Source organism: Nelumbo lutea, chromosome 1, assembly GCF_056320005.1.
Source record: "Nelumbo lutea isolate HS-2025 chromosome 1, American lotus-T2T, whole genome shotgun sequence".
In the NCBI taxonomy this organism is placed as follows: Eukaryota; Viridiplantae; Streptophyta; class Magnoliopsida; order Proteales; family Nelumbonaceae; genus Nelumbo; species Nelumbo lutea.
Window position 1 is genome coordinate 66,743,994 of NC_142684.1, and position 257,368 is coordinate 67,001,361.

General features: G+C 38.9%; 2 protein-coding genes across 5 annotated transcripts; one reads left to right on the plus strand and one right to left on the minus strand.

Annotated features, from left to right (window-relative positions):
- Nucleotides 1–10,043: 10,043 nt before the first annotated feature.
- LOC148875042 (sister chromatid cohesion protein PDS5 homolog A-like) lies at nucleotides 10,044–197,042 on the minus strand. Of its 3 annotated transcripts, XM_088966386.1 has the most exons (34): nucleotides 196,634–197,042; nucleotides 180,549–180,752; nucleotides 180,177–180,358; nucleotides 157,016–157,142; nucleotides 156,628–156,846; nucleotides 155,635–155,851; nucleotides 155,399–155,544; nucleotides 155,155–155,300; nucleotides 151,823–151,972; nucleotides 151,655–151,703; nucleotides 151,383–151,574; nucleotides 150,973–151,155; nucleotides 141,461–141,615; nucleotides 141,221–141,347; nucleotides 140,949–141,098; nucleotides 140,794–140,853; nucleotides 140,473–140,609; nucleotides 140,193–140,310; nucleotides 139,901–140,035; nucleotides 139,546–139,745; nucleotides 70,944–71,100; nucleotides 70,692–70,838; nucleotides 67,515–67,595; nucleotides 66,709–67,395; nucleotides 66,522–66,629; nucleotides 30,057–30,136; nucleotides 22,769–22,834; nucleotides 22,547–22,598; nucleotides 22,348–22,434; nucleotides 22,189–22,226; nucleotides 21,905–21,970; nucleotides 21,696–21,799; nucleotides 10,627–11,051; nucleotides 10,044–10,539 (listed from the first exon to the last, which is right to left on the minus strand). In XM_088966386.1, exons 1-34 carry the CDS (start codon nucleotides 196,724–196,726, stop codon nucleotides 10,504–10,506), a joined length of 5,124 nt encoding a protein of 1,707 aa, XP_088822512.1. In that variant the 5' UTR covers nucleotides 196,727–197,042; the 3' UTR covers nucleotides 10,044–10,503. The 3 variants fall into 3 exon arrangements, with proteins under 3 accessions (XP_088822512.1, XP_088822513.1, XP_088822515.1); XM_088966387.1 differs by lacking the exon at nucleotides 22,769–22,834; XM_088966389.1 differs by lacking the exons at nucleotides 10,044–10,539; nucleotides 10,627–11,051; nucleotides 21,696–21,799; ... (3 more) ...; nucleotides 22,547–22,598; nucleotides 22,769–22,834 and adding an exon at nucleotides 23,086–23,179.
- Nucleotides 197,043–231,924: 34,882 nt separating this feature from the next.
- TRM10 (tRNA (guanine(9)-N1)-methyltransferase-like protein) lies at nucleotides 231,925–243,880 on the plus strand. Of its 2 annotated transcripts, XR_016105032.1 has the most exons (4): nucleotides 231,941–232,468; nucleotides 242,303–242,662; nucleotides 243,035–243,203; nucleotides 243,422–243,880. XR_016105032.1 is itself a non-coding variant. In XM_088964747.1 (3 exons), the coding sequence occupies exons 1-3, from the start codon at nucleotides 232,046–232,048 to the stop codon at nucleotides 243,629–243,631; spliced, it is 993 nt and encodes a 330-aa protein (XP_088820873.1). In that variant the 5' UTR covers nucleotides 231,925–232,045; the 3' UTR covers nucleotides 243,632–243,880. The 2 variants fall into 2 exon arrangements, 1 of the variants encoding a protein (XP_088820873.1); XM_088964747.1 differs by lacking the exon at nucleotides 243,035–243,203 and having other exon boundaries at nucleotides 231,925–232,468.
- The last annotated feature ends 13,488 nt before the right edge of the window (nucleotides 243,881–257,368 follow it).

The window sequence follows — 257,368 nt, forward strand, 5'->3', positions numbered from 1 at the left end:
GGTTTTCTCATTTTCTAGAGAGCTAAATACATGGCAATTTTCGATAAATTCCAATTAGACATGTGAACTTCTCATTTTTCTGGAAAGCTAGATACATGACATTTTCTGATAAGTTGTTGCTAAAGCCCATACCCCACTACCACCATTCAGCATGTGGCATCCTATTAATTCAAGAAATATGATTAAAAAAGTGGGTAGTTTCACTCCTAAACATTCTCAATAGGCAATTATTTATTAGCTTAACACATGTTTATCCATAGTATATTAAATACAAATGGTGGGACCCATTAAAAGATTACCATAAACCCATGTTTGTTTTTAAATGATTTTTTTTTCAAAAAGAAAATGCTTTATTAATAACAAACTTGATTTAACTTTTAGGAAGCAACCTAATTTAACTTTTAAAAATAAATAACTCAAAATAGATTTATTAGATAAATAGTAAATACCAAATAAAGTGGGTTATTGTTTATGAATAAGATCTCATTTAATATCTTAAATCAAATTAAAAAAAAACATAAATTAATAATGATTTTCAAATAAAATAGGTCAAAATAGATTGTCAATTACAAAGATACAAGACCTTGATGAACTTACAATTTATCTATATTTTATGAGGTTTTTGCATGAAATTTTATAATGGTTTAATTAAATTTTTGCCGTATTTTAGCTTGATTGCAAGAAAGATTTCAGGGGGAGCCAAATCAACAAAAAGAAGGCAAAAGCAAGAAAAAAAAACCCAAAAATTTATCAAGTTCAGCCCGGCCCAGCCATGAGAGCAAGAGAATTTCATTCGGCCCAAGAAGAGCAAGTGAAACTCTTTGGAAAATCCAAGGGAAGAAGCCTAGCTATGAGGAGAATTCGGCCCAGCAAGGAAGGCCCATTTTTAGCCCAAATAACAGCCTAGAGTGTAGCCCACATGAGCTCAAAAGCAAGCTAAGTTGTAGCCCAAATAGCAGCCCAAAGGGAGCTAGGGGCGGCAACTTCTAAGAGTTTCTTGAAGAGAAGGAGGGAGCACTCTAGAAGGTTCATGAGGGGTGTAATACACCCCATTCTAGAGGCTTCAAGAAGGGGCAAGAGCCCCCTTGAAAAACTATATAAGGAGGCCTCTAGGAGGGGAGAAAGTTGTTCAATTGCTTGAGAGAAAGGCTCTCCCACTCTTAGAGGTTCAGCCACCTTGAGAGAAGAGAAGAGAAGAAGGCTAGGCGCAAGGAAGAAGAAGAAGAAGGGCTGAAGGAAGTTCAAGACAAGCAAGCTAGAAGAAGAAGGTGAGTTCGAATTGAGGGATTGTGATTCAAAGATTTTTTGTAATAAATCATTTGTAGTTTCATTCTCTTTTGATTTGAATTCAGTTTCTTAGTTATATGTTCTTTCTTCTTTCTCCTTGTTTCCATTCTTCCTTGATGTATTTCAGCTTGTAAAATTTCAGTTCAGCAATCTAATTCTTTTTGATTCATTCAAATGATCATGCATTGTACTTGAAGTTTCTTGAATAAGGGTGTGATTGCAGATCAATTCGGCCAACTAACCTTCAAAACTCAGATCTGAATTCTCAGATCTGAGATTGCAAGATCTGAATTGCTTGAAAGAGAATTCAGATCTGCAAATTTCAGATTGGCCGAATTAATCTACAGCTTGGAATTCCTAGAGTGCTTGAGAGAGACTCTAGGAATTCAGATCTACTATTCAAGAACTGAATTGAGTGCAAGGTTAGAGATAACTTGCACAATTCAGTTGGTGATCAATTCAGATTTGAATTGATGCCTTAGAAGTGTTTGAAGAAATGCATGCATGGGGATTAGATTCTTGCTAGAGATAGAAGAACCGTCACTCATGCATAGGATGAACATGCGCTTGAGAGAGGCTGTTCATGACCTTGGGGTTTCACCAAACCAAGGCTCAATCATGATTCATTCGAATGATCCAAATTGATAGATTGCTGAATTCTGAGATTGACATTTACTGCTTACTCTTCTAACCTGAATTGAAGGCAATTGGACCAATGATTTAGATAGATTTTAATTTAGGATTTCTTAGCTTTCATTAGAGTTTTGATTTATTTGTTGATCAGATAAGAAATGTTCAATTTAGTATTGGTAATTGTTTCCTAAATCCTCGTGGGAACGATACTTCACTCACTACTTTATTACTTGAACGGCTAGTGCACTTGCTAGTGTCACAATGAGCCACACATCAAGTTTTTGGCGCCGTTGCCGGGGATTTAGAGAAGCAATATTAGGAAACATTGAGCATTCTTAATCTGATCTCATTCAGCATTGCATTCGTAGTTGGGTTAATTTGCTAACTTTTTCATTTCAGCTTGGACTGCAACAGCTGTACTATTGTAGTTATGTTTCTTCTTTCTTAAGTAGATTACTTTCTTTTTTTTTGTTTCAGTTTCATTTTAATAAAGGCATATTTGATTTCTATTCAATCTTGATGTTGTTCCCTTCAAAAAAAAAAAAAAAAAAAAAATTTTACATAAACATGAGTGTTGCAGATCTGAGTTGCATTCGGCACTCAGATCAGCAGATTCAGATCTGCAGCACTCAGCCGAAAAGAGTTGCTTGTGTTTCAGACTTTATTTTTTTTTCTTTCTTTCATTACAAAAAGAAAAGAAAAATGAAAAAAAAAAGGGGGGAGATCTTTTGAACAACAAGAGGAGCAATTGAGAATTCGGATCAGAATTCAGATTTGAATTCAGATCTGAATTCTGCTATTGCAGATCTGCAACAGTTCAGATCTGAGTTCCTCTGAACTCATACCTGAACTGATGCAATTTTGAGGGGAATTGGGTGTCATCACCACCCCAATTCACCCTAGGGCACTTCTTCTATTCCCCAAAAACAATTTGGTAGCAACAACTGAAGGTAAGGCAATTGAGAATTCAGATCCAAACTCAGACTTGAGTTCAGATCTGAATTCTGCTGTTACAGATCTACTCAGTTCAGACCTGAATTCCTCTGAACTCAGATCTGAACCGATGCAAGTTTGAGGTGAATTGGGTGCCATCACTACCCCAATCCACCCTATGATACATCCAACCTGCCTCAAGGGTGAATGGATAGCAAAGAATGAGAGAAATTCAAATCTGAAATGCAGTTGATATGATGTGAGGACTGAACTGATACAGAGCATACTATGAATTCTGGGTGGACTGAATTCTTGGCTTTACCCACTTGTACCCAATCTAAATTTGCTGAGGATGTGTGTTTGGATTGAATAATTGTGATGCCTCACATATTCAATAAAAGCAGCAGTGCATTCCACTAGCATTCAGAGCTGTAGCAGGGCTACTACAGTACAACAATTAGCATGAAACTCCACTGCTGATCTAGTTAGCTCTCTTTCCCATTGATGATCTACTTCATATTTGATTGCTGATTTAGTGTAGCTGGTAGATGTAGTTCTTCAGATGTAGTTCTTCAGCATTGCATTCATAGTTGGTTTAATTTCCTTAATCTTTCATTTTTGCTTTGAATGCAACTGCTGTATTACTGTAGTTATGCTTCTTTTCTCTTTAGTAGATTACTTTATTTTCCTTGTTTCAGTTTGATTTTAATAAAAGGAGACCTGTTTTGCTTTCTATCTTGAAGTTATTACCCTCTAAAAGAAAAAAATCACAAAATCATGAGTGTTGCAGATCTGAGTTGCATTCGGCACTCAGATCTGCTATAGCAGAATTGCAGCACTCAACCGAAAAAAAAAAAAAAAATTTAAAATGAGTTCAGATCTGAATTGCATTCATCAATCAGACCTGCACTCATCCAAAAAGATTTTGGTTGCATTGCTGTATTTTGTTTTAGATTTATAAAAAAAAAAAAAGGAAAAAAAAAGATAAAGAAAATAAAAAGAAAACAATGAAAAAATTGCATGTGAGTTTTCAAATCTGAAACTCAGATTTGAAGTTTAGATCTGAGTTCAGCCAGTTGCAGGACTGCATTCTGCTAGGTTCAGATTTGAGTTCATCTGAACTCAGACCTGAACCCACTCTATTTTGATGTGAATTCGGGTAGTGACAGCACCCAATTCACAATTTGATGCATCAGACTTGCCTCATTGATGAAAATTTAAGCCATGAATGGTAAAATCAGTTATGAAGTGCATGAGAATCAGAGGCTGTATGAGTACATGATCTGAAATTTCTTTGAACTTGATGTTTTGTTATCTTTTAAATCACTTGCACCCAATCTGAATTGGTTGTATTGGATTAGGACTAATGTTTGTGAGGTCCAAAAAGAGCTTCATATTTTTGATGTAATGGTATTCAGATCTGAATCAAGGCTGCTTTCAATATAAAATTGCAGATCTGATTTCAGGTCTGAGGCATACAAGACATTTAAGTTGGGACTTGAAAGAGAAGTCTTAAGCTCTTGGGATCAAACTTATTTCAGACCTAACTGCAACAGATTTTAGACCTACTTATTAATATTAGGTTTGGAGTTTTTGTAAGTGACTGTTCTCAAAAGTCAAGTTCTAACCAAAAAAAAAAAAAAAATCAAATAACTTTGGTAGTGTGCTGATTTCAAGAACTCTTAGACTTTTAGGCTAGTTTCAATCTTGTAAATCACTTGTTTATCACTTGCATATCAGATTCCAAGAGATATTTATATTGGCTTTTGATCTTGTTTTTTAAATTTATTTATTTATTTATTTATTTTGTTAGATAGAATTCAAACTTCTTGGCCTTGTAAGTTTCTGTTGTGTATTACAAACTGGTTAAATTATTTACATTGTTTGGAATTGTGTATAGTAGTCTTTTTATTATTTGGTTTAAATTATTTTTAGTTAGAACAAAGCTACTGATCTCCTCTTCTAGTTTGCAAGTGATTTCTAGCAGAAGAAGTTTTCCACCGACAACATATTGCAGAATTTAAGAATGATCTTCAGGGAAGTCCTCTAAATACCTCCTATTACTTGATGATGCGCTTGCTAGTTTTATTGTTACTGCCTAACACTACGAACATTGAGGACAATGTTCATCTTAAGTGTGGGGGAGTGAGCCCGAGGCTAGGGTATGGGGGTTGAAACCATGCACCTCATTCACCCCAAACACACATATGCAGGCAATGACATAACCAAAAAAAAAAAAAGACTGGAACCCCTCAAGTTCATTACTATTTATTTGATGATTATTTTTAGGAAGGAATTCAATGAGTTGAGGGAGACTGATGTACTTGTTAAGTTTTTATTCTTGTGAATGACCCAATTTGATTTATGCATGAGAAAAGGGGAGATGAATATGCTTTTCAGCATGACTAGCCCTAACTATCTTCATGTGTATGGAAGCCCTTGATTTCATGGTTAATGGTCAAGAAAGCTGGTGCACATCTGAAGTGTTGATTCTTGAGGTTCAATAATTGCAAAGATGGTTCAAAAGCCCAAATTGACTCCGCTATTCTGAGCTGAATAGTAAAACTAGCAGCTTAGAACATGAGTCCTATTTACCTACCTCAAGCAAGTGACCAGTGTGAGATGGAGCATAAGATGCACTCACACCAAAAAAAAAAAAAAAAAACAAAAAAAAAAGAGAGAGAAAAGTGTGTGAGATGGAGCATAAAATGCACTCACACCCAACAAAAAAAAAAAAAAAAAAAAGAAAAGAAAAGAAAAGAGAGAGAAAAGTGTGTGAGATGGAGCATAAAATGCACTCACACCGAAAAAAAAAAAAAAAAAAAGAAAAGGGTGAGATGGAGCATAAGATGCACTCACCCATAGAAATAAGTAATTGTGGTGACAACCGAGGTTCAAAGGGGCACTCTAAAGTTGAACTCTCATTGAGATTTAGTTACAGATGTGAAACTTAGTGAAATTTGATTATTAACCTTGACAATTAAGGAGCTGATTTATATATGAATTAGGAGTGAAGGCTAGACTATGACGAAATTCATATTCTCCTTTCCTCGGATCTGATACATATCTTAAATGGTAATTTACAAGAATAAGAGTTGAGCACTTACAAAAGTTCCCCGACTACTCAATGCATTTCTATCTTAAAAAGTTCACCAGGTAAATGGTGAGAACAGAAGTGGGGAATGTTAAGTTTATGGCTGATGTCTTTGCTTGAGGACAAGCAAAAGCTTAAGTGTGGGGGTATTTGATGAACTTACAATTTATCTATATTTTATGAGGTTTTTGCATGAAATTTTATAATGGTTTAATTAAATTTTTGCCGTATTTTAGCTTGATTGCAAGAAAGATTTCAGGGGGAGCCAAATCAACAAAAAGAAGGCAAAAGCAAGAAAAAAAAACCCAAAAATTTATCAAGTTCAGCCCGGCCCAGCCATGAGAGCAAGAGAATTTCATTCGGCCCAAGAAGAGCAAGTGAAACTCTTTGGAAAATCCAAGGGAAGAAGCCTAGCTATGAGGAGAATTCGGCCCAGCAAGGAAGGCCCATTTTTAGCCCAAATAACAGCCTAGAGTGTAGCCCACATGAGCTCAAAAGCAAGCTAAGTTGTAGCCCAAATAGCAGCCCAAAGGGAGCTAGGGGCGGCAACTTCTAAGAGTTTCTTGAAGAGAAGGAGGGAGCACTCTAGAAGGTTCATGAGGGGTGTAATACACCCCATTCTAGAGGCTTCAAGAAGGGGCAAGAGCCCCCTTGAAAAACTATATAAGGAGGCCTCTAGGAGGGGAGAAAGTTGTTCAATTGCTTGAGAGAAAGGCTCTCCCACTCTTAGAGGTTCAGCCACCTTGAGAGAAGAGAAGAGAAGAAGGCTAGGCGCAAGGAAGAAGAAGAAGAAGGGCTGAAGGAAGTTCAAGACAAGCAAGCTAGAAGAAGAAGGTGAGTTCGAATTGAGGGATTGTGATTCAAAGATTTTTTGTAATAAATCATTTGTAGTTTCATTCTCTTTTGATTTGAATTCAGTTTCTTAGTTATATGTTCTTTCTTCTTTCTCCTTGTTTCCATTCTTCCTTGATGTATTTCAGCTTGTAAAATTTCAGTTCAGCAATCTAATTCTTTTTGATTCATTCAAATGATCATGCATTGTACTTGAAGTTTCTTGAATAAGGGTGTGATTGCAGATCAATTCGGCCAACTAACCTTCAAAACTCAGATCTGAATTCTCAGATCTGAGATTGCAAGATCTGAATTGCTTGAAAGAGAATTCAGATCTGCAAATTTCAGATTGGCCGAATTAATCTACAGCTTGGAATTCCTAGAGTGCTTGAGAGAGACTCTAGGAATTCAGATCTACTATTCAAGAACTGAATTGAGTGCAAGGTTAGAGATAACTTGCACAATTCAGTTGGTGATCAATTCAGATTTGAATTGATGCCTTAGAAGTGTTTGAAGAAATGCATGCATGGGGATTAGATTCTTGCTAGAGATAGAAGAACCGTCACTCATGCATAGGATGAACATGCGCTTGAGAGAGGCTGTTCATGACCTTGGGGTTTCACCAAACCAAGGCTCAATCATGATTCATTCGAATGATCCAAATTGATAGATTGCTGAATTCTGAGATTGACATTTACTGCTTACTCTTCTAACCTGAATTGAAGGCAATTGGACCAATGATTTAGATAGATTTTAATTTAGGATTTCTTAGCTTTCATTAGAGTTTTGATTTATTTGTTGATCAGATAAGAAATGTTCAATTTAGTATTGGTAATTGTTTCCTAAATCCTCGTGGGAACGATACTTCACTCACTACTTTATTACTTGAACGGCTAGTGCACTTGCTAGTGTCACAATGAGCCACACATCAGACCTATATTAGTTTTTTTTTTAATTTAACTTTCGATAAATAAATAGTAAACTTCAAACTAAATTATACACACATTTATGTTATGGTCAAACCATCCGGCAACGCACTGTGCGCAGTCATAGGCAGCAGCACACACAACAGGCCGTAACAATTTAGTTATCTCGTACTTAGTACAGAGTCATCCTCTAATTTGATTAAAACAACAAAACTTTAATTACAAAACAGAGGGGAGGTAACCTGTCTTTAACTCTCCCAACATTATAAAAAAGAAACAAATTTAGAAATGAGCCCCAAAAAAGGAACCCCTATTCACTCCTTGCTTGGGTAGCCCATTGGCAAGTGAATTTGCAGTTCTCTTTACCCAACTGTATTTAACCTCAAAGTTCTAAATATCGATACATGGCGTATCAACTTGTATCAGTGCCTTTTTCTATATTTTATTTATTTATTTTTCAAAACTGGTTTGAGGGATTGGTTTAAGTCCTGGATACCCTTTGAACCATGGCCTGACCCGATACACCCCAATATGATATGTATCGGTCAATACGGGTCAATACATAACGATATATTGAACCTTGTATAACCTTAACAGTCCCCAGTCAGCCATTTAAGTTTTTTTTTTTTAATTTTTTAATTTTTATTGCTCTCTCACCACCACCTCCGGATCACCCTCAATAATTAGTCTTCTGATGTTCAACTCATTGCTCTATGGGCACCTTCTGGGGCTGCAAGGATCTCAGTCCTAAGAGAGATTATTGACAAGATCAATTTGCATTTCTCCTTTCAGCTTGAATAAATGCCTTCTTCGTGTTCATCAAAAGTTCTCATTTGAAACCGTCCTACACGGCTACACGTATAGTTGCGGTTGAAAACATACAAGGAAGCGAGCTTTGAGTTCATATTTTCTTTGGGCTGGTCTATTTTGTTAACCTTGAATCCGTGCTGGTGCTTCACTCCATTTTTTGCTGGTGGCTGTTAAAAACTATTTCCTGATTTCTCCTGCAAAATTATTCTCACTTTTATTTTTGCAAACATGATGCTCCCTCAAATTTGGTTACGTTGCACAGTGAGAAGAGAAGCTTGACGAAGACGAACAGTGTTTTCACTTCTATTCTTTTCTAATACAGGGGTAATGTGGTCCAAAAAAACTTTTTCTCTTCCCGCCCACTATTTATGTTATTAATTTCTAAACATAACTGAATTTTCCATTACAGCAAACTTAGTCATTTTATTTGTAAAAAGCCCAAAATAAAAATGCAAGGTTCAAAACATTGATGTGCATTTTAAGGCTGCTATACTTTTTATTTTTTTTATATTTTTAACATGGCATTTCAGGATCAAGTAAAATAGGAGAGGTTCTAAACTTCTAATAATGCACCTATAAACCTCCCCTAAATCCTTATAAATGGTGTATTGCATATTGGTGGGTTTAAAATGTACCAATATGCAAAATTTTGAACCTTGTAAAAGGTAGTTATTTTTTGACAACATAAATTGATTCTATTAATACAAAATAAGTTGATTCAAATTTCAATATTCAAAGTATTGCAATGTATAGGCATTCTCCCTCTGAACTGGATTTGAAAAAAATAAATTAAAAAAGAAACTACCGATACTGCCTAATACGTCTCTATTGGCATATCGGACATATCAATATTTTAAACCTTCACTTCATCTATCAAATGGCATTTCTCTAACAAGGGAGCATCTACTAAATGGAAAATGTCTACCACGGGGGCCTCGTGAGGTTTTGAAAAGTTAGTATATGCTTATGAAGGTAGCCCAGTGTATGAGACTCCCACTCCACCAATGTGATGTTTGGGGTGGGATAGATGTATGCAGTCTTACCCCTCTGCAGTTACGTATAGAGAAGCTGTTTCCAATAATAGGGTATGCTCAAAAAGATTGGGAAAAAACGGAGAGGAGTAATAGATAATAACCCTAAAACAAAATCGTTGAAAACATACTCTTGATTATGTGTTTTTTATTTCCAAATCTGAAAAAAAAGTGTTCTAGAATGTGTAGTGTAAAAATGTTTTCATCTGATTATTTAATATACCATAAAATTTATTTATTATGTAAAAACCATTACTTCGATGTTTTCAAGAATGTATTTTTCATTTTTTTTGCTGATGTAACAATTTCAAAACAATTAACATTTTATCTTACTTTTTGCTGATAAGGTAAATTCAAAAACAAATGAAAACAAAAATGTTCATGTTGTAGAACACCCCCTTAGTCTATCAACGCCATGTTTACAAAAGAGATGTGAGGGGAAGCACAGTTCAGCTGATTTTAACATAGAAAATGAGAAAAGTAGATCAGACATGAACATGTTCGAGAAAAAACAAGGATAAATTTGTATAAATTAACAACAAAAGGTTTATTAATGTTCTGAATTTTAACTATTAGAGATCAAATGCCGTATGTGCATGTACTCAAATGCGCAAGATAATACAGATTACAGAATACAAGTCCCACCAATATTATATATAGTCCACCTATTATAACTGTACATTAGTCCGTAGTGGACTGGTTCTTTGATGTGCCTCCATAACTAGTTCGTACAAATCACATAATCCCAACACGGAGAACACAATAATGTTACAAAAAAGTGGGACATTAACAACTATGATACATGATACACAGGCCTAAAATGTGGGAGAATTTAAGTGGTGTTTATCAGTTAGATAGTATTCATCCCTCAGATCCAGCAACAATTGTCTTGACGCTAATCATAAGAGTGCTGCCATGGCGTCATGTCTATCTTGAAATGGAACGTCTGTTCACTGCTTTAGGTTGCTTTCCTTGCCCGATGCTTCCACATGCTCTGTACATGATTAATGTTAAATAAGAATTCAGATTAAAGAAGTATCTTCTAAAACATAAACACATGGTAAAGACTGAAGATATGTACGAGAGGCTCATTATCAGAATCTTCAATGTTCTCAGAACTGGATGCATCTGATTTCTCCTCATCGTTAGATTCATTTCGGTTTGTTGAGTTCACTCTCTCTTCTTCCTGTTTCCCTTCAGAATCTGATTGCACTTCTTTGCTAGATTCCTCTGCATCAGTTTGGCTCCTCTCTGTTTCTTCTATCTGTTTCCTTTCAGAATCTAACGTTTCTTCTTTGTTGGATTCCTCTGCATCCATTCGACTCTTCTCTGTGGTACCTTCAGAATTTGACTCTTCTTCCTTGGCAGATTCTTCTGTATCCATTCCACATTTCTCTGCATCTTCTACCAGTTTTCCTTCAGAAACTGACTTATCTTCTTTGTCAGATTCCTCTGTGTCTGTCTGGCTGTTCTCTAATCTTTTCATTTTTTTGTCCTTAGAATCACCTTAGAATAGCAAAGAAAAAAAATCAAGTCAATAAAATCTCTATATCATGACTTACACATACTAGAACGAGTTCAAGTGCTCAAAAAATGCAATTAGATGGTGACAAGCAACACCTATGTGGTGAGATAGACAACAAAATTCAATTGAATGCTCGAGTGGTCGGTGCTTGTGTCACACTATCTCCTCAATCTGATAACTAAATCCATCAGTCCTTCAATATGATATCTTCACTTTGGGGATAGTGATTGTTATTAGAAAATATTGACATTTACAAATAAGAGAGAAAGATGGAGCAGAAGTAAAGAGAGATAACCCTGCTATAAGATACCTAAATAAGTCATCTTCACTTTGATACTTAGTATTAGGGATCAACTGGAGACTCTAATGGTTTTGCCCACCCCCAAAAGACCCATTTCTTCTTCTTTTTTTTTTTTTGGTAATAAGACCCATTTCTTCAAGCATATCAATAATGTACTTCCTTTCAAACAAATTGATGACACTTCTTGACCTAGCCACTTCAATACCCAAGAAGCACCTTAGCTTGACCAAGATTTTTAATCTATAAATATTGCTGGAGAAATTGCTTCAGTTCCTCCATGCATTGAATGTTATTCTCTATTGACAATATCATTAACATAAACTACTAGTACAATCTTCTCCGAGACAATATTACAAGTCCAAACTAAAAATACAATGGTCAACAAATTCAAAATTAGGTAGAACACGCAAACATTTCCACAACTCAGGGCTACAACACTTATAACCCCTTTGAGTATTAGAGTACTTGAGAAAAATACATTTAATAACTTGAGCACCGAATTTATTAAACCTAGGACCTAGGTGTTCAATGAAATGAAGACATCCAAAAGCATATGGAGGTAGGAAAAAAGGCATTAAGTAGGAACTTGTATAAAGAATCAAGATTTACCATTTAAGGCATGAAAAGTATAAGATAAATCTCTAAGTATCGCATCAATACAAAACCTTTTTGGAACTGCCAATTTTTTGCTTAGCTACCCCGTCTTTTTTATGGAGTATATGAATGAGCAAGAAATTTGGTGATTCACCTTTGGCTAACATAACTTTGAAATAGGGCAAAAAAAAAAATTTCTTGGCCTTGTCAAATAACAAAATTTTTATATAAAAAAATTCAAACTGATTTTTTACTTAAGCATGAAATGATTAGAAGACAATTTAGAGCTTTCATTTATTAAATAAAGACATACCATTCTTGAATAGTCATCAACAAAAAATACAGAATATCCAAAACCATTATAAGTTTCAATTAAATGGGACCCTAGACTGCCAATTTTCAACCCTAGGACTAAAGAAAACTTTGTGATGCTTACTTAACTGACATGACTTACAATCTAGAACAACAAATCACCCAAATAAAGAGCTAACAACTTTAACATCTAAAGAGGCGGATGACTAAGTCTGCAATGTCATTGATGATGCATAAGAGAAAACTAAAGTGTTGCTTGTGCTCCATTACTACTGAGGTAGCATAATCTTCCAGCTTCATTCTCACCACCAATCTTTTTTTTTTTTTTAATACCAAAACACACAACGTTATGGAGAAAGGTGATGGAACAGTTAAAGGATTTAGATATTTTGCTAACAAACATCAAATTAAATAGAAACTTAAAGATATATATGGTACAAAGGACAAAGACGAAGAAGAATCAACAGTATCATTGCTTAGAATAGATACTATTTATGTAGTGCTATCAGCTAAAGTAATAAATTGAGAAAAAGGAGACTGTAAAGGATAAGTAGATAGACTTTAAGACCTAGCCATATGATTTGAAACATTGGAGCCAATAATCCAAGTGAGTGATTAAGGTGGCCTAGATGCAAGATGAGAAATACCTGATTTAGCAAGGATAACTATGTTGTTAATTAAGCTAGAAGACAAAATAAGGAAGTGCTCATACTTCATACGTGGGTATACACTATCTTCCTTCTTGTAAAATGTTGAAACTGAAGAGAGGAGAGGAGACTTGCGTGTTTCGGCAATGAGGGTTCTGAGAAGAGTTTTCGAACAGTCTCTATCTCAGCCCTCTAACACTGTTTTATTAGATATATTTGAGTAATTACAAGGAGACCCTTAGTTGGGCAAGAATTTACAAAGAACTTAAAAAATAACTTAATAATATTGATAGGATGGGCTCAAAATAACAAGAAGAATAAACAACCTATGGGCCATTCGGCCCATCTTCTCTACACTCCCCCTCAAGTTGAGCATAGATGTCAATCATGCCAAGCTTGTTGGTATCATGCTGAAGTTTTTGCCTTGGGAATGCCTTTGGTAAGAAAATCTGCCAACTGTCCTTCAAATGTGATGAAAGGAAGACACACTTCACCCGAAGAGACCCTTTCCCTAATGAAGTGTCGATCAACTTCAATATGCTTGGTTCTATCATGTTGCACTGGGTTGTGAGCAATGTTGATGGCAGCCTGATTATCACAGTACAACATCATTGGCTTGTCATATTCAACTCCAAGTTCTTCCATCAAAGATTTTAGCCATAATAATTTAGAAACCCCATGTGCCATGGCCCTGTATTCTGCTTAAGCAGAAGACCGAGCAACAACCGATTGTTTCTTGCTTCTCCAAGAAACAACATTACCAGCTACCAAGCTGCAATACCCAGAGGTAGATCTTCTGTCATCAATGTTCCCGGCCCAGTCAGCATTGGTGTAAGCTTCAAGTTTCATATGACTATGCTTGGCAAACAGAATACCCTTTCCTGGGGAGCCCTTCAAATAACTTAGGATTCTCTCTGCAGCTGCCAAATGAGTGTCTCGAGGAGCATGCATGAATTGGCTAATGCAACTGACTGCATATGCAATATCTGGCCGAGTCATGCATAGATACAAAAGTTTCCCAAGAAGTCTTTGAAAGATTCCTTTGTCTTCTAACAATGTCCCTTCTGAGGCTGAGAGTTTATGACTCATATCAATAGGAGTAGCAGCTGGTCTAGCACCCATCTTTCCAGTTTCAGAGAGCAAGTCAAGAACATACTTTCTTTGGGAGATAAGAATCCCATCCTTGGATCGAGCCACTTCTATGCCAAGAAAGTATCTCAATTCCCCCAAATCTTTAATCTCAAACTCTGTATGGAGAAAAGATTTTAGATCTTGAATTCCTGAGGCATCATTACCCGTCACTACAATATCATCTACATACACAATGAGGTATACTGCCAGAGGTCCACTCCTCTTCACAAAAAGAGTATGATCGGACTGTGTCTGCACATAACCAAAGTTAACAAGTGTTGTTCTAAATCTCTCAAACCATGCTCTAGGGGACTGTTTTAGTCCATAAAGAGATTTCTTCAGCTTGCATACCTTCCCTTTTATATCAGTTCCATACATCCCTGGAGGAAGAGACATGTAAACCTCCTCATGTAATTCACCATTCAGAAATGCATTCTTCACATCCAATTGATAAAGGGGCCAGTCAAAGTGAGCAGCTAAAGATAGAAGAACCCTCACAGATGTCATCTTGGCAACAGGTGCAAACGTCTCTAAATAATCAATCCCATATGTCTGTGTATAGCCTTTTGCAACCAGCCTAGCCTTGTACCTTTAAATGGTGCCATCAACTCTATATTTGATAGTAAAGACCCACTTGCAACCAACAGGATCCTTCCCTTTAGGCAAATCCACCACTTCCCATGTGTCATTCTTGTGTAGGGCATCTATTTCAGATTTCATAGCATCCCTCCATTCTGGAATCTTAAGAGCTTCTGACACAGACCTGGGAATAGGATGAGAAGCAACAGAAGAGAGATAGACAAAATATGAAGGTGAAAGCAAACTGTAAGAAAGGTGCTTGAAAATGCAGTGTGCAGTGCACTTCCGTTTTCCTTTTCCAACAGCAATGGGAATATCAAGGTCAGGGAAGGATGAATCCAAAGGTGCTGAACCAGTACCTGTTGTCTCTTCTGTGACTGGAAGTGTAGGAGGCTCATGTGTTGTAGGAGAAACAACCTGCACATTTCTGGATCTTTGCCTTTGATACACCTTAGGATTGAGGACAGGACGAGGAGGTAGGGTACCGGGACAAGGAGAATGGAACGACTGATCCAACCTTGATTCATTTGAGGGAGAGACATACACATCAAGGGACTCAACAGGGATAGGAAGAGGAAGAGCAAACACCTGTGTCAAATTCTCCCCCTGTGGACAATGTCCTTCTGGAGAGGAACCATAAAAAGGGGAAGACTCATCAAAGGTGACATCCATTGAGACATACCGATTGCCAGACTTTGGATCAAAACAACAATAACCCTTCTGTTTGGGGGAATAACCAAGGAAGATACACTTTTGGGCTTTGGGTTCAAACTTATGCCTTTGAACACTTGGAACATGTACATAACAGGTGTAGCCAAAGACACGAATAGGAACAGGAAAAAGGTCTTTGTCCGGATGAAGAAGAGTGAAGGGAGATTTAAACCCCAAAACCCTGGATGGCATGCAGTTTATAAGATAGGTAGCAGTAAGTACAACACCACCCCAAAACCAGGTAGGAACATGTGAGGCAAATAAGATACTTCTTGCAACCTCAACAATATGCCTGTTTTTCCTCTCAGCAACCCCATTCTGTTCTGGGGTCCTAGCACATGAGCTTTGATGAATAACCCCCATGTCAGAAAGATAGCAAGATAGGTTTTTCTCAAGGTATTCTTTTGCATTGTCTGATCTGAAGATTTTAATCCTAGTATCAAATTGGGTTAGAACAAATTCATGGAATTGTTTTACAAGTCTTGGAAGTTCATCATGGGATTTCATCAAGAATATCCAAGTGAATCATGAAAAGCCATCAATAAACAGGATAAAATATTTATAGCCACCCATGGAGGGTAAGTGGTAAGGCCCCCCCCCATGTCAGAAAGATAGCAAGATAGGTTTTTCTCAAGGTATTCTTTTGCATTGTCTGATCTGAAGATTTTAATCCTAGTATCAAATTGGGTTAGAACAAATTCATGGAATTGTTTTACAAGTCTTGGAAGTTCATCATGGGATTTCATCAAGAATATCCAAGTGAATCATGAAAAGCCATCAATAAACAGGATAAAATATTTATAGCCACCCATGGAGGGTAAGTGGTAAGGCCCCCACACATCAGAATGCACAATATTAAAAGGAATAGAAGATCTTTTATTTCTCAAAGGATACTTGCTTCTACAATGCTTTGACAATTCACAGGACTCACAATGAAGACTGGACAAACTAATTCCCTTAAGCAGTTCAAGGAATAGATGACTCAAAGCCGAAAAAGACAAATGACCAAAACGACAATGACACAACATAATCCGACTAACAGACTCTGAAGAGACAGATCCAAGAGCAACATTCCCAAGATGATCAGTGCATTGTCCCGGAGTATCAAGCAGGTATATTCCGTTCGCCTCATGGCCACTCCTAATCACCTTCTGAGACTCCAGATCCTGAAAAACATAGTAGGAGGAAAAAAGGTTACACAACAGTTTAGTGACTTGGTTAAACTGCTCACAGACAACAAATTTGTATTTAGTTTAGGTACATGAAGGGCAGAAGGGAAGTACAAGGAATCCGTAGCCTTAATGGTTCCCTTACCAGAGATAGGGGCAAGTGAACCATCAGCTAAAGTGATTTTATCACGTCCAGGAAGTAAGTCATATGAAACAAACAAGGTAGACATATTGGTCATATGGTCAGAAGCACCTGAGTTAATAATCCAAGGGATCTTGAGATTACCTGAAGAGGTAGCATGATTAGTAGAAGCCCTTATGCCTGAATGAGCAAATGCGTAAGTAGTAGAATTTCCTGAAGGGTCGGTAGCAGAGGTCACATCACTCAGCTAATTGATCATCTTCCCAAACTTTTCATATTCCGCTCTCATGGCTGCCAACTGTGCAGAAGCAGACATCTTTTCACTATCTGGCCCGGCAGCTACATTTGCACTTCCTGATCTTTTACTATCATATTTTTTTTGAAACCTGATGGGAACAAGACTAGGTTGTAACTTCCAACACTTGTTTTTGGTGTGCTTCAGCCTCTTGCAGTACTCAAATACAACTTCTTTCTTTCCTGTGCCACTAGAAGTTCCAACATTCCCTTTAGGTTTAATCCCCATATTGGCAAAGTGATAATTAATATCAGCCCCTTGAACCTGAACAGCCCTTCTGCTCTCTTCACTACTCACCAATGCATAAGCTTGTGACAAAGATACACACTCCTTGGAAAGAATATTCTGTTTTGTGATATCATATTCCGGGTTTAGTCCAGTTAAGAACTCAAAAACCCTGTTCCTTTCAACCAAATTTCTGTAGGTCTCTGCATCATTAGTGGTGTCCCAAGTTACAGCTTCTATTAGGTTTGCCATAAGGATTTTAGGGTTGAGAAATATACAGCAATAGGTTTCTCTCCTTGCCTTAAATTCTTTACATCACTTCTCAATTTATATGCCCGGGCCACATTGAATTTTTGGGAATAGGTTTCTGCAACACTGTCCCAAATTTCTTTTGCTGAATTCATCCATAGGTAGTGTTGACTAATTTGTGGCTGCGTTGAGTTCACAAGCCACCCAATGGTAGTATAATTTTTTTGCATCCACTTCTCGTAGGATGGATCATCTTCTAGGGGAGCCTTCTTACTCCCGGAAATGAACCCCCACTTTCCTCTACTACAAACATGAATCTTTACTGATTGTGACCATGCCAGATAATTAGTTCCATCTAGTTTAACTGTGGTCACAGTCAATAAGGAATCACTTGGAGTCCCCTGACCCAGTCCATATTCAGCACCACTTTTGTTTTCAAACTCTGAGGAGTACATCATGTAAACACTCCAAATATGATTTCAGATGACTTCTACAAGTATGCTGGATAAGAACAAGCAATAACTGAGTTCAGCTGACCACAAGGAGACAACACACTGAGTTCAACCGACCACAAGGAGGCAACACACTGAGTTCAGGCTTCAAGAAGTAATCAGAAACTCCTAGGCACTGTGCAATCAGCCGAAGTACCTTTTCAAGGTTGTACACTCAGCCAAGAAGAGTAAATACCAATCGGTATTGCTGATACCAAATAGGCCTTTTCACAAACACAGTGTGGGCAATAGAGACAACCCCACTGTCAAGGAAGAGAAAAGACCCCAAAAACTGTTCGTACAACCCTCTAAAATAGCCGAACAAGAGTAACAATACACAACCTTGTTACAAGGATGTTTCGGCAGGTTTTAACAGTCCAAGAAGAAGAGAAAAAAACAACCCAGAAATTTCTGGGTTAAACCAGATTTAATGCAGTTGAAGGTAGTACAGAACAACTAGGATTTTCGGACACTTCAACAGTCCAAACACAGTCGAAGGTAATGCAAAACAGAACCAGAAAACTGAGCACAACTTACAGTTCGAGCTTCAACAGTCCAAACACAGTCTAGCTTGAAAAACAGAACTGAGCTGTTCCCCTTCCCCTGTTTTTCTTCTTCTCTGATTCTTCCTGGTCATCGAACCCCTTCTCCAAGAGATTCTAGTCTTGGGCTCGTCCAATGACCTCCAAGAATCAGGCAGTACGTGACTAAGCCTCCAACCCTAGGACGTTCAAGTTTAGATATGCTCTGATACCATGTTGAAACTGAAGAGAGGAGAGGAGACGTGTGTTTCGGCAATGAGGGTTCTGAGAAGAGTTTTCGAACAGTCTCTATCTCAGCCCTCTAACACTGTTTTATTAGATATATTTGAGTAATTACAAGGAGGCCCTTAGTTGGGCAAGAATTTACAAAGAACTTAAAAAATAACTTAATAATATTGACAGGATGGGCCCAAAATAACAAGAAGAATAAACAACCTATGGGCCATTCGTCCCATCTTCTCTACATAAAACCTATTTGTGTCGATGTTGACAAGCGAACTGGTTAATAGCTCTTTCCATTGTCTTTAGTAGTTACTGCATGCTTAACCTAGTTGGAATGTAGACCATGAAGATTGTAAAAAAATGTTACTTTTGTGCCAATCAAGTCCACAACTTGTCCTCTTCTATCACATTCTCCCCTAGCTCTTAACCATCACTATGACCTGTGGCTAATGCATGGACCCATCTCGTCACCCCTTTAATACCATGACCAACACCTCTATTGCTGTGTATTGCTCCTTTAGATACTACCAATTTTGATCTGTCAAATGTAGTAGTTGTCTCATTGGATACCTAGGAAACTCTTCAAAGATGACAAAACACCTCACCACTACCAATGATGAAAAGGCACTACTCACTAAAATTTGTGCATGAACTAGCTTGTAATTTGGACTTAAACAAGGAAGAAAGTGTGCAACATCAATATTCTCTCTTTGTTGTTGTATTGCCTTCAATCAGCATTGAGTCATTTCTATATGTTCAACTTATTATGAAGGCCCTTGAGAGTTGCATTCTTCAATGCTTTTATCACCTTGATGCAAATGGAAATAGTCTTGAAACAAATGGTATACTTTTCTAATATTATATTGACCTATGGACATTGAGTCATTTCTATATGTTCAACTTATTATGAAGGCCCTTGAGAGTTGCATTCTTCAATGCTTTTATCACCTTGATGCAAATGGAAATAGTCTTGAAACAAATGGTATACTTTTCTAATATTATATTGACCTATGGACATTGAACATGCTCCCATATTTCTTTCATAGTAACTAAAAACATGAGGTTAACACTAATTTCAGGATCCATGTCATTCCACAACTATGTCAATTTCTGAGCATTTTCTTGTGCACACTCCTTGTACCTACTAGTTCCAACATTGTGCCTAGCATTTGTTAAATGCAAGAATAAATCTTCTCTACACACTTGGCTGGTTGGCGGTTGGCTATTGGCCCAAGGTACACAATCCTCTCCATTTAATTTTATGGACATCATCTATCATAAAATAATCTATTGTAGTAACCAAACAAAGTTTTGACTCATCACCTCAATTCCCAAAAAAAACATCATTTTTATTCACACTCATCAATTATCAAACGCCTTAGAGTTATTCCAAACTACTAAACAGCACCCCAAACAAAACGTGAGTGGAGAGGCAACATACCAGAGATGAGGATATACCACATACTTCAATAGAAAACTACAAATTTAATCACCAACATATCTTCCATTACTTATTTCGACAACCCTTCACTGGCAAATGAAATCCCATCATACCTTTTTTACAAGTAACAACATACTTTTATTAATTTAATAAAAATAAGCTATATACAAGAGGCTACATACCAGAGATTGAGATGGCTTAAATATAAACACATCAAAGATTAATTCCACTTCCCCATAAAAGATTTTCTCTACCCACTTCCTATTTAGCCAAAGCATCTGCTAATTGCTATCCCATTAGCTGACCTGTGAACACATGTAATAAGAACATTTATTTTTCTTTATTTTTTGGGTTATTTTTTGAACGCTCCGACTTAGAAATATTTGTTTTTTGTTTTTTTTTTTCTGTTAATTCCTTTCTGTAATGTGGATTGTACAATTCCTCACTGTACAATCAGTATACCAGGGGGTACTTCATCCTCCTTTTAATTTAAAATTACACATCATTGTTTTCTTTTCAAAAAATAAAAATTAAAAAGAAATGGATAACGGGATATGCACCACCCACAAATTTCACACTCGATAATGAAATAGTATTATTCTAGACTAAATCTTAATAATGTAACAAGTGCCTTGGAATGAACTCAACCTTCCATTATACATCAACCTCCTAGGTTCCATGTCCTAACAAATAATACAAACTGATAACAACATAAAAATTTCATTCTCTTAACAACATATGTAGTGTAGGAGGATGGATCAGGCTTGGTCGGTTGAGTTTGAAAGGTTGGAGACAGAAACCGAGAAAACCACAAGCATTTCCTTCTGTACTTGGCTGTAATGGTGGAGATCCCGAGCTGAAATGGGTTCTACCTCCTAAAAGGAAGGTGTGATGTCCTTTCTCTTTCTGGAATATCTCTGTCTTTGTCTCTTTTCTGTTTGGCTATTTATAGTGATTCTTGAACTTTCTAGCCCTTCAGAAGGGCTTCATTTATTAATTTTATTCTTTTGTTTATTCTTTTTATTTTCTTTTCTATTGTTATCTTGGGCACACTTAGGATCACACGCCTGTTCAGGTTGTGCCACGTATCACTCTGAGGTTAATCAAATGGGGTTGCAAACCATGTGGACTGCTCAGTACAAAAGATATCTCATCTCTTTCTGAGGTTACACGTGTCCTCATTCTTTAGTTTATTCTCTTTCTTAGTTGTCTGATATAACTGCTATAGACACCCCCAAGGCAGTTAACACCCATACTAAAAGTATATATTTCACACCTCTTTCCTTAACTGTCGTACTGTTTTCACACAAGTCCCTTCACACTATGGAGTGATGCAAGTCTATGCCCTTACATATAAAAATATTCCTTTTGCAATATTATAAAATCATTGTCCCACAGACAACTGGTAACAACATGAAAATTATTAAATCAAGCCCTTGAACCTTCCAGAATTCATGCTATGATAACCTTCAGACAAAGCAAGCTCCTAGATTCATCCTATGTCAGAAAACACAAGCAACCACATGGAGAAGATGAGAAACAATGCTTGAGATTGGAGATCCCTTTAAACTCACCTTCACTAAAGTCAGCATCAAAGTTATTTTCTAGCATAGCATTCTTTTCTTGTTCCACATTTTTTCTGGCAGTTATTTTCCTTCTGTTTCTAGAAGATGAAGATCTGTGATACAAATTCAAGGTTCAAAAAGCAATTAGCCAGAAATTCTACACACAAACATACACAAAGTGAACAAGAGAGAAAGAGAGAGCAAACAAGACTGCTCACTTATTAGAGGATTTCTTATTCTGCATTGAATCACCCAAAGTCCTATTTCTTTTCTTCACAGATGAACTGAAAGACAAATAATAGAAGTAATGAAAATAATGCATTTCCGACAACTTAATTAAACCCAATGAATGAAAGAAACTTAATAATAAAGGATGAGTATGATTGAGATTGCAGCAAGCCCATAGGAAAAAAACCAATCCCCACTTTGTGAAATAAATTTTCAATAGTTACAGATAGAGAAATAAGCAACACAATTTAATCAAATAATCAGTAATACTTACATTTCATTAGAAGAAGAAACTTTGGGTGATTTTAGATGCTGTAAAAATTGTTACAGACAAATATACCTCAGAAACATTACAAATGCAAAAGCTTCAAAAAGAAAGTATGGGTAAAATAGTCCATAAGGTACAAATATCAATAATCAAAAGTTTTCATACCTTTCTAGGCTGATGGTCATTACCAATAAGCTCCCAGCGCTCCTTCTTTAACAGGAGAACTTCCACATCTCCATCATCATACAATATCTTAAAATGCATAAAATTCAATTAGAAAATTGCCAAAAATTGTAGTCAAGCAGGAGTCTTCTATCAGATATGTAAGAATTTTAATAAAGAAATTAAGAATGTTGCAATTTACCACATGCTTCCTCTTTCCTTGGTCATAAGATTGCACCACACCTTCATAACACCTGTGCACATTAGCAGTAGAGCTTATGATAAATATAAAATTGAAATAATTTCACTGAAGAATAGATAAGGTAGTAACTTCCATGAAAAAGACATGATTAAATCATCAAAGATCTGGTTACATGCATAGTGAGAATGGTATAATATGAGTAATTTTATCTGGGAAACTTGCATTGTTGGTGTAAGGGCACCATAGACATTGTAGAAGTAGTTGTTTTGATTGACACAGCCTGAGATCCTACATCATTGACAGATGTTAAGTTCTTGCCAAGTCCCATGAGAGAGAGAGAGAGAGAGAGAGAGAGAGGAGGGAGGAGAGATCCTGAGATTGTAGTAGTTGTTTTGATTGACACAGCCTGAGATCCTACATCATCGACATTGTAGAATGGTATAATATGAGTAATTTTGCAAATCCAACTCAAATTATTTACCCATTCACAAGATTAAATCATCAAAGATCTGGTTACATGCATAGTGAGAATCGTATAATATGAGTAATTTTATTTAGGAAACTTGCATTGTTGGTGTAAGGGCATCATAGACATTGTAGAAGTAGTTGTTTTGATTGACACAGCCTGAGATCCTACATCATTGACAGATGTTAAGTTCTTGCCAAGTCCCATGAGAGAGAGAGAGAGAGAGAGAGAGGAGGGAAGAGAGATCACCCTATTATTGTCCCTAGATACCTCCCCAACACCAGAGGATCCTGGGTTACCACAGAACAACCATTGAATGGAATTTTGATCAATGGCGTTCCCACCAAGGGCAGTCACCTATATGCTCTGTCATGGTTTGAAATTTGATATCAGTAGAAATTTCACCATACAGAGATGGGGAAATTTTGGGGATATTTCACTAATTTTTCTAAAATATTTTGAAAATTTAAAAATCAGGGAAATTTTCTAGAACATGGAATTAGTTAATAAACTTTCAAGGAATCGTAAGAAGTATAATTGCACATCTAAGGCTTAAAAAACTATAGCAAATAACTGTATAAATCAAATAAAAGAATATTATGAGACTTAAATAGGTATCTTTCTCTCTGTCACCCTTTTAGTCTTTTATCCATCTTCTCTTCATTATGTATGTCATATTGTCATTTACTTGCCAGTTTATCTTTTGCCTTTTTTGTTACTATACATTTTCATTAGATTAAGGATACTCTTTTGTAGTTTCTCTTTTTCCTTTTCTTTTTCTTTTTCTTTTGAACTACAATAACTTATTAATTGAATAGTATCAAAAATAGTAAGCCAATAATTCAATCACTGAATTCCTATTTGTTCTTTTAAGATTTAAAAAATTATGATTTTATTGAAATATTAGAAAGTTTCTAATAATATTTTGAAAATTTAAGTCTATCAATGAAATCTGAATTATTGCTGAAATATAGGAGATAATAAGAAAAAATCTTGAAAATTTTCATATCATCACCTGGTAAAATGGGGAAATTTTGGAGATTTTGCTGATACTGTGAACTATGGCCTTGAAAGTTGATGATCCAGAGATTAGGGTCAACCCTCTCAAGATTACTTGCACTGTGATCCCTCTAGATAACTCATTAACTGCAAGGTTTGTTTCCAATGCAAAGCTTTGGTTGTGATTAGCTCAATTAAAGCCTGAAAGGTATTCTCCATGTTCTTTTGAAGAATAGAATCCCTTTAAGTACCCAGTATATGCTTGGAACAAGTTCACCGCAAAAAACTGTATGCAAGATTGTAGTCCCATCGTTTTTATGCACAGAGGCAAATTAAAACTGGCTTATTTTAACACTACACAGAAATACAATTTAGTGTTGAGTTGTTGGGCCGGCCACTATGCCACCATTTGTTCTCTTTTTTTATTTTATTTTATGCTGATAGGCCTTGCTCATAATGGGCCTAACAGCTCTTTTATATTCTTTCTTTATGCAGCCGCCCTATTAAAAGCATTTATGTAATTTGCCCCATACTGTTATTTTTTTTTTGATAGTTATTTGCCCCTTGTTGTTATTATAATTAATAAAACGCGATTAGGGCTGGGGTGAATAACAATTCTTTCACTCCCAAAACCCTTCTTCATCTTTCTCTTCCTCTCTTGTTCTGAATCTCTCTTCTTCACTTCCAATCACAAACTTTTTTTGATTGAACTATGAGATTTATTGCTTTTTTTATTTTCTTCTTTTAGCAAGGAGAAGCTTACCAATGCTCGGTAAATGACTTTGGAAATTCCCCTTGGAAGTTGATAATTTGTAATGCAGGAGAACAGGTCTAGCAGATCTGTTCTAGTGATTTTTACAGAAAAAATCACCCAAACTGCTTGAGAAACTCAAGAGAAAGAAGAAATAGAGAGAAGAAAGAAAAAACAGCTTTCTTAAGCTTGAAGTAATTGAATATCCTCCTTTTTCTCCTTTGAACAGCAGATAATAATGTTCTTATATAGGGGTTCTATTTAGGTTGGCAGCCAATAAAACCCTGAAATTACAAAAAGCACTCCTGTCCCAAAATAGTAAGGAAAACCCAAAAATAACCTTATGTAACAGCTGTATACCCTGTAAGACTCTTCGGCTCAGTTTGGAAAGAGTACAAATACAAATATGTACAGTGCAAATATATAGAAAATAATATAAAATACAAGGTTTTGTACTCTACAAATTTGTATTTGTGCTCCAACTGAGCCTTCCTAACAATAATAATCCACTAGAAATCATTAATTGACCGAGAAACAACCTAGGAAATCATCAAAACAAAATTAAACAAGAAATAGCTAAATTAAGCACAAGAATTCTTCACTTTCTTGTTCCTTCTAGATTTTCCATGTGTTTCTTCATAATTAAGTGATGGAGCCTCTATATCAATTTGTGGCTTTGTATGATTTGTAGCATGCATGACAGGATGCCTAATGTGTGGGATGATGCTAGATTGGACAAGAGAGCCACCCATGCATCCCCTTGGAAAGCCATCTTGGATTTACTTCCTACTTCCATTAAATCTATCAGGTACAACACTTATAATGGCAATAGAATCAAGTTTTGGGTAGATCTCGGTTGGGGGAACAGTCCTTAAAAAATTACTTCTCCACCATCTACTCCATATCCATTTTCAAGCACAAAATATTTCTTTCTTTGCCGATATTTTGGATCCGGGTATAAGTATCTCTCCAAGAGTAGAGGGATTGCAAGGTTAACAGGTTTTGCAAAATATCTTGCTTGCACATCATCTTGAGCAGATAAGGTAAAACTTCGGATGTAGATCTATTATAAATATTTTTGATAAATAATAAAGTTCTATTAATAGATCTCTTATAATAATGAGTATGCCCTTATCTGAAGTTAACATGAGGATTTATTAAGTATAAATATATACAAGAAGGCAGCATCCAACTGTTTCTTTGAAATTTACCACCCCACCTACATCCATAACATAATTGAAACTAAACAGAGAATCCCTTCTTTTAATAGAGCTTAAGTCCTTATTTAACCTCTAAGACCAACTCATGAGGAGGATACAAGAATGAAGAATCCATGCAAAAAACAAGTTTTTTTTTTCCCTTCTTTCGATATTTTATGATTACCTTCTTTCCAACTACATCAACAGATAATACAAGGGACCATGGCTCAAATAGCAGTACTACCAGAATCCAATGCTGTAGGGTGATAGAAGCAAAAGCTTCATGGACCAACGAAGGGAAAACCTGACAACTTCACAAACAATGAAAAAACTCCCAGAAAAGGAGATTTTTTATCAGCAGGAAATATATTTTATTTTATTATTATGTTTGAATAACAGAAAATTAGTACAACTTGGTGGTGGGAATGTCATTCCCAACTTCTATTCCTAACAAATCCAGGTCTCCAAGGAAGCTCACACCAAAGTTCAGTTTGATTTTGTTTCCTTCTGGAAGTTTCCAGTCCACCCTTACTTTGTCTTTTACTCTCAAAGACTGCTACTCCAGTCCAGGCTCTTAGGATGTCAGTGACCGAGAAATCTTGGAAGCTGACCAATGTTTTTACCCAATGCCTTCAACTTTATGTCATCTATTTGTAGAGAGACTGGGCCGAATGGGCCCTAGTGCACTATTGTCTTGTTATTAGTGTCCCATAGTTGTTTTATTTGATAAAGGGCCTTCTCTTATGAGCATGTTAATCTTTTTATTATGTCTTTTAAGTATGTTGATGAACTGGACACCCACTTAAGGACAAATTTGTAATTTTTTCAGTTTTAGTAAGATTAATAAAAGATAAGAGAGGTAGGAGAGAAGTAATCAAACTCTCTCTCTCTCTCTCTTCTTCTTCTTCCTCTTCTTCTCCATCTTCTTGTTCTTCTTTTCTGCTGTTTTCTTCTTCCTTTCTCTTTTTGCTATAATCTGAGGTTATTTTATAGAATTTTTATTGGACTAAATCACATCTTGGTATCAGAGTAAGTCTTCCTTTTTTTGTGGACCAGCTCTGACCAGGCCGAGCTTCAGTCTAGAGAAAACTCTTGTAACATGAACAATATGCGTCTTGCTCAAGACCCAAGACTTCGTTGGAACTAATCCACCTTCCTTAGCTTCACCTCTGTCCTCAAACTTTATCTTGTGACCCAGATCGACACCTAGCTTACCAACCACAACCTCCTGAAAGCTAACTGGAAAAACAGGTGAAGGCTCGACCATAGAGATAATCTTGTCCCTCTTTTCTCCAACAGTGCCACCCTCATCAGCACCAACATTTTCTCTCATCTTTAAACTAAAATCCATTTGCTTTTTGCTGTCCCCCATACCTCCCCCAACTGTGACTCCACCCCTTCTACTTCTCTAAAACTCTCAAATGCGACTCCATCGAAGGAAATCCACTTTCTTTAGCTGGCCTGATAGCACTGCCCTGACCAGCTTGATCACTGCACACCACTGTAGACCCATTGTAACACAGATGATGTGTCCCCATAGACAGAGCAGACTCTCCATTGATATGAACACCATTGGAACCAGCAAAACTCTTCCCTTTGTCCTTGTTGATCTGACCTTTGCTTTCTTTATCACCTTTCGAAGTTACCTAATCTCAACTTTTCAATTAGTATTCACAGACTCCTTGTCTCTTATCAACCGCTAACTTGGACAGCCTGTTCCAGTCTCCTCTTATTAAAATCAGACCCCATGTGTCATCCCATCTGGGCCACCATTCAGTTTCACGACCCAAGATGGCTCTTCCATTCCCTTGATTAGGCTTTTCTCCAACTTTCTCCCTGGGCCCACATCTTTAATCTTTTAACCCTCCACGTGTCCTATCAACCCTTTTTGCATATTGTCCCCTTTGTTATCCAAAGGCGGCAGACCAATATCAAAATTCAAAACAACCTTAGGTTAGGACACCCTTGACTCTTTGAATCCCAGCTGCCACCACACAAATCGAGACCCAGTTCACCATTCTCCTAAGGAGAAATAGTACCCAAAATTCCGAGACTGCCCTCGTCTTCAACCTCTGAAACCTCCACATCGAACAGACTTTGGATTTCCAATCTGAAATGACACGATTCTGCAGGATTTTGCTCTTCCCCCACAAATCCATATTCTCCACCCATCTGTTCGGATATGAGCCCTCAACCACAAGTCTCAAATCGTCAGACTCTCCTACAAATCTCGGAGGAAGCAAAGAAGGCACTAGATGGATATCATCTACTTTGACTAGGATACATGTGAAAACTAGATTTCTCCATGTGCTTGTTCTTGGATCAGCAAATCTGAATCTACCATAGGCTTCATCCACAGCTTCAAAAGTTTGGAAAGATCAAGCATGGAGAGGAATGTTGTACACGTTAATCCACACAAAACTTGTTGCTCCAACATCTTTAATAGTGCCAACCAGCGGATTCCATCTTCCGATCCTCATGTCAGGAGACCAAAGCTGAATACTTAGTACTATTATATTGAAATTTTAACAAGTGTCACTTAATACTATAATATAAATTACATTTACACTTTCTCAAATACAAACAGCTTCTAGGGCATCAAATTACAAGTTAAAAATTGAAACAAACAACAATAATGTATGAAATGTTAAATGAATATACACATGCATACATGTGTTTAAACATATGTATTATATATATTATATACATTAACAAATATATTATTAATAATTCGGTTTAATATGGTTTATGGTTTGGTCAAGTTTCTAAAATTTAGAAAACCAAACCAAACCATTTTAAGGCCAAAGCAGACCAATCTACCAATTCTGGTTTGGTATGGTGCAGTTTGACGGTCTAGACCATATAATGATTAATGAGCACCCTTAGGTGTGAGAACCCAAGTTACTGTTTTTTTGCTTCAAATTCACAAACTATTCTCCTTCTTTCTCCCTTATTCTTCATTGTTTCTTATACTCCTAATATTACAAGTTGGTATCAGATCACTAGTTATTCTCTTCCACTTGTATTGATCAAACAAAACACATAGAAGTTGATTGACACTTCATCAGAGAGAAAGTAGCTTCTTAAGAGTTGTGCTTGCCAATCTGCCATATGTAAAGATTCGTAACCAATTGGCTGATTTTCTACCAAGGGAGCTTTTCATGCTAAGGTGGATAGTATTTTGAGCAACTTGAGCATGATTGAAATATATGCTTCACTTGAGGGGGAGTATAGTAATGCAGAAGTTTAGTGTAAAGGGTGCAAAGGGTATTTCAGTCTTTTATCTTTAATAACTGCCAGTGTAGTTATATTTTTTCTCTTTATTTTATGATAATATAAATATTGAGATGAAAGTCACGAACTCTTCTTCTTTCTCCCTTTTTTGTTTTTTACAGGGGGTCAGTCATTCCTCCTGGACTAGTTATGAGTTTTGGGCTTTTGGTTAGCTGGCGACTATCTGTCTTTGTTTTCTGTTTGATTTGAGGTATTGGTTGTCTGCCTTTTTTCTGTTGAGGACATCATATAATGCATTCTTGTGCTTCATTTTTCATAAAGTTGGTACAGTTCCAGTTAAAAACTGAATTGTGAATACCATTGTATGGAGATCAACAATGCTAATATATTTTCCATACATTTTTCACATCAACAAAATGTTTTGTTGTTCATATAAAAAGAGTGTAGGTAACCTTGTAGAGATGAATGACAACAGCAAGACATTAACAAAAAAGGTATAGGTAAGTCACTCCAATAAGTTTAGAAATAAAGGCAATTGTTTAGAATGGTCTGTCCATATGCAATAAAGATCTATAAGACACCATGTAGAATGCTCTAGTGCAGGAAAAAAAGGCCTAAAGAGACAAACAAAGGGACAAAGAGGCAGTGATTAAGGTCATGATGAAAATTTAAAGAAATACATGCCAAAAGAGGAAAAGATACTATGTAGAAAGAAATGTAATAAGTGAAGTAGCCAAAGATAATAATTTCATTCCAAGTTCCTACTAAGGGCAAAAGATCAATAAAATGAATACCCAAATTAAACATATTTAAATACATGAAACCCAGAAGACAAAAATGAAATGTTGGAAAAGAACTTACTGCTTATCCATTGGCCACCAAACTTTTATTCTTCTCCCAATCAAGTTTGTACCATAAACCCCAGTTTCCTTCAATGAACACTGCATAGAACAACAAAGAAACAGTTGAAAGATTATGGCACTTTCCTTTTTGCAGTAGCCAGACTTCAATTAGTGCTTCATGGTTGTGATGCAGTAAGTCAATAGTTTGAATGAGTGCTCATACGAAAATATGGCATATTTTATTACAAGAACATAAATTATAGTGAAGATTTCCATACTTATAATTTGATCTAGAAAATTCCTAGCACAAATCAAGAGCAAAATAATTATAAGGGGCTATGTAGAAAGAACAAAAGGAACTTAGGACTTTTTAGTCTAGGTGATAAACTTTATGAAATGTAGAGAGAAAGTAAAAGGGAAAAAGGATGGCTGAAGAGTAATAAACACCATTTGCTGTTTTGGGGGCTTGTTGGAAGAGAAAATTAGGGGACTATTTGAAGAGAAGTCAGGGCCAACCTACAGAATTTTCCATGGAATATTCTCATTCATCTTGGACTTAAAGACGTGCAAGGAATTGATACTAGAAGGCAATGGGATGAGATTGCAAGGCACTAACATCTCTATTTTCTGTGTTTTATTTTCCTTATTGCTTTGACGAGAGGGTTTGAGCTAGATTGTACTTTTATATCGACTTGTCTTGAAATAATCAGAAAAAAGTAATAAATTATTATGATTTCAGTGTTTTAAAAGTGCAAACAGATTTTTGTGCAAGGCACAATTTTTTTCAATAAATAGCAAAAAGTTAAAAAACTAAAATATTAAAAATAGTGTTAATTAAAAAAATCTACACTTTAATTTTAAGTTAAATGTTTTAAAAAGCCTATTACTTCAAATTAAAATACATAAACATAACATATAAAACATGTTCAAGAAATCAACAATTTAAGCATGTCAAACTTTCAATCTCTATTTCTTTCCCAAATCCCAATCTCATTATTTGAAATAGCTAATGTGAGTTAAACATCTTGCATTCCTAATTCTACAAGCTGCCTTTGTACCAAGCCTCTTGAGGCAAACCCAAACAAATCCATGCTAAGGTCTTCTATTCTTAATCCATATATAAAAAATAGGTTTCATAATTTTAATTATTTTTTTGAAAGAAGGTAAAGTATAGTGTATTAATTTCAAAAGTATGGTCCTCTGTGCAACACCTTGTTGCACAAGGATATGCCAATTAAGGACCTCCCTATTGAAGATTAATTAGTTTTATGATGCTTTTCTGAGTAGATGTTTTATGTTAGTTGTTAGATAGGATGTGGGGACCACAGTAGTTATGTGAGTCCAAATTTTATTATGTTCTTGAGTGTTATATATGCTGTTTTATGTTTTGCCGTCCTATAAGGGCATAGTTGTCTTTGTACTGTTCTATTATTTTAGTATAACTAATAAGTGAAGGGGGCGGCCAGATTATTGCTCTCTTTTCTTTTCAACTACTCTTCTTCTCTTCTTCTCCTCTCTTCCTACTCTCTTCAAGAAACTACTTTCTTTCATATATTTTAATTCAGCGGATTCCTACTTGGTATCAGAGCATTGGCTAGGGTTTCTTTAAGCATTCTCATGCAACCCTAGATCAGCCGACTGCATGAAGTAGTAAAGGGCTGATCGATCTGCTATAGATTGCCCAATTCTTGGAGTTTTTGGTGGGATCTAGACATCAGGAAGGTGATCTACTGTTCGGCATCAAAATCAGGAAGAACTAGAGTACGAGGAAGAGTCCTAGAAAAGTTGAACTCTTTGTTTTTTATCTGATCTTGGACGCCTAGGTATTGCTAGTTTTCTTTTGATTTTCTAAAGAGGGCGGTTTGGTTTCTGGAATTTTCTAGGCCTCCCGGAGTGATCGATTCACTTTTCTCTCTATTGGGAGGCGTGGGGAGGAGAAATATTTCCCTCCAGCTAGGGTTTTTTTCTTCCAGAAGGGTTGGTTTCTGTGTGTGATATTAAATTATTTTTTGAAGGTCTCCAACCCATTTTGAAATAAAATGGAGAGTTGGAATACTGAGATGAAATCTACCGGTACTGTGGGGCTGGGTGTTGGAGGTAGTAGTGATATTTTTGGGTCTAAGATCATTACTATAGTAAAACTTGATGGTACAAATTATTTGGAGTGGGTACAATCAGCTAAGATGGCTATTGGAGCCCATGGAAAATTAGGGTATCTCACTGGGGAGGAGAAGAAATCTGATAAAACTCTTCCCGATGGGTGCAAGAGAATTACATGGTAATGTCCTGGCTGTGTAATTCTATGTTACCTCATATTGCAAAAAATTTCCTATGGGCTAATACTGCTAAGGAGATTTGGGATGGAGTGGCTGAAACCTACTCTCAGAAGCAAAATGAAGCTATAGTCTATCAGTTGAGAAATCAGGTGATAAGTATGAAACAGGGAGAAAAACCTCTTGCTGTGTATTTCTCCATGCTGAAAACCCTATGGTAGGAAATAGATCACTTAGAAACTATGGTATGGGAAAGTGTAAATGATGCAGCAACTTATCACAGACTGGTAGAGAGGAATAGGGTTTTTGAGTTCTTGGCAGGGCTGAACCCTGAATTTGACATTGCTGGGCAGCATATTCTTTCTAGGGAGGGTGTAACACTCTCTCAGGCCTATGCTTTTGTCTCTAGAGAGGAGAGTAGGAGGAATGTAATGCTGAGACAGCTTGAGATTGACCAGTTGGCTATGGTTGGTACAACAAAACCTAAGCCGAATGGAGACAGGGGGAGTAGTGAGACTAGAAGGGAAGATAAAAAGGACTTGGTGTGTGATTATTGCAAGAAGCCTAAGCATACCAGGGACACTTGTTGGAAGCTTCATCCAAATCTTATGCCTACTCGGATAAGAAACAAGAAGGGAAATGCAAATGTAGCCACTACAGGAGACTCTTCAGCCCCTCTCTCCCAAACTGATTGGGAATCCATTGCAGTAGCAGTAGTGAGAACAGAATTGGAGAGGTTTGGACAACTTATGAGTAAGAAAGGTTCACCCAGCTCTAGCCTTCCAGATGGACAGCAGAATGCAGGAGCCAACTACACCACTTCCTTTGCACATACAGGTAGTTCATATGCAACTGCAAATCTTGCATCCACTTCAGGTAAGGAGGGACCTCGCTGGATTATAGACTCAAGAGCATTTGAGCATATGACTAATGCCCCTACCATTTTCAGTTCCTATCAGTTGTGCTCTGGTAGGGACAGAGTCTCTACAGTAGATGGTTCACATATAGACCTGTTCATGGGCCAGGCCGGGCCGGGCTTTCACTTGTCATTAAGGGAAATATGCTAGGCCCGAGCCTGAGCCCGGCCCTGATAAAAAGCCTGAAGCCCGATCTAATAAAATAAAAAAACAATTTTCCCTATTTAAATTAGAATTAAAAATTCAGATAGTTTTTTTTTCCTATTTAAATGAATAATGGGCCTACAAAATGGTTTTTTTACCCTTTTATATTTTAAAACACAGTTTTACATTCTTAAATCAAAAAATTTATTCAAATGGACATAATCACATTACTCACTTTAAGTCTAATATTAGGTCGGGTCGGGCTAGGCTCGGGCCGGGCTATTTTGACAAAACCCGAGCCCGGCTCGAATTTATTGCGAGTTGGGCTTTTTGGCCAGAATTTAAGCCCGCGGGCCTATAACCACATTCAAGCCCATCCGGGCCGGACAGTTAGAGTGACCAATGATATAACTCTGTCTTTTGTTTTACATGTCCCTAGACTTCATACCAACCTACTATCTGTTAGTTCTTTGATAAAAAAAATTGAATTGTTCTGTGACCTTTCTTCCTGGTAATTGTGTTTTGCAGGATCTGGAGTCAAAGAAGATGATTGAGAGTAGTCGTGAGGTGAATGGAGTCTACCTTCTGGATGAGATTCCGAGACATCAGGGCCATCATGTTAGCAGTAGCAGTAGTAGTGGGTCAGAGTCAGTGAACCAGATTATGCTTTGGCACAATCTCTTGGGACATCTTTCTTTTATTTCTATGAAATGTCTTTTCCCAAAGTTGTTTTGAGTCTGTTCAATTATCTACTTTGGAGTGTGAGATTTGTCAGTTAGGAAAGCATTGTAGATAGTCTTTTAAACCAAGTAATAAAAGAAGTACTTCTGCTTTTAATATTGTTCACACTGATGTATGGGGGCTATATCAAATCCCTTCCATGGGAGGTTTCGTTACTCTCTTGTTTGTGGATGATTATACATGATATTCTTGGATATATTTGATGAGATCACGTGATGAGGTTCCTAACTTAGTACGATAATTCCACCAAATGGTTCTCACACAATTTGGAGTGAGAACTAAGGCTTTTAGATTAGATAATGCCAGAGAGTACTTTAAGAAGAACCTGACCACATATCTCTTAGAACATGGTGTAGTTCATCAGAGCAATTGTGCATATACACCGCAACAGAATGGAGTTGCTGAGAGGAAAAACATACACATTGTGGAGGTGGCAAGGAGTCTTATGGTGTGTGCTTCAGTTCTTGTGTAGTTCTGGGGAGATGCAATTCTTATAGCCGTGCATTTGATTAACCGTGTTCCTTCACGGACTTTGGGGTTTAAGGTGCCATTTAGTCTTCTTTTTCCAGATGGAGAGATATTTCATATACCTCTGAGGGTTTTTGGTTGTGTTTCTTTTGTTCACATTCTTGGCCCTCATCGTAAGAAATTGGATCCCAAGGCCAAGAAATGTGTTTTTCTTGGGTATGCTCAGAACCAAAAGGGGTATTGCTGTTATGACCCAGTGTTGAAGAGCAGATTTGTCACTATGGATGTTACCTTTTTTGAATCCACATTCTTCTTCTCGAATGGTTCTCCTCAGGGGGAGAGTTTTGGGGAGAACTCACAATCTGTTCCTCTTCCTGTTTCTTTGGTGCCTCCATCAGTTCAACCAACATCTACATCAGTTCAGCCAACACCTGCACCATTAGTTCAGCTAGCACCTGCACCTCCAATTTCATTACTTGAGCCACTACGGGCTACCTCACAGCAATATCAGCGCCAACAGATGATGGTTGACTCCACACATCCTCAACCCACACCACTCTTTGTTAGTCCTTCTGAAACTCCAGATTCGGCAGATACAGTTCTGGGTATTCCTCTTGAGCCTGAGCCTGTTATGTTTTCTGATGATAATGTTTTTGTCACTGACACCATTATTGCAGCTAATCCCACTGACCTTAATCTTCTCATTGCACTTCGTAAGGGGAAGAGAAAGTGTACAACCCATTGCATTTCACACCATCTTTCCTACTGTGCCTTATCACCCTCCTACCGTGCTTTTCTTTCTTCCCTGGATTTTATGTCTATACCCAGGAATGTTACTGAGGCTCTCTCCAAACATGAGTGGAAAACAACCATGCAAGATGAGATGGATGCTTTGGTCAAAAACCAAACTTGGGAAATAGTTGATCTCCCCCCAGACAAGGAGACAATCAGATGTCAATAGGTATTCACAGTGAAGTATAAGGCCGATGGAAAGATAGAGAGGTACAAGGCAAGGTTGGTAGCAAAAGGGTATACTCAGACCTATGGTGTTGATTATCTGGAAACCTTTGCACCAATAGCTAAGATAAGTCCAGTTCGTATCCTTTTATCTCTAGCAGCCACCTATTCATGGCCCTTGTTCCAGCTTGATGTAAAAATTGCTTTCCTCAATGGTGACTTACAGGAGGAGGTATATATGGACATTCCACCAGGCTTTTATGAAAATGTTGGTAAAGGAAAGGTGTGCAGACTTAGAAAATCTCTGTATGGATTGAAACAGTCACCTAGGGCTTGGTTTGACAAGTTCAGAGGGGCACTATCCGTTTTGGATACACACAGACACAGTCTGATCACACCCTCTTTGTGAAGAGGAGAGATGCTCTGGTGTCAATTCTGATTGTGTATGTGGATGATATAGTGGTGACAGGAAATGATCTGGAAAAGATTGATGATCTCAAAAATCATTGCAGCAAGAATTTGAGATCAAAGATCTTGGTGAGCTCAAATACTTCTTAGGGATTGAAGTTGCAAGATCCAAGCATGGGATCTTCATTTCACAGAGAAAGTATGTACTTGACCTACTGCGAGAGACTGGTAAGCTGGGGACCAAACCAACATAAACTCCTATTGATCCAAATCACAGAATTAATGGTGTGGATGGTGAATTGGTAAAGGATGTGAGGAGATACCAAAGAATGGTGGGTGGACTGCTGTATTTGTGTATGACACGACTAGATATTTCTTATGCTATCAGTGTTGTGAGTTAGTACATGCATGCACCTTGGGTTCAACACTGGGAAGCTATTGAGAGAATACTTGCATATCTGAAAAAGCACCCTGGCAGAGGCATTCTTTTCTCAAATCATGAGAATTTGAAGCTAGAATCCTATACAGATGCATACTGGGTAGGATGCTTAGATGACAGGAGGTCTACATCAGGAGTGTGTACCTTTATAGGTGGAAACTTGATCTCCTAGAAGAGTAAGAAGCAAGCAGTTGTGGCAAGGTCAAGTGCAGAGGTTGAGTATAGATCCATGGCTCATGGTGTCTCAGAACTTCTTTGATTAGATCTCTTTTGAGTGAGATTGGGGTGAAAGCAGAGAAACCTATGATGTTATATTGTGTGTGACAATCAGGCTGCAATCAATATTGCCCACAATCCAATTCAGCATGATAGGACTGTTAGACAGTTTTTGTATGCCCTTAGCTTCAATCTGATTTGATGTACTTTTGTTATTTAGTGGAAATAAATAAAGTGCATGTTTGATTCATGTTGTCTGGTTTAATTCTGTGTAAAACCCTAAAACTGGACATTTATAGAGACTCGTGTTAGTTTTAAATGTTCACAGCCGTTGGATAAGTCTGGGGAGATTTATCCTGCCAAGGCTGATGCTGGTGTGCCACCAAGTGTTGGGATGGCCTGTCTCAGCCATCGGGGTAAGACCCGAGGCACATGCAGTATGGGATTACTTGAATCCTTGAACCGGACCAGATTTCCAGTATTGCCCTGAACCTTGGAGATAGATGGGCAAAACTGGAAAGTTACACCTGACCCCTAGACTCGATTATGACACTTCACTAGGTGTTGGATCAAGCTGCCTTTGATATGCCAATCAGTGAGATCCTTAGCGGGGATCAAAACCTGGGTATGTTGGGGCAGTTTGAGAATTCATCTGAGTGGGTGATCATAGTAACAAAATCAGCCACTTTGTCGGACAAAGGGTAATGATCGGGAATGCACTCTCTGATGGAAACCAAACTGCCGGTAGTTGATTTCAATCATTGGAATTTTGTTTTGCAAAATTAATATATTTATATATATATGTATGGTTTCAAATTGTTTGCGAATGGTTTTAATTCCCGGGATCCATGTGAGAGGAGAGTGCGGCACTGTTCCTTGCAGCCGAGGGAGAGGTCCTCTCTTGTCGGGCAGTGCTTGATCATTAAGGGCTGAGAGGTTAAGTGTAAGACCATTGAGGATAATACCTGATGGGCTAATCTTGCACTTGCCCACAGTCCCTGGGTTTTTATAAGATGGCTTGGCCCAGGGACCACTTAATGTAAGTGTTGGGCCCATAGGGTCCATATGATGGACTCAAGGGGTTCATTGAGTTTTTCAATGAATTCGGATGGGCCTTGTATTAAAGGCTGGGCCGAACCCATGTGGCTGGTGTGTAGATCAATGCTTGGGTCCCACGCCATACAAAGAAGCCCAACTGGGCAGCAAATTGGAAAGTAATTAGACACTGAACACTTAATGGGTCAGAAGCCCATTTCGAGGTGGGCTGATATGATCAGCCATCCTTGGGGCGAATCTGAGATTAATGTTAGTAAAAGGATTGGGCCTTTAGCCTTATCCACTTTTGGAGACCAAATTCAAATTAGATTTGAATCTGGTAACCTCCTGATAAGATCAGGAGTAAGCTAACTTTATCTGCAGATAGGATTAAGATTATCCCCTATCCAAATACTGATTTGGATTGGGATAACTCCTAATTAGGAGGTTTCTTAATCAAGAAGAAAGGAGGAGAAACCTTAACCAAGAAGGAGAGAAATACAACAGATTTCGAATCAAGAGAAATCGCAAGAAAGGTTCCTGCGAATTGAGATCAGATCTCATACTCCAGAAAAAGAAAGAAGAAGCAGTTCAGCTTTTTCGCCTTTGGAGTTCTCCTCCTGCCGCCGCCATCTGTTTTTGCAAGATTAGATCTTTGCAGAAAAAGAAAGTCAAGAAATCTGTTCTTGACATTAGTCTTGCAAGAAAGACTGAAAAAGATTCAGTGTTTAGTACATCCAGAGGATTCTTGTGAAGGATCCAGTGTGTAGGACGCACCCTGCTGGTTCTGTTCCATCCACAACTGTGTCATCTTCAGCAGGAACGGATCTTGGAGCATTCTTTGGGCGTGAACACCAACTTTGGGAGATAGTGCTTCTCCGGATCAGGTATATTCCTCCCATTTGTCTTTTGGTACAGATCTGGTTTGATTATGGTTTAAGTAGGATCCTTGAATATTGTATTCTAAATTTAGGGAATATGATTCCCAGTTGGGAGAAGGTAGGAAAATTTTTGAAATTCGCCCACCCATTCCGCAACCTTTATGGCGTCCATTTGATGGATCCTACCATTCTTTCAAGGACAAAACACATTGAAGTTAATAGACACTTTATAAGAGAAAGGGTAACAACCGGAGAAGTTTGTTTGCCTTATGTCTCTTCAGAGTTGTATCTGGCATATGTTCTCACTAAAGGGGTGGCAAAGAACAAGCTTGAACATGATCTACGCAAGTTGGGAATGTGTGACATTTACTCCCAACTTGAGGAGGAGTGTTGAAGATTAATTAGTTTTATGATGTTTTTTTGAGTAGATGTTTTATGTTAGTTGTTAGATAGGAGGTGGAGACCACGATAATGTGAGTCCAAATTTTATTATGTTTTTGAGTGTTATATATGCTGTTTTATGTTTTGCCGCCCTATAAGGGCATAGTTGTCTTTGTATTGTTCTATTATTTTAGTATAAATAATAAGTGAAGGGGGCGGCCAGATTATTGGATCGTAGAAAAAATTTGGACAGGCTGATGTGGCTTCCTTTGATAGAAAAAATTTATGGGATGAGGAATTTGGCACATGGACTGTGCTGATGTCTGACCTCCTTGGGCCTGGTTCACCTGGGCTTGGGCTCGACTTTGCCATGCAACTGGTGGAGTCCCAACACCTCCCTCCTCGAAATCAACCTTGTCCTCAAGGTTGAAGTGAGGAAATTGTTTCTGCAGTTGTTCATAATGCTCCGAAGTGGCATCCTCAACAGGGAGTTTGGACCGTAGAACTAAGGTTCCCCTTGTCACCAGTGAGCCCTTCTTGAATTGCCTAAAGTTGATAATCTTGTAAGGCTTGGTATGAAGGCTTCCTTCATCTGTGAATTCTTGTAGGGTGGTTCCCACAATGGTAGTGAGGCTTAAACATTTCTTGAGCAAAGACACATGAAACACCAAGTGCAATTTGGATGTAGGTGGAAAGTCTAACTTGTAACCAACTTCCCCAATTCTTTCCAACATCTTTAAGGAACCAAAATAACAAGGAGAGAGCTCTGACCAGCCCCCTTTTTCCACTGTAACTTGTCGGTAAGGTTGCAGCTTCTAGTATGCCATCTTCCTACATCAAACACAATCAGCCTGTGCTTCTTGTCATAATATAATTTCATCTGCTACTGGGCCAAGTGCAAGTTGTACTTACAAGTTACAGGGATCTTATCTTGATCCAGGAGATGCCACAACTGTATATCCCCTTTCATATGGCAAAGTAGCAGGAGTGGTCTCGGTTGAAGCATGATGTGAGGTGGTGTACCAGTATTCTGTATAGGAAAGCCACTGAACCCATTGCTCAGGTCAGTCATTAGAGAAACAGTAAAGATAAGTTTCAAGGCACTTGTTAGTGATTCCATCTGACTGTCCATTTGTGCATGGTAACCGGAGTTGTGCAGCTGAGTATGATCTTGAAAGAATTGAATCCAAACTTATTCATAAATGTGGTGTCCCTGTCAGTGACGGATGATGATTGCAGATGGCATACCATGTAACTAGGCCACTTCTTGCACATTAACTCAGGCAACGAGAGAGATGCTGTGTAAGGGTGGGAAAGATTGAAAAATGGACATATTTTGTTAGCCAGCCACTACTAACATGATCACAAATTTACTTAAGGATGTGGGAAGGCCAATAATGAAGTCCGTGGTTATTTCTTCCCAAACCTAATTAGAGATGGGTAGTGGCTACAAGAGGCCTGTTGGAGCCACAGCATCGTAGTTATATTGTTGACAAGTAGGGCATGCAGCTACAAAGTCTCTAACCTGATTCTTTAGTCCTGGCCAGTAATAATGAGCAAAGATTCTTTTATTGGTTCATAAAATGCCCAAGTATATCCCTAGATCAAACTTGTGAAAGAGTCACAGTAGTTCTGGTATAAATTAGGAGTCCTTAGCCACTAACAACTGCACCTGTAGTAGAGTGTTGATCTTACTTGATAGCCAAGAGTGTCTGCTGGGTTGGGCTTGATTTTTTTAAGCTAAGGGTCCTTATAAGCTTCGTCTTTGATCTGGTTCAACTAGGGAAAAGTAGGCCTAGACACCACTAATTGTCTCAGCTCATGTCTTCTGAACAAGTTTTTTTTTTTTTTTATAAATATAAAATTTTCATTAAAAGAAAAACGTACAATCTGTTTAGGTGTTGTTAGAGTCGGCAGAATAAGGGGTAGTTTGGTCATTTTGTCATATAATTAGAAGTGAGTTGTCTATTTTACCTATGTTGAAGTTCTGTGTCCCATACTTAAATGAGGGACATAGTTGTCTTTTATATCCTAATGCATAAGTTATAAATACAAGGTGGACCAGCTGAGAGAGATTTTTATCACTGGCCAAACCCTTTCTTTCCTCTCCTATCTTGTTTTTCTTCTCTTATTCTTTCTAATTTCTGAACTAGGACTCCTCTCTTCTTCTTCTCTTATTCTTTCTTATTTCTGAACTAGGACTGAACTAGTGTCGATTGATCCACAAACATGGTATCAAAGCACTAGAAATCAGTTTGCTTCCTTCCTTTCTTTTCTCCTTGGATCGCCATATCAGATTTGAACTTTTTTATTTGAAAGTTCTCATCAATCAGTTGGAGGATCGATAAGGGGCCAAAAAGGAGTGATCGTTTTTCCTTCTAGGAGGTAATTATGCCTCCAGTTGTTGTGGTGTTGTATTAGAAACCCTTTGACAACTTGAAGAGGGCTGGTTTGTGGACAGGTGTGAACAGAAGTCTATGGTCAGGTGATAGCATGTGGTTTTCTCTCTTTTTTGGACTGGGTTTGAACTTTGCAGCAGTGCTGATTGATAGGTATGTGTAGGGATTGTATTTGTTTCCTATTTATATCTGAATGTGTGTGATAGCAGTACGGTTTTTAGTGCTGAACCCTAGACTGTGAATGTTTTAGCAACAATTGCTTAATTGTGATGTGGTGTGTGGTGTCGTGAGTGCTGAATAGTGAAGGGTGATTTCTTGTGATTGCTTTTTTATAATGGCCACAATTGGAGAGGGCAGTGATAATAAAACTCGTGTAATGATTTCCCCTGATCACCTAAATGTACAGTAGAAATCACTGATTGCAGATCTAGTCGAATTTCTTGTGAAGGGAAAGAGGAGGAAGATGAAGATTTCAGCAGTAGAGAAGAAAAGAGGAGAAAAAAGTAGAAGTCAACCAGGATTCTTAGATAAACCCTAACCGCCAACCACTCATTATATTTATACTTAACTTAAAAGATGAGATATTACAAGGATGCCCTTAGTACGGCGGCTACTAATGTAGCTGAACAGTCACAACTTAAAAACATAAACTAATGGGCCTAAAGCCCAACAACTTCCTAACTAAATAACTTCGTAAAATAAGAGTAAACAGAGGAAGAAGAAGAATTTGTTGTATTATTCATCAATCTCGTACGTATATATACAAGTTACAAATTCTATGTTAGGAAAGAATATATTAGGAAAGAAGACTAATCAAATTCCTACAAATCTGTCCTACAATCAAGGTAAATCATATCTCCCTAGTATTTACTTCCTATTTTAGTTATACAGTCTGTAACATCATATCTCCCTAGTATTTACTTCCTATTTTAATTATACAGTCTGTAACACTCCCCTTCAAGCTGGAGCATAGATATTAATCATGCCTAGCTTGTTACAAAGATAATCAACCCTAATCCCATTAAGAGCCTTCGTGAAGATATCTCCCAGTTGTTCTCCTGTTTTCACATAACCTGTGGAAATCAAACCTTGCTGAATCTTTTCACGAACGAAATGGCAATCAATCTCGATATGCTTAGTTCGTTCATGAAAAACAGGATCGGATGCAATGTGAAGAGCAGCTTGGTTATCACACCACAACTTGGCTAGTACTGGAGTTTTAAGACCTACTTCAGTCAGAAGCTGATATATCTACATTATTTCACACACAGACTTGGCCATAGCTCTATATTCCGATTCTACACTCGAACGTGAGACAACATTCTACTTCTTGCTTTTCCATGAAACTAGATTCCCTCCAACAAATACACAATAGCCTGAAGTAGACCTTCGATCTTCGTTGGATCCTGCCTAGTCAACATCTGAAAAACATTCAATTCTAGTATGACCATGATTGCCATACAAAATTCCTCGCCCAGGTGCTCCTTTTAAGTAGTACAAAATTTGTTCTACAGCTGTCCAGTGATTAATTGTTGGAGAGGACATGTACTGACTCACCACACTAAGATAATTCAACTTTCCAACCAATCTTCTATATCTCTCAGGATCTTCAAATAATTCACCATCTTTTGTGCGCTGCAAGTTAGGAATCACTGGAGTGCTACATGGCTTAGCTCCCAACTTTTCCGTCTCAGACAACAAGTCAAATACATATTTCCTTTAAGATAAGAATATTCCCTTCTTGCTTCTTGTTACCTCAACACCCAAGAAGTATTTCAACATTTGGCATGAAACTGAGTGTGGAGAAAGGATTTAAGGGATGAAATCCCTGTAGTGTCACTCCCTGTAATGACAATATCATCCACATACACAACTAACAAAATGATGCCAGCAGTAGAGTGCTTGAAGAAAACAGAATGATCAGACTTACTTTTCTTCATACCAAAATTCACGACTGCCTGACTAAACTTTCCAAACCAGGCGCGAGGACTCTGCTTCAACCCGTACAGAGACTTATGAAGATAGCAAACTTTTCCATACTCCCCCTGAACAACAAAGCCAGGCGGTTGCTCCATATAAACTTCTTCTTGAAGATCCCCATGAAGAAAAGCATTCTTGATGTCTAACTGATGAAGGGGCCAATTATAAGTAACTGCCATAGAAATAAACAACCTGACAGAAGTAAGTTTAGCAACAGGAGAAAAGGTATTAGAATAATCCACTCCATAAGTCTACGCATATCCTTTAGCAACAAGACGGGCTTTCAATCGGGCAATGGACCCATCATGATTGACTTTCACTGTAAACACCCATTTACACCCAATAACCTTCTTATTTGTAGGTAAATTTACCAAGGTCCAAGTACCATTGTCCTCTAAAGCATTCATCTCCTCAATCATAGCATTACGCCATCCAGGGTGAGAAAGGGCTTCTTTCACAGTCGGAACAAAGATAGAATCAAGAGATGCAATAAAAAAACAAGAAGAGGACGACAAGTGATTATAAGACACAAATGAAGATACTGGATAAGTACACTTACGCTTACCTTTACGAAGAGCAATAGGAAGATCATCATTAGAGACTGGTTTTGATGGCAAAGGAACAAGATCGGTTGAGACTGGATCTGCCGACGAAGGAGCTGGTGTAGGACATGGATCCGGAGAGGTTGGTCACCGAGAATAAACCTGTACTGTAGGTGGCTTAGGCCTGGCAGGAGCAGATTCAATAGGATGTGAACCAGATGATGTGACAGTATAGATTAACAAATCATCATCCTCCCCCTGACTTGAATGAGGAGTAGATGGAAAGAAAGGTGTATCTTCTAGGAAATTAACATCACCTGACACAAGATATCTGTGAAGAGAAGGACAATAACATCTATACCCGAGAATACCCAAGAAAAACACATTTCAAAGATTTTGGATCTAGTTTGGTAACCTGAGGACGAACATCCTGAACAAAGCATGTACACCCAAATACCCTAGGCTCAATAGGAAACAGTGTTTTATTTGGAAACAGAACATGATAAGGAGTCTTACCCTGAAGGACAGATGAAGACATACGGTTAATCAAAAAACATGTTGTGGAAACCGCATCACCCCAGAAAGGTTTAGGAACCTTCATTTGAAATAACAAAGCTCTTGCAGTTTCAAGAAGGTGTCTATTTTTCCGTTTAGCAACCCCATTTTGAGATGGTGTATCTACACAAGAAGTTTGATGAAGAATGTCATGCTGAAGCATGTAAGTTTGAAAGGATTCTGACAAGTACTCAGCATTATCACTTCTCAATATTTGTACAGAAACATTAAATTGAGTTTTAACTTCAGCACAGAAAGCAGAAAAATGAGAAAACACCTCAGAACGATTTTTCATTAAATATAACCTTGTCATACGAGAGTAATCATCAACAAAAGTAACAAAATACTTAAACCCAATTTTGGACTCAACTGGACACGGACCCCAAACATCTGAATGGACTAATTCAAAATGAGCATTAGCTCGCTTATTGACTCTAGGACTCGAACTAATACGATGGTGTTTAGCAAACTGACAAGATTCACAATTTAATGACGACAAATTCTGAAATTGAGGACAAATTTGCTTTAACACATGGAGAGAGGGGTGGCCCAACCGACAATGTGCTTCACAAGGGGTTACAACTCCAGAACAGGCTATGGATCTTGGAACTTGTGTATCAAGGATGTAGAGACCTCCAGACTCATGTCCCTTACCAATAATCTTCTTCGTCGTAAGATCCTGAAATAAACAATAATCAGGAAAAAATGAGACACATCAATTAAGGGTACGAGTGAGTTTGCTAACAGAAATTAAATTAAATGATAACTGAGGTAAACTAAGAACATATGACAAATGAAGTGATGGTGTTAGACTAATTGTGCCAGACCCAATAACACAAGATGTTGACCCATTTGCTAAAGTAACAGGAGAGGTAGATTTATGTGACTGAAAGGTAGAAAACAGACTTGAATTACCTATCATGTGATCTGTAGCTCCAGAATCAACGACCCATTCTGAAGAGGAAACAAGACATGTATTGGGTTTACCTGACTCGACGATGGCAGTAACAGGAGTAGATTGAGGTTTCAATGATTCTTGGTATTGAGCAAATTTGGCATATTCATCTGCAGATATCATAACAGACTTCTCAGAAGTATCTGTGGTGGATGCAATATGGGCTGACTGAGTTTTCTTATTCTGCAACTTCCTGCAATCCCGCTTCATATGTCCTGGCTTATGATAGTAATGACACACTATCTCTCCTAACTCTTGTCCACGAGTATTAGTATTCCTGTAATAGTTACTTGACCTACCACTACCACTCCTATATTGTTGTCTCCCTGATTCAGATGTATTATTGTGGCTGACAAGGGCACTACTAGGCTGAACAGGTGGAGAACATTCTGTACAAAGGACCCTACTGAAAGCATCTTGTAGAGAAGAGATATTTGAACTGGAAAGAATCTGAGATTTAGCAGTCTCAAATTCAGAAGGTAGGCTAGCTAAAAAACTCATAATAGCCATCTTTTCTCGCTAAGCTTGTTGAACAGTCACATCGGTACTAAACGGAAGCAACATATTAAGTTCTTCATATGTTTTCTTGAAATCCATGAAATAGCTTGTAAGAGATCTATCGCCTTTGTATGCCCTATAAAAGGCTTTGCACACATCATAAATGCGGGAAATATTCCCCTTTCCGGAGTACAAGAACTCTAGATAGTTCATTAATTCCTTAATAAATCCACAGTGAGTGACTAAACCAACCACCTCACTTTCAATGGAGTTGCGTATCTGCAAGAACAAACGGGCATCCTCCCTCAACCAAGACTTTCTCATGTCATCATTAGGAGGGTCATTAGTCAAATGGTTATCCATAGCAATACTCAGCAAATATAGTTGAACAGTTTTACTCCAATCTAGATAATTAAAGCCATTAAGCTTATGCTCAGTTATTTTTGACATCACTGGAATAACATCTGACATAACTACTGATTTCTTGTCTGCCATAATCTCAAAATTCAAATAAACAAAATATTTTGAACACCGAAAATCAACAGAGCACACCTGTTGAAAACACCGGAATGGATATGCACGTAACAAAGCACAAATATGTGCTATGCAGGACGAGGCGAGCCAAAAGACAACAACCGGAAAAAAATTTTCCGACGACAGATGTGCCTCCACGTGCCGACGCGTGTGATTGTGGTAGAATCTTCAGGCGGTGCGTGAGACCCACGCGCAGGGCTGCTGACTGCTGGACTTTGCAGAGACTAGATGCTCTGACTGCTCCAAGAGGTGACTCGAAACACCCAAAAATTTTCCTCTACCTACTGTTTACTTAAAACAAAAGGGAAAGCAGAGACTAGACGCTCTGATACCATGTAAAATAAGAGTAAACAGAGGAAGAAGAAGAATTTGTTGTATTATTCATCAATCTCATATGTATATATACAATTTACAAATTCTATGTTAGGAAAGAATATATTAGGAAAGAAGACTAATCAAATTCCTACAAATCTGTCCTACAATCAAGGTAAATCATATCTCCCTAGTATTTACTTCCTATTTTAGTTATACAGTCTGTAACATCATATCTCCCTAGTATTTACTTCCTATTTTAATTATATACTCTATAACATCTTCCTATTTTAATTATACAGTCTGTAATAAACTTAAAACAAGAATAAAAACAACTAGGCTCACATGTACAAATTACCTCCATCAAATTAAATGGTGAGAACTATGTGTCATGGGATAAGTCGGTAGAAGTGTTTTTGAGAGCCAAGAAGAAGGTGACACATGTTAAGGAGGAGAAACCCTCATTTGACTCTCATGGGTATAGTGAGTGGGAACAGGAGGATGCACAAATTATGACCTGGTTGTGGAATAACAAAAAAATGAGAAAAACCTGTAGAGTCTGAGCCGAATGGGCCCTAGCCCATTAGTATCTTTCTTGTTAGTTCTTTCCTGTTATGTTTTCTTATTGGGCTTTTTCTTTATGGGCCTTTAGTTCTTGTTTGTGTTTTCTAAGTATAGTGCTGATGTGGACACCTACTTAAGGGCAATCTTATAAATTATGTAACTTAAGTAAGTTTATTAAAAGATTAGTGGGGAAAGAGGAGATAATTGAACTCCTACTTTCTTTCTCCTTTCTTCTCCAATCTTCCTTCTTCTTGCTGTCTCCTTCTTCTTCCTTACTTTATTTTGCTTTAATCTAAAATATTCTACTAATTTTATTGGTTTGAATCATATATTGGTATCAGAGCGGGTCTCCCTTCCGTTTTTCCCTTTTTTTCCTTTTTTTCCCATACACTTTTTTTTTCTAGTCGAAAGGTGTATGGAGAGATAAATTGCTAATTAATCAGAGATCTTGTTTGCCTAGTTGGTAGAGGGTTTGGAGAGTCAGAATCTGGCCGAAGATTGCCAAGAAAGAGGGGCTGCAGATTTTTTCCCAAAACCCTATCCAACTAGAGAATTTCCAGTTATGGGTTGAAGAGGCTGTTTGGGTGTGGCGCTCAAGGCTTGGAGGGTTCCTTTTTATATCCAAAAGTGGGCAGCTGCAGTTGGAAGTAGTTTGGATAACTCTGGTTTGAGCAGTTACCTATTCTCTTTCTCCCCAGAGGCCCGGTACGGTGAAACCGATGTGTGGGGCCACTTTGTCCGTAGGGTAGAATATACCTAGTCTATCTGTTATGTTATTCTGTTATTCTAGTTCTGTTATTTACTTTTTAGTTTTTTATATTGTTAAGTGTTATGATGTAAACACTAAGGGCAAATATGTCCTTTCATGAAACTAGCATAACATATAAATATTAAATTGAAGTGGCGGCGGCAGATTCATTCAGAATTTGTCATTCCTTTCAAACTTGTGTTCTACTGCTCTCTCACTAATCTTTCTCTTCTTCACTTTCTCTTCTGTTCGAACCTGAAATTCCTTAGTGTCCAAGACTGATAGCAGTCTTGATCATCTTCATGGTATCAGAGCCAAGTTAGGGTTTCTTATGTGAGTCTAATACCAGTCGACCACATGAGAATCTCCTAGGACTAGAAGCTGAAAAGGTGGAGTTCGCAGACTGATTCTTGGAGATCTCCAGAAGTGCTAGCAGCTATTGGAAGTTTTGTTATGGTTGCAGAGTATTGGTGGTCAGGAAGGATCAGAGAAGACTAGGGTTCGGGTAACCCTAGAAGGCAGCGAACAATTCTTTTCTTGTAAGTCATCTACTTTTCTAAGAAAAGATAGGTTGGACCTATCAGGAGAGGAAGGCTGAACTGTTCTAGGTTTTCATCTCTTTGATTCACTAGGGTTTTACAGCAAACCTTACTGTTCTGCTGTGATTAAAACCCTACTATTTTACACTTTGATTCACTAGGGTTTTACCGCAAACCCTACTGTTTTACACCGAACTGTCTCAGCCTTGTTTCTTTCTGCACTAGAATTTGAAAGTGATCTTGCGGCAAAGCCCTAGTGCTGGACTGAATCTTGTGATCTATCTAAAGCTGTCCTCAAGTTTATCGTTAGCATTGATCAGATTCTAGGGTTTCATATTAACCCTACTGCAAGTCTATCTATACAGTACTGATTAGATTGTGCAACTGAATTGATCACTTTAAGGACTGATTAAAACCCTAATTCTGCAAAGCCAAATCAGACCTCCTTCTAAGCTATTTTTTAGAGTTTTTGGGGTTTTCGAACTCTCTTAAAGGGGTTAGAGCTCTACGGACAGCCACTGTTGTGTTTGTTAGTTGATTTCAGATCAGAGTTATCCTAGTTTTGTGCACATACACTGTGAATACAAATCAAGCCTATACTGTTTTTCATTGTGATTGGTAGTCCAAGTGCTGTTTTAAGACTTGATCGAGATGGAGTTTAAAAATCAGGCAGAAGGCAACTTTGGAGGCATTGGCAGTGTTTCTGAGATGGGTGGTCAGATTACAATCATAAATTTAGGTACTCTAGCTTCAGCCTACCATGCCTCAGCTCCAGGTACTACTGAACCTTGTTGGTAATAGATTCAGGTGCATCTGACCACATGACTAGCTTGCCTTCACTGTTTACCTCTTACCATTTGTCATCTGGTAGGGATAAAGTATCTATTGTTAGACAATCTTGTATGCCCTTAGCTTCAATCGGATTTGATGTACTTTTGTTATTAAGTGGAAATAAATTAAAGTGCATGTTTGATTCATGTTGTTTGGTGTAATTCTGTGTAAGACCCTAAAACTGGACACTTATAGAAACTTGTGTTAGTTTTAAATGTTCACAGCCATTGGATAAGTCTGGGGAGATTTATCCTGCCAAGGCTGATACTGATGTGCCACCAAGTGTTGGAATGGCTTGTTTTGGTCATCAGGGTAAGACCCAAGGCACATGCAGTATGGGATTGCTTGAACCCTTGAACCGGACCAGATTTCCAGTATTGCCCTAGACCTTGGAGACAGATGGGCAAAACTGGAAAGTTACACCTGACCCCTAGACTCGATTATGACAAATCACTAGGTGTCGGATCGGGCTGTCTTTGATGTGTCAATCAGTGAGATCCTTAGTGGGGGTCGAAACCTGGACATATTGGGGCAGTCTGAGAATTCATCTGAGTGAGTGGTCATAGTGACAGGATCAGCCCCTTTGTCGGACAATGGTAATGATCGGGAATGCACTCTCTCTGATGGAAACCAAACTACCGGCAGTTGATTTCAATCGTTGGAATTTTGTTTTGCAAAAATAAGATATATATATATATATATATGTATATGTACGGTTTCAAAAGATTTGCAAAAGGTTTTAATTCCCGGGATCCATGTGAGTAGAGAGTGCGGCATTGTTCCTTGTAGCCGAGAGAGAGGTCTTCTCTTGTCGGGCAGTGCTTGATCATTAAGGGCTGAGAGGTTAAGTGCAAGACCATTTAGGATAATACCTGATGGGCTAATCTTGCACCTGCCCACAGTCCCTGGGTTTTTATAAGATGGCTTGGCCCAGGGACCACTTAATGTAAGTGTTGGGCCCATAGGGTCCATGTGATGGGCTCAAGGGGGTCACTGAGTCTTTTAGTGAATTCGGCTGGGCCTTGTGATAAAGGCTGGGCCGAACCCATGTGGCTGGTGTGTAGATCAAGGTCCCATGCCATACAAAGAAGCCCAATTGGGCAGCAGGTTGGAAACTAATTAAACACTGAACACTTAATGGGCCAAAAGCCCATTTCGAACTGGGCTGATATGATCACCAGTTCATGGGGCGAATCTAAGATTAATGTTAGTAAAAGGATTGGGCCTTTAACCTTATCCACTCTAAGAGACCAAATTCAAATTAGATTTGAATCTGGTAACCTCCTGATAAGATCAGGAGTAAGCTAACTTAATCTGCAGATAGGATTAAGATTAACCTCTATCCAAATACTGATTTGGATTGGGATAACTCCCAAGATATTGGGAGGTTTCTTAATCAAGAAGAAAGAGGAGAAAACCCTAGCAGAAATATCAGATTTCGAACTAGGGGTTTTGAGTAAGCAAGAAACACATCATGCAATCTGAAATTTGATCTCTCACAGACTCCAGAGAGAAGAGACAGTTCTGCCCTCTTCGTCCCTGGACTTCTCCTCCTTCAGCCGCCGCCACTCCCTATTGGAAGATAGGATCTTTGCAGCAACAGGAAGTCAAGAAAACAATTCTTGACAACAATCTTGCAAGAAAGACAAAAGGATTCGGTGTTCAAGGTTTCCAGAGGGTTCTTGTGAAGAATCCAGTGTGTAGGACGCACCCTACTGGTTCCGTTCCATCCACAGCTGTGTCATCTTCAGCAGGAGCGGATCTTGGTTTGTTCTTTGGGCGTGAACACCAACTTTGGGAGATATTAATTCACCGGATCAGGTATAATCCTTCCTGTTTCCTTTTGGTTCAGATCTGGTTTGTTTATGGTTCAAGTAGGATCCTTGAATAAAGTATTCTAAATTTAGAGAATATGATTCCCAGTTGGAAGAAGGTAGGAAATTTTTTTGAAATTCGCCCCCCATTCTGCACCTTTCCTGGCGTCCATTAGATGGATCCTACCATTCTTTCATCTATTGTTGATGGCTCCCTGGTTCCTATTTCTGGGAAGGGGGACATTAAGTTATCAGATACAATCTCTTTGTCTTCTGTCTTACATGTTCCTAAGCTTGATACTAACATCCTTTCAGTTAGTAGTATTACCAAACACATGAACTGCTCAGTAGCTTTCTTCCCTGACCGGTGTGTTTTTCAGGACCTGGAGACGAAGAAGGTGATTGGGACTGGCCGTGAGACGAATGGGATCTATCTACTCGGGGAGAGTTCTCATCGGGAAGAGTCAGTGGGTAAGAGGTCACTTGTTTCCCAGAGTGTGAGTTCGGTTATGCTTTGGCATAACCGATTGGGTCATCTGTCTTTTCGGTCCTTAAAGAGTCTGTTTCTTACTTTGTTTGAGTCTGTTGAGTTGTCCCAGTTGCAATGTGAAAGCTGTGAGTTTGCTAAACATTGTAGAAACTCTTATTCATTGAGTAATAAAAGGAGTAATCGTCCTTTTGATCTTGTGCATACGGATGTTTGGGGGCCATATCACATTCCCTCTATGGGTGGGTACAGATATTTTTTGTTATTTGTTGATGACCATACCCGGTTTTCTTGGGTTTATCTTATGCGTTCACGAGATGAGGTTCCCGCCCTGACCCAAAACTTTCACCAAATGATCCTGACCCAATTTGATGTCAAGATTAAAGTTCTTAGAACTGATAATGCAAAGGAATATTTTGCTAAGTCATTGGCATCTTACCTTCTTACTCATGGGGTTATCCATCAGAGCTCTTGCCCTCATACACCTCAACAGAATGGGGTTGCAGAAAGGAAAAATGGGCACATCTTGGAGGTGGCTAGAAGTCTTATGTTTACCTCCAATGTCCCTATTCGCTTCTGGGGTGATGCTATCCTCACGGCGATATATCTTATTAATCGGATTCCTTCCCAAGTTCTTGATTTGTGATCTCCTTTTTCCCTTCTATACCCACATGAGGAGTTGTTTTCTATTCCCCTTAAAACATTCGGTTGTACCTGCTTTGTTCAGCTTCTCGGACCCCATCACTCCAAGTTTGAACCCAAGGCCACTAAATGCATTTTCCTTGGTTATGCACAAACTCAAAAGGGGTATTGCTGCTATTATCCTGTCACAGGGAGGAAGTTCGTCTCCATGGATGTCACTTTCTTTGAGGAGACACCCTATTATCCTTGGGTTTCTCCTCAGGGGGAGAGCAGTGAGAGTAGGGGTTTAAGTCCTTGTCTTCAGGGGGAGAGCAGTGAGAGTGGGGTAGTTACTTTACCTATTCCATTGGGTGATGGGAGCTGCAATGGTGAGGGTGGCCAGAGGGATCAGGAGTTGAGGGGGAGCTGCAATGGTGAAGGTGGTCAGAGGGATCAGGAGTTGAGGGTCTATCACAGGCGGTGCAGGCAGGTTGATCCCGATCTTCAGCAGTCCAGGCCAGCTCCAATCTCATCTACGACTCTAGGTCCAGACATCACAGTCCCAGGACCCACAGAGACTTCTTCTATTGTTGCCATTTCACCTCCTACAGATGACCTTGATCTTCCGATTGCAGTCCGTAAAGGGAAACGACATTGTACCACATCTACAGCCCACTGCATTTCCCATTTTTTATCCTATGGTCGCCTATGTCCTACCTACAGGTCCTACCTTAGTTCCATTTCCAATGTCCCTATTCCAAGAACAGTACAAGAGGCCCTATCAGTCCCGGAGTGGAGAGGTGCAATGCAAGTTGAAATGGATGCCCTGTTGAAAAATAATACCTGAGAGCTAGTTGACTTGCCCAAAGGAAAGAAACCAGTTGGATGCAGATGGGTATTTACTGTGAAGCACAATGCGGATGGATCCATTGAGAGGTACAAAGCTCGGCTAGTTGCAAAAGGGTTCACTCAGACTTATGGTATAGATTACTTGGAAAGATTTGCCCCGATAGCCAAGATGACCACTATTCGGGTTCTATTATCTCTTGTAGCAAGCCACACTTGGCCTTTGTACCAAATGGATGTTAAAAATGCCTTCCTGAATGGGGACTTACAGGAAGAGGTTTACATGCAGTTGCCTCCTGGATACTATGATACAGAGACAGGTAAGAAGGTCTGCCGGCTCAATAAGGCATTGTATGGTTTGAAGCAGTCACCTAGAGCTTGGTTCGACAGATTCAGACTAGCTCTTGGAAAGTTCGGTTATGTACAGGCCCAGTCAGATCATACATTGTTCATCAAGAGGGTGGAGTCTTCACTGACACTACTTGCAGTATATGTTGATGATATTGTGGTGACAGGAAATGACAGCCATGAGATTGAGTTCCTCAAACAGCTCCTTCATCAAGAGTTTGAGGTGAAAGATCTGGGTACACTACGGTGTTTTTTGGGCATTGAGGTTGCTAGATCTAAACAGGGGATCTTTGTCTCTCAGTGGAAATATGTTTTAGATCTGTTGGTTGAAACTAGAAAGCTGGGTGTCAAACCTGCAGATACACCCATTGAACAGAACCACATGATTAGTGCAGAGAGTGGGGAGTTGCTTGAAGACAAAGTTATGTTTTAGCAGTTGGTAGGAAATCTCCTGTATCTCTGCCTCGCTCGGCCAAATATTACTTATGCTGTTAGTGTTGTCAGCCAGTACATGCATTCTCCTAAAACCACACATCTTCTTGCGGCAGAAAGAATTTTAGCCTACTTGAAGAGATGCCCGGGTAGGGGTATACTGTTCAAGAACAATAACCACATGAAGGTGGAGGTCTATAAAGATGCCGATTGGGCTGGGAGTGTTGATGACAAACGGTCTACCTCAAGATATTGTGCCCTTGTGGGAGGAAACATTGTCTCCTGGAGAAGTAAGAAACAAAGTGTTGTCTCCCGGTCTAGTGCTGAAGCAGAATACAGGTCCATGGCCAACGGAGTGGCTGAAATCCTATGGCTAAGATCTCTACTTGAGGAGTTGGGTATTGAGTATGAGAAGCCTTTGATGCTGTATTGTGATAATCAAGCAGCCATTAATATAGCACATAATCCAGTGCAGCATGACAGAACCAAACACATTGAAGTTGACCGACATTTTGTACGAGAGAGGGTCTCATCTAAAGAAGTATGCCTCCCTTACATCATATCCAGTATGCAACTAGCAGATATCCTCACTAAAGCTGTATCAAGAAAGAAGCTAGAAGCGGATCTATCCAAGTTGGGAATGATAAACATTTACTCCCAACTTGAGGGGGAGTGTAGAGAAACCGATGTTTAGTTGTGGGGCCACTCTGTCTGTAGGGTAGAATATACCTAGTCTATCTGTTATGTTATTCTGTTATTCTAGTTCTGTTATTTACTTTTCAGTTTTTTATATTGTTAAGTGTTATGATGTAAAAACCAAGGGCAAATATGTCCTTTCATGTAACTAGCATAACATATAAATATTAAATTGAAGTGGCGGCAGCAGATTCATTCCGAATCTGCCCTTCCTTTCAAACCTGTGTTCTACTGCTCTCTCACTAATCTTTTTCCTCTTTCTTCTTCACTTTCTCTTCTGTTCGAACCTGAAATTCCTTAGTGTCCAAGACTGATAGCAGTCTTGATCATCTTCATCTATAAAGGTTGAAAACATTGTTTTTTGATTTTCATTTGATTGATGGAGCAATCTGGAAGTGAGGTGAAGCAGATCCTGATGTCAGGGGTTGGTCCCGTAGATTCCATTTTGACAGGAGTGACTACAATTAAACTTGACAGAACAAATTACCTTGCTTGGGCACAATCTATTAAGATCCATGTTTGTAGTAGAGGTAAACTAGGGTTTCTAACGAGTAGTAAGGTGGTGTTGGATGAGACTGATCCTACATATGAGAAGTGGACGCAGGATAACTACACAGTTATTGGGCAGTTGGTAAATTCTATGCAGCCCCACATATGTCAACACTATCTGTGGATGACTTCAGCCAAGGAGATTTGGGATAGTGTGACAGAGACATACTCTCAGAAATTAAATGTTGCAAGGGCCTACAAACTAAAGAATGATGTGAAAAATTTAAAACAGGGGGAGAAGAGTGTGGTTGTCTACTATTCGATGTTGAAGTCACTATGGCAGGAGATAGATGTTATGGAAGCATTTGTATGAGAAAGCACCAAAGATGCAGAAACTTTCAAGAAATTTGTGGAAAGAAACAAGGTGTTTGAGTTCCTTACAGGACTCAATCCTGAATTTGATATTACAAGGTAGAATATCCTGGCCAAGGATGAAGTGTCACTTGCTTAGGCATACTCTATGGTGAGCAGTGACGAGAGTAGGTGACAGGTACAACTACAGACCCCACCTCCTCCAGAACATTTTGCACATGGTGGAATAAAACCAAAGGGGCTAAATGAAAAAAAGAAGGTGATATGTGAATACTATAAGAAGTCGAAACATACTAAGGATTCTTGTTGGAAGCTTCATCCAGATCTTCTTCCTGAGAGGTTTCGGAACAACAACTTTAAGAAGGGTGGTCAGTCTAGAAAGCCCAAGAATGCAAATGTTGCTATAGTATCTGAATGTGAAGAAAATCTGTTGTGGAATAGCTGGTAACAGTGAAGGCAAAATTTGAGAGATATGGGAAGTTGATAAATCACTTGGAGTCTACGGTTGCATCTTCCTCCTTAGGCACCCCCTCTACATCCGCTTTTGCCCATTTAGGTATTCGTGCTTCTGCAAATCATGCTACAGCCTCAGGTAATCGTAGAATTCCTTAGATCATAGATTCTGATGCATCGGACCATATGACTAGCATACCCAACCTTTTTTGTTCATACCAGCTCCTCTTGGGTAAAGAGAAGATTTCTCTTGCCGATGGGTCTCTTGCTCCCATCTCTGGCAAGGGGAATATTAAAGCCTCTAACTCACTTGTATTATCCTCTGTCCTTCATGATCACAAACTTAGCACTAACCTTTTGTCTGTTAGTAGTTTAACAAAATCAATGAACTGCAACATAACCTTCTTTCCTACTTATTGTGTTTTAGGACCTGAAGTCTTAGAGGACGATTGGGAGTGACCATGAGGCGAATGGGATATACTTGCTAGATGTCTTGGATTACCTAGTGGAGAGTAGCTTTGGAGTCTGTTTTATCAGAGTTAGTTAATAGAGTCATGATATGTCATTTCAGATTTGGTCATTTGTCTTTTTCAGCTTTGATTCATTTGTTTCTAGAAATGTTTAAGGGAATATCCTTATCGAGTCTTCATTGTGAGTCATATGAATTTGCACATTGTAGACAATCTTTTTTAGTGAGTAATAAAAGATCTGTTTCTCCTTTCCATATTGTGCACTCTGATGTGTAGGGGCCATATCATTTACCTGCTATGGGGGGTTACAAATATTTCATTCTTTTCATTGATGATTTCTCTCGTTACACCTGGATTTATCTTATGAAATTCCGGGATGAAGTACCAAATGTTGTACAAAAATTTCATGAACTTATACTTACCCAGTTTAACACTCGAATCAAAATATTCCAATATGATAATGCAAAGGAATATTTTGATAAGAGTCTTTCCTCCTACTTTGATACCTTTAGAGTTATTCATCAGAGTTCTTGTTCCTACACTCCTCAACAAAATGGAGTGGCGGAAAGGAAGAACAGACATGTGGTTGAGGTTGCGAGGAGCCTCCTTTTTGCTTCCCATGTTCCTGTTAAGTTTTGGGGTGATGTTGTCCTTATAGCTACATACTTGATAAACCAAATGCCTTCTCAGGTTCTGGGATTTAAAACTCCCTTTAGCTTTTTTTTCCCAAATGAGGATCTCTTCTCTCTTCCTCTTAGGGTGTTTGGGTGCACCTGCTATGTTCATGTTCATAGTCATCAAAAACATAAGTTTGAGCCTAAAGCACACAAGTGTGTCTTTTTGGGATATGCCTCCACATAGAAGGGGTACTATTGTTTTGATCCGGTTCGTGGCACTCGCTTTTCTAGAGATGTCACATTTGTAGAATATGTTCCTTTCTTTGGTACTTCTCTTGAGGGGGAGAATTTAGAGGAGTTGTTTGCATTGTCACTATCTGTTCCTCTTCCAATTCCCATTGAATCTTCTATAGGGTTTCCTCCAATCGAGTCATCTATCCCTACTCCCCCTCCTCCTCCTGCTCATCCCCTTACTTTTCCTTCCCATCCTATTATCCAGAGGTGGTACCAGAGACAAAGACTCAGAAGTATGCAAGTTGTTCCCACGCCTTCAGATGTGCCTCTTACTCCTCCCATCACTACTGAGGCAACAGGTCAGCCCTCTTCTACCACTTCAGATACCTTCCCTGACCTTGATCTCCCTATTGCCCTTTGCAAAGGCAAACGGAAATGTACAACTCATTGCATTTCCAAACACCTGTCCTACAGCATTTTTTCCCCTTCCTACTATTCCTCCCTTGCCTCTGTTTCCACACATGTGAAATCAAAACAGATCATCCAATAGCTACCACAATCCCCGAAGACTGTCCCCTAGGTCCTCTTAATTTACTTGATCAAATTCTGGTAAGACCAGGGCTCAATCTGGCACAGATTTGCCAATAGCTGCCACAATCCTTTTCACGTTCCAGGCTTTATCCTCAAACAATCTTCTATTTTTTTTTCTTTCCAAGATGAGAAGATTTATTAAGGACACCTTGGCTGAAAACATCTGACCCTAAACAAGGCTGTGAACAAACTCCATATGAACCCAGAAATTTTGTAAGAAATAAATAAGTGGCCGACTGTCTCTTCATGTTCTCTGCACAAGTAACACATACTGGCCATACTGAATCATCTGTTCTTTAAATGATTCACTATGAAGACACTGTCCACTGCAACCATCCATGCAAAGGCTTCACAGAAAAGCTAGGATGGGCCAATTGGCTTTCTGGACAAGGTATCGGCTGCTACATTGGATGGGCCAGGCTTGTATTCAATGCAGTAGCCAATGGACTCCAAAAGTCTGATATGATTCAACTTTGAATCCAATTATCCTGGATTTGGAATGTTAGAACTTGCATCCGATTAATCATTGGATCGGATGTAAATTTAACCCCAGCCAGTCCAATTTAAAATCCAAGTATGATAAAAACTATTATTTTATGTATATATGTAGTATAATATGTCTACATATAGATATTATGTATAGTGATATAAAATTTGTAATCAATAAATCTAATGTATCATATTTATATACATTTAGTTAAAAATAATTAGTTTTTGATAAACATTTTGAATTTTTTGGTTATTTTAAACACAATAAGATGGTTGTGGATTAAATCCGAATCCAATTGAAATCCAACATGATAATTGGATGTGGATGTGGATCTACATGTTTCATAATCGGATGTGGAAGCAAACACAGCTGGATCTGATCCGAATTTGATCTGTTTACAGCACTAGGAAAATCCCAATAACTTGTAGAGCCACCTTTGCTTCTCGATATTTAGGGCGTGCTGATCCAACAAGTACTTTAAACTCTACTAATCAGTCCTCATAATGAATGGATGGCCCAATAAGTAGGCACGCCATTTCTAAACTCCAAACATGACCACTGTTAGCTCCTTCTCATAGGTGGACTTGGACTGTGCCTGACTAGATAACACCTTGCTCATGTAGATGATGGGCCAACCTTCTTGGGTAGTACTGCCCCCACCCACTGCTCGAAGATAGCGGAGCCTTGAGTGACTCAAATGCCCATTGAGCTTGCTTATCCCAGTGGAAGTTATCCTTCTTGAGCAGTTAAGGGAGCAGATGCCAATCCATAATCTTTAACAAATCATCTGTAATAACCTGTCAAGTCTGGGAAGCCCCCAAGGACCTTGATTGATGTGGATTTGGGCCAAGAGAGCATGCACTTGACCTTGTCCATTTCTGCCATAACCTGCGCAACTCTAACCACATAGCCCAAGTAGTGGATTTGGTCTTGGCCAAAGGCACACTTGGATCTCTTTGCAAATAGTTTGTAGTCCCACAAGGTGTCTAGAGTCAACTCAAGGTGCTTTAAGTGGGTTTCCTAATCACCACTATAAATCAATATGTCATCAAAGAACACCAAATTGTTGGGATACTGCACAACATAGAGATCACTTCAAGGGCAACCTAACCTCCTTTAGAAGAGAATGAAAGAAGACAAAAATGAATGGGGTAATTATTTGATTTTTTTCTTCTTCACACCAAATTATATAACTTCTTACATTGTGCAGATTCCCTTGTAACAAACTGGGGATTCCCCTTAACCGTACAACTGATGTGACTTCCTTTGATAGACAAATGTTATGGAATGAGGTCTCTGCCACATAGGCTAGATGATGTCTGACCTCCTTAGGCATGGGCCCTACTCTGTTGTGCAAATGGCAGTCCCAACTCAGCTCCTTAAAAGTTTTACTACCAAATTGATCACCTTGATTCTGTAGTTGATTTCTGTTGTTCCTTTCATACCAGATAGCCCACATAACTGCTGCTGGAACAGCTGATCAGCAGACCTTCCCTTTCCTAGTCAGCCCACATAACTGCCCACATAAAAAACTTAATTTTCCAGTATATAGAGTCATGGGCTTAGAAGTTTATATGCAGATTTTGGAGCATAGCAAGAAGCTCAGCCACTAAATCCAGTTCCCAATCATTGAAAATCCTTCTAAAAGAGAGGATCCATGCGGTCATGTTATCATCAACTACATAGGATTCAGCAACCCACACCATTTTGTTCTTTGCTACATTAAATAGAGCCAGGTACAAGTATTTCAAAGCTCTGTCCAAACACCATATCCGTAAGATGTTAGACTGTTGTATGCCCTTAGCTTCAATCAGAAATATGTACATTATGAATTTATTGTAAATGAATAAAGTACACATTTGATTCATGTTCCTGTGGTGTGTTTCTGTGTAATACCCTTAAACTGGACACTTAATGAGACTTGTGTTAGTTTAGAATGTTCACAGCCATTGGGTAAGTCTGGGGAGATTTATCCTACCACGGCTGACACTGGTGTGCTGCCAACTGTTGGGGTGGCTTGTCTCAGCTACCAGGGTGAGACCCGAAGCACATGCGGTATATGATTAATAGAACCTTTGAACTGGACCAGATTTTTAGATTTGCCCTGGACCTTGGAGATAGATGGGCAAAACTGAAAAGTTACACCTGACCCCTAGACTCGATTATGATACTACACTAGGTGTCGGATTGGGCTATCTTTGATGTACCAATCAATGAGATCCTTAGTGGGGATCAAAACCTGGGTATGTTGGGACAGCCCGAGAATTCATCTGAGTGGGTAATCATAGTGACAAGATCAGCCCCTTTGTCCGACAAAGGTAATGATCGGGGATGCACTCTCTCTGATGGAAACCAAGACTGCCGGCAGCCGATTTCAATTGTTGAGATTTTGTTTTGCAAAATATATTTATAAAGATAATATATATATATATATATATATGTTATGGTTTTGAAATGATTTGCAAAAGGTTTTAATTCCTGGGATCCATGTCAGCAGAGAGTGTAACACTGTTCCTTGCAGTCGAGGGAGATGTCCTCCCTTGTCGGGCAGTGTTTGATCATCATGGGCTGAGAGGTTAAGTGTAAGACCATTGAGGATAATACCTGATGGGCGAATCTTGCATCTGCCCACAGTCCCAGGGTGTTACAAGGTGACTTGGAACATCCGATTTGACTCCACGGTCAAAAAGTTTGATTTTGAGCAGAATCCGGATGAACCCTGTGTTTACAGGAAGACCAATGGTGACAAAGTTACGTTTCTGGTTCTGTATGTAGATGACATTCTACTCATTGGGAAAGATATAGGAATGTTAACTACGATAAAAGTATGGCTATCACAACAATTCTCCATGAAAGACCTTGGAAAAGCCTCCTATATACTGGGTCTTCGACTCTGTAGAGATAGATCAAAGCCGATAATAGGATTATCCCAATCTGCTTATATTGACAAAATAGTCAAGAGATACATCATGGAAAACTCCAAAAAAAGAAAATGTTCCTTTCAGGCATGCAGTCAATCTCTCCAAGAAGATGTCTCCAAAGACCTCTAAGGAGATCGAGAGCATGAAAGACGTTCACTATGCCTCAGCCGTAGGGAGCATCATGTATGCCATGCTGTGCACTCGTCCTGACATCGCCCAGGCAGTGTGTAGTAAGCAGATTCCAAGCCAACCTAGGGCAGGAGCATTGGACTGCTGTGAAATGCATACTTAAGTACCTTCGAAGGACAAGAGTTTTGTCTGGTATTCGATGGTAATTCACTACAGATCCAAGGGTATACAGATGCGGATTTCCAGTTGGATCCGAATGATAGAAAGTCTACATCTGGATATGTTTTCACGATAGGATCGTGTGCTGCTTGCTGGAAAAGCAGCAAACAGGGGTCCACAGCAGACTCCACAATCGAGGCTGAATACATTACTGCAAGTGAAGCTGCCAAGGAAGCCGTGTGGATGAAGAAGTTCGTTCACGAATTGGGAGTAGTTCCGTCTAGCACATCACCCATCCCATTGTTGTGTGACAACAATGGAGCGATTGCTCAGGCTAAGGAGCCACGAGCCCACTCGAAGTTGAAGCACATCGAGAGGAAGTACCACGTACTCCGGGAGATTGTTGGTAGAGGGGACATCTTGATTCAGAAGGTAGCATCAGCGGAGAATGTAGCAGACCCATTGACTAAGCCACTGACACAGAAAGTGTTCGAAAAACACATGGAAAGTATGAGACTCCGGCTTATACCAGATTGGACCTAAGTGCAAGTGGGAGCTGTTAGACAATTGTATGCCCTTAGCTTCAATCAGAAATATGTACATTATGAATTTATTGTAAATGAATAAAGTACACATTTGATTCATGTTCCTGTGGAGTGTTTCTGTGTAATACCCTTAAACTAGACACTTAATGAGACTTGTGTTAGTTTAGAATGTTCACAGCCATTGGGTAAGTCTGGGGAGATTTATCCTGCCACGGCCGTGTGTTGCCAACTGTTGGGGTGGCTTGTCTCAGCTACCAGGGAGAGACCCGAAGCACATGCGGTGTAGGATTAATAGAACCTTTGAACCGGACCAGATTTCCAATATTGCCATGGACCTTGGAGATAGATGGGCAAAACTGGAAAGTTACACCTGACCCCTAGACTCAATTATGATACTACACTAGGTGTCGGATTGGGCTGTCTTTGATGTACCAATCAGTGAGATCCTTAGCGGGGGTCAAAACCTGGGTATGTTGGGACAGTCCGAGAATTCATCTGAGTGGGTGATCATAGTGACAGGATCAGCCCCTTTGTCAGACAAAGGTAATGATCAGGGATGCACTCTCTCTGATGGAAACCAAGACTGCCGGCAGCCGATTTCAATTGTTGAGATTTTGTTTTGCAAAATATATTTATAAAGATAAATACATATATATATATATATATATATATATATATATGTTATGGTTTCGAAATGATTTGCAAAAGGTTTTAATTTCCGGGATCCATGTAAGCAGAGAGTGCAACACTGTTCCTTGCAGTCGAGGGAGAGGTCCTCCCTTGTCGGCCAGTGTTTGATCATTATGGGCTGAGAGGTTAAGTGTAAGACCATTGAGGATAATACCTGATGGGCGAATCTTGCATTTGCCCACAGTCCCTGGATGTTTCAAGGTGGCTTGGCCCAGGGACCATTTAGGGTAAGTGTTGGGCCCATAGAGCCCATAAGATGGGTTTCAGGGGGTGCAATGTCCATAAACAATGTATTCGGCCAGGCCTTGTAACAAAGGCTGGGCTGAACCCATGTGGCTGATGTGTAGATCAATGTTAGGGTCCCGCGCCATACAAGGAAGCCCAACTGGGCAGTAGTTTGGAAGGCTAAGTGAGTACAAAACATTAAATGGGCCTTAAGCCCATTTCGAACAGGGCTGATTTGATCAGTCAATTAAAGGGGGCGAATTTTGAGATGGATCAACTGATAGGATTGGGCCTAGACCCTGTCCACTTAGAGAGTCCAAGATCTAAATAAGATTTAGATCTGGAAGCCTCCTAATTAGATTAGGAGTAGCTCCTAATAGGATTAGGAGCTGATCCCTTTAAATCTATAAAAGGAGGAGGGGGCGACAGCCTTTAGATATGCAACCTAAGACTCTTGTCTTCAGAGCTTAAATCACAAAAGAGAGATTTCTGCAACCTCTGCAAAATCTCTCTTGCCGCCTCCTTCCTGCTGCCGCCATTACCTTCAGTTTGATCTCCAATTCTTGGGAGAAATCAAGATCTGATCTTGATACCAATCTTTTGGGAAAAGATTGATTGGAGCTGTACTCACAAGCCATCCAGTGGATTTTTGCGAAGGGTCAAGTTCCTTTTGAAGAACATTGCTGATTCTGCTCCATCCTGCATTGCACCATCTTCAGTGGGAGCAGTCTTTGGATCATTCCTTGGGCGTGAACACCTCCATTGGGAGATACTAATTCTCCGTATCAGGTACATCCTCCCTCCTACTCCTTTTGGTTCAGATCTGGTTTGGTTCATGGTTCAAGATTGATCCTTGAAAAATATGTTTTTCTAAAATAGGGAATTCGATTACCTGCAAAGTTGGGAGAAATTTTTTGAAATTTGCCCAGTCCATTCTGCAAGACTTGGGCGTCCATGTGATGGATATCCCATCTCTTCAATCCGTAAGATATGTGAGGATTCTCAGCATCCCAGCCATTACTATGCAATCCATATTTCTCCATTATGATCTTTCACCATAGATTATTTGGTTCTATGGAGAATCACCAAAACCACCTATCCAAAAAGGCTGTGTTAAAATGCTTAACCTTCCTGATTTCCAAATCACCATTCCAATCGTTCCATAAAAAATTCCTTGATTTCTCCTCAATTTTACCTGCCACTTCAGAGGGGATTGAGAAAGTAGACATGTAATATTCCAGGAGACTAGCTAAGACACTCTTAATTAGAACCATTTTGCCTCCTTTAGAAAGGTAACGAGCTTTCCAAGCTGCGAACTTCGAATTCATTCATTCTAGGATTGGATTCCAAATGGATTTTTAAGTGCTCTTTAGTCTTTTCCCCGAGTGGAAAGCCCAAGTATTTAGTGGGAAGGCTACCCAACTTTCATAATTTTAATTATAGTTCTTTATGTTTTAAAACTGACTGGTATTAAGAAGAACGAATGGACAGCATTAGCAAAAATGGAGGTTCTCACTCACTGAAGCTCCAAGAACAACATATTTGCTAATGTTGTTAATTTATTCTTTTTGCTAATGTTGTTCCTTATCTTTCATATACAGATTAAGAATTTAAGATCCTAGCATAGACTTGTCTGGGCTTACCTCTAGGGGCTTGGTATAAAGGCAGCTTGTAGAAGTACAAATACAAGAAGTTTAACATCACATTAGCCATTTGAAATAATGTGATTCAGAAAAAAGAAAAAAAGAGTGAAAGTTTCACATGCTTAAATTGTTCAGTGCTCAAATGTTTGATTTTTTTTTCTCATCTTCGCTTTGAATATGTTTTGTATGTTATGTTTATGTATTTTAATTTGAAGTAACAGACTTTTTAAAACTTTTAGCTTAAAATTAAAGTGTACATTTTTTAACTAATACTATATTTAATATTTTTATTTATTTATTTATTTTCATTTTCTTCTTTGTTTGCATTTTAAATTTTTTCAGAAAATTTGCCCCCTGATTCATAAAGGCATTCATCTTGCCTTATGCCTTGCACCTAAGTCACAAAAAGCCCTTTGCACTTTTCAAATAGTGGAGACCAGAATAGTAATGGACCTTAGACTAACTTAACCATCACCACGAGTAGTAAGTCCTAATAATAGGTGGCCTGTGAGGCTGTGACATCAAGTATTAGTCATTTCCTGTACAGCATTAAACATGCATGCACACTGATTACTGACAAAAATAGCTCAATTGTAATATATACAATATAGAAGTGGATTGCCTCTACAAGCATCTTCTGCAGATTGGAAACTCATATGTGCCAAGAAGCCTACTAGTGGACATTGGGGATGTGTAGGATGGTTTTTGGCATTTGACCAGGCAATAGTAGGGGTGCACAATCGGTCGGTTCAGTTTGGTTTGGTTCAAACTGAGGACCTAACCGACTATTAGTTTTACCATTTCCTCTAACCAAACTGAACTGAATTATATTTTAGAACCGAACTGACCCTAACCGAATTCAGTTCGGTTTGGTTCAGTTTTCGATTCGGTTATATCCTGGTTCCACATAAATGACAAGCATTTAAAAAGTGTTATTAATGAAAAGTTAAAATGGCCCCCAAAACCCAATGGTTTTAATTAATTAACTATTAACTATTATTAATTAAAAGTCCGAATGACCCCAAAGCCCAATGGTTTTAATTAATTAGCTATTATTAATTAAAAGCTAAAATAGGCCCAAAGCCCTATGCCGATGGGGAATTGGCCATTTTCAAAAATAATTAATGATTAATAAACAATTAATGACTAATAAACAATTAATAATGAGTGTAGGTTTTAATTAACTATTATTAATTGTTCATTGGGAAATATAATAATTAATTAGCACAAAGTATTAAATAAAACATTAATGTCTAATATACTTAACTAAATAACAGCATTAATTCGGTTTTCGGTTCGGTTCGGTTGAAAATTTCAGTCAAACCGAACCAAACCAAAAACCAATTTTTTAAAAAAATAAAAACCGAGCCGAACCGAATTAGCTTTTTCGGTTTGGTTCGGTTCGGTTTTCAGTTTATCAACCGAATTTGAACACCCCTAGGCAATAGACATCAAAATAAATCCAATCATCTATTATTTTGAAACCAAGCACAACTGAGCCCTTTCTCTCTCTTTCAAACTAATAGGGCAATCCAAACCCAACCAAAAGTCAGTACATGGTCTAGTAAACCAAAGATTCTTTCATAAATTAGAATTCATTATTCTCTAGTTCAGAACACCAGGTTGATTCATAGAGTGGTTCAGTGTACAGGTTACCTTGATCTCTAGTTTGCCTCATCTCCTACGGGTTAATTGTTCTCTTCTTATTATCTTATAGTTGAGCTCAATTTAACATTATAACCTTATTTTAAGCAGTTACTTCCTTAAAAATTTTGTAAATCACAACCACAAGTTTCCAAGTTTCACTGATATTCTATGAACAGTGAAGAGTCTAAAAGCAAAACAATATGTTATGGAGGGTAATAATGCAAAAGACATTGAAAGTAGGGAATGACCTTTGCTAATCCCGCAATACTTCTTCTTTTCCGCTTCCTAACATTTCCTCTCGAGGCTTTAGTAGTATCAATTGAATTATTATCATCAGTCTGAAGCACACTTGGCTTCTGCAAAAATAGGCAGAAGAACTTCAAAATAAAGATAAGTAAGAAGCTAATTAAATAGTCTGATAAGTGAAAGTCTCACCTTAACCACATGGCTGTCAGTTCTCCCATTTTTATGTGATGTTTCATTCAAATCCTGACCAGTCCGTTTGCCCCTACGTTTTGATGAGAAGCTTTTATTTGTTGGCAAGCATGAACCCAGCAAACTAGATTTGGTAGGTTCAACCATTTCTTTCTTTGGTGACATATCATCTTCTGAACCAGTGTGGGCTTCCACATCAAATTTGATAGATCGCATAGATATGTGATTTGAATTGTCCTCTAAAGTTTTCTTCAGACCCTTGGAAGAGCTCAAGTGAGATGAATTGTGAACATCCTGAGAAGATAATGACCTCTTCCGTTTTGGTATTGCCATAGTTATTGAATCATTAGTTTTCCTTCTTTTCCTTCTCTGTGTTTTGGGAATTTCCTCATTCATTGTTTGATCATTTTCTGTTTCTCCACTTGCAAAATATTCAAGACCACTGCCTGATTCCAAGTTATTGGATATTTCCAAATTATCAAAATTTATTTCCCTCACCATTCCCAAAATATCAACATCATTTTTTGATTTTTTTCTTCCATCTGGTAAAGTCTTCTTCTTCACTACTTTTCTAGTTTTGGCTCGCTGAGATTTTAAACGTTTTATCATCTTCCCAAGGGTTATTTCATTCTCATCTCTATCACTAGCCTTCAGAACGTTTTCATCCTCAGGAATTTCTGAAAGAACCTGACAGCATTGCAGGAGAGACACTTAAGAAGTTAATAACATAGATAAGAATAGTTGTCTAAAACATCCACAATTTCTCAAGGAATTGATGATAAAGAATACTAAGATGTTGAAAATACCATTCCATTGGTTTCCAAATCCATTGATTCAAGATGGTCCAAGACACTGTCACCAGCCAACCATGTTGGCCTCTCAGTGGTCTGAAAGGAAAAGGCAACAGAAACTAAGACGTAAGATATAATACAAATCAAAACATAAACAGAGATATGTTGGAAATAACACTGTAAAATTCCCTTGATTTTAATATATCAGAACAATGGTTTTCCACGATTGTAGGACAAACGGAGAAAATTCCATTCCAGATCAACTAACTTTTTCATGCTGGCGACAAGCAGTCCTGTAATGCTTGTTCAAAAGTCTTTATGGATATACAAGAAATTTACATGCAAAGAGACCCAAAGAAACTAGTCTGTAAGGTGGTAAAGAAAATTATATGCAAACAAGCCACTCAAGTGGGTTGAATAAAGTGACAGACAACTGTAATTTGAATTAGCACAATAGGCATTGAAGCACACTACATATTGGATGATAATATTCTCATTTCATTAGTCACTAGCAATGCCATGCAATTTGCATGTCTATCTTAATGTTCATTTGCACTAGCATAACTGAATTCATGGTTGTAAGTTTCCCTTATATCCCAACCATATGTAGGGGTGTTCATTATATGGTCTAGACCACCAAACCAAACCAAATTTGGTGGTTAAACTGTAAACCGAATTAAACCGAATTATTAATAATAAATTTACTGATGTATATAATATATATATATAACACATATGTTTAAACATATGTATGTATGTGCGTATCCATTTAACATTTCATATATTGTTGTTTGTTTCAACTTTTAACTTGTACTTTGATGCCCAAGGAGATGTTTATGTTTGAGATAGTATGAATGTGATTTACTCATAAAAAAAAAAGTATGAATGTAATTTATATAACAGTAATAGGTGGCACTTGTTAGCATTTCAATTTGATATTTGAATTATATTTGTTATTTATGTAGGTATGCATGTTATTTGGGCTTTCTAATTGGGTTAAGCCCAATAGAATGGCCCAAACATAATAGAAACTAGACCAAACTGTAAAAGAACGGATTGATCTGGTTTGGTTTCTGTACTAAAATAGTTTGGCTTGGTCTAAGAATTTATCAAACTGTAATTTACTGGTTTAATCTGAGATTTTCTTCAAACCAGACCTTAAACACCCCTAACCATATGAGGTTGGGCTACATGAATCCAGTTATGCAATTCTGTCCTGTTTAATGCCATATCCATTGTTAAATACGAGGACTTAAATCATTTCTCACTACTTCGGCCCATGTCCTTTTTGGTCTGCCCCTAGCCCTTTTAGCCCCTTCAAATTGTAATAGATTGCTTCTTCTTACAGGTGCTGTCGATGGCCTTTTATGCACATGACCAAACCATCTTAGTCTACACTCTCGTTTTACTACCTATTAGAGCTACTCTTAGGTTCCTTCAAATGACTTCAGTTCTAACCCTATCCTTTCTAGTTTATACGCATTTCTACCATACTCATTTTTTGGTCATGTTTTTTGACTGTCCAACACTCTGCTCATAAAATATAGATAGCTTCACAATTGTTTTGTGGAATTTTCCTTTTAATCTAAGTAATTCACCTATCACATAAAACTCCGATGCACCCTTCTATTTTGCCCATCTTGCTCTAACTCTATAGGTGACATCCTCCTCTATCTCCCCCTTGTTATGAATTATTGAACCAAAGTATTGGGAAAGGTAACATTGAGTTGTCTCTTGCCATCAATCCTAAGTGTACCCTGATTTACACTCCTATTATTATTGGAAATATCTCTTGTAAGTTTCTATCATGACATGGAAAAATATTAAGAAAGTCTGGTCCCTATTGGAAGAGACATGCTTGGTTGGACTCAAGCCCATATACCTAATAGTTAAGGGTGTCAATGGACCGGTTTTGGATTGGACCCCGTCCAGTCCAAAATCAATTTGGACGGATTGGATGGACCAACAAGACATATTGAATTGAACCAATCCGGTCCAAAATATATATTAGATTGGATTGGACCTGGTCCGTCCGTAACAAATTTATATTGGATTGGGTTGGATTAAGCCAATATCTGGTCCATTGATATAAGATAAGAATATATATGTCAATAGACCAGGTTTGGGTTGAAACCAATTTAAATAAAAATGAATTTGAACAGATTGGACGGTCCAGACATTGAATTGGACCAGTCCAAATTGGTCCACAACATTCATTGGATTGAATTGGACCTGGTCCATTTATAATGGACTCACATTGGACTGGATCGGATTGGACCAAATCCAGTCCAATTGACACCCCAACTAATAGTTGGCTTGCTGCATGATAACCTTTCTGACCCAACTTACAACAAAAAGAGAGTAAAAGATATCTCCAAGCAATTGATAAAAACACCTCAGTCCGTGCATTGCAACCAACCATAATACCATACGTTGTGTGTTGTGGTGTAGCTTTTTTTTTTATAATTAAAAAAAAAAAACAATTCTATTAAAGCTTAAAATGTGAAAAAAAAAATGCAGCAGAAATCAGAAACCACAAACTCAACTATTGGTCATGCAAAGAAGTCCTTGGCTCCCAGCTTCCAACAACCCAAATACACATAATTACCTACCGAGACTTCAGGCCCCCAATATACATCCACCCCTTGTACCCCTTATCTAGCTAATTCACCAGCAATTTATATTGTTATGACTTCCAAGAATTAATCCTTGGAGCCCTGTTCTCTTTTCAACCAAATGAAACAAACTAAAAATATAGAAGTAAACTCTTGCACTGAAGATTTTCCTTGATTAATGTGCGTATACATCATCAAGGAAATTCATTTAATTATCAGCATAAATCTGATCAGAAAATCAGAATCAACTGACTGATTACAACTATAAAAAGGACTATCATATGCAAGCAAAGGTAGCACAAATAATCTTCCTGTCTTTTGATAAGCCAATTAAAACTGCTAAGATATAAAAAAAAAGACAGGAAAAAAAAAACTAGATCAAAAATAGATTTTAAATTGACAGAAATCGTGACACTACAAGACTTGGATTGTCCTAAAAAACCTATGGCAGATAATCAATAACTTGACATATCCATCAAAATCTATGCCAAACAATGAGCAATATCTACCTTTCAGGTATTCAATGCATTTAAAGAAGACTACATATCAAATAAAATTTAATAAAAAAAATACTCACCAAAGAGTCAATCCCTTCTTTATTCTCAACTGGTTTATACAGTGCCGGAGGTAGTGGAACTGAGGTTGTCAGTCCTTTCAAATCTTCCTGCTTTTGAGTTAGGCGCTTTGTGATTGACATCCCAATATCACAGATTGCATGTGAGTTCTGTAAATTTCAACGAACATATTATACAAAGCTTACTGATAAGATTTCAAAATCAACTAATCTCAGATAACCAATAGGAGGGACTAAAGGAAATGGTTTTCCTACCTTTGACTTCATCACATCAACCATATCTTCTGATAATTTGATAGCATGAAAAATAGAGATAATTGTAGAAACAGTCTCCTTTTCTTTGCTGGCACTAACTTCTGGCTTTCCAGCTTTATCTCCACGTATCAACACAGAAAGAAAAAAATGCAACTGCCTAGAAAAGTACGGAGAAAATGAATAAACAAAAGTAAATGCTTTTGATCTTTTTGTTGTTTTTCTATTCATGCATACTACCTGGTTATATTATTCTAAAGTCCAAATGATATATGTATACATACTTGATCACTAACTGATCAGACTATTGCAGAAAATGAGAAGAGTGACCATGTACAGGAAAGGATATCCTTTCTAAGGTAATAACAAAAAAGACCTATATGTTGCTCACACACAAGCATCATATAAGACCCAACCCAACAGATTCTCTACTAACCCAGGACAGCTTTATTTGCCATGAATCACATTCTGAACAATAAACAAGCAACCAATGTAACCTTATCTCATATTTGGGATATGAATTCTATTTTCTCCCTCTTTAGTGCCTAGTTTATGATAAAGTTTATCGTGTGCCTTAAATTTAGCTTCACTCACTTTTTTTACACTTGAAGTTACTGCAGTTAGCAGAACTTCTGGGTAGAAGAGAAAACAGAAATCAATAGGAAGAAGAAGAGAGAAGAGAAGAGAAAAGGAGGTGGAAGAAGAGAAAAGAGAATAGAGGAAGAGCCAGAGAGGAATGGGCGAAAATCACTTACTGACACCCAAGGCAGTGTTATTTATATGTTTAGCATAACATTAGGTAAAAGGACAAAAATTCCCTACTACCTATAACAGTATAAGAAAGCAAGCATTAAGACAAAAATAAGAAATAAAAAGACTGAACTTATAGGACCACACATAAAGAATATCAGGTCTGGTCCACTATATCACTACATTTACTTCCTTTTATGTATTTTTTTATATTTTTCCAAGTTTTCTACATTATTAGCCTTTTGTGTATCTTTATAACATGTCCAGTTTGCTTTGGTAATGTCTTTAACCTCTTAGTTCCACCATCAAGTCTCTTAAGCAATTTGCCATTTTCCTTTAGATTCTCTCAACACCTATTTTTGATACTTCTAAATACAGTTAACCACTTCAAGCAACATATAATTAGTCACTTTATCTAGATTCCATTTTCCTTCTACTATTCACTTGTCTTTAAATTATAATAGTTTTTCTCCTTTTACATTTGTATGCCTAGTTTTCAGTTTCCTATTTTCTTCTCTCTTTTTCTTCCATCTTTTAATGCACAAATCTACCACCATTAATTTACGTTGTGGGGTTAAGTTTTTACCACCATTAATCCATGCTGTGTGGTTAAGCTTTCCCCTGGAATGCATCTTTTAATTTGTTTCCAATTATATGTATGCAATCTTCAACATAGTAAGTGAAAAAAAATGACTATTTGTTTAAGATGGATGATGGGTAAGACTAAAAAAGACAAAAATAAAAGTAAGCACATTTGATAGAATTAAGGAAATGTAGAAATGTAATAAGATAAAGCAGTGAGTTAAGATGGGCCAGCTAAAGAAAAGAGAAGGGATAATGTGGAAAGCAGTTAGAGCAGCAGTGATTTGGACATATTCAATGAGAAGAAAAGGTCCAAGTAGGAAATTGTAGATGCCAAAAAGATAAAAGTTGCACATTGGGTAAAGATAATGTCAGTCTTTCAAATTTTCTAAGTGAATAATATTGTAACATCTTGGAAGGAAGTGGCACAATCTGCTAAAGAAAAGGATAGAGTAATCATGGAATGGAAACCTGAAGCAATCAATTTTGTAAAACCAAATTTTGATGGAAGCTCATTAGGTATTCAAGGGGTGGATGGTATAGGGGGAGTGTTTTGGGATTTATTAACAGCATAATAGAGAAGAAAGGAAGAAGAAGAGAAGGGAGTAGAGAGGAGAGAAGGGTGAAGAGAAGAGAATGTTTTTTGGAGTCAACTTAATTGGCTGGCGGCGCCAGCTTATATTAATATATATATAGGGCGACCATAATTAAAAGGGAAAGGACCCTAAACAAAGAAAAAAAAGCTACAATACATAAACAAAGAAAAAAAAAGCTACTTTAACTAGTCAAAACGGAACCTAACTCAGCAGAATACAAACATAAGAAATAAAGTGAACATTCCAACACTCCCCCTCAAGTTGGGACACGGATGTCAATCATGCCCAACTTGTCACACAACTTATTATGCCGCACATGATGAAGGCCCTTGGTGAAGATGCCTAAAAGTTGTTCCTCTGAACTGACATATGAAGTGTGCACTTCTCTGCTCACAAACTTTTCTCTAATAAAATGCTTGTCCACTTCAATATTTTTTGTTCTATCATGAAAGACTGGGTTAGCAGCAATATTGATAGCAGCTTTGTTGTCACAGTAGAGTGACATAGGTTCGCTAACTGCAAAACCCAGCTTTCCTAACAAGTTTCAACTCCATGAGACATAGCTCTATATTCTGCTTCAGCACTGGATCTAGCCACCACACTTTGCTTCTTACTTCTCTAGGTGACTAGGTTTCTCCTCACAAAGGTACAATACCCACTAGTAGATTTTCTGTCATCGATTGCCCCTGCCCAATCAGCATCTGTATACACCTCCACTTTCAAATGCCCATGTATCTGGAATAGCAAATCAGCTCCTGGGAACTTTTTGAGGTATCTAAGGATTCTTTTCGCAGCTTCGAAGTGAGTTGTCTGAGGGTTATGCATGAACTGACTAAGGACACCCACTGCATAGGCAAATATCAGGTCTGGTCATAACTTCAATCCCAAGGAAATAACGTAAGGGACCTAGATCTTTCACCTCAAATTGAGTGGCTAGGAATTTCTTCAGCTTCTATATTCAGTCTTCTAATCTCCGGTAACTACTATGTCATCAACATACACAATTAAAGTTGCAATTTTCCCTCACCTTTCTTCACAAACAGAGTATGATCTGACTGGCATTGTTTGAATCCCATCTGTTGTACAGCTAAATGAAACCTACTAAACCAAGCCGAGGTGATTGCTTCAACCCATATAATGATCTTTTTAACCTGAATACCTTCTACTCACTACCTTTGGCACAAAAACCTGGAAGTTAAGTCATGTAAACCTTCTCCTCTAGGTCACCATTCAAGAATGCATTTTTAACATCCAACTAGTAAAGTTCCCAGTCAAGATTAGCTACCACTGAAAGGAGGATTCTGATCGAATTCATATTGGTTACTAGAGCAAAGGTCTCTGCATAGTCTACTCCATACACTTGTGTAACACTTGTGTAAACCCTTTGGCCACCAATTGTTATGGACACATTCCTCGGGAAGACGTACCTTCGCCACCGGCAGCAACAGGCACCTGACCCATCGCCAGCAGCAGCAGTGATTCAATGATTCTCATCCTACCCAGTTCGGCAACAAAAACCTTAACTAGATTAGATTAGATCATCTTGCTTGTTCTTATCTTATTGTTCTTATCTTATTATATTGTTCTTATCTTATCTTGTTAGTAGCTTATCAGATTAGGATTAGCTTATCTTATCCTTAGCAAGATAGAACTAGAAGTCTCCCTATTCAGCAAGGAGACTCCCTTTGATTAGGACTCTTGTAATCTCCTATTTAAGGAGACCCCATTATTGAATGAGGATATCAAAATTTCCAGTCAAGAAAGAGAGTAAAAGGAGAGTTCGGTGATCTCTTGGACAAATCACCGTCTGGGACGCCAAGATAGGTTCAGCTAGGAAGGGGAGGAACAAGGGAAAACAAGAGCTTTTCCCCGTGGACCGACCCGTGACGAGATCCTATTCCTGGGCCCATAACACCAATCTAGCTTTGTACCTTTCTACAAAACCATCAGCCCTATGCTTTACTGTGAATACGCACTTGCAACCCACTAGTTCCTTCCCTTTAAGAAGATCCACCAACTCCCAGGTGCCATTTTTGTGTAAGGCATTAATTTCTTCCTTCATTGCATCTATCCATTTAGATTTGGATAAAGCTTTTGCCACATTCTTAGGAACAGAGACACTGCCAATAGAGGAAAGGAATGCATGATATGAAGGTGAAATATGATCATAGGACACAAAGTGAGATATAGGATGATTAGTAGTACAAGATCTAAGACCCTTTCTCTTAGTAATAGGAATATCAAGATCATTAATAACAAGGGGATCAATATTAAGAGGTTTAGGCATATCAATGGGAACAAGTGTACCTGGCTAATGAGGAGGATCTACCTCTGGAGAGTCCGATGATATTGATTACATAGTTTCAAATTCCATAGCTCTTGAACTCTGCTGGCTCTTAGGGCGGCGAAGAAAGACACAAAATAGAGAAGGATCAGGAAGAGGAGGTAGTTGAACCAGAGTGTGTTTCTCCTCAACCCTACTCTCCCCCTGTGGAGAAACTGAGAAAAAAGGTTAACTCTCAAAGAATGATACATCCATGGAGACATAGTACTTGCATGTAGCAGGGTCATAGCAATGGTAACCCTTTTGAGATAACGGATAACCAAGAAAAACACAATGAGTGGCACGAGGATCGAGTTTACCGCGAGTAGGAGACAAGTCATTAACGAAGCAACGACACCCAAAGACACGCATTGGAATGGGGGACAGCAGAGCTGTAGGAAACAAAAGTTGATGTAGGGCCTTATACTATAGTAACCAAGATGGTATATGATTGATGATATATGCAGCACATACTTCAAGAAGATGATATTTTTTCTTTCAGCAACACCATTTTGTTAAGGTGTCCTGGCACAAGAGCTTCGATGAAGAGATCCACACAAAGCAAAGAACTCTATGAGATCACTATGGAAGTACTCTTTTGCATTGCCCAACTGGAAAATATGAATTTCAGTTTGGAATTGAGTGAAAACCATTCGCTGAAAGTCTTTCACAATCTTTGGAACTTCATCTCTAGATCACATAGGATAAACCCAAGTATATCTAGAGTAGTCATCAATCAAAGTAATGAAATACTTATATCCAGTCTTAAAGGAAAAGAATTTCCACAATGTTTGCTCAATTGACACGTCTGACACTGCAATTCACTAACTGACAAAGACTTAAATAACTCAGGAAACATAAGTTTTAAAGACTCAAATGAAAGATAACCAGATTTATTCTCCAACACGTAGAGACCATCCACCATGCTTCCTCTACCAATCGTCTCCCTCGAGGTCAAATCCTAAAACACACACGAAAGAAAGTAGGTCACTGAACAATTCAAGGAATGAGTAATACTGCTAATGGAAAGTAAATTGATAGGTAATTTAGGAACATGCAACACATTAGAGAGGGTAAGACCAAGAGGAAGGGAGATGGTTCCTTGATTGGCTATGGTGGAAAAAGACCCATCAGCCAGCCTCACCTTATCTCTCCTAGAGAGGAGGTTATATGCATGAAATAAATTTGACTTACCAATCATGTGGTTTAAGGCTCCAGAGTCAATTATCCAAGGGGAATCAGATGTATGAGATGATACATGGAAAGCAGTGGCAGTGTTACCTTATGTAGATGCAAAAGAGGTAGATGGAGTAGGGCTACAATCCATTTGGTGAAGTGTCCTATTATATAATTCCAAGTGGTCACAAAAAGAGTTGATGATCTCTTCCTTGGGGTCAGAACCAGAGTACTGCTCCTGGGGTACCATGGGACTAGTCTCTTGAGATGCCACATTTTCTAAGTTATATTTCTTCTGACTCTGTTGGGTTGGCTTCTTACTCGGATCAGGTTTCTTACTCAATTCCTGAGCCCATTTAGGCTTGCCATGAAGATCCCAACATGTGTCTCTACGTGCTTGGACTTTTGATAGTGAGTGCACCAAAGTTTGTCTTTGTCATCAACTCTCTTCTATGAATCACCCTTTTTAGAAGAACCTCTAACATTTGAACTTATACCCTCTCGGACAGCTAGTGTAACTGGTTCCCCATCTGTACAAATTCATCACACTTCTTTTACTCTCTTCAAACTGAACTAAGGCATAAACTTCTAGAACTAAAGGTAAGTTCTTACTTTCTAAGATTTGTACCCTCAAGGATTCATATGTAGGATTCAGCCCCAAAAGAAAAGCAAATACCCGTTGTTGGGAAATAAGTGATTTGTAGGCCTTTGCATCTTCACCACACTTCCAATTCACATTTTGAAAATGATCCAGTTCCTTCCAAATTGATGTTAGATCTGAGTAGTCCACCAAGAGACTCCTCTCCCCTGCTTGCAAGTGGAAGATTCAGCTTGTAATTGATATATCTTTGCATAATGTCTGCGTTCTGAATAAGTAGATTTTGCTTGTCCCCATATTTCACAAGCTGTTTCAACCCACATAAAAGTCTTCCTTACTTGTGGCAACATGGAGACCAAGAGCCATGACATCACCATACTATTTTCTTGGTCCCATCTATCATGTTCAGCACTACCAGTCTTTAGTTCCTTCGTTTTACCATTAATTTACCCAATTTTCCCTCTAGCAGTAATGTAAAGTTTAGTTCCCCTAGACCATTAAAGATAGTTCAATCCATCAAAGGGAATTACAGCCATGGGAAAACTCATATCCATTCCCCCACTCATTCCATTTTGACCTCCTAAAATTCCAGAAGTTGCAGAATTCTCAGAGGATATGATTCAAACACTTTTCAGATCTTACACACCCCTTATGATCCCTCCTATCACCAAAAAACAGTCTTAGAAACACACCAAGGATGAATCCCACATGCACACACTGCAACCTGGACACAATCTGACTACAATCCAGCTGAGATTGTCCAAAAAAGGCAAGATTTTAGGTTGATCTCAGTGCTGAATTGTGCTAAAAGTCACACTCCACCAACTTCCAGACCATCCCAACAAATTAACTGCCAGGAGGGGTCATAAACCAGTACAGTCACACCACAAGGGTTAAAAAAATAGGCCATCCACGACCTACAGATCTGTATTTTCAGGTATAGGATCACACGATCCATAAAAAAAAAGAGGTTCAAACCTCACAACTTCTCAGACGGCATTCAGTAATCTGGATTCATTTGTTTTTCCTTGGTACATGACCAAGATAAAAGAAAAAAAGGTATGAAATTGAATCTGTACCAGTCGTAGGTCTGCCCTTTTGATCACAGTTGAAGACAGCAAGTTGAGGAAGAGGGACCTTGTTCGATCTTCTCTTAGGCATAGCAGAACTGCTTTGATACCACATTAACAGCAGAATAAAGGAGAAGAAAAGAAGAAGAGAAGGGAAAGAGAGAAGAGAATGTTTTTGGAGTCAACTTAACTTGCTGGCGGCGCCAGCTTATATTAATATATATAGGGTGACCATTGTTAGAATGCTCGAGTCAGGGGTATTTTGGTCATTCTGGATTATCTGCTTGAGAGTGAAAGGTATATTGTATCTGAGTTTAAGTTATGTGTCCCATCTTCTATGAGGGACAAAATAGTCTTTCCTGTAACTCTATGTTTTTGAATAAATACAAGTGGGTCAGCTAGGGAAGAGTGATTTTTGACTCTCTTCTAGTCTGGCCGAACCTTTCTTTCTTCTTCTTCTTCTTCTTCTTCTTCTTCTTCTTTCTCTTTTCTTTCTTCTTCTCTACTTCAACCTAGAATCTGCTAGGGTTTACTAACATGGTATCAGAGCTGTAAGGTCGTATCCTCATTTCTTTCTTGCTGCTGTTCTCTTTCTGGGTTCGCCGCCAACTTTCACAGTCATCTTCTTCCTTTTCGACTGACCTGAGTGGAGGTTCGATAAGGGGCTGAAAAGGAGCTGTTGTTTTGTGGGCCTGGAGGTGAGGATGCCTCCGGTCGTTGCTGTGATGATCGTTGGAGTGGTATACTAAACCCTCTATTCAGTATCGAAGAGGGCTGAATGTGGACAGGTATGAAAACTACTGTTGTTTGTCCAAGCAATGAACTGCGAATGTTTCCTTTTGTTTCAAAAGTTGGTTGTGGCGGTGCTCAGTGTGACTGATATGCACCTCAATCGTGCTCCTCTGCATTTCTATGTATGTTGAAAGAAGAGTTGTCGACTGCTGAAGTTCACAATAGCAGTAGATTGGTGGTGGTTGTGTCGTGGTGATTGGTGTATCTATGTTTCAAAATATTTAAAAGTGATCTCCTATACCTTGTGTGTAATCAGTTCTGCAATGTGCAGCCCAAGTGTTTGATGTGAGGACTGAGTGATTCCAGTCTTAGTGTGTTGATGGTGAATGGTTCTGCAGTGTAAAGCCCAGGTGTTTGATGTCAAGACTGAGTGATTTCAGCCTTAGTGTGTGGTGTGTAATGTGTATTTAAAGAAGCTGGAATTGGTGGTGTTATAAGTGAGATAAGTCTTGTGAAAGAGTGTGAGGTTGTGTTGTATATTTGAAGGTGAAATAATTAAGATGGCTTCATTTGAAAATGGGGATGATAACAAAATAGGTGTCATGCTTTCTCCAAACTATTTAAGTGTTCAAATGACATCCATCAAGTTGAATGGTGAGAATTATGTACCATGGGCAAAATCTATGGAGGTGTTCTTGAAGGCCAAGAGGAAGGTAAAACATGTAAGAGAGGAGAAACCTCCCTCTGATTCCCTTGGGTTCAGTGACTGGGAACAAGTAGATGCACAGATAATGAAATGGCTCTGGAACAGCATGGAACCAAAGATTAGTGTGAACTTCATGTTCCTAGATACAACTAAGGAAATCTGGGATCATGCTAAGAAGTTATACTCTGGACAAGACAATACAACTAGGGTGTATCAGTTGTACCAAGAGTATTTCAATTTGAAGCAAGGGAGTCAAAGCTTAGAAGAGTACTATGCAAGTTTGAGGAACATTCGTAATGAGCTTAATGTGTATCATCCTCTAACATCAGATGTTTAGATCCAACAACAGCAACGTGAGCAGCTTGATGTGACAAGGTTTCTTGTGGGGTTGAAGGCTGAGTATGAGCCTGTTAGAGCACAAATATTGGGAGGATCTGCTCTTCCCTCACTTGAAGAAGTCTTTGCTCGTCTTAAGAGGACATCTACTGAGTCTTGAGAACATTCTTCTCTCTGACAGATCTGGTTTGGTAGTGACTAAAGGGGGTGGTCGTGGAAATAGAAGTGGTGGTGTCAGGAGTGGACTCCCAAGCAACCGTGGTGGTCACATGTTTAGCAGGGCTAGAGGCCGGACAGGAGGCCGAGACTCAGGGGGAGGTCCGGGAAGAGGAAGGAGTAATACTCAGAGAAAGTGTACACATTGTGGTTTAGAGGGGCACACAGTTAAATTCTGCTATGATTTGCGTGGTGCACCCAACACTTGGGCTAACCATGCTAGGACTAAGGGTAGTGACACAATTACTGAAAGTCAGCAAACTGACCCAATCCTCTCCACATCTACTTGTGCTTCTAATAAGGAAATGGTGAGTGTACCACGTGAAGTATATGAGCAGTTCATTCAAACATCTCAGCGGAACACCGCTACATTTGCCCATTCAGGTATGGCTTGCTTAGCTTCCAAAGACTCACACTGGATCATTGACTCCGGGGCCTCGAACCATATGTCTGGGACTCATGATGTATTTTCTTCCCTTTCCCACTCCTCCACACCTCAATCAGTTACACTTGCTAATGGTTCTACATCTCCTATCTGTGGTGTTGGTGATGTTAATTTCTCCTCCTTGCCTTTATCATCTGTTTTATATGTTCCTAAGTTTCCTTTTAACCTTATGTCTGTCAGCAGATTAACCAAGTCTCTTAATTGTTCTGTAACCTTCTACCCTTCTTCTTGTGTGTTTCAGGATCTCAAGACGGGGAGAAGATTGGTGGAGGGCATGAAGCAGGTGGATTATATTACCTTGATGGTGGTGGTCCTCCAGTAGCTTTTCAGTCATCTCTTACTCCTCTTCAATGGCACTGCAAACTTGGTCATCCTTCTCTCAAGGCCTTGAAGTTACTGGTTCCTTCCTTGAGTCATCTTTCATCATTAGATTGTGAGTCATGTCAATTGGGTAAACATCATAGAGTCTCATTTAGTCCAAGAGTTGATAGTCGTGTCTCAAGTCCTTTCTCTTTAGTTCATTCCGATGTATGGGGTCCAATTAAAGTGGTGTCATACAATGGGTATAAGTATTTTGTAATCTTTGTTGATGACTTTTCAAGGATGACATGGATTTATCTTATGAAAGATCGTAGTGAGTTGTTCCCTATTTTTCAAAAATTTTATGCTGAAATACGCACTCAATTTGGTGTTCATATTAAAATTCTTCACTCCGATAATGCCAAAGAATACAACTCCTCACCATTTCAGCAATACCTAGAACATCATGGGATCATTCATCAAACTTCTTGTGCCCACACCCCACAACAGAACGGTGTAGCTGAACGAAAAAATCGACATCTTCTTGACACTGCTCAATCCTTGATGATTAATATGAATGTCCCAAAACATTTTTGGAGTGATGCTGTTTTCACATCCTGTTTTCTGATCAATCGGATGCCCATGTCAATCCTTGGAAATCAATCCCCTTTCTCCGTGTTGTTTCCCACTTTATCTCCATTTCCTCTTACCCAAGAATCTTTGGTTGTGTTTGTTTTCTTCAACACTTGGGGCCTGGGTTAGACAAGCTAGATGCTCGAGCTACTAAGTGTATCTTTCTTGGCTACTCAAAGACTCAGAAAGGGTATAAGTGTTATAACCCAAAATCCTATAAATCGTTTGTGTGCTCTGATGTCACCTTCTTTGAGTCAGTTCCGTTCTTCTCAGATGTTGGGGTCTCTTCCTCTCCCTCTGTGGTTCCTCTTCCTATACCTATTGTGAACATTCTTCTAGTAGCTCCTGTTTCTACTGCAGAGGCACATCCTATGCCTGTTACTACTGAGAAGCTGCCAATCACTCAAGTGTATACCCGCAGAAGTGCATCGGGCCCTCCTCCACTTTAGCCCCTGTCGACAGATCCTGATCTTCCTATTTCTCTGCGAAAAGGTAAACGTACTTGTACTTCTCACCCCATTTCACACTATGTTTCTACTGCTCACCTTTCTGCTTCTCATTGCAAATTTATATCATTACTCTCATCTGTTCCCATTCCCAAGACTGTCCAGGAAGCTCTTGCCTCCCCAGGGTGGCGGCAAGACATGGAAGAAGAACTCTCTGCTCTACAACATAATCACACATGGGAACTCACCGCTCTTCCTTCCGGTAAGCACACAGTTGAGTGTAAATGGGTCTACACAGTGAAGTTTCTTCCTGATGACAGTGTGGAGCGATTGAAAGCGAGGTTGGTGGCCAAGGGTTATTCTCAGATGTATGGTGTGGACTATATGGAGACATTTTCTCCTGTGGCTAAGATTGGTTCAGTTCGGGTGCTGATTTCATTAGCTGCTATGTATGATTGGCCTCTTGTACAACTTGACATCAAAAATGCCTTCCTGCATGGTGATCTAGTTGAGGAGGTGTATATGGAGCAACCACCAGGGTTTGTTGCTCAGGGGGAGTCTGGCAAAGTGTGTAGGCTCAAAAAGGCAATTTATGGACTGAAACAATCTCCACGTGCGTGGTTTGACAGGTTCAGTGAAGTGATGAAAACCTTTGGGATGAAACAATGTCAGGTTGATCATTCTGTGTTCAGCTATAACTCAAAGGATGGGAAAATCTTGCTAGTCGTGTACGTGGATGATATTGTCATAACTGGGAGTGATAGCAATGGAATCAACTGGTTGAAGAAATTCTTACAGGATCACTTCAATACGAAAGATCTGGGGAAGCTGAAATATTTCCTGGGAATAGAGGTTGCGAGGTCAAAACATGGGATCAACCTATGTCAGAGAAAATATGTTCTTGATCTACTTGAAGAAACAAGGTTGTTAGGTGCTAAACCAGCAGAGACTCCTATGGAACTCAATGCCAAGCTGAGTGTTGATGCGGGTGAAGAGTTTGATGATCCTGGAAGATACAGAAGGTTGGTGGGAAAATTGAACTACCTGACTATTACCCGACCAGATATATCATTTGCTGTGAGTGTGGTGAGCCAGTTTATGCAACATCCTCGGGTTCCTCATTGGGAAGCTGTTCTGAGAATTGTTAGGTACCCAAAAGGTGCTCCAGGTCGTGGTTTGCTATACCAAAGTGGAGGAACTCTTGAGATAGTAGGGTACACAGATGCTGACTGGGCTGGTTCTATATCAGATAGGAGATCAACTACAGGGTATTGTACCTTCCTCAGTGGCAATCTTGTAACTTGGAAGAGCAAGAAACAAACAGTGGTGGCAAGAAGTAGTGCAGAAGCAGAGTACAGGGCTATGGCCCATACCACATGTGAGCTAGTATGGCTGAAGAACTTGCTTCAAGAGATGGGATTCTCAATTGACAAACCCATGAAACTATACTGTGATAACCAAATTGCTGTTCACATCTCTTCCAATCCCGTCTTTCATGAGAGAACTAAGCATATTGAGGTTGATTGTCACTTTGTAAGAGATAAAGTGATAAGTGGGGTGATAACCACATCTCATGTGAGCTCAGGAAATCAGTGGGCAGATCTTCTCACAAAGGGATTGTCTCAGGGAAGAATAGATTACATTTGTAACAAGCTGGGACTATATGATATATACTCTCCAGCTTGAGGGGGAGTGTTAGAATGCTCGAGTCAGGGGTATTTTGGTCATTCTGGATTATCTGCTTGAGAGTGAAAGGTCTATTGTATCTGAGTTTAAGTTGTGTCCCATCTTCTATGAGGGACAAAATAGTCTTTCCTGTAACTCTATGTTTTTGAATAAATACAAGTGGCTCAGCTAGGGAAGAGTGATTTTTTACTCTCTTCTAGTCTGGCCGAACCTTTATTTCTTCTTCTTCTTTCTCTTTTCTTTCTTCTTCTCTACTTCAACCTAGAATCTGCTAGGGTTTACAAACAACCATAATTAAAAGGGAAAGGACCCATATGCCCCTACTTAAGTTACAGTACATAAGCAAAGAAAAAAAGCTACTTTAACTAGTCCAAACGGTCCCTAACTCAGCAGAATACAAACATAAGAAATAAAGTGAACATTCCAACAGGATTCATATGGCAAGGTGCTGGCTTTGTATTCAGGCCCTATAGGACAAGGTGACTCACTGAAAGCTGAGTTGATAGCACTACTACACAGGCTAAGGTTTACAAAGCAGTATGGGTTCCAGCAATTGAAAGTGGAAGGGAACTCCCAAGTGGTCATTTCCTGGACAAGATGAAATAAGCAAATTCCATGGATCTACAGGCACGCCTTTAGGGAAATTGAAAGCCTATCAAAGGGAGATAAGTGTTGCTTTTAAGTGGGTGAGAAGAACTACAAATGGGATGGCAGATGCCCTAGAAAAACAAGGGGTTAATAGGCAAAAAGTATTTTGGGCAAAAGTCATTTTGTATTATGGGATGGCTGAATCCTCCCAACTTGTTGTACTCTTTCAATTTGCATAATTAATATTGTTGAAATCAGTTAGCAACTACTCTTAAGTTTTATTTGCGTTTTCTGTTCTTTAGTGCCCTGTAATTTCTCTTCCTTTTATTATTAGTTGAGTCGCCCTAATATATAAGCTAATAGCTGGCGCCACCAGCTACAAGTTTGAATCCAATTTCTTTCTTCTCTCTTTCTCTTCTTTCTTCCTCCTCTCCTCTCTTTCTCTGATATCTCTAGCCTGGAAAACATGGTATCAAAGCGGGTTTTCTGAGATTAGAAGCCGCGAGATCACTCTCTTCTCTCAGTTTCTTCTTGTTGTGCATCGAACTTGTCAAGGAAGTGCATTGCACTGATCTGAAGGTTTCTGCGTTCTTTCTTCCCTTCTCTCTTGGTCATGTGCCAACAAACAATTAAAGAGAGGGAAGTTTGATCCTGTGAAGGATTTTTCTCACCTTTTTTCTGTTGATTGGGTGGTCCTTTTTTTTGTACCCAGGGAAAAGTTTTCCAGTAGATGTGTGGGATCCCAAAATTTTATACCTGACTAAGACTTAACTGAACTGACCTGTGGCTGAACTGAATTGGGATTGAACTGTGGCTGAACTGGGGACTGAACTATGTCTGAACTGAATTGGGGATTGAACTGTGACTGAACTGTGGCTGAACTGGGGTCTGAACTGCATGAACTGAAATTGAACAGTGGCTGAACTTGGCTGAACCAATCTGAACTGAACTGTGATTGTTTTTTTTAGTAGAACTATCCTATAACATGTCATCTGAGGATTCTATCCTGCCTAGTGGGTCCTCCAGTCAAGTGGAGTGAGTGGGGGTTTTGACATGAGTTTCCCCATGGCCGTGATACCTTTTGATGGTCTTAACTACCTACAATGGTCAAGGGGAATCAAATTATACATAACAGCAAGGGGGAAGGTAGGCTATATTAATGGTAAAACAAAAGAACCAGTCTCAAGGGGTGGAGCATGATAGGTGGGATTAGGAAAACAACATGGTGATGTCATGGCTGTTACTTTCTATGTTGCCTCCAGTTAGGAAGACCTTCATGTGGGTTGAAACAGCTGTTGAGATTTTAAAGTAGGCAAAATCTACCTATTCAGAGCAACATCATTATGCCAAAATATACCAGTTGCAAGCTGCCTCCTCTACTTGTAAGCAGGGGGAGAGGACCCTCTTAGCCTATCATTCAGATTTGACCTCAATTTGGAAAGAACTAGATCACTATCAAAACATTGATTAGAAGTGTGATGCTGATGCTAAGGCCTACAAGTCTCTGGTTTCCCAACAACAGGTTTTTGCCTTCCTCTTGGGGTTGAACCCTGTATATAAGTTCCTCAGAGTTCAGATATAAGGAAAAAAAGATCTTCCTTCAGTACAAGAAGTGTATGCTCTAGTTCAATCTGAAGAGAGCAGGCGAAGTGTGTTGAATAGCTCCGAAGGGGAGAAGATTGCCTTAGTGGCTAAAGGGAGTATGGGTGTAGGAGGCAATAATTCCTATAAGAAGGGTGACCTTCAGAAGAGAGTGGATGATAAGGATAAGTTATGGTGTACTCATTGCCAAAAAGCCAGACATACTCGAGATACTTGTTGGAACCTCCATGGAAAGCCAAAGTGGGCCTAGGAGTTGAGTGAGAAATCACATCAGAATAAGAAGCTGGGACAGCAGAGTCAAAAAAAGTTCAATTCAGCAAACGTGGCCTCTCAGAAGCCTCAGTCATCTACTGCTATTCACCAGGACTGCCCATCTGTTGCTGATCCCCAGGAAGATATCATTAATTCATTCCGTGACAACTTGGATCTATATGGGAGAGCAATCCGCCAGATGGATTCTGCTCCTCCTGCCTCGACTTCTTTTGCATCTACTTCAGGTAATGGTAATCCTGCTACAGCCTTCCATGTGTCTTCCCATTCATCTGATTCCCCTTGGATAATTGACTCTAGAGCCTCAAACCATATGACGGGTAAGTCAAATTGTTTCCAATCCTATCAACTTTTATCTGGTAGGGACAAAGTGAGATTAGCTTATGGTTCTTTTTCCACCATAGCTGGTCAAGGAACCATAACCTTTCCTTTTGAACTTACCCTTTCTAATGTATTACATGTTCTGGAATTACCTATAAATTTGTTTTCTATCAGTAGCATTACAAATTCATTAAATTGTTCAGTGACCTTTTTCCCTTCTTCTTGTGTTCTACAGGATTTTGACTCAAGGAAGATGATTGGTAGAGGTTGTATGGTGAATGACCTCTACATGCTGGAGAACAAAGCTAGTCATGCGGTCATTGAGTCTACGAGTCAATCTAGTACGAATCAAGCTTACTTATGGCATAGTCGTTTGGGTCATTTATCATTTGAGTCATTAAAGGTCTTATTTCCGGATTTATTTATATCAGTGTCAGTGTCTGAGTTCAAATGCCAAACTTGTCAATTGAGCAAACATTTTTTTTATAGGAAATGGTAACTTTCATTAGATAAAACCAGAAGAACAACAATCACCTTCTAAAGTAAAAGGTGACCCCTGAATAACAAATAACTTCTAACACTGCGCAAAACAAAAACCTCCTGATTCACCCCTTGTTTTTCTAGGTTGTCAGCTAAAGCATTTGCTAACCTCCTAGACCATTACACTTGTGCACCCAGCTCCCCTGTGAGGCTCAATAATTCCCTTACATGTTGTCTAAGGAACCATGTTCCCAAACTATTTGATTGCAGCCAACCCACCACTAATTTTGAATCCCCCTCCACTTCTAACTGTTGAAAACCCAATTGCTTGGCCCATCCGAGCCCTTGGAGGAGAGCTAATACTTCAGCTCTAAGCGAGTCCCCCAAACCTATTTGACCAGAATACATAGCTAGGATTTTTCCTTCCACATCTCTAAACACACCCCCTATTCCAAAAGGTCCAGGGTTCCCAAGAGAGCTAACATCAAAGTTCAGTTTGACATTACACTACAAAGGAGGGGACCAAACTTCTTGTATGGTAGGTGATGAAGTAGAAGACCTTGCTAAAATACTCCAGCCTCTAGTCAAATCATCTATAGAGACATCCTTGAACAAGTCAAGAGTTTTCAGCCAATGTACTGCCTTGATGGTGATCCCTTCAAAAACTTTAGGAGTTGATTTTTCTTTCCCTTGGAAAATCCTATTATTTCTCTCTCCCACACTGCCCACACGATAGCTGCCCTCGTTGTTCTCCACATCACCCTCCCTTTCTTCTTTGGTCATCGGAAAAAGCTAGGGTCAAATAAATCCGCTATGCTTGTGGGAGTAGTCCACCTACAATCAAAGAGAGAGGAGAACCAATCCCAAATTAATAGGTGATTCATCATCTCACCATTCCTCAAGCAAAGGCTACAGACATGAGGTGACAAGCACCAATTTGGTCTCTTTCTTTGAAGCACTTCCAAGGTATTGATTTTTTGGAGACCCACTTCCAAACAAAAATCCCTTACTTTTGGGGGTACCGGAGCGCTCCATACTTCTTTAACAAGAAAGGAGGAAACCAGGTTAAAAGGAAGGACCATAGCATTGAAAAACGAAGAACAAGAAAAACTACCTGTAGAAGTTTTAGTCCAAATTCTACTGTTAGGAAAAGAAAGGTCTAGAAAATTTGAACTTAGAAGAGAAAAAATATCATTTGCCAAATCCACTTATGAGTCCCTCAAACCTCTCCTTAGTCCTAGATCCCAAGAGTCCCCAGAAACACAAAAAGAATAGATAAATTGAGATTTTTTCTAAGAAAGGGAATATAGGTTCGTGAATCTATCCTTAAGGGGAGATTCCCCAATCCACAAGTCCTCCCAAAAAAGAATCTTATTACCCACGCAAGCATCATGCCTGATTAAAGGAGAGAAGACAGGCAAGATACCAACAATATCTTTCCACGGAGAAAAGCACAAAGCCCTTGGGTCGAGTCCAGCATCTCATCCATTTGCTGCCATTCCATGAATACTTCTTATCACCTTATGCCATAAACTCTCATGCTCCTTAGGAAACCTCCATAACCATTTGCCTAACAAAGTTGTGTTTCTTATTCTAATATTTCCAATCCCTAAGCCCTAGTTGAAAAACAGTCCTAGAAGTAGGGACTGTGTTTGAAACAAAGAAAACTAGCAAGACAAGATTAGAGAAGAAGAGAGAGCTGCGGCAAGAAGAGTTAGAGGATGAGAGATTCGAACATAACCTCCCTCTAACTCTCTAATACACTTTTATTAAGTTAATCTTTTAGTAATTACAAGAGAGGTCCTTAGTTGGACAAGAAATTACAAAAGAGAAACATAAAAGAGTATGGGCCCAAAATAAGGCCCATTACAGAGAAGAACATAAAGATAACATACAATAACAGCCTATGGGCCATTCGGCCCATCTTCTCTACACTCCCCCTCAAGCTGAGCATAGATGTCAATCATGCCTAGCTTGCCAGTGTCATGATGAAGTCTTGCCTTGGAGATGCCTTTGGTGAGAAAGTCTGCCAATTGTCCTTCAGAGGTAACGAATGGAAGGCACACTTCTCCGGAGGAGACTCTTTCTCGAATAAAATGTCTATCAACTTCAATATGTTTGGTTTGATCATGTTGTACCGGGTTGTGAGCAATGTTGAAGGCAGCCTGATTATCACAGTACAACATCATGGGTCTGTCATGATCAATCCCAAGTTCTTCCATTAAGGACCTTAGCCACAACAATTCCGAGACCCCATGTGCCATGGCCCTATACTCTGCTTCTGCAGAAGATTTGGCCACAACAGATTGTTTCTTACTCCTCCAAGAGACAACATTACCAGCCACCAGACTGCAATATCCTGAAGTAGATCGTCTGTCATCCATATTTCCAGCCCAATCAGCATCAGTATAGGCTTCAAGTTTCAAGTGGTCATGCTTGGTAAATAGGATTCCTTTCCCTGGAGAGCCTTTCAGATAGCACAAAATCCGTTCTACTGCTGCCATATGAGTATCTCTAGGAGCATGCATGAATTGGCTAATGCAACTGATAGCACACGAATATCTGGTCTAGTCATGCACAGGTATAGGAGCTTCCCAAGAAATCTCTGAAAAACCCCTTTGTCTTCCAACAGAGTTCCATCTGTAGCTGAAAGTTTGTGACTCATATCAATGGGAGTTGCAGCTGGTCTTGCACCCAGTTTTCCAGTTTCAGACAATAAATCAAGAACATATTTCCTTTGGGAAATAAGGATCCCATCCTTGGATCTGGCAACTTCTATGCCAAGGAAGTATCTCAACTCCCCCAGATCCTTAATCTCAAATTCTGTACGGAGGAAAGACTTAAGAGCCAGAATGCCTGAGGCATCATCACCAGTCACTATAATGTCATCAACATACACAATGAGATACACTACCAAAGATCTACTTTTCTTCACAAACAGAGTATGATCCGACTGTGTCTGAACATAGCCGAATTTAACAAGTGCAACACTAAATCTCTCAAACCAAGCTCTAGGAGATTGTTTGAGACCATAAAGAGATTTCTTCAATATGCATACCTTTCCTTGCATATCTTTCCCATACATCCCTGGGGGAAGGCACATGTAGACTTCCTCATGTAAATCACCATTCAGGAATGCATTCTTTACATCCAACTGATAGAGAGGCCAATCAAAGTGAGCTGCCAGAGATAAAAGAACCATCACAAATGTCATCTTGGCAACAGGGGCAAAAGTCTCCAGGTAGTCAATCCCATATGTCAGTGTATACCCTTTTGCAACAAGCCCTGTATTTAATGGTGAAAACCCACTTCAACCCAACCGGATCCTTCCCTTTAGGCAAATCCACAACCTCCCAAGTACCATTTGCATGTAGAGCATCCATTTCGGTTTCCATGGCATCTCTCCATTCTGGAATCCCAAGAGATTCTGAGACAGACCTAGGAATGGGGTTAGAAGCAACAGAAGAGAGATAGGCAAAGTATGAAGGAGAAAGCAGGTCATAAGAACGGTGTTTGGAAATGCAGTGTGCAGTACATTTCCGCTTCCCTTTCCTAACAACAATGGGGACATCAAGGTCTGGAAAAGATGATTCCAAAGGAGTTGAAACAGTACCAGTTATCTCATCTGTGATTGGGAATGTATGAGCTTCATCTGTTGTAAAGGAAACCACTTGCTCATTCCTGGATCTCTGCCTTTGATACACTTTGGGATTATGGATAGGGCGAGGGGGTAAAGAAATAGGGTCCCTGGGACAAGAGGTATGAAGTGATTGATCCTCCTTTCACTCATTTGGTGAGGATACAGGTTTGTCAAGAGACTCAACTGGGACAGGAAGAGGAAGAGCAAAAACTTGTGACAGACTCTCCCCCTGTGGACAAAGTCCATCCTGGGAGGAACTATAAAAATGAGAAAGTTCATTAAAGGTAACATCCATAGAGACATGTCAGGTGCCAGTCTTTGGATCAAAACAACAATAACCCTTTTGTGTGGGGGAGTAACCAAGGAAGATACATTTGTGGGCTTTTGGTTCAAACTTGTGTCTTTGCACACTTGGAATGTGAACATAGCAGGTACAGCCAAACACACGAATAGGAATTGGGAAGAGATCCTTGTCTGGATGAAGAGACTGAAGGGGATTTAAACCCTAGAACCCTGGATGGCATACGGTTTATGAGATAGGTAGCAGTAAGTACAACATCACCCCAAAATCTTGTGGGAACATGTGAGGCAAACAAAAGGCTCCTTGCAACTTCAACAATATGTCTATTTTTCCTCTCAGCAACTCCATTTTGTTCAGGGGTTCTAACACAGGAGCTTTGATGAATAACCCCCATGTCTGAAAGATACAAGGATAAACTCTTCTCAAAGTACTCTTTTGCATTGTCAGATCTGAAAACCTTAATTCTGGTACCAAATTGAGTTAGAACAAGCTCATGAAATTGCCTCACAAGTCTTGGGACTTCATCCCGGGATTTCATTAAGTATATCCAAGTGAATCTAGAGAAGTCATCAATGAACAAGATAAAATATCTATAACCACCCATAGAGGATAAATGGTATGGCCCCCACACATCAGAGTGCACAATATGAAAAAGAAAAGAGGATATATTATTGCTTACAGGGTAATTTTTTCTACAATGCTTTCACAACTGACAGGACTCACAATTGAGACTGGACACACTGACTTCCTTAAACAGTTTTGGAAACAAATGGCTTAAAGCAGAAAAAGGTAAATGACCCAACCGACAATGACTCAACATAATTTGACTAACATACTCTGAAAATGTAGAACCAAAAGCAACATTCTTGGGATGATCAAAGCATTGGCCAGGGGTGTCGAGCAAGTATATTCCATTCGCTTCATGGCCACTCCCAATCACCTTCTGAGACTTCAGGTCCTGAAACACACAGTGAGAAGGTAAAAAGGTTACACAACAATTCAATGATTTGGTCAGGCTATTTACAGATAACAAATTGGTATCTAATTTATGCACATGAAGAGTGGAAGATAAGAGTAAGGAGTCTGTAGCCTTGACAGTTCCCTTGCCGGAAATAGGGGCAAGAGAACCATCAGCTAAGGTGATTTTGTCACAGCCAGGAAGTAAATCATATGAAACAAATAAAGTGGAAAGGTTGGTCATGTAATCAGAAGCACCTGAGTCTATGATCCAAGGGGTTTTGTGTTTACCTGAGGTGGATGCATGGTTAGCGGAAGCCCTTATACCTGAGTGAGCAAATGCAATGGTGGCTGAACTTCCAGAAGGGATGGATGATGAAGATGCACCTTCAAGCTGACTGATCATCTTTCCAAACTTCTCATATTCAGCTTTCATGGCTGCCAACTGTGCACTGGTAGATTCAACCTCTGTATCTGTGACTGTAGCTGCATGTGCACTTCCTGTCTTTCTACTATCATTCTTCTTCTGGAATCTGATAGGAACAAGATTGGGATGCAACTTCCAGCACTTGTCCTTTGAATGTTTCGGCTTCTTACAATATTCACACACCACTTCTTTCCTTCCTGTGCCACTATGAGCTTCTGTAACCCCTTTGGGTTTAATTCCCATATTTGCAAAATGATCATTAATACCAACTCCTTCAACCTGCACTTGCCTTCTACTTTCTTCACTGCTGACCAGAGTATATGCTTGTGACAATGAAACATCTTCCTTGGACAAGATGTTTTGCTATGTAATATCATATTCAGAATTCAGCCCTGTCAAGAACTCAAACACCCTATTCCGTTCAACCAATTTCCTGTATGTTTCAACATCCTTAGGGGTATCCCAAGTCACAGCCTCTATCAAATCAATCTCTTGCCATATAGATTTTAAGATTGAGAAGTACGCTGCAAGTGACTTCTCCCCCTGTCTTAGATTTTTCACATCACTTCTCAGTTTGTAAGCTCTAGCAACATTCAACTTTTGGGAATAAGTCTCTGCAACACTATCCCAGATCTCTTTAGCTGAATTCATCCACAGATAATGTTGACTGACCTGTGGCTGCATTAAGTTCACAAGCCACCCAATCACAGTGTAGTTTTCTTGTACCCATCTCTCATAAGATGGATCATCCTCTGAAGGAGCTTTCTTGCTCCCAGAAATAAAACCCCATTTTCCTTTGCTACAAATATGGATTTTCACTGATTGTGACCAAGCTAAGTAATTGGTCCCATCAAGCTTGACTGTAGTTACAGCTAGCATAGAATCGGTTTGAGAAATCCATCATGCAAAGTTCGGTGATAGTTCTTTCTTTTCTGTTTCAGCCTCCAAAAAGACACCCAGCAACCTCCTAACACAAGATATTTCAGATTCTAACAGCCGATGTCCCAAAGAGGAAGACAAAAAAAAATTACAGTCCTTGAGAGACCTTCTGTCGAACACTCAGTGTGCAATACTTAACAGCCCACTGTTTACTGTTTCAGCCTTCAAAGTATAGGGCACTGTTTACTATTTCAGCCTTCAAGAAGGGGCTGGAATGAAGATGAGACTAGTACCACTTAGTTTTAACAGTCTCAGCAACTTCCCAACCCAATAATCAGCCGAATAGGACCTCCAAAGCAACCCAAAAATTTCTGGGTAGGAGTAGTCCAGCAGCAATGGCCGAATGAAGCAGTCTCAGCAGTAGTGATTCCAGGGGTATTTCGGCTACTTGACAGTCCAGAAAAGAGATAAAAACAACCTAGAAATCTCTGGATTAAGTCAGACCAGAGAATAGCCGAATAGCAGTACTGTTTCCAAGGAAACTTCGGCCCCTTTAACAGTCCAGAACAGTGAAAAATTAACCCAGAAACAATTGAGCAAAGACTTACAATAAGAGAGTCTCTGGTTTGAAAAATAAACCAGGCTGAACACTTGTCCTCTAGGATGACTTCGAAAACCCTTTTCTCTGATTTTGAATCAGGCAAAGCAACTTGTTCTCTGATTCTTCCTTGTCATCGAACCCTTCTCCAAGTGTGTAGAAGCTTGGGAACCCTCCAATGACCTCCAAGAATCAGGCGGATGACTGTAAACTCTCAGCCCTAGAACCACCTCATGTAGTTGGCTGGACTAGAACCACATGAGGGACACGCCAAGCAGTGGCCTGCTCTGATACCAAGTTGAAAAACAGTCCTAGAAGTAGGGACTGTGTTTGAAACAAAGAAAACTAGCAAGAAAAGATTAGAGAAGAAGAGAGAGCGCCGGCAAGAAGAGTTAGAGGATGAGAGATTCGAACATAACCTCCCTCTAGCTCTCTAATACACTTTTATTAAGTTAATCTTTTAGTAATTACAAGAGAGGTCCATAGTTGGACAAGAAATTACAAAAGAGGAACATAAAAGAGTATGGGCCCAGAATAAGGCCCATTACAGAGAAGAACATAAAGATAACATACAGTAACAGCCTATGGGCCATTCGGCCCATCTTCTCTACAGCCCCCTTTGTCTTTCTTTCTAGACACCACTTCCCATTTTACCCTATGGTCCTTTTTAGTATCTCCAAGTTTCCACAGAAAATCTCTCATTAATTTTTCACCCCGGTTTGCAATCTTAACAGGCAACTTGAAGGTAGACAAAAATACACTGGCAAATTTGCTAGTGTTGACTTAATTAGAGTGATTCTACCCCCTAAAGAAATGTAGTTCATTTTCCAACCCACTAGTCTTTTTGAGAATTGTTGAGCAGAAGGAGAAAAGAAGAGGCTGCAGACTTTAAGGCCTCAAAAGAACTGCTTCATGCGAGTGAAGCATTTGTATTTATACTATACTGGCCATACAACACAAGAGGTCTACAAAATTACAAAAATACCCCTACAGGCACTAAACCTATGTACAGTACATACAATACATCTGTCAACACTCCCCCTCAAGTTGGGGCATAGATATCAATCATGCCCAACTTGTCGAGATCTTGGTGTCTGGAATGGTTTAGCCCTTTTGTAAAGATGTCTGCTAGTTGCTCTTCAGAGTTGATGTATGGAGTGCATACTTCACTTGTGATGATTTTCTCTCTGATAAAGTGCTTGTCAACTTCAATGTGCTTTGTTCTATCATGTAGTACCGGGTTAGCAGCGATACTTATAGCTACCTTGTTGTCACAGAGTAGAGTCATGGGTTTGTCCACTAGAAAACCCAACTCTCCCAATAGATTCTTTATCCAAATACCCTCGGCTACTCCGTGTGCCATTGCACGATACTCAGCTTCAGCACTGGATCTAGCTACCACAGTTTGCTTCTTACTCCTCCAAGTAACAAGGTTCCCTCCTACAAAGGTGCAGTAACCACTAGTAGACCTTCTATCACTTTGAGATCCAGCCCAATCCGCATCTGTGTAAATTTCAACTCTCAAATGTCCATGTTTTTGGAATAATAAGCCAGAACCCGGGAACTTCTTAAGATACCGCAGTATTTTCTCTGCTGCTTCAAGATGAGTGACCTAGGTGCATGCATGAACTGGCTGAGGACACCAACAGCATATGCTATGTTTGGACAAGTCATAGAGAGGTACAACAATCTCCCTACAAGCCTCTGAAATTGCTTCTTATCCATAAGAGGTTCACCTTGGCTGTCACTTAACTTATGGTTGGGGTCAATGGGAGAGTCTGCTGGCTTAACCTCAATCTTTCCAGTGTCCTTAAGCAAGTCTAGGACATATTTCCTTTGGGAGACGAAGATACCCTTTTTTGATCGGGCAACCTCAATTCCAAGGAAGTATTTGGCGGGTCCTAGATCTTTCACTTCGAATTGAGTGGCAAAGAAGCCCTTCAAACTTTGAATTTCATCCTTCTAGTCACCAGTAACAATTATGTCATCCACATATACTATTAGGGCAGCCATTTTACCTTCTCCCCTTTTTACAAAAGTGTGTGATCTGACTGACATTGCTTGTATCCCCTCTACTAAACTGCAATATGAAATATGTTGAACCAAGCTCTTGGTGATTGCTTCAGCCCATATAAAGACTTCTTTAAATTGCACACTTTCTGTTCATTTCCTTGAGCTAAAAAACCGGGGGGTTGAACCATATAAAATTCCTCTTCAAGGTCACCATTCAAGAAGGCATTCTTGATGTCGAGCTGATGTAGATCCCAATTCAGATTGGCAGCAAGAGAGAAAAGTACTCTAATAGAGTTCATTTTGGCAACAGGGGCAAAGGTTTTTGCATAATCAACTCCATATACTTGAGTAAAACCCTTTGCCACTAAACGAGCTTTATACCTCTCCACGGTTCCATCAGCCCCATGCTTAACAGTGAACACCCATTTACATCCAATTGGATCCTTTCCCTTAGGGAGATCAACAAGTTCCCATGTGCCATTCTTGTGAAGAGCATCAATTTCTTCCTTCATGGCATTTGTCCATTCTGGTACTGAGAGAGCTTCTGCCACATTCTTGGGAATAGGGATACTGTCAATGGAGGTAAGGAAGGCACCAAAATAAAGGTGAGATGTTCTCATAGGAAACAAAGTTGGAAATGGGGTGTTTAGTGGTGCACGACCTAACACCTTTCCTGTGGGCAATAGGAAGAGATGTAAATCAGTCCTCTAATATCAAGATTAAATTTAGTGATTAGCAGAATAGAACAGATCTGAATAATTGTATAAGAGAGGAAGATGACAAGTATACCCTTAAGTGGGCGGTCAGCATGATAGTTACATAAAGAAAGTAAAATAAGAACAAATAACAAGCCCATTAAGTGAGGCCCATCAACATAAAATAAAAGATAAAATAAAGGATATCACATGAGAGGCTGTTAAGGCCCATTCGGCCCAGTCTCTTTACACTCCCCCTCAAGCTGAGCATAGATGTCAATCATGCCCAGCTTGCTTATATAGTGTGTCAGTTTCCCCCTAGGAACTCCCTTGGTCAAGATATCAGCCAGCTGCTCTTCTGATGTGATAAATGGTAAACAAACTTCTCCTGAAGAGACTCTTTCCCTTGAAATGCCTATCAACCTCAATGTGCTTAGTTCTGTCATGTTGAACAGGATTATGTGCAATGTTGATAGCAGTTTGGTTGTCAAATAGAGCATCATTGGTTTTTCATAGTCCACACCCAACTCCTCTAGAAGGGATCGTAGCCATAGTAATTCTGACACACCATGAGCCATTGCCCTATATTCTGCTTCAGCTGAAGATCTAGCAACTACTGATTGTTTCTTACTCCTCCAAAAACAATATTCCCAGCATCAAGAGCACAACAACCAGAGGTGGACCTTCTGTCATCAATACATCCTGCCCAATCTGCAGCAGCTAGATGAGTATCTCTGGGAGAATGCAAAAATTGACTGAGAACACTTACTGCATAAGAAATATCTGGCTGAGTCATGCAAAGGTATAACAACTTCCCAAGCAGTCTCTGAAACACTCCTTTATCAGACAAAGGTGCACCATCTGTGGCAGAAAGCTTATGATTAGGATCAATGGGAGTGGAGATAGGTTTAGCTCCAAGTTTACCAATTTCAGCAAGAAGATCAAGGACATATTTGCGCTGAGATATAAATATACCATCCTTAGATCGAGCAACTTCAATAACCAAAAAATACCGAAGATCTCCCAAATCTTTGATGTCAAATTCAGAGTTGAGAAATGCTTTCAGTTTGCTGGCCTCTTCAATTTCATTACCCGTGACCACAATATCATCAACATAAACAATCAAGAAGGTCACCAGAGAGTCATCTCTCTTTAAGAACAGTGTATGATCAGATTGTGTTTGAATGTAGCCAAAGGAGACAAGAGCAGCCCGAAATCTCTCAAACCAAGCCCAAGGAGATTGTTTGAGACAATGAAGGGATTTGTGTAGTTTACACACCTTGCCTTACATTTATTTCCCATACACTCCTGGAGGTAGAGACATATAGACCTCTTCATGTAGTTCTCCATTCAAAAGGCATTCTTAACATCAAACTGGTGTAGGGGCCAGTCAAAAGTAGCTGCTAGAGAAAGTAAAACCTTGACTGAAGTCATCTTAGCTATAGGAGCAAATGTCAAAAGATAGTCAATGCCATACATTTGGGTGTAACCCTTAACAACCAACCAAGCCTTAAACCTCTCAACAGAGCCATTAGAGTGATATTTAATAGTAACACCCATTTACAACCCACTAGTTCCTTTCCTTCCGACAAGTCCACAATGTCCCAGGTATGATTCTTATGCAGTGGATCAAGTTCAGTCATCATAGCATCCCTCCATTCAGCTTGAGATAAAGCTTCCAGTACAGACCTAGGTATCACATGGGAAGAAACAGAGGTAAGAAAAGAGTAGTAGGAAGGGAAGAGAAGGTTGTAAGATAAGTGTTTGGATATACAATGGGCTGTACACTTCCACTTGCCCTTGCGAAGAGCAATAGGAAGGTCAAGGTCTAGAATAGTCAAAGATGGGCCAGTAGAAGGTTGACATGTTTCCTCAGTAATGATGGGAGTGGCAAGATGCTCTTCTGAAGGAGTGAAAACAACATGCACATGTCTGAATCTCCGCCTTTGGTACCACCTCTGGAGAGCAGGAGCAGAAGCAGGAGGGGGAGCAGGGACATCAGGGGTAGGTCCAGTAGAAGAGGTGGACACTCCATGATCGGACTCACAAGGAATGAGAAGCGGAACAGCTGGAGACAAGCAAAGTACTCGTCAGATTTCTCCCCCTCAGGAGGAATACTGAAGAAGGGAGTCAACTCTGCAAAGGTGACATCCCGAGATACAAAGCGGGTGCCACGAACCAGATCGAAACAGCAATAACCCTTCTGTGTGGAAACATATCCCAGAAACATGCACTTATGAGCCTTGGGTTCAAACTTGTGCCTTTGGTGACTATGAATATGCACATAGCAAGTATACCCAAACACACGGAGAGGAAGAGAACAGATCCTCATTCGGAAAGAGAAGACTAAAAGGGGTTTTAAAGCCAAGGACCCGGGAGGGCACACGGTTGATCAGAAAGGTAGCAATAAGAACAGCATCTCCCAAAACTTTATAGGAACATAGGATGCAAATAAAAGGGATCTGGAAACCTCGACCACATGCTTGTTCTTTCTTTCCACCACCCTGTTTTGTTGTGGAGTGTAGGAACTAGAACTTTTGATGAATAACCCCAAAGGTTTCAAGATAGGTGGAGAGGGTTCTCTCAAAATACTCCTTAGCATTGTCAGAGCGGAATATTTTGATATGGGTATTAAACTGGGTGAGGATGAGTTCATGAAAATTTTTCACAATAGCTGGGTACTTCATCCCTGGATTTCATGAGATAAATCCAAGTGTAACGTGAGTAATCATCAATGAAAAGGATAAAGTACCTGTAACCCCCCATGGTTGGCATGTGATATGGCCCCAACACATCAGAGTGAACAATACGGAAAGGAGAAAAAGATCTTTTATTGCTAATTGAATAGGAATGTCTACAATGCTTTGCCAACTCACATGATTCACAATGAAGACTCGATAAAGACACTCCTCTAAACATATCTGGGAACAGATGATTCAAAGCAGAAAATGATAAGTGACCAAACCAAAAATGACATAATAAAATTTTGTTAACAGACTCTGACACGACTGACTCTAAGGCAACTCCATGAGGTGGTCCCAAAGCTTGATCTGGTGTGTCCAACAAGTATATTCCGTTCGCCTCATAGCCACTCCCAATCATCCTCTGAGACTACAGATCCTGTAAAACACAATGAGTGGGAAAAAAAACTTATGTTGCAATTCATTGACTTTGTTAAGCTACTAACAAATAAGAGGTTTATGTTAAGCTTAGGGACATGAAGAACAGAAGATAAGAACAGGGTGTCAGAGGTTTTTATATCACCTTTACCAGAGATGAGGGCAAGGAACCCATCAGCAAGGGATATTTTCTCTTTCCTAGAGAGGAGATGATATGAGCAAAATAGGTTAGATAGGCTGGTCATATGGTCTGATGCACCGGAATCAATAATCCAAGGGATTTTACATATACCTGAAGCTGAAGCATGATTCATAGAAGCACAAGTACCTGAGTGAGCAAAAGCCGATGAAGATGATGTACTGTTGGAAGGGTGAGCTGAAGAAACCGTGGCTTCCAGGTGATTTAGGAGCCTCCCATACTTCTCAAAATCCAGGTTCATTGCAGCCAACTGCTCAATAGTTGATTTTTCTTCGCTTTCCTTACTCCCCCCTTCAGGCACTGTAGCAACATTAGCAGTCTTGGATTTCCCCACCTGGCTGCCCTTCTTAGAGTTATTATTGTTCTTAAATCTATCAGGAAGAAGTTCAGGATGAAGCTTCCAGCAGTTGTCCTTTGTATGCCGTGGTTTCTTGCAATATTCACACAACTGCTCTCCTTTCTCAGTAGGGCCCTTCGGTTTCATTCCCGCATGCGCAAAATGTTCTGTAGATGGACTCTGCAGCTGCACCTGCCGCCTACTCTCCTCACTACTTATCATAGCATATGCCTGTGAAAGGGTAACCTCATCCCTGGCCAAAATGTTATGTCTGATAATATCAAACTCAAGGTTGAGTCCAGTGAGAAACTCAAACACCCTATTTCTCTCCACTAGCTTTCTATACATTTTGGCATCCTTTTCACTCTCCCATACCACTGTTTCCATAACATCAATTTCCTGCCATAGGGACTTTAGTATAGAGTAGTAGATTGCCACCCTCTTCTCCCCCTGTCTCAGGTTCTTCACATCACTTTTCAATTTGTATGCTCTGGCTACATTCAATTTCTGTGAATAGGTCTCAGTTACACTGTCCCATATCTCCTTAGCCGAAGACATCCAGAGATAGTGATGGCTTATATGAGGTTGCATAGAGTTGACTAACCATCCTATAACAGTATAGTTCTCTTGCATCCATCTTTCAAATTCAGGGTCTGCCGCTTCGGGTTTCACATTGCTGCCTGTGAGATACCCGAGTTTTCCTCTACTACAAACATAGATTTTTATAGACTGGGCCCAAGCAAGATAGTTCGTCCCATCTAGCTTAATTATGGTAACACCTGTCAAAACGGAATCTACTGGAGCAGGTCCAGAAGCTGACACCTGCTTGAACACACTTCCGTATGTCTCCATTAATCAAACGGAAATCAAAGAACAGAAAATTTTGATATATAAACTTACTTGAAGTCAAACCAAAACTTGGGTGCTTGAAAAACTAGGGTTTTGCTCCGTCCAACAAATGGGCGGGAGAGAGAAGACACTGCCGCACCTACCAGAGTAACCCAAACTCTTCCAAACCTGACCCGCCCTCCTTTAGCAGTCACAAGACACCTTCAAAGCACAGAGCACCACACCCATGCTTCACCTTTTCTGGTAACTCGAAAATCTCCAGTCGGCTAGGGTTTTGGGCAGCAGCAAAACATCACTTCTTGGCAAAATCTTGCCAGAACTAAACTCTCCAAACCCTTCTACCAACTAGGCAAGTGATTCTCTATACTATAGAGAACCTATCTCTCCATACACTCTCTTGATTTTAGAGTGTACAGGAACAAAGAAAAAGAAGAAGATGGCGAAGAGGAGGTAAGAGTAAATCAGTCCTCTAATACCAAGATGTAAATCAGTCCTCTAATATCAAGGTTAAATTTAGTGATTAGCAGAATAGAACAGATCTGAATAACTGTATAAGAGAGGAAGATGGCGAAGAGGAGGTAAGAGAAGAAGAAGTTGAATAATCACCCTTCTCCTCTAACCCAATTTTTTATTAATCTCTAAAAAATTGATGATGACAAGTAAACCCTTAAGTGGGCAGCCAGCATGGCAGTTACATAAAGAAAGTAAAATTAGAACAAATAACAGGCCCATTAAGTGAGGCCCATCAACATAAAATAAAAGATAAAATAAAGGATATTACATGAAAGGCTGTTAGGGCCCATTCGGCCCAGTCTCTTTACAGGAAGGTCAAGATCATTAGCGACAGGGAGGTCAAGATCATTGGAAGTCAAGTTACCTGAGTGAGTATGATCTTCCCCCGAGGAATTTGATGGCACTTGAGGTACAACTTCTGGATCCTCCACAACTCCTGAACCTGGTTGGCCTTTACGACGACGAGAAAAAACACAGAAAGGTAGAGGATCAGAAGGAGAAGGGGAAGGAGGAGAAAGATTAGGAAGAGGAGGAAGCTGAACCAGTTTCTCCTCATGTCTACACTCCCCCTGAGGAGAAATAGGAAAGAAGGGCTCATCTTCAAAAAAGGAACATCCATGGAGACACAGAATCTCCGAGAAACAAGATCAAAGCAACGATACCCTTTCTAAGAGAATGAGTAGCCAAGAAATATGCACGGGATTTGGACAAAGCACCAACAACCAAAAACACGATGAGGGGTATAAAGAAGAGGGGCCTTAGGAAAGAGAAGTTGATGTAGGGCTTTGTACTCTAACCAACGAGAGGGCATTTGGTTAATGAGGTATGTAGAACAAAGGACAGCCTCAAGCCAAAATCATTTGGGAACATTCATGTGGAGTACTAGACCCCGTGCCACTTCAAGGAGGTGTTGGTTCTTCCGTTCAGCCACACAATTTTGTAGTGGCGTGCGGGCACAAGAGCTCCGATGAAGTGAGCCATGTGAAGTAAAGAACTCCGTGAAGTCACTATGAAAAAACACTTTTGCATTCTCTGACTAAAATATTTGAATCTCGGTCTGAAATTGGGTGAAGACCATCCGCTAAAAATCTTGGATAATTTTTGGTACTTCCTCACGAATTCGCATTGGATATACCCAAGTGTATCTGGAATAATCGTCAATGAAGGTAATGATGTACTTGTAGCCACTCTCAGAAGGTAAAGTAATAGGGCCCCACACATCAGAATCACAATGTGAAAAGGAAACTCAGATTTACTATTTCTTTAAGGAAATTGAGTTCTACAATGCTTGCTTAACTGACACGTTTGACAAGACAAATTAGAAACAGACACTGACTTACACAGTTCTGGGAAAACAACTTTCAAGGACTCAAAAGACAAATGACCCAGACGACAATGCCACAAATATATTTTACTCTTTCTGAACTGACTCATAGATTCTATAACATGAAGGCCAGCCGTATTCTCTAGCATGTAGAGTCCATCAACCATACGTCCCCTACCAATCGTCCTCCTCAAGGCCAGATCCTGAATCACACAATAAGAAGGGAAAAAAGTCACAGAACAGTTTAAGAAATTTGTAACACTACTGACTGAGAACAAATCCATAGGGAATTTTGGAACATGAAGAACATCAGAAAGAGTAAGGCCGAGGGGAAGAGAGAGTTCCTTGACCAGCTATGGAAGTGTATGATCCATCAGCTAATCTCACTTTATCTCTTCCAGAAAGACGGTGATAAGTTCGAAAGTAAGAAGACATACCAATCATGTGTTTTGACGCTCCAGAATCAATGATCCATGGAGAGTCAAGGTTGTGAGAAGCAACATGGAAAAGTGTGGCAGGATTACCTCATGTGGATGCAAAAGAGGTGGTGGGAGGAGCATCCACCTGGCGAATCGCTCTACCATAAAGCTCCAAATGGTCACGGAAGAAGTTTACAATATCCTCCATTGGGTTAGATCCAGAGTAGCGATGTTGGCCATGTGGTGTTTGAGTCATAGTAGAAGTGGTGGGCTGATTCTCCCGAGTAACCATGTTGGCCATTTGGTGTTTCTTGGTACCTTGTTGATCGGGCCTTCTAATTACATCTGAGCCTTGCTTCTTAGGTAGATCCTGAGCCCACTAATGGTTTCCCATGGAGATCCCAACAAATATCTTTGGTGTGTCGGGGCTTCTGACAATTAGTGCACCACATTTTTTCCTTATCTTTTGCTTTCTTCTGGAGATCCCCTCTCTTAGAAGAAGGTCCACCACTAGTAAAGATACCCCCCCTTTGCTGCCAACACAATTGCATCCCCTCCGGTGCTATTCATTAAGTTTCTCCTGCTCTCTTCAGACTGGACAAGAGCATAGACCTCCTAAATTGAAGGAAGATCCTTAGAACTTAGAATTTGTACTCTGATGGATTCATAGATAGGATTTAGACCATGTAAAAAAGCAAACACTCTTTGCTGTGAGACAAGTTTCTTATACAATTTTGCATCTTCATCACACTTCCAATCAATATTCTGGTAATGGTCAAACTTCTTCCAAACAGTGGCCAAGTCAGAGTAATAAACTGATAAACTTCTTGTTTCGACTGCTGCTACAGTAGTCCGAACAGGAAGAGAAGAAGAAGAAGAAGAAGAAGAAGAAGAGAGGAAGAACAAGGGTCTGTCGAAAATCTAATGGTTAACCCATTCAGTTGACCCCCTTAATCCATATTAGATTCTAATGATGTTTACTGTAGAGAAGATGGGCCGAATGGCCCATAGGTTGTTTATTCTTGTTATTTTGGGCCCATCCTGTCAATATTAAGTTATTTTTTAAGTTCTTTGTAAATTCTTGCCCAACTAAGGGCCTCCTTGTAATTACTCAAATATATCTAATAAAACAGAGTTAAAGGGCTGAGATAGAGTGTGTTCGAAAATCTCTTCTCAGAACCCTCATTGCAGAACACACAAGTCTCCTCTCCTCTCTTCAGTTTCAACATGGTATCAGAGCGTATCTGAAATTGAACATCTTAGGGCTGGAGGCTTAGTCACATACTACCTGATTCTTGGAGGTCACGGTACGAGCCCAAGACTAGAATCTCTTGGAGAAGGGGTTCGGTGACCAAGAAGAATCAGAGAAGAAGAAAAAAGGGGAAGGGGAACAGCTCGGTTCTGTTTTTGAAGCTCGACTGTGATTGGACTGTTGAAGTGTCCGAAATCTGGTTTAACCCAGAAATTTCTGGGCTGTTGTTTCTCTTCTTCTTGGACTGTTAAAACCTACCGAAACATCCTTGTAACAAGGTTGTGTATTGTAACTCTTGTTCGGCTGTTTTAGGGGGCTGTACGAACTGTTTTTGGGGTCTTTTTCTCTTCCTTGACAGTGGGGTTGTCTCTATTGCCCACACTGTGTTTGTGAAATGGCCTATTCAGCAATACCGATTGGTACTTACTCTTCTTGGCTGAGTGTACAACCTTGAAAAAGTACTTCGGCTGAGTGCACAGTGCCTAAGAGTTTCTGATTACTTATTGAAGCCTGAACTCAATGTGTTTCCACCTTGTGGTCGGCTGAACTCAGTGTGTTGCCTCCTTGTGGTCGGCTGAACTCACTGTGTTGCCTCTTTGTGGTCGGTTGAACTTAGTTATTGCTTGTTCTTATCCAGCATACTTGTAGAAGTCATCTGAAATCATATTTGGAGTGTTTACATGATGTACTCCTTAGAGTTTGAAAACAAAGGTGGTGCTGAATATGGACTGGGTCAGGGGACTCCAAGTGATTCCTTATTGACTGTGACCACAGTTAAACTAGATGGAACTAATTATCTGGCATGGTCACAATCAGTAAAGATTCATGTTTGTAGTAGAGTTAAGTGGGGGTTCATTTCGGGCAGTAAAAAGGCTCCCCCAGAAGATGATCCACCATACGAGAAGTGGATGCAAGAAAATTACACTGCCATTGGGTGGCTTGTGAACTCAATGCAGCCACAAATCAGTCAACACTACCTATGGATGAATTCAGCAAAAGAAATTTGGGACAGTGTTGCAGAAACCTATTCCCAAAAACTCAATGTGGCCAGGGCATATAAATTGAGAAGTGATGTAAAGAACTTAAGGCAAGGAGATTGGGAGTGGCCATGAGGCGAACAGAATATACCTGCTTGATACTCCGGGACAATGCACTAATCATCTTGGGAATGTTGCTCTTGGATCTGTCTCTTCAGAGTCTATTAGTCGGATTATGTTGTGTCATTGTCGTTTTGGTCATCTGTCTTTTTTGGCTTTGAGTCATCTATTCTCTGAACTGTTTAAGGGAATTAGTTTGTCCAGTCTTCATTGTGAGTCTTGTGAATTGTCAAAGCATTGTAGAAGCAAGTATCCTTTGAAAATAAAAGATCTTCTGTTAATTTTAATATTGTGCATTCTGATGTGTGGGGGCCTTACCACTTACCCTCCATGGGTGGCTACAAATATTTTATCCTGTTTATTGATGCCTTTTCACGATTCACTTGGATATTCCTGATGAAATCCCGTGATGAACTTCCAAGACTTGTAAAACAATTCCATGAATTTGTTCTAACCCAATTTGATACCAGGATTAAAATCTTCAGATCGGACAATGGAAAAGAATACCTTGAGAAAAACCTATCCTGCTATCTTTCTGACATGGGGGTTATTCATCAAAGCTAATGTGCTAGGACCCAAGAACAGAATGGGGTTGCTGAGAGGAAAAACAGGCATATTGTTGAGGTTGCAAGAAGTATCTTATTTGCCTCACATGTTCCTACCAGATTTTGGGGTGATGCTGTACTTACTGCTACCTATCTTATAAATCGCATGCCATCTAGGGTTTTGGGGTTTAATTCTCCCTTCAGTCTTCTTCATCCGGACAAAGACCTTTTTCCTGTTCCTATTCTTGTCTTTGGCTGCACCTGTTATGTACATGTTCCAAGTGTCCAAAGGCATAAGTTTGAACTCAAAGCCCAAAAGTGTATCTTCCTTGGTTATTCCCCCAAACATAAGGGTTATTGTTGTTTTGATCCAAAGTCTGGCAATCGGTATGTCTCAATGGATGTCACCTTTGATGAATCTTCCCCTTTTTATGGTTCCTCTCCAGAAGGACATTGTCCACAGGGGGAAGATTTGACACAGGTGTTTGCTCTTCCTCTTCCTGTCCCTGTTGAGTCCCTTGATGTGTCTGCCTCTCCCTCAAATGAATCAAGGTTGGATCAGTCATTCCATTCTCCTTGTCCCGGTACCCTACCTCCTCAACCTATCCTCAATCCCAAGGTGTATCAAAGGCAAAGATCCAGAAATGTGCAGGTTGTTTCTCCTACAACACATGAGCCTCTTACACTTCCAGTCACAAAAGAGATAACAGGTACTAGTTCAGCAACTTTGGATTCATCCTTCCCTGACCTTGATATTCCCATTGCTGTTAGAAAAGGAAAACGGAAGTGCACTGCACACTGCATTTCCAAGCACCTTTCTTACAGTTTGCTTTCACCTTCATATTTTGCCTATCTCTCTTCAATTGCTTCTCATCCTATTCCCAGGTCTGTGTCAGAAGCTCTTAAGATTCCAAAATGGAGGGATGCTATTAAATCTGAAATCGATGCCCTACACAAGAATGACACATGGGAAGTGGTGGATTTGCCTGAAGGGAAGGATCATGTTGGTTGCAAATGGGTCTTTACTATCAAATACAAAGCTGATGGCACCATTTAAAGGTACAAGGTCAGGCTGGTTGCAAAAGGCTATACACAGACATATGGGATTGATTATTTAGAGACTTTTGCACATGTTGCCAAGATTACATCTGTGAGGGTTCTTCTATCCTTAGCTGCTCATTTTGGCTGGCCCCTTTATCAATTGGATGTGAAGAATGCATTTCTGAATGGTGAATTACATGAGGAGGTTTACATGTCTCTTCCTCCAGGGATGTAGGGAACTGATATAAAAGGGAAGGTATGCAGGTTGAAGAAATCTCTTTATGAACTAAAACAGTCCCCTAGAGCATGGTTTGAGAGATTTAGAACAGCACTTGTTAACTTTGGTTATGTGCAGACACAGTCCGATTATACTTTTTTTGTGAAGAGGAGTGGACCTCTGGCAGTATACCTCATTGTGTATGTCGATGATATTGTTGTGACGAGTAATGATGCCTCAAGAATTCATGATCTAAAATCTTTTCTCCATACAGAGTTAGAGATTAAAGATTTGGGGGAATTGAGATACTTTCTTGGCATAGAAGTGGCTCGATCCAAGGATGGGATTCTTATCTCCCAAAGAAAGTATGTTCTTGACTTGCTCTCTGAAACTGGAAAGATGGGTGCTAGACCAGCTGCTACTCCTATTGATATGAGTCATAAACTCTCAGCCTCAGAAGGGACATTGTTAGAAGACAAAGAAATCTTTCAAAGACTTCTTGGGAAACTTTTGTATCTATGCATGACTCGGCCAGATATTGCATATGCAGTCAGTTGCATTAGCCAATTCATGCATGCTCCTCGAGACACTCATTTGGCAGCTGCAGAGAGAATCCTAAGTTATTTGAAGGGCTCCCCAGGAAAGGGTATTCTGTTTGCCAAGCATGGTCATATGAAACTTGAAGCTTACACCGATGCTGACTGGGCTGGGAACATTGATGACAGAAGATCTACCTCTGGGTATTGCAGCTTGGCAGCTGGTAATGTTGTTTCTTGGACAAGCAAGAAACAATCGGTTGTTGCTCGGTCTTCTGCTGAAGCAGAATACAGGGCCATGGCACATGGGGTTTCTGAATTATTATGGCTAAAATCTTTGATGGAAGAACTTGGAGTCGAATATGACAAGCCAATGATGTTGTACTGTGATAATCAGGCTGCCATCAACATTGCTCACAACCAGTGCAACATGATAGAACCAAGCATATTGAAGTTGATCGACACTTCATTAGGGAAAGGGTCTCTTCGGGTGAAGTGTGTCTTCCTTTCATCACATCTGAAGGACAGTTGGCAGACTTTCTTACCAAAGGCATTCCCAAGGCAAAAACTTCAGCATGATACCAGCAAGCTTGGCATGATTGACATCTATGCTCAACTTGAGGGGGAGTGTAGAGAAGATGGGCCGAATGGCCCATAGGTTGTTTATTCTTCTTGTTATTTTGGGCCCATCCAATCAATATTATTAAGTTATTTTTTAAGTTCTTTGTAAATTTTTGCCCAACTAAGGGCCTCCTTGTAATTACTCAAATATATCTAATAAAACAGTGTTAGAGGGCTGAGATAGAGACTGTTCTAAAACTCATTGCCGAAACACGCAAGTCTCCTCTCCTCTCTTCAGTTTCAACATTTACAAAGTCAGAAATGCCCTTACTTAAGTGTGGGGCAGAGTAACTCTAATAACACTGCCACATAAGCAAGTTACTTAACAAACAGAATGAGACTAAACTACCCCTATTCGGCACATCTTAACACTCCCCCTCAAGCTGGAGAATATATGTCATATAATCCCAGCTTGTTACATAGATAGTTCACTTTCCCTGAGCTTAGAGCTTTTGTAAACAAATCCGCCCATTGGTCATTCGAGCCCACATGTTCTGTATTTATCTCTCCAGGAAGAACCTTATCTCTCACAAAGTGGCAATCAACCTCCATGTGCTTTGTTCTCTCATTAAGGACAGGATTAGATGAGATATGGAGTGCAGCTTGGTTGTCACAGTACAATCTCATAGGTTTATCCATGTGCAACCCAATTTCTTGTAGGAGATTCCTCAGCCACACTAATTCACAGGAAGTGTGAGCCATGGCCCTATATTCGGCTTCAACACTGCTTCTGGCCACAACCGTCTGCTTTTTACTCTTCCATGTCACAAGATTTCCTCCAAGAAATGTGCAATAGCCTGTAATAGATCTTCTGTCATTCACTGAGCCTGCCCAGTCTGCATCTGTATACCCAACTACTTCAAGTTTTCCTCCTGGTTTACACAACAGCCCACGGCCTGGAGCACCTTTCAGATACCTTACAATTCTAAGGACTGCATCCCAGTGAGGTATACAAGGATTCTACATGAATTGGCTCACCACACTGACTGCAAAGGCGATGTCGGGTCTCGTGATAGTCAGATAGTTCAGCTTTCCCACTAGTCGTCTATACCTTCAAAGATCTTCAAATACTTTTCCTGTATCACTGCTCAACTTAGCATTTGGTTCCATAGGGGCCTCATCCGGTTTAGCACCTAACAGTCCTGTTTCTTCCAATAGATCAAGGACATATTTCCTTTGGCACTGATTCACACCTTATTTTGACTTGGCAACCTCTATTCCCAAGAAATACGTTAATATTCCAAGGTCTTTTGTTTGAAAATGATTTTGCAGAAATATATTTAGTTTGCCAATCCCCAATTTACCACTACCAGTCATGACAATATCATCCACATAGACCACTAATAAAATCTTCCCAGCTTCTGAGTCATCGCTGAACACTGAGTGATCAACCTGGCATTGCTTCATTCCAAAACTCTTCACCACTTCGTTGAACTTCCCAAACCAAGCACGTGGAGATTGCTTCAACCGATAAATTGCTTTCTTCAGCTTGCACACCAAACCAACCTCCCCCTAAGCAACAAACCCAGGTGGTTGCTCCATATATACCTCCTCCACTAGATCACCATGGAGGAATGCATTCTTTATGTCAAGTTGAAAGAGAGGCCAATCATACATAACTGCCAAGGAAATTAGGACACGAACAGAACCAATTTTAGCCACCGGAGAGAATGTCTCCATGTAGTCCACACCATACAACTGTGAATAACCTTTAGCAACAAGTCTGACCTTCAGATGCTCCACACTACCATCTGGCAAGTATTTCACAGTATACACCCATTTACAGCCCACAGCAGGCTTACTAGGTGGGAGAGTAGTAAGTTCCCACGTTTAAGTATGTTGAAGAGCAGAAAGTTCCTCCTCCATTGCCCGCCGCCATCCAGGTGAACTAAGAGCTTCTTGAACATTGTTAGGTATGGAAATAGAGGACAAAAGTGAAACAAACTGGTGATGTGAGGTAGAAAGACGAGATAATGAAACAAAATTAGAAATGGGATGGAGTGTAGAACTCCGTTTACCTTTTCGTAAGGCAATGGGTGGGTCAAGGTCTGAAGATTCAGCAATAGGAGCCATGAGAGGATCTGCAGATGAGGTAGAAGCCGGAGGAGGGGCCGGTGTCATTCGACGTGTATACACTTAGCGGATCGGTGGTCGTTCAGTGGTAACCTGCACTGGATGAGGTGATGAGTCTACTCCAACAACAACCTCTGGAACTGGATCACTGACAGGAAGAGGAAGAGGAGGTAAGGGTGAGGACAAGGGTGCTTCATGATTGGAGAAAGGTACAGAATCAAAAAAAGTGACATCAGGGCAGACATAGCACTTTCGGGCAATGGGATTATAACACTTGTACCCTTTTTGAGTCCGAGAGTAGCCAAGGAAGACACATTTAATTGAGCGTGCATCTAACTTGTCTATCCCAGGACTCGGATTATGGACAAAGCACACACAACCAAAGACACGAGGAGTTAATGGAAACGGAGATAAAGTGGGAAACAAAATGGAGAAGGGGGACCGACCATGAAGAATAAAAGTGGGCATCCGATTAATAAGAATACATGTAGTGAGTACAGCATCACTCCAAAACCGTTTAGGAACATTCATGTGGTGAAGCATAGACCGAGCAGTTTCAAGAAACTGACGATTCTTCCGTTCAGCCACCCCATTTTGTTGAGGGGTGAAAGCACACGAGGTCTGATGAATAATGCCATGTTGTTCTAAATAGTGTTGAAATGAAGTAAGAAAGTATTCATGACCATTATCTGAACGGAGAACTTTGATTGGAACACCAAATTGTGTGCGTATTTCAGCATGGAATTTTTGAAAAATGGAAAATCATTCACTTCTTTCTTTCATTAAGTAAATCCATGTCATTCTTGAACAATCATCAATAAAGGAGACAAAATACTTGTACCCATTGTAAGACTATTTTGATTAGACCCCAAACATCTGAATGAACCAAAGAGAAAGTACTCAACATACGACTCTCAACTCTTGGATTGAAGGACACACGACGGTGTTTACCAAACTGGCATGACTCACATTGTAAAACTGACAACTGACTCAATGACGGAACCAACATCTTGAGAACCTTGAGAGATGGATGTCCCAGTCGGCAATGCCATTGTAGAGGAGTAAGAGAGGTCTGAAGTGCAATTGAAGATCCACCACCGTCAAGGTAATACAATCCACCAACTTCATGCCCCCCACTTATCTTCTTCCCCGTCTTGAGATCCTGAAAAACACAAGTGGAAGGAAAGAAGGTAACAGAACAGTTAAGAGCTTTGGTTATTTTACTAACAGACATAAGATTGAATGAAAACTTAGGTACATATAAAACAGATGATAAGGGGACAGAAGCCATGTCAACATTACCAACACCACAGATGGGAGATGATAACTCATTGGCAAGTGTAACAGTTTGTGATGTGGAGGTTTCAGAAAGAGAAGAGAACACACCTGGAGTCCCGGTCATATGATCTGAGGCTCCAGAGTCAATAATCCAAGGAGTTTTAGATGACATGCAAGCAATACCTGAGGCTCCTGATAAAGTTGATATACTCTTATTGTGTTATCTTGTCCAGAATATAGCTTCTTAGCATGCTCCCATATATCCTTAACCGTATCAAGGAACATGAAGTTGGCACTAATTTTGGGTTCCATACTATTCCACAGCCAAGTCAAGATTTGAGCATATTCTTGTTCCCAATCATCAAACCCTGGAAATTCAACCGGTGACTTCTCATCCCTTACATGCTTTACTTTCTTCTTTGCCTTGAGAAAAACTTCCACTGATTTTGCCCATGGAACATAGTTCTCCCCATTCAGCTTAATTGAGGTCATTTGTACCCCTAGGTAGTCGGGGGGAAATTACCACACTAGGTTTCTGATCATTGTAGCCATCTCCTATTGCTGCCATTGTACTCTTTCACAGTTGCCTCTAACCTTACTTCTCAGCTACAAGCTGATTGATGTTGTTCACAGTTTGATATTTCAACACTTATTGTAGTCCCTAAACACCACAGTGGGAGCACACACTTGTTCTTATTCACACTACTGCAGACTTCACTAATCACAAGTAGGCCCTCTTACAACCACTCAAAACAAATTGTGCATCACAAGCACCACAACACAGTCAAATCTGCTACCCCCTGTTCAGACTTGTTTAACACACTTAAGAGGGCATTACACAACCACAAGAAGCTTGGCAAGGTCACTGCATTCCACTTTACACCATTCAACAACTCACAGCAGCCCTACACCATTCGGCTACTGCACACACAGCTATTCAACAACTTACAGCAGCCCTACACCATTCGGCTACTGCACACACAGCCACTCAACAACTCACAGCAGCCCTACACCATTCGGCTACTGCACACACAGCTATTCAACAATTTACAGCAGCCCTACACCATTCGGCTACTGCACACACAGCCCTACCTAGGGCAACAATGAACCTAGTTCTCTAGGTTCTAATCAATACTAACAGCTTCTTGTAGGGTTTCTACCCAGAAATATAAGTAACACTAGAAGAAGAGAGAACCGACTTTCCTTTGAGAGTATCAACCAACCATTCACTGCTGAAGTCACTTTCCTCGTTGAAGAAGGTTATGCGCTGCAGAGAGAGACAAGTTGTAATGTTCCTGACCTAGGGCGAACCAATTCTCTCCATTGACTGACCAGAAATGAAGGAGAAGAGTCACGAACAATGCTGAGTTGCTTTACCAACTGAGTTAGGTCAGGAGCATGGCTCTGATACCATGTTTTGACTGCTGCTACAATAGTCCGAACAGGAAGAGAAGAAGAAGAATAAGAGGAGAGGAAGAAGAAGGGTCTGTCGAAAATCTGATGGTTAACCCATTCAATCGGCCCCCTTAATCTGTATTAGATTCTAATGATGTTTGCAAAGTCAGAAATGCCCTTACTTAAGTGTGGGGCAGAGTAACTCTAATAACACTGCCACAAGCAAGTTACTTAACAAACAGAATAAGATCAAACTACCCCTATTCAGCACATCTTAACACTTCTCTCCCCCTATTGACAAGTAGATGAGGCTGCTTGCAGTTGATAAATCTTGGCATAGTGTCGAAGTTCAGAATATGTGGATTTTGCCTGTTCCCATATCTCATTTGCGGTTTCAGCCCACATGAAATTCTTCCTTATTTGCGGTTGCATGGAGATCAAAAGCCATGACATAACCACACCATTCTCCTGATCCCATCTATCATGTTCTGCATTTCCAGGAGGTGGTTCTTTGATTCTTCCATTTATGTAGCCTATTTTTCCCATTGCAGTTATGTATAACTTGATCCCTCTTGACCACTCTAGGTAATTTAACCCATCAAGAGGAACAACAGCCATAGGGAAGGATAGGTCACTGCTCCCACTCATTCCATTCAGCATTGTGGAGATTCCGAATGTAGCTGAATCTTCACTATTCATGATTCTAGGTTTAGAAGTACATAAAACCAAAGGCACACTGCCTTACAGAGCTGCTACAGTCCACAACTAGGCACTTGCTGATTTTTCGGTTTCACAGAGAACCAAGCACAAACACTGCAGCTGCATTACTAGTTTGTATGACTTACACTTTGTAGGAGTCCAAAGAACAATATACGAACACTGCACTTGCAGTGTAACCAGGTCTGAATGACCTATAGTTTTACAACTTTCATGAAGCTCTCTCAGTAGGAACAGCAATACAAGTGGGTGGTTCACCACATCTAATCAGCTGATATCCACTTTCTAGGGCAGTCGAACAGTCACTTAGGGTATAGGGTTCATCAACAGTCCCTTAGAGAGCTGAATAGAGCAACACACAATCAGAGGAGGGAAGAAAAAAACAGCCGAACAGTCCCTACCCAGATTTTAGGACATTAACAGTCCATCGAAATAGTGCAAGAAGAGAACCATAAACAGAGAAACTTAAGTTCAGTACCTAGGTCATCTGAACTGTGAATAGGCAGTACACTCATGGACTCGATCTTCTCTGCAGGCCAGAACCCTTCTTTGTACATCTGGGATGGTTTTCTACAGTCTTCTTAGCCAAGCAACTCCAGTCACCAGCACCTGGGCTGGAGGATAAAGAAGAAAAAACTTGTAGCAAAACCCTTTTCTACGCTAGGAAGTTGAACAATCAGCTTTCTTGTAGTAGAACCCTACTCGGCAATGGAGACTAACCGCAGCACTAGAGAATGCTTCCTCTTCCTTGTCTTCGAACATTAGGACTATAGCTTCTACGCAACAGTGGAGAGAGACCTCAGCTGGTTGTTTTCCAGGCTTGGTCGGTTCTGCTCCGATACCATGTTGAGCAGAAGAAGAAGAAGAAGAAGAAGAAGAAGAAAGGAAGAAGAAGAAGGAGAAGAGAGGAGGCTATAGACTTAAGGCCTCAAAAGAACTGCTTCATGCGAGTGAAGCATTTGTATTTATACTATACTGGCCGTACAACACAAGAGGTCTATAAAATTACAAAAATATCCCTACGGGCACTAAACCTGTGTACAATATATACAATACATCTGTCAACAAGAATCTTTCCAAAATTGGGTACCAAAAAACTATCCGACCTCGGGTTTCCTCCCAAAGGTAAGCCTAAAAACTTAAGAGGCCAATCACTTGCCTTACAACCTAGAGATCTAGCCAAAGATGTCACCTCTACTTCTTGCCTATTAATTCCAGCTACACAACTTTTATTCCAATTTACTCTCAAGTTGGAGACCCTTTCAAAGTTCTCTACCGAGACCTTTAAATTTTCCAACTCCTCTGGATCTCCTTCACAAAAAAGAATCAAGTCATCAGCAAATTGAAGGTGGGTTACAACTATTTCCTCCCTCCCTACTCTCCACCCTCTAAGCAAATTTCTAGCATCGGCTCTAGTAATATGGACACTCAACACATCAACTATCAGGGTGAAAAGTAAAGGAGAAAGAGGGCCCCCTTGTCTTAAACCTCTCTTTGCCGGGAAGAAATCCTTGGCTACCCCATTAACTAGAATGAAGTAGTGGGATGAAGAGATACAACCTTTAACCCACACGCACCACCTTTCTCCAAATCCTCTAATTCTCAATACTTCCAGTAAAAAACCCCAGTCCACCAAATCATAGGCCTACTCCAAGTCCAGTTTGCAAATCAGACCCTTTTCTCCTTGTCTTTTTCTGTAATCCACACATTCATTGGCAATAAGGATCTTATCAATAATTTGTCTTCTTGACACAAGCACCCCTTAGTTCAGAGAAATCAAGGATGGTAGTACCTTTTTTATTCTTTCTACCAAGACCTTTGAGATTACCTTATACATACTACCAATTAGACTTATGGGCCTAAAATCATTTGGGTAGTTTGCATTTACCTTTTTAGGAATCAGAGCTATGAAAGTAGCATTGGCACCCGAATTTATCTTACCTCTCTCAAAGAATTCCAAGAAGACCTCCATTAAATCACCACCTATAATATCCTAGCAATCTTGGTAAAAGGCCATCATGAAACCATCTGGCATGGGGCTTTAGATCTTTCCATTGAAAAAATAGCATATTTTACTTCTTGGACCTCAAAATTCTCTTCTAGCTGATCCATCAAAACCCTATTCCCTGGAAGCCAATCAAGGTTAGGAATTTCTTCTCTCTCCACAATGGCTCTTGCTATCTCCTCCTCACTTGTAATCACTTCCCCATTCCATTCCAACCTCCCCACAAAATTCTTCCTCTTCCTTCCATTTGCTAAGGTATGAAAAAATTTGGTATTCTCGTCTCCCTCCTTTAGCCACTTACACCTAGATTTTTGTCTCCAACTTATCTCCTCTTTCCTTACGATTTCTTGCAACTCCTATTTTAGCTTCCAACGCTCTTCCTTCTCTCCTGTCAATCTCCTCTCTGCCTCACCTCCATCAATTTCTTCAATCCTATTGGCAATCCACTCTTTTCTTTCTTCCACTCTTCAAAATTCCTCCTTATTCCAGGCTTTGGTTCTAGCTTTCAGGGCTTGTAGCTTCTTATAAAACTTGTACCCTTTCCACCTGAATTCCACTTGGTCTTCTTCCCACCATAGTTGAACCTTTTTTATAAAATCAGGATGAAGCGACCACATGTTCTCAAACTAGAAAGGACATGGCCCCCTCCTAAGTTTTCTTGGGATAACCTAACTAGATAATGGTCTGAGGTAGGTCTAGGGAGAGCCCTTACTGGTAGTCCCCTCCACGCAGATTCGAAATCTAAAGAGAATAAGAATCTATCTAATTTACAACATAGGGGTTCTTCTTGGAAATTGGGCTAAGTGAAGTTTGCTTGCAACATAGGTAGCTCTCTAAGTTCATATGAGTCCACAAATAGGTTGAACTTTCTCATGCTAGAGGTGACCCTATCATTTAGATTGATAGTCTCATTTAGGAATCTTATGACATTGAAATCACCCCCCAAACACCACAGTCCATTCCAAAGACCCCTAATGGCTGCAAGCTCATCCCAAAAATCATCCCTCTCCCTATATGAGTTAGGTCCATAGACACTGGTTAAGGCCCACTCAAAACCATCCTCTTTCCTTCTCAATTTGATTGTTACTGTAAAATTGCCAATTAGTTCTTCAGTACAGTCCATCTCTTCATTCTTCCATATGGTAATGATGCCTCCCGATGCTCCCCATGATTGTGTAAACGCCCAGCTTAACCCTCTAGCTGACCAAACACTCCTCACCCATCTTCTATTCACCTCTGTCAGCTTTGACTCTTGAATTAAGAAAATGGTCGGTTTCTCTTTCCTAAGGACTTCCCTAATTACACTTCCTTTTCTTGAACTCCCCGATCCCCTCACATTCCAACTGATTATTATCATGGAAAACTAAGCAAAAAGACTCAACGACTCAGCTTAATTTAACCCAGCTTTCTCTCCTTCCTTCCTTTGCCTCATCTTCCATAATCCACACCACACCTAAGTCTTTCAAATTCACTCATCTTTTTTTTTCTTCTTTTAGAACTCTCTCCCTCCCCCTTGTTTGAAGCTTTTAATTGAGTTACTTCTTGTCCTTTTTTCTTATTCTTGCTAAATTTTTTATTTGCCCTTTTAGTTCCAGCACCACTCTTGTTAATCTCCCTCTTCTTTTCCTTAGAAGTAGTCCCAATAAGTTCAGCCTCCTCTTTTGATCCCAACCTGGAATGAATTTCCACCTCTACCAACTGCTCGAAAAGGATCACTATTAACTCCCATATTTGCTCCCCTTCCTCCTTAGACCCTTCTATAGCTTCATCATCCCCTATCTCTTCAGTTACTCCCACTAAGCAAACATTGTAGAAATTGTTTTTCTTCAAGAAATAATAAATCTGATTTTCCTTTCCATATTGTTTATTCTAATGTCTAGGGCCCTATTACTTTACCATCTGAGCTTGGCTATAAATATTCCATTACTTTTATTGATGACTATTCTAGATATACATGGGTGTACCCCATGCGGTCCAGGGATGAAGTACCAAAGATTGTGAAAGATTTCGAACACATGATATTCACCCAATTTCAGACAGATATCCAAATTTTCCAGTCTGACAATGCCAAAGAATACTTCCACAATGATCTCATGGAGTTCTTTGCTTCGTGTGGGTTTATCCACCATAGCTCTTGTGCCAAAACTCCTCAACAAAATGGAGTTGTAGAAAGAAAAAACCGCCATCTACTTGAAGTGGCCCATGGGTTACTCATCCATATGAGTGTTACAAAACGTTTTTGGTTGGATGCTATATTATGCGCTACCCATCTCATCAACTGAATGCCATCTCGGATGTTAGGGTACAAGTCCCCTCATCAGCTTCTATTCCCTAAAGCCCCCCTTTTTTCTATTTCCACTTGTGTGTTTGGTTGTCATTGTTTTGTTCAAAACTTGTCTCCTATCCGTGGTAAACTTGACCCTCATGCTCTTCCTTGTGTCTTCTTGGGCTATCCTTCTTCTCAAAAGGGTTACTGTTGTTTCAATCCCGTTTCTCATAAATACTATGTTTCTATGGATGTGTCTATCTCTGAGAGCGATCCCTTCTTCCCGGTTTCTCCTCAGGGAAAAATAGGGTGGAGAAAAAACATTTTCAAGTACTACCTCCACTACCTGACCCTCCTCCGTTCCGTGTCTTTCTCTATCGCCGCAAGGGCCAATCAGGTTCAAAAGCTATGGAGCAACTTGAAACTATACCACCAACATCAACAGATTCACTAGGAACAGATCATATTCCACCAAGTACTATTGTTCCTGTTGACATTCTTGATCCTATTGCCATTGATTCTTCTTCTGTCAATGACCTTGACATCCCTATTGTACAAAGGGAGTTAGGTCTTGTACCACCAGACATCCTATCTCCCACTTTATCTCATATGAGGACATCTCATCCTCCTTTCGTGTTTTTCTCTCTTCCATTGAAAGTATCCATATCCCAAAAAATGTGGCAGAAGCTCTTTCGATACCTAAATGGACAGATGCAATGAAAGAAGAGATGGATGCCTTATATAAAAATGGTACATGGGAATTAGTGGATCTCCCTATGGGAAAGGAACCAGTAGGGTGCAAGTGGGTTTTTACAATAAAGCACAGAGCCGATGGTACAGTAGAAAAGTACAATGCTTGATTGGTGGCGAAAGGGTTTACTCAAGTGTATGGAGTAGACTATGCAGAGACACTTTCTCTGGTTGCTAAGATGAAATCTATCAGAGTTCTTTTTTCTCTTACTGCTAACCTTGATTGGGATCTCCACCAATTAGATATTAAAAATGCCTTGTTGACTGGTGATCTTGAAGAAGTGTACATGGTGCAACCTCCTAGCTTCTATGCCCAAGACAAAGAAAAAAAGGTGTGTAGGTTAAAGAAGTCCTTGTACGGACTAAAACAATAACTGAGGGCTTGGTTCAGCAAGTTTCACCTAGCTGTATAGCAGATTGGTTATAAACAGTGTCAGATTGATCATACATTATTTGTGAAAAAAGGAGAAGGAAAAATTGCAGCCTTGATAGTGTATATTGATGGCATAGTGATCACAGGCGACTGGAAGGTGGAAATTCAGAGACTAAAGGAGTTCCTAGCCACTCAATTTGAGGTGAAGGATCTAGGTCCCTTGAAGTATTTTCTTGGAATTGAAGTGGCCCGTTCGAAAAAGGGGGTTTTCATTTCTCAAAGAAAATACATCCTAGATATATTATAGGATACAGGAAAACTTGGAGTCAAGCCTACTAACTCCCCCATTGATCCAAACCACAGATTAGGTGATTGTCAAGGTGAGACTATTAAGGATGTGAAACAATTCCAAAAACTTGTGGGCATGCTATTATATTTGTCTATGACACGGCTAGACATTGCTTCTGCTATGGATGTTCTTAGATAATTCATGCATGCTCCTAAGAATACACACTTAGAGGCAGCCGATAGAATTCTCAGGTACCTAAAGAAGTTCCTAGGGGCTGGTTTAATTTTCCAAAAGATTGGTCACTTGAAGGTTGAGGTGTATACAGATGCTAATTGGGTCGGATCAATTGAAGACAGAAAGTCTACTAGTGGATATTGCACCTTTGTGGGAGGAAACCTAGTCACATGGAGAAGCAAGAAACAAAATGTTGTGGCAAGATTTAGTGCTGAAGCTAAATATATAGCAAATGTCCCATGGAGTGGATGAAGTTATGTGGATAAAGAACTTGTTGAATGAGTTGGGATTTCCTGTTGATGGCCCCATATCCTTGTATTGTGATAACAAAGCTGCTATCAACATTGTTGCCAACCCAGTGCTCCATGATAGAACTGGACATATTGAGGTTGACAAGCATTTTATTAGGGAGAAAATTATAAGTGGGGAAGTGTGCACTCCATATGTCAGTTCCACAGATCAACATGCAAACATCTTTACCAAGGGATTACATCATCTACGGCACAATGGTTTATGTGACAAGTAGGAAATGATTGATATCTATGTCCCAACTTGAGGGGGAGTGTTGAAATCAGTTAGCCACTACTCTTAAGTTTTATTTGTGTTTTCTGTTCTTTAGTGCCACAAGGGCACTCTTATAATTTCTCTTCTTTTTATTATTCGTTGGGTTGCCCTAATATATAAGCTAATAGCTGGTGCCCCCAGCTAAAAGTTTGAATCCAATTTTTTTCTTCTCTCTTCTCTCTTCACTCTCTCTCTTCTCTCTTCCTCCTCTCCTCCTCTAATATCAGTCATGATTGGGATTTGCATACTTCCAACCTGCTCCCAAAAAATACCCCCCTCCCCACACACACAAGCAGAAAGTTGGAGGCCAAAGTCTTTAAAATGCGGATGATGAAAATAAAAGGGACATCAACCACCATATGGTGAAGGCATAAGCATTAGAAATGAAAGGTGAAACAGGTATTTAAAGCCAACTCAAACAGTCATTTGATGGCTTGTGTTAGAGTCGGCTAAGGAAGGGCATTTCGATCTTCTTTGTTTAAGTATTGTTTCCTGAAATAGGGCTGTCGAATGAGAGGAGAAGAAGAAGAAGAAGAAGAAGAAATGAGATGGGCGGCAGAATTGTTCTCAGCCAGCCCTAATCTATTATATAAGAACACTACATAATGTTACATAAATAGACCAGAATACCCCTGATTAGTGATGGGACACCTATTCAAAATAAACACTAAATAAGATTAGGCCCAGTAACTAAGGCCCAATAACTAATTACTTAAGACCCAACAAAGATAAACATACAAATTAAGACAGCTGAACCAACACTCCCCCTCAAGCTAAGCATGGATGTCAATCATGTTTAGCTTACCAAGTCAGTCCACGAATTTCACTGTACCCTTTAGTCAAAACATCTGCAATCTGCATCTCGGAGGAAGTATAAGGGATGCAGAGTTTTCCTGAGACAATTCTTTCTCTGACAAAGTTGCTGTCAGTTATTTATGTTTATGTATTGTTTATGTTTATGTATTCAGGTTTAGTACCATAAGGGTACTGTTGTAATTTCCTCTTTGATTACATTGTTCGGCTGTACTAGTATAAATAATAATAGATCATTCTTTCGCCCCCTAAGTTCAATAGGGGCTTTCAGTCCTCTCGGCACTCCTCTCCTCTCTCTCTCTCTTCTCTCCTCTTGTCTCTCACTTGCTCTCGCTCTTGCTCAACATGGTATCAGAGCAAGTCGTCCAAGCCTGAAGGGTGGTGTCAAGCAAACAGTAGCAGATAGTCTTTTCATCTCCCAAGGCTGTATCCATCGAACTGCTAATCAGTTGTATTCAGTTCAACCCAGAAGTTGTTGAGACTTTTCATCTTCCAGCCCAAAAGTGGTATTCATTGTCGATTCGACTGTAGAGAGGTATCATCTGAGGTTCGTAGAGGGAGTTTTTGGCTTACAGAGAGGCTATCATCTAAAGTTAAAAGATGTACTGTTCATTTACTGTTCGGCTGCCCTACGGATTGGCTGTTTATTGATTGACTGTTCAGTTGATTGATGGACTATTGAGGAATTGTTTTTTTTAACAAAGTAGTTGTATTCAACTTTGTTTTGTAGTCCTTTACCCCTTCGATGGACTGTTGATGTCCTAAAACAGATTTTTGTATTGATCTCAATCATTGACTATTCGGCTACCAGACTTGCCGATTAGGGGAGTGGTGATCTTCACCCGTTTTTTCTATTCTGTTGGAGGGTCATATGACATCTATACAATTGTAGGTCATACAGACCTGATTGTGTACTGCAACTGCAGTGTTCTCTTCTTGGATTCCTACAAGACCGTAGGTTATACAGACCTGTTCCATAGGTCAGAAGGACATGTTTCTATAATAGTCGTGTACGGAAGTACTTCTTTGGTTGCTGTTTTTTTCTAACCAGGAATCATGAGTAGTGAAGATTCAGCCTCATCTGGAGTTTCCTCAATGCCGAATGGAATGGGTGGGGGTGACCTATCCTTTCCTATGGCTGTTGTCCCTCTTGATGGTTTAAATTACCTAGAGTGGTCAAGAGGGATCAAGTTATACATCACTGCAAGAGGGAAGATAGGCTACATTAATGGGAGGATAAAAGAACCATCCTCCGGGAGTGCTGAATATGATAGATGGAATCAGGAGAACAGTATTGTTATGTCCTGGCTCTTGGTTTCCATGCAACCTCAAATCAGGAAGAATTTCATGTGGGCTGAAACTGCGAATGAAATCTGGGAACAAGCAAAGTCTACATATTCAGAATTGAGACACTATGCCAAAATTTATCAACTGCAGGCAGCATCTTCTATTTGTAGACAGGGGGAGAGGTGTTTATCGGTCGATTACTTTGACTTAACATCTGCCTGGAGGAGTTGGATCACTACTAGAGTGTGGATTGGAAGTGTGATGAGGATGCTAAGAAGTACAAACAGATTGTCTCCCAACAAAGGGTGTTTGCATTCTTACATGGTCTAAATCCTATGTATGAACCTATCACAGTTCAGATTCTCAGCTCTAAGGATCTCCCTTCTGTTCAGGAAGTCTATGCTCCTGTACAATCGGAAGAAAGCAGGAGAAATTTGATGAACATCCCTGGTGGGGATGCTGTTGTGTTAGTTGCAAAAGGGGGTGTATCTACTGGTGGGGGGTCTTCTTCCCGGAAAGGAGATCTCCAGAAAAAAACAGAAGATAAGGAAAAATTATGGTGCACTCATTGCCAGAAACCCCGACACACCAAAGATACTTGTTGGGATCTTCATGGGAAACCAAAATGGGCTCAAGATCTGACTAAGAAGCATAGTTCAGAGGTGAATAAGAAGTACGGCAGCAAAATACAAAGAAACATCACATGGCCAACATGGCTACCCGGGAGCATCAGCCTACCATTTCTACTGTGACTCAGACACATCTCACTGGACTTGAGCCGAGGGAGGACATTATGAATTCCTTCCGTGACCATTTAGAGCTCTATGGTAGAACAATTCGTTAGATGGATACTCCTCCCTCAACCTCATTTGCATCTACGTCAAGTAACCCTGCCACTGCTTTCCATGTTGCTTCTCACACCCATGACTCTCGATGGATCATTGATTCTGGAGCATCAAAACATATGACTGGTACGTCCTCTTACTTTCAAACCTATCACCCTCTTTCTGGAAGAGACAAGGTGAGACTAGCCAATGGATCATACTCTTCCATAGCTAGTCAAGGAACTATCTCTCTTCCTCTTGGCCTTACCCTTTCTGATGTTCTTCATGTTCCAAACTTTCCCATTAATTTGTTCTCTGTTAGTAGTGTTACTAATTCCTTGAATTGCTCAGCGACTTTTTTCCCTTCTCATTGTGTGATTCAGGATCTGGCCTCGGGGAGAACGATTGGTAGGGGTCGTATGGCTGATGGACTTTACATGCTGGAGAATAAGGCTAGTCTTCATGTTACAGAGTCTATGAGTCAGTCTTGTAAGAAAAAAGTCTATTTATGGCATTGTCGTCTTGGTCATTTGTCTTTTGAGTCTTTGAAAGTTGTATTCCTAGAACTGTTTAAGTCAATGTCTGTCTCTGACTTTTCTTGTCAAACGTGTCAGTTGAGTAAACATTGTAGAACTCATTTTCTTCAAAGACATAGTAAATCTGAATCTCCAGTTCACATTGTTCATTCTGATGTGTGGGGCCCTGTTACTTTACAATCTGAGAGTGGCTACAAGTATTTCATTACCCTCATTGATGATTATTCTAGATTTACGTGGGTATACCCGATGCGAACCAGGGAAGAAGTACCAAAAATCATTCAAGATTTCCAGCGGATGGTCTTCACTCAATTTCAAACAGAAATCCAAATTTTCCAATCAGATAATGCAAAAGAATTTTTTCATAGTGACCTCACGGAATTTTTTGCTTCGCATGGTTCCCTTCACCGTAGCTCTTGTGCCCGCACACCACAACAAAATGGTGTGGCGAAAGAACCGACATCTCCTTGAAGTGGCTCGAGGTTTACTACTTCATATGAATGTTCCCAAATGATTTTGGCTTGAAGTTGTTCTTTGTTCCACTTACCTTATAAACCGTATGCCCTCTCGTCGGTTAGAGTACAAAGCCCCACATCAACTTCTCTTTCCTAAGGCTCCCCTTCTTTCTATTCCTCCTCGTGTCTTTGGTTGTCGGTGTTTTATCCAAAATTTGTCTCCCACCCGTGGGAAATTGGACTCTCATGCTATACCTTGCATATTTCTTGGTTACTCTTTCACTCAAAAGGGTTATCGTGTTTTTTATCCTGTTTCTCGTAAATTCCATGTCTCCATGGATGTTTCTTTCTTTGAAGATGAACCTTTCCATCCCGTTTCTCCTCAGGGGGAGTGTAGACATGAGGAGAAACTAGTTCAGCTTCCCTCTCTCCCTGACCCTCCACCTTTTCGTGTTTTTTCTCATCGTCGCAAAGGCCAGCCAAATCCAAGAGCTGTAGAGAATCTGGAAGCTGTAACTCTAGTGCCACCAGACTCCTCGAGGGAGGATCATTCTCACTCAGGTATTTTAGCTCTCAATGATGTCTTTGGTTGTCGGTGTTTTATCCAAAATTTGTCTCCCACCCGTGGGAAATTGGACTCTCATGCTATACCTTGCATATTTCTTGGTTACTCTTTCACTCAAAAGGGTTATCGTGTTTTTTATCCTGTTTCTCGTAAATTCCATGTCTCCATGGATGTTTCTTTCTTTGAAGATGAACCTTTCTATCCCGTTTCTCCTCAGGGGGAGTGTAGACATGAGGAGAAACTAGTTCAGCTTCCCTCTCTCCCTGACCCTCCACCTTTTCGTGTTTTTTCTCATCGTCGCAAAGGCCAGCCAAATCCAAGAGCTGTAGAGAATCTGGAAGCTGTAACTCTAGTGCCACCAGACTCCTCGAGGGAGGATCATTCTCACTCAGGTATTTTAGCTCTCAATGATGTCCTAGAATCTATTGAAAATGATTACTCTACTGCTAATGATCTTGACCGTCCTATTGCTCACAGGAAGGGTGTTAGATTGTGCACCACAAAACATCCCATTTCCAACTTTGTCTCCTATGAGAACATTTCACCCTCATTCCGTGCCTTCCTTACCTCTATTGACAGTGTCCCTATCCCTAAAAATGTGGCAGAAGCTCTTTCAGTTCCTGAATGGACAAAGGCCATGAGAGAAGAAGTTAATGCCCTTCACAAAAATGGCACATGGGAACTTGTTGATCTTTCCAAGGGAAAGGATCCAGTTGGATGTAAATGGGTGTTCACAGTCAAGTATAAGGCTGATGGAACAGTGGAAAGGTATAAAGCTCGCTTAGTGGCAAAGGGATTCACTCAAGTGTATGGAATTGATAATGCTGAAACTTTCGCCCTTGTTGCCAAGATGAATTCCATTAGAGTCCTTTTCTCTCTTGAAGCCAATCTGGATTGGGTTTTACACCAACTGGACATCAAGAATGTATTCTTGAATGGTAACCTTGAAGAGGAAGTGTACATGATTCAACCTCCTGGGTTTCTAGCCCAAGGCAATGAAAAGAAAGTGTGCAACTTGAAGAAGTCCTTATACGGGCTGAAACAATCACCAAGAGCTTGGTTCAGTAGATTCCATGTGGCAGTTCAGTAGAAAGGATACAGGCAATGTCAATCAGATCACACACTGTTCGTGAAAAAAGGAGAAGGTAAAATTGCTGCTCTAATTGTTTATGTGGATGACATAATTGTTACTGGTGATTGGGAGGATGAAATTCAGAAATTGAAACTTTTCCTTGCAACTCAGTTTGAAGTGAAGGATCTAGGACCCGCCAGATACTTCCTTGGAATTGAAGTTGCCCGATCAAAGAAGGGTATCTTCATTTCTCAAAGGAAATACGTCCTACATTTACTTCAGGACACTGGAAAGATAGGGGTGAAGCCAGTTAACTCTCCCATTGACCCCAATCATAAATTAGGTGATTGTTATACCTTTCTATGACTCGCCCAAACATTGCATATGTTGTTGGTGTTCTCAGTCAATTCATGCATGCTCCTAGGTCTTCTCATCTTGAAGCAACAGAGAGAATCCTTCAATATTTGAAGAAGTATTCGGGTACAGGTTTGTTGTTTCAAAAGCACGGACATTTGAAAGTTGAAGTTTATACAGATGCAGATTGGGCTGTATCCCAAAGTGACAGAAAGTCTACTAGTGGCTACTGCACATTTATAGGAGGGAACCTTGTTACATGGAGAAGTAAAAAGCAAATTGTTGTAGCTAGATCCAGTGCTGAAGTTGAATATCATGCTATGGCCCACGGGGTTGCTGAAGGCATGTGGATAAAGAATTTGTTGGGGGAGTTGGGTTTCCCAGTGACCAAACCTATAAATCTATTTTGTGATAACAAAGCAGCTATAAGCATTGCTGCCAATCCGGTGCTACATGATAGAACAAAACACATTGAAGTTGACAAGCATTTTATCAGAGAGAAAGTTATCACAGGCGAAGTGTGTACCCCCTATGTCACTTCTGAGAACCCCCTATGTCACTTCTATGCTCCAACTTGAGGGGGAGTGTTGTCAGTTGTTTATGTTTATGTATTGTTCATGTTTGTGTATTCAGGTTTAGTACCATAAGGGTACTGTTGTAATTTCCTCTTTGATTACATTGTTCGGCTGTACTAGTATAAATAATAATAGATCATTCTTTCGCCCCCTAAGTTCAATAGGGGCTTTCAGTCCTCTTGGCACTCCTCTCCTCTCTCCCTCTCTTCTCTCCTCTTGTCTCTCACTTGCTCTCGCTCTTGCTCAACAAAAGTGATGGTCTATCTCAATATGTTTCGTTCTATCAAGTTGCACTGGGTTATTTGCAATGTTGATGGCAGCCTTGTTGTCACAGTACAACCTGAGAGGACACTCAATCTTTATTCCAAGTTCACCAAGCAAGATCTTAAACCATAAAAGTTTAGCAACACCATGAGCCATAGCTCGATATTCGGCCTCTGCACTAGATCTAGCAACCACATTCTGTTTTTTACTCCTCCATGTAACTAAATTTCCTCCAACAAAGGTGCAGTACCCAGAAGTAGACTTTCTGTCCCTAACAGAGCCAGCCCAATCTGCATCAGTATATCCTTCAACTTCAATTTTACTGTTTTTCCTGAACAGAATCCCTTTCCCCGAGCAAGACTTCAAATATCTGAGGATCCTTTCCACAGCTTTCATGTGAGGGATTTTAGGAGTGTGCATGAACTAACTGACAACATGTACAGCATAAGCAATGTCAGGGCGAGTGAGGGACAGGTAAATCAACTTCCCCACCAGCTTTTGGTATCTTTCCTTATCAAGGTAGTCCTCTCCTACTAACTCCTGTAGACCATGATTCTGTTCTATTGAAGTATTTGCTGGCCTACACACCATCATGCCTGTCTCTTGAAGAAGATCAATGATGTATTTCCGCTAACATATATAGATGCCCTCTTTGGATCTTGCAACCTCAATCCCAAGAAAGTATCTCAGTTGGCCCAGGTCTTTGATCTCAAATTCAGCAACCAAGACCTCCTTTAGTCTTTTAATCTCTTCCTGATCATCCCCTGTAATTACCATATCATCCACATAGACAATAAGTGTTGTAAGTTTGCCATTTCTCTTCCTTATGAATAGGGTATGATCTGCCCTACTTTGAGTGTAACCCTCTCTCTTCATGGCCCCACATAGCTTCTCAAACCAAGCTCGAGGGGACTGCTTAAGGCCGTATAGGGCTTTTCTCAGTCTACATACCTTCTTGCCAAAACCATAACCTAGTGGAGGATCCATGAACACCTCTTCATGCAAGTCGCCATTCAAAAAGCATTCTTCACGTCCAACTGATGTAGCTCCCATGAGAAATTTGCAGCTAATGATAATAGAACTCGGATTGTGTTGAGTTTTGCTACCGGAGAAAAGGTTTCTTTGTAGTCAATCCCTTCTTTTTGAGTAAACCCTTTTGCTACTAGTCTAGCCTTGTTCCTCTCAATGGACCCGTCCTCCCTATGCTTCACAATGAACACCCACTTGCATCCAACAGTGCCTTTCCCTTCTGGTAGATCCACTAATTCTCAAGTCCCTGCTTTCATTAAGGCCTTCATTTCTTCGTCCATAGCCCCTTTCCATTTTGGGTCAGATATTTCCTCAAAATACCTAGTAGGAACATGCACAGAAGAGAGAGCAGACACAAAAGAACAATAACGAGGAGACAAATCTGAGTAAGACACAAAATCAGCAATGGGGTGTCTGATAGTACAAGAACGAGTAGACTTACGAAGGGCAATAGAAAGATCCAAGTCAGAGGAACTAATAGGATTACCTTGAGTTTCTGAGACAGGTTGATCCGAGTCCAATTGGTTGCTGTCATGTTAGAGGGCCCTTCTTCCTTCTATTGTAGGTGATTCTGATATCTCTTTGCAGCCTGCTGGAGTCTTCAGTATTATTTGCAACATCACTAATAGTAGCTGGTACAATTGGAGCCTCACTAGATTCACCCGGGATACCACAACGAGGTGGATCAGGAGGAGAAGACGGAAGGCCTGAGGTAGAAAGAGGCACAAAGAATGGGGGAACAGAAGAATCCTCTTCCATCCCACTAGTCTCCCCCTGAAGAGGATTCTGGGAAGAATGAAAATAGGATTGAGACTCAAAGAATACCACATCCTTTGTGACATATTTTTTCTTGGTGACTGGATCATAACACTTGTATCCCTTCTGAGTAGGGGAGTACCCCAAAAAGATTCCCTTTGCAACCCTAGGATCCAATTTGGTCTTCTTCGGATCCTTGACATGTATAAAGCATACACAACCAAAGACTCTCGGTGGAAGAGAAAAGTCAGGAAGATGAGGGCAAAGAACAGAGAAAGGGGTTTTCATCCCCAATACCTTGGATGGCATTCGATTTATCATATATGATGCAGTAAGAATTGCTTGAAATCAATAGTTTTTTGGAACTTTGTGCTGAAATAGTAAGGCTCGAGTAGTCTCCAATAAGTGCCTATTCTTGCACTCAGCAACCCCATTCTGTTGGGGGGTACTAGCACAAGATGACTGATGAATCATTCCAGCATCCTCCATAAACAGATTCAAGGACCTTTCAAAGTATTTTGTAGCATTATCTGACCTGAGTTGTTTGATCTTCGTGCCAAATTGTGTTTCAATCATTTTGCAAAATGTCATGGTTACCCGCGGCACTTCTTCTCGTGCTTTTAATAAATAGATCCATGTGCATCGAGAATAGTGATCAATAAAACTGATAAACTATCGAAAGCCATCAATAGAAATAATGGGAGAGGGGCCCCAAACATCAAAGTGGACTAAGTCAAAAGAAGCTCGAATTTCATTACTCGAAGTTGAATAAACAGTTCTACATTGCTTTGATAGTTGACAGACTTCACAAACTAACTCTTGACTTGACACACCTTTGAATAATTCTGGAAACAACACTTCCAGTGATGAAAACGGTAAATGACCTAGCCTAGCATGCCACAGATGTAACCTAGCAATTGACTCCACATTGGACTGACTACTAGTAGCAGATGTTTGCAAGGCCGAACTGATGTCTGCATCAAGGTAGTAGAGACCTCCACACTCATGACTGCTCCCAATCGTTCTCTTCGTCAAACTGTAAAAGGTTATGCTACAATTCAAATTTTTTGTAAGCTTTGAAACAGATAAAAGATTGAAGAAAGATTGGGAACATGCAAGACATATTTGAGTGAGAGGTCCTTGCTTAGGTCAACCACTCCTTTCCCAGAGATGGTAGAGAGATAACCATCAGCAACCCTCATTTTATCTTGGCCAAACATTAAATGATAGGAAGAAAATAGAGAAGACGTGTGTCATGTGGTCAATTGCACCAGAATCAATAATCCAAGAGGCAGGATCAATAGTACTAGTTGCACTAAAGGCAGAGACAATACCTAATCTGGCAAGGGAGGAGGATGGAAGAGAATTGGTCCTTAGACGGGCTAGGGCCCGGCTAAGTACCTCTACCTCATCGGCAGTAAAACCCAAGGACCCGGTTCCAGGGGAATTAGTAGTTTGTCCCATGGAAGAGGAAGTAACTGTGGATGAGTGTTTTGAACCATCACCACTTTGACCCGTAGCCAGATTCACACTTGCAGATTGACCCTTCTGATGCTTCTTATCTTTCCTCAATGCAGCTGGCTTCAGATGCGGATGGAGAACCCAACAGGTCTCTTTCACATGCCTTTCCCCTCCACAGTGGGTGCACTTCAGATGTCTCTTGTCAGAGTGCCTGTTTCCCCTTTGATTTGTAGAGATTAGGGCCGAATGTTCCACAGACTGTTCAGCTAGTTTTGTTTGAGTATCAACCTGCATCTCTTTTCTTCTCACCTCTTCATTCCTCACAAGGTAGTAATTATGATGTAAGTCTGGCATTTCATCCCTTCCCAGAATTTGGGATCTTATGCTCTCATATATAGGATCTAGGCCAGCCAGAAACTTAAATGCTCTACCCTCTTCAACTTGTTTGTCATGCTTTTCCTTGTCTCTGGCATTCTCCCAATCAATAATAAGGTGGTGATCTAATTCTTCCCATAGTCCTTCTAGTGTAGCAAAATATGTTGCAACACTCATATCTCCTTGCCTCAAGGCAGCGATGTCTTGATTCTGTAAATTCTGGCATTATTCTTTTTCTGCCCATAGGTTTTAGAAACTCTTTCCCATATCTTGGCAACCGTGGAGAAATGTTGAACAGTCCTAGCTACTCTTGGAGTCATTGAGGCAAGTAGCTAGGACATAACTGTAGCATTCTCCTTGCGCCAAGTTGCATATTCAGCACTCCCCACTTCGGGTTCCTTCTTCTGCCTGTCCAAGTAACCAGTGAGTTCCCAGGATGTGATGAAAAGCATGGCTGAGACAGACCATTCTCTGAAGTTGTACTCATCCAACAACACACTTGTGATCTGTAGGCTATGCAGATTTGGATTCTCCAAATTAGGAGACCTCCCACAAGCCCTAACATCTCTGGAAGACACTTCCCCGGATATTGAAGACATCTTCACTTACTCGTAAATGTCAAGACTGTAAGCGCAATATATAGTGAACTGCTTCACACTAACGGAACTTGCTGCACTGTAAACTCAGTCCTGAGAACCCGACACAGAGCTGAAACACCGAGTACTACACTGCACACTATGCCCTAATTACTGCTGTCACAGATTATAATCTGTTGTGCTAATCACTACTGCGTTCTAATCACTGCTGCTGCAGCCTGCAACTTGCTGTGTTGGCTTCTACTGTGTGCTAAGCACTGCTATCGCAGGTTATAACCTCACCCACAAACAGTTCTAGGACTGCTGAGATTAGTCCTTCCGCCTAGATCTGTTCTACACAGATCTATCTTAGTCGAATGGCTACAGTCTGCTGTACTGCGTCTATTAGGGCATCAGCCTCTGGGTCTAACTCCCCTTGGGCCCTACAACCAAGGGAAACCCTAGATGTAGGTCCAGCTGTGTTCTACGACCAACCCTAGGGTTTCTTTGCAGCAACCAAAATGAAAAAAAAAAAGTGAGAGAGTTAACTGCGAGTAGAAGAAGAGGCAGTTGTTGTAACCAGTCGAAAGATTAGCGCTCTGATACCATGTTTGCTGAAATAGGGCTGTCGAATGAGAGGAGAAGAAGAAGAAGAAGAAGATATGAGATGGGCGGCAGAATTGTTCTCAGCCAGCCCTAATCTATTAAATAAGAACATTACATAATGTTACATAAATAGACCAGAATGCCCCTGATTAGTTATGGGACACCTAGTCAAAATAAACACTAAATAAGATTAGGCCCAGTAACTAAGGCCCAATAACTAATGACTTAAGACACAACAAAGATAAACGTACAAATTAAGACAGCCGAACCAACAAGTATTATGTTAATTACATGTCCCATACTTAAATAGGGGCATATTTGACTTTGTAGACTGCTTTTGATATATAAATATATGGTCGACTAGGAGAGTCTTTTTGACTTCTCTGTTCGATACTTCTTTCTCCTCTCTTCTTCTTCTTCTTCTTCTTCTTCTTCTTCTTCTTCTTCTCCTTCTCTCTCTTTCTCTCTTCTCTATCTCTGAAACCAGTTCAACTGAACCATTCTTACATGGTATCAGAGTGCCACTAAAAGGAGAAAGGAAGACAACAGCTTCATTCAATCAGATCCTCTTTCCTCCTTTCTTTTATTTTTTTTAGTTTTTCTGGTCTGCGCAATCTGGAGTAAGTGGTGGGGAAGGCTGCGACAACCTATTCAGGCGTTCCTAGGGTTACGGTAGCCTAGTTACAGGTGAAGGGGGGCTGTGGCAGCCCTAGTAGAAAATTTCTGGACTGCTGTCACCATGCATGACAGCCTTGGTGGCCATGTGGTTGTAGTTGTGGTGGTCTGAACCTTCTATTGAGCAGTTTCAAGAGGGATATTTTTTTTATGGTGGTTATGAAACTGTATGTTCACAGAAGTGGATGAATGTATGCTAGGGCAGGATCGTGGTGATTGGATGAGGAGACACTGTACGGTAATGAGTGTGTTGGTGTAGTATTCAAAGAACAATAGTTGAAGTGTTTGGGACTAATATTTTTTTAGGACAGGCAGAACCAGTTTCGTGGTTGAAATGGCATCAATGGGAGATGTTAGTGGTGACCAGAAATCGTGTGATGATTTCCTCTAATTTTTTAAGTGTCTAGATGACATTCATCAAACTCAACGGTGAAAACTATGTGCCATGGGCTATTTCGATGGAAGTGTTTCTTAAGGCTATGAAGAAAGTAAAACATGTACGGGAGGAGAAACCTACTACTGAATCTCCGGGTTTCAGTGATTGGGGAGTAGGAGGATGCTCAAACCATGACGTGGTTGTGGAACAATATGAAGCCTAAAATTAGTGTTAACTTCATGTTCTTAGACACAGCAAAGGATATATGGAAGCACACCAAGAAACTCTATTCTGAACAAGACAACACTACAAGAGTTTATCAGCTTTATCAGGAGTACTTCAATTTGCAGGAAGGAAATCAGACCCTTGAAGAATATTATGCCAGTATGAGAAATCTTCGAAATGAACTTAATGTCTATCATCCCTTAACTCCGGATGTCCAAATTCAGCAACAACAAAGGGAACAACTTGATGTTACCCAGTTCTTAGTGGGGCTGAAATCAGAGTATGAAACTGTCAGAGCACAGATATTAGGTGGATCTGCCCTGAAGGGATAGGAAATCCATCACATGGATGCCCAAGATTGCGGAATAAAGGGGGCGAATTTCAAAAATTTTTCTCTCCCTTCAACTGGGAATCAAATTCCCTATTTAGAAAATCATATTTTCAATGATCATTCTTGAACCACAAACTGAACCAGATCTGAACCAAAAGGAGTAGGGAGAGATAATACCTGATATAGAGAAATAATATCTCTCAATGGAGGTGTTCACGCCCAAGGTAGGATCCAAAATCTGCTCCCACTGAAGATGGCGCAGTGCAGGGTGGAGAAGAATCGGTAGTGTTCTTCCAAAAGAACTTGATCCTTCTCAAAAATCACCTGGACGGCTTGTGAATACAACTCCCACCAATCTTTTCTCCAAAAGATTGGAATCAAGGTCCAATCTTGATTTCTCCCCAAGCAATGGAGATCGAACTGCTGTAGGCGGCGGCTACCGGAAGGAGGCGGCTGGAGAGTATTTGCGGGGTGCAGAATTCTTTCTTCTGTGATCTCAGCTCTGAAGACAAGACTGTTGGTTGTCAGTTGTATTGTGTCTAAAGGCTGCCGCCCCCTCTTCCTTTTATAGACTTAAAGGGATCAGCTCCTAATCCCATTAGGAGTTGCTAACCCAAATCATATCTGGATTAGAAGTCCCTTTAAGATAAGGGATAACCCTTATCTTATCTGCAAATTACATCAGCCATCTCCTAATCTAATTAGGAAGTTTCCAGATCAAAATCTTATTTAGATCTTTGACTCTCTGAGTGGATAGGGTGTAGGCCCAATCCTATCAGCTGATCCATCTCAGAATTCGCCCCTTAAGTGACCAATCAAATTAGCCCAATTCGAAATGGGCTTAAGGCCCATTTAAGGTTATGTACTCATTTAGCCTTCCTAACTGCTGCCCAGTTGGGCTTCCTTGTATGGCGTGGGACACAAACATTGATCTACACATCAGCCACATGGGTTCAGCCCAGCCTTTGTTACAAGGCCTGGCCAAATACACTGTTATGGACAATACACCCCCCGAAACCCATCAGATGGGCTCTATGGGCCCAACACTTACCCTAAGTGGTCCCTGGGCCAAGCCACCTTGTAACACCCAGGGACTGTGGGCAGATGCAAGATTAGCCCATCAGGTATTATCCTCACTAGTCTTACACTTAACCTCTCAGCCCATAATGATTATACACTGCCTGACAAGAGAGGACCTCTCCCTCGGCTGCAAGGAACAGTGTTGCACTCTCTCAAATATGGATCTCGGGAATTAAAACCTATTTGCAAACATTTCGAAACCATAATATATATACTTTTATATCTCATATAAAATATATTTTGCAAAACAAATCTCAACGATTGAAATCGGCTGCCGGCAGTCTTGGTTTCCATCAGTGAGAGTGCATCCCCGATCATTACCTTTGTCCGACAAAGGGGTTGGTCCTGTCACTATGATCACCCACTCAGATGAATTCTCAGACTGTCCCAACATACCCAGGTTTTAACCCCCGCTAAGGATCTCACTGATTGGTACATCAAAGACAGTCCAATCCGACACCTAGTGCAGTATCATAATCGAGTCTAGGGGTCGGGTGTAACTTTCCAGTTTTGCCCATCAATCTCCAAGGTCCAGGGCAATACTGGAAATCTAGTCCAGTTCAAAGATTCAATTAATCCCACACTGTATGTGCCTAGGGTCTCACCCTGGTAGCTGAGACAAGCCACCCCAACCGACTTGGTGGCACCACAGTGTCAGCCTTGTCAGGATAGGTCTCCCCAGACCGACCCACTGGCTGTGAACATTCTAAACTAACACGAGTCTCATTAAGTGTCCAGTTTAAGGGTATTACACAGAAACATACCAAGGGAACATGAATCAAATATGCACTTTCATTTATTTACAATAAACTCATAAAGTACATCATTTTGATTGAAGCTAAGGGCATACAAAACTGTCTAACATGCCCTCCCTACCCTAGAGGAAGTGTTTGCCCGTCTCAGTAGAATTTCTCTAGGTCCCACAGAGAGTACCATACCTCCTGACAGATCAACACTTGTTGGAACTCGAGGAGGAGCTTATGGGAACAGAGGAGGTGGTCGTATAGTTGGGGGGGCCATGGTAACCCTATGTTTGGTCTAGCAATGGTGGAGGTCGTGATTCAGGGGGAGGCCGTGGCAGAGGAAGAGAAGCACTAGTAGGAAATGTACACATTGTGGAAGAGATGGACACAATTAATTATTTATGATCTACATGGACCACCCTCCACATGGATTAATCATGCAGTTGTTGGTGGTAGTGAAGTCAGTGATAATCAGCCAGTTGATCCAACACCTTCTATAGTCACAACTACTTCTGGGAAGGAGATGATGAGTATTCCAAGAGATGAGTATGAGAGATTCCTTGAGGCTACTTCACATCAGAATACTGCCACCCTTGCTCATTCAGGTATGGCTTGCCTGGCATCAAAACCTTCCCCCTGGATAATTGACTCTGAAGCCTCTGATCACATGATTGGGACTCTAGGTGTGTTTTCCTCTCTTTCTCCAACCTCCACATTACATAATGTTACCCTAACCAATGGTTCTACTTCCCCCATTTATGGTGTCAGTAATGTTGACATTGCATCTCTTTTTTTGTCTTCTGTTTTATATGTACCCAAGTTTCCTTTTAATCTTATGTCTGTTAGTAAACTAACCAAATCACTCAATTGTTCCATTACGTTTTACCCTTCTTCTTGTGCTTTTCAGGTTCTCAAGACGGGGAGGAAGATTGGTGCAGGGCATGAAGTTGGTGGATTGTATTACCTTGACGGTAGTGATTCTACAGTTGCACTTCAAACTTCTTTGACTCCTCTCCAGTGGTACTATAGACTCGGCCATCCATCTCTTAAAGCTCTCAAGCTATTTGTTTCGTCATTGACTCGTTTGTCTTCCTTGCAGTGTGAGTCGTGTCAATATGGGAAACACCACCGGGTTTCCTTCAATCCTAGAGTTGATAGGCACATGTTGAGTCCTTTTGTTTTGGTTCATTTAGATATTTGGGGTCTAATTTGAATTGAATCTTATAATGGTTACAGGTATTTTGTTATTTTTGTTGATGACTGTTCAAGAATGACATGGATTTATTTAATGAAAGAAATGAGTGAATTATTTTCCATTTTCCAAAAGTTTCATGCTAAAGTGCGTACACAATTTGGTGTTTCAATTAAAATTCTACATTCAGACAATGACAAAGAGTATTTTCTTACTTCATTTCAGTAGTATTTGGAACAACATGGCATTATTCATCAGACATCCTATGCAAACACTCCTCAACAAAATGGGGTGGCTGAGAGGAAGAACCGACATCTACTTGAAACAACTCAATCTCTTCTTCATCATATGAATGTTCCTAAACGTTTTTGGAATGATGCAATGCTTACTGCCTATTTTCTCATTAATTGCATGCCCTCGTTCATTCTTGATGGTCGTTCTCCGATCTCTATCTTGTTTCCCACTTTGTCTCCATATCCCTTGACTCCCAGGATCTTCGGGTGTGTGTGCTTTGTTCAGAATCTTGATCCTGGTCTAGACAAGTTGGATGCACGCTCCATTAAGTGTATCTTCCTTGGCTACTCTAGGACTCAGAAAGGATATAACTGCTACAATCCCATTACTCGGAAATCATTTGTCTATCCTAATGTTACATTCTTTGAGTCTATGTCATACTTCTCAAGTCCTGATATTTCTCCTTCTCCCAAAGAGGTTCCTCTTCCTCTTCCAGTTGATAATCCCACTCTTGTTCCCATTGACTAAGTCTCCACCTCCCCTAATGCAAGAACTTACTGAAAGGCCACCAATCCGTCAAGTGTATACTCATCGACAGAGACCAGCACCTCCTCCAACTTCTACTTCATCTGCAGATCCAGTTTCTTCCATACCTGAGTTGCCTTCTAACCTCAAACTTCCTATTGCATTGCAAAAAGGGTAATGTAGTTGCACTCTGCACCCCATATCCAATTATGTTATTTCTCACCTTTTTGCTTCCCATCGCGAGTTTGTTTCTCTGTTACCCTCTGTATCTACACCTAAGGATGTTCAAGAGGCTCTTACCATGCCAAGGTGCCATAAAGCTATTGAAGAGGAACTCTCTACCCTTAATCACAATCATACGTGGGAACTCACCAATCTTCCCCCAGGTAAGCATGTTGTTGGTTGTAAATGGGTGTATACTGTTAAATATCTACCAACTAGGAGAGTGAAACGGTTAAAAGCCTGTTTAGATGCAAAAGGGTATTCTCAACTTTATGGTGTAGATTATGTGGAAACCTTTTCCCCTATTGCTAAGATTGGCTTAGTACGTGTGTTGATTTCCTTAGCAGTCATGAATGATTGGCCTCTGTTTCAGCTCGATATTAAAAATGCTTTCCTCCATGGTGATCTTCTAGAGGAAGTGTACATGGAGCAACCACCAGGGTTTGATCCTCAAGGGGAGGATGATAAGGTGTGTAAGCTCAAAAAGGCAATCTATGGGCTCAAACAGACTCCTCGTGCTTGGTTTGGCAAATTTACTGAAGTACTGATAATGAGACAATGTCAAGTTGACCACTCAGTATTTAGCTATGGCTCTAAAGCCAGAAAGATCTTGCTAGTAGTTTGTGTGGACAACATAGTCATCACTAGCAGTGATAGACTTGGGATTGATAGACTGAAGGTCTTTCTACAATATCACTTTCAGATAAAAGACCTTGGGAAGTTAAAGTATTTCTTGGGTATAGAAGTTGTTAAATCGAAGCAAGGCATAAACCTATATCAGAGGAAATATGTTCTTGACCTATTGGAAGAAACAAGACTATTAGGTGCTAAACCAGCTGAAACTCCCATGGAATTGAATGTGAAGTTGGGCAGTGATATAGGATTATTTAATGATCCCGGAAGGTAATAGAAGGCTAGTGGGAAAACTGAATTACCTAACTATCACTAGACTTGATATCTCATTTGTTGTCAGTGTGGTAATCCAATTTATGCAAAGCCCTTGAGTTCCTCATTGGGATGCAGTTCTTAGAATTGTGTGGTATTTGAAGGGGGCACCAGGCCGTGGGTTACTGTACAAGCCAGGAGGTGGTCTTGAAATAATTGGTTATACAAACGCATATTGGGCAGGCTCAGTATCGGACAGGAGATCCACCACAGGTTATTGCACCTTTCTTGGAGGAAATATAGTGACATGGAAGATCAAGAAGTAGATTGTTGTAGCAAGTAGTAGTGCAGAAGCATAATACAGGGCCATGGCACACACTACATGTGAACTAGTGTGGTTGAAAAATCCTTTTAAGAAGTCGGGTTTTCAATAAACAAACTCATGAAGCTATACTATGACAACCAAGCTGCAATTCACATCTCATCCAATCCAGTTTTTCATGAGAGAACTAAGCACATAGAGGTAGATTGCCATTTTGTAAGGGAAAAAGTCCTTAATGGTGTCATAAGTACAGAGCATGTGAGAATAGGTGATCAGTGGGCAGATCTGTTCACAAAAGGGTTGAGTTTGGGAAGAGTGAGCTACATATGTAACAAGCTGGAACTATATGACATATATTCTCCAGCTTGAGGTGGAGTGTTAGAGTCAGCTAAGGAAGGGCATTTTCAGTCTTTCTGTTTAACTATTATGTTAATTACATGTCCCATACTTAAGTAGGGGCATATTTCACTTTGTACATTGCTTTTGATATATAAATATATGGTCAGCTGGGAGAGTCCTTTTGACTTCTCAGTTCGACACTTCTTTCTCCTCTCTTCTTCTTCTTCTCCTACTCTCTTTTTCTCTCTTCTCTATCTCTGAAACTAGTTTGACTGAACTATTCTTACAGCTCGAATAATGATGGCAAAACATACCTGTGTGATCTCACTCCATATGTCTATATGCAATATTTGATGCCAATGAAAAAAAAAATGTGCGTAAACAGAAGAACAAAACATCTGAATTGCATAAATGTAACTAAGAAATAAAGGATGGTGCTAATTTCAAATTAGAGAGCTCATGTCTTTGTCAATCACAACTATGTTTCATGCAATACTACAAAAAGAAGTAAATGAAGATAGTCGTTGTACCGGAATATTGGTTCAAATACTTTAACATCTGTACAATCATCAATGTTAGGACATGAAGAGTCATGTGCAAGAGCATGAACTAGGTATGGAAGTATGTATTCCGGATATGTCAACAACGGACTTGCATCACATTGCATGGAAAGCTGGCGTGCTCTTGCTTGGTGGCACATCTGAATAACTTCAACTAGATTATGTTTGTCCTGTCAAACCAAATAAGGATAAGAAAAGAGACAAACAACAAGAGACTCCCCCACATTCCACAAGATGGAATAAGTAATATAATAATATGAAATAAAATAGAAAGAGAAACATTAAGAATAATTTGGCATGCATTATAAACAATATGAATGCTAACCTCTTCAATGTCTGGCCCCTGAGATCCAGTTAAATTTAACAAAAATGCACAAGCATACTTTGCATCAAGAAGTCGATCCTTTATATACTGATGTACTTTTCCAAGGAAAAGTTTCTTAACTTGAGGGTAGAGAACCTATGAGACATGAAAGCAAGCAACACATAAATAACTATGAATGTTAAGCTGCTCTTTGTTGAAGGTAACAATCAAATCTATCATCAAGAATAACCTTAACAAATAGTGCTACTTAAAATACTATCTGAACACAAGCTTCAGAAAGGGAAGCTTCAACCTCTGACGTTTTCAAGGTTAAATGAAAAACATCAATGGATATTTTATGATCCCAGTGCTTTGATAAACGTAGGACTGCTTTTGCTGAAGCAAGCTTCAAATGGGCCTTATCAACAGGACTGCAAATAGATAACCAAAAAACACAAAAAAAAAAAGAAAACAAAAAAAAGTCAGATGGCAAGATCAGGCATACTTCTAAATAACCAGCAAGCAATAAATCAAAGGCACTTCAGTTTCATATCCTGGAAAATACTAATGTGTAGACATTCTCTTAAGAGTACCTTGATTTTATATCTTCAGAAATTTCTCCAAAAGTAAGAACATTTTTAAGGATTCCCAAGAGATTTTCAATCCCAAGACGCAAATGAGCATCCTTAACAGGCAAGTAGCTCTTCACCAATGTTTTAATACCAAAAATCTGTGGATCACCAAGAGATTATAAATCCTCCTTTGAATTCACCAGGATAATGCACTGAAAAAAGCAAAGACTAGCTAATGACAAGTATATATAACCCTAAAAGTAAACCACTAGAACTTATTTATGCCACTGATAATTATGAGGGACTAATAACCAAGAAACAATTTTCCCTATCCTGACAAACCTTCAATGAACAAAGTTCACTTCTGTTGTCCCAACAGCTTTGAGTATTTTTCTCTTCCTTCTGGAATAGAAAAGATAAATGTTTAAGTTAAAATTGATGATCACTGTAAATATTATAATAACGTGAACAAGTCTTGTTAATTGCAGAAGACATACATTACTGCACTCAAGAATTTTGCCTGTTATAAACCCTAAAATTTCACTCTCCCTAGTTTCAAAAACTGGCATTGCAGTCTGTGCTATACATCCAAGAGACTGTAGGATTGCAGGAAGATGTGTCTTCTCATCTAGCATATCGACAAGCCTCTACAAATCCAGTAAGATGCATCAGGTCATGCAAGTACAAATATCATCCCAAGAAATAGCAAATTATGAAATAGAGTCAAACCAGCTACTATTAAATGAAAAAGGGTTGTGAGCAAGGAAACCTTGTATAGAACAGAGAGAGACTTAAGGCCATCATCTTTTGTTATTGCTGCTAGGGCATGTACAGCATACTTGGCCTCTGTTCGGTTACCCTCTAAACATATTCTCTCTAATATAAGGTCTACTGAACTGCATAATAACAAAGACAGAAAAAGCATATCCACATTAAAAAATAAGGAAAATAAAAAGAAAATAAAGAGAAAATTGTAGCTTCTGGAAATTCAACATTTCAAGGGTTGCACCTAGAAGTCATTGATAATTGTTCCCGGATGGTTCCTCCAGCCCATGCCAAAACATGCAGAACACCTTCTTTAACTATTCCATTGTCCTCTTTAAGAAGATTCACCAGTTCTTCTTCAATCCCACTTAATAGCAACGGAGAAAAATGGGCAATAATCTGAATGTTGTCACCAAGAAGTTAAGAAAAGGTGTTTACAAATATGGGCACATACCTCAGGAGACAGCTAAATCGTGACTGCGATAAAATTAAGAACCAAACTAGTACAAGTGTTTACTACATTAAAACGGTTGTAAAACAAGTTCAAATTTATTGGTGCAGAACCACAAGGACCTAAATATAACTTTTGGTTGTGATTATAAATATCGAAACCTTAAAATCACAGAGCATGCTCTCAGGTCAAGAGTGTAATTCCAGTTTCTTCTCCCTTTTGCAGTGAGAAGAAAGGAGTTGCAGAACACACCTGTAATAATTTAGAAAATAAAATAAAAATAGAAGGAGAAAGGAAGAAAGAAGACTTTCAGCGGAAGCTTTAGGAAGAAGATGAGAGAATGGAAGAGAAGAGAAGAGAGAAGAAACTAGTTTGATCTCTCTCCTTTTGTCTCTCTCATTTGATTTATATATGCTGAAATAAAAAATGTGTAAAGTTACAAGAGTGTCCTTAGTTAGGTGGCTGACTTAAGCATAAACAAAACGAAATAAAACAGGCTCATAAAGAAGGCCCACTACAGCAGAATAAAAAGCAAAATAAAGCTATTTAAAACAAAGAAAGCTAAGGCCCATTCAGCCCAATCTCTATGCTTCCCCTCAAGCTGAGCATAGATGTTAATCATGCCCAGCTTCCTTATATAATGTTGTAGCTTTGCTTTGGAAGCTCCCTTAGAAAATCTTCTAGTTGCACTTCTGAAGCAATGAAAGTAAGGCACACTCCCCTGAGGCCACTCTCTCTTATATAAAGTGTGTCTACCTCAATGTGCCTGGCTCTATCATGCTGAACTGGGTTATGGGCAATATTAATAGCAGCCTGATTATCACAATATAACATCAGAGGCTTATCAAATGGGATGCCCATTTCATCAAGGAGAGATCTAAGCCATAACTCAGAAACCCCATGGACCATAGCCCTATACTTGGCTTCAGCTGAAGATCTAGCAACCACTAACTGCTTTTTACTTCTCCAGTGTGGAGAATCTCTTCTTTTTATTAGTTGCTGTCAGTTTTTTGTTAATTTTTAGTTGCTGTTAGTGTTTCTTGGGTGGCAGGGGTATTTATGTCATTGTACTGAATTTTATTTTAGAAACATATAAATACCAATTGTGAAGAGGCTGGCAGACACAAATCAACCACACCTTTCTTCTCCTATTCTTCTTCTCTTTTCTTCTCCTCTTCTTCCCTGTTTTCTTCTATTCTTTTCTCTTTTTCTTTTGTTTACCTGTTGAAACTGCATCATAAAACAGTCCGACTACATGAGGATAAATTAAGGCTGGAGTTTTCAGTTTGGGGTGCCTGATTCTTGGAGATTTTTGGAGAAGTCTGTTGCTGCCCAAGACCTGTGTAATCTTGGATATCACTAACAACCAAGAAGAATTAGAGATTTAGGATTGGATAGAAGTTTAGGGGTTAAACCTTCATTTGTAGTGGTATTCAGTGCTTTTCTGGATAGAAAATACATTCTAAGATCGACAGCTTGTAGAAGGCGGTTGGACTCCTCATAAAGGAGCGGCTGGATTTTCTGGTTTTCTCTAGGGCTGGTTCTAAGGTTTTTATCTGGAAACAGATCAGCTCTAGGGTTCTAGCCTATCTTGTTTACTTCTACTGGTATTGGTACTGGTACTAGGTTGCTGAAAGATTAATTCAGAGCTGTAATTGGCACTTGGTTGTTGTACAGACTCCTTTTTAAGCCTCTTCCTTAGATATCTATGATTCTTTGGTGGTGTGATTAACACGGAGGCAGGTTGGTTCCAGTAATGAGCAGTCCAGGCCATTTCTAGTCTCCTCTGTGGCACCAGATCTAGGTATTACAACCTCTTTACCCACAACTACTGCAGATGGCATGCCTACTACCACCACTGAATTTCAGCCTCCCTCAAATGATCCTGACCTTCCTATTGCAATACGCAAAAGGAAATGTCATCGCACCTCATCAACCGCCCATTGCATCTCCCAGTTTCTTTCTTATGACCACCTTTCACCTTCATTTAAGTCTTTTTTCGTGTCCATTGCTGCCATACCCATTCCCAAAACAGTACAAGAAGCCCTAGTAGTACCTGAGTAGAAGGAAGCAATGAAAGTTGAGATGGATATTCTTATCAAAAATGATACTTGGGAGTTGGTGGATCAGCTGAGAGTAGACCTGTTCATGGGCCGGGCCGGGCTCGGGCCGGGCTTTCACTTGTCATTAAGGGAAATATGCTAGGCCCAAGCCCGAGCCCGGTCCGACCAACTGGCCTATAACTTGGACCCGAGCCCAAGCCCGAAGCCCGACCTAATAAAAAAAAACCAATTTTCACTACTCAAATTAGAATTAAAAATTCAGATAGTTTTTTTTCCTATTTAAATGAACAATGGGCCTACAAGATGGTTTTTTCCCCTTTCTTTTATATTTTAAAACACAGTTTTATATTCTTAAATCAAAAAATTTATTCAAATGGACATAATCAGATTACTCATTTTAAGTCTAATATTAGGTCGGGTCGGGCCGGGCCGGGCTCGGGCCGGACTATTTTGACAAAACTCAAGCCCGGCTCGAATTTATTGTGGGTCGGGCTTTTTGGCCCAAATTTAAGCCCCCGGGCCTATAAACACGTTTAAGTCGGTCTGGGAGCCAGGCCGGGCCGGGCTGGCCCGTCGGGCCACCCGGCCCATGAACAGGTCTAGCTGAGAGGGAAAAAACCTATTGGGTGCATATGGGCATTTACAATGAAGTACAATGCAGATGGTTCAATCGAAAGGTACAAGGCCCAACTGGTTGCTAAGGGATACACACAAAATGAACACTATCAAAGTGTTGTTGTCACTTACTGCAAACTTCTCATGGTTGTCGTTCCAGATAGATGTTAAAAATGCTTTTTTGAATGGTGATCTACAAGAAGAGATATATATATATGGAGTTGCCTCCGGGTTTCTATGGTGGAGATATAGGAAAGAAACCTATCAACTGAAGAAGGCTTTGTATAGTTTGAATCAATCTCCAAGGGCAAGGTTTGACAAATTCAAACTTGCCTTGGAGAAATTTGGTTATCTACAGGCTCAATCTGATCACACTTTCTTTATCAAGAAAACAAGTTCAGCCTTAACTCTTCTAGTTGTATATGTTGATGATATTGTGGTGACAGGCAGTGATAGTGATGAGATTAATTCTCTTAAGAAGTTACTTAGTAAGGAGTTTGAGATGAAGGATCTGGGTGATTTGCGATATTTATTTCCTAGGAATTGAAGTGGCCAGGTCTAAGCATGGTATCTTCATCTCCCAGAGGAAATATGTTGTTGATCTCCTAGGGGAAACTGGAAAATTGGGAGTTCAACTAGCAAACATACCAATTGAGCCAAATCATAAGATAAATGCAGAAGGGGGTAAGCCACTTGAAGATAAAGGCATGTATCAATAGCTGGTTGGAAATCTTCTCTACCTCTACCTAACACGTCCTAATATTTCTTATGTTAGTGTCGTTGGTCAGTATATGAAGTCTCCCAGAACATCCCATCTTGCCTACTTGAAGAGGTGTCCAGGTAGAAGTATACTCTTCAAAAATAACAGTCACATGAAAATAGAGGCATATACTAATGCATATTGGGTTGGATGTGTTGATGATAGGAGATCTACTTCAAGTTATTATGCCCTTATTAAGGATAATCCAATTTCTTGGAGGAATAAGAAACAAAATGTTGTTGCCCACTCCAATGTTGAAGCAAAGTACAAATCTATGGCTAATGGCGTGGCTAAAGTGTTATTGCTAAGATCCCTACAAGAGGACAAAGAGATTGAATATTTTCTTTTTCTTTTTTTGTTTGCTGAATAACTTATAAATTTATCTATTTACTGTTCAATGTACACAAAGAGATTGAATATGAAAAGCCCCTAATATTGTATTGTGATAACCAAGCCACTATTAATATTGCTCATAATTCAATACAACATGATAAGACCAAGCATATTGAGGAGGATCAACACTTTATTAGGGAAAGAGTTGCTTCTCAAGAAGTGTCTTCCCTATGTTACCTCCGATATGCAGCTTGTTGACCTCTTAACCAAAGTTGCTACAAAGAACAAGTTAGAGACGGACTTTTGTGTGGAGAAATACTACAGTAAATTACCAAGGTCTCTTATTTTTATTAGTTGTTGTAGTTGTTATTGTGGTTGTTTGTGTGTTTCTTGGGCAGCAGGGGTATTTATGTCATTGTACTAACTTTTATTTTAGAAACATATAAATACCAATTGTGAGGGGGGCAGCAAGCACAAATCAACCGCACCTTTCCCTTCTCTTCTCTTATCTTCTCTTCTCTTCTCTTCTCTTCTCTTCTCTCCTCTCTTTTCTTTTGTTTTCTTGCTAAAACTGCATTAGAACATAGGCCGACTAAGAACAGATCAGCCAACTTCCAGGAAACAATAGTCCCAACTACTGTAGCACGATAGCCTGCTGTGGACCTCCTGTTATCTATATTACCTTCCCAATCAGCATTTCTATATGCTTTTACCTTCATATGATCATGTTTAGCAAACAATATGCCCTTCCTGGGAGTTCCCTTAAGATTGCATATCACCCTTTCTACAACATGCATGAATTGGTTGATTACATTCACAACATAAGAAATGCCTGGACAAGTCATACAGAGGTAAAGAAGTTTTCAACAATTTCTGAAACACTCCCCTGTCAGCCAAAAGTTCTCCATCATCATATGAGAGTTTATAATTCACATCAATAGGGGTGGAGGAAGGTTTAGCACCAACCTTCCCAGTCTCAGTGAGAAGATCCAACACATACTTCCCCTGGGAAATGAAGATACCCTTTCTGGATCTAGCAACTTCAATGCCCAAAAAATACCTCAACTCTCCTAAGTCTTTGATCTCAAATTCAGAATTAAGAAACTTCTTGAGATCATTAACTTCTTGTGTATCACTGCCAATAATAACAATATCATCGACAAAAACAATAAGAAAAGAGTATTTTTCCTCTTAACAAAGAGGGTATGATCTAATTGAGTCCGAATGTATCCAAACTAAACAAGAGACATGTTTGCAGTGTAAATACAAAACTACACTGGTGGAGTATTACAACGGTCAGCATTGTCAGTGTAAAAAAGTGAATTGGTCTTATGCTCGTTTTACACTCATGTGTTTGGAAAAATGATGTAAAACCTAGCGTGAACAACAGAGAAGACTGATCATCAAGTGAACTAAAGATAACAACAGAGAGAATTGATAATCTCGATTCAAAGTAAGTCATAAGGAAACTTATATGTAAGTTCCATTAGCTAGCTCAATTAATGCTTGAGCCACCAATCGCCGATGATCTAAAACCTCCAAACCAAGCATGGACACCAACGATGATATAACGTCTAGAGCCACAAGCGACTTTCTTGTCCTCAGATCCTCTCTGGCCAATCTCCTTGTTAGACAGTCTTATATGCCCTTAGCTTCAATCCGATTTGATGTACTTTTGTTATTTAGTGGAAATAAATTAAAGTGCATGTTTGATTCATGTTGTTTGGTATAATTATGTGTAAGACCCTAAAACTGGACACTTATAGAAACTTGTGTTAGTTTTAAATGTTCACAACCATTGGATAAGTCTGGGGAGATTTATCCTGCCAAGGCTGATACTAATGTGCCACCAAGTGTTGGGATGGCTTGTTTCGGCCATTAGGGTAAGACCCAAGGCACATGCAGTATGGGATTGCTTGAACCCTTGAACCGGACCAGATTTCCAGTATTGCACTAGACATTGGAGACAGATGGCCAAAACTGAAAAGTTACACCTGACCCCTGGACTCGATTATGACACTTCACTAGGTGTTGGATCGGGCTGTCTTTGATATGTCAATCAGTGAGATCCTTAGTGGGGGTCAAAACCTGGACATGTTGGGGCAGTTTGAGAATTCATCTGAGTGAGTGATCATAGTGACAGGATCAGCCCCTTTGTCGGACAATGATAATGATCGGGAATGCACTCTCTCTGATGGAAACCAAACTACCGGCAGTTGATTTCAATCGTTGGAATTTTGTTTTGCAAAATTAATATATATATAAATGTATATGTACGGTTTCAAAAGATTTGCAAAAGGTTTTAATTCCCGGGATCCATGTGAGTAGAGAGTGCGGCACTGTTCCTTGCAGCCGAGAGAGAGGTCTTCTCTTGTCGGGCAGTGCTTGATCATTAAGGGCTGAGAGGTCAAGTGTAAGACTATTTAGGATAATACCTGATGGGCTAATCTTGCTCCTGCCCATAGTCCCTAGGTTTTTATAAGATGGCTTGGCCCAGGGACCACTTAATGTGAGTGTTGGGCCCATAGGGTCCATGTGATGGGCTCAAGGGGGTCACTGAGTTTTTCAGTGAATTCGGATGGGCCTTGCAATAAAGGCTGGGCCGAACCCATGTGGTTGGTGTGTAGATCAATGCTTGGGTCCCACGCCATACAAAGAAGCCCAACTGGGCAACAGATTGGAAACTAGTTAAACACTAAACACTTAATGGGCCAAAAGCCCATTTCGAACTGGGCTGATATGATCACCTATTCATGGGGCGAATCTGAGATTAATGTTAGTTAAAAGGATTGGGCTTATGCCCTTATCCACTCTAGGAGACCAAATTCAAATCAGATTTGAATCTGGTAACCTCCTGATAAGATCAGGAGAAAACTAACTTAATCTGCAGATAGGATTAAGATTATCCCCTATCCAAATATTGATTTGGATTGGGATAACTCCCAAATTAGGAAGTTTCTTAATCAAGAAGAAAGAGGAAAAACCCTAACAGAAATATCATATTACGAACTAGGGTTGGTATGCAAGATATACCTCCTGCGAATTGAGATTTGATCTCACACAGACTCCAGAGAGAAGAGACACAGTTCAGCCCTCTTCGTCCCTGGATTTCTCCTCCAGCAGCCGCCATTCCCTGTTGCAAGATTGGATCTTTGCAGCAATAGGAAGTCAAGAAATCAATTCTTGGCAATAGTCTTGCAAGAAAGACCAAAAAGATTCGGTGTTCAAAGTTTCCAGAGGATTCTTGCGAAGGATCCAGTGTGTAGGACGCACCCTGCTGGTTTTGTTCCATCCACAGCTGTGTCATCTTCAGCAGGAGCGGATCTTGGTTTCTTCTTTGGGCGTGAACACCAACTTTGGGAGATATAGTTTCTCCGGATCAGGTATAATCCTTCCTGTTTCCTTTTGGTTCAGATCTGGTTTGATTATGGTTCAAGTAGAATCCTTGAATATTGTATTCTAAATTTAGGGAATATGATTCCCAGTTGGAAGAAGGTAGGAAAATTTTTGAAATTCACCCACCCATTCCGCACCCTTCATGGCGTCCATTAGATGGATCCTACCCTTCTTTCACTCCTGATTTCCTTCACCACAATCTCCTTCTCTTCCCAACTCCCAAAGTGAAGCTGCTTTACGTATCTCTGCAGCATGAAAGGTAAAGTTTCTTCCTTGGTTTTGCACTTCTCCATTCTAGTAGCCTTGGTCTCTTCTTTCTTATCATCTTCCTTTTCCATTTCAACGTCTTTTATGCTAAACTTGTCAAATCGATCTAACGCTACGCAACACTTGTCGGAGGCATCCTCTATAAGAAGATTGAAACCACAACAAGGTTGAGACAGAGTAGTTTCAGAGGAGAAGAGAGACGTTATGCATTTACATCGATGGAGAACTCGAAGAGTTTTTTACATCACTTTTTTTTATGTAAATTTCACATCAATCCTCGATGTAAAAGTCTTTCTAAGAGCTTGTCTACATCGATTATTGTTGTTATTTTACATTCCATCCAAACGGTCGCAAAAGTGGACCAGAGTGTAAATACAAATACAAATATGTACAGTACAAATACATACAAAGTACAAGGTTTTGCACTCTACATATTGTACTCCTTCCAAACTGAACCTAAAGGAAAATTGAATGCCTGGCTAGTGACATTAGGAGCTTCAAGATCCCTTAAGCATCTCTTGAAACCAAAGTTCCAAGAAATCCCAACATCTGATAAGGAAAAGTGGGAAATAATTTTATTTTTTTATAGGTAGAGAGAGAAGGTTAGAAAATTTTCTCTCAAAGGATTATCCCCCACCTAAAGGTCTTTCGAAAACTTGGTTTTCTTCCCAAAGCAAATATGATGCCAAATGAACCATTAAAAGAGAGAGAGAGAGAGAGAGAGAATCCAAGCTAGAAATAGCCTTCTAAGGGGAGAGTGGGAGACAAGTTACTAATGACTTCTAGACCAGCATCCTAGCCATTAGTCTATGTATCATGGATATTGACTACCACCTTATGCCATAGTTTGTCTAATGGGGCATTTGTTAATGGATGAGATTTCTGAACTGAAAGGCTTATTGCTTTGTCTTCTAGTTATTAAAATAATTATATAATAAAATCTTAAAGGATATTGTGATCTACAATTTCAGTTTCAGCCACTAAGGAACCCATGACCTCAAAAACTTATTTACTAAAAGACGAAGCAATAAGTTTTTCAGTTACAGCATTTTCAGTTGTTATCAAGAGGCCCCTAAGTCAAGCAGAAATCTCTTAACATGATTTACCCAATAACACTGAATTCTCAACTCCCAAATTAAAAAATCTCTATCGCCCTTGGTTCTTCCTTTTGCTCACCATCATCCAATTTATAAAGTGGAGTCTAGATTCTCCATCTCTGAAAGAAAGTCTCATTATTGTTCTATTTAGTTTTTTGATAAATAACAGAAATTTTATTCATAAAAAGAAAGATGTACACATTCTACTACTTGATATGTGGTTGAGGAAAACAAGCTTATATCCCACATGAGTGATGAGGCACTGGCGCTGATGTAAGCTATATGAATCCACCTTGTGAACTGCATTATTGGGAAGAAATTCCAGAGATGGATGGTATTGATGGACTTAGCCCACCTAACCATCAGCTGATCTTAAGAAGATGCCTCATGATATTTTTCTAATTTGAGCTCTATCAAGCTGTTGAGATGATACAGTAAGGATGAAAAAAAGACTCGCCATAAGCCAGACAAAGGGGAAAACAAGAAAAAAGACAATTTGGAATGATGGAAGACAATCTCCATTAAGGAATAGTGAAGTCAATCAGCAATTGCAGAATTTATCAGAATAATAAGCCTTAACAAGAATTTCCAGAATCATAACACTGAATATGACAGGCATTTACAGAAAAAGGAGGAAGTTGAAGGAAAAACTAAGAAGCATATGAATGACCTTGAATATGCGGTAAAGGGAAAAAAACAGTGGAGATACTTTAAAGGATAAAAATTTAGGTTGCAATTATACAAGTACAGAAAGGATGGGAAACATGATTGTACCACTAGTAGATCCATGCATGATCGAATTAGTTGTGTACTGCCTGCTGACTTTTGTTCAGAAATCTCTGAAAGGAGTTCTTTAACATACTCCTTGTTGAAGAGTAGATAAGAGCACTTCATTGAGAGTATTCCCAAAAAATCATAAAGTCGGTGTTTTTCGCCAAGGATCCTAAGCAATTCATCCTACATTAACAAAGAAAACATTAACATCTGAATATTCTAATAGAAAACAATGCCAGCAACCATATTATTTTTCTGCAGAAGTGTCCATGCCAGATTAATAAATTTCATATACAACTAAAAAGAAAAGAAACTAATTGAATTATGTCTATTTTTTTCTTTCAAAAAAATCATGCCAATGTTTTGTTGCTTTTATCGCAATAATATATAGAGGAGCATGAAGGAAATACCCTAGAGGTCCAAGCTTGCTGAAAACTAGTGCCAGGATCAAGTAGATTTGACAAAATTTTCCAAATATTAGCATCTTTCAGTTGATCAAGAATCTGAAAATTCTCCTCAGCCTTAGTAGGGTCAGGAAAGCAGTGGGACATGATCCGGAAGCAAACAAAAATTTTCTTTAGGAACTCGGGGGCATCGCCATCCTGCATTTGATGAGATTTAATTGTGATAAAACTTTACAGAAGATTTAGTATTAGAATTTCAATTTTCAAGATTTCTAAACCTGATTCATCTGCCTAAGAGAGAGATACTTCAACATTTCTTGCTGTAACCTGCAATCCAATAGGAAATTCGCTGAAATTTTGTCTATATACTATCAAATAGAAGAAGTGAACAGAAAAGAGACACATGAACATCACCCAAAAATGATGTTAAAAAATTGGAGACAAACCTCTGCCTTTGCTCCAGTATCTTCTCAAGTGCCTTAACCTCAATTTTGTCAAATCCTGGGAAGACTTTAATCCAATGTTTCACCTTGTCTTTGATTGAGAATTCAGTGGGGAACAAGGATCCACAAAGAACAGCCTCAGTTGTCTCTGATCTGTACAAAGCCAATGAAAAGAATTTACAGAACGTTTGCTATTGGTTAATAATGGAAAGTTGGTCTGAATACGTCAAAATATTTTAATGTGCAACACATCATTTTTTATAATTGATTGAAAAAAGCACTATTGCAGAAAGAAAAAGAAAGGATACAGAGATCAAAAGAGAAGAAGAAGAAAAGCCTGTTGGTAATGAACAAGGCCTAAAAACCAAGGAAATCACCAAAACCAAAAATACAAGACACCTTTCATGCCAGTAAAAAAGTACCCCAATATAAAATGTACATCCTCACAGCCCTAACCAACATACCAGAGCTAGCATTGGCAGATCTCTAAAGCCAACAAGATTAGGGGTTCCGTCAGGTAACTCGTCTAAAAACTCAAATATAGCGAATCAGTTTTCATAGGCCCATAGATGTTTCACCCCCTGTTCCATAGCCAATGAATGTTGGAGTTACCTGCTATCACGATCTCCTCAAAGTCCATGCAGAATGACAATCTGACCCTTGACACCCCTGGAGAAGAAAAGCTGCTCCTCTCTCACTGAGTTGACATCCCCCATAGGTCCAATATTATGAAGGAACCACCCTGACCCTAGTATCCCTTACAGTTGAGAATGGCAAGATAGACCTTCAATGTACATCACCAATTATTACTAATTACCGCCATAAGAAAGACACTAAAAAGTTGAAGAGAATTATGTTTTTATGATCTTCAAAATATATGCTTCAGCTGAAGACTTGCCATTAAAGCCCAAATCACAGAAATGCTGAAGGCCAGGGAATGAGGCACAATATTCACGCCTTCAAGGGCTTCAACACCAAATTCACCTTTAAGGCAACAGTATCCAAGCCCAACAAAGATACTGTTAGAAGAGATATTTTAACACTCACAGAAGAACAATAGGAAAAACAAAATCCTCTTTTTTATATAATTTTCCATTTAATGAAGCTCACATCTATAAAGACAAACTAATTGCCTGTAGCATGACATAAAACAGTCACCTTCAACCTCAAGGTGTGTACTAGAGATGATGATTGGTTCTTGTAATGTTTCAAGAAACCCCAATTGTTTACACCTATGGTCTTTGTATCATTACCCGATTAGAACTCCAAAAGTTACCTTCCCATTTATTTTTTATTCCAACTGGATCAGAATCAAGAAAGAAGCAAGAATCAAAATTTCAACCTCCTCATGAGTGAGGAAAACCTTTGTCTGTTTTACCACTTCAGATGGATTTGTTGGGGTGGCTTTCCTGCTGGAAGCATAACTCACTTTATTGACAGAACCATACTGTTAGGTTCTGTTACTGTGCCGATTTTAGGAATAAAAATGAATTTGGGAAATCCAAATTCCACTTCTGACAAAAATGATCCCTTTGAGTATGCCGGAAATGGAATTGTGTCACATATTTTATCTATCTGAACAAGGAAAACATGGAGCTAACTTGGTGAAATACAGATACTTTGGTAAGGATATGTTTTGACAAGCCCTATCAAGAGAGAAATTGAAAAACTGAAAGGCATTCCTCAAGTTTTACAAACAAACCCTAGACCTACCAGCAAGTGTGCAATTAAGGTGGAGGTTGAGGGGAGGGTTAGCAGTAATAGTCATGCATAAAATTCTCCTCTTCCTTGTTAATATCAACACCCTAAGATAGATCAATAGCTTCAGATAGAGGAAATGCATGATTAGACATTAATTTATTTTATCCCCTGTATTTCTTTTTGGTGCAAAAGAGGGAGGAAGCAGGAAGATTGGAGAAAGCATTCATCTTTACTGTATAGTTTTTGTCTTTGTGTGTTGAACCTACGAACTGATATCCTCAATAGAAACAGCTTCCATAGTGGCTTTAAGTTGACATGGAGAAAAGTGATGGTGGCTTGTGTTAACAAAGTGGTTATTTGATGTGGGTTTTCTCCATCTGTTTTAATCTGTGCTTAGCATGAGCTAGAATTATTTGACATGGTATAAGCATTTTATGTATTTGGTTTCCCCTGATGTTGTTCCTCTGAATTAGATTTTAATCATTTTGGTAAACAAGTTTTTCCCATCCACCTCTACGTCAACTGAGCTACCAAGTCTTTTATTTATTTTTTGATAATTGAATTGTGGTTTTATAAATCAAATTATAGATAGCTTCCAAGTCATGTTCTTCACTATTATATCAACTGGCTTGAACTTAAAGGTCTTATTATAGCCCCTCTTGGGGACAGAGGTCTATTTTTGATAAATAACAAAATAATTTTCATTCATGTGAAAAGAAAATGAGAGTAATATGTGTTAACCCAAGAGGGTAACAAGATCATAACCAGAAAAACAGAAAAAAAAAAAAAGCTGACTAATCCCATTTCTAATGATTGCCTTGAGGTTCCTGCTTTGCAAGTTTATCAGCAAACTCGTTAAAACTCCTTGGAATCACCAACTGGTGGTGGATCAGTTGGTACTTGGTAGGATCTGACTCATTGTAGCAGAGGCCTGGGATCCCGCTGCCACAAGAGTTGGGGGGTTAAGGGGATGGGGGATGGGCTACCCCCTGTTGGTAACCCCATGAAACAAAAAAAGAGCACTCTTTGGAATCCATCTTAACAAGCAGTTCAAGATTGTTCCTGAGAATTTGGCTTTCCTGACTGGGAATTGTTATGTCCATGGAAACCATTCACCCAATTGCAGCCAAGCAAAACCACCTGACAATCCCCTTCCAACATAAAGTCCTTCCAGCCATTCATTTGTGCAAATTTTAGTCATTTTGTTACCACATAGGTCAATTCACGCTTGACTCAGCAGCTGCATCCAAAAAGCAGTCAAATGCCAAAATACATGTAATTCATTGCAATTTAGTTAATTCAAATCCCAAGGGCCAATTCCATTTCCATGGTTGATCCTAAGACATCTCCATGGAAACATTGATAAATAAAGTACCAATTTCCCATATCTAATTTTTTGTTATGAGTCATCTGCATTTTAAGATTGTGAAATTTCCAGTCACTGATTTGTTAAGATACCTCAAATCCAGTATGTTCTTGGAGATAACCATGCCTACTCCCTTAAAAGCAATGCATCAATTCAATGAACATTTCCTTTAAATAGAACACTACAGTATACAGTTTTCCAGCTTAATGCCCAAGTATGAAACTGGAGGATAATTAATTTTGTTATTTCTATTACAGAAGTATCTTACCTGAAATCCTTGTCAAAAAAACATCTCAATATCTTCCCAGGTATCCAATCAAATTCATTAAAGCTAACTGTTCCTTCAGAACACTTCAAGCAATAAATTCTGTATATTTCAGCAAGCCTCTCCATTGTATATCTTTTAACAAGTAACTGGAAGTTTTGAAACAAATAGCATCAGAAACATAAATTTGTTGAAAAGAATAGCTAAATGAATATGAGAGAGAAAAAGAGGAACACAGTAGTAGTACAGATTTGTCTCGAAGACGCTCCGCAACAAGTTTTATGGCTTCAACTGGAATGGATTTCAAGGTATGGCAAGCCACATCACAGAGTGCCGTAACAACTTCTTTCCTAACATTTTCGTCATAGTCCAACAGCCGATCGCTAAGGGCAGCTGGAAATGAACATTGAGCTCAAGGTCAACACTGTATACACTTACCCTGTACTTATAAAATATGTAATAACTAAACAGAAACCTCATTACCAATGATTTGAGGAGCTTCAGGTCTGAAAGGATCTGAAAGCAAACAGCTCTTCACATGCCCAATGACAAACATTCTAACCTCTACTACTCTATCAGTCAACCTCTTCAGAAACTCAGAGAATACTGGCTGAAATGCTTCAGAGATGATAGAATCTGGTAGAGCAAACAGGTCTCCTAGTAACTTTACTGCTTTCAAGCGAATATCTGCTTGATCTGCCTGTATAAGATGGAAATTCAAAATTTGGAATCTGTTCAATAGACTTCACTAATCTTGAAAACCATGGATAGAGCATCTAAGATTATATGTTATTTATCTTGAAAAAATAAAGTAGATTATAGAAATATTGTAGAAGTGTTCTAGTTAGCTATTTCTGTGGGTTCCATGATCAGCCAACAATATGGCTGATATCTTGGCTAAACAAGGGGAAAACAGAGATCAACTCTTCTGGGCTGTAATTGTAATTTTTCTTTTTTCTCCTTGGGGATAGGCAGCTCTTCTAGCCTATCCTCACGTTGTATATAGCTCTGTAGATTTGCTGTGTTTTTTATTAATAAAGTTTCAGTTATCTATCAAAAAAAAAAACAGTTAGATTAGAAACTCAATACTAACTGCAAAATTCCGGGAGAAAATTATATCAAAACCCATTCCACCACAAAATCCATGGATTTTACACCCCCGCCCCCTTAAACCACCACCAAAAAAGGGATCCTGATGTCAACTTAAACTGTGGATAACATGCAAAAAAATTAAAAACTTGTGGATTTCATATGGATCTAATTTTGAAACAAGAAGTGGAACCTGGAAACTTGCAGAAGTGATCCCCATGAATACTATCCCCCTTTTTTTATAAACTGAATACTACCCCTATTCCACTTTCCCCCACCCAAATACAGCCTTAGAGAATGTCTACAACCATAGAGTCAGAGCTTCTTAATATAAATAATAACAACAAATAAAAAAAAAAAGGCATGGCAAGTTAGTGAAGTGGTTACCAAAAGTTCTCCTGTAATATATGGGATGATTCCAGAAAGAATCTGAGGAGCACATCGATAAATATCATAAATAACTTCATGGTAATCAAGCTGACTATTCAGAGAACTATTATCCCCTGACATTGATGATATAAGGAACTGCTTTATGCCAGGTTCAAGTTTTCCTGCACAATGTTCTATAACATTCATAGCAAGCCTCCGTGCAGCCATAGAAACATCCTAGTGTCACAAATTCCAAAAATCAACTCTGTAAAAAAGGGAGCTGCAGGGAAGTCTCAAACATGATAGTAACAGAAAATTGCAAATTTACACCACTGCCTTTCCTCCTAACCAGGGCCCAGCGACTAAAGACATGAGCACTATCAGAATACAGAGAGCAGGGACTTACACTTTTTTCCTGGCCTAAAACAGATAATAGAACAAGTAATAAGTTCTCCAGAACATCCTCACTTTCTTCTATGAGAAGTACCATGATCGCCTGCATTGATGTTAATACATTTTCTGGATGATCATCACTGCACATATGGGGCAAAAAGATCAATAAGAAGGATGAAGATAACTGCAGTTGGTCACAGCATTCGCTGAAAAATAAGAACAGTCAAAACTATGTTCCTAATATCCAAAGTACAAAACGCAATGGTCTTTCCTAAAAGTTATATTTCTTTATTTCTTTTCTCCTTTAGTTATCAACAGTAGCTGGCATATTAAGACCACCTGGAGATTGGAAACTGGCAATATGGTCAGGTGTCACAATGTCATAAGCATGGTCAGGCACACCAAACCTGAGCAATATCCATGGCATGCACCAAAGCGCTGAAAACAGAGCTCAGGTCCATCCTAATAGCTGAATCAAAGGTTCAAAAAATCGCAATGTATTGAGGTGTATCGGGTATATCATATTGTTCCGGATACACCCCAGTACACTAAATATGAAGTGTTTCGGGTTTTGGTTATTTTCAGAAGGTAGGTTAAGATAAGACAGACACCCTGTCAATTTGGGGGGAAAAAACTAAAAAAAAGGTGGAGCTCGTGTTTGAAATATCTCGATACTTTAAACCTTGGTTGAATCTATTGCTTGTAAATAAAAGAATGAATAATATACAACAAGTGCCAAGCACCTCAAAAGTAGAGGTTAGCACATGCTACCTAGCCCCTACCTTCCTTACAAGTAATCATCTTCCAACCATCCCACCAAAAAGTTGAGCCCTGATTTTTTTCTATTTTTGATAGGTAACAATAGAATTTATTGATTATAATAAAAGAGTGCTAAATAAAATACAGGGCAGATATTTTTGTTAGGCTTGCCAATATTACCTAGCCCAATTGCTTACAAGTAATACTTATTAATTACGTCCCAAGTACAATTGACCCCTAGACTTATGGTGCATAATTGTAGGAGATAAGCAGATGAAATATAGATTCCCCCACTTGCACTATGTGGTGAGATACAAGAGCCTCTTTTACAGAGATTCATAACAGTTGATCTTCAAGTGGAATACATCCCAACAAAAGGCCCTAATTTTGCATTATGTTGGCCCAAGCCCAACAGAAATAGCCAAAAACATCTTGCTTAGCCATTGTATCAGCCAAGCCACTTGTTGATCTTCAAAAGGAGGTGACCATTTCTCTAGCAAAGCGTCTTATTCTTCATAATGTGTCTTTATTGTCATGACCCATGCTATTGTTCCTTGACCAGCCCACTACCACCTCCTCCTCCACCATTATGTTACTAAAGAGATATTTTCACCTCAATCCCTGTAGGACTGCTAAAACTTCAACTTTTGGGGAGTCACAACCCCCACAAGTCCTGAATGGATGGCTAATATGGTAATAAGACTGTCTTTGAGCACCCTATCCATGCCTGATAATCCATAGTTGCCTAAGCTAACTACACCCACCAAAATATGAGGGTGGTCAAACCTATTCTATATTTTCCAACCATAGAGAGGATATTATTTTCAAAAATAAAAGTATCTTCTTTTTTAGAAGAGGTAAGCTATATTTCATTAATAAACCAAAAAAGGCACCTGTTCAAACTTCAAATAGAGGCTGTACAAAAATGAAATGGAATTTTATTAGATGAAAAAAAGTAAGAGGAATACAAAGATTGTAAGAGGAATATATATCTTTTTCTAAGAAGAGAAGAGCTAGCCAATTTTGAATCACAATATAAAGAACCCTAGTAGTGAGTCCACTAAAACATCAATGATCTTGGAACTCCCGACAATGCAGTGAGTAAACACAAATGCAGAAAGAGAGGAACAAAAAGAGCTAGAGCAAGAATATCAGATTTAGGGCATACAGTGGAAAATGGGCTTTTTTTTTAATTTTCAAGTGAAATTACAACTCAGCTTCTGGATGTTGTAATGCTGGAATTAATAGTAGACAGCACCAAGAGCCTTCGGTGGCTGGTTACAGAAATGAGAGAGAGAGAGAGAGAGATTCCAAATGCCATTTAAAATCTCTAGTCTCATTCCAAGGCACCAGATAGTTGGGATCAACATGGAGTAATGACCTTTTCCTTCCAATTCTTTACCACAACAGCTGGGATTTATATGTATTTATTAATTTCCTATTTCTAATAGAGTTCCAAATAAAGAAAAAGAGAGAAATTCCCACCAACTTACTACTTTACCGAACCCAATCTGAGTAAGCCCATGTTACACAACCCAAGGATGGGTTTTCACATTGTTGCCAAGCTGCCTCTGGGTTCCGTTAAGTTGGGAAATACCAAGGTTAATTCCATATGCCAAACTAGCATCCAAAATGGACACCACTCATGATCCTTGTATGCTGTGAGAGTCTTTCCATGCAATCTCTTAGGGCTAGTGCAAGGATGATCCTGCATTATGTTTTATATTATTCTTCTATATAAAATACAAGGATCCCTGATTAGTTTAACTGCTGCTCCCAATTGTCAGATTGTAATAAAAGATCAGTTTGAGGCCTTAGGACATTTTTCTTCTCTAGGATTTCACAAATCTCCACTTATTATTTGTTGAATACAAAGAACTTAATCTAGAGTCGAGATCTCCATATTGTGTTCATTGATCTAGAGAAAGCATATGATAGAGTGCCTAGAGAGATGCGGATCTTGGAAAAGAAAGGGATTGCAAAATGGCATATAGACCTAATTAAGGATATGTATGAGGGTGCAACAAGCACTTTTTTTTTGTGGGCTATACAACAGGTGGTATCCCATCCCACATCCCCTTAACCCCCAACCCTGGTGGCAGCAGGATTTGATCCCAGGTCTCTGCTATAACAAGGCAAAGATTCTACCAACTAAGCCACCATCTGTTGGCAAGGGTGCAACAAGCACTTAGCCCTTATTTATATGCACTAATGATAGATGAATTGACTAAACATATTCAGGAAGAGGTCCCTTGGTGCATGTTGTTTGCTAATAACATTGTTTGAATTGATGAAACTATTGAAGGATTGAATGCAAAATAAAGTTTATGGACAAATACCTCAGAAACAAGAGGTTTTAAAAAAAGATTAAAACAGAACATCTTATATGTAGCTCTAATACGTGATAAAATGAGAGAAAGTTGACTAAAATGGGTTTTTTTTAGAGAAGTGAGACTAAGATAGTTTGGTCACATACATAGAAGACCTTTCACAACTCGCATAAGAGGAAGTGATATGTTACAAGTTGAAGGGGCTAGAAGGGGTAGGGGTAAACCAAAAAGGAAATGGGTTGAAGTAGTAAAAATGATTTAAGCACTAATAAATGGATATGGCATTAAACAGAATTCATGTTGCCGACCCCATCTAGTTGGTTTAAGGCTTGGATGATGATGATTATGTCAAAGTCAGATCGAGAAAGAGAAAACAACAGTTTGGTGGGTGTGTCAAAAGTGACTGTCAACACCCATGGAAAAGGTATTTATATTAAGAAGATAAAAGGACAAATCTGCCCTTAATATACATATAATAGTGTACATAACAATCTAATGTACAAGAAAGAGTAAAAGTACAAAATAACCCTTGGATAACTCTCTTTATCTCTACACTCCCCCTCAAACCAATGCCTAGGAATAAGCATCAGTTTGTCCATGAGAAATATATACTGTGTCTGAGTCATCGCCTTTGTCAACAGATCAGCAAGTTGGAGGCCGGAGGACACGTGGAAGAAAAATAGAGCCAACAAGAAGAAGATCGCAAATGAAGTGGCAATCAACTTCGATATGCTTTGTGCTCTCGTGGAATACATGGTTGGATGCGATTTTGATTGCACTTACATTGTCTGCAAAGAGAGGAACAGAGAGTGATGGCTCATGTAGGATATCATGCAGGAGAGTTTGGAGCCCTATAATTTCATTGCACAATGAGGACATGGCTCTGTATTCAACTTCAATGGAAGACTTGGATACTGTTGATTGTTTCTTGCACTTCCATGAAATGAGAGAGTTGCCCGAGAAAAAACACCACAATGTAGTGGATCGTCAAGTGTCTAGGCAGCCAGCCCTATCAGCATCCGCATAGGCAATGAGGCTAATGAAGGATGAGGAGGAAAAGAATAAGCCATGAGATAAAGTCCCCCGTACATATCTAATAATTTGATGGACTGTAGACAAATGTGGTTGTCTTGGGGATTGTTAGTGAAGGGGTATTTCAGTCTTTGTACCTGTTGAGAGTGCTGATGTGTACTATTATGTTAGTTCGAGTGCCTCTTACTTAAATAAGGGCACTATGTCTTTTCCAATCACATTAATAATATAATAACAGGTCTGGCCGAAACTAGGGTTGACTTTTTCCTAATTTCGAACCAGACCTTTTCTCTTCTACTTCCTCTTTCTTCCTTCTTCTTTCCTCTCCTCATTCTTGCTGTTTACTTTATAGCTAACAAACAAAACAGACTTCTAGGGCAGGCCGAACTTTAACATGGTATCAGAGCCACATCAAACATATCAGACCTGCTAGAATTCTGTTTTCTGCGCATTCAAACTAGGGTTTCTCTTGGATTTCTCAGCCGTTGGTTGGAGATTGGGAAAAGGGCTGAAAAGGAGTGATCGCCCTCTTCCCTTGGAGGTTTCTATGCCTCCGGTGGTGTCGTTGGTGATTGGTTGTTGTGGTTTCTAAGCCCTCCCCTAATTAATGTAGGGCTGGTGCGTGTGGTGCAGTGGTGTTTCATTCCTTCATGTGGTTGACCTTCAGGCGATGAGGTAAGGAATTTTTTTATGCATATTTTCTATTATGAAACACATGAGAGGTGTGGTACAGATCATATTATGGGTTTTCAGATTGCAGTATGCTAGGGTTTATGCTAGAGTTTATGCTGGTTTGTGTGTGATTCAAAGGGAAGTAGTGTTTACTTAATGGTGAAACTTCCGGTAGCTGTAGAGTAGGGTTTGTGCTGTTACAAGTATAGCTTTCAGCCTTTGTCATTGCTGAAATCAGTGTGCAGATTTCAGTGAAGTGTCTGTGTGCAGTGTGCAGCGTGTAGTGCTTAGGATTCAGTGATAAGGGAATTCGGCAATGGCAGATAACAGTGATAGTAAACCTAGTGTGATGATATCTATTGACTACCTGAATGTCCAAATGACCTCCATTAAACTGAATGGGGAGAATTATGTCCCTTGGGCCAAGTCTGTAGAGGTTTTTCTGAAGGCGAAGAAGAAAGTAAAGCACATAAGAGAGGAGAAACCCCCCACTAGTTCTCAGGAGTATGAAGACTGGGAACAGGAAGATGCACAGATTATCACATGGTTGTGGAACAGTATGGAACCCAGAATCAGTGTGAACTTCATGTTTCTTGACACAGCCAAAGAGGTGTGGGATCATGCTAAGAAATTGTATTCTGGTCAAGATAATACAACTAGGGTATATCAACTATATCAAGAATACTTCAATCAGCAACAGGGAAATCAGAGCCTTGAAGAGTACTATGCCAGTATGAGAAATAACCGTAATGAGCTACATGTCTATCACCCTCTCACTTTTGATGTCAAGGTTCAACAGCAACAGAGAGAGCAGCTTGATGTGACTCGGTTTCTGGTGGGGCTGAAGTCTGAGTATGAACCAGTACGAGCCTAGATACTAGGAGGATCTGCCCTTCCATCTTTAGAGGAGGTGTTTGCTCGTCTTCGAAGGACTTCCATTGGATCTATGGTCCCGACAAGACAGGAGAACCGGTCAGCTAACCAGATGCCTTCTACCTCTCTAGATGGTCCCGGCAAGGAGATGGTGAGTGTTCCTCGTGATGAGTATGAAAGGTTTGTTCAATCCACGTCACAGCAGAACACAGCTACCTTTGCACACTCAGTTATGGCTTGTTTGGCATCCGCACCGAACCCATGGATTATTGACTCTGGAGCCTCCGATCACATGACGGGAACTCCAGGTGTGTTTTCATCTCTCACTCATTGCTCAACATCACAATCTATTACCCTTGCTAATGGCTCCACATCATCTATTCGTGGTGTTGGTAATGTTGACCTAGACCCTGTGTCCCTATCCTCCGTTTTATATGTACCTAAACTTCCATTTAATCTTATGTTTGTTAGTAAGCTGACCAAGTTCCTTAATTGCTCTGTTACATTTTACCCCTCTATGTGTGTTTTTCAGGATCTCAAGACGGGGATGAAGATTGGTGGAGGGCATGAAGCCGGTGGACTGTATTACTTTGATGGTGGTGGAAGAACGTCAACAGCCCTTCAGTCATCTATTTCTCCTCTCCAGTGGCATTGTAGATTTGGTCATCCTTCGTTGAAAGTGCTGAAGTCCTTGGTCCCTTCATTGAGTCAACTTTCTGTTCTAGATTGTGAGTAGTGTCAATTTGGGAAACACCATCTTGTTCCCTTTAGTTCTAGGGTTGATAACCGTGTGTCGAGTCCTTTTCTTTAATTCATTCAGATGTTTGGGGTCCTTATAAAGTGATGTCGTATAATGCACACAGATATTTTGTTATTTTTGTTGATGACTTTTCAAGAATGACGTGGCTCTACTTAATGAAAGAAAGAAGTGAATTATTTGCCATCTTCCAGAAATGTTATGCTGAGATCCGCAATCAATTTGGTGTTCACATCAAAATTTTCCGTTCTGATAATGGCCATGAATACTTGTCTTCATCTTTTCAAGAATACTTGGACCAACATGGCATTATACACCAAACTTTATGTACCTACACCCCACAACAAAATGGGGTTGCTGAGAGAAAGAACCGACGTCTTGTAGAAACGGCACGCTCACTCATGCGCCACAAGAATGTTCCCAAACCTTTTTGGAGTGATGCAATGCTCACCTCTTGTTTCTTAATTAATTGGATGCCCACGTCTATTCTTGATGGTCGTTCTCCTTTTAGTGTCTTGTTCCCCAACATGTCCCCGTTTTCGCTTCCTCCTCGGGTATTTCAGTGCGTCTGCTTCGTCCATAATCTGGGTCCCGGGACTAACAAGTTAGATGCATGATCCCTTAAGTGTATCTTCCTTGGCTATTCCCGAACTCAAAAGGGTACAAGTGTTACCATCCCAGTTCTCGTCGTTCTTTGGTATGTGCTGATGTTACTTTCTTCGAGTCTACTCCGTTCTTCGTGGGGTCCGGTGATGCTGCTTCCTCCACATCACCTCCTCCTCTTCCCCTTCCTGTGGCTGATCCTCCGTTGGTTCTAGTCGTGCCTATGTCTTTGCCTCCGGTGCCACCATCCGTTGACCGTCCATCTATCTGTCACGTGTACACACATCGCCCACGTGTACCGGTTGCGCCTCCTCCGGCTTCATCACCGTCGACAAATCCGGCTCCAGATTCGACACCAGCCTCCGACTTTGATCTCCCTATTTCATTACGAAAAGGTAAACGCACCTGCACCCTTCACCCTATTTCCAATTTTGTTTCCCTTACTCACCTCTCCGCCTCATCGCCTTGTTATCCTCAATGGTTGTTCCTAAGGATGTCCAAGAAGCTCTTACCTCTCTAGAGTGGTGTTGTGCTATGGAAGAAGAGTTTTCTGCCCTCCATCATAATCACACTTGGGACCTCACCGCTCTTCCTCCTTGGAAGCAGGTTGTCGGTTGTAAGTGGGTGTATACCGTTAAGTACTTGCCAGATGGTCGTGTTGAGCGCCTAAAGGCGCGGCTGGTTGCAAAAGGGTACTCCCAAACCTAAGGCATTGACTACACAGAGACATTCTCCCCGGTTGCTAAGATAGGGTCAGTTTGTGTTGTCATCTCCCTGGCAGCTATGTATGATTGGCCTCTACATCAACTAGATATCAAAAATGATTTTTTGCATGGTGATTTGCTCGAGGAGGTCTACATGGAGCAACCACCAGGGTTTGTTGCTCAAGGGGAGGATGGTAAGGCATGCAGACTTAAGAAGGCTATATATGGACTTAAACAGTCCCCTCGAGCATGGTTTGGTAGGTTCAGTGAGGTGGTCAAGAAGTTTGGTATGAAACAGTGCCAAGTTGATCATTCTGTCTTTAGTCATGACTCTCCAGTAGGAAAAATACTATCAGTGGTGTATGTAGATGATATCGTTGTGACTGTAAATGATAAAATGGGCATTGACAGATTGAAGGCATTCCTACAGGAACACTTTCAGACAAAGGACCTTGGCAAATTGAAATACTTTTGGGGCATAGAGGTAGCAAGATCTAAGCATGGCATTAATTTGTGTCAGAGGAAATATGTGCTTGATTTACTGGAACAAACAGGTTTGTTGGGTACTAAACCGACTGAGACACCTATGGAAACAAATACGAGGCTGAGCAGTGATATAGGTGAAGTATTTGAAGACCCTGGCAGATACCGACGTCTTGTAGGCAAACTAAACTACCTAACCATTACTCGGCTAGATATTTCATTTGCAGTTAGTGTGGTGAGTCATTTCATGCAGAAACCTTTGGTTCCACATTGGAATGCAGTGCTAAGGATTGTGAGGTACTTGAAAGGAGATCCTGGTCGTGGGTTACTGTACAAAAGTGGCGGAAAACTGGAAGTAGAAAGATACATCGATGCTGATTGGGCAGGTTCCATGTCTGATAGACGGTCTACCACAGGCTATTGCACCTTTCTGGGGGGTAACCTGGTAACGTGGAAAAGTAAGAAGCAGACAGTTGTGGCAAGAAGCAGTGCAGAAGCAGAATATAGGGCCATGGCACATACTACTTGTGAATTAGTGTGGCTAAGGAACCTTCTACAGGAGATAGGATATGACATCAGCACTCCAATGAAGCTCTGTTGTGACAATCAGGCAGCGATTCATATCTCTTCCAATCTGGTGTTTCATGAAAGAACCAAGCACATCGAAGTTGACTGTCATTTTGTGAGAGAGAAGGTGCTGAATGGAGTGATAGAGACTGCATATGTTAATACAGGAAATCAGTGGGCAGACTTGTTTACAAAAGGTTTGAGTCGGGGGAGAGTCGACTACATATGTAACAAGTTGGGATTATATGATATATACTCACCAGCTTGAGGGGGAGTATTAGTGAAGGGGTATTTCGGTCTTTGTACCTGTTGAGAGTGCTGATGTGTACTATTATGTTAGTTCGAGTGCCTCTTACTTAAATAAGGGCACTTATGTCTTTTCCAATCACATTAATAATATAATAACAGGTCTGGCCGAAACTAGGGTTGATTTTTTCCTAATTTCGAACCAGACCTTTTCTCTTCTACTTCCTCATTCTTCCTTCTTCTTTCCTCTCTTCCTTCTTGCTGTTTACTTTACAGCTAACAAACAAAACAGACTTCTAGGGTAGGCCGAACTTTAACAGGGATGACACAAACTAGCTCACAAGTTGGACTGCATAAGATATATTGGGCCGAGTCATAGTAAGATAGATTAGATTAGACTATCTACCAGTTGATGATAGAGAGTAGGATCTTCAAGAGGGGAACCATCATCCTTACTAAGTTCCAGATTAATTTCCAACTGAGCATCCAGAGCCATGTAACCAATAAGCTTAGCCATTCCAACAAAATCCATCACATATTTATGTTGGTTAACAAAATAACCATAAAAATTACGACTTACCTCAAGCCCCAAAAAATAAGTCAAGGGATCCAAGTCCTTCATCTTGAAAGATTCACTGAGGAGTCGTTTCAAATCAACAACTCCTACATCATTCCCTATAATGATTATATCATCAACATAGAGAAGAACTGTCATGCCCTTCTCCCGATGTAAAGTAAACAAGGAATGATCTGAGGAGCTCTGGATAAAGCCAGCATCAGTGGTAACAGTCAGAATCTCTCAAACCAGGCCCTAGGAGCTTGTTTGAGGCCATATAGAGACTTCTTGAGGCCACAAACAAGATGTGGATCTATACAATATGCAGGAGGAGGCTTCATGTACACAGTCTCCTTCAATTCCCCATGTAGGAATGCATTCTTCACGTCCATTTGATGAATTGTCTAATGTTTGGCTGCAGATATAGCCAATAGGAGTTGTACTATAGTCATTTTTGCCATAGGAGCAAAGGTCTCCTCATAATCTGTTCCAAACCCAACTCTTTTCAGATTGCAGTTACAAATTAGTCAAAAACAAAGAATCCCTTGAAGCCCCTTGTTTAGCTAAAGAATACGCCAAAGCATTTGCCGATCTACTAACCCACTAAAAGCTAACTGACATGGTTCTTGTAAGCCATTTGACTTTTTTGATGATGTCCCTATATCCCCAAACAACAGTTTCTGGGTCCGATATCCATCCCACTATCACCTTAGAGTCTCCTTCAACTATCAAATTAGGCACTCCAAGTTGGTTGGAAATCTGTAGTCCTTGTACCACAGCTAATATCTTAGTCCTTATAGAGTCTCCATTGAATGGATGAGAGATCCATCATATGGATGAACAAACCCTACAAGAAGGTTGGGCGAAATTTCAAAAATTTCTTTACTCCCATCCGGGAATCCTATTCCCAATTTAGAAAACTGCATTTTCAATGTTCGTTCTTGTAACCAAACCAGACCAAATCTGAAACCAAATTAAGGGAGGGATATACTAGATACAGAATCCATGCAAGAATGCTCCTCCCAACGTAAGTGTTCACGCCCAAAGAGAGTACCAAATCCTTCCTCCACTAAAGATGACACAGCTTAGGGTGAGGCAGGATCAACAGGTAGTTCTTCACCAAGAACTAGTGATGCTTCAACAAGAATCGAATGGGACGGTGAGCACAACTTCTAGATTGTTTCTTCTTGCAAGAAACAATATCAAGATCCAATCTTGATCGAATCCAAGAACTGGAGATCGAACAGGGTGGGGCGGCAAGAGCAGGAAGAAAAAGAGAAGAAGGCAAGAGCAATCTAACTGTGTTGTCTTCTTTCTGTATTCAAGGAATGTGTCTTTGGAGGTTCACCCTGCTCTCTTATTTATAGCCTTAAAGAGAAAATTTCCTAATCCCATTAGGAATTTCCTAATCCAAATCTTTTATTTGGATCTGGACTCTTTAAGTGATAAGGATAATCCCGTATCTTATCTGCAGATAAAGATCAGCCTTTCTAATCAAATTAGGAGTTCCTTTGATCCAAATCTTTATTTGGATCTGGACTCTTTAAGTGGATAAGAATAATCCCTTATCTTATATGTTGATCCAAATCCCAGATCCGCCCCTATTTAATTAATCTAATTAACCCAGATCAAAATGGGCTCTTAGGCCCATTAAGCTTTCAGGCTCACTTCCACTTTAATGCTGGCTAGCTTGTCTCTCTTTGTATGGCGTGGGACCCTATCATTGATCTATACATCAGCCACATGGGTTTAGCCTAACCTCTGTTACAAGGCCTGGCCGAATTCACTGCTGAATACAGTGAACCCCTGAGTCCATCACTATGGGCTCTTAATGGGCCCAACATTTACACTAAATGGTCCTTGGGTCCAACCATCTTATGAAGGCCCAAGGACTATGGGCAGATGCAAGATTAGCCCATCAAGTATAACCCTCAATGGTCTTACACTTAACATCTCAGCTAATAATGATCAAACATTGCCCAACAAGAGAGGGCCTCTCCCTCGGCTGCAAGGTACAGTGTTGCACTCTCTACTCAAATGAATCGCGGGAATTAAAACCTTTTGCAAACATTTTGAAACCATAATATATATATATATATATGTATATCTCTTGTAGGTTGTCAAGACTGCTATTCAGTCTTGATCACTAAGAGATTTCAGGTTCGATGAGAAGAGAATGAGAAGATGTAGAGGAAAGAGTGGTGGAAGAGCAATAGAACACAGAATTTTTAAGAGAAGAACAGAATGTCAATATTCTACCGCCGCCACTTTAAGTTAACATATATAGGTTATGCTAGTTACATGAAAGGACATATCTGCCCTTGGTGTTTACATCATAACTGCTAACAAATAACAAACAATATAAAACTGAAACTAGAAATAACAGAACAAAAAAATAACCACAACTGCTGTGACTAGCTACATTCTACCCTACAAACAGAGTGGGACCACAACTGTGGGGCCCACATCACTGTTCTCTACACTCCCCCTCAAGTTGGGAGTATATGTTCATCATTCCCAACTTGGATAGATCCACCTCTAGCTTCTTTCTTGATACGGCTTTAGTAAGAATGTCTGCTAGTTGCATACTGGATGTCATGTAAGGGAGGCATACTTCTTGAGATGAGACCCTCTCTCGCACAAAATGACGGTCAACTTCAATGTTTTTGGTTCTGTCATGTTGTACTGGATTATGTGCTAAATTAATGGCGGCTTGATTATCACAGTACAGCATCAGGGGCTTCTCATACTCAATACCCAACTCCTCAAGTAGAGATCTTAGCCATAGGATTTCAGCCACTCCATTGGCCATGGACCTGTATTCTGCTTCAGCACTTGACCGGGAGACAACACTTTGTTTCTTACTTCTCCAGGAGACAAGGTTTCCTCCCACAAGGGCACAATATCCCGAGGTAGACCTTCTATCATCAACACTCCCAGCCCAATCTGCATCAGTATAAACCTCCACCTTCATGTCATTGTTGTTCTTGAAAAGTATAACCCTACAACATAGGTAATATCTGGCCGAGTGAGGCAGAGATATAGGAGCTTTCCTACCAGTTGCTGGAACATAACTTTGTCTTCTAGAAGCTCCCCACTCTCGGCACTAATCCTGTGATTCTGTTCAATTGGTGTATCTGCAGGCTTGACACCTAACTTTCCAGTTTCTGCCAACAGGTCTAGGACATATTTCCTCTGAGATATAAAGATCCCCTATTTGGATCTAGCAACCTCAATACCCAAAAAATACCGAAGTACACCAAGGTCCTTCACCTCAAATTCTTGGTGAAGAAGCTGTTTAAGAGACTCAATCTCATGGCTATCATTCCCTGTGACCACAATATCATCAACATATACTGCCAACAGTGTCAAAGAGGACTCCACCCTCTTGATGAATAGGGTATGATCTGACTGGGCCTGTACATATCCAAACTTCACAAGTGCTAGTCTTAATCTATCGAACCAAGCCCTAGGTGACTGTTTCAAACCATACAAAGCCTTGTTGAGCCGGCAGACCTTCTTACCTGCAGATCTCCATTCAGAAAGGCATTTTTCACGTCCATTTGGTATAAAGGCCAGGTGTGACTTGCTGCAAGAGACAAAAGAACTCAAATAGTAGTCATCTTGGCTACCGGGGCAAATGTCTCCAAGTAATCTATGCCATAAGTCTGTGTAAACCCTCTTGCAACTAACCAAGCTTTGTACCTCTCAATAGATCCATCTGCATTATGCTTCACCGTAAATACCCATCTACATCCAACTGGTTTCTTTCCTTTTGGCAAATCAACTACCTCCCAGGTGTTGTTCTTCAACAGAGCATCCATCTCAACTTGCATTGCATCTTTCCATTCGAGGACGGATAAGGCTTCTTGCACTGTTCTTGGAATAGGGACATTGGAAATGGAGCTAAGGTAGGACCTGTAGGTAGGAGATAGACGATCATAGGATAAAAAGTGGGAAATACAGTGGGCTATGGATGTGGTTCAATGTCGTTTCCCTTTACGGACTTCAATTGGAAGGTCAAGATCATCTGTAGGGGAAGTCTCTGTGGGCTCTGGGACTGAAGTATCTGGACCTGGAGCTGCAGATGAGATTGGAGCTGGTCTGGACTGCTGATGATCAGGATCAACCTGCCTGCACCGCCTGTGATAAACCCTCAACTCCTGATCCCGCTGACCACCCTCACCATTGCAGCTTTCCCTCAACTCCTGATCCCTCTGACTACCCTCACCATTGTGGTTCTCATCACCCAATGGAATAGGTAAAGGAACTGCCCCACTCTCACTGCTCTCCCCCTGAAGACAAGAAAGTGACATCCATGAAGACAAACTTCCTCCCGGAGACAAGATCATAACAGCAATAACCTTTTTGAGTTTGTGCATAACCAAGGAAGATGCATTTGGAGGCTTTGGGTTCGAACTTGGAGGGATGGGGTCCGAGAAGCTGAACAAAGCAAGTGCAACCGAATGTCTTAAGGGGAATAGAAAACAAGTCCTTACGTGGGTGTAGAAGCGAAAAAGGAGATCGCATATCAAGGACCCTGGAAGGGACCCGATTAATTAGGTATACCGTCGTGAGGATAGCATCCCCCCAGAAGCGAATAGGGACATTGGAAGTAAACATGAGGCTTCTAGCCACTTCTAAAATGTGCCTATTCTTCCTCTCGGCAACTCCATTCTACTGAGGTGTATGAGGGCAAGAGCTCTGATGGATAACCCCATGATGAAAAAGATAAGATGTCAATGATTTGGCAAAGTATTCATTTGCGTTATCAGATCGAAGAACTTTGATCTTGGCATCAAACTGGGTTACAATCATTTGGTGAAAATTTTGGGTTAGGGAAGGTACCTCACCTCGTGAACGCATGAGATAAACCCAAGAAAAGCGGGTATGGTCATCAACAAATAACAAAAAATATCTGTACCCACCCATGGAAGGGATATGATAAGGCCCCCAAACGTCAGTATGCACAATATCAAAAGAATTTATCACTCTTTTTATTACTCGATAAATAAGGCTTTCTACAATGCTTAGCAAACTCACAACTTTCACACAGTAGTTGAGACAACTCAATAGACTCAAATAAAGTAGGAAACAGACTCTAAAGATCGAAAAGACAAATGACCTAATCGGTTATGCCAAAGCATAACCGGACTCACACTCTTAGAAACAAAAGATAACTTCTCTACTGACTCTCCTGACGAAACCGCTCCCCGAGCAGATAGATCCCATTCGTCTCACGGCTAGTCCCAATCACCTTCTGCGTCTCCAAGTCCTGAAAAACACATCGGTCAGGGAGGAAGGTTACTGATCAGTTCATATGCTTGGTAATACTACTGACTGAAATAAGGTTAGTATCAATCTTAGGCACATGCAAAACAGATGATAGGGACATAGTATCTGAAAGCTTGATGTCACCCTTCCCAGAAATAGGAACTAGGGAGCCATCAGCAATAGATAACTTATCTCTACCAGAAGACAAATGATAAGTAGTAAACAGTGAAGGCAAGCTAGTCATGTGATCAGATGCACCTGAGTCTATTACCCAACAAGGCTCAGTAGTACCTGGAGCTGAGGCATGATAGGCTGAAGCTCGAGTACCTAAATGGGAAAAGGCAGATGTGACAGGGGCTGATGGAGGCTGTGGTGGCTGAGTTGAATTTCCAACCTCCTTTTCTAGCTGTATTGGGGCAGCCCGAACTGCAGCTAAGGTCTCCAAAGATGTTCCTTTTGTGCCAGATGAGGATGCTGAATCAGTGTTCATGGCTACATGAGCAGTGCCCTTCTTGTTTCTTAACTTCGCAGGAACCAAGTGAGGATGCAGTTTCCAACATGTCTCTTTTGTATGTTTGGGTTTCTAATGTTCACATACTACATCCTTCTTGTCTTCCTCCTGTCCTTCTCTGAATCACCCCCTGATTTGGGTGTAGCCGCTACAAAGGCTGATACGGGGTGCATCATAACCTTCCTTGTGGTTTCTTCACTATGTACAAATGAGTACGCCTGAGAGAGAGTCACACTGTCTCTAGTCAAAATCTGCTACCTCACAATATCATATTCTGGGTTCAGTCCCGCCAGGAACTCAAACACTTTGTTTGTCTCAATGTGCTTTCTATGGGTCTGAGCATCTTTGGGACTCTCCCACTCCAGAGTCTCTAAGTGATCAATCTCATGCCACAGGGACTTCAAGGTAGAGAAGTAGACTGATATCGGTTTCTCTCCTTGTTTAAGGGTGTTCACTTCACATTTCAATTCATATGCTCTGGCAACATTAAGGGGTTGGGAGTAAGTTTCTTTCATAACATCCCATATCTCCTTGGCTGTCTTTGCCCACAAATAGTTCAACTAATAATGAGGCTGCATAGAATTACACAACCATGTCATAACCAAGTAGTTTTCTTGCATCCACTTGGTATATGTCGGGTCTCCCTCGAAAGGTTCTTTCATATCTCCCAGGAGGTACCCTATTTTACCTCTTCCACCAATAGCCATCATGGCTGATTGGGCCCATTCCAAATAGTTTGATCCACCAAACTTTACGGTCGTAATCTGACCACCCATCTCAGAAACACCACCATAACTGATGTTCCCAAGACTGCCTTCTGCCTGAATCTTAAACTCCATTTCTGTCAAGTCTCAAAAACAGTACTTGAGTCACCAATCACAATCAAAACAATATAGGCCTGATCTGTATTGCCAGTGTATGTGCACAAAACCGAAGTAATTCTGATCTGAAACCAACTAGCCAACATAGCAGTAGCTGTCCGTAGATCTCTAACCCCCTTAGAACTCTGAGAACAGCTTTAAAACAAAACTGATATGCTAGGGAAAGTTAGGGTTTTAATCAGTCCTGAAAGAAAGCAATTTAGTCGCACAGTCCAAACTATATAGATGAGCTTGCAGTAATAAGAAACCCTAGAATCTGATCGGACCTACCAATCAACTTAAGAGTAGCTCTAGGTAGATCACAGGGTTCAATCAACCACTAGGGCTTGCCGCAGATCACTTTCAAACCAAGGAAAAATAGTTCGCTGCCTTCTAGGGTTACCTGAACCCTAGTCTTCTCTGATCCTTCCTGACCACCAACACTCTGCAACCCTAGCAAGTTTCCAACAGCTGCTAGTACCTCTGGCGATCTCCAAGAATCAGTCTGCGAACTCCTCCTCTTCAGCTTTCAGTCCTAGGAGATTCTCATGTGGTCGGCTGGTATTAGACTCACATGAAAAACCCTAACTTGGCTCTGATACCATGTAGGTTGTCAAGACTGCTATTCAGTCTTGAACACTAAGAGATTTCAGGTTCGATGAGAAGAGAATGTGAAGAAGATGTAGAGGAAAGAGTGGTGGAAGAGCAATAGAACACAGAATTTTAGGAGAAGAACAGAATGTCAATATTCTGCCGCCTCCACTTTAAGTTAATATATATAGGTTATGCTAGTTACATGAAAGGATATATCTGCCCTTGGTGTTTACCTAATAACTGCTAACAAATAACAAACAATATAAAACTGAAACTAGAAATAACAGAACAGAAAAATAACCACAGTTGCTGTGACTAGCTACATTCTACCCTAAAAACAGAGTGGAACCACAGTTGTGGGGCCCACATCACTGTTCTCTACATCTCTATATAAATATATTTTGCAAAACAAATTTCAATAGTTGAAATCAACTGCCGATAGTTTATGTTTCCATCAGAGAGAGTGCATCCCCGATCATTCACTTTGTCCGACAAAGGGGCTGATCCTATCACTATGATCGCCTATTCAGATGAATTCTCGGACTGTCCCAACATACCCAGGTTTTTACCCCCTCTAAGGATCTCATTGATTGGCATATCAAAGACAACCCAATCCGACACCTAGTGCAGTATCATAATCGAGTCTAGGGGTCAGGTGTAACATTCCAGTTTTACTCATCTATCTCCAAAGTCTAGGGCAATATTGGAATTTTGGTCTGGTTCAGGGTTTCAAGAAAACCCACTACATGTACCTCAGGTCTCACCCTGGCAGCTGAGACAAGCCACCCCAACAAACTTGGCGGTACATCAGTGCCAGCCTTAGCAGGATAAGTCTCCCCAGATCTATCCAACGGCTGTGAAGATTATAAACTAACACGAGCCTCATATGTATCCGGTTTAAGGGTATTACATAGAAACACACCATAATAACATGAATCAAATATGTACTTTATTCATTTACAATAAATGTCATAATGTACATCATGTTGATTGGAGCTAAAGGGCATACACTGTCTAATAGAGAATCCCTTGAAGCCCTTTGTTTAGCTAAAGAATCTGCCAAAGCATTTGCCGATCTACTAACCCACTAAAAGCTAGCTGACATGGTTCTTGTAAGCCATTTAACTTTTTTGATGATGTCCCTATATCCCCAAACAACAGTTTCTGGGTCCGACATCCATCCCACCATCACCTTAGAGTCTCTTTCAACTATCAAATTAGTCACTCCAAGTTGGTTGGAAATCTGTAATCCTTGTACCACAGCTAATATCTCAGCCCTTGTAGAGCCTCCATAACCCACTGGACCTGAGAATAAGGACAGAATGTTACCATCCTTATTCCTTAAGATCCCTCCTTATTCCTTGACTGCTCCCATCAAAGTTCAACTTTACAACTCCTTCTGGAGGGGGTAACCAACTTGCTTGTGTTCAGTTTTTCTTGGATGATGTAGAGGCCACTGCTGCCAAACTCCTTCGTAGGTCATCACTAGAGTAATCCACAAAGAGATCAGTAGTTTTTAGCCAAAGCATTGCCCTTGTCAGTAACTCAATATACAATCCTTTATTTCAACAATGTGTTTCCCCTTCTCTTGGAAAATTCAGGCATTTCTTTCCTCCCAAATGGTCCATAAGAGGGCTGCCCTAATACATTTCCACATTACTTTCCCTCTCTTTGTTGGCCAACCAAACAAAAACGGATCAAAAAGCATATTTACTTTAGGAGGCAGGTTCCACCTGTACCCAAATAGCATAAAAACCCAGTTCCAAATAGTTACTGAAAAAGAGCAAGAAATCAGTAAGTGATAACAGTCATCATTCTACACTTTACATAAAATGCACCAATTGGGGGACAAGCATGAATAAGGTCTCTTTTTTTGTACATTGTCCACAGTATTAATTTTACCATAATACACTTCCCAACAAAAACCAGCAATTTTAGGTGGAATTGGCCTTGACTAGACTTATTTGACTGGGAACAACAAAGGGGAAAGAATAGAGCAAAGGGACTTAAAGAAGGAAGAACAAGAGAATGAGCCACTTGAGGTCAAAGACCAAATTCTTCTATCTGGTTTAGGAGGATCCAAACAAACAGAATCAAGTAAAAGTAAGAGCTCAGAGGCAGAAACCGATTCCTCATCCCTCAACCCTCTACGGAACCCAAAATCCCAATTAAGAGACAATAGGAGAATGGGGGGAGAAAGAAACCTCGAAAAAGGCTCATTTTTATACAGGGAAGTAGAAAAAAGAGAGGGATAGAGGTCTTTTAATGGTTGGTTGCCCACCCAAACATCTTCCTAAAAAAGCACAGAATTACCATTGCAGACACCATACCTTACAAACTTGAGAAATTTTGGGAGGATGCCAAAAATTGCCTTCCAAGGTGTAGTAAGTGTGACTCTTATTTATAATCTTAAGCAACAAGCCTAGCCTTGTACCTATCTAGGCTCCCATCAAACTTCAATTTCACAAAGTGAACCCAGCAACTCCCAAAGAGAGAAGCTTTCGGTGAAGCCTTAACCAAGTCCCAAGTGTCATTCTCAAGAAGGGCTTAGATCCCAGAGTCCATAGCATATTTCCAATGTGCAATTGCTACAACCTACTGGTAAGATTTGGGAATGTATGTGGTGGATAAAACAATAGAAAAGGAGCTATGGTCTGGTGAGAAACCACAGAGGTCAGGTGGATGAGAAATTCTAGAAGAATGGCACAAAGTGGGTGCAGTGGGTTCAAGTGGAGGATCATATGAACTTACAAGGATAGATGGAGTGACCGGATCAGCAGTTAGTGGTAGAGAGGAGAAGGGCTTTGAGACCGATGTAGATCGTTGCTTCTTGAAGTAAGTCTGAAGTTGTTGCAAGGGTGATGTTTGGTTGTGTTTGAATGATGAGTAGACTTTGGATTTCTTGCGAAGAATGTAAATCCAAGTAAACCGAATGCAATCATCAACAAAAGTTACAAAATACTTGTATCCCAATCTAGAAATAACTGGAGACAACCATACATCACTATGTATTAAATAAAACGAAACTATAGCATGTTCAAAATGAGAAGAAAATGATAAAATACTAAAATATGACTCTTGCACAAACCACAAGTAATGCATGCTTTATTAAAATTCTTCAAAGAAGTAGAAATTGGTAAACTACCAAAAGCAAACAACTAATCAAGTTTCTTAGAAAAAGGGTGACCAAGGCGTTTATGCCACAGTGCCAGCCATTATTATAATTAAACGATTCAAAACCAAAAATAGTAGAAAGTAAACAAGAAATAGAAATAGAATTAGCCTTCTTCTTCTCAAACTCCAATGCAAACAGCTGACCCAGTTTAAGTCCCTTTCCCTTCACCTCTTCAATTGGTCCTATATCAAACAACCATCAGAGGAAAACAAGGCAATGTTACCATTTTCCACAAGTTGGCCAAAAAAAAAAATTAAGTTAGTGGTTAACTTGGGTACAAATAAGGTTTTGGGTAGGTGAAAAGAAGAGGACTTAGATGAAGATAAGTATAAATCATCACAACTAGGAATATCTAGTTTTTCACCATTTGCAGTAACAATGTGTCTATTAGGGAGATGGATTTGGGATACTGACCAAAGGTAGCCCTCGTCATGTGGTTAGAGGCGCCTGAGTCGATGATCCAAAGGTGATTTGATGAAGAACAATAGGTAGGAGACTTACCAGACATACCGGTAGCAGAAAAGGCAGAAGAGATGACCAAGGACATGAGCTGCTGAATCCTTTCTTCAAACATACCACCGGAAGTATCATTCTATGAAGCCACTAAAGCAATAAAGGAGGAACCTGAACTCTCTATTTAAGTCTAATAAGCTTTATATGATCCTTTCTTTTGATTTGACCCACCATCTGCACTCGGGAAAAATCTTTCTTCCCCTTAGGTTTTGTTGCAAGGAAAACAGCATCTATGTTTGAATCCTTCCTTTCATCAAGTGCAGTTTGTGTAAGAAGCCTAGTTTCTCTCAAGATTTCCCCGAGGATAGTATCAAGATCAGGAAGAGTCCCTCGAATAAGAATATTAGATCTGACAACTTCAAATTCAGGTCTGAGATGCATTAAGAAATGCATAATCTTCCTTCTATCAAAATGTGCTTTTATATACAACACACAATAGTCTGAAGGATCCTTTCCCATATGCACTAGCTCATACTTCGTCCAAAGATTAATAAATCCTACAAAGTATTCTTGACCTTTCCTCTCTCCTTGATGATATGAAAATATATCAATTTCTATTTGGTACTATCTAGAAGTGTTTGATTGTTGATATACCTTCTCAAGGTACTGATACATCTCACATATAGTCTAGTATCCCCTCATAGGAATTGCAATATCAACTTCAACTGATCCGAGGTCCATGATGCAATTTTTGCAATATCAATCTTCCATTGATTAAGGGCCTTAATGTCTGAATCATCTAGTTTAACTATAGACCCATCCAAGTATCCTCAATTTCCCTTTGCCTCAACATTGAATTGAAAATTAAACTCCCACAAAGCATAGTTCGCACAATTGAAAATGATAGGAAGAACATCCATTCTTTCTGATGCCATTAAGAGGAAGAAGAAAGCAGTACAAACTTTCAAAGAAGTAAATAGACTTCAAAATAGAGAGTAGAAAGAAATTCCTTTCAGCCGATGTCCAAAAAGGAAACTGTATCAGTCTGTCGAACCCAGAGATGGATCAAAACCCTTCTAGATCAAATCCGATCCAAACAAAACAACAAAAAAAAAAGATCAATAGTACTCCTCTGGGCGACACCAGATCTAAAGTTTCAGGCCGATATGATGTTCCCAAGCAGATCCGAGGAGAATAGCAGTTCTGGTAGCGCAACAGTCCAGAAATTTGGTCTGTACAGATCAGATTGAAACAGCCCTAGAAAAGATATTCAAGGGCACTTGAAGGTTTCCCAAATACTGTTGGGAGACCACGAAAAGACTAAGAAAACACAGGTACAAAAGGAGCTTTATGCAGAGCAGATTGTGATCTGCTCTGGTACCATGTCAGAGTCAGATCGAGAAAGAGAAAACAGCAGTTTGGTGGGCGTGCCAAAAGTGACTGTCGATACCCATGAAAAAGATATTTATATTAAGATAAAAGAACAAATCTGCCCTTAATATACATATGATCATGGTTCAAAGTATCGATACGATACGCCCCGTATCAGGCATATCGTATCATATCTTTTGAAAATGATACGGTCCAACCCCCAATTTTTTTTAATAATAAAAAATATGCTAAAAGCTTCCCAAAAAACCAAAATTTGAAAAAAACAACTAAAAAAAAATAGAGTTTCGGCCGTTTCTAAGTGCCGATACGATACGGCCGAAACTCGTACCGTATCGATACTTTGAACCTTGCATATGATAGTGTGCATAACAATCTAATGTACAAGAAAGAGTAAAAGTACAAAAAATAGCCCTCAGCTAACTCTCTTTATCCCTACAGATTATAATGATAATGATGATGATAACAACGATGGCAAATAATTTAATATAGACCTAGGACGATGGCAAATAATTTAATATAGACCTAGGATCAAACCACACCCTTTTTCTAACAAATCCAAAAAAACTTCTATAAAATTAATAATAAGGTAGAAAGAGTACAGTAGAATATAGATATACCACCTGGCTTACCCACCCCATGATGACTCTTTAGCCTATCCTGGAAATGCAGGCCCCTAGTATAGGAACACCCAATTTGCCACTTGTCTATAAAGTTTATCTGCTCAAGTATAGCAAATCTTTTAACCAGTCTAAATGATTTGCTCAGACTATTAATTAGAACTGATCTAGTTCGTGTAGATCAAACCCCACCTCCCACCTTCAGCATTCCAACAACTGACTCCTGACCATTGCCTTAAAAAAATGATAGTCGACAATAAGACATTTATTTTCCATTACTAAAACCATTGTTGTTCATAAAAAAGGAGGAAAAGAAAACACGATCTGTAACAATATTTCCCATTAATAACTCTGGAAAATAACTAAGGACATAGCTTGAGCTTTCAGAAAAAGGAAATAGTCGGTTATTGGTGGTCCAATAATTTAAAACAAATAAATCATCATTAGATTTATGAATATTGCTAACTATTGTACAAAACCAAAAGGCATGCTTGATATTACATGCCTTACACAAATTGATAAAAGAGGAATACCAGCACCATGCTCATGGCAGTGTACCTGATTTTTACATCAGGAAAAAGATACCCGACACATGGGATCAAGGAAGTACTTAATTCTTTCTCTTTATGCAATCAAAGGCCAATTCACCAGTACAGGTCATACCACTAGTATCTCATTCAAAAAATCACCATGAATATCTAAAGAACTAAATATACCTGGCTACACAAAAAAAAGTACTGAACATTTCATTCACTAGATCATCACACTCAAGATCCAACATCACAACACATGACCTATATCTTGCAAGAGTCTCCAATATAACAACTCTCCTTCCAAATGATGGGCCATTGATATCACCTAATCCATTAAAAGTACCTACAATCAAGTGGAAAATGTCCTGCAGAAGAGATCAAGCCCAATTAGGTGAAACTGAATTCACAAAATCAAAGAATGGTTGAAAATAAATCAGAACACCCATAGAAATAACAACATGGACGAATCCCTGTTAATACAGCTAAACTTTGTACAAGGAGTGCACCCTTGGAACATCCTTGTTAATATAGCTAAACTTTGTAACAGAAGTTTACCCTTAGAACATCATCACTGTAAGGAGCTACAGGTGCAGTAATTCGGGTTATCTCACAAATGCAGGTTGCCACAAGAAGTTTGACATCCTTGTCTTGATGTTTCAGCAGTTCTGGCTTGACGATAGAATTGAGACAAGGTTGCAGTGACTCCAACATCGATGGTGATGGAGATTGATCCAACTCTGACAGAAAACTAGCAGCTTGCTGCACATTCAAAGGGGTGCATGTCAAGATTAAATCACATCAAAACAGCAACAATAATAAGAACCATATCTAAGCACTGTTTAATTTTTAAACAAGATAAGAATAAATATCCAAAGGGGGCACTTGCTACATAAAGCTAATGAGAAAAGAAACAACAAATAGCGTATGGTAACCATAAATGATATACACCGTTGTCAAAAACAGGAAGCTCACAAACTCTTGGCTAGAAAATGGTTTAGGAACCTGTTTCGACTGTTGCTACAGTAGTCCGAACAGGAAGAGGAGAAGAAGAAGAAGAAGAAGAAGAAGAAGAAGAAGAAGAAGAAGAGAAGAAGAAGGGTCTGTCGAAAATCTGATGGGTTACCCATTCAGTCGACCCCCTTAATCTATATTAGGTTCTAATCATAGTTACAAAGACAGAAATGGCCTTACTTAAGTGTGGGGCAGAGTAACTCTAATAACACTGCCACATAAGCAAGTTACTTAATAAACAGAAGAAGACTAAACTACCCCTATTCGGCACCTCTTAACACTCCCCCTCAAGCTGGAGAATATATGTCATATAATCCCAGCTTGTTACATAGATAGTTCACTTTCCCTAAGCTTAGAGCTTTTGTAAACAAATCTGCCCACTGGTCATTGGAGCCCACATGTTCTATATTTATCTCTCTGGCAAGAACCTTCTCTCTCACAAAGTGGCAATTAACATCTATGTGCTTTGTTCTCTCATGAAAAATAGGATTGGATGAGATATGTAGTGCAGCTTGGTTGTCACGGTACAATTTCATAGGTTTATCCATGTGAAACCCAATTTCTTATAGGAGATTCCTCAGCCACACTAATTCACAGGCAGTGTGAGCCATGGCCCTATATTTGGCTTCAGCACTGCTTCTGGCTACAACCGTCTACTTTTTACTCTTCCATGTCACAAGATTTCCTCCCAGAAATGTGCAATAGCCTGTAGTAGATCTTCTGTCACTCACTGAGCCTGCCTGGTCTGCATCTGTATACCCAACTACTTCAAGTTTTCCTCCTGGTTTATACAATAGCCCACGGCCTGGAGCACCTTTCAGATACCTTACAATTCTAAGGACTACATCCCAGTGAGGTATACGAGGGTTCTGCATGAATTGGCTCACCACACTGACTGCAAAGGAGATGTCGGGTCTCGTGATAGTCAGATAGTTCAGCTTTCCCACTAGTCGTCTATACCTTCCATGATCTTCAAATACTTCTCCTGTATCACTGCTCAACTTAACATTTGGTTCCATAGGGGTCTCAGCCGGTTTTGCACCTAACAGTCCTGTTTCTTCCAATAAATCAAGGACATATTTCCTTTGGCACAGATTCACACCTTATTTTTGACCTGGCAACCTCTATTCCCAAGAAATACTTTAATGTTCCAAGGTCCTTTGTTTGAAAATGATTTTGTAGAAATACCTTTAGTTTGTCAATCCCCAATTTATCACTACCAGTCATGACAATATCATCCACATAGACCACTAATAAAATCTTCTCAGCTTCTAAGTCATAGCTGAACACTGAGTAATCAACCTGGCATTGCTTCATTCCAAAACTCTTCACCACTTCGCTGAACTTCCCAAACCAAGCACGTGGAGATTGCTTCAACCCATAAATTGCTTTCTTCAGCATGCACACCTTACCACCCTCCCCCTGAGCAACAAACCCAGGTGGTTGCTCCATATATACCTCCTCCACTAGATCACCATGGAGGAAGGCATTCTTTATGTCAAGTTGAAGGAGAGGCCAATCATACGTAACTAGTAAGGAAATTAGGACACGAACGGAACCAATTTTAGCCACCGGTGAGAATGTCTCCATATAGTCCACACCATACACCTGTGAGTAACCTTTAGCAACAAGTCTGGCCTTCAGACGCTCCACACTAACATCTGGCAAGTATTTCACAGTATACACCCATTTACAGCCCACAGCATGCTTCCCAGGTGGAAGAGTAGCAAGTTCCCACGTTTGAATATGTTGAAGAGCAGAAAGTTCCTCCTCCATTGCCCGCCGCCATCCAGGTGAACTAAGAGCTTCTTGAACATTGTTAGGTAGGGAAATAGAAGACAAAAGTGAAACAAACTGGCGATGTGATGCAGAAAGACGAGATAATGAAATAAAATTGGAAATGGGATGGAGTGTGGAACTACGTTTACCTTTCCGTAAGGCAATGGGTAGGTCAAGATCTGAAGGTTCAGCAATAGGAGCCATGGGAGGATTCGCAGATGAGGTAGAAGCTGGAGGAGGGGCCGGTGTCATTCGACGTGTATACACTTGTCGGATCGATGGTCGTTCAGTGGTGACCTGCACTGGATGAGGAGATGGGTCTACTCCAACAACAGCCTCTGAAACTAAATCACTGACAGGAAGAGGAAGAGGAGGTAAGGGTGAGGACAAGGGTGCTTCATGACTGGAGAAGAAGGGAACAGACTCAAAAAATGTGACATCAGGGCAAACATAGCACTTTCGGGCAATAGGATTGTAACACTTATACCCTTTTTGAGTCCGAGAGTAGCTAAGGAAGACACATTTAATTGAGCGTGCATCTAGCTTGTCTATTCCAGGACTCAGATTATGAACAAAGCACACACAACCAAAGACACGAGGAGTTAATGGAAACGGAGATAAAGTGAGAAACAAGATGGAGAAGGGGGACCGACCATGAAGAATAAAAGTGGGCATCCGATTAATGAGAAAACATGCAGTGAGTACAGCATCACTCCAAAACCGTTTAGGAACATGCATGTGGTGAAGCATAGACCGAGCAATTTCAAGAAGATGATGATTCTTCCGTTCAGCCACCCCATTTTGTTGAGGGGTGAAAGCACACGAGGTCTGATGAATAATGCCATGTTGTTCTAAATACTGTTGAAATGCAGTAAAAAAGTATTCACGACCATTATCTGAACGGAGAACTTTGATTGGAACACCAAATTGTGTGCGTATTTCAGCATGGAATTTTTGAAAAATGGAAAATCATTCACTTCTTTCTTTCATTAAGTAAATTCATGTCATTCTTGAACAATCATCAATAAAGGAGACAAAATACTTGTACCCATTATAAGACTCTATTTTGATCGGACCCTAAACATCTGAGTGAACCAAAGAAAAAGGACTCAACATACAACTCTCAACTCTTGGACTGAAGGACACACGACGGTGTTTACCAAACTGACATGACTCACATTGTAAAACTGAGAACTGACTCAATGATGGAACCAACATCTTGAAGACCTTGAGAGATGGATGTCCCAGTCGGCAATGCCATTGTAGAGGAGTAAGGAAAGTCTGAAGTGCAATTGAAGATCCACCGCCGTCAAGGTAATACAATCCACCAACTTCATGCCCCCCACCAATCTTCTTCCCCATCTTGAGATCCTGAAAAACACAAGTGGAAAGAAAGAAGGTAACAGAACAGTTAAGAGCTTTGGTTATTTTACTAACAGACATAAGATTGAATGGAAACTTAGGTATGTATAAAATAGATGATAAAGGGACAGAAGCCAAGTCAACATTACCAACACCACAGATGGGAGATGAGGACCCATTGGCAAGTGTAACAGTTTGTGGTGTGGAGGTTTCAGCAAGAGAAGAGAACACACCTGGAGTCCCGGTCATATGATCTGAGGCTCCAGAGTCAATAATCCAGGAAGGAGTTTTAGATGACATGCAAGCGATACCTGATTGGGCATATGTGGCAGTGGTATGTTGTGAAGTAGTTTGAAGGAACCGTTCATACTCATCACGCAGAACACTCACCATCTCCCTCCAAGAAGTAGATGTAGATGTGGAAGGAGTTAGGTCTGCCAGTTTACTAAAACTAATAGCAACCTCACCTGCTACAGCATGATTAGCCCATTTAGAGGGAGGGCCATGTAGATCATAACAGAAATTCACTGTGTGTCCATCCCTACCACAATGAGTACACTTCCTTGTAGAGTTATTTTTTCCTCTGCCACGGCCTCCCCCTAAGTCACGGCCACCCCTACCAATCATGGGATTGCCACGGCCCCCTCTGGAATGACCTCCCCCTCTTGTACTATGTCCACCACCTCTAGCTGTCACAAGTGCTGATCTATCATACTGTGTGGGGTTCTCTATCTGGCCCAAAGAGATTCTACGAAGTCTTGAGAATACTTCCTCAAGTGTAGGAAGAGTAGAGCCCCAATATTTGAGCTCTAACTGGTTCATATTCCGACTTCAGCCCCACTAAAAATCTTGTAACATCTAGTTGCTCCTTTTGCTGTTGTTGAACTTGAATATCTGAGTAAGGGGATGATAGACATTGAGTTCATTCCTTATATTCTTCATGCAGGCATAGTACTCTTCTAGTGTTTTGGTTCCTTGTTGTAAATCAAAGTACTCCTGATACAGCTGATATACTCTTGTTGTGTTATCTTGTCCAGAATATAGCTTCTTAGCATGCTCCCATATATCCTTAACCGTATCAAGGAACATGAAGTTGGCACTAATTTTGGGTTCCATACTATTCCACAGCCAAGTCATGATTTGAGCATCTTCTTGTTCCCAATCATCAAACCCTGGGGAGTCAACCGGTGGCTTCTCATCTCTAACATGCTTTGCTTTCTTCTTTGCCTTGAGAAAAACTTCCACGGATTTAGCCCATGGAACATAGTTCTCCCCATTTAGCTTAATTGAGGTCATTTGTACTCCTAGGTAGTCGGAAGAAATTACTACACTAGGTTTCTGATCATTGTAGCCATCTCCTATTGCTGCCATTGTGCCTTTTCACGGTTGTCTTTAACTTTACTTCTCAGCTACAAGCTGATTGATGTTGTTCACAATTTGATATTTCAGCCCCTATTGCAGCCTCTAAACACCACTGCTGACTTCACACACTTGTTCTTATTCACACTACTGCTGACTTCACACACTTATGTCCCACATAAGCATCAATTTACCATTCACTAATCACAAGTAGAGGCCCTCTTACAACCACTCAAGCACCACAACACAGCCAAATCTGCTGCACCCAGTTCAAACTTATTTAACACAATTAAGAGGGCATTACACAACCACAAGGAGTTCGGCAAGGTCACTGCATTCTACCTTATACCGTATCAAGAGGACATTACACAACAACTTACAGCCGCCCTACACATTCGGCTATTACACAACAACTTACAGCAGCCCTACACATTCGGCTATTACACGACAACTTACAGCAGCCCTACACATTCGGCTACTGCACACACAGCCCTTCCTAGGGCAACAATGAACCTAGTTCTCTAGGTTCTACTCAGTACAACAGCTTCTTGTAGGGTTTCTACCCAGAAATATAAGTAACACTAGAAGAAGAAAGAACCGACCTTGCTTTGAGAATATCAATCAACCATTCACTACTGAAGTCACTTTCCTTGTTGAAGAAGGTTATGCGCAGCAGAGAGACAAGCTGTACTGTTTCTGACCTAGGGCGAACTAGTTCTCTCCATCGACTGATCAGAGACAAAGGTGAAGAGTCACCAACAGTGCTGAGTTGCTTTACCAACTGACTTAGGTCAGGAGCATTGCTCTGATACCATGTTTCGACTGTTGCTACAGTAGTCCGAACAGGAAGAAGAAGAAGAAGAAGAAGAAGAAGAAGGGTCTGTCGAAAATCTGATGGGTTACCCATTCAGTCGACCCCCTTAATCTATATTAGGTTCTAATCATAGTTACAAAGACAGAAATGGCCTTACTTAAGTGTGGGGCAGAGTAACTCTAATAACACTGCCACATAAGCAAGTTACTTAATAAACAGAAGAAGACTAAACTACCCCTATTCGGCACCTCTTAACAGAACCCATTGGACTAAGGGATTTGCTTACCTCTTTATGCTAGTATCCTGAAATCCAAAGGCCACTAAATATGCTTCTTCCTTCACCCATCCCATCACATTTTTTTTCTTTTTGGATCAATAACAGAATTTAATTGAATAAAGGAAAAAGGAAGTAACATTTTGTCTCCCAACAGCCCTGGGAGCAATGGGAATAGTGGTAACAAACAGCCAAAGGCTGCCTACCTGCAAAGAAAGAACAAGACACAAAATTGCACCCCCTTTTTAGGCTCAGTTTGGAAGGAGTGCAAATACAAATATGTACAGTACAAAGCCTTGTGTTTTGTATTTCTAAACCAGTATTTGCACTGTGCATATTTGTATTTGCACTCCTTCCAAACTGAGCATTAAGTACAAGAAACAAGAACAGAAAGTTACACATTCACAACTGGCCCTGGAAATCTCCGGTCTAATTCAGGTATATGGATCTCCATTCTGGCCAAGTTGTCTGACAAATTATTGACAAACCAGTATATCAATCTGAAGTTCTGAACTAGCAGTTCAGGTTGGCAGCTAAGATTGCACTTCTTAACCAATATCTTAGTCCCCAAGGTCCCTCAGAAGTAGACTGCATCCAGATCAGATCTACTTGGTGTCCACCACAAGCCCATTCCATCTTCTTCCATAGGCTAGATTGAACCCCTGTGGAGTTGCCAAGGTCCCTCCTCAGAGTGTTATGCCCAACACTCTGCTTTCAACATTACTGGCTTTTTCCCTTTGTGGTATTTGCCTATCACATGTGAGGTTTAAAAGAAAATTGAAGCAAAAGCAATCACAGGCAAGGATAAGAAACAATCCAGAGGTGCCCAAATGAGTATTGACTTGCACAGGCAAGGATAAGAAACAATCCAGAGGTGCCCAAATGGGTATTGACTTGAGTTAAAGAGGTCGATGAAGCATTGAATTCATCTTTTAAAGGACATGAGCAAGAACACCACATGTTTATCTGAAACCCACCTGTATCAGCCCACTGGTTGGACCACTGAAAATATCATATTCCCATCTTAACCACAAGCAAAACCACAAAAGAGACCCCTTTGAAAGTCATATGCACCTTTTATTGAAAGCTCTCTGCACCCATATTACTTTAAACCTTGGATGATTTAGTAAGAGGATCAAACAGACCTTGTCCTAAATCCACATAAGCTTCATGTACGTGGAACCTAATCTTGTTATTTTCCTGCTCCAAAGACAACATTTTGGAGATATCTTCAAGCCAGTATGAGTAAAAAAAATCAACTTTTTCATTGAGGATGTAGCATATTGCCAGATCAGGAGATGAATAGCTTTTATCTCTTCTGCAACTAACTGCAGGAGCTGTCCTACTTTGCACTTTGAACACCCTGCTTTATGTAAATTATACAAACTTCATATATGGCACCTACTCTCGGTAACAGGTACAACCCTGTACAATAGTTGTTCCTATTTTTTGGACCATTACCCACTAATCAATATGAAAGCATGATCAAAACATGTGATATAAACATGGCTTGTTTCAAAAGGTCCAAGCCCTATCTGGTTTCACAGTGGCACCAAGGATACTAGTTGACAATACTGACAACTTCAATTCACCAATAACATTTGTTACATTTTGTCATGAGAGAGACTGCAAGCATATTATATTATATGGTTGCACATTATTAAGGATATTATTGTAAGTTAATAAAGGTTAGGAAATAAATTGATGTTTAGTATATTCCATTTCTCTCCCCTCCACAAAATGATCACTGGTTATTAGATTACAACTTAGAATTCTCTCAACAGTTCATAATGTACATCTCTAATATCACCAAGACATCATGATAATGTCAATAGCCATATGGATACCCACCCTTACAGATAGATCTTTCTGCAGCTTGGTAGAGAAAGATTTTAGGTATCCACATATCATTTTTTTAGAAATTGTTTGTGAAGGGATGATAGTTTTTATGGGATTTAAAAAATAAATAAAAATAAAAATAAAGCATACAGATTTGGCATTCTGTTGATGCAGATTTTTGGGATCCCCGGAATCTGGTTTTGTTTGATTTGGCTGAGGTTTGGCTTTCTGTATGAGAAGAAAAAACAGTCCTTGAGAGTGTGGAACTGTTTAGAATAGATGCAGAAATCAAAAGGAATCGAAAAAAAAAAAGCAGAAAATACTTCTTCTATGGAGTAGAAGGTGAAGAAGGAGATGGTGGCAATAAAGGTTTAGAGTATGAGAGTTTCGAACCCCTTAGTCTCTCTCTAACACCCTAACACTATTTTATTAAGTTAAATTTGAATAATTACAAGGAGGCCCTTAGTTGGGCAAGAAATTACAAAGATCATAACATAGAAATGATGGGCCCAGAATAAGGCCCATTACAAAAAGGAACATAAACAATAAGAAAGGATAAACAGCCTATGGGCCATTCGGCCCATCTTCTCTACATTCCCCCTCAAGCTGAGCATAGATGTCAATCATGCCAAGCTTGCCAATGTCATGCTGAAGTTTTGCCTTGGGAATGCCCTTGGTGAGGAAATCTTTTAACTGTCATTCAGATGTGATGAAAGGAAGACATACTTCACCCGAAGAGACCCTTTCTCGAATAAAGTGTCTATCGACTTCAATATGCTTAGTTCTACCATGTTGCACTAGGTTGTGAGCAATGTTGATGGTGGTCTGATTATCACAGTACAACATCATTGGTTTGTCATGCTCAACCCCTAGTTCCTTCATCAATGATTTTAGCCACAATAGTTCAGAAACTCCATGTGCCATGGCCCTGTATTCTGCTTCTGCTAAAGATCGAGCAACAATCGATTGTTTCTTGCTTCTCCAAGAAACAACATTACCAGCCACCAAGCTGCAAAACCCAGAAGTAGATCTTCTGTCATCAATGTTTCCAGCCCAGTCAGCATCAGTATAGGCTTCAAGTTTCATATGACCATGCATGGCAAACAGAATTCCCTTCCATAGGGAGCCCTTCAAATAAGACAGGATTCGCTTTGCTGCTGCCATATGAGTGTCTCGAGGAGCATGCATGAATTGGCTAATGCAACTGACAGTATATGCAATATCTGGCCAAGTCATGCATAGGTACAGAAGTTTCCCAAGAAGTCTCTGGAAGACTCCTTTGTCTTCTAACAATGTTCCATCTGAAGCAAAGAGTTTATGACTCATATCAATAGGAGTAGCAACTGGTCTAGCACCCATCTTCCCAATTTCAGAGAGCAAGTCAAGAACATACTTCCTTTGGGAGATAAGAATCCCATCCTTGAATCTAGCAACTTCTATGCCAAGAAAGTATCTCAATTCTCCCAAATCTTTAATCTCAAACTCTGTATGGAGGAAAGATTTGAGATCATGAATTCCTGAAACACCATTACCAGTCACAACAATATCATCTACATACACAATGAGGTATACTGCCAGAGGTCCACTCCTCTTCACAAAAAGAGTATGATCAGATTGTGTCTGTACATAACCAAAGTTAACAAGTGTTGTTCTAAATCTCTCAAACCATGCTCTAGGGAACTGTTTTAGTCCATAAAGAGATTTCATCAGCCTACATACCTTTCCTTTCATATCTGTTCCATACATCCCTGGAGGAAGAGACATATAAACCTCCTCATGTAATTTACCATTCAGAAATGCATTCTTTACATCCAATTGATAAAGGGGCCAATCAAAGTGAGCAGCTAGAGATAGAAGAACCCTCACAGATGTCATCTTGGCAACAAGTGCAAAGGTCTCCAGATAATCAATCCCATATGTCTGTGTATAGCCTTTTGCAACCAGCATGGCCTTGTACCTCTCAATGGTGCCATCAGCCTGATATTTGATGGTAAAGACCCACTTGAAACCAACTGGATCCTTCCCTTTAGGAAAACCAACCACTTCCCGAGTGTCATTCTTGTGTAGGGCATCAATTTCAGATCTCATAGCATCCCTCATTCTGGAAAATTAAGAGCTTCTGACACAAACCTGGGAATAGGGTTAGAGGCAATAGAAGAGAGATAGGCAAAGTATGAAGGAGAAGCAGACTGTAAGAAAGGTGTTTGGAAATGCAATGTGTAGTACACTTCCGCTTTCCTTTCCTAACAGCAATGGGAATATCAAGGTCACGGAAAGATGGCTCTAAGGGGGATGAAACAGTACCTGTTGTCTCATCTATGACTAGAAGTGCATGAGGCTCATGTCTTGTAGGGGAAACAACATGCTCATTTCTGAATCTTTGCCTTTGATACACCTTGGGATTGAGGATAAGACGAGGAGGTAAAGGAGGAATAACACTGGAATAGGGAGAATGGAACGATTGATCCTTCCTTGATTCATTTGAAGGAGAAGCAGACTCATCAAAAGACTCAACTGGGACAGGAAGAGGAAGAGCAAACACCTATGGCAAATCCTCCCCCTGTGGACAATGTCCTTCTAGAGATGAACCATAAAAGGGAGAAAACTCATCAAATGTGACATCCATTGAGACATACCGAGTGCCAGTCTTTGGATCAAAACAACAGTAACCCTTCTGTGTGGGGGAATAACCAAGGAATATACACTTGTGGTCTTTTTGGTTCAAATTTATGCCTTTGGACACTTGGAACATGTACATAACAAGTGCAGCCAAAGACACAAAGAGGAATAGGAAAAAGGTCATTGTCCGGATGAAGGAGATTGAAGGGAAACTTAAACCCTAAAACCCTGGATGGCATACAGTTTATAAAGTAGGTAGCAGTGATAACAGCATCGCCCCAAAACCTTGTAGGAACATGTGAGGCAAACAAAATACTTCTTACAACTTCAACAATATGCCTATTTTTTCTTTCAGCAACTCCATTCTGTTCTAGGGTCCTAACACAGGAACTTTGATGAATAGCCCCCATGTTAGAGAGATAGCAGGATAAGTTCTTCTCAGAATATTCCTTTGCATTGTCAGATTTGAAAATTTTAATCCTGGTATCAAACTGGGTTAGAACAAATTCATGGAATTGTCTTACAAGTCTTGGAACTCCATCACGGAATTTCATCAGGAATATCCAAGTGAACCGAGAAAAGTCATCAATAAACAAGATAAAATATTTGTAGCCACCCATAGAGGGTAAGTGGTAAGGCCTCCACACATTAGAGTGCACAATATTAAAAGGAAAAGAAGATCTTTTATTGCTCAAAGGATAATTGTTTCTACAATACTTTGACAACTCACAAGATTCACAATGAAAACTGGACAAACTAATTCCCTTGAACAGTTCAGGGAATAAATGACTAAAAGCAGAAAAAGAAAGATGACCCAAACGAAGATGACAACATAATTCGACTAATAGACTCTGAAGAAACAGACCCAAAAGCAACATTCCCAGGATGATCAGGGTATTGTCCCGGAATATCAAGCAGGTATATTCCGTTCGCCTCATGGCCACTCCCAATCACCTTCTAAGACTCCAGATCCTGAAAAACACAGTAGGAAGGAAAGAATGTTACACAACAGTTTAATGACTTTGTTAGACTATTTACAGATAACAAATTTGTATTTAGTCTAGGTACATGAAGGGCAGAAGGTAGGAACAAGGAATCTGTAGCCTTGATGGTTCCCTTGCCAGAAATAGGGGCAAGAGAGCCATCGGCTAAGGTGATTTTATCACATCCAGAAAGCAAATCATATGAAACAAACAAGGTAGAAAGGTTGGTCATATGATCAGAAGCACATGAATCAATAATCCAGGGGATCTTAAGATTACCTGAAGTGGTTGCATGATTGGCAGAAGCCCTTATACCTGAATGAGCAAATGCAAAAGAAACTGAATTTCCTGAAGGGTTGGAAGAAGAAGTCACATCCTCTAGATGACTGATCATCTTCCCAAACTTTTCATATTCTACTTTCATGGCTGCCAATTGTGCACAAGCAGACATCTCTTCAGTATAATACTTGTCACTATCTGGACCAGTAGCCACATTTGCACTCCTTGTCCTTTTACTATCATGCTTTTTCTGAAACCGAATGGGAACAAGATTAGGATGTAATTTCCAACACTTGTCTTTGGTGTGCTTTGGCTTCTTGCAGTACTCATACAACCTCTTTCTTCCCAGAGCCACTAGAAGTCCTTGCAACTCCTTTGGGTTTAACCCCCATATTCGCAAAGTGATCACTAATACCAGCCCCTTGAACCTGGACAATCCTTCTGCTCTCTTCACTGCTCACCAATGCATATGCTTGTGACAATGAGACACTCTCCTTGGATAAAATATTATGTTTTGTGATATCATATTCTGGGTTTAGTCCGGTTAAGAACTCAAACACCCTGTTTCTATCAACCAGTTTCCTGTAAGTCTCTGCATCATTGGAGGTGTACCAAGTTACAGCTTCTATTAGGTCTATTTCTTGCCACAGAGACTTCAGGGTTGAGAAGTATACAGCTAAAGGTTTCTCCCCCTGCCTTAAATTCTTCACATCACTTCTCAATTTATAGGCTCTAGCCACATTTAGTTTTTGGGAATAGGTTTCTGCAACACTGTCACAATTTTCCTTTGTTGAATTCATCCATAGATAGTGTTGGCTAATCTGTAGCTTCATTGAGTTCACAAGCCACCCAATAATAGTGTAATTCTCTTGCATCCATTTCTCATAGGATGGATCATCCTCTTGGGAAGCCTTCTTGCTCCCGGAGATAAAGCCCCACTTTCCTCTACTACATATATAAATCTTTACCAATTCTGACAATGCCAGATAATTAGTTCCATCCAGCTTGACTGTGGTCACAGTCAATAAAGAATCAACTGGAGTCCCCTGAACCTGTCCAAATTCAGCAATATTCTTGTTTTCAATCTCTAAGGAGTCCATCATGTAAACACTTCAAATAGGATTTCAGCCGACTTCTACGAGTGTACTGAATGAGGATGGAGCAAGGACTGTGTTAAACCAGCCTCAAAACAGCAATACACAAAGCCAAACCACACCCGGAAGCTGTGAGAACCAAGTCTGAAGCAGCACCTTGTTGTCTACACGAGACACTAAACAGTTTGGTTCGGCCTTCAAGAAGTAATCAGAAAACCTCCAAGCACTGTGCACCCAGTCGAAGCTTCTTTTCTAATCAAAAATTCTAGGTACTCACCAAAAAGTACCCCAAAAAGAGCAAAGACCAATCCGTATTGATGAAGAGGCCTTTTTACAAACACAGTGTGGGCAGCAGAGAAGACCCCACTGTCAAAGGTGAGAAACACCTCAGGAATAGTTCGAACAGGGCCCAAAAACAACCAAATAGAAGCAACAACTCGCAGCACTGAATCCAAAGATGTTTCGGCAATTTGACAGTCCAAAAAAGGAATGAAAACAACCCAGAAATCTCTGGGTTAAACCAGATTAAAAACAGTCGAATAGCTGTACGGTTTTCAAGGAAACTTCGGACACTTCAACAATCCAAAAATAGAAAATAACCCAGAAATAACTGAGCACAACTTACAATCTCTTACTTAAGCTCCAAATTAGAAACCGAACTGTTCTTTTTCTCTGATTCTTCCTAGTCACCAAACCACTCTCCAAGAGATTTGAGTCTAGGGCACCCTCCAATGACCTCCAAGAATCAGGCGACACAAGCTGAAGCTTCCAGCCCTATAACACTCTCATGTAGTCGGCTGGACTACACCCACATGAGAGCCCAAGCCAAGTTCAGGCCTGCTCTGATACCAAGAAGAAAAACAGCCCTTGAGAGTGTGGGACTGTTTAGAATAGATGCAGAAATCAAAAGGAATCGGAATAAAAAAAAAAAAGCAGAAAACACTTCTCCTATGGAGTAGAAGGTGAAGAAGGAGATGGTGTCAATAAGGGTTTAGAGTATGAGAGTTTCGAACCCCATACTCTCTCTCTAACACCCTAACACCATTTTATTAAGTTAAATTTGAATAATTACAAGGAGGCCCTTAGTTGGGCAAGAAATTACAAAGATCATAACATAGAAAAGATGGGCCCAGAATAAGGCCCATTACAGAAAGGAACACAAACAGTAAGAAAGGATAAACAGCCTATGGGCCATTCGGCCCATCTTCTCTACAGTATGTAATTTTAATATATCATGTTTATTGTCTAATGGTGTGCGATCTGAATGCTCCTAGCTGGAAGGTAGCTCGGACGTCAGCGAATAAGTAGACTGGTCGAATTGCAAGACAGATGGATCAGAGAACCCGGGGTGGCTAACCCAGAGAGGTCGCTCCAATGCTTAAGTCAGTACTGGATATGAATAGTAAGCTGAAAGTAAGTAACTTAAGAGCTAGAATGCACTATATCGCACGTACCTGGGTCTCAGGGGTTGATGCCTCTATATAGTTGGGTTGTCGTGGGTCTCACGAAACATTCCCGAGATCTTCGGCCCAAGCCATAGGAGTCCATTCCGCTCCAGAAGGTGGATAACATGCTAGCCGATAAGGCTTATCGTGTCCATCCGATTCGGGCAGGATGAGGATAAGGCCTATAGTTGCGTAGTGTGATCCTGGAAGGCTCGGAGACAGTTGGCAAGCTTCTAGATTTTGCTATGTGTCACTTCGGTAGGCTTGGTAATCCGAGGTACCCGGGCTTCAGTGCTATCCGAAGTGACCAAGACACCTGAGGTGACCCGTCCTACCGAGATGGCTAAAGGTGTTGAGTCACAATCTAGTTGGCAAGTCGCATCCACGTGTTCTCCATCTATTAGATCGGGCCAAATCACCCCTCATCACTATCGAACCAATTTCTCTCTATATATATGGCTTTCTCCCCCAAAAGGGTAAAAGTAATCTGGACATTTTGATATTTTGTATCCCGGCTATTTTTTCTGTTTATAGGAAGGTCGTGTCTCTGGTCCGTTGTGTGTCTTTGTCAAGGGAGAACCCCTTGTAGAGTAGGATGCATATATTTAGGATGTAGAAGGAAATGGATTATTAGTAGCTATTTAATGCAAGCGTATTGCATATGATAAGAAGGAAAAGGAACTATTCTTTGAGGTCAAGGGATCCATTTAGGGAAAAGGAACTATTCTGAAGTTTGAATTCTGAGTTTCTGACCAAATAGAAAGGAGAGGAATTATTGGTAGGGGGAGGGGGCTCAGAGTGTGTAGATTAGAGAATCTCCAAGGTTTCTGTTATGGACCTCAAATGAAATGCCTCTAAAAATTTTACAAGCACCCTTGAGTTAACCATTGAAAACATCCTCCCCCAAATCTCTTCTATTCTTTCTCTCAAAGAGATGGTCGCTTTCTCAGTTTCTCCTTTTTTACTTCTCCTACAAAGTCATCAATGGTTATTGGACTATAATTCTTTTTTTATTTGATATAAATATGGACTATTATTCTATTTAACCAAACTGATCGGTGATGATGAATTGATGACTGTTCAATATGTTTTATCAGATAAAACTTTAGCATTCTAAATCATTCCTAGAGAACAGATCCTAGAAGGAAGAATAACCAACACTTCCTGTTGTATTTGTGCTCCTGTTAATATATTGCTTTGAAAATGTTTATAAGGCTGCAGGCTTGCTGTCAGAACCCTTCAAGATTAATGTAAATTTCAGCTGCAAACCACAACCGAACTTAACCATCAATTTGAGCTGATTTTACCCAATATCCATCATTTCTTTTCCCAAGCAGAAGAAAACCGTGCAATTGCAAACTGCATCCGAACTTAACCTTAAAATAGAAGACATGCTAAACCGGGTCATTTCCTTTTCAACGCTTAGTTTTCTCAGTAGAGCTCGATTATTACTGTCACCAGGAGCAGAGCACAAACAACAAAACAATAGTTTTTTTTTCCTAAAAGCAATACGTATATACTTCGCTTAAGCCCTAGTCTGATTTAAATTTCCATAATTGGCATCAAAATCACGAATTTTTTACACCGAGGGAGCAAAAGCTAAAAAACAAAAGTAAAAGAATTAACTCACAACAAAGAAGCGGTGGAACCAAAATACTAAACAACCATGAATCTGCAACACGGCTAAAGGAAGATGGAGCAACAAAAAAAGGCAATGCTTTTCTAAGAATTTTCTAGCAAACATGAAGAGACCGGCAATTTAAAATTGAAACATAAGCTTACCTTTAAAAGCTTAATTAGCGCATCTTTTGAAGCTGGAGGATTTTCGAGCTTCGATCCCACCCTTTTTAGCTGCTGCTGAAGTTTTTGCGCCATTACCGTCGCGGGAATGAAGCTCTAAACCAGTTCGACATCTCTCAAAGAGACCATCCGATCGATACAGAGCTGACCCGAACCGGAGGGTTTTTTTTTCAGGTTTTCGCAAAAAAGCAAAATGAACACGAGCTGTGGTGAAATTATGAAATTAGTAACTTCGAACTTTTATCTGTGAATCTTGACCCCTGATTCCTAAAACGAAACCACACAATGAAGAGCACGTATGTACAGCATCGTTTTGTTGCCCGGACTCAAACAGCTCGACATTAAAGAACTGGGTGTTTGGGACTCTGGGTTCGAGGCTTCAAGCTTCAAAAGTTGACAATTTACCCTCACTACTTAGTTTAAATTACAGAATAACCGCAAGTGAAAGTCCATCTTGTACAGCTAAAGTCCTCCTGTCCGAAATCAGGTAACCCGCTTATTAACTCCCGATGTGGAGGCATGAATCCATAACCTCCACTCTTACACTTACACCACTAAAACTAATCAACTAACGTTGTGAAGACCAAAGCCATTGGCGCAAGAGACGCTTGACTGCTGCCCGAGAATGGGATGTGGCGTTCGGTGTGCAAGTGCAAAGGAATTTTCTTTTTAAAATTACTAGTCAATACCCGTGCGATGTACGGGTTTTAATATTTATAAACAAAGTTGAAGATGGAGTTGTATGACATTTAAGTTGCGTTTTAGTGAGAACGGTCAATTTTCTATTCTCTTATATAAGTTTGTGTTATTTTTTCTATTTTAATGTTGTTATTTTATTATTTTTTTAAATAACTTTTATTAATTTTTATAAGTTTATTAGTATTGTATTATTTTGAGTTAAAATTATAAAAAATATCCTATTATAACTATTATATAAACCACCTTTGTATTTTAACCCTAACAAAAGCCTTTCTTGTAGTTTTGAAAAAAAAAAAGTGTAAATATCTCTTTTCCCTTAGCATTTTGGTAGCAAAGACATTGGAGTTACCAAAATACCCTTTATCATGGTTAATGCATTATTATACATAATTTAAAGTTTCAATTTTACCCTTTCTCTAATTTCTTTTGCCACACAACTTTCAAAGAATAACTCTCTTAATACTCTTCTTGGACAAAGAAAAGTAAAAAAGCTGAAGTGAAGTAAAATTAATGCATTACATCAACATTTTTTATTTGCAATGGCAGGAGATGAATCAATTTTTACTGATGTATCGATTTTTTGGCTAGGTAATTCGTCATTTGGTCTACTTCCAAGTGGCCGATGACTCAGGCCGAAGTGAACTTTGGCTGCCGAACTGAGTCGAGCTGGGCAGGCTAGGTGGCAAACTGACTATAGTGTCAAGCTGTCTATGAGGTGTCGGGTTGACTAGGTGTCGAGTTGCCTGTGAGGTGCTGGGCTAACCAGGTGTTGAGCTACCTATGAGGTGTTGGGTTGACCAGGTGTCGAGCTGCCTAGCGGCGAGCTGAATTGATGAGCTTCGTTGCTCTTTAAAGACCTGCAAGGAACCAAATGTCAGAGGATCCAGGGTGGCTAACCCGGCGAAGTCACTCCGATGCTTAAGTCAGTACTCTCATAGTAGACTGCGAGCTAAAAATCACAAAGTCTGAGAGTTGGAACTTGCTTACTTGCTTGCTCGCCATTGGGGTTGGTGCCTTTATATAGGCATTGTTTGGTGAGGTCACCTAAGTGGTTCAAGATTCCTTGAGGTAACCGCCATGCACGTTGACCACCCTCTAGATCGTTCGGCACGTGAGCCAACTTCCAAGGATCGTGAGAGTATTAGGATATGCATGCCGAATTTGTTAGGGAGCACGTCTCCCAAGCCACTAGGTCGCGCCTATGCCAGGCTGTCAGCTCGTGCTTATGCCAGGCTGCCAGCTTGTGTTATCAATTTTGTCTAACCTAGCTTCTTATCTTTCAGTATTTTGCCTTCTAAGTTTCTAATGATGCATTGGAAGGTTTTATGGAAATGACTACCATGGCGGCAACCATGAGGTTCAGGGTTTTACGGTCTAATGGTTTTTTCAGTTTTAGCATTGAGAAGTAAAAAATAGAGGTTATTGGAAAATGTATTTATTTTATTTTATTTTAAGAGCAAATTATTTCTACCTCCCATGAATTCGGATCAAATATTAAAGACCTCACCATTGAATTACCTACTTAAGTTGTTATTTAGTTTTTTTTTTCTTAATAAGAGACTTAGGTTTATTTCATTCAACAATTAAAGAATTACATCTTTTCTCGACATTTACAATTTCTTCAATGCAAATTGGAGTTTCGGATTCTTGGACATGATTCATACAAGTTTCAACGGTTAAAATATTGACGGTTATGAACCAAGTTATTATTACTCTGGGTGTATCTTGCACTTATAGGTGTTTGTGCCTTGAATTCTTTGTTACACCCTGCTTCATGAATAATTTCTGAATTAAGTTGAGAAAAAAAAAAAACAAAGGCAAAACTTCATAGTGGTTTGTGGTGGAAGCATAGGGCGGTACAAACCCAATCCATATTCAACTTATGAGTCCAACCCGAATACCAAGAGTTATGTTTTTTTTTGGCAAGGGGGTCTCTTATATACTTGTCTTTTGGCTTGTGAGAGAAGTCAAGCGACTTTGCTGATTCTATAGTAGACTTTTACTCCTCCTTGACACGTGGACATAGCCTATAAGCAAACCACATAAATCTATATGCTCTCTTTATTTACTTCTCTTTATCTTTGTTTTTCTTTTGTTTTTGGGTACCATTCAAATCTATATTTTTGGGTTTTTCACAATAAAAGGATTTCTCCTTCATCGTGAATTTGCATTAGAGCTTGGCTTCATAATTTTGACTTTTGATTTGACTTTGAAACCAATTATTCTAAATTTGAATGTTATAACTACTTGTATTCGATTAATAATTTGATGACATGCAGGTTTAACCCCATTAGATATGATTGAGTTCAATAAAAATATTATTTTGTGTAATATATGTAATATAACTGTGTGCACGTATATGTATATATCTTGATGTGGATCTATAATATATACATACACGAAAACACACAATTATATTTCGATATAATGATCAAAAGTAGATGTGGATCTAGATATTTCATAGTTAATGCAGATGTAGATACAGCCCTAATCTGATATGTTTACAGCCCTAATATGTATTCCTCAACAATTAGATTGATAATTCATAGTGGATCCAACTCCTACTCCTTGAAAGTCTCCACAATGATAATTGCATCACCTTATGCAATCACCTCTATATTCTCAAATTTCAATCATGTGTATACTAGCCCCTGCTCCATCATCCATGACCATTGTAACTCCGTCAACATAAATTTTCACCACCACTGCAAGGTTTACACCACACAACATCTGGTTTAATATCAACACCACAACTTCACTACTCTATCTCCTATCTTCCGTGATGCACTAGTGATCTAAACAAAAACCATTGTTGACACCAAATTTGGAACAACACCTTTAAACACAATCTTATGCTATGGTTCTGTATAATTCAAACCAACCCTATCAACAAGGCAAAAATCATTAATCTAGAAACCTTCCCTTGGTGTCTCCCATGAAGTTAAAACTTCGGGCAAATTCTAACCCCCCTATATGGGGTGTCACTTCATGACTTAAACTATGAAAAGTTGCAAATTTCCCATAAATTTTCACAAGTTCATTATAAAAGCTCCTATATTAGCCTTTTGTCAGAAAATGGTCAACTGAGCATCATGTGACCTTTTAAAAAATTTAAAATATCCCAAACTTACCCTTACAAATGTATTTGCCTTTATCCTCTTTGTTTGACAATTTTAAAATACAAAAAGAACTTGTGTTCCAATCTTTCTTTTTTTTGCTTCTTATTTTTTAGTGATTAAAAGTATCAACACACATTTCATGTATAAATCCAAACAAAAGAAAAATGAAGACAAACTCAAATAAATTGATTTTTTATATATTTGAAGTAAATGTGATACAAACTCTTTGTATTTGAGACTCTATTACAAAAGAGATGGAACTTCTAATTCTCTTATGATGGAATACTTTTTCCAACTTGAAGATTTGTCTTGGAGTTGAAGCCGATAGTCGAATGATGTATTTTCGTCTTCAGAAAATGATGAAGATTGCTTCTTTCCATTGAGCTTTCAAAGCTTGGTCAAAAGAATAACTCTATAAGGCTTCAAGAGTGTTGTAACTTTGTCCTTTAGAAGATGGAAAGTGCTTCCTCTTTTTCTAAGTGATGTCTTCCTTTACTTAGCTTGTTTTTGACCGAAAGTTCTCTCCCTCTTAATGAGAACCCTTATTTATAAATTTCTTGGATTAATCTCTTTTTACCCTTCATTGAGGATTTATAAGTTCTTATTAACCTTTTTAAAGAGTAAAAGGTTGTACTTAGAATAATTTATCATCCATTATTTTCCCTTTAATCATTGACTAATTTCCATCTATGAAAAGATGTGCTTTGATTTACTAGAGATTTGATTGGCTCTAGTTGCTTTTTATAAAGAAGAAAATTGACAATTTGCCATTTATGGAGAGAATGATTTTCAATTTATTATTATCTCTTCAATCATTAACTAGATTTCCATCTTTAGGACTTGAGATGGGCTCTAGTTAAATTATTTCCATAAACCACCAAGACTTGTAATTACATTTGAATTTAAATTTAAATATGACTCCAGGGTAGGTCCCACATGGACCTCCCATTATGCTAATGGATTTGCAACAGCAAAGCCCTAATGTTAAGGCCCATGCACATATTTGGGAGTATAGGTCAGGGTCCAAATAGAAGGCCCCATACTAAGGGCCATGAACAAATTTGAGTTTATGGGGGTAGGGCCCATTTAGAAGCTCATGAAAATTTTAATGTTAACAAGAAGCCTTTCTTCAAAACAAACCTTAGGCTCCATTTGAGAATAGAGTGCAAATACAAAAATGATCATTACGAATGCAAATATGTTTGATTCATGAAAATGCAAAGTTGGTTTAGTTTTGTAGTATTGCCTAATGATTTTTAGTTGTGATATGTATAAACATGAGTTCCAATATTGAAATATACCTTTTTCTAACATTTATCAACTTTCATTGCAAAGTTTACATCCATTTTTTGGATGCAAAATTTTGCCCTTATCTTGAATGCAAACATGTATTGAAATATGTGTTTATTGTTATTTTTGAGACATAAATACTCTTATCAAAGAGAGCCTCATACTTTAAAACAAAAATCCCACCATATTAATAATAGAAAATGTTTAAGTGGCATTTAAAACTTACTAAAGCTTTGTTTTATCTTCATTTTCATATGTTCTATGAATGGAAATATCCTCATTTTGTACTTATTAAGGAACACTTTTTGTTGTTTCTATAAAATTAAGAGTGGAATGGAAAGTTGAAATATGTTTAAGAAATATGATAAGATAATAATTATTTTTTTTACATGGTGGATCTATATTTGGTGTTTATAATTGGCAGTGCTCTATATGATAAGATAATAATTAATTTTTTACATGGTGGATCTATATTTGGTGTTTATAATTGGTAGTGCTCTTATCGATCTCAAATACATATTTTAGAGGCAAAAATAATATTTTATCAAGAGTTTTTTATTTATTTTTGGTAAAATACATTTCTATATTGGTTCCATTTCTTTAGATAACAAGATCTTGCAATAAAGTAGCACATTGTCTAACGAAGCATGGTTGTAGCATTCAAATCACTCACATGTGGTAACTTGAGCCACATTTCATCCATGATCTTATTGTAATATTGTATTTGACCTTTTGTGATTAATGAATGCTTTGGTTTTCCTTAAAAAAATAACAAATTGCTTGTAGTTTTATAGTCAAATAAGATACAAGTTAGTAGGTAAAATCAAGGTGATGACTTATTATGTGTTTGGTTTCGTTTATGTTTATTGAGTAAACGATGCCACATAGGCACCCCATCAGCAAAAGCCTCATTAATTATATTTGTACGTATTGGTATTTGCAAAAGCAAACATTGATTTTTGTGCGCCTCTCCCATTTCAGGACGCTTCATTTTGGAGATTCCTGAAACGGGTAAGTGTTTATTGGCACTTTGTTGATGTGGTGCCTAATGGCACCTATGTGTCATAAACACACTCATTAATAGCTTTTCTCGGTTTTGCAGCCACACAAGTACACAACGTTTATTCAATAAATGTAAACAGAATCAAACACCATCTTAGTTTGTGTTTGGTTCCATTGGCGTTTATTGAAAAAGCGCTGCTATAATGGGTATTAATCTGAGGTAGAGCAAAAAAATGATTAAAGTAAAGCCCAACCAAACAACAAAAATAATAAACGTTTAAAGTAAAAAATGTTCAAAGTAAAAATGTATAAATAAACGTTTCAAATGAAAAAGCACAAATAAACGACCACCCATATACATAAACTGAACCAAACACCCTCTTGATATTTGAATAAGAACCAAAAGAGAGGGGTATGCAACTTACTCTTTTAAACTTTCCAACCAAATTGTTCCATGGCAAGTACGGATCAAAATATTGTTTGGTTCAATAGATTAATCAAGTTTTATTTGTAAATAATAACCCACATTATTTGAAATTCCCTATTTACCTAGTATATCTAATTTGAGTTCATTGTTTAATTTTAAAAAGTAAATAAGGTTCGTAATTGATAACCTATTTAATGAGACCCACACCATTAAAAATATTCATAATGGATCTCTTATTTTGAATTGGGAAATTAAATTAATGTTTATAAGCCACTTTTTTTTAATTCATAATTTATCTACTACACATAATCTGGGTTTCTTATTTACTTAAAAAAATAGATCAAATTTGTAACCAATAACCTATTTCATCTAAAAAATGGGATCAAAACCATTGAAAGTATTTATAATTAGTCTTTTTATTTAAATTGGGAAATTCAATTATAAAGATTATCATAGGCCCATATTTTTTGAAGTGGGAACCCACATGTCTTCACTTTATTAAAGAATAGGTAGGCATGTTTGAATATTAACGTTTTTTTTTTTTTTTATAGTAGAAAGAACCACTCTTTGGATACTCATTTATTTATTTGGTTGGGCTATAGGCAGCTTGACACGCATAACCCGTGGACTCCGAACCCCAATCCCAACACGACACAAAACAATGACACACGGGTTGTGCTAGTCCCGGCATGATGGTCCGTGTTGTGATAGGGCTGGGGTTCGGAGTCCATGAGCTGTGTGTGTCGTGCTTCCCGCGGCCCACAAGCCAGCATGGCCCAACCTGTAGCACGGCCAGTGGGCTCGTAGCCGACCGCACTTGGCCCGCCCGATCCCCAACAGCTAGCTTTAGCTTTTGGGGTTTTTGTTTTATAGAAATACCCCCTATATAGCTATTTTTAGGAAGTATTTTGGAGTTTTTATATTTGTTAGGGGGTATTTATGTATTTTGGTTATGGGAGAGAAAAATGACACAAATGCCCCCAACAACTATATAACAACTGGTTTAGGGGGCATTTTGGGTAAAGTGGTAGATGACTTTATAATGACCAAAATACACCTCCTAATAACTAAAAAACAACTAGTCTTTAGGGTATTTTGGGCAATTGAGTTATTTTCAATTCTTATAAATAACCCTACCCCCCACTGTTTTCATCACACCAATTCAATAATTCTCTTAATATCTTTATCATAGATTCTCTAGACTCTAAAGTGATATGAACTCTAATTGATTGATTATCCAATTCTCAACTTTATTGAAGTTTCAACAAGAAGGCTTAACCAGCTCGTGTATCTCAAGTTAGCAATTTGGAAGGCTTTAACCATTGAAATCAAGTTGGGATTCTGAATTGACAACTCAAGTAAGTCCAATTAAATTAATTTTTATTTTCTTATTATTTAAAAAATGGTTGGCTCCTCCCGAAACCAATTCCCCAACATGTTCAATGTTGACAATATTTAGTCGCATCATGATAGTGTTAGCACTGATATGGATGTTATTGATATTGATGGAACTTCCACCTCGCATCATGATAGTGTTAGCACTGATATGGATGTTATTGATATTGATGGAACTTCCACCCCTAGTACTAATACTAGGGGAAAGAAAAAAGGGGCCTCTAAGTCGATTAACCCGGTTTAAAAAATATTTAAAGTAGAAGATGTTGAGGAAAGGGAAAAAGAGTTGTCTGCCAAAAATGTAGGAAATACTTTAACTATTGTAGTAACGGTAGTACTGGCCATTTGAGCAGACATTTGCTCACCCATGAGAAAGAAAAAGAAGAAGAAGAAGAAGGAGGAAGAGAAACAACACAAACACAAATTTGGCAAGGGGGTTTGGTACATTTAAATATTCTCAAGAAAAAATGAGGCAAAAATTAGCAAAGTACATTGTACATGTTGAACAACCATTTTTGTTAGCTGAAGATACTAAACTTGAAAAATGGTTATGTAATTCTGTAAATCCACAATATAAAAATGTTTCTAGGAATACTATTAGATCAGATGCTTTAAATTTTTTTTATTCATATAAACAAAATTTAATTATATTTTATCAAATCTTAATTCTAAAATTGTAATTAATTCCGATGTTTGGACTTTTAAATTTAACATAAATTATATTTATGTTACTGGTCATTTTATTGATGAAAGTTGGCTTTTAAATAAAAGAATTTTAAGTTTATTAGGCTTGAATGGCCACATAATGGCCCAGCTATTATTGCAAGCATTTTAAATACTTTACATGCTTATGGAATTGAGAATAAATTATTTTCTATTAGTTTTGATAATGATAGTAACAATGATTCAGCAATAAATATTTTAAAATCTTAATTAAAACCTTGTTTAAATGGTAAATTATTTCATATCTGATGTACATGTAACATCTTAAATTTATGTATTCAGGATGCTTTAAATATTACTTCTACTTATATTTCTAAAATTAGAAATTGTATTATGTATAATAAAAGTTCTAGAGCAAGAAAACAAGAATTTAAATATTTATGTCAATATTATGGTTTTAAATATAAACATTTTATATTAGATGTTAAACATAGATAGAATTCTACCTATGCTATGTCAGAAAGTTGTATTTCTCATAAATAAATTCTTATTAATTTTTATAATACAAAAATGCCTAATGATATTATATTTGAGGAATACTAGGAAATGACAATTTGTATAAGAGATTTTTTAAAACTCACTTGTTGTGGCTAGCGAAGCCATTGTTAAAAGTTTTTAACAACAATCAATTGTTGCAAAATATACTATTCACAACAATTGGACCAGCTGTTGGCAGCAATAGTGTTTTGCCACAACCAACTGTGATTATTGCCAAATGTTTGTTTTAGCAACAATAATAAAAATCATTGCCCATACAAAATTTTAGCTTGTTGCTCAATGGTACCTTAGGCAACAATCATACTTGCTAATGTTAATTATAAATTTGCAACAGTTAAAAATTTGTCTCTAATTAGCATCTTAAGCAACAACCCTTCTACTGAATAGGCGACAATCAACAATTGTAACAACTGGACAATTGTTTCTTATGCTTATTTATGACATCAGTTTTTTCAAACTATTGCTGAAGTAGCAACAATCAAGCAATTGTTACCTTAACCGTTGCCAATTATCATTTTAATTGTTAATATTTAATTTAATAAATTGTTGCAAATATTATAATAATTATTGTTAATCATCTAAATAAAAAACACATGTAAAATATCAATATGTGAGCCCATTGATATTATAAAAAATAAAAATTGCATTCCAACTATAATTCATATGCAATTATGTTAAAAATATATTCCAATTTCCAAATTCATATCATATAAATAATACAATTAACAAAAACTTTGATCTAATGCATAATACAATTAACACAATTTGATCCAACGCCTCCATCCACATATTTGGAGTTGTGCCTTTTGCTACATAACCACGATTGTTAGTTTGTTGAAAATGATAAATAGCTCATGAAAGGTTGATTCCACATCCCAAAGAGCTTTGTTCTATATTTGGAAAGTGTTTGCAAACTCAACATTAGTATATGTGCAATGGTCACAAGACTAGTGACCTGAACCATCCAGTTGACCGAGAGCTTGGGAGGCCGCTCCTTTGCCTCTTCCACCTCTGGATTTGTTTCCTCTCAAATTCTTAGAGCTTGTTGTTCTGCTACACACACCATGCGAGTCCATATCTGGCAAATCGTTCTTCAATGCTTATACCAAATTCTCAAAGTAGTTTCGAGTCACACTATCATCAAAAGTAAACATGTTATTAAATTTTAAAAGTTCAGATTTCTATTGTAAATCACTGCTGAAATTGGAGAATAACAAGCAAGATATGATTGATGAAGTGCTTCTCCCTTTCTTATTCCATTAAGGCTTTCTTCTCAGGGGCTTATATTAAAAAGGTGCTTCTCCCTCAAATGATGATTAATATTTGAAAAAACAGATCATGTCCCACACCTTAATACCAAATATCCCCATAATGTTCAGTTCTAGCAATATATATGTGTTTCTAGTAGTTACCTAGTCAGCCTAGCAAGCTTTGTCTGGAACTCATTGAAGTCTTCTGATGGGCCCTCTACATTTAGATAAACTGTAGTTCCTTCTCAGCACATTGATGAAGCCATTCCAACCCAGACTCAGCCTCACCTACAGAACAATTATCTTACCAACTCTGAAAAGAAGATAGCAAACATAGACAATAAAAATATGTATAGTGCAAATACAAATACAAATATGTATAGTGCAAATGTATACAAAATAATACAAAATGCTTAGTTTTGCACTTGTACTCCTTCCAAATTGAGCCTATAAAGTTAACAATTAGACTATCAACTTCTTGGTTTCATTAAGAAAAACTTGAGAGTTGCTCTTCAAGGAATCAGGGCTTCTCTAGAGAAAAAGATAGTGAGTGACCTTAAAGGACATTATCTAACTCTCCCCTTGACTTACTGGTCATTCTAATTCAAAGAAGATCCCACAATATCATGGCTCAAGGGAATTCTAGCAATACTTATCAACTAAGCAACTAATGGCAATAGGGGTTGTGGAGTATTACCAACAAGATACACGCCATGTAGATGCTAAGAGTAAAAGTCTTTAATTTTTTCTTTTTCTCCTAGGGACTGAAACAAGTATACCTGTTAGTCAAAGAACTGGTTGAGGAGTGAACAGGGTGGCATGGCATCTGGCTATAGACTTTTCTTTTGTTGCCTTTGCTAAGGATGTGTTTGATTGTGGAAATGAACTAAATTTAAATTATTCCACCTCAATGCTGCAGAAATTAAATAATTGTCACCCCTTTCATTTTGAGTTCTAACCTTTTCATTGAGTTCAACTACACTAAGGATTGATCCAAATATGGAAATTCTATACAAGGAATTGAAAATTCCTATTCTGCCTCCAAATCCGAATCTACCTAACCCAAGTGCAACTCAGGTATTTTGTTTGTCCTTTCTCTGTTTGGGGAGTCCTCAACATGTCTCAGGTTATATTTTTTAAAGCTTGAAGGCTTTCCATGTCCCTACCCAATTTTATTACAATTCTGTAATTAAATGATAAAAAAATTAAACCAAATTGAGTAATTATCTTAGAAAATTTCTAGTGTGTTCATTCATTTGGATAATCTATCATGTCTAGCAAGGTTTATTGTCCTCATGGTGTCCCTTATGAGTTACTTGTTGTTAAAATATCTCACTACTTGATATCTTTCATTTTTCTCTCATTCTATAGGTGTTTATGGAACTTCCTTTCACAGGTGGACATTGATAGAAAAAAATAAAGCAACCAATCTAGAGCACATAATAGTGTTTTTCTATAATCAATTCTAAGAAGGTAAAAGTGATCATTTACTTCAACTTATAGACGAAGGAAACTATGTTTTTTGTGACTGCTAGATTACGGAAAAAGTAAGTTACAGATTGACTATGGCATTTTACTATTTTATTCATTAGGAAAATCAACTATGGAAGCTTTTCTTTCTTTATTTATTTCTTTTTCTATGAATAAGTTGGGAACAATCCACAATGTCAAGGTTTAGGTTCATTTAACATTATTTAGGATCAAACCCAACTCCAGACACTTTCTTGAGTGTCATGATAATAAAAAGCATATAATCCTAGAGAATGCCCATAGAAAGCATCCACTACAAGAGAACCACCTCATAAAAATCTAAGAAAAAAAAAAAAGAATAATTAACTATAGCAACAACATAAGAAACTTTGAAACATGAAATAAAAATGTAAATTGGAAATAATTCTATAAGTATTCACTAAGTCACCTCTACAGAAAGATCCAGCTTAGTCATGGCCTCTCAAAATCTCCTGCAAAAAGGACATGCCTATGTTGACAAATAATATTAACACATAACTTATGCATCATTAAAATCCTAAAACTAAAAATATAACAAATAAAAAGTTAAATAAAGTTAGTGAATGTAGTGAAAAGTAAGTATGGGGAGATGGAATGAACTGTCGCATATTGATTAAAATGCTGGCTGGAGATAGGAGACTCCTTAGTAGGTTATAGGTGGATGAAAGAAGATATCTCTAGTCCATAGTTATAACTTTACTCTATAGAGAAATCCATGGTTTGGCTACATCATGATGAACACCTCAATCAAGTGTTGCATCGAACTGTCCCAATTTGGTTTCAGTTATTCAATTATAGCAATTAGGTTTTGCATTGAATATTTGTTGCTTCTTTTTAAAAAGTGAATCAAAAGTCTTAATATGTTGTTTATCATCTCTTTTCTAATACCTTAAAATTCCCTTTTCTTTGATAAGGGTTAATTATTCATCACTCATATTATGTTCTTCATTCATAATCCATTCATAAGATGCCATATGCTCAACGCTATGGTGGAAATCACCATTAATCCACTTGGGTTGGTTCAGGTAAGTTACAGTTTCCAACTAACCAACCACAACCATGAAATTTTTAAGGGTTATAGCCTTACGCTTATTTATATGTAAAAGAATTTCATGGGTTGACCTTTCATTTGAATGATCAAATAGATGTTATTTTATATTTTATTTTTTGATAAATAACAGATAAAATCCATTCATTAAGGAGCTGAAAAAACCATAATACAACAGATAGGCCCAAAGGAATAAGAGGCAAAGTACCAAACTGAAGCTGAACAACCCAGCCCTGGACCCACTCTAGATTAACCTTTGATACTCTTTCTCTAGCTAAACTGTCATCCAACAAATTGGCACTTCTAGGTTTTTAGTTGAATGAGGAATTCAAAGAACCCCCTAGGAATAGTGCAATGGATCTGGCCCAAGTGCTACTCTCCACCACATATCTCATCAATCCCTATATAGATAGCATTCTACACATTGATCTCCATCAATGTATTTTATCAAAAGAATGTTGATCTCAAAAGCACATAAATTATTAAATCAAGTCAAATATTTAATCTGCATCCAACTGTATTTTATCAAAAGAATATTGATCTCCATCAATTCCCTTACTAAGAAAATATAGTTCTATGACTCCAGTGTCAAAAAGAATTAAATATAGAGGAAGATGATATATAGAGATTGACCTGGGTTTGAGTCTCACTTTTGGGTATGTTATATGCTATTGAGAAAGGCCAAGCTTGACCCTGTTTTCCAGAAACAAACAAACAATGTTAGGTGGGCCAAGAAAGAAAGAGACGCATAGTAATTTTCAACACAAAAATCGACATCTTACCTCAAGTCACTACAACCGCGAATCCATGGATGGTTTGTCTTCAAGTCACTATTTTTATCTTACAGCCCCCCTGTCTAGCTTGATCGACCACTACAAATTTACAAACCTAATGTTAAAATAATGAGAAAAGTAGAAAACCCTAATAAAAACCAGCAAATAAAATAATAGAGAGAAAAATAGAGACAGACTAATCTCAATAACTTCAGTAGAAGTGAACAAATCGTGGAGGGGGAAGTAGAGAGAAGAACAGACCTAAAAATTTCTTAGTGATGCTCTTTCAGGTTCAAGTCAAATTCGAAGTTGTTGAGGCTAGTCGAACACAAAATCGTGAGGCTTTGCAGTTTTACTTGCCGTGGTGGAAAATTCAAAACTTGGGATATTCTATGGAGGGAATAGAATTAGATGTGGCTGGAAGTTGTTTGTTGGGTTACGTAATTAAAGAATTAATTTTGGTAAGAAAAATTGTAATGAGTAATTAATTATAAATAATTATTTTTTCCTTTAAATTATTAGTGATAAAGAAGGATTTGGCCCTCCAATGATATTGTGACACATGGCACCTCAGAAAACTAGGTGACACCTAGAACTACTTTGGTGCCAAGTTGATGGTGTCCCACCTGGCGGCCCAGGCGTGGCTTGGCACAGGCACTGACTTGGCGGTCTAGCCCAGGCGCGACCTGACGGCCTGGCACAGGCACCGACCTAGTGACCTGGCGATTAGACCTGTTCATGGGCCGGGTCGGGCTCGAGCCGGGCTTTGACTCTTTATTAACAGAAAAATGTTAGGCCTGAGCCCAAGCCCGAAGCTCGATCTAATAAAAGAAATTCGAATTTTCCCTATTCAAATGGACATTTTCTATTTTAATTTAGATGTTTTTTCCCCTATTTAAATGAACAATGGGCCTACAAGTGAATCAACAACATTATCAAATCAAAAAATTTATTCAAATGGACATCACATAGAGTTTTTACTTAGGTTTAACTATAGGACGGGTCGGGCCGGGCCGAGCTATTTTGGCAAAGCCCGAGCCTGGCTTGAATTTTATGCAGGCTAGGCTTTTTGGCCCGAGGTTAAGCCCACGGGCCAAAAAGCCTGTTCTGGCTCGTTGGGCCACCCGGCCCATGAACAGGTCTACTGGCGACTTGTAAGACAGGCTCGCCGATGAATTTGACATGCATATCCTAACACTCCCACAATCCTTGGAAGTTGCCCCACATGTCGAACGATCCAGAGGGTGGTCAATGTGCATGGCGGTTACCTCAGAGAATCTCAGACCACTTAGACGACTTTCTTGGAAATCTCGGATATGGTGCATGAAGCCCACACCAAAGAATGTCTATATATAGGCACTAACCTCAATGACATGAGGGGAGAAAGCAAGCAAGTAAGCAGATTCTAGCTCTCATACTTTGTGATTTTTAGCTCGCAGTCTACTATGAGAGTACCGACTTAAGCATCGGAGCGACCTCTCTGGGTTAGCCACCCCGGGTCCTCTGACATTTGGTTCCTTGCAGGTCTCTAAAAAGCAACGAAGCTCATCAATTCAGCTCAGCACCTGATCAGCCCGGCACCTCATAGGCAACCCTGCACCTGGTCCGCCCGGTGCCTCACAAGCAGCTCGCCACCTGGTCAGCCCAACACCTCATAGGCAGCTTGGCACCTCATAGGCAGCTCGACACCTCACAGGTAGCTCCACTTCGGCCTCTGAGTCATCGGCCACTTGGAAGCAGACCAAATGACGAAGTACTTAGCTAAAAAACCGATACATCAACAAGAATCGATTCATCAATTAGAAATACTTATGTTAAGCATTAGACCTGGCAATTGGGTTGGGTGGGTTGGGTTCGGGTTGGGTCAAGACACTTTGGGTTGATTTCGGGTCAAATTGAGTTTTGGGTTGGGTCGATAAAATGTTAGACTCTAACCTAAATGCTCAACTTAGGGTTGACCTACCGGTCAATTCAAGTCATCCCAAAAAATAAGTGAAATCTTAAAAAATAAAGAAAAAATAGCTGAAAATGCCAAAATTAAAGGAATTAACCTTAAAATTCCAAAAATACAATAAAAAACTTGAACATTTAAAAATTCAAGGAGTAAACAATAAAAAGTAAAGATTAAATAGTGGAAACTTCTAAAAATAGATAAATAATCCCAATTAGACTTGACAATTTGGTCAGCGGATTGACACATAACCCGATCCAATTTTTTCTAGGTTGGTTTGGGTTGGGTCATTCTCAAATTCAGGTAACTAGATATGAGACCCTAACCCTATTTTAATTGTGAATGGTGATTTCCATGTAGGTGGCAGGTAAACCTCTTTATGGGCCTAGTTGCTCAATGAGTCGGGTTTATTGTTGAATAAACCAGTTGCTCAATGACAAGTTGGGTATATTTATTTAATATAAATAAATCAGTTTTATTGTTGAATAAAAAAAATCTTCTTTCCCAACTACTTGGTTAAGCTTCGGGATTTATATGATGGTTATTCTCAATCTAAAGATTTATGCCCAATGGTCGAGTCAAGCTAAAGCTTAAACATGTTTTATTGATAAAGAGACAAAGGCCCAACCCAACCTGGCCTATGAACACATCTAATGGGGGGGGGGGGTCAGTTCAACCGCCCGAACAAATCAATAAAAAAAGGCATTTTTGAAAAAAAAATAGTGGGACAAGGCGCCTTCGGGCCCCTTGATTAATGCATATAGATCACAAAAAAGTTACTCAATTTAAAAAAGAAAATTACCATAATATTCAATCATTGAGTGCAAAGTTATGACCTAGTTTTATGAATAAAAAAGTTAAAAAAATATTTAAAAAATAAAATTACCATAATATTCAATCTAGAAGTTGAGATAAAAGTTAAAAAAATATATATGAATAAAAAAGAACCAGTTTTATGAAATCAAAACTAGTTCACCAATTCTTGAATTGCCCAATTATGGCAGATTTTTCTAATCACCTAGTGTTTGGAGCCTAAACAACAAATTGGTTAGTGGACTAGCTTGCAATTTTTTTTATAAAACCAATAGACTTGTTCATGGGTCGGGCTAGGTTTTCACTCTTCATTAACATATTTTTTTTAAGGCCCAAGCCCAAATTCTAAAGCTCAACTTGTTGTCACTGATTTTATATTATATAAATTAGTTGGGTCGGGCCTGGCTCGGGCCGTGATTTTTTGACAAATCCCGAGCCCAGCCCAAAACACAATCAGGCCCGTGGGCCTAACTACATGTCCAAGCCCGACCAAGGTGCGGGCTGGCCCAGGCAGGGCCATTAGGCTACCCGACCCATGAACAAGTCTACAAACCAGTTAGTCGTTACAATTCTCGAAACAATGTATTATTGACATTTCAATATTGAAATCTTTGTATATTTGAGATTAATTAAGTAAAGGTACCGTGTATAATGTTTTCAAACCATTGCTTGATGCAAACGGTTGAACCATCCAACCTAAAACTTGTCACAATTTTTGTTCCAATTACACTATAGCATAATGTTATAGGAAAAAAGTTATTGAAATGACAAATAACTGTAAAATAAGGAAAAAACTATGTTCTTGGAAAGACATGATGGTGTAGGACTTTGACCAATCAAAACCCCTCTATGATTTGATACATAGGCTACTAATTTGTTACCATTTTATTATACGATACTGATTGATTTTGGTTAAAAGTTGTTTCCTTATCATATCTTTCTATTATTATAATAAAAAATTAAAAATAGAAAATAGAAATTATATTAATGTCATAAAAGTTTGAAATTTTTTCTTTTTTCTTTTTCTTTTTGCATTTTTCTGTATTTTAACCAAACTTATACCAAACTTGACCCATTGAAATCACTTTTCCCATTTAAGCTGCCCCAGTAAAATAAGTTAAGGTGAACCTTTTTCTTTTTGTGGCTTCCATATTAATCATTCTTTAATCTAGTTGTTGAATGTTTTAAATCACTATGACTACAACTTTTTTATGATTGTTGCTACATGTTGAAAGAAATTAGCAACCATTGGTCTACAATTACCAACTATTGGATAAGGCCTGTTGTCAATACATTGGTTTAACAACAATGGTAACCAATTGTTGTTAAAAAAGGTGCTATTTGCAACTGTTCGATACGTAACTAGCAACAATTTGATAAAACCTGTTGCCAATCCATGGTTTTAGCAACAGCGCTAAACAATTGTGGCTAAAATTAGGCTTTTGGCAACAATCATGCTAACTGTAAACAAATGACTGTTGCCAATGGTTGATTTTCTTGTAGTGAGTTTATATGAATTGTACAGTTTATATGAAACTGAAGTAATAGGAAATAATTCTATAAGTTGTACAACTATATCTTCTACTTCTGAACTTGAGCCCAGTAGTAAAAGAGAAAAACTTTTTTATTCAATAAATAGAAGGCAAAAATTTCCTACCTGAACAACAAGTTCATTTATTGAACTTAATTTTGATTTTTTAGCCTGGTGAAGTGAACATTCAAAAAATTTTCCAATTCTCACCGCTATGGCATGTGATCTAATAACCACTCCAGTGTATACAGTTCCATTAGAGCCTTGTTTTAGTGCAGGTACTAGGGTGTTGGACGACAAAAAAAGTTGTATGAATGGTGAAAATATAGAGATGTGCATCTGCTTTAAGGATTGGTTAGATGCTGAAGACAAATTACAAGACAAAGGGGCATGACACTATACTCGATATTTCACCTGAAACAGATGATGAAAGTCATGAACAATAATTGTGTGGCACTTTTTTAATTATTATAAATTTTGTTTTAATTTTATTTAATTATTTGGCTGTTTTGTTAACAATGGAACTTTGTATTTTCAATTTATAACTATATTGTATTTTTATATTTTATTAATTTATTCTATTTTCCAATTTTCATATTTCATTCATCCAAGTATCTAACCATTGTATTCTTTATAATTTGTATCATTCAAATTTAAATGAAATAAAATTCCAAATTTTCTTCCAATTTGTTATTCCATTCTTATTTGGTTAAGTATTGTATTTTTCATTTATTTGTTATATTTTTTATTTCTTATTTTTTTTCAAATAGTTCCCAAAGCCCAAAGGAAAGTTAAATATGTTGCTTTTACACTTTTACTTAACAAAGAAAAAAATCAAAATTTTCAAAAAAAAAAAAACAAAAAAAAAAAAAAAAGTAAAAAACAGCCTGACCCTTTTTGGTCTACGCCCAAGGCCTAGCTCAACACACGGCCAGGCCCAAGGCACAGCACAGGCCCGCACAAGCTTAGGTCGTGGGTCGTCTCAGGTTGACCCCCTAAGTTATCCCTATGGAGGGCGGCACGATCTGTTTTACACCTCTATAAGGGGTATTTGTTGTCCAATGAAAATTCTGTAACTCAATAACATCTATTCACACATAGATAGGGTAACACTTGTTTGATGTAAAAGCCTTGTACGAAGCTACTATTTTGACCTATTTTACTTAACACTAAATCAATTCACATTAGGTTTTTTTGAATTAAGAGATCAAATTAGGTTTTATTTATAAACAATAACTCACTTTATTTGACTTGCACTATTATGTGAAATATATAAACCGAGTCTCTTATTTACCTTAAAATTTTAAATTAGGTTTAATTTATAATTAGCAATCCATTTCATATAGAAGAATGGAATATACGCTATTGGAAATCTTTATAATGAGACTTTTATTTGAATTAGGAAATTGAATAAAAAAATACAAGTCCTACTAGGCCTATCAATGATACATGAAAATATGAGACCCGATCTTGCATCCAATTCAATTATCTTGGAATTAAATTATAAATTTACATAATCGGATCAGATTTGAATGTTACAATCTACATCCGATTAATAATCAGACCAAATTCGAATTTGACCCATCGGATCTGATTAAAAGTCGGATATGATTATATTATAATATTTATTGATTTTAATACATAAATTTTATATAATTATATTTAAAATAATAAAAGATATCATATTTATTATGTTATATATATGAATTTATATATATAATAAATTCAGTATGTTAAAATTACATTAGTTTATTATATATAAAAGTTGGGAAGCAATTAAATTTTTTTGTTGATATTTTAACGAATTAAAGCAAAAGCGGATTAAATCTAAATCCAAAATGAGTCTATTAGGGTTTGAATTTGAATCCAAGGTCTTCAAATCTGATTGGATTTTGAATCAAATTCAGATGCAAGATTTTCAGTAGTAGGATTGGATTCAGATTTTGTTGAATTTGATTCGGTTATAGCCATGAGCATAAAGTTAACACCTTTTTTTTCCCTAATAGTTGAGTTAACTATTCTCACTTTTGTTTTACTATTGGGTAGATACATGTTTAAGGGGCCATTTGGGAGTGAAAAGACAGGTTGTCACTGTTGGCGTTTGATAACGCTTTTCAAAGGTCTGGTGTCTGATAGCACTTTTCAGGCACCAATTCGTTTGATGTTGCATCTAAAGATTGGTTTAAATTTTATTTTCAGATCTAAAATTTTAGGTTCACGGCCTGGCTCTTAACACGTTTTAAAGCTAGCACAAAGTTGGAAATACCCTTCCAAAAATTTTGAAATCGTTCGATTCGCCCATGTTTAACCCCAAACCTAAAAGCCTAACTCATTTGCATTTTCTCTCTTGAACGATTGAGAAAGAAGATCGTTGCTTGCGCGTCTGAAGATTGCTCCAGGTTTCATGGCCGCAACTCTTTCTTTTCTCTCCATTTGCTTCTTCAGGCCTGTTCGTTTGTTTTGAAGTTAGGCATTTGAAAGTGTAATAATTATTACATTAAGAGGTATATTGGTATTGGTGAACTTTTATTTCCTCTGAACTCTAAATGCAAAGAATGTTGTTCTGAATTCTGAAAACTATCAAATATCTATTTTGACCCATATATGAGAGTTTTTTTTAATCTTTTTGGGGGTATCATTGGAAAACAAAAAGTTGTATAATTGCACTTTAAGAGAAGAGATTAGAGGAAACAAACAATCAATTTTCTCTTAAAGTTAAAAGATTCCTCTTAAGAAATAAGAGTTAAGAGGAAACGGATAAGCCCTTCGTTGTCACACATCTTATTTCTCACGTTGCTTCTTACTGTATATGTAGCCACTTTAAAAATTGTAGATGGTTGCATGATAGCATATACATATTAATGGAGGGGAAGATGGCCATGTTTCTTTTGTGTTTGAGCCATAATGAAAGGTTCTCTATTCTGAAGAGATGATTCCATCACTTTACTCAAACAATGCAAAGATACTTCCATCAAGTGCTATATGCTATAATGGAATTTGCACGAGAGATGATCTGCCCAACTACATTTGGCTCAAACACAAACATCCCAAGGCACCACAAACGACTCCAACAAGTATTCAAGGTAAATAAATGACAATGTCACATAGGGTTCATAATTTTGATTAGGATAGGGATTGCACTCATAATGAGTTTTATTTATTTGTTTTCATTTATTTTTGAAGGGTGTTGTTGGTGTTTTAGATGGAACACTTGTTCGTGTTGTGGTGCCACTGGAGAAACAACTAGCATATTGAGGAAGAGGAGGGAAAGAATGTTTCCAAAATGTGCTAATTGTTTGTGATTTTAACATGATGTTTATATATGTTTATGCTAGTTGTGAAGGAACATATCATGATGTCTAGGCTTTACATGGGGTTGCACACAACCCTAACAACAACTTTCCATTTTCATTTGCTTGTAGAATGGTGTTATAAGGGTGTTCATTATTTTTTGGTAAATTCATTTTTTTATAGATAAACTTGATTGACACATACAAGTACCACCTATGCAATTCTACACACACTAGTACAAGACACTTGACATCACCCTATCAAAATGTACAATAATGGGCAGTAGACTTTCAACATGTACATGCTAGGATTAAAGAAGACCGGTTCAACAAGCACATGCAAAGCTAAGAAATGTAATTGAGAGATCGTCCGATATTCTGAAAGCTTAGTTTCCAATTCTTAAATGGATGGCACTATTCAATCTCCATGTCCAACAGCACATAGTCATTGCATGCTTCTCTATTCACAACTATATGAGAAGGGAATCAACAAAAAATGACAACAATGGAGAGACACCTCATGGGCAAGTTGATGCATAGTTTATGGCCACATTGTGAAAGGAAATTGCACAAGAGTTATTAGATAGGAACATGCATTGAATTATTTGTTTTTTATTAGTTGTGTACTTGAACCATTACTATAACTTCTTGTTTGTTTGTAGTGTATTGTTATGGTTATATACATGAATACACTTTTTTTAGGTAGGCAAAAATGGTTGTTAGGTGTTTTCTAATCATGTATGGCTGGCTATATGAAACTCTACAAGGTTGGGATAGATGAAAATTTGGAAGAGATTTCTTACGTTGCCCAATACAGGAAAAGCATACACTCTTTTTATTGGGTTGACGAATTGATTGCTGACCTGGTGGTTGAGCTAAGGGAGTTCAATCAACCCACTTCATGGCTTGTAGAAACCCCGAATATTGCAACCACTCGAGGAGGAGATGGCACTTGGATGCCGGATGCATTTCTTATATGCAATGTTATCCAGTTTGTTATTATTGTCATTTTATTTTATTTTTTTTGTTTATTATTGTTGTGGAAATTGCATAGGGTACTTATGAGATAGTTAGGATAATTATATGTACGACATATGAACATGTAGAACATAACAATCACTTTAATATGTATACACTTAAGATATTATTTTGCTAATGTAAGTACTTTACTTCGGGAACAATAGAATCTTCTGAAACTTTTTAAGATATTATTTTGCTAATTATCATCATGGATTTGTGGAACTTATTTGTATTTTCAACATCAATTTTTTAATAAATTATTTTCATTTTTTTAAATTTTCAAGTGAAATTAATTGAAAGTATACATTTTTTTTATTTTATTCTTATTTTAATCAATTATTTGAATTGAATAAATTATTTTTTATGATTTTTTGTATTATTTAATTATTATTTAAATTTTAATTACTATTGATTATTTTAATACTATTAACTATTTTAACTTAATTATTAATTATCAATTATTAATGATTGACATTATTAATTATTAATTAGTAATTAATAATAAGTATTATTATTTTTTATTACTTGTTAATTGGTTTGTTTAAGTTTTTTTAATTATTAGTTATTAATTTCCTAAATTTTATTAATTATTTTAATCTTTATTGTTGTTAATTATTTCAATACTTTTATTAGTTATTAACTATTTTAATTGTTTTTATTTGTGTTATTTATGAATTAGTAATTATTAAAATTTTATTTATATTAATTATTAAATATTATTTTGAATTTGAGATTTATTTTATATGAAATAGTACAAATTAAACTCAAAATTACCAAATAGTCTATTATAGGGATAAAATAGTAAAATTGGGGAATTTCATATGTTAATGGTTTGATCCAATACAAACAGCCTTATATATCTGGAAAAACGCTAAAAAGTAGAAAAGCATCTATGCTCTTTTTTCATATTTCAGACACTTTTTATATATTTTTTAACTTTTCAGACTTTATTATATTTCAGATTTATCTAACACCACCTATGCATATCCAATTCAAATTGTAATAAAACATTGATGGTATAATGTAAATAATATAATAATATATAATTATATAAGTAATATATATATATATATATATATATTATTATATTTCATAATTAATGGATTGGATAAGGTTATGACAAGTCAGATTGGTGTATATTTGAAACCAACCCATTAACTAAATAGATCGACTTTTCCAATTTGATACAATTTATTAGGATATGGGAGGTATCCAAATCTGACTCCTGCCAAATTGAATTTAGATTCAAATCGGGCTTGATCCAACTTATTTGCAACACCACATGTTGGGACTGGATTGCTTGAGATCTCAATTAACCCCAACACAACGAAAGTTAGGTAAATTAGGTACTTTTCAACCCAAACACTATGGGCATATTCATTTTTTGATAAAAGAAAATTGATCAATTTACTCACGTTTGTGTATTGACAATGATGAATCATATGATAAAATGATTTTTCCATGGATTTAAAAAACTTTTCCACGTGCAAAAAAGTTGTCAAAATATTACGAAACAAATTTGTTCATTTTAATAATGAAATTTATGGTAAAAATGATAATTGTTTAATTTATGTAGATAAAATTTATCATTAGGTCAATTTGTTTTGGGTTGATCACCAACCTACTTGACTAGGGAATGTTCTTTTTTTTTTTTTTTTTTTTTTTACGCGATTTCTTTAGATGGATAATATATACTATATTATCTACCCAAAAAAATTATGATAATTATGCGATAAAAATGAACATCTATATATATACATAATAAAATTGGATGATGCACGTATCTCCTTTGAGAGAAGCTATTTATCTATTTTCTCCATTTTTTGCATTTTCTCTATTTTCTTTTGTCTTAAAAATATAAAAAGTAATCATTGTCTATTTTGATTGATTAATAAAGAGGTATGCTATTAGAGAGAAAGAGAGAGAGACTTTTGGTTTTCCAAGGCCTCTTATTTTAATGCATGTTATTATTGCATTTAAGAGAGAGTGTGTGTGTGAGAGAGAGAATAGTAATACAACATAATAAAATAAAGGGTAAATTACAAAGAACCCCCTTGTACTATGGGGTGATGAGAACTATTGTCCTTTATTTTTTAAAGTTCAAACCTTTGGGCCACGAGAACTACTTGCTTTTTAGTGATCAAATTCCGTTGTAATAAATTGGACAATTACTACCCATAAGATTACTGACCTGGATCTCTCAAATCCTATAAATTCATATTCTTCCATTCATATTTTCACACTTACAGACTCAAAGATCAGCTAGGACTTGTATCAAGTGTGAAGAATGTACTCCATTCCATCATCCACCCATTCACCTTAAGTTGATCTTTCCACAAGTAATTCTGTTTTGCAGGTTTTCTATTTGCATTTTCATGATCATCAACAACAAAATTACAACAAACTAATGGTATGAAGTAATTGATGGCCCAAAAGATTTACTGTAGAACCAATCCAAGGTTAGTCCATGAATCATGACCAGCAACAAAACTACAATGACGAATACTCATGGGGAAAATAGCTTCTTCCACTTGTGATGGTGGTGGTGACTACAGTCCTGCTTCAATGACATATCTGCTCGTCGATTTTTGTCTCAGACTGCAACAAAATCGCCTTGAGTGAATCGAAGGCAGTGAGCTAGTTATAGAAATCTGTATTTTGCGCCGATAGATTTATAGAGGGAATGAAAGAAAGGGAAAACAATAGGTTAAATAGGTTTTAAGAGAAAAAAGTTTAGTGGGGTATTTTGGTAATTTAATGCATTCCATCATCTGACTTAACGGTCAAGGGGGTTCTTTGTCACTGACCCCATAATACAGGAGGGTCTTTGTAATTTACTATTAATAAATCAAATAATATAAATAAGTTGAAGTTAAACAATCAAACATAAAACAACAAAAATAAATAACATTATTTTAAAAAATTATTAATTTAAAATTTTAAGTAAACTTCCACTTAAAAACATTTCAATTCCACTTAAGAAACACTAATAAAAATAAAACAAAAATTAAATACAAAAATTATTAGTTGATAGTTTTAATAATATTATTATTTAAACATGGGTTTGATACATTGCAAATAGAACATGTGTTCTAAGTTGCATTTTATTTTGTTTATTATTTTTATTTTATTGGATTACTTTATATTAATGCATTTTAATTAATAATATTGTTAAAATTAATCATTTTATGAGTTAAAATTAACCCTAATGGTTGTGTACTTATCCCATTATTATCAAAGAAAATAACTATTGATGTGATGTTGTACTGTTCACTTAAAAGAGTTAGGACCCCTAAGGGGGAGTCAGGCAGTGATTAATTACCAAAAAAATATGGGATAATTGGATCCAAAGTCTAATTGAGCATCGAACTTTTGGAGCCCAATGAGGGTCTTAGTGGATAGAGCCCAAGCTAAGCAACTCCTAATAAGTTCAACTTTTGGAGCCCAATGAGGGTCTTAGGATTAAATACAAATTTTAACTTGTAAAAAAACCATAGTTTTATAATTAACACAGGCAAGCCTATAGGCCCAAGCAAATCTTATTACACTTAAGTTGTTGTGCTGGGCTAAGCCAAGTGACGCTAAATTTTTTATTTTTTGGTTTATTAGGCTACACAATGGGTTAGCCCATCCCTCATAGATCATTTATCTTCTATATTATCTAAGAATAGTTAAAAAACAAAAAAAAAAAAAATAAGGCATGCATGGGTTGCACTCTGTTTAGCTTAGTCCAATTATGAATGTTAATTATAATGTGTGCAAATTGTGTGGGTTAGGTCAGGATGGGAATCAATGCATGCCTAATCCAAAGTCTTAAACCTTGACTTTGAGATTAGATTAATTTAAATATGAATATAGCCTAATTTTACATATTTAGTAAAATTTAAGTAATATTTGCAAAAAAATCGAAACATTAATCATTAATAAGGTAAAATAAATAAAATAGAAAACTGAGAAATAATATGGATAAAATAATTATTTTATTAATTAATTAACAATAAATTATTATTATTTTTTGTTAGAAAAATATCAATATAATTAATCAAAACACTAAATTACTAAATTAGTAAAACATTTTTTATAACAAATTATTAAAATAAAGATTTAATTATTTTAAACAACATTGCATTCTTTCCTTAGTTATAAGTTTTGGTTATTTCACTTCCCTTGATAAATCTTGTGCATTGCAGGGGTCCTGACAAGTACAATAAAATAAACTAAATATTAATAAGTCAAATAATATAAATAGGTTTAGGTTAAACAATCAAACATAAAACAACAAAAATAAAAATACTATTTAAAAAAATATTAATTTAAAAATCCACTAAACTTCCACTTAAAAGTAACAATGTTAACAAAAATTAGTAAAAATTAAAAACATCAGTTCTACATAAAAATCAAACTTAATAAACACTAATAAAAGAAGGAATTTAAGTACAAAAAATATTAATTGATAGTTTTCATAATATTATGATTTTAACATGGGTTTGATATATTGAAAATAAAACCCATGTTCTAGTGTTGTATTTTGTTTTGTTTATTCTTTTTATTTTATTAGATAATGTTGTATTAATGCATTTTAATTAATTTACGTAATATTATTAAAATTAAGAATTTGTATGAGTCTAGTCCTTTATTGTGCATAGCTCCGATGATATAAAAATAAAAAATTAATGAAAATTTAAAATGTAGAACTGAAGGGATGGGAAATCCATCACATGGACGCCCAAGTCTTGCAGAATGGACTGGGCGAATTTCAAAAAATTTCTCCCAACTTTGCAGGGAATCGAATTCCCTATTTTAGAAAAACATATTTTTCAATGGTCAATCTTGAACCATGAACCAAACCAGATCTGAACCAAAAAGAGTAGGAGGGAGGATGTATCTGATACGAAGAATTAGTATCTCTCAATGGAGGTGTTCACGCCTAAGGAAGGATCCAAAGACTGCTCTCACTGAAGATGGTGCAGTGCATGATGGAGCAGAATCAGCAATGTTCTTCAAAAGGAACTTGACCCTTCGCAAAAATCAACTTGATGGCTTGTGAGTACAACTCCAATCAATCTTTTCCCAAAAGATTGGTATCAAGATCAGATCTTGATTTCTCCCAAGAACTGGAGATCGAACTGAAGGTAATGGCGGCAACAGGAAAGAGGCGGCAAAAGAGTGGCATCCACTTGAGTGCCAAGATCTAGCCCGGATCCAAGGACTTCCAGCTCGTTAATGTATCACATCATCCGAAAAAAATGGTCGTGAACTTTCTGCCCCTTGGACATCTGAGCGGTCATGAACATTTTCAAGACCTTCTGCTGAGTAAAACGGTTCTGCTCTTCGTACATTGTTTTCAGACTGTCCAATATGTTCTTAGTGAGTTTGATCTGATCGAATTGCCTATGTATTGAATTGTCCAAAGAAGCAGCGACATAGCAGCGGGCTAGGGAGTTTTTATCCTCCCAATCTTGGAATTCTCTCCTATGGGCTTCAGAAGCCCTATCACCCGGACGCTCTAGGGCAGGAGACTTGACTACCTTGTCCAGTTTTTTAGATGTTAAAACCAGCTTTAGGTTACGGTACCGGTCAGCATAGTTTGGGCCCTTAAGCTTGTTGTCATCAAGAAGCTTTGCAAATTGTCCGTTTGCCATTTTCTGATAAAAACAACAAATATCAGTCCACAACAATATTTGATTCATGTTCATATCACAGACATGGATTTTAATCTATGTTCCATTCCCATTTGTTCATCTCTGAGTTTTCCCTCCTTCTCAAGGACGGAGACAACGGCTTGTCTCTGGAAATGTGGGAAACCACATAGGGTGAATGGAGCCAATTGTTTCAGCTGCAAAACCCCACCACCTTTCTATGAATGATCATATCCACTCATCATATGAACTTTCCCTTTGGCCTCTGCCAGACAAGGTTCAAAGCCGTTTTCAGGTAAACTTTTTTGTCCAGTGAGTGCTCACCCATCATATTCGTGAATGCCAAGGTACCGTGAGAGAGTTCCCATTTTCTGGTGAAGCCTCTCCCACATCGGTCTATGACGCCCCTATCATCTTATGAAACACATAGACAAGCCCAACAGCAAATGGATAGCCCATTTTCTGGTGCGTTTCCTCATTACTGAAGGACTCATCCTCATGCTAATGATGGAAGACCTTTAGAGAGTTCATCACATGAATCTCCCTATCACGTGCACTCATATTTACTGGAGGGAACAAGAATTACGCCCTAGTTTATTTTAGGTCAAACCAAAATGGCTCCCACTGACTTTAATAAAACCAGATTTTGGTGGGCCTAAATCGGCTAGGGTTTTGCACGTAACCCCTTTAGGAAGTGTCGGGCCCACCATAGAGGGAGGTCGTCCAATGACCAGGAGGGACACCATGGCAATGATGTGCATTCAGCCATGGTGTGCGCAAGAGCCACTATCGAATCTACATGGGCCAAGTACTTATGGCCCATGAACATAGCACATCACACATCCATACATCACATGCCGGGAGGAATTAATCCAATCAATTAATTATCTGTAAAAACCCATTTGAAGCCCATTTTAATCCATAATATTAATAATTAATATCATCTAGGTATATGGGCTGAATTAGGGTTACCCAGTTCGGCCCATATAGCTTTATCCTTTGAAGTGGGCTCTTGGCAGTTTTAACAATTTAAATCAGGGCCTTACAGGTTGGGCCGAATTAAATATCCAATTAATTATCAATCCTTAAGCCCATTAGACAAAAAATTAGGGCTGATATTCAGCCTTGATCGAACCCTAGATTCCAAATAATTTGAACCAATCTTGGTTCGAATGGGTCTAGGGTTTGATCTTTAATTAAATCTTTAATTCAAGAAAATAATATGAAATTAAAGAACTGATAAAACAAAACAAGAATCAGTCAATCCAGGGCTGTTCGTACAATCCATCCTGCAAAACAGAGGTTAGATCACAGAATGCAGTTTCATAAACTGCAAATCACAGTTAGCGAATGTCCCATCTGTGAAATCTCCTTCCTTGCGCCACCATCTTCAATCCAAAAAAATAAATAGAAAACCTAATTTCTATTATAAATACATCAGATCAAATGCCTAATACATTCAGTCTTAAAATAATAAAAAAAATATTTACAGACCAAATGTAATGAATAAATCAAGAAACTGCAAATCTTGCAGGTTCCCTGCACAAACCAAGAATTCGATCTCCTCTGGTACGAACAACCCATAAATCAATAAAATCATAAAGAACTATTCTAAACAATAATAAGATTTATATAAAATTTAATTTCAGATTATTCGCCCATAATTTTGGGAGCAAATTCCCAAAAACACTTTATCTGCGCAAATTGGGTAGAATACCTTTTGCTCATTTGCGCATGTTCAGATCTGAATTAAATTTATTCATGATTTGAACCATGGCTCTGATACCCTTGAAGGGATGGGATATCCATCACATGGATGCCCAAGTCTTGCAGAATGGACTGGGCGAATTTTAAAAAATTTCTCCCAACTTTGCAGGGAATCAAATTCCCTATTTTAGAAAAACATATTTTTCAGGAATCAATATTGAACCATGAACCAATCTAGATCTAAACTAAAAAGAGTAGGAGGGAGGATGTACCTGGTACGGAGAATTAGTATCTCCCAATGGAGGTGTTCACGCCCAAGGAAGGATCCAAAGACTGCTCCCATAGAACATGGCGCCGTGCATGATGGAGCAGAATCAACAATGTTCTTCAAAAAGAACTTGACCCTACGCAAGAATCAATTTGATGGCTTGTAAGTACAACTCTAATCAATCTTTTCCCAAAAGATTGGTATCAAGATCAAATCTTGATTTCTCCCAAGAACTGGAGATCGAACTGAAGGTAATGGCGGCGGCAGGAAAGAGGCGGCAAGAGAGATTTTATAGAGGTTGCAGAAATCTCTTTTCTGTGATTTCAGCTCTGAAGACAAGAGTCTTAGGTTGCATATCTAAAGGCTGCCGCCCCCTCCTCCTTTTATAGATTTAAAGGGATCGGCTCCTAATCCTATTAGGAGCTGCTGATCCAAATTATATTTGGATTAGAAGTCCCTTTAAGTGATAAGGGAGAACCCTTATCTTATCTGCAGATCAGATCAGTCATCTCCTAATCTAATTAGGAGGCTTCCAGATCTAAATCTTATTTAGATCTTGGACTCTCTAAGTGGATAGTGTCTAGGCTCAATCTTATCAGCTGATCCATCTCAGAATTTGCCCCCTTTAATTGACTGATCAAATAAGCCCAGTTCGAAATGGGCTTAAGGCCCATTTAAGGATATGTACTCACTTAGCCTTCCAAACTGCTGCCCAGTTTGGCTTCCCTGTATGGTGTGGGACCCTAACATTGATCTACACATCAGCCACATGGGTTCAGCCCAGCCTTTGTTACAAGACCTGGCCGAATACACTGTTTATGGACAGTGCACCCCCTGAAACCCATCTTATGGGCTCTATGGGCCCAACACTTACCCTAAGTGGTCCCTGGGCCAAGCCACTTTATAACACTAAGCGACTGTGGGCAGATGCAAGATTCGCCCATCAAGTATTATCCTCAATGGTTTTACACTTAACCTTTCAGCCCATAATGATCAAACACTACCCGACAAGGGAGGACCTCTCCCTCGACTGCAAGGAACAGTGTTGCACTCTCTGCTTACATGGATCCCGGGAATTAAAACCTCTTGCAAATCATTTCGAAACGATAACATATATATATATATATATGTATTTTATCTTTATAAATATATTTTGCAAAACAAAATCTCAACAATTGAAATCGGTTGCCGGCAGTCTTGGTTTCCATCAGAGAGAGTGCATCCCCGATCATTACCTTGTCCGACAAAGTGGCTGATCCTGTCACTATGATCACCCACTTAGATGAATTTTCGGACTGTCCCAACATACCCAGGTTTTGACCCCTGCTAAGGATCTCATTGATTGGTACACCAAAGACAGCCCAATCCGACACCTAGTGTAGTATCATAATCGAGTCTAGGGGTCAGGTGTAACTTTTCAGTTTTGCCCATCTATCTCCAAGGTCTAGGGCAATACTAGAAATCTGGTCCAATTCAAAGGTTCTATTAATCCTACACTGCATGTGCTTCGGGTCTCACCCTGATAGATGAGACAAGCCACCCCAACAGTTGGCAGCACACCTGTGTCAGCCGTGGCAGGATAAATCTCCCCAGACTTACTCAATGGCTGTGAATATTTAAACTAACACAAGTCTCATTAAGTGTCTAGTTTAAGGGTATTACACAGAAACACATCACAGGAACATGAATCAAATGTGTATTTTATTCATTTACAATAAATTCATAATGTACATATTTCTGATTGAAGCTAAGAGCATACAACTGTCTAACAAGAACCTGTTTTATCATTTGTATTGGCCCATTTTCGAAAATAGTCCAATTCGACTAGAAACCCATAATGTCTGCTCAGAATGGAATCTGTTCCAAACATATATGCCATGGTTCCTTAATTCGATAGGGTGCAAATATCTAAATTTCACCCTTTTAGATACTTTTTCAGACCTATTGCCGATACTAAGTAGTAGTCACAAATTTGTATCCATTTTTCATGATATTATGCATGGATCAGATATAAAGGCCAATTCCTCAGAAAAAATGGTGTCTTCCACAATGGAATTTGATAAGTGAGATTTCGAGTAAGTGTTTACATAATCTTCTTCTGTCTGAAGATTTTGCTGAGGAATTGGATAGAGAAAAATATGGAATTCACAATTTCAGAATCTGCAGAGGAAGAAAAGGCAAAAGAAAATAAAATAAAAAAAGAGAAAGAAGAGGAGAATGAATGGATAAGAATAGCAAAAGCTTGCGATACTTTTATATTTACGTAAGCAATAAGAGGTTTTATGTTAATAACCCAATTAACTCTTAGAAAATATATTGTATTGCCTTCATTGATAATAGCTAAAAATCTCAGTCGTATGTTATTATTTCAATTCCCTGAGTGGAACGAGGATTTGAAGGAATTGAATAGAGAAATGCATATTAAATGCACCTATAATGGTATTCAATTATCAGAAAAATAATTTCCAAAAAACTGGTTAACAGACGGTATTCAGATAAAGATCCTATTTCTTTCCGTTTGAAACCTTGGCATAGATCTAAACTACGATCCCATCATAAAAATACAATAACAATAAAAAATAAAGGAAACAAAAGAAAATTTTTGTTTTTTAACAGTTTTTTGAATGGAAGCGGAAGCGGAACTCCCTTTTGGTTCTCCCCGCAAACGACCGTCTTTTTTTGAACCATTTGGAAAGAACTCAACAAAAAAATTTGAAACGTGAAAAAGAAATGTTTTTTAGTTCTAAGATTTTTAAAAGAATAAAAAAATGGTTTCTAAAGGCCTCAAAAGAACAAAAAGAATGGATTATTAATTGGGTCATTTTACTTTTGTGAGATCCAATACGTGAATAAAAAAAACAATGTTTTACGAAATACTTCTTTTACTTTTAGAAATTATCACATGTATCAATTGATTCAGCATTTGGATCATTGGAGTTATCGTGTCATTAGTCTAGGGTTTATCTTTTTAACCATAGGTATTCTTTCGAGAGCAGTATGGGCTAATGAGGCATGGGGGTCGTATTGGAATTGAGACCCGAAGGAAATTTGGGCATTTATTATATAGCAACTGTTAAACGTTAAAAAATTAATAAAAATGAGTAATACATAAATAAAATACTAAAAATACAATTCAATTCTATTTAAATATAATTAATATTAATAGGATAATTAAAATTAAGCATAGAAAGTAGAGAATTATGAAAAATTAATTTAAACAATGTCATTAGATTCCTTCTACTTAGGAATGACAATTTATAACTTAGTCCAACCTTGGTTTCAAGCAAATATTTTCTTCTAAGTCATGCCTAACTAAGATCTACACTATGCTCGCACATATTGTAAGTAGTAGGGCTGCAAAATTAATAAAAAATTACTAAATTTAATAAAAAACATTATTTTTTTGTAGCTTCTATCTAGAAACTAATATAAACTAGGAAATTAATCAAAATTAGTATTTATAGGATAACTAAAAATAATAATTTGTTTTCCATCGGCGCCCCTTCCCACTGATGTGTGATGGAGAACGAATAGGAACATTGGTTCGAGCTTGCACATGGTCACAACCCAGATGAAGCATCTTGAACAGGGGATGCAACAACTATGTTTCTGCAATAGGATGTACAAGGGAGTGGGGACTTGAAGAAAGTTGGTGCGAAAGAGGGCATTGGGCACAGTCGTGCTCACCGATAATATGTGAAGGAGGAGGACGAGGATGAAGGGGGAGAGAGAGAGAGAGGGGGGGAGATAGCAGATTAGTTTTATTTTTTATAATATTATAATATTATTAGCATTTTATAAATATTATTTTATATTAACATTAATATTAAAATCATTTTACAATGTTAATATTTGAAGGCAAATATTAATATTTTGAAGACAAATTAAAATAATAAATGTTACTTTATAATATTATTAATGAATACTATTTTGATAATTTCAATCTTTTTATTAATATTGTAAATCTCTATAGAAAAATATATTGTAAATCTTATTTATTATTTATTATATTTAATAATTTAATAATTTAATAATTTAATAATTTTATAATATTATCAAATTTTAATAATTTCTATCATTGTTGTTTAATAATTTAAGTGACAATTTGAGGGGTAAATTTGTAAAATGTACATTTTTTCAGATGTTAGATCATTCAAATTGTCGAATAACTCCGTCACATTCAGATATTTGCAAAAGTAGAAAAACAAATTTTATTTGGAATGCCTTCAGAGCTTTCTCAGAGATTTTTTTTGTTCTTTAGATTTCAGACTTCAGATTTAACAGACGCCACCTATGTGTTAAATTGGGTGGGGTTAAATCCACATCGAATCGAATTATTAATCAAATGTAAATTCTAATCCAAATCTAGGTTAATCGAATTCGAAATCTAATTGGGTGTGGAACTCTTGGAGTTCAATGATGGCCCTAGTGGATAGGGCCCAAGCTAAGTAACTCCTAATAAGCTCAACTTGGAAGTTATATGCATATATGGTAAATATTATTATATAATATTTAGATAACAAATTTTATATTAATCTATATATATATATATAGAGAGAGAAAAATGTTATATACTTTTTATACCAGATTAGGATTAAATACAAATTTTAATTTAAAAAAATACCATAGTTTTATAATTAACACAAGCAAGTTTGTAGGCCCAGACAAATATTATTACACTTAAGGTGTAGGCTAGGTTGCACTCGGTTTGGTTTAGTCTAATTACGAATGTTACAATGTATGCAACTTGATTGGGTTGGGTTAGGATGAGGATCAATCAAAATTTAATCCAAAGTTTTAAACCTTAAGTTTGAACTTAGATTAATTTAATCATGACTAAAAAAGTTAACTATAGATTAATTTAATTGTGACTATAGCATAATTTTGTATATTTATTAATCTTTAAATGTTTTAAATATTTAAGTGGTATTTACAAAAAAATGGAACATTTAATATTAATAAAATAAAATAAATAAAATAGAATACTAACAAATAATATGAAAAAATAATTATTTTAGCGATAATTTATTATTTTTATTAAAATATATATATATATATATATATAATTAATCAAAATTACTAAATTACTAAAATATTTTTAGAAAAAATTGTTAAAATAAAAATTTAATTATTTTAACCAATATTACATTCTTTTTTAATTATAGATTTTGATTATTTCACTTTCCTTCATAAATCTCGTGCATCACACGGATCTCCGCTAACGCTCTAACACAAACTCCAACCCAACCCACATGTACGTACTAGAAAAAGCCAACCCACATTTCGGGTTGTAATCGGGCTAACCCGGCCCAAGTTCACGCGTGATAACCTGATAGGTTTCTCCGTTATCCCCCTTGACTCCCTCCATTCCTCAGTTTTGATAACATAGGCGAACACCTCTTTTCCCTTTCGCAGAATCCTGTTATTACACTGCATAAGCAAATGCTGGAATCAGTCCAAAATGAACAAAACACCTTTGACGGTCAATCGGACGACAACCCTCCTCAGTCTTCTGTTCCTCCACATCTGTCGAAAAATGCTCGGAAAAAGCTTTTGAAGCAGCAGAGGTTTGAAGCAAAGAAGGCAGAGAAGAAAGCCGCCATTAAAGAGCATAAGCAGAGGGAAGCGGAACGCAAGCGTCGGGAATGGGAGGAGAAACTTGCGACCCTATCCGAAGAGGAGAAAGCAAAGCTAATAGAGTCTCGAAGAGAGCTCAGAAAAGAGAGGATGGAGAAAGTATCGGGAGAGAGGGAGATGAAGATCGAGAGATTGAGGAGAGCCAAAGAAGAAGGTCAGAAGATTGTCGTTGATCTTGAGTTTTCCGATCTAATGGCGCCTAATGAAATTCACAGTCTTGTTCAACAGGTGTGGTTGTTTGCCCTAATTCTGCTATTTTTAGATTTAGTTTTCGATGGAATTATAGGATTGTATCAGAGTTTATGCTATTTCTACATCTTAGTACGGATGATTTATCCGCAGGATTAAGAATTCAATTGAACTCATGACTTCTTTAATGCTAAAGTTAATCACTCATTGTTGTTCGGTGTGTCACTGCATGCATATTATATATCACATTTCAAACGCATACTGCCCATAGTTTTTTATGTGGTTGTGTTTTTGCACGTATCACTGCAGTTCCCTTTGTTGCCTGTTACTGTCTCTCTACAAGGACATAACACTAACATGTGCATTTCCACGCATATGCGGATGCACATTTTTTTGTGCATCTGTGGTTGAAAATATGTTGATAGTGGAAGCATGTACATGCAAAACTGTCTATGTGGGTGGTATGCCAATAGCACTACAAGTCGCAGGATAATGATATTGCGAAGGTTAGCTGTATCCACTATTGTATTTTCCTTTTTTATGTGATGTGGAAGATATGATCAATTAGGCCATCTTTTTCCGGCCAGTGAAATCTCAAAAGCAATACATTACGTGTACTGGTCTGCTCTCACCCCTCATCCTCATCCAAAACCAATTTTTGATTGGTCATTGTTCCAAAACCATTTTTGTACCCAAAATATGCATTCTAGATGCATGGGGATCGTTTGAATGTAGTAGTTTTGCTGGGGATATATGTATCTTTTTTTTTGTTTGATAAATAACGAAAATTTTCAAGAAGTTCAGACCTTAGAGCTATGATTTCTAGATGTTTAGACTTTTCATCTAATCTATGGGGTTTGTGTTCTGTTTTCTGGAACGAGCCAGCCACTCTTCGTGTCCTCAAACTTATATTAAAAAAATCTATGAACCAACTCTCTTAGAGTTGGAACATTATTTGCAAGTCCAAGGAGGCTGGACCTTAGAGCTATGATTTCTAGATGTTTAGATATTTCATCTAATCTATGGGGTTTGTGTTCTGTTTTCTGGAACGAGCCAGCCACTCTTCGTGTCCTCAAACTTATATTAAAAAAATCTTTGAACCAACTCTCTTAGAGTTGGAACATTATTTGCAAGTCCAAGGAGGCTGGCTTGGGGCTGGGACATATATTTCATAGGAAAACAACTCTCTTAGGAAATTGGTTGTGGAGGTTCTCTCTAAAATAAAGAAATCCTCTTGACTGTGATCATAACCAACAAGCATGGAGACACATCAATAGTTGGAACTACAATCTTAATCCAATAGATAGCTGATAAAAAAAATCTTAATCCAGTAGATATTCCTTAGAAGAGTCTGGAGCGGCATTGCAAAATCTGTTTTTAGTCTTCCATTTCCTTTTATTATATGCGATTCAGATAATGGAAACTACATTAAATTGTTGATTTGTTTCTCAATGTGTGTTGGGGTAAACAGACCCCTTAGTGTTGCTTTTTTTTTGATGAATAACAGAAACTGAGCACCTCCCCTTGGTGTGAATAGGATGCCAGCCACTGTCACCTACCTTTGCCTTATCTTAACTATGTATACATCTCCCCTCCCTGACACCTAAGATACTGCATCTGGTTCCCCAATTCAACTGCTCTCTTTCCCTCCAAATCCTTCTTTAATGCTGTAGTATCCAAACCCTCCAGCCAGACCTTCTTAGAAAAGAAGCTTCAGTTTTCTGGGTTCCCCTTATGGTATACATACATACATATATTATCTGCTTACCTGCTTAGGCAAGATACCTGTAAGGTTTATCAAGAAATATCAACCACAGATTTTTCAAAAAAAAAAAAAAAAATCCACCACTGATGCATATCTCCTCAGATCTGCAGAATGTGTTCTTTGTTCATGGTCAATGGTCATCAAAAGTTTTGCAGCTTTTTTTTTTGAGAACAGATAAAGTAAAATATCATTAAAATAAGAAAACATGTACAACAAGAAGCTGTACACAGGGATTTACAGCACACTGCCGAAGCAGCCCTATACCTTCTAACCCTGATTTACAAAAAGATTATCATAATACTAAAACGAGAACTGAAATTTCTATCCCTAAACACCCTTTTTACAGAAAGCCAAGAGAAAAATTTGCCCACTATTTTCTGAAAAACTGAATCTGAAGAACTTCTTTTAAGCTTGCAGATTCTTGTGTTCTCTCCTGCCAGATGCACCAAATAACTGCTGCAGGAGTCATTTTCCATGCCAGTCTTCTTTTCTTGGATACCTCCCCTATATACCAGCCTTTTTTTTTTTTTATCAATACCTATATACCAGCCTTTCACAAAATCAGTTATCGATTCTGGACAGAAGCTTTTCACCTCAAAAAGATTCCAGACTTCAGACTAAACCTCAAAAGAAAATCTACTATGTAGCAGCAAGTGACTCACAGACTCCTAGTGCTCATCGCAGAGGACACAGTTAGTGGAGCTCAACTGCATACCTTTCCTCACCAAATTATCCCTGGTTAAGGTTTTATTCAAGTAGGCAGTCCACATGAAGGGGAACCTTTGTGGACACATTTTTGTGCCAAACAATCTTGATTGGAATTTTCTGCTCCTCTGATCTGGATAAAAAATTGAAGGACTTAACTGAAAATTTTCCAGAATTGTCCCCAACCCATAATCTTCTATCATCTCTTCCAAGTCCACTTGAATGCTATACAGCCTCTGCAGCAATTCCACCATTGCCTCTACTTCCCAGTCATTCAAGTGCCTTCTGAATTGAGGAACCCTAACCACTCTTCCATTTTGCACCTGCATATTCTGTCACACTTGCTTCTTTGTTTGATGCTACCTCATAAAGGAAATTGTAGATCTCCTTCAATGATCTGTCTCCACACCACATGTTCTTCCCAGAATTTTACTCTAAGTCCATCTCTGGTTTTGAACCTTGCCCCTTTTGAGAAAATATGATGCGCCTTCTCAACCCCTTTCCACACCGAGCACCCATAATTTTGATTTGAAGCACCCGACTCCCACCTTGAGCTGCTAATGCCATACCTTTGCCACCACCACTCTTCTCCAAAGACCTCCCTGGTTATTACCAAACCTCCAAAACCATTTGCCCAAGAGGGCAATGTTGACATCTCTCACCCTTCACACAACTAAACCTCCTTGAAATTTGGATTTGCATACCTTAATCCGGTTGACCAGGTTGTACCTTTTTTTCTCATCCTTCCACCCTCTCCACAAAAAATCTCTCATTTTCTTTTCTATAACATTTGCCACACCAGCCGGAATTGGATACAGAGATTGAAAAGGTTGGGGTGGAGGTACATACCTTCATCCAGTTTCTCCATTTTGAACCAAAATTCATTCTTTTTCAGTACATAGCAAGGGAACTGCTAGTTAACATGATCGTAAGCTTTCTCAAAGTCAACTTTGCACAATAAGGCAGCCTTTCCACCTCTTAGTCTAGAGTCAATTAGCTTGTCTGCAAAACCAAAACCCCATCCACTATAATTGTTCTTCCACAAAATCTCCTTGGTTATCTGAAATTATGCTCTGCAACACTGACTATGGTCTCTTCATGTTCTGAAACCATGCTTTGATCACAACACTGCTCATTTTCTCATGTCATGCTTGAGATAGGTTACTTTACTTGATATAGCTTTTTTTGTTATTATCTATGATTGGTGAACCTTATCACTTTGGACATGTTTCATATGCTGGTTTGCATTGAATTGGCAGGGATTAATGTGTTTCTTATATTGCATTACCATGCCTTTTTTCCCCCTTTAATGGATAGATATTGGTATCACTGGTATATGCCATCAGTAGGAATTTGTGGTCCCATATCCTATTTGTGGACTAGTTATCATGGATGTTATAGTTGAAAAACAGCCCACTTGATGTATGGAACTGTTTGAGATTAGATGCAAACCAGAAAATGAACAAATAAGAGAGGAAGAGAAGAGAGAGCTGGCGGCAATGAGTGTTAGAGAGTAAGAGGTTCGAACATAACCCCTCTCTAACACTCTAAACATCTTATTAATAAGTTAATCTTTGACAAATTACAGAGAGGCCCTTGAGTGAGCAGGAAAATACAAAAAAATAGAATATTACAGAGTATGGGCCCAGAATAAGGCCCAGGCTCACAACAGAGAGAGAAACATAACATAACATGAAATGACAGTCTATGGGCCATTCGGCCCATCTTCTCTACACTCCCCCTCAAGCTAAGCATAGATGTTAATCATGCCCAGCTTGCCAGTGTCATGTTGAAGCCTTGCCTTGGAAATGCCCTTGGTGAGAAAATCTGCCAATTGTCCTTCAGAAGTAATGAATGGAAGACACACTTCACCGGAGGAGACTCTTTCACGAATAAAGTGTCTATCAACCTCAATATGTTTGGTTCTATCATGTTGTACCGGGTTGTGAGCAATGTTGATGGCAGCCTGATTATCACAGTACAACATCATGGGTTTGTCATGATCTACCCCAAGTTCTTCCATTAAGGACCTTAGCCACAACAATTCCAAGACTCCATGTGCCATGGCTCTATATTCTGCTTCTGCGGAGGATCGAGCCACAACTGTTTGTTTCTTACTCCTCCAAGAGACAATATTACCAGCCACCAGACTGCAATACCCTGAAGTAGATCTTCTATCATCAATATTTCCAGCCCAATCAGCATCAATATAGGCTTCAAGTTTCAGATGACCATGTTTGGCAAATAGAATTCCTTTTCCTGGAGAGCCTTTCAGATAGCACAAAATCCGTTCTGCTGCTGCCATATGGGTATCTCTAGGAGCATGCATGAACTGGCTAATGCAACTGACAGCATACGCAATATCTGGCCAAGTCATGCACAGGTACAAAAGCTTCCCAAGAAGTCTCTGAAAGACCCCTTTGTCTTCCAACAAAGTTCCATCCAAAGCTGAAAGTTTGTGACTCATATCAATAGGAGTTGCAGCTGGTCTTGCACCCAATTTTCCAGTTTCAGACAACAAATCAAGGACATATTTCCTCTGGGAAATAAGAATCCCATCCCTGGATCTGGCAACTTCTATGCCAAGGAAATATCTCAACTCCCCTAGATCCTTAATCTCAAATTCTGTATGGAGGAAAGACTTAAGGCCCAGAATGCCTGAGGCATCATCACCAGTCACTATAATGTCATCAACATACACAATGAGATACACTGCTAGAGACCCACTTTTCTTCACAAAAAGAGTATGATCTGACTGTGTCTGAACATAGCCGAATATAACAAGTGCAGCTCTAAATCTCTCAAACCAGGCTCTAGGAGATTGTTTGAGGCCATAAAGAGATTTCTTCAGTTTACATACCTTTCCTTGCATATCTTTCCCATACATTCCTGGAGGAAGACACATGTAGACCTCCTCATGTAAGTCACCATTCAGAAATGCATTCTTTACATCTAACTGATAGAGAGGCCAATCAAAGTGAGCTGCCAGAGATAAAAGAACCCTCACAGATGTCATCTTAGCAACAGGGGTAAAAGTCTCCAGATAGTCAATCTCATATGTATGTGTGTAGCCCTTTGCAACAAGTCTGGCCTTGTACCTCTCAATAGTCCCATCTGCCCTGTATTTAATGGTAAAAACCCACTTGCATCCAACTGGATCCTTCCCTTCAGGCAAATCCACCACCTCCCAAGTACCATTTTCATGTAGAGCATCCATTTCAGCTTGCATGGCATCTCTCCATTCTGATACAGACCTAGGAATGGGGTTAGAAGCAACTGAAGAGAGGTAGGCACAATATGAAAGGGAAAAGAGGTCATAAGAAAGGTGTTTGGAAATGCAGTGTGCAGTGCACTTCCGCTTTCTTTTCCTAACTGCAATGGGGACATCAAGATCTGGGAAGGGGGATTCCAAGGGAGCTGAAGCAATACCTGTTATCTCATCTATGATTGGGAGGGTATGAGCCTCATCTGTTGTAAGGGAAACCACTTGCTCATTCCTGGATCTCTGCCTTTGATACACTTTGGGATTATGGGTAGGACGAGGAGGTAAAGAAATAGGAGCACTAGGACAAGAGGAATGAAGTGGCTGATCCTCCTTTGATTCATTTTGTGAGGATACAGATTTGTCAAGAGACTGAACTGGGACAGGAAGGGGAAGAGCAAAAACTTGTGACAGACTCTCCCCTTGTTGACAATGTCCTTCCTGAGAGGAACCATAAAAAGGAGAAAGTTCATCAAAGGTAACATCCATAGAGACATGTCTGGTGCCAGCCTTTGGATCAAAACAACAATAACCCTTTTGTGTGGGGGAGTAACCAAGGAAGATGCATTTGTGGGCTTTTGGTTCAAACTTGTGTCTCTGCACACTTGGAATGTAAACATAACAGGTACAACCAAACACACGAAGAGGAATTGGGAAGAGATCCTTATCTGGATGAAGAATACTGAAGGGGGATTTAAACCCTAAAACCCTGGATGGCATACGGTTTATGAGATAGGTAGCAGTAAGTACAGCATCACTCCAAAATCTTGTGGGAACATGTGAGGCAAATAAAAGGCTCCTTGCAACTTCAACAATATGTCTATTTTTCCTCTCAGCAACTTCATTTTGTTCAGGGGTTCTAACACAGGAACTTTGGTGAATAACCCCCATGTCAGTGAGATACAAGGATAAGCTCTTCTCAAAATACTCTTTTGCATTGTTAGATCTGAAAACCTTAATTCTAATACCAAATTGAGTTAAAACAAACTCATGAAATTGCCTCACAAGTCTCGGGACTTCGTCTTGGGATTTCATTAAGTATATCCAAGTGAATGTAGAAAAGTCATCAATAAACAGGATAAAGTATTTGTAGCCCCCCATAGAGGATAAGTGGTAAGGCCCCCACACATCAGAGTGTACAATATGAAAAAGAAAAGATGATTTTTTATTGCTCACAGGGTAATTTTTTCTACAATGCTTTGACAACTGACATGACTCACAATTGAGACTGGACACACTGACTCCCTTAAACAGTTTGGGAAGCAAATGACTTAAAGCAGAAAAAGGTAAATGACCCAACCGACAATGACTCAACATAATTTGACTGACAGATGCTAAAGAAGTAGAACCAAAAGCAACATTCTTGGGATGATCAAAGCATTGGCCAGGGGTGTCGAGCAAGTATATTCCATTCGCTTCATGGCCACTCCCAATCACCTTCCGAGACTTTAGGTCCTGAAACACACAGTGAGAAGGGAAAAATGTTACACAACAATTCAATGACTTGGTCAAGCTATTTACAGATAACAAATTGGTATTTAACTTAGGTACATGAAGAGTGGAAGATAAGAGTAAAGAGTCTGTAAGTTTGACAGTTCCCTTGCCAGAAATAGGGGCAAGAGAACCATCAGCTAAGGTGATTTTGTCACGAGTAGGAAGCAAATCATATGACACAAACAAAGTGGAAAGGTTGGTCTTGTGATCAGAAGCACCTGAGTCAATGATCCAAGGGGTCTTGGGATTACCTGAGGTAGATGCATGGTTAGCAGAAGCCCTTATACCTGAGTGAGCAAATGCAGTGGTGGTTGGACTTCCAGAAGGGTTGGATGATGAAGTTACACCTTCAAACTGGCTGATCATCCTTCCAAACTTCTCATATTCAGCTTTCATGGCTGCCAATTGTGCACTTGCAGATTCAAACTCTGTATTTGTACTTGTGGCTGTATGTGCACTTCCTGTCTTTCTACTGTCATTCTTCTTCTGGAATCGGATAGGGACAAGACTGGGGTGCAATTTCCAGCACTTGTCCTTAGTGTGTTTCGGCTTCTTGCAATATTCACACACCACCTCCTTCTTTCCTGTGCCACTGGGAGCTCCTGTAACCCCTTTGGGTTTGATTCCCATGTTTGCAAAATGATCATTGATACTGACCCCTTGAACCTGCACTTGCCTCCTACTTTCTTCACTGCTGACCAAAGTATATGCTTGAGACAATGAAACATCTTCCTTGGACAAGATGTTTTGCTTTGTAATGTCATATTCAGAATTCAGCCCTGTCAAGAACTCAAAGACCCTATTCCTTTCCACCAATTTCCTATATGTTTCAGCATCCTTAGGAGTATCCCATGTCACGGCCTCTATCAAATCAATCTCTTGCCATATAGATTTTAGGGTTGAGAAGTATGCTGCAAGTTACTTCTCCCCCTGTCTTAGATTCTTCACATCACTTCTCAGTTTGTAAGCTCTGGCAACATTCAACTTCTGGGAGTAAGTTTCTGCAACACTATCCCAGATTTCTTTAGCCGAGTTCATCCACAGATAATGCTGACTAATCTGTGGCTGCATTGAGTTCACAAGCCACCCAATCACTGTGTAGTTTTCTTGTACCCATCTCTCATAAGATGGATCATCCTCCTGAGGAGCTTTCTTGCTCCCAGAAATAAAACCCCATTTTCCTTTGCTACAAATATGGATTTTCACTGATTGTGACCAAGCCAAGTAGTTGGTCCCATCAAGCTTAACTGTAGTTACAGCCAGCATAGAATCAGTTGGGGTTCCCAAAATCTGTCCATATTCAGCAGCATTCTTGTTTTCAAGGCTTGGGAAATCCATCATGTAAAGGCTCCAATTAGGATTTTAATAGGTTTCTCAAGGTACTGGGGTCTTGATGAGTTTAGTTTGAGTTGAATAGGCAACAACAACTAGCTCACAGAATCAGTTCAGACTTGATAACTGTGACAGTCCAGTTCGGTGGTAGTTTTTTCTTTACTGTTTCACCTTTTAAAGGACACCCAACAAACCTCCAATCACAAGGTATTTCAGGTTCTCAACAGCGGTTGTTCCAAAGAGAAGAAAACAGGGCCACAGTCCTTAAGAGACCTTTTGTCGAACACTCAGTGTGCAGTAGTTAACAGCCTACTGTTAACTAGAAGAAATCACTTCAAGGTGTTCAGTATAGGTCCAAGAAGAGGCTGGGATGAAGATGAGACTAGTGCCACTTAGTTTTAGATCAATTTCAGCAGCTCGGCAGTCCAATAATCAGTCGAATAGCACTTTCAAAACAACCTAGAAAAACAGTCCAGCAACAGTGGGCCGAATGTATGTGGGCTTTGAATGCTTTAATAGTCCTCCCAAACAACAAAAATAACTCAGCAAAGGACTGAGAAAAGACTTACATCAAGAGAGTCTCTAGTTTGAACTATAAACCAGGTCGAACACTTGTTCTCTGAGATAATTTCGAAAGTCCTTTTCTCTGATTTCAAATCAGGCCAAACAACTTGCTCTCTGATTCTTCCTGGTCACCGAACCCTTCTCCAAGTGTATAGAAACTTGGGCACCCTCCAATGACCTCCAAGAACCAGGCGGATGACTGTAAACTTTCAGCCCTAGAACCTCCTCATGTAGTTGGCTGAACTAGAACCACATGAGGGACACGCCAAGCAATGGCCCGCTCTGATACCAAGTTGAAAAACAGCCCACTTGATGTATGGAACTGTTTGAGATTAGATGCAAACCAGAAAATGAACAAACAGGAGAGGAAGAGAAGAGAGAGCTGGCGGCAATGAGTGTTAGAGAGTAAGAGGTTCGAACATAACCCCTCTCTAACACTCTAAACATCTTATTAATAAGTTAATCTTTGACAAATTACAGAGAGGCCCTTGAGTGAGCAGGAAAATACAAAAAAACAGAATATTACAGAGTATGGGCCCAGAATAAGGCCCAGGCCCACAACAGAGAGAGAAACATAACATAACATGAAATGACAGTCTATGGGCCATTCGGCCCATCTTCTCTACTGTTATCAACTTTTCTTTTGTTGACTAAACTAGTAAATAAAATATCTATCATTAGTTAACCAATTGTTGTAAGCATCTACTCTAATTATTTTTAGACATAATTAATTGACTGAAGAAACTTGCAGATCATGTATTGTTATGCAGTGAATGGAAAATGTCCTTTGCCATGTCATCTCTGGCTGACTGGATGTAGAGGAGAAATGGAGACCCAACTACAAAGGCTCCCAGGATTCGATAAGTGGGTAATTGAGAAGGAGACTAGGTCATATATTGAAGCCCTGCAAGATCAGAAAGAAAATCTTGTCTATCTCACTGCAGATGCAGAAACTGTGCTGGATGAACTTGATCCAAGGAAAATATACATTATTGGTGGTTTGGTGGATCGAAACAGATGGAAAGGCATTACCCTGAAAAAAGCACAGGAGCAGGGGATTCAGACTGCAAAACTTCCTATTGGGAGTTACTTGAAGATGTCAAGTTCCCAGGTACTGATCCAGTCAGTCCTTTCCCTCATAGAAGTTGACTATTTAGAATGCCACTGCTTATTAGAACATAAGACTTGATGCCGTTGGAGTGGGCAGAATCTCATATATATTTCTTTTTTTGGTTGTTGAGGACACTTTTATTGGATAAATCTACCTAAGGTTTCTTGTTAATTTATTGAATGATAGTTATTTAGAGTTTTAATGAACACAATAAAAGCTACATTGGCCTTTCTTTATATTCTTTCTTAATTTTAAAATATCCATGAAAAGGTTGTTAAGCTTTCTATTTGCTAACCTATGCAAAATAGAAAAACTTTTCCTGGTGGTCATCCACGTTCCTTTGCTAAGACAACCTCATTGTAATTTTGGCAGAATGGCATACCCAATGTGGTCGTCCATCAGATAGTTGACCTTCCTGGATTGGTTGCTTTGTTTGACCTTCCATGTCAGCTGTATAATACACAGCATCGGATTTCTTTTTAATTGCAAGCTATTGAAATTTAAAATTTCCATTACAAGGAAGTTCAGAAAGTGCTTTGGGGTGAGTAGATTTGCTTCCTAGGCTCAATCTCTTTGTACATGATTCCACTACCAAATCCATCCAAACAAATAGCCCACGAATTTTTATCTTGTTAAAACTTAAAAATTGTGTTATCTAACCGGGGTTCTATACTTGGCTGTTGCCAGTCTAGGAATTTGTTTGCTGTTATCTCAATATAGTTTCATCAGTAATTTTTCCCATTTATGTGGATGAAGCAGGTGCTTACTGTGAACCAAGTGGTTGAGATACTGCTCAAATTCTTGGAAACGAGAGATTGGAAGATGTCATTCTTTCAGGTAGTTCCCCAGAGGAAAAGATGTGAAGCTGAAGCAGAAGTTTGGGTAAAAGAAGACACTGGCGAAGATGGGTGCAGTGAGAGAAAAAAGAAGTGTATAGAACAATCCTCTCATGGAGAGGAAATTTGCTAACATGATCCTTTGCTTACGTTGTGCAATGAAACATATTTCCTAACTATCATTTGGTCCTCTCAACTTGATGCAACACGTATACAGGAAGTTGATCCCCCCAAAAGTGAAAATGTAAGAGGAATATTTTCATTGGTGGAGAAAGTAGAATTTGGTTAGAAGTAGGGTTATTTTCAGAGTAGTCAATACATTTTTGTTTAATGGGTTAACTGTGCGTGGACTTTAACAGGAAAAATTTGTTTTTCATATCAATTCCCAGTAAGACTTCGTTCGAGTTGATAGTGATAGTTCGTTATAGGTGTTTGTGTGCTACATATTTGTATTTTACTATTTTATATATATTTTTGGAAATGGAAACGGTGCTGTGCGTCACTGCGTTGTTACGTAGTGGTACAAGTACAACTCAACCTTCAGCATACATGGAAGGAACCTGATCATGTTCTTTTGGGTATATTTGGACGCTTCAAGTCCAAATCCTGTTGAGACAAACCTCGATCTGGTTTGTCTTGGTCCGTATCAGGCAATCAGGACTCAGGAGAATTTCTCACATTTCAATTCCCATGTGTGGTTTTTAAAGCTGCCGAAGTTTAATGAATTTTTTTGTGAAGTTTCAGTTTCGTTCAGGTAAACATAAGAAAAAAAATCAGATATTTCTAATAGTTTTGGCCAATTTTTCTAAGACAAGAATTAGCTGAAACTTCGGTGTACATTCGGAGGAAGTTCGGAAAACTAGAGGTGTAAATGGGGTCGTGTCGCCCGTGGCCTGGCATGACGGTCTGTGAGCCGTGTCAGGCCTAGCACGACCAAACGGGCCGTGTTGGGCCTGGGGTTTTAGGTTCACGGGTCAGAATGACACGACATGACTGAGTGGGCCGTGCCACCCGTGGCCTACGGGCCGGTATGGTCCAGCTCAGCACAACCCACGACATGGCCCATATATATATTATAATTATATAATAATATATAGTATATAATATACTAATAAAATAAATATATTTTTTATTTTATTATACTAATTTATTTAATTATTGCATAAATAAGCAATTTTATACACAAAATTCATATAAAATTCAAATTTTAAGTATTTTGTAATTTTTTTAAATAAATAGCTATGGCCCGATGCATGACCCGATCTAGCCCAAGGCTCAGCCCACGGGCCAGCTCGGCCTACGACATGACACGAGCCTGCATGGGCCTGGGCCGTGTGGCGTACTGGGCCAATCCCCAAAATTTTCGCCAGGGAGGGTGGCACGACCCGTGATAACCCGCGATGGCACAACTTGCACTTTGCATGGGCCCCCCCATGGGCCGTGCGATGCTGGCCCAGCACGACCCACTTTACACCTCTACGAAAAACTACACACACAAAGATATAAGCATCAATGATGAAATAAAAGGTTCGGAGAGATTTAACTTGTAGCTAGGTTATCGGTGAAGTACTTCACTATATTGTGAAGCAACTATTTTAGTTGTTATACTAGTAGGGACCTCTGCCATGCATGGATTTTATTAAGTGAAAGTTTAATAAAAATACATGAGTAGACATTGAAGACGTGGAGGAGAGCTTGTCTTCAAAAGAAAATGAAAGAGAAGCAATGACTAGCCATCCCACACCACAACAGGGGAAGCCGTAGAGGCCTCGACTGTCGGAGACCGGTGAAAGGGAAGAGGAAGAAGACGAAGAGGTGGGGAATACAAACCGTCAGATCTGTAAGCAGATGAATGATAGAGATGGTGCCTCGGGAAATCCAAAAGAGGGGGAGATTCAAATTTTAAACTTTTCACATGAGAGGGGAGTTTTGGCGGTGGACCAATTGAAGATTTTAATGCATAGAGGAAATTCAAAGAGGGAAGGTAGCAGGGGATAGTCTTACAGACACAGAGGAGAGGAGAAAGGTGTTGATGGAGAACCTCTGAGTTCACTCGGTCCCAATGGAGCAGACCCAAACCCGAAACCCACATCGAAACGGTCCAGTTTCTCAGCCGAAGCGGGTTAATGAAAACATTCAAGTTGGGAAAGTCCTAAGTGAACCCAGACCACCTTGGCAAGAGCAAGTCAAGAGCAACTAGGTTCATCTCGGGCCCTAGTGGCTTAGCCAACCCCAGAGTAGGTCAGGCTTTCACTCTTCTCCACTTGAGCGAAGGTCCAACCCTCTCTCCTTCACTTTGGAGAACATAGATGAAACCAACCGTTGCGGCAAGACTCAATGGATTCAAGGTCAACTCCAAATCAATTTTCTATCATTTAGGTGGAAGAGGAACCAATGGAGGTGAGGCTGATAGCAGTGGTCGAGTCATCAATCCAGGAGATGAACCAACCTGCTGCGCAAGAGAGGAAAAAGTTGATGGCTAATATGGGATTTAACCATAAGAAACTTTGCACGTGAATGGAAATACCCCACCCATTGTCAACAAAGGAAAAGATGTAGTTTTGGCGACATAGGAAGATAAGTTCTCTAAAACTTCTCCTTCTTGGGTTTCCTCAAAATTATTGGGGTTAAGGAAATTTCTGGGAGTTTCGTTAGAATGGCTGGAGGAAGAAACAACAAAATATATGGAGGGAGCTGAGCATAGAATTCTCATGGAAAGGGGAAAATTAGCAGCAAAAAAAGAGGGCACTACTTCAAAAAAGAACAGAGAAATGATGAGATAAAACTGGGGTTTGAACGATAGGGTGGGGAGCTACAAAAGGGGTGAGAGGAAGTAAGAAGTAGAAAGGGAGGTGATTGGTTGGTTTTTCTATCTCTCAAGTAGTTAATGGATTTGAAAATAATGTCTTGGAATGTTAGAGGGTTGGGGTTGGGCAGAAGGATGTTAGTCGTGTGTGAGTTTGTTAAAAAAGCCAAAATTTAGATTCTTATGCTTCAGGAGACTAAGCTGGAATCTATGGATGTAGGGATTGTCCGGAGCATTTGGGGGGAGGGTCGGGTGAGATGGAGAGCTAAGTCGGTAAGGGGTAGTGCTGAGGGCTTGGCCATCCTTTGGGACTGTATGTAGAATGATTTCATACAGGGTGGGTTCTTTTTCCACCTCTTTTATAATGGAACTTGCTAATGGAAGCCTTTGTTAAGTGACTAATGTGTATGTTCCTACTGATGCAAACCTTAGGCACTCTTTTTTGAAGAATTAGAAGTGATGAGAGGCTCTATTTCTCACCCGTGGGTAATTGGAGGGGATTTCAATCACTCTGCCAGTTGAAGAAAAAAATGTTAGAGGCAAGAGATCAAGGGGGATGAGTTTATTTGTTGATTTTTTAAACAATTTGGAGCTTATTGAACTACCTCTAGTGGGGGGAAGTTTTACTTGGACAAATAATCAGGATAATCCAACTCTTGTCAGGTTAGTAGATTTTTAGTTTCTGAAAACTGGGATAAGCTCTTCCCTGATTTCAAGCAAGTGATACTTTCGAGACTGGTCTTAGACCACGCTCCAATCCAGCTGATCTGTGGTAGTAGGAATAGAATCAAAGCTCCTTTTAAGTTCAAGAGTGCATGGTTTGAAAAGGTTGACTTCTTGTCGTTATTAAGATCATTTTGGTGTGAAGTGTAGGTGGAAGGGTCTAGTTCATTTGTTTTAACGAAAAAGTTGGGGCAGTTAAGGAAAACTAAAAATATGGAAAACAGAAAATAATTTGAACTCAAAAATAGAAAATGGAGCTTGTCTTAGCCTAATTGATGAAATTGACAATGTAGAGGAAATATGCCCAATTTCAGAAGAGTTAAATTGAAAGAATTCAAGCAAAGGCAGTATTTGACAAATTGGCAGTCAAAGAGGAATTAAAGTGGAGACAGAGGGCCAAATTAGAATGGCTGAAAGTAGGGGATAAGAATACTCACTATTTCCATAAGTTGGCAAATGAAAAAAGTAGAATTTCTACAATTAGCAAGCTTATTTGGGATGATAAGGTGGGTGAATCGGTTTCAAAAATCAAAGCAATTGCAACGTCTTTCTATAAAAACCTTTATAAGGAAAATTGGAAATGCAGACCTTTCCCCATAAACCTTCCTTTTAAAAGGTTGAGTGAAGATCAAAGATATTTCCTTGAAAAACCTTTCTCTGAGTAATGGATTTTGTGAAGCAAGATATTCTAAATGATTTTCATACCTTCCATTCAAGTGATTCTCTACAAAAGAGTTTGAACAATGTATTTATCACTCTCATTTCCAAGATTGAAGGGGCCATACATTTAAAATAATTTAGGCCAATAAGCCTTTTGAACAACTTCTACAAGATTTTGGCCAAGGTCTTAGCTGGGAGGATGAAGGGGGTGTTAGATTGTGTGATCTCAAATAATCAAAATGCCTTTGTGTCGGATAGGCAAATGAGTTGATAGACTCTAGGAAGAGAGAGGGGATTCTTGGTTTGGTGTATAAGTTGGATATAGAAAAAGCTTACGATCATGTTAACTGGAGATACTTAAATAGAGTTTTGGAAAAATGAATTTTGGGCAAAAATGGAGAAACTAGATGAAAGTTTGTGTGCCCTCTCCTAAATTTTCCATTCTGATAAATGGCCAATCAGTAGGTTTCTTTGTTCTAGAGGGCTCAGGCAAGGAGACCCCCTCTCTCCCCTTCTTTTTATTTGTATTACTGAAATTCTAATTCTCTTTAGTCAGAAGGCAACTGACTCAGGCTTGTAGAAAGGGTTTGCAATCTCCCCAAAGAGGGAAAAAGTTAATATCCTTCAGTTTGCAAATGATACCTTATGTTTCATTGATGCCACTTAGGAGAAATTGGAAAATCTTCTTGGGATTCTCAACTAGTTTGAAATAGTGACAGGTTTGAAAGTAAACCTCAATAAAAGCCAAATCATCCCAGTGGGTTAGGTTCCTAACCTGGGAGGGTGTGCCAATATTATGGCTTGTCGGGTGGTATAGTTTCCTATGAAATATATAGGTCTTCCATTGGGTGCTAAATGCTCTTCTTTAGCCATTTGGGATCCAATAATTGAAAGATTGAAAAAGAAACTATCTTCGTGGAAGGCAAAATACCTTTCCTTTGAAGGTAAGGTGATTCTTCTAAAAAAGTACTCTCTCCAACCTTCCTACTTATTTTCCCTCCCTTTTCACTATCCCTTCAAAAGTGGCAAAAAGAATAGAGACTCTCCAAAAGAATTTCTTGTGGAGGGGTTGAGAGGAAGAAAAGAAGATCCACCTTGTGAATTTGAATCAAATTTGTCTCCCTAGAGAGAAAGGGGACTTAGGCTTAAGAAAACTTAAGGTGACTAATTTGGCTCTGCTTAGCAATGGATCTAGAGATTTTCCATTGAAAGGGGAGACTGGTGGAGAAGCCTAATAGCTTTTGAATTCGGGGTTGATTGGGGAAACTAGAGAACAAGAGACCATCCTCCTAATTGGGGCTGCTCTTTATGGAAAAGCATCATGAAGCTCTTCCCCTTGTTTGAGGGGGAATCAATCTCAAAGTTGGTAAAGGAGATAGGGTTAGATTCTGAAAAAATCATTGGTGCTTGGATCATCCCTTGGTTGAAGAGTTTCCCCTTATCTATCAGTGTGCCTCCAATTAGAATGCTCCGGTGGATGATTTATACATAGTCTCTAGTAATGAGGTGACATGGGTTCCCCAATTCAGAATATGCCTTTTCGATTGGGAAGTTCAAGAAGCTATGGGTTTGTTGGAAACTTTATAGGTTTAGAACATTGAGTATAATCAAGATGATCAATGGATTTGGACTTGGTCCAAAGAGGGTAATTTCTCTATAAAATCTATGGCCAGTACACTCAGTAGTAGAGTGGTAGTGGGGGACTTTCCTTCTAAGTTGGTTTAGAATTTAGTTAGTCCATCAAAAGAAAATTTCCTTGTTGTCTGGATGATGGCCTTAAGTAAATGACTGTTTAGAACTAATCTAGAAAGAAGAGGCTTGTAGATCCCGGATAAGTCTTGTGCCCTTTGTGATGCACATCTTGAGTCTATGGATCATCTCTGCATTCACTACCCGTTTGCTGCCCAGGTGTGGTGCCACTTATTGAAGGCTGTGGGGATATATTGGGTCATGCCAAAATCTATTAAGGATATGCTTTGAAGCTGGAAGATCAATAATATGAAGAAAAGAGGGAAGTTGGTCTACACTTCCATCCCAACAGCAGTGCTTTGGGCTATTTGGTTTGAGAGAAACAACAGAATTTTTAATCAAAGAGTGAGAGGGCCAAAGGAAATATGTCAAATAGTTGTTTGTAAACTGATATCCTGGATTTCAGTCACCCCATAATTCAAACATGTAAATGCAGCTCAGTTACTGAGAAATCAGTCAATTTGGTGTTTGTAATGGGGGGTCCTCAGGCCTGCCTTGTTGTTGGTAGGTTCCTGTTTTGTACTAAAGTTTTAATCTAATAAATTTATCTTACCTTTACAAAAAGAAATTTAATATTTTTTATAATACAAAAATAACAATAATTAATTTTAGTTAATGATGTCCATTAAATTGATTAAACTAACCAAATTGACCTGGGCATTGTGAAACAACTATTTTAGTTGATATATATGGTTTGCTAATGGTGTTTTGCTAATGGAAGATTGTTCTCCACTTCAGAAATATGAAATTGCAGCCCCCTCCTAGTCCCCCTATAAACCACATCCTACCCCTGGATTGGCATTGATCCATAGCCAGGATTCATCTCACCTGTAGGGTGGAGTTAAGATTTGTTGAGGTGGACTGAACAATAAAACCCCCATTTTTTTAATCGTGTTGATAGGATAGGGTAGGATATATTTTGAACTTAAGTTGTTCACTTGGTGTGGAGTATGGAGCAGTTTGTATCTATCCCAATGCAACAATAGTTAATGGGAATGGGGATGGGGTGACTTAAAAACTGACTCCGTCAACGAAAGCCTCGTTAAATCTACCTGGGAGTTCTGAGGACCATGGAGGAATCTCTTTGATGTATGCTGGTGTGGAGTCAATTTTTATGGGAGGTATAGTTGAAATAAATTAGACTACTTTTTGTAGCTATTTTTTGTCTTAAGAGTTTGGCAGGAACCAAAAAGGCAAATATTCAAATAATTAGTTCCATCTGGTGGTCATATGTCCTATCATAGATGACACAGTGCATGAAGGAATTCCTAAGGCCATTGGAGATTAGCTTGCCAACTGTTTGTCCTCAACCCCAAGTTCTTTGCATGTGAACTCCACCTGAGGTAGGTAAGGACCTTTATGCTCAACTTGACAGGGCCCTAAGGAGAGAGTGAAGGTTAAGGTGAGCTGGTTTGAGGCCTTCTTGGAGAAGTATTTGCATGTGCTTGAGACCTTCAGAAGCTAAACAGTTATAAGCCCAAGGTTTGGACTATGGGACTTGGTAAGGGTAGTTGGGAATCCAAATTATTCTTACTGCCAAGGACTTGAGTCTTGCTAGACATTATATCATTCAGAGGATCTGCTATGGGAGTTGCAAGATATTTCTCTATGTGCACTTGTTTGGAAGAGAGATCAATGGGGCTGCAGGCATTTTAGCTTCTTAAGGAGACCCCATTGCTTTACTGATTATAGGGATTGGATACTCTACCAATTAATAGAAAGCTAGTGGTTTTCATGATGATCCAACATCTAAAGAGATAGTGATGCTATATGTATTAAATGCCTTGAAATGTTTGTGACATTTTTGCAAATTTGAAAATAGTATATGCAATTATAGGGATTGAAAGATCTACAATGTCATAGGAAGATCATGATTTCCATGATGATGCAAAGAAATCCCGAACATTTAAAGGGTGGTGATGTGTACGGACTGAACTTCAGTAGACAATTCAACCATCAAATAATAGATGGAGGAAATCCAAAATATTTGAAGTGGATGTTTGTTGAAAGTATCAACGTGAGAACACCTGATGAAAAAGGCATACACTGCAATGCCAATGGCTGCTAGATAATCTATCTTTCATTGTTCATAATTTTTAGTAGTTCTACACCATTTTAATCAACTAAGATAATGTTTCAATCTATTTAATCAGTCTGCTTCAGTATAGTTGAAAAACAACCCACTTGATGTATGGAACTATTTGAGATTAGATGCAAACCAGAAAAACAAACAAGAAAGGAAGAGAAGAGAGAGCTGGCGGCAATGAGTGTTAGAGAGTAAGAGGTTCGGACATTACAGAGATGCCCTTGAGTGGGCAGGAAAATACAAAAACAGAACATTACAGAGTATGGGCCCAGAATAAGACTCACAACAGAGAGAAACGTAACATAACATGAAATGACAGTCTATGGGCCATTGTCATGCCCAGCTTGCCAGTGTCATGTTGAAGCCTTGCCTTGGAAATGCCTTTGGTGAGGAAATTTGCCAATTGTCCTTTAGAAGTAATGAATGGAAAACACGCTTCACCGGAGGAGACTCTTTCACGAATGAAGTGTCTATCAACCTCAATATGTTTGGTTCTATCATGTTGTACCGGGTTGTGAGCAATGTTGATGGCAACCTGATTATCACAATACAATATCATGGGTTTGTCATGATCAATCCCAAGTTCTTCCATTAAGGACCTTAGCCACAACAATTCCGAGACTCCATGTGCCATGGCTCTATATTCTGCTTTTGTGGAGGATCGAGCCACAACTGTTTGTTTCTTACTCCTCCAAGAGACAATATTACCAGCCACCAGACTGCAATACCCTGAAATAGATCTTCTATCATCAATATTTCCAGCCCAATCAGCATCAGTATAGGCTTCAAGTTTCAAATGACCATGTTTGGCAAATAGAATTCCTTTTCCTGGAGAGCCTTTCAAATAGCACAAAATCTGTTTTGCTGCTGGCATATGGGTATTTTTAGGAGCATGCATGAACTAGCTAATGCAACTGACAACATACATAATATCTGGCATAGTAATGCACAGGTACAGAAGCTTCCCAAGAAGTCTTTGAAAGACCCCTTTGTCTTTCAACAAAATTCCATCTGAAGCTGAAAGTTTGTGACTCATATCAATAGGAGTTGCAGATGATCTTGCACCCAATTTTCCAGTTTCAGACAACAAATAAATGACATATTTTCTCTGGGAAATAAGAATCCCATCCCTGGATCTGGCAACTTCTATGCCAAGGAAATATCTCAACTCCCCTAGATCCTTAATCTCAAATTCTGTATGGAGGAAAGACTTAAGGCCCAGAATGCCTGAGGCATCATCACCAGTCACTATAATGTCATCAACATACACAATGAGATACACTGCTAGAGACCCACTTTTCTTCACAAAAAGAGTATGATCTGACTGTGTCTGAACATAGCCGAATATAACAAGTGCAGCTCTAAATCTCTCAAACCAGGCTCTAGGAGATTGTTTGAGGCCATAAAGAGATTTCTTGAGTTTACATACATTTTATTGCATATTTTTCCCATACATTCCTAGAGGAAGACACATGTAGACCTCCTCATGTAAGTCACCATTCAGAAATGCATTTTTTGCATCTAACTGATAGAGAGACCAATCAAAGTGAACTGCTAGAGATAAAAGAACCCTCACAAATGTCATCTTAGCAACAGGAGAAAAAGTCTCCAGATAGTCAATCCCATATGTCTGTGTGTAGTTTTTTGCAACAAGTCTGGCCTTGTACCTCTCAATAGTCCCATATGCCCTGTATTTAATGGTAAAAACCCACTTGCATCCAACTGGATCGTTCCCTTCAGGCAAATCCACCATTTCTCAAGTACCATTTTCATGTAGAGCATCCATTTCAGTCTGCATGGCATATCTCCATTCTGGAATCCCAAGAGCTTCTGATACAAACCTAGGAATGGGGTTAGAAGCAACTGAAGAGAGGTAGGCACAATATGAGGGGGAAAGTAGGTCATAAGAAAGGTGTTTGGAAATGCAGTGTGCAATACACTTCCGCTTTCCTTTCCTAACAGCAATGGGGACATCAAGATTTGGGAAGGATGATTCCAAGGGAGCTGAAGCAGTACCTGTTATCTGTTGTAAGGGAAACCACTTGCTTATTCCTGGATCTCTGCCTTTGATACACTTTGGGAGCTGATCTGTGATTGAGAGTGTATGAGCCTCATCTATTCTAAGGGAAACCACCTACTCATTCCTAGATCTCTGCCTTTGATACACTTTGGGATTATGGGTAGGACGAGGAGGTAAAGAAATAGGAGCACTAAGACAAGAGGAATGAAGTGGCTGATCCTCCTTTGATTCATTTGGTGATGATACAGATTTTTCAAGAGACTCAATTGGGACAGGAAGGGGAAGAGCAAAAACTTGTGATAGACTCTCCCCCTGTTGACAATGTCTTTTTTGAGAGGAACCATAAAAAAGAGAAAGTTCATCAAAGGTAACATCCATAGAGACATGTCGGGTGTCATTCTTTGGATCAAAACAACAATAACCCTTTTGTGTGGGGGAGTACCAAGGAAGATGCATCTGTGGGCTTTTGGTTCAAATTTGTGTTTATGCACTTTTGGAATGTGAACATAACAGGTACAACCAAACACACGAAGAGGAATTGGGAAGAGATCCTTGTCTGGATGAAGAAGACTGAAGGGGGATTTAAACCCTAAGACCCTGGATGGCATTCGATTTATGAGATAGGTACCAGTAAATACAACATCACACCAAAATCTTGTGGGAACATGTGATGCAAATAAAAGACTCTTTGTAACTTCAACAATATGTCTATTTTTCCTCTCAACAACTCCATTTTGTTCAGGGGTTCTAACACAGGAGCTTTGATGAATAACCCCCATGTCAGAGAGATACAAAGATAAATTCTTCTCAAAATACTCTTTTGCATTGTCAGATCTAAAACCTTAATTCTGGTATCAAATTGAGTTAAAACAAGCTCATGAAATTGCCTCACAAGTCTCGGGACTTCATCTCAAGATTTCATTAAGTATATCAAAGTGAATCTAGAAAAGTCATCAATAAACATGATAAAATATCTGTAACCCCCTAGAGTGTACAATATGAAAAAGAAAAGATGATCTTTTATTGCTCACAGGGTAATTTTTTCTACAATGCTTTGACAACTGACATGACTCACAATTGAGACTGGACACATTGACTCCCTTAATCAGTTTGGGAAGCAAATGACTTAAAGCAGAAAGAGGTAAATGACCTAACCGACAATGACTCAACATAATTTGACTGACAGACTCTAAAGAAGTAGAACCAAAAGCAACATTCTTGGGATGATCAAAGCATTGGCCAAGGGTGTCGAGCAAGTATATTCCATTCGCTTCATGGCCACTCCCAATCACCTTCCGAGACTTCAGGTCCTGAAACACACAGTGAGAAAGGAAAAAGGTTACACAACAATTCAATGACTTGGTCAAGCTATTTACAGATAACAAATTGATATTTAACTTAGGTACATGAAGAGTGGAAGATAAGAGTAAAGAGTCTGTAAGTTTGACAGTTCCCTTGTTAGAAATAGGGGCAAGATATCATCAGCTAAGGTGATTTTGTCACGATTAGGAAGCAAATCATATGACAAACAAAGTGGAAATGTTGGTCATGTGATCAGAAGCACCTGGGTCAATGATCCAAGGAGTCTTGGGATTACCTGAGGTAGATGCATGGTTAGTAGAAACCTTTATACCTGAGTGAGCAAATGCGGTGCTGGCTGGACTTCCAGAAGGGTTGGATGATGAAGTTACACCTTCAAGATGGTTGATCATCTTTTCAAACTTCTCATATTCAGTTTTCATGGCTGCCAATTGTGCACTTGCAGATTCAAACTCTGTATCTGTACTTGTGGTTGTATGTGCACTTCCTGTCTTTCTACTGTCATTCTACTTCTGGAATCGGATAGGGACAAGACTGGGATGCAATTTCCAGCATTTGTCCTTAGTGTGTTTCGGCTTCTTGCAATATTCACACACCACTTCCTTCTTTCCTGTGCCACTGGGAGCTCCTGTAACCCCTTTGGGTTTGATTCCCATGTTTGCAAAATGATCATTGATACTGACCCCTTGAACCTGCACTTGCCTCCTACATTCTTCACTACTGACCAAAGCATATGCTTGAGACAATGAAACATCTTTTTTGGATAAGATGTTTTGCTTTGTAATGTCATTTTCAGAATTCAACCCTGACAAGAATTCAAATACCCTATTCATTTCAACCAAATTCCTGTATGTTTCAGCATCCTCCGGGGTATCCCATGTCACATCCTCTATCAAATCAATCTCTTGCCATATAGGTTTTAGGGCTGAGAAGTATGCTGCAAGTGACTTCTCCCCCTGTCTTAGATTCTTCACATCACTTCTCAGTTTGTAAGCTCTGGCAACATTCAACTTCTGGGAGTAAGTTTCTGCAACACTATCCCAGATTTCTTTAACCGAGTCCATCCATAGATAATGTTGATTAATCTGTGGCTGCATTGAGTTCACAAACCCCCAATCACTATGTAGTTTTCTTGCACCCATCTCTCATAAGATGGATCATGCTCTGGCGGAGCTTTTTGCTCCTAGAAATAAAACCCCATTTTCCTTTGCTACAAATATGGATTTTCACTGATTGTGACCAAGCCAAGTAGTTGGTCCCATCAAGATTGACTGTAGTTGCAGCCAACATAGAATCGGTTGGGGTTCCCAAAATCTGCCCATATTAAGCAACATTCTTGTTTTCAAGGCTTGAGAAATCCATCATGTAAAGGTTCCAATTATGATTTTCAAAAGGTTTCCAAGTTACTGGGGTCTTGATGAATTTAGTTTGAGCTGAATAGGCAACAACAACTATCTCACAGAATCAGTTCAAATTTGATAACTGTGACAGTCCAGTTTGATGGTAGTTCTTTCTTTACTATTTTAGCCTTTAAAGGACTCCCAACAAACATCCAATCACAAGGTCTTTCAGGTTCCCAACAGTCGTTGTCCCAAAGAGAAGAAAAAAGGGGCCACAGTCCTTAAGAGACCTTTTGTCGAACACTCGGTGTACAGTAGTTAACAGCCTACTATTAATTAGAAGAAACCACTTCAAAGTGTTCAGTATAGGTCCAAGAAGAGGCTGGGATGAAGATGAGACTAGTACCACTTAGTTTTAGATAAGTTTCAGCAGCTTGCCAGTCCAATAATCAGCCGAATAGCACTTCCAAAACAACCCAGAAATTTTTGAGTAGAATTAGTCCAGCAAGAGTGGGTCGAATGGAGGTGGGCTTTAAATGCTTTAACAGTCCTCCCAAACAACAAAAAATAACTCAGCAAAGGACTGAGAAAAAACTTATAGTAAGAGAGTCTCTGGTTTGAACTATAAACCAGGCTGAACACTTGTTCTCTGAGATAACTTCGAAATTCTTTTTCTCTGATTTCAAATCAGGCCAAACAACTTGTTCTCTGATTCTTCCTGGTCACCGAACCCTTCTCCAAGTGTATAGAAACTTGGGCACCCTCCAATGACCTCCAAGAAGTAGGCGGATGACTGTAAACTTTCAGCCCTAGAACCTCCTCATGTAGTTGACTGAACTAGAACCACATGAGGGACACGCCAAGCAATGGCTCGCTCTAATACCAAGTTGAAAAACAGCCCATTTGATGTATGGAATTGTTTGATATGAGATGCAAACCAGAAAAACAAACAAGAAAGGAAGAGAAGAGAGAACTGGAGGCAATGAGTGTTAGAGAGTAAGAGGTTCGAACATTACCTCTCTCTAACACTCTAAACATCTTATTAATAAGTTAATCTTTGACAACTTATAGAGAGGCCCTTGAGTGGGCAGGAAAATACAAAAACAGAACATTACAGAGTATGGGCCCAGAATAAAACCCACAATAGAGAGAAACATAACATAACA

Excerpts from the sequence above, each read along its gene's own strand:
- LOC148875042 (XM_088966386.1), bottom strand. The coding sequence starts at position 196,726 with ATGGCGCAAAAACTTCAGCAGCAGCTAAAAAGGGTGGGATCGAAGCTC. Across the intron at positions 155,852-156,627 it reads ATATTACAGGAGAACTTTTG|GCAGATCAAGCAGATATTCG; the intron begins GTAACCACTTCA and ends CATCTTATACAG. Across the intron at positions 140,610-140,793 it reads GTGAACTTTGTTCATTGAAG|ATTTTTGGTATTAAAACATT; the intron begins GTTTGTCAGGAT and ends GGTGATCCACAG.
- TRM10 (XM_088964747.1), top strand. The coding sequence starts at position 232,046 with ATGCTGGAATCAGTCCAAAATGAACAAAACACCTTTGACGGTCAATCG. Across the intron at positions 232,469-242,302 it reads TTCACAGTCTTGTTCAACAG|ATCATGTATTGTTATGCAGT; the intron begins GTGTGGTTGTTT and ends AGAAACTTGCAG. Across the intron at positions 242,663-243,421 it reads TGAAGATGTCAAGTTCCCAG|GTGCTTACTGTGAACCAAGT; the intron begins GTACTGATCCAG and ends TGGATGAAGCAG.